This window comes from Bos indicus x Bos taurus, chromosome 5 (genome assembly GCF_003369695.1).
Source record: "Bos indicus x Bos taurus breed Angus x Brahman F1 hybrid chromosome 5, Bos_hybrid_MaternalHap_v2.0, whole genome shotgun sequence".
Taxonomy (NCBI): Eukaryota; Metazoa; Chordata; class Mammalia; order Artiodactyla; family Bovidae; genus Bos; species Bos indicus x Bos taurus.
In genome coordinates this window covers 39,707,562-39,957,304 of record NC_040080.1, presented here as the reverse complement: position 1 = coordinate 39,957,304, position 249,743 = coordinate 39,707,562, and the positions used below count along the sequence as shown (strand labels likewise).

The 249,743-nt window shown below is 38.3% G+C and overlaps 2 protein-coding genes and 1 pseudogene across 4 annotated transcripts; 2 read left to right on the top strand and 1 right to left on the bottom strand.

Moving 5' to 3' along the window:
• Nucleotides 1-6,598: 6,598 nt before the first annotated feature.
• ERGIC2 (ERGIC and golgi 2) lies at nucleotides 6,599-52,180 on the top strand. The gene is made up of 14 exons (XM_027541627.1): nucleotides 6,599-6,706; nucleotides 16,619-16,761; nucleotides 18,411-18,519; nucleotides 20,386-20,432; nucleotides 21,969-22,039; nucleotides 27,468-27,508; nucleotides 34,041-34,142; nucleotides 35,223-35,318; nucleotides 37,430-37,485; nucleotides 38,317-38,415; nucleotides 43,059-43,156; nucleotides 46,367-46,529; nucleotides 49,218-49,300; nucleotides 49,462-52,180. Exons 2-14 carry the CDS (start codon nucleotides 16,656-16,658, stop codon nucleotides 49,522-49,524), a joined length of 1,134 nt encoding a protein of 377 aa, XP_027397428.1. The 5' UTR covers nucleotides 6,599-6,706; nucleotides 16,619-16,655; the 3' UTR covers nucleotides 49,525-52,180.
• A 2,650-nt stretch (nucleotides 52,181-54,830) lies between these two features.
• FAR2 (fatty acyl-CoA reductase 2) lies at nucleotides 54,831-230,888 on the bottom strand. Of its 3 annotated transcripts, none has more exons than XM_027541626.1 (12): nucleotides 230,623-230,888; nucleotides 111,779-112,007; nucleotides 92,728-92,903; nucleotides 89,682-89,861; nucleotides 79,859-80,036; nucleotides 78,267-78,311; nucleotides 76,196-76,314; nucleotides 75,033-75,100; nucleotides 72,188-72,359; nucleotides 66,925-67,054; nucleotides 58,765-58,892; nucleotides 54,831-57,872 (listed from the first exon to the last, which is right to left on the bottom strand). In XM_027541626.1, exons 2-12 carry the CDS (start codon nucleotides 111,965-111,967, stop codon nucleotides 57,710-57,712), a joined length of 1,548 nt encoding a protein of 515 aa, XP_027397427.1. In that variant the 5' UTR covers nucleotides 111,968-112,007; nucleotides 230,623-230,888; the 3' UTR covers nucleotides 54,831-57,709. The 3 variants fall into 3 exon arrangements, with proteins under 3 accessions (XP_027397427.1, XP_027397425.1, XP_027397426.1); XM_027541624.1 differs by lacking the exon at nucleotides 230,623-230,888 and adding an exon at nucleotides 229,993-230,591; XM_027541625.1 differs by lacking the exon at nucleotides 230,623-230,888 and adding an exon at nucleotides 229,369-229,949.
• On the top strand, nucleotides 177,377-179,660 carry LOC113892599 (annotated as a pseudogene).
• Nucleotides 230,889-249,743: the final 18,855 nt, after the last annotated feature.

The following is a 249,743-nucleotide window of genomic DNA, read 5'->3' as shown; positions in this document are numbered from 1 at the left end:
ATTCATAATTTTTTGTCAAAGCATCTGAACTCTGACCATATATTTTTTTATATATTTGGCTGCTTCTGTTTACATGATATGAAAATCACCTCTAGGGACATATCTTGTGTATGGGATGGAAATTATTTGACCATTTTAGATCAACATCAATATTATATAATATCATAAAATGGAAAAATATCTTCTGCTGTGCTGTTGAAAGTTGATTTTCTGTCATGTTATCCTGTTTTATCCTCTGTAATTATGATAGTTTGACACATCCATAAAATCACAGTCTGCTGTGTAGCATGAAACTGGAAGTAGCTTTAATGAAAGAAACTGATCATTGGGATTGGTAGCTAGTGACTAAATCTGAGGTTAGTGGTGTCATTGACTTTCCTAGGTACAGTGGAGAAGAATAGATTTGGGGGTAATTTATAAAATCTACTTAGGATATATTGAATTTGAGGTGTTTCTAGGACACTCATATAGCAAAAAGTATTAAATTACCTTAATTTTGTTACTCACTTGCTAAAACTTTTATGCAAATTATAGAGAACTAAAACAAACAAACAACAACAACAAAAACTCCAGCATGAAAACACCTTTAGATCATTTGTACAAAATACAGATTGGTTAGCACTGACTGTTAATTCCCAATCTAACACCTATCTCCTGGTTCTCTTCTGCAGGCAACACTACCAAACCAGGTTCCTTTAACCTAACATACAGCAAGCCCAAACGCTGAGATGCTGAGGTTTGCTGCAACGGCAGGGTTTTTTTTTTTTCCACAAGATAGCCAAGCAAGGGGACTAGAAGACAAATCTCAAATCTGGCTTCCTGAAGGCAAGGGGCTTTGAGTATTTATGGAATAAAAAAGCAGGGATATATCTTGTATATGGGATGGAAATTATTTGGCCATTTTATCTCACCACCAATATTATATAATGATATCAGAAAATGGAAAAATATCTGAGTGGCAGAGGCTGGATAAAGGTGAGGTCATTCTGTGAAGGCATTACTAAGCTATAGGCCACTGTGCCTTTAAAAGGTCACCAAACAGACACTCTCACATGCTCAGTTGGTGGTCCCGTCCAGCCTTAACAACTGGGCTTGAATGAGACACAGATGACCTCAAGTTCCTTAAAAATAATGGGTAGACAATGTGTAGGCTATGTACTGCTTGCAGGACAAGTCTAAAAATGACCTCAATTAGTGAAAGCAGGTGAAATGGATTTGACTAATCATTACTGAATGGACATTTTTATTTTTGGAAGCAAATTTTTTCCAGATATAACACCACCATAGCATTAAGTACTTGCCCCTTCCAAGTTAAGTAAGGTTTCAATCTTCAGGAGGAAATTTAGTCTTCACTGAGTAGCTTGGAAGATCATGAGCTGTTTTTTAAATAAGTAAGATCAAATTAGTCAGTTCTGTTTTATTGGGACATCTGATTCTTATGGGGTAGTTGTTACCTTGAAAGTAGACTATTTTAGAGACCAGGGATCAGGTGTAACTAAACAGCAATCAGTTTCCAGCCACACACGAGCTCAATCACACCCACAAAGAAGGAAGGGCTGATGGTATCTTTGCAGCTAAGATAAAGAAACACTTTAAGCAAGGTGAAAAGACAGCCTTCAGAATGGGAGAAAATAATAGCAAATGAAGAAACTGACCAAGAATTAATCTCAAAAATATACAAGCAGCTCATGCAGCTCAATACCAGAAAAATAAACAACCCAATCAAAAAATGGGCCAAAGAACTAAACAGACATTTCTCAAAAAAAAAAAAAAAAAAACATACAGATGGCTAACAAACACATGAAAAGCTGCTCAACATCACTCATTATCAGTAAAATGCAAATCAAACCAAGCTGAGGTACCATCTCATGCTGGTCAGGATGGCTGCTATCAAAAAATCTACAAACAATATATGCTGGAGAGGGTGTGGAGAAAAGGGAACTTTCTTACACTGTTGCTGGGAATTCAACTAGTATAGCCACTATGGAGAACAGTATGGAGATTTCTTTAAAACCTGGAAATAGAACTGCCATATGACTAAGCAATCCCACTGCTGGGCATACACAGGAAACCAAGGAAACCAGAATTGAAAGAGACCCATGTACCCCAATGTTCACTGCAGCACTGTGTACAATAGCTGGGACATGGAAACAACCAAGATGTCCATTGGCAGACGAATGGATAAGAAAGTTGTGGTACAAATACACAATGGAAGTATTCAGTTCAGTACAGTTGCTCAGTCATGTCCGACTTTAGCAACCCCGTGGACTGCAGCACACCGGGCTTACCTGTCCATCACCAACTCCCAGAGCTTACTCAAACTCATGTCCTTTGAGTCAGTGATGCCATTCAACCATCTCATTCTCTGTCGTCCCCTTCTCCTCCTGCCGTCAATCTTTCCCAGCATCAGGGTCTTTTCAAATGAGTCAGTTCTTCGCATCAGGTGGCCAAAGTATTGGAGTTTCAGCTTCAGTATCAGTCCTTCCAATGAATATTCAGGGATGATGTCCTTTAGGATTGACTCGTTCGATCTCCTTGCAGTCTAAGGGACTCTCAAGAGTCTTCTCTAAAGCCACAGTTTAAAAGCATCAATTCTTCAGCACTCAGCTTTCTTTATAGTCCAACTCTCACATCCATACATGACTACTGGAAAAGCCATAGCCTTGACTAGACAGACCTTTGTTAACAAAGTAATGTCTCTGCTTTTTAACATGCTGTCTAGGGTGGTCATAGCTTTTCTTACAAGGAGCAAGCATCTTTTAATTTCATGGTGGCAGTCACCATTTGGAGTGCTTTTGGAGCCCACAAAAATAAAGTCTGTCACTGTTTCCATTGTTTCCCCATCTATTTGCCATTAAGTGATGGGACCAGATGCCATGATCTTAGTTTTCTGAATGTTGAGTTTGAAGCCAATTTTTTCCACTCTCCTCTTTCACTTTCATCAAGAGGCTCTTTAGTCCTTCTTTACTTTCTGCCATAAGGGTGGTTTCATCTGCGTATCTGAGGTTATTGGTATTTCTCCCGGCAATCTTGATTCCAGCTTGTGCTTCTTCCAGCCTACATTTCGCGTGATGTACTCTGCATATAAGTTAAATAAGCAAGATGACAATATACAGCCTTGACATACTCCTTTTCCTATTTGGAACCAGTCTGTTGTTCCATGTCCAGTTCTAAATGTTGCTTCTTGACCTGCATACCGATTTCTCAGGAGGCAGGTCAGGTGGTCTGGTATTCCCATCTCTTTCAGAATTTTCCACAGTTTGCTGTGATCCACAGAGTCAAAGGCTTTGGTGTAGTCAATAAAGAAAAAGTAGATGTTTTTCTGGAACTCTCTTGCTTTTTCTATGGTCCAGTGCATGTTGGCAATTTGATCTCTGGTTCCTCTGCCTTTTCTAAATCCAGCTTGAACATGTGGAAGTTCATGGTTCATGTACTGTTGAAGCCTGGCTTGGAGAATTTTGAGCATTACTTTGCTAGACTGTGAGATGAGTGCAATTGTGCAGTAGGTTGAACATTCTTTGGCATTGCCTTTCTTTGGGATTGGAATGAAAACTGACCTTTTCTAGTCCTGTGACCACTGCTGAATTTTCCAAATTTGTGGGCATATTGAGTGCAGCACTTTCACAGCATCATCTTTAAGGATTTGAAATAGCTTAGCTGGAATTCCATTACCTCCACTGGCTTTGTTCAGAGTGATGCTTCCTAAGGCCCACTTGACTTTGGATTCCAGGATGTCTGGCTCTAGGTGAGTGATCACACCATCGTGGTTATCTGGGTCATGAGGATCTTTTTTGTATAGTTATTCTGTGTATTCTTGCTGCCTCTTCTTAATATCTTCTCCTTCTGTTAGGTTTCTATCCTTTATTGTGGTCATCTTTGCGTGAAATGTTCCCTTGGTATCTCTAATTTTCTTGATGAGATCTCTAGTCTTTCTCATTCTCTTTCTAATTGTTTTCCTCTATTTCTTTGCATTGATTGCTGAGGAAGGCTTTCTTATCTCTCCTTGCTGTTCTTTGAACTCTGCATTCAAATGGGTATATCTTTCTTTTTCTCCTTTGCCTTTAGCTTCTCTTCTCACAGCTTTTTGTAAGGCTTCGTCAGTCAACCATTTTGCCTTTTTACATTTCTTTTTCTTGGGGATGGTCTTGATCACTATCTCCTGTAAAATGTCGCAAACTACTCAGCTATTGAAAAGAACACATTTAAATCAGTTCTAATGAGGTTGATGAAACTGGAACCTATTATACAGAGTGAAGTAAGTCAGAAAGAAAAACACCAATACGGTATATTAACACATATATATGGCATTTTGAAAGATGGTAACGATGACCCTCTACACGAGACAGCAACAGAGACACAGATGTAAAGAACAGACTTTTGGACTCTGTAGGAGAAAGAGAGGGTGGGATGATTTGAGAGAATAGCACTGAATCAGGTATATTACCATATGTGAAATAGATGACCAGTCCAAGTTCAATGCATGAAACAGGGCATTTGAAGCCAGTGCATAGGGACAACCCTGCATATGGGAGGGGGATAGAGGTGGGAGGGGGGTTTGGGATGGGGACACAAGTACACCCATGGCTGACTTATGTCAGTGTATGGCAAAAACCACCACAATATTGTAAAGTAATTAGCCTCCAATTAAAATAAATAAATTAAAAAAAGAAACACTTTAGATATATATTAACTCAGTTAGTCCTTACAACAATCTTTGAGACATTATTGTGCATTTTATAGATAAACAAAAGAGGACAAAAGAGATAAAATAATATGCCTAAGGTCACAGGCTAGTAAGTGATTGAACTGGAATTTTAGCCCAAGAAATCCTGGCTGCAGTGTCTGTGATCCTAACCACCCTACTATGTTTCTTCTTAAATATCAATTTAAGCTTTAAATCAATTTAGAGGTGGTTTAAAGTTTTGGGGCTAATCTTGAGATGAAAGTCTGGAAGTGAAATTCCATCTGTGCAAATTATTTGCCCTTATTTTCTAGGATGTTTTAAATTTAGTAAAATTTTATATTTCAGTAAATGTTAATTCATTAAATAAAATGATTTTTCCTTTGAAAGGCAGTTTGGTTCTATGGTCAAGATTTTTCTGCATCTCCTAGTTTTTTGACTTTGGGTAAATTACTTAACTGCCACTTATCTCTATTTCCATATCTAGTAAGTGAATAGTATTGTGAGGGTTAAATGAGAAACACACAGTAAAGCATATAAATATTGCTTACAGGGGGGAAAAAAGTGCTGTTTACCCTTTAAGAATTAGTCATTATTATCTTTTTGTGAGAATTTTTGGTCAATTAATCTTAAAATTGAAATCTCAATGTCTGCAAAATCTGGTAACACGTGGGCTTGCTCTTGAACCCTTTCTTTTCAAAGTCCCCTCTGTTGCTTCTTATGATAGCAAGTGTTAGAAAAAGCTGAATGAAGCATTAATTTTCTTTCTCAATAAATAGTTGAGTGCTTAGAAATGTACTGGTGATATAAGATTGACGGAGACAGATGTGCTTTTTTAAATTTAATTTTTAATTGGAGGATAATTACAATATTGTGATGGCTTCTGTCACACATCAACATGAATCAGCCATGGGTATACATATATCCCCTGCCTCTTAAATCTCCCTCTCCCTTCCTCCCCGTCCCACGCCCTAGGATGTCACAGAGCACCAGCTTTGTGTTCCCTGTGTCATACAGTATATTCCCATTTTACATGTGGTAATACACCTGTTTCAATGCCACTCTCTCAAATCATCCAACCCTCTTTCTCCCCTACTGTGTACCAAAAGTCTGTTCTCTATGTCTGCATCTCCATTGCTGCCCTATAGATAGGTACATCAGAATCTTTGTAGATCAGATGTACTTTCTTATGGAGCCTACTAATTGTTGGCCAAAAAGTTCGTTTGCATTTACCCATAAGATATTACGGAAAGATCCGAACGAACTTTTTGGCCAACCCATAGACAAGAAAAACATTTAATAAATGTTACCTGGTCTTAAAAGCAAAGTTTAAACGTTCTTGACGGAAGAAAATAAAGAGGTAAAGAGAGACTGCACAAAACGTCATGAGAGTTTTGGAGGAGTGATACATATAGGGCTGTAAATGTTAATCCCTGCGTGAGATTCGTTCTGTGGTCTCTAACTTTTTGTATGCGTGCCTATGCGGGTGTGTATTCCCTTTTCCCTCGCTCAGTGGAGTCCTACTCTTTGCGACCCTATGGACTACATAGCCTGCCAGGCTAGTCTATCCGTGGAATTTTCCAGCCAAGAATTCTGGAGTGGGTTGCCACTTTCTACTCCCGGAGATCTTCACTACTTAGGGATTAAACCCATGTCTCTTGTGTCTTCTGCATTGGCAGGCAGATTCTTTACTAGTCGCGCTAGTTGGGAAGCCCCAGGTTTCCAAATTGGTAGATTACAAATCCCTCCCTGGAGAAGTTACTTCCGTATCAGCCAAATGGGTATAACTGAAATAAATTTAAATCTCTTCTATTTAGCCACACCCTTTTAATTTGAACCACGCCTCTTGATTCACAGAGCACGGCGTCAGCAAAGGGAATATCGCGAGAGCTCTTTCACCAACTCCGTGTTGACGTTTTCAACGGTGGTAGTGGCTTCTGTTCTCGCGATATTTCCGGGTAAATGGGAGCCCGGGCGACCCGGGCTTCTGTGAAACATGGCGGTCGGCTGGCACCGTAACACAAGGTAAGATACTGAAACCCCGCCGGGTGCTGTTCCCTCGCTTGCTCCAGGGCTGTTCAGGGCATGAATGTGGTTAAAGTAGTGAGAGCCAGTTGTAGGACTGGCTCCCGGTCTTAATTCCTCTCTTCTGGAGAACGGGCCGGACCTGGGAGCCACTCTACCTATCTTCCCGGGGGCGTTACTGGCAGGACCCTGGGCAGCGCTGCGCCGGGAATCTCCTCGTTCTCCGGTCCAGTGTTTCTGCGCTGTCTTACAACTTGAAGGAGTTTAGGTACTTCCCCGTAGCTTCTGACCCTGGCCCATTGCTGCTTATAGCGCCCCGTGCCCCGGTGGCTCCTCCCGTCCGCAGGCGAGGAGGGTCCCACGTTGTAAAGACCTGCCTGATGGTGTCCGGATTTCCCGGGTGTCTGGCTTCCATCTCCGTTCAGACAAATACCAAATTCTTCGCAGCAAGTTGCTCCCTGTCTGAGAAAGACCTAGATCTTCTTAGCCTCTCCTCAGGAGGTTCGCGCACCGCTTAGGAAAATGAGAAAGGGGTTAGGATAGGACGAGATGCTATAGGAGAGAGAGGTTCGAGTGTCAATACTTTTCAGAAATCCTCGAGAGTTAAGAAACCATCGTTAGGTAACAGTCGACTCGTGGTAGAGAATACCCTTGGGTATTGGTAATATATAGAATTAGTAGGTAATTGTTTGAGAAAAGGCGTTCTTGTAACTTTTATATTTAGGATTTAATGCCCTCAGGACAACGCAAAGTTACATAATATCTGTTAAAATGTTGCAAGACGGGCCTTCAGAAGCAGTCAAAGATACAGTTAAAAATGGGATTTACTTGTTCGCAATTGTATTTAAATATTTCACTGTACTCTAGTATACAGCCATTATAAAGAAATGAATCAGGTTTGTTCACGAAAGAGTCTAGTAGGTATGTTTGTTTACTTAATTTGTTTATTCGTATCTCCACATTGTTGCAATTATTCCAGGTCTCTTAGAGGAAAAACATGAAAAAAAGAAATTTCAGGTTTTCTTTAGGGGGAGAAGAGGGAGTGAATTTCTTTCTTTGTGATGGTAGAATTCAGTCACAGCTGATTGTTATAATTCAGGGTACAAATCATAAAAACATTCCAAGCTTTAAAGTCTCAGAGGAAATTAGTACTGACTTGGAATAATAACAGCAAAAAAAAAAAAAAAATAGAAAATGATAAATTTCCTAAAGGGTTAGTGATTTAATTGGAAGAAATGGTGAAACTTATTTTTAATAGAAGTTACTTTTTAGGCTGCAACAAAGTAGCAGCCTGGTACAAATCCTTTTCAACAGTTTTTCAATATTTATTATGATTCTGCCTCTTAATGTCCTGATGGATAAATTAACCTCTTTTTGCTTTAGTTTCCTTATTTGCAAAATGGAGGTAATAATACCAGACTCAGAAGGTGGGTGGTGATGCTCAAAGTGTTAGCTCTTGTTAATTTTTAATTTTTGTTTTCTATTTTCTATAACTACTCACAAAATGTTGCTTTTGTACTTAGCCAAAATATAGAATGAAGAAGATGCTTTTTAAAGTAATTTATTTGATTCCAAAGTTGATTATACTTTTCAGTCTATATGGTTAATTTGTGCTTAAGCTCCATCTTCCAACTGCTTGCTTTCTTAAGCTGTTATCCTCTCTTTAATTACTAAGTTACAGATTTCTTCTTTCTACTACTTCATGCAGTCTTAATACAGTCTAGGTCAATGACCTAGTGCCTTGGTAACCCATTCTCCTTGCTTTTGGGGAGCTTCATTCTATTGTCAATATATTTCATGTGTCACTGACCTCTTCTTCACACTTTCCTTACTTTCTTAATTCAATTTTGTGTGCTTTTATTGAGTAGTTACTAGAGTCAAACCTTGCTTCATCTTGTTATTAGGTGCATCCAACTTGTGTTGCCAGCACTCTATGTCTCTCAACTTTTATTCTATTAATTTACATAATCCTCAGTCTATTCATGGTATTATCAACTAATTCAGATACTCTTTCCACCTTCCTAAAGACTTTAACAAATCTCAGCTATCTTATAAGTCTTTGCATTTCTTTTGAAAATTAGACACAGACATTTGTCAAATGACTCATTTTTATCTTGATTAAAAACTGTGAGGTAAACCATTATGTCTCCATCCCTCCTTTTAAAATAAAATTATAATAGAGAATTGTGAGAACTTGAGGATCTTTTCAAATTTGTCATATAGCTAGTAAGTGCCTAGAAGAACCCCAAGTATTTCCAATCATAGAACTCACATTTATGCCATCTTATTTGCTTCCAAGTAAACATTTTTTAAAAATGTCACTTGGAAGGTTGTTAGATTTGCTTGAATTATGTTAGTGTAAATAATTGTAATTATTTAACATTTTACTCTATTGTAAAAAGTTTTAAAGTAAAAAGAATGAGTCCTTTTTTGATATCTAGTGCTGTAAAGTGAAACTAAGTTATCTTTCATAAATTTTTTCTTTTGTATTCTAATGCAGTATTATTAAGTGGCTTAAATTTACAGATAAGTCATAGTTTTGTTTTTCATTTTTGAAGTTCAGTGGCAGCCTGAATAGTATTTATTCCACCTCTTTTCTCATTCATATTAATGACGTGTTAATTTCACAGGGCTGACTTAGCAAATTACCATCTGCCTGGTTTTAAAAAATAGAAATTTGTTTTCTTTCAATTCTGGAGGCCACCAAACTGAAGTAAAGGTGTCAGCAGGGCCATACTGCCTCTGACAGCTCTAGGAAAGAAACCTTCCTTGCCTGTTCTAACATTTGGGCAATCCTTGGCTCCTTGGCTTGTAGATTCATCACTCTAATCTCTACCTGTCTTCACATGGCATAGTCCCCAGTGTGTCTGTGTATCCTCACATGGCTTGTCATAAAGGCACTGGTCATGGATGTCCGACTCTTTGCTACCCCATATACTATATACAGTCCATGGAATTCTCCAGGTCAGAATACTGGAGTGGGTAGTCTTTCCCTTCTCCAAGGGATCTTCCCAACCCAGGGATTGAACCCAGGTCTCCCATATTGCTGGTGGATTCTTTACCAGCTGAGCCACAAGGGAAACCCTCATTGGATTTGGGGCCACCTTAATATGGTATGATCTCATCTTAATTAGTTGTATTTTTGAAAACCCAGCTATTTTCAAATAAGACCCATTCACAGATACCAGGGATTAGGACTTGGATGTATCCTTTTGGGAGGCATAGTTCACCTCACAACAATGCATATGTATTAACCAATTAAATATTTTTCATATTGTCAAATATATGTTAAAAATAGAAGTTAGCTCATAAAGTGTGAGTAGCAGGAGTAAATTGTGTCTCCACAATTCCCACTTTTCTTCTTTTCTTCCTTTTTGTTTATAGAAATAATTAAATGTAATGGAGCCATAGAAGTGTCATGAATTCTGTATTTTAATTTTGGCAAAGCATCTGATAGTCTCATTGTATTCACATGGACGCAGATGATGAAATACTGGCTGTGTGGTATTACTTAGATTGAGTGTTGATAATATGTGCCTGTGTTCCAGCATGAAAGTTGGTTTCATATTTCTTATCCAGTTTTTCAAAGCATTGTTTGAGTCTCAGTTGTTATCAATGACTTAGTAGAGCCTACGTGTTTTATTTTTTAGTATACACAGCAGTATAGGAGAGAAATTGAAGATATGGTACTGGAGATTGTCAAATTATGAAAACCACTGGGCAAAGGAATCTAGCATAATGGCTCCTAAATTTTGTTAACCAGTACACAAAGTATGTAGAAATCAGGGAAAGGGGCTGGGCTTAAGGGCTAATGTAGAATTGAAGTTTTTAATTTTATTAAAGAAAGACATCCAAAAACAAAACAAAAAACTTTCTGTCTGCTTTACCCTTTCACCAAAGAAAGGATATTTGGCACATTAAAAAAAAAAAAAAAAAAGGAAAGGAAATAATTTCAGAATAAAACACAGATTTTTTTTAATAGAATAAATTTAACTTTAAAAATTCTTATATTATTATTGTTTTTTTCATTTAGTAGGTACTGATTAGAAACTTTTGTGACAAAATGGCAGTCCTGTGGCTCTGGAAATCACCGATCTAGGGTCTTTCTAAATGTGTTTTTGAAAATGGCTAACTGAGCTGGATGGAGAAGCAAATTCAATGGGAATGGGAGCAGTGGAACTGCATGACGGGGGGGAATCCAAGGGATTGAGAACACAGGGAAAGTGAAGAGTAGGTTTTTCCCTAGTCAAGAAATTAAAGAACTGCAAGGATAATTGTTTCTGCTCAGAGAAGAAAAGTAGTGTTTTGGGTATTAGCAGCAGAGCAATTTTAAATTTGAGCTTCCCAGGTAGCTCAAATGGTAAAGAATCTGCCTGCAATGTGGGAGACCTGGGTTTGATCCCTGGGTTGGGAAGATCCCCTACAGAAGGGCATGACAACTCCTCCAGTAGTCTTGCCTGGAGAATCCCATGGACAGAGGAGTCTGGTGGGCTACATACAGTCCATGAGTTTGCAAAGAGTTGGAGAAGACTCTTGAGAGTCCCTTGGACTGCAAGGAGATCAGCCCTGGGATTTCTTTGGAAGGAATGATGCTAAAGCTGAAACTCCAGTACTTTGGCCACCTCATGCGAAGAGTTGACTCATTGGAAAAGACTCTGATGCTGGGAGGGATTGGGGGCAGGAGGAGAAGGGGACAACAGAGGATGAGATGGCTGGATGGCATCATTGACTCGATGGATGTGAGTCTGAGTGAACTCCGGGAGTTGGTGATGGACAGGGAGGCCTGGCGTGCTGCGATTCATGGGGTTGCAAAGAGTCGGACACGACTGAGCGATTGATCTGATCTGATCTGATCTGGACACGACTGAGCAGCTAACACACACACAATTTTAAAAGTTCAGAGGAGCCAAATGTGACCTTGTTCGTGTGTGGCTTTGTATAGAATTAAGATGGAAGTGACTGGAGAATAAATGTTATGCTTACATGATAAAAGAGTTATCACTGTGAGTGAGTGCCTGAGTGTCATAAGATGGCAATGGGATGGGGAAGGAGAGAAGTATAGACCTGGGTTCGATCCCGGGGTTGGGAAGATCCTTTGGAGGAGGGCATGGCAACCCACTCCAGTATTCTTACTTGGAGAATCCCATGGACAGAGGAGCCTGGCGGGCTACAGTCCATGGGGTCTCAAAGAGTTGGATACATAATATGAAAGTTAGGTATAATTCTGTATAGTATGTGTGTTTATTATTATTAGAAGATAGACTTAAAAAGGGAAGAGATGGTCAAGAAATCATGTTGAAACCTGCTCTTTCTTTACCTGAGAGTCTCATAAAAGAAGTAGGATTCAAAGAGAAATGCCACTAGGAGAATGTCAAGTTTCATAAATAGCAGGTAGAAGGCTTGCTTTTAGAAAAACTAGAAGTTTTCAGATGACTTGTTCATATCAAAATAGTGGCTCTATAGAGCAGACTGGCAATTTTTGAGGTGGAACGAATTTCTCGGGTGTAGATTAGTGCTGAGGTAATAAGAATGAAATAAGAGCAGCAGAGTGGCGGGTGCTCAAGTGTAGAATAGAGCTGTCTTGAGGGGAAGGTGAGACCCTCGCCAGTTCACCAGGGACATGGCCTGTTGTTGTCAGCTTTTCTGTCCTAGGTTTGGGGAGAGCCAATGAGAGTGCCCTCTATGCGTTCTCTGGGTCAGGCTGTGGAATTGTAGAAACTAAAAATGGGAGAGGGAGATAGCCAGTGAGTACACTAGTTAAATGATTAAGGGAGGAGTACTGGATAGGCTGTATGAATTATTAGAGTGTTGGGAAAACCAACTACTTGCTTGCCATATCTTTATACTTAGATTCAATTTATAAGAAAGCATTTGTAAGGCTTATTAAAATACATAGAATGTTTAGAAAAGAAAATTCACAGTTTTATTCTTTTGCTCAACAATGCTGTAGCTACTAGGAGCCAACCACTGTTAAAGGTGCTGGGGATATACTATAGTGAATGAAATAAGAAAAATTTCTACTTGTAGATCTTATGTTTTTACATATTTATCTAAGTATGGATGTTTTGATTGGAAAGCTGTGGTGTCATGAATGTTAATGGGGAATTTCCCACCTTTCTTCTTTTCTTCCTTCCATAAATATTTACCAAGTAACCTCATGTGCATTGGAGATACGAAGGCTAAGTTACCCATGGTCCCTGCCTTAAAATTACTATGGAGCAATCAAGCAGGTAGAAATAGTGTGATAAAACTACAGTGTTCTAGGAGCAAATGCTGTAACTCATGTTCGAGGTCATTGAAGGTTTTTCCTCCTTGAGAGAGATGTTTAGACTGAGACATGAAGAAAGTTAGCCAAATGTAGAGGTGGGGTAGGAGGGGGAGGATATTTCTAGTAGACAGAATAGTGTGTTTAAGGAATAGAAAGTGATTTTGTAAGTTGGGTCTGTGTTTTCAGTGCTTTGTAAAACATGTTGGGATAGATAGATTTCAAACTCCTTAAATGTAATGAGAACCTATATAAATGTTTTAAAATGAAACTTATATGATAAGTTTTATGTATTATATTAAAAATATTATTGACTATCATATAGAGAGTGAATCGAAGGTTTGAAGATCGTTTGAAGCAATGAAGAAATAGATTATGGCAGCTGAGACTAAGATCCTAGTAAGGAATTTCTCTGGGCCTGGAAAAGTTAGAATTGCGAGAAATTTAAGAAGAGTTTAAGGATGAAATCCATGTTTCTAGCTTGTGCATTTGGATGCATGTGTCATCATTAATTTAGGGACACAGAAGGAGAAACAGGTTTGGTAGGGTGAAGTGTTTATTTTTAGGCATGTTTACTCTAAGTTGTCTTTCCAATGCGCCAATGAAAATATAATAGAAGGCAGAAAGATATTCATGTCTGCAGAAAGATTTGGATTGGTAGTAAAGTTTTGAGAGAAATCAACGTGTTGATGAAAATGGAAGGGATGGGAGACCACTTGGGGAAAGTGTGGAGGTTGAGAGAAGGGCCTAGTGCAGAATCTGAGAGGAAGAAGAATCTGCAAAATAAGCCAAATCAGGAATGTAGTATTACCTCAGCCAAGGTATGAGACTGTTTCAAGAGGAAAAGAAGTGATGAACAAGTGAGAAAATGTATTCTCTCAGAAGCAAAACTGAATTAAGGCCAAAATTGTCCTTTGGATTTGGTACTAAGGAAATTGTTGATGACCTTGTTGAGAGCAAATTTAGTTGAGAACTGAGGAATTAGTCTCAGGATATGAATGGAGACAACTCATTCCTTTAAGTGTCATATCTTTTTGCCTTTTCATACTGTTCATGGGGTTTTCAAGGCAAGAACACTGAAGTGGTAGCCAGAGATCTGTACAGTAGTTGAGTTGGATTTGAGCTTGCCTTGAGAGTTTTGTTTTAAAGTTAAGTGGCTTGAACCTATTTATTATTTAACTCCTGTAGGAGAGAATGAGTAGAAATTTGAAAGATGGAAGAAGGATCAGTCTTGGTGCTATTACTGCTAAGTGGATGTAGAAAATAAATTTGATTACTGAGTTGAACAAACATGAGGAGCCATGGCTTATGCTTAATAAACACTCAGAAGCTTAATTTACATCTATCGTGGGAATCAAACTCTGCCTTCTCTTTTGTCTACATGTTATTTTTTTCCTTAGGAAAACCATCTATATGAAAACCAAATTATAATCTGAAGGCCACTTTTAAACATGGAATCAGTAGGGGGAGTTAGTTGGATGTTTATAATAGCAAATGAAATCAGCCCTGTAATGCATTCAGCTTCCCTTTAGGGCCGTGGTTCTGCATGGGCTGATTACGTAGTGCCCCTGGTTAGGGCCTGCTCTCTTTTGGGCAGTGTTTGTGATTCCTGTCAGTGTTTACCTCTCTGGTCTCCTTTTTCTCCATGAATACTCTTTCTATGGTCTGTTCTTTCTGTATTAATACTATTTAGATTTTAGATAAATCTTTCTGCTTTCTTCTAGACACTGCTTTTCTTTTAGTGACTTCTACAACCAATAGAATTTGACTTATTCTGTTAGGTGTTAATTTTTTCAATACAGCTTTGATTTTGGTAATGCTTGTAGTATCACCTATCATGTTAATATAAATCAGCCATATAAAATTATATAAATATTTGTGATTTCAGTTATGGCTAGCATATTTTAGATATAGTTGGCATACTGATCAAAAGGAGAATAGCAAGCAGTCAATTTTTAAATAATATTTTTACTATCAGAGCAGATCACATCAGTCGCTCAGTCGTGTCCGACTCTTTGCAACCCCATGAATCGCAGCACGCCAGGCCTCCCTGTCCATCACCACCTCCCGGAGTTCACTCAGACTCACGTCCATCGAATCAGTGATGCCATCCAGCCATCTCATCCTCTGTCGTCCCCTTCTCCTCCTGCCCCCAATCCCTCCCAGCATCAGAGTCTTTTCCAATGAGTCAACTCTTCGCATGAGGTGGCCAAAGTACTGAAGTTTCAGCTTTAGCATCAGTCCTTCCAAAGAAATCTCAGGGCTGATCTCCTTCAGAATGGACTGGTTGGATCTCCTTGCAGTCCAAGGGACTCGCAAGAGTCTTCTCCAACACCACAGTTCAAAAGCATCAATTCTTTGGCGCTCAGCCTTCTTCACAGTCCAACTCCCACATCCATACATGACCACAGGAAAAACCATAGCCTTGACTAGACAAACCTTTGTTGGCAAAGTAATGTCTCTGCTTTTGAATATGCTATCTAGGTTGGTCATAACCTTCCTTCCAAGGAGTAAGCGTCTTTTTAATTTCATGGCTGCAGTCACCATCTGTAGTGATTTTGGAGCCCAGAAAAATAAAGTCTGACACTGTTTACACTGTTTCCCCATCTATTTCCCATGAAGTGATGGGACCAGATGCCATGATCTTCGTTTTCTGAATGTTGAGCTTTAAGCCAACTTTTTCACTCTCCACTTTCACTTTCATCAAGAGGCTTTTGAGTTCCTCTTCACTTTCTGCCATAAGGGTGGTGTCATCTGCATATCTGAGGTGATTGATATTTCTCCCGGCAATCTTGATTCCAGCTTGTGTTTCTTCCAGTCCAGCGTTTCTCATGATGTACTCTGCATATAAGTTGAATAAACAGGGTGATAATATACAGGCTTGACGTACTCCTTTTCCTAGATAATTTGTAAAGTTCAAAATTTTGTAAAGAGAACAAAATTCTCCCATGATCTACTTAAAACATTTTGTGTATAGGCTTTCAGTTTTTTTCCCAAATATCTTTTTCCCTGCCTCTAATAAAACTGGAATATGGCCTTCTAGTCTTTTCTTAACATGTTACGAGTATTTTTGTACATTATTGTATTTTCTTTTATAAGATTTTCAGTGCTTACCTAGATTCAGAACTTTTAATTCACTGAATTTGTATATTGGATATGAGAATTTTGTGAAATACTCTCATAATGAAATTTTTGTGCACAACACATATATTTTCCTTAGGATACATTCCTAAAAGAGGAATTTACTTGGTGAAAAGAGGAGTGGTGAATATTTGTTTTGTTGTTAGCAATATATGAGCATGTCTGTTTTACTTCATTGTCATCCTTTAATGGAAATGTGTTATTTTTGTATGTTTTGTTAATTTAAAATAACCATTTTAATTTGTATATTCCAATATTACAAATATGATTGAGTAACTTTTCACATTATTTGGCTGTTACATGTGTTAGTGTGTGTAAATTGCCTTTCATTAGTACTTTTTTCAGGGTGGGAGTGGAGAAAGAATAGTGTTAAGCATTTTTTTTTTTTCCCTTGAGGAGGAATTAGACTGTTAAGTTGTTCCAAGGACATTTGTGAGTTATCTAAAAATAAAATCAGCCGTTTAATCTTTCTGAAGGATGCATTTATTCATTTTTTTATTTCTTAGCATGACTATATGAAAGAAGAAGAAGGTTTTCCTGAAGATGAGGCGACTGAATCGGAGGAAAACCTTAAGTTTGGTGAAGGAGTTGGATGCCTTTCCAAAGGTTCCTGAGAGCTATGTGGAGACTTCAGCCAGTGGGGGTACAGGTGAGTATCAGTTCAAATCAGAACTCCTTCAGGAAGTTCATCTTCTGAGTTAGCATGCTAGTGAGGGTTGGGGGTGAAGGCATGTCCACTAGAGGGGAGTGTATGCGTACATATGGCTGATTCACGTCATTGTACAGCAGACTCTAACACATTGGAAAACAGTTATACACCAATGAAAAAAAGAAGAAAAAAGGTTAAAAAAAAACTTTCTTTTCAAAAAAAAGAACTTACAGAAATGTCGCTATGAGGAAGAACTCATCAGTGAATTTTAAAGTAACTTTAAACTCATCAAAGTAAATTTATAGCTGGTCTGTCCTCATGTCACAGTATTTGCCTTAAATTTATTTATCTATGCTTTTTGTCATCCAACCCATCCAACCCAGCCTATGCATTTAGCACTGTTTATTAAAGCATAACTGAAGAAATTAATTCAGTTATACTGCTTTGGTGCTCTTGAATTATTATTAAGATTTTTATATGTAGATAGACTTGAAGTTATTTAATGATGTTGAAACTGCCTTAGTCTGTTTTGGTTAAGAGTAAGTCACTTTAGATATCATAATAAAAGTCTTAAATTTCACATTACTGAAGAAAGGTATCATAGGATAGTAAGTTAAGAGCTTTTGGAATCAGACTGTCTGGATTTAAATGCCACCTCTGCCCCTTCCTAACTACTTGATCTTCAGGAAGTTCCTCAACCTGTCTATGCTTTAGTTTCTTCTTACACAAAATGGGGATGTTATCAGTGTTTACCTGGTAGAGTTGCAGTAGCAATTAAATAAGTTAATATTCATAAAATACTCATAGCAGTGCCTGGTACAGAGAGAATTTGTTAAATAAATTAATAATGAAATATATCAGAAAAATATGCCACTATAACGGTATTTACTATAACTTTTTTCTATGTGAAGAACTGATAAAACAATATTTCTCATAAGATTCACATTTCATTTGGTAAAATCTATAGTACACCGGTTGCTATTTCTAATCTCCTGTGATTAACTTTTGTTAATGAATATAGTACAACTGTTCATTTTAAGTGTTTTTTGTCAAAGTAGATGATAGTTCTTTTTCTTTTAATTAGATCTTTTAAAATGAAGTGAAATATTTGTGATATTTCCAAGTAGATAGAGTTTTATCTATCTACTTTGGTGAGTACAGAGGGAGATTTTATTTGACTTTCTGGCACAGATTGTGAACTCTCAAGATCTAAGAAATTAGGCTGTTTTTTTGTTATTTTAATTGGACTACAGAATGGATACCGTTTTTAATTATGAGGGGACTACTTTCAAATTTGTGTTGTGAAACTTGTGCTTACTTTCATCATTTATCATGTCTGTGACACTGCTATTTGTAACAAGGTAAAAGTTTTGTGTCTTTGTGTAATTTTGACAGATACATTTAGTGAGAAATGTCTTTAATACTGAAGAAATAACATGCTTTCTCAATAATGCAAATGTTTGTGTTCATTAAATCTTCATTTTTAAGTTGTTTTAGAAAAAAATTTATAATATTTTAAGAAAAATGGTTTACAGTATTCATTCATATGGCAATCACATTAGGGTATTCTTTGCTAATTTTAATCCCAGTGTCCTGCTGTTTACCTTTTAAAAATTATTTTAATTCTTTCTTTTTTGTTGGTTTCTCAGTTTCTCTAATAGCATTTACCACTATGGCTTTATTAACTATAATGGAATTTTCAGTATATCAAGATACATGGATGAAGTATGAATATGAAGTAGACAAGGATTTTTCTAGGTAAGTGTTTTTAGTTTTTGAAATGCCTTTAGATTTAAATTGTTCTGAAAATAACATGTTTTAATTTTTATACATAGTTTATTTTAATTCTGAAGAAATAGTCCTGAAAAATTCTCATTATGCATTAGGTAAAATATTTTAGAATCATTTGAATACTGGTTAAATTTTAAAAGAGAGGTTCTCTGATTGTTTATACATTTGTTTAAAAAGGTTAGGAGAACAGAATGTATTTTTCCTTAGAAGTTGAAAAGATGGAAATTGTTTGATGTTTTGAGACTGTTTACTCTTTAGATTGTGAAATATCTTACTGATCTGTGTGAGCTGGAAAACAAATTATGGTAACATTGTTTATACTTAAAGCTTGATTGTTGTAAATTATGTATAAACTATATTTTAAGGTAAACATCAGTTTTAAACCTTTGAAAATAATAGTATCTTAATTAGGAAATAAAACATGCTTTATTCATATCATTTGGATTTTTTAATTGATTGAAGATAACAGGTTTATAACATATAGGTTGCATTAGATAGCAGGAAACATTTACTTATTAATTTCAGTCCCAGATCTGCCAGTTACTTTGTGTGTGACTTTCGAGAACTGACTAAATCTATATCTGCATGTGCTCCAGTTTTCTTTTCTGTAAAATGGGGATAATATTTATACTACTTTGCTCTTCAGATCAATGAGAATTCAATCAGCCAACATTTGTAATAGGTCCTGTGCAACCCTGGGCAAGTCATATAGCTGGCTTCTTTTGGGCCTTAGTTTCGTGATCTGTAATGTCAATATTATTCTTAATGCCATTAGTTTTTAAGGAGTTTGTTGCTTTTCTTATTTATTTATTAATTTTTTTAGCCCCAATGAAACACTTTTTATTCTTTACAAATGAAGTCATGTAGTTCACCTCAAGTGTAGTGGGGATGTCCAGAAGCCTGTCCACTTGGCTTCATTTTCCGGTTCCTATAAAATCTCGTGAGCCTAAACTCCGTGGTTATTTGAGTACAGTTTGAACTTTAGACAACTTTAAGACTACATGAAATTCTAAAAATCCATACTCTATGTTGAAACCAGATGAAAATTATTAGGGTGAAAAAAAGTTTTGATAGAAAGCACAGGACAGACAGGACTGATACTGATTGTACTCATTCTGTTATTCTTGGTGCTGAAGTCTTTTTGAAAATTTGATTTGAACTGATCATTTGAAAATAAGGCATTGATTTTTAAAAGGCCATGCAAAACTTTTTAAGAATCAGATTTCTTTTTTTCTAGTAATTTCGGTACATTTATTTTGAGTCACACAGACCTAATTTCCAGTATGCTACATCAGTGGTTATCTGGTCTTAAGCTAGGCATTTATTTATACTTCTGTAAACACCATTGCTTATCTGTAGAACTGAAGCTGTCCATTTTATAGGTCCATGATAAAGAATAAAGATTGTGGTATTTGTAGCATATCAGGCATAATGCTGTATGTATGGTATTTATTTGATAAGGGAAGAAAGACTTTCAATTCCTACCTTTTGATTTTGAAAGTTTTGCATTCTTTAGTCACATAGTCTATAAAAGATTTATGTAGACAGAGGTTAATACTTTTTTCTGAGTTGCTTAGAGTTCTTAGTTGTAAACTTGTCATTAAATTAAAGGATACTGTGCTAAAAACTTGTAAGTCAGAATGGCTTTTGGAATAATTACAAAATAGAATTTTTACTTTTGAAGAGCCTTTGTTTTGGCCATATGAAATGCTGTACAAGTTGTAATTGACATATTCTGTATGAAGTCCAAGTTTTTCATAGATCAGTTGATTTTTATTGCTCATGTTTTGCTGATCAATTATTAGATTATAATGTTTCCTTTTCATTTTTTAGCAAATTGAGGATCAATATAGATATTACTGTTGCCATGAAGTGTCAGTGTAAGTACATCTTTAACTTGATGAATGCATATATAAATTATGGTTAAATAATTGCTGCTGTTGCTAAGTTGCTTCAGTCATGTCCGACTCTGTGCAACCCCATAGATGGCAGCCCACCAGGCTCCCCCATCCCTGGGATTCTCCAGCCAAGAATACTGGAGTGGGTTGCCGTTTCCTTCTCCAATGCATGAAAGTGAAAAGTGAAAGTGAAGTCGCTCAGTCGTGTCTGACTCTTAGTGACCCCATGGACTGCAGCCTACCAGGCTCCTCCATCCATGGGATTTTCCAGGCAAGAGTCCTGGAGTGGGTTGCCATTGCCTCCTCTAAATAATTGCTAATAAAAAGTAAAAAATACTGGCTGTTTTAACTTTATTTTCCCTTTATGATATTGTAAAATACTGTTGTAGTGTTATTTAAGAATGCAAATAAGAATGTTTTTCTCCACAGCTTGTATTTTTTAAATTTCTTCTCCATGAAGGGATTTAACTTTTACATTAGTATGATTAAACTGAAAGAAAATTGAAGGTAATTTTGATAAATCAAAGTTCTAGTTTAGGTGTGTCCTGTTTGGAGGTATTTCTTATTTGGTGTACCAGTTTTTACACCCACCTTCTGCAAACATTGTCTATCACTGTTTCAATTTACAACCCTTTACTTTTGCACACAGATTCAAATCTTTTAAGTTAATGGTGGTACCGTTTTCTGTTTTCTTCACTGGCTTCACTTAATTATACTGGTAGAAGTGAAAAAATGTTTTTATTCCAGATAGATACTGTTTGAATCAGTATTGCTCTCAGAAATGAGGATGCTTTTTCATCTTAAATTGTATGGTAAAATACTGCTTGAAAAGTAGAGACCAAGAATTCAGTAATTCAGACAGAACTTTTTAAAGTTGTGAACTCATTATATCCAATGTGAATCTCATTATATCCAAATTAATTTCTAAAAGATTTCATCTAAATCTGTTTCCCTTTTCCATTTATATTTTTTTATGTTAGTGGTTTTAAGATAAATATTTTGTATCTAAACTATTGAGTTAGTGTTAATACTGAATTATCATATTTTGCTTTATTATAGATGTTTGAATACCATTAAAATTTTACCCTTTTCAAAATAAATTTTCCCTATTTGTTGACTATTTAAATGTCATCAGTAGCTTTGCCTTAAGATTTTTTTAATCTCTAAAAATAATTCTTGTCATTAATATTTTGTCAGGCAGCCATTTAATACTGTGATTAGTTTATTGCCAGTTTTTGCAAAGCTCTTCAGTTCAGTTAAGTTTATACTATTTTTACTGTGAGATTCCAAGTCATCTTTCTTACTGAGTAAAAAGTAGAAAAAGCATTATTAATTTTTGGAGTTATTTCCACCAAAACTATATAATACTACTGTTTTAACTTGAATAAATAAGCAGTATAGGAAAGTGATCCCACATACTTGTGAGTTTTCTATTATTCATCTTAATTTGTTAGTGTACATCACATAAAGTTTGGTTCTGAGCATAAAATATAAAACTTCTAATTTTTTTTTATGCAGATGTTGGAGCAGATGTATTGGATTTAGCAGAAACAATGGTTGCATCTGCAGATGGTCTAGTTTATGAACCAGTAAGTTTGATTCACATATCGTTTTCAGTTGTATGCTTTGAGGAATTTTCCCCTTGAAAACAGTTTTGATATTTGCTTTTAGTTTTGTCTGAGCTAGTTTTTAAAATATACATTTTCTTAATACAGAAGTCACGTATGACAATGTAAATCAGCTATACTTCAATAAAAAATAAAACAAGGAAATAAAAGTGATACATATCATTTGTAAACATTTAGGGGAAGAAAAAAGTTATATTTGATACTAAAGCCTTGAGATAACTATTGTTAGCATTCTGGATATGCCTCTATAACAATAACCTTGTACTTGTTTTATATTTTTTGTTAATTCTTCCTAACAGTTTGCTTATCTCTCTTATACAGTTGCTAGAGTGATGACATTCCTTTTTTTCCGATGATTTAGAAATTCTGTGTTCTATTTGTATTCTTCTTTTACCAAATTTAAGCCCTTAAAAATGTCTGAGCTATATGTCTCGTGTAATGAAGAATGAAGCAGTACCTAGGAGGAGAATTTTATATGCAACACCGCCATTTCCCAGACGCAGTGAAATACTGACATTGTCTTATCGTTTTCATCGCACAAGTTGTGTGTAATAAAATTAATTTATCAGAAGACACCAGCACATTACAGGGGCAGGTAATAAACAGGTCCTGATCAGAACTAGGCCTAAAGAAGCTTTAGAGAAGGACGTACAGAACTCCCAGCTAGTTTGCCTGCGGGCTGCTCTGTTGGCTTTGTGGTACTTACGTTTACTTATGCATTCTTGAGTTGTTTGTTTACCATTGACAGTTGTGAACTCTCTAGAAACAAAATCGGAAAGTGAAGACTAAAGGTGATGGAGGATTAGAAGTAACTGAATGTGTGGAGGAGAAAAAGGAAGCCCTTAGGTTAGTTTTGATTACCAAGTTATTTTTAGTTTATAACAATAAAATGTATTTATGTCTTTTCATACACACTTTTTAAATAAAATTTTGTAAAGAAAAAGTAACTTTTGTTAGTGCCACTCTGAATCTCTCTACTTCCTAACTCCTCTACTCCACTCAAAAAATTGGTATCACAGTAATTTTTAATGAGGTTAGTTACCTTACAAAGTCAGGTACTGTGTTACTGCATACTGTTATCTGGAAGTTTAGATGGTGATTATTGTCAGGCACGTTCACATTTGCATTACATTTCATACTATTTTAGGAATAGTTCTTCAACTTTCACTGAGTTTTACTGCTTTTATTTTTAGTCTTCTTTGTTTCTTTATTTTTATCATTTTTTAAGGGACTTTTTGTGACTTATTTATCACAGAAAGAATATTGGGATGGACATGTACACTCTGCTATATTTAAAATAGATAAACAACAAGATCCTACCCTATAATACAGGGAGCTCTACTCAACATTATGTGGCAGCCTGGTTGGGAGGGAGTTTGGGGGAGAATGGATACATGTATATGTATGGCTGAGTCAGTTTGCTGTCCACCTGAAACTGTCAGAACATTGTTAATCGGCTATAGTCCAGTATAAAATAATTTTCTTAAAAAGAATATGTGGATTATGTTTTGTGACAGACTGCCATTCTGTCATTCCGTTCTTCATACATGTTGGCTTAGGATAGAATTCTTGTTTTATGATACTTTGCACTCAAAACTTTGTAGACATTCCTTTATTGCCTTCTGGCACAATATTTTTTTCCTTGTAGGGAGTGTATTTATCTACTTACATGCTTTCTTTCCTTTGCTTTTAAAATTCAAATATTTATCCTATATATATATCCAAATGTAGATCGCCTTTAGTTGTTTTTGGCTTCTGGTGGTATTAGTGATCTGGATTTTTAAGTGTTTTTTGGTTGTTGGTTTGCTTTAAAGATGTTCAGAATAATACTTTTGTTTCTGCTTTTAAAGATTCTTATCAAATGATGTTGACTTTCCTGGAGTGGTTCTCAATATTTTATCAACTCCTGCATAAGATGTATATTTGGAACTCTACCTCTGACTTCTGGATCAGTCTTTTTTTTCAATGCCTTCATTATGTTTTAAAATTCAGTGATTATACTTCCCACCTCTAATATATTGCAGATCACTCTATTTTTTTCTATCTTCATGATGTTAAATCTCATTGAGAGATAATTAGAAAAACTTTTCTTCTTATTTTTAGAAATGGTATCATAGAGGAAAGTTAGGCCTTGGGCCTCAGATTGACCACATCCTTCAAATTAATGAATCTTTTTTGTCTGTTTTCTTGTTCTTCTTTTGGATGGGAAAATACATGGCCAAATAACTGACTGAGAGTTGAAGTAGACTGTTACGTCAGTTCCCATTTCCTCCTCACCTCCACTTTTTTTTCCCCAGACCTAAATGAAACAAGAAGGATATATAGTTTAGGTATGCTATGTTTCTTCTAAGTAAAATTAAAGCTTCAGATGTTTTTGAAAAGAAACGAAGAAGTCACACTGGATTCAGGATGGCAGAGTGCTTCACTGCTGCTGCTGCTAAGTCGCTTCAGTCGTGTCTGACTCTGTGTGACCCCATAGACGGCAGCCACCAGTCTCCCCCGTCCCTGGGATTCTCCAGGCAAGAACACTGGAGTGGGTGAGGGCGCTAGTATTTCTTTTCCATGTTTATTTTTTGATAGGTTCAATTTAGCTAAGGTAATTCCTGTTTTGTTTAACTGGTGTGACTGTCCTCATTAGCAGGCAGCTGTGGCAGTAATTTTGCTTAATTTATATTACTGTCCAGGTCACATATAAGCTGGGACTAATACTGCTGTGGAATGCAGTCTGTGGCATTGATCAAATTATTAAAAGTGTTCTTAGGATGGACGCTGTCTCTTCCTCAAGTGTGTTATTGTCTTTTATCACCTGTTTTCCTTGTTACTGTGAATTGGCAGTTTAATTGCTGCTTACATGAACTTTTCTTGTCTCATGAAATTAATTATGTGTTGGGCTGTTTTCTCAATTTAGTCTCCCTTGTATGCTGGCTTGCATAAGTTTTTAAAAATTTCCAGCAGGTGGATGCTGATTTAAAATAATTCAAAACAATGATATAGTTTGTGTCCTCATTTTTCTGTTTCTTTGAACATTGTGAGGATTTGAGGAAATATCATCTTGAGTTTATCCTCTGAAATTTATTTATGCTATTTTCTAGCAGTCTCTCCATATTCTGAGTGTCTGGCATTCTTCACGTTTATTAAGTCTCTGATTTTTTTTTTTTAATGTATATTTTTTCTGGATAGCTTGTCTCTCTAGCTAGATGCTAAACTCCTGAGAAGAAATTGCTTGACTTTTTCTTTTTTTCTAGCTCACAAAATGTAAAGCATAACGCATTACAGAACTGGGGCAAGATCATTGATTATTCCATTGTAACAATTTATTCCATTTCTTTCAATCATTTGTAAATAGGAAAGTTTTATTTTAACTGTCATATAATAAAAGTCATGTCTTAGTCATAAAGCTGCTGCTGCTGCTGCTGCTAAGTCACTTCAATCGTGTCTGACTCTGACACCGTAGACAGCAGCCCACCAGGCTCCCCTGTCCCTGGGATTCTCCAGGCAAGAGCACTGGAGTGGGTTGCCATTTCCTTCTCCAATGCATGAAAGTGAAAAGTGAAAGGGAAGACGCTCAGTCATATCCGACTTTTAGTGACCCCATGGACTGCAGCCTACCAGGCTCCTCCGTCCATGGGATTGTCCAGGAGAGAGTACTGGAGTGGGGTGCCATTGCCTTCTCCAAGTCATAAAGCTAGAAACTTTAAAATATGTATACTTCTTATATGTATACTTAAAAATTGTATACTTTTTATCAGTAATTTTTAAAATGTTTAACAATGTTTTTGATAAGTATTCACTCCCTTGTCCTAATTTATATTAAAGTATTTGAGGATTATTATTAATGTAAAATTATTTGAGATAACTTTTACTTGTTTTTAAATTTTCACTCATTCTTTTAATATGCAGTCTGAATATAAAAATTCTAATAATTTTATAAATTTCTAAACCATGATCACATTATGCTATGTGATAGCTATTATTTATTTAAAGAAAAGAACCATTTTTAGGGATGTGAGAAAGTGAGAAATCTGAGAATTGGGCTTATACACTGACCCTTACTACCTGTGATTTTGAAAAAAAGTTTTTAACCTTTTGAGTTCTTTTTTATATATAAAAGAATAATAACAAACTCACAAGATTGTTATGAAGATTGAGATGTTAATTTAAGTAGCATGTGGCCTAGCCCAAAGCCACTCTGTGGTTCCTTACCTGCTGTGTTAATCTGTTTTGTGTTACCTGCTGTGTTAATATGTTGAGCAGTTTGGGGATACCAAAGGAAAAATGGCATAGTCCCTGCTATCAACAGTTTTATTCACAGAGTAACTGGGGAGCAGGTGTATGTAGCCTTGTGTGTTGGCCTTGGTGTGTTTTTTAGATGTGAGCATTTTCTCTGTGTGCCATGGTATGAAAAGGTTGCAGGAGGAGTAACCAAAGTAATTTCATTGTAATCAGAAAGAGGGGGGCAATTTAACCTGGAACAAATGGTGTATAGAATTTAGACCGACTTTAGGGTCACAATTACAGGAGAGGAAGTCTCCAGGTTAACACAGTTAAATAACCAAAGGCACAGAATTAGAGCTGTTTGATGGAATGAGTGGTTAAGACCAAGAATTTGTAGAGAGTAGTATATTTAGGGCATGTTATGGGCGGCATCATTAATAATAATCATGAGTTAGAATGTAGAATTAATATGCCTAGTTATGAATTGTCTTTATAAATATCAAAGGTGGACTTGCTGTTTGAAAATTAAATTATGAGTATTGCCACAAATTATGGGTATTGCCACAAACCATGAGAAGCTTGCCTTTTTCCTTCTGAGTCTACAAAATAACAAAATTTGTCTTTGAATTGATGAATATAGTGCCTAGATAACATTTCTTGAATTATTCTTTTTTGGTTAATACATTTGGGAATTACAGTATTACAGACATTGTTTAGCTTGTTTCAAAACTTGTTGATTTTATCTTGGTAAAATACCATGACAGAAACATAGGCTTTGGATGCTTGAATACTATACTTAAGCTGTATGAGTTTTTCATTTCTTCTTCTTTTTTAAATGCTTAAGTTTCTTGCTGGCATCATTTAAATGATTTTAAGCCGTAAATTATCATTTTGTATATGTGATAGATTGCATTGTATCCATTCCTATAAATGTAGGTTTCTATAACAGGAAAATATTTGCAGTTAGTAAAATTTCTGTGTACTACTTTTGAGTATAAGTATCATATATTTAAATTTATTAGTTTGACTTATGGAAGATTAAATGTAAATTATGAATACTTGTTTTTAACGGCACTATAAATTTGTTCCTTGCTCAAAGAAAATTGTTTTAAATTATAATATTAAAGCTGGGAGAAATTGACAGTTCTAGTGATTATGTTTTGTTTTATTTCAGGCAATATTTGATCTTTCACCACAGCAAAGAGAGTGGCAGAGGTAATAAGTAAACAAAGTATTGTGGTTCATAGAAATCTAGATCTTGCTTTGCTTATTTTGTCTACTGTGAATTATGTATAGATTCCTCTAGGCATTTGTTTGAATGAAATATTAACAGAATACAGTATATAATACAGTCTTTTCAATTTCAAGTTTTATCAAATCTTTGGAATGTCATATCTTTTCTCTAATCCACTTTGAACCATAAATACATTTTATTTTACATTTAAAATTGTATTATCTATTTAAATATTTTTAAAAGCATATGTGATCAAATTTGAATACAAAGGATATTAAGTGAAAATAGAAGCCTCCTTATCATTCTCTAAACCTAGTACCACTGACGAGTGCTAATAACCAGTTTTCTGTATGTGGCTGTATTTGCTTATGTTACTTTTTTCCTAATACAAATGGGGTCATTCTATACATCTATTTTATAACTTGCTTTTTCCAACCTAACCTTATATTTTGGACATCTTCCCACTTAAGTATATACAGTGGTATATTTTATTGACAAACTATAATAGTTTTTGGATACTTATTGATGGGTATTTAGATTGCTTACAGGTTGCTAATATCAATGCTCAGTGAAAAGTCTTGAATCTAATTTCTCATGTGAATATATGTATATATTCCTTATGTACTTGTGTGAATATATGTATATAAAATTTCTAGAAATGAAATTTCTCTTTTAGATAATATTTAATGTTTTGATAAGTTGTCACACAAGGAAAAAACATTTGTAATGATGAGGCAGTTGTTAATTAAACTTATTGTGGTAATCATTTCACATTATGTATGTTTATACCTTAATCTTATACAATGTTATATGCCAGTTATATCTCAGTAAGATTGGTAAAAGATTTTGATAGATAATGCCAAATAGTTTGATTTATACTCCACAACTATGTGAGGGTACTTGTTTCTTTTAACCTCACCAACAGTGGGTATAATCAGACGTTTTTAAAAAAATGTTTGCCATTTTGATGGGTGAAAACTGATAATGCACTTTTAAATTAGCATTTCTTTATAAATAAGCTGAATATCTTTGAATTTTTTTTTCCCATTTGTATCTTTGTATGTAACTCCTTGTTCATGCCATATGCCAATTTTGCTTGGTCATTGGGTTTCTTCTTACTACTGTTAAAAGAGTTCTTTGTATATTAAAGAAATTACTTTTTTATGGTAAATGGTTGCTGCATCCCATCTCTGTCCTTTCTTTTTGGTTTCTAGGCTGTGTCTTGTGTTTAAAAAGGCATTAACTAATTTAAGATTATTAAAAAATAAATTTTTTTACTCATCCTTTTCTGTCTTTCTAGTCCCTAAGTATTGGTTCATTTCAAATGCCTTTTTCTTTTAAAAACACTTTCATTGTTTGGAGAGATTAAAAAAAATTTTTTTTTTTACGTATAACTAAATCACTTTACAGTACACCTGGAACTAACATAACATTGTAAATCAACTTCTGATATAAAGTAAAAAAGAATTAAATTATAATACCATTATTGCACCTTAACAAACTAACAATAAATGTTTTATATCATCATATTATGATTTAGTATCCAAACTTCCCCCAATTGTCCTTTAAATTTTACATCATTTGTTTGACTCAGGATCCAAACTGCATCATTGAATTGGTTAATGATGCTTCCATTTTTTTTAATGGACAGATTCTCCCACCATATCTTCTTCCCTTTTGCAGTTTTTTTGTTTAGGAAATTGAATCATTTGTCCTGTAGAAGTTACACAGTTTGGGTTTTGCTGATTGTATTCCTAGGTTATTACTATACAAGCTCCTCAGGACTGTGTGTTTCTTGTAAATTAGTAGTTCTAGAGGTTTGGTCAGATTCACGTTTGATTTTGTGCCAAGAATACATTATGGGTGATGCAGTGGCCTTCCATCAAAAAACACGTAATGTCTCTTGATCTGTCCCTTTGAGAAGTGAGCAGCCTGTAATAATCATAGTCCAGATCCACACATTTTGTTAGAGGTTACAAAATGGTAATATTCTAAACCTACCAGTAGTTTTCATTTTTTAACTGAAAATGTTTCTATAAAGAGAAACCTTCATCATGATGTACACTCTACATAGGAAAAGAAAGATAACAGATTCTTCCCCTTTTACAGCCAACTTTCGAAATACTCTAATCACCAAAGGTGACAAGTGGGTTTTGTTGTTCTTGTTACTATCTTTGGCATATAGTTGAAACAAATTAGTTGAACAAAATAACTTAATGTTTTGGTGTCTCTGGGCTTCTAGACCTTTTAGTAGAGAGCTGTCCAGGAATGAAATGTATTACTTTATTCTAGAAATGTTAAAAGTTATAAGTCTGCTTTCATGTGGAATTTTATTCAGTGTTCAAAACTAGTAATAAGTGAGAGACAACACTGTGTTTTTACTGTTAAAATTATAAATATGTTCCAGCGTGCAGTTTTCTATTTTCCGTCATAGTGCACTTTTTCATATCCCTTCATCTATGGAATATTAGCTCGGGTTTTTACTGGCCTATTTGAGGCTCACAACACACACACACACACACACACACACACACACACACACACACATGGTTTGTTGTCATCAAGCTCTTTTCCCACTGCCCAAGCACTAAAATTTGAACTCTGGAAATATATGACATACAAAAATATGAAGGTTTCAATTTCTGCTAGCATTAGATATAAAGTTTTTGAGTCTCTGTACATACATATATCTAAAGATGAAATCTGACCTCTTGAAGCTTCCTAAATTATTTGTGTTCTGCTTCCAAACAAGTATTTGTGAATGGACTACAGATGCCTAAGGCCTAACAACCTTAATAATGTGCATACCAAAATGTTCTTTTCCTACAGAATTTGCTAAAAGATATTTAAGTTTTCTTTGATTTGTTCTGCTTTCTTAAATATTCAGGATCCCAACTAATCTTTTTCATCTCTCACTTGCCCTTCTAGAAAATGTTTATTATTATATCATGATAGTATGTAAAATATATTCTGATTTATATTTGCTTCTTCAGGTGTTTGTTTATAATTTTTCAAAATTATTTATGTATGTTTATATATGTTTAAAAACTTTTTATGAGTATTTTTAGTTTCACACCAAATTTGAGTGAAAACTATAGAGTTCCCAAATATCCCCTGTCCCTTCATATGCATGGCCTCCACCATTATCAGTATCCTGCACCAGAGTGGTACATTTCTTCCAGTTTATGCACCAATATGAATATATCCTTATTGCCCAGAGTCTGAAGTTTACATTAGAGTTCTTAGAGTCTTAGAGATGTACATTCTGAGTTTTAACAGATACCTAATGACATATACCCACCATTATAGTATATGTATTTTTGCTGCCCTGAAAATCCTGTTTTGTCTGTTCATCCTTCCTTCCCCTCTGGGTTATAAATTTTGTACTAGCTGAGTTTGAGTTCTAATATAGATGACTTTGGATGTTAGTTATATAAAGGTATAGAGTTAAAGTAGGTGAAATAGGATTATATCTAAAGATACAAAGTTATTGTTAAAAATGGTAGAAATAGAAGTAATACTTTTATTCTTGGTCTTGTTGTTCAGAATAAGTAGTTTCATGAATTTAGTTTAAAAAAATGTCTTCAAGCAACTCTGTTTTATTTTGGCTAAGTATATTTAAAAAGAAAATCTAAGCATGAGTTCTCAAATGTATACTAAGCTCTCTATAATCCTATATCTTATATGCTGATACTTTTTTTAAAAATTATAGGTAGAATGTAATATTTTGTTTAGAATGGTCATGTCATAGAATAAAGTTCAGGTTACTTCGGGAAAGGCAGATACTAGGTGATGTTAAATTTCACTGTGGCCTAATTTGTACTGAGAATTGGAAGCTCATGTTGTAGATTTATACCCCAGTCATCTCCACTTTTTAGTTCAGTTGCTCACTTGCGTCTGACTCTTTGCGGCCCACAACTGAAGCATGCCAGGCTGCTTCCCTGTCTATCACCAACTCCTGGAGCTTGCTCAGATTCATGTCCTTTGAGTCAGTGATGCCATCCAAACTTGTCCCCTTCTCCTGCCTTCAGTCTTTCCCACAATCATGGTCTTTCCAGTCAGTCAGTTCTTCGCAACAGGTGGCCAAAGTATTGGAGCTTCAGCTTCAGCATCAGTCCTTCCAATGAATATTAGGACTGATTTCCTTTAGGATTGACTAGTGCGATCTCCTGGCAGTCCAAGGGACTCTCAAGAGTCTTCTCCAATGCCACAGTTCAAAAGCATCAATTCTTTGATGCTCAGCTTTCTTTATACTCCAACTTTCACATCCATACATGACTGCTGGAAAAACCATAGCTTGGAATAAACAGATGTTTGTCAGTAAAGTAATGTCTCTCTTTTTCAATATGCTGTCTAGGTAGGTCACAGCTTTTCTTCCAAGGAGCAAGCGTCTTCTAATTTCATGGTTGGAGTCATCATCTGCAGTGATTTTGGAGCCCAAGGAAAGAAAGTCTGTCACTGTTTCCATTGTTTCCTCATCTATTTGCCATGAAGTGATGGGACTGGATGCCATGATCTTAGTTTTCTGAATGTTGAATTTTAAGCCAACTTTTTCACTCTCCTCTTTCACTTTCATCAAGAGGCTCTTCAGTTCCTCTGCTTTCTGCCACAAGCATGGTTTCATCTGCATATCTGAGGCTATTGATATTTCTCCCAGGAATCTTGATTCTAGCTTGTGCTTCATCCAGCCCAGAATTTTGCATGATATGCTCTGCATGTAAGTTAAATAAGCAAGGTAACAGTATACAGCCATGACGTATTCCTTCCCCAAATTTGAACCGGTGCGTTGTTCCATGTCCAGTTCTAACTATTGTATTGCTTCTTGACCTGCATACAGATCTCTCAGGTGGCAGGTCAGGTGGTCTGTTATTCCCATCTCTTGAAGAATTTTCCACAGTTTGTTGTGATCCGCATAGTCAAAGGCTTTAGCATAGTCAATAAAGCAGAAGCAGATGTTCTTCTGAAATTCTCTTGCTTTTTCTATGGTCCAGTGCATGTTGGCAATTTGATCTCTGGTTCCTCTGCCTTTTCTAAACTTGAACATCTGAAAGTTCTCGGTACATGTACTATTGAGACTGAACTTGGAGAAATTTGAGCATTACTTTACTAGCATGTGACATGAGTGCAATTGTGCGGTAGTTTGAACATTCTTTTGCATTACCTTTCTTTGGATTGGAATGAAAACTGACCTTTTCAGTCCTGTGGCCATTTCTGAGTTTTCCAAATTTGTTTGCATATTGAGTGAAACATTTTCACAGCATCATCTTTTAGGATTTGAAATAGCTCAACTGGAATTCCATCACCTCCACTAGCTTTGTAGTGATGCTTTCTAAGGCCCACTTGCCTTCGCACTCCAGGATGTCTGGCTCTAGGTGAATGATCACACCATCATGGTTTTCTGGGTCATGAAGATCTTTTTTGTATAGTTCTTTGTGTTCTTGCCACCTCTTCTTAATATCTTCTGCCTCTGTTAGATTTCTGCCCTTTATTGTGCTCATCTTTGCATGAAATGTTCCCTTGGTATCTCTAATTATCTTGAAGAGATCTCCTGTCTTTCCCGTTCTATTGTTTTCCTCTATTTCTTTGCATTGATCACTTAGGAAAGCATTCCTCTCTCTCCTTGCTGTTCTTTGGAACTCTGCATTCAGATGGATATATGTTTTCTTTTCTCTTTTTGCCTTTCGCTTCTCTTCTTTGCTCAGCTATTTGTAAGGCCTCATCAGACAACCATTTTGCCCTTTTGCATTTCTTTTTCTTGGGGATGGTTTTGATCACCATCTCCTGTACAACGTTCTCTATCCAGAGTTCTTCAGGCACTCTGCCTATCAGATCTAATCTCTTGAATCTATTTGTCACTTCCACTGTTCGTTGCTCATTCATGTCCGACTCTTTGTGACCCCACGGGCTGTAGCCCACCAGGCTCCTCAGTCCATGGGATTCTCCAGGCAAGAATACTGGAGTGGGTTGCCATGCCCTTCTCCAGGGAATATTCCCGACCCAGGTATCGAACCTTTGTCTCCTGCATTGCTGGCAGATTCTTTACCATCTGAGCCACAAATGAAGCCCCCAAGTCTGTTATTTGACCCTGTATTTGTCCTGTTCTTTTTATCTATAACACTTGATTCAGTATCTGACAAAAGCTAATAATTTTGTGATTGCTGCATATGTGCATGAAGAATGAATTTAGATATTCAGATGAACAGAAAGTCTTTCTCGGTGGCCCTCATTCCACCTGTGATGGACATATAAACAGGATCCACACGCTCATTATTTGTAGAAATAGACAGGATTAGGGACCCCAGCTTTTAGACCTCTAGCCACACTATCTCTCTTTTCTTACTTTCCAGGAAATGACCAAAGAATACTTGGAATTTTATTTTAGAATAAGTTTCTGTAATAATAAATATATGACTTAGCTAAGTCAACTAGCCATTGTTATTTTTCAAATACTGTTGACTTTCTCTTTGTGTCTTATTGTATTTTTAAACTGTTGCTTGTTTGTTTTGTATTTAGGATGCTACAGCTATTTCAGAGTAGACTGCAAGAAGAACATTCACTTCAAGATGTGGTATTTAAAAGTGTTTTTAAAAGTGCATCAACAGCACTTCCACCAAGGTGAGATGTGTATTTTAACTGTGAGACTATTTACTAAGGATTTACTGTGACATGATTTAGTAATGGTTTAGTTCTCTGAATCTCCTAGTTCCTAGAGAAAATATAATCATTCTGTATGATGAAGATGCTTTTTTAATTCTTGAATTTATGGCCAGTGATATTGATCAGGATTATCATAAATAGTAATATTTTTATTTAATTTTTCTCTTTTATGTGTGTATGGTATACCTTCATATAAAATTGTACTAAGTTTTAAGAACAAATTAATTGCATTTACCATTATGGTGATGTATAAACTTTGGTTAGGAATTTCATGTTTTTATGTTACTTTTGTCTCTTTTATAGATTAGAAGAGCTGATATTTGGAAATGCTATTGTCATAAAAATGATTATTTAAATTTAAAACTATATAGAGGTTTTACATTTGTTGAGGAAGAAAATGTTCTTATGTATATGAAGTTAAGTGTCATGCCCTTCCCTTACCTCATTCTTTTTCCCATCCCTTCCTATCTCCGAAAGTACCAGAAACAAATGATGAAAGAGTCTTTGTTGGACTAATAATTCTTTACTTTTCATTTTTCTTCTCTCATTAGATTTAGTGTTCTGATTAAATTTGAATAACTATGAAATTTTAGGTTTGTGTAAATATATATTCAATAGTTGGGCTTTCCTGGTGGCTAAGATAGTAATATCTACTTGCAGTGTAAGAGACCTGGGTTCAATCCCTGGGTTGGGAAGATCCCCTGGAGAATGAAATGGCAACCCACTCCAGTATTCTTTCTCGGCGAATCCCATGGACAGAGGAGCCTGAGGGCTACAGTCCGTGGGGTTGCAAAGAGCCAGACACAATTGAGCAACTAACACTTTGATTTACTTTTCACTTTTATATATAATTTTTTTCATTTTTGTAGTTTTTAAAAATAAATGTTTAGATTTCAAAAAACTGCTATTCTGCTTTTGACATTTAGAACATTACGTAAAAATTGATCTTTAGGAGTTTTTTTCTTCTATAAAATTTCCTCACCAGTAAATGATAACTACTGACTATGCTGTAAGTAATTGTAATGTATCTTGTAACAGGGAAGATGATTCATCACAGCCTCCAGATGCTTGCAGAATTCGTGGTCATCTGTATGTCAATAAAGTAGCAGGGAATTTTCACATAACTGTGGGCAAGTATGTTCTTTTCACTTGCTGAAAATACTTTAGACAAGTTGGCAGTTTGGTTAAAAGTCAGATCTTTGCTAATTGAATAATATCTAACTAACAACTAAAGGACTCTTCAAATTTGTATTTTTGATGTCTTCAGATTGTTTTGGCCTTCAGCCTCAGGATAGAGAAGACTACTGACTTTAAAAACTTCTACTTTAAAACAAAAGGATACCAGTCATGTTATCTTTCATATATTAAAGTATAGAAAATATAGGTAAATGTGAATTAAAACCTTCAGCTTGCCAAGTGTTGGTAACAAACCTCTTACTTAGACATTTCGTTAATTTGTTCGTTTTGTTGGATGATATCAGGTTTTTTGTTTTTCCTTTCAGTGATTCTCATCAAAATGGAATCCCTAATTCAAGACAATATTTTGATGTAGGTAGAAATGTGTCTGGGATAAGGTTAAATTAGGTGAATGTTAAAGAAAAATCTCAGACCACCTGCCTTTATGAACAGAACCCAGCACAGAAACTGTCATATGGTAAACACCTGGTAAATTTCTGAATAAATAGATTCTCTGATTATCTCTTCCCTCTTTCTTTGCTTCTTTCCCTCCCTTCTCTCCTCCTAGCTAGTTTCAGAGCTGAACAGTTGTTCATTGTGAAAAACATTTCTTGAGTATTTGCTACATGGCAAAGTACCATGCTACATACTATAGATTAAACAGTGAAAACCAGAGAAAGGGTTTGCCCTTATGATGCTGACATTCTATGAGAGAATCTGAACTTTAAACAGTGAATTACACTAATAATTACTTAATTATAGTTGTAGCTATAAAGGAAAACTGTGGCTGATAAAAAACTGTATAACAAGGTTGCTGGTCTACTCTCCAAATCAGTGGAGGCTTTATTGAAGAAAACCTTTGAACACTAATGGATGATTCAACATTTTATATGTAAAGGAGAGAATAGCATCTAGGCTGAAGGAAAGGTCATAAAACAGGAAAGAGCATGGCTGGATGGATATTTTTTTTAATGTACAGAGAAAACATTAGACTTTGTTTCCATGTTTACAGTGATCAGGTTGAGCATTGCTTTGTTTTTGTTATCCCACTCCTCTTAACATTCATGTTTTGTTACTGTCGCCAGGAGCTATTCTCCCCATTCCCAACCTGTAGATGGAAAACTTAGAACTTCTTCGTATCATGTAGTCCAACAGATAATTGTTGGCTCAAAGAAATTTAGAAGAGTTTATTGCATCTCTGGATACAAACAAAATATCCTATTCCAAAATTAACTGAAAGAGGGAAACTGACAAATACATTTGGAACCTCTATATTTTGCCCTTTTTTCTTAATTTCATTAAGAACATTCTTAATTTCATCACACATCTTTCTGTGTGATAATTACACGTTCAGTAAGAGAGGTAAAATGGAAAATCATTTGATTTGTATCCTATCCATATCATATCTGGGATTTTGAAAATAAGGAATGCCAACTCTAAAGCCCAATTAAGCAAATTGTTCTCTCCCAGAAAAAATACCTGGATTCAAAAAAAAAAAAAAAACACAACAACCTAGATTCCATAAAAGTACTCAGTTACTACTATTATAATTTGAAGTTTATTAGTACGTTTGTGAAAATTTGTTTTCTCTCTTGTTATGTAACTACATGATATTTTCAGTTTTGCATCTTGACCCACAGACCTAAAATATTTACTGTATAGGTCTTTTCAGGTGGCTCAGTGGTGATGAATCCACCTGCCAGTGCAAGAGACATGGGTTCAGTCTCTGGGTCAGGAAGATCCCCTGGAGAAGGAAATAGCAACCCACTCCAATATTTCTGCCTGGAAAATCCCATGGGCAGAGAAATCTGGCAGGCTGCAGTCCATGGGGTCACAGAAGAGTTGGATATGACTTAGCAACTAAAACAATAACAACTTTACAGAAAATGTTTGCTAACCCCCAGTTTATGGCATCGAGATAAATAGATTGAACTACTTAAATCATAGGTCAAGTATGTTATATTATTTAATTCTAAGAAAATCATATAGTTTAGGAAGGACCTGCTTTCTGATTTTAATTCATTATGTATTTAAATGTTATTACTTTAATCTTTTTTCCCTCCTTTCAGGGCAATTCCACATCCCCGAGGTCATGCACACTTGGCAGCACTTGTCAACCATGACTGTAAGCAGTTTCTGAAATTTCTTTCTGGGACGATATCCTTGGGAAAAGTTTGTTTTTAAATTTTTAGTGCAGGTACAAGGTGGGGCTTTGATAGTGGGCTGCTCTGAAAGAAGATATCTACAGGAGAAAATAAATGATCGAACTTAATGACTAATCCATTTTCTCTTGTCTTTAAGTTACCTATAATTCTATTTAGTCATAGCTCAGAAGTTGCCGAGGTTAGGGGAAGAGCCTTAGTGTCCATTTTATCACTTGGTACACATTTCTGTTAATTTTTACAATAATGAAGAGAATATATTTGAAGTTTCCATATGTAAATTTAAATAGGGATATTTACACATGGATATAAAGTATTCAAGTTAGTGTCATGTAATAGTTATCATAAAATTTAGTTTTTAAAGTCTCTGCTGGAGAATAAAAACAAGTAATAAATTCCATAAAAAACAAATTGGGTCACATTTAGCAGTGATGTGTATTAAAAATATATCTGATCAGTTTCATGGACATCACCCCAGTTCTTCTAACAACACAGTTCTGTTTCTATATGATGATTTGGACTAGAAAAGAATTATTTTTTTGGTTATCAGAATTAGATGTTGTATTATTTCTTAGATGTTAATTTGTATATAAGTATGAAATTTGTGATATAGCATTCCTATGTATTCATATACATTTTTCTCAAAATAATGTGGTTTTAAATACAGTATTATCATACTACCAGATTTTAGATACTTTCATTTGAGAATAGATAAGAATGTGAACTAGTCTGTAACATGTAGTTTTAAATAATTTAATGTCTCTACTTAATAGTTTTATTTTTTTGCTTCTTAGCTTACAACTTTTCTCACAGAATAGATCATTTGTCTTTTGGAGAACTTGTTCCTGGAATTATTAATCCTTTAGATGGAACTGAAAAAATTGCATTAGATCGTAAGTATTTAAAAATTACTGTTGGAATTTGCATGTAGGCAAATTGTTCTTGTAACTTTGATAAAACATTTTAATTAATTCTTTTCCTAACCCCCTTGTAACAGATAAACAAATCTTTTAAGTGGTTTAAATGGTTGATAATCATTAAGTGACAATGTTTTGTGGAGAGAATGTCCTAGTAGTGGATGAATTTGAATGTTAAAAATGTACCATGAAACAGAATAAGGAATTAGTCAAAAGTAAGCAGAACAAGGAGTAGAATTTAAAAGCTCTCCAAATGTATGAAAGGTTAGTGTAAGAGGGTATAACTGCTTTTCCATATTCAACAAAGAAAGAATAAAAGAAAATTTGAACATTATAAGAAGAATTTCTTTGTTTTTATAGATTCAGAGTTCTAAAATGCATGCTATGCTTACCATATCAGAAACCTCTCTGGAGAAGTTTACAAACATCAGAAACCTAGAGTTTTTCTAGAATGGTTTGTTGTTAATACAGAAGTAGTACAGATATCTTTTATAACTGTTTGTTTTAACCATCTGTTCAAACCAAATATAAATAGATTATTTTCTTAAGTTTTGTAGCAAGTTATCAGTTCTCATATTTCCTGAAGATTTTTGGTTGCTTTTCTTCTTAAATACTCATATTGTGTGACTTACCTTGAGGACTTCTAAAGCTTCCTATGCTTTCATTTTGCAAAAGAAGTCTAGCCTCTGCAAAATTAATTAAGGATTTTGTTTTTTTAAATTCAAATAGATTTATTAATGTACAGTATTTTACTCTGTTAGCACAGTGTTGTAATCAGATACATTAAAGATGTTTTATTTAGAATATTCACATTCATGAGTATTTTATGTTTCTGTTTGGGAATGTTTCACTTAAGGAAACTTGAAACATGTGAGTAGAAACATTCTGAGAGTTATAAGCTTTGTTCTCTGTAACCTCATGTTAAGTATATGTTCATTCCACACCGAAATACATTAATTATTACCTGAGGTGCTCATTTGAAACATGTTGGTTAATACTTTGTTTCAGGATCCTAAAATGAACTATAAATTTTTATAAGGAAGCAGATTTAAATATGAACAGGTTAATTTTCAAAAGACTCTTGAAGTTTACTTGTTCCTAAATTCAGGGAGACTAAGGTGTTTAGAGTTATTTCGTAAAATGCCATGAGATGAATGTTAGCAGGTTTTCAAATCTTTAAAGCAAGTATGCTCTTCTCCTGCCTAATATATATTCTATTGGGCCTCTCTTTCAAAAAAGAAAAAAAAAAATTCAGCATCACAGATCCGGTGGGTTCAGGTAACTGCCCCCTCTGATGTAGGAGTTTGCAAGGGATTACTTAGCAGTGACATCTTTAATGCTGTGCCGATTTGGACAGCAAATCTTGCAACAAAATGTAATGCAACAGCATTGTCTGCCTTGCCTGGTCATTAAGTTATCTAGCAGTCTTATATATTAGACAGTCTGTAGCTTAAAAAACTCTGGTGTTTCTTTGACCCTCATGGGTTATTATTCATTGCACTGGTACTTCACTCCTCATGGTAGGGGATTTCGTTTGTCTCTCCTTTTTTCCTACAAGTCTTAATTTTCCCACACATGTGTACAGCATTGGTTGTAACCTTACCACTCTCAATTTCATCTTTTTTCATAAATACTTAACACTTAAACACCTATCATTTTCATGTTGCTATTTTTGTTTATCATAAATAGAGTTATGAAACATCTAAAAAAATAAGCACAGATTGAGCAGTTCACTTCATATCAAAGAACGACTCAAAGGATGAAAGCTCAGCTGACAAGCCAGTTATTGGTGGTAGACAAAGTTGACACCCTCTTGCTCTAATATTATCTGTGTTAATATTTAGGATTTAAATTGAAATGTATAATAGAAGAACTGGTCAAAAACTGTTGGTGTTTTTGAAGGTGATAGTGGTACAAGCATTAGGTGAAATAAATGGTGAGGCTGAAACAGTCTTTGGTTTATTTTGTCAGAAACTTATCTAATGTTAGTGTCAAACAGACCATTACTCTTACTTTTCCCTTCTATCTATAGTTTTACCTTTCCCTCTTCTACTCTGAATTATGCTGAGATAAGAGACTAAAAAATTGAATTGATGGAAATAAAAATTTATTCATGCTGAGCAAAAGAAGCAAGACACGCCAAAGTACATACATATACTTCCATTCATATGAAATTCTGGAATAGGCAAAACTAGTGTGTAACAATAGAAGGTAGGTTAGTGGTTGGCCTAGGCCAGATATGGAGGGAATGGACTGAAAGGGATTCAAAGGAACTTTGGCGGGTGATTTTCATAGACAATTATTACCATATGATGTGAAATATGTCACAAACATAATGAGGCCCTATCACTTACCTAGCTGAAATTATAGATAGGTATATCTAGTTATGGAGAAGGCAGTGGCAACCCTCTCCAGTACTCTTGCCTGGAAAATCCCAGGGACGGAGGAGCCTGGTAGGCTGCAGTCCATGGGGTCACGAAGAGTCGGACATGACTGAACGACTTCACTTTCACTTTTCACTTTCATGCATTGGAGAAGGAAATGGCAGTCCACTCCCGTGCTCTTGCCTGGAGAATCCCAGGGACGGTGGAGCGTGGTGGGCTGCTGTCTATGGGGTCGCACAGAGTCAGACACAACTGAAGCGACTTAGCAGCAGGAGCATATCTAGTTCTAAATTTTCTAGAGTGTAAGACCTAGAGAATTAACATTGCTTTTTATTATGTGAATTGTTTAAAATCAATAGTTAGTAATATATGCTTTTTCTGACATATTAAACCTAGAAAAGCTTAATGACTATATAATCCCTTTAATTACATAGTGACCCCAGGCCATCATTGAGTAGCTTCTTTTTTTACCTGCTATCGTATTGATTCTTTGTATTTATCCAAAGACTACATTTTGATTCATTTGCCTGAGTGGTACATGCTTACTCACTCAGTCATGTTGGACTCTGTGACCCCATGGACTAGCCCACTAGGCTCCTCGGTCCATGAAACTTTCCAGGCAAGAATACTGAAGTGGGTTGCCATTTTCTACTCCAGTTCGGCTTATTTATCCAATGGCTAATTCAATTTTGGTTTATTTTTTTATCTTAAGATATTAGTAGAAACCGAAAATGTATCTCCTGGTGGTTATATACTATTATAACTTTATTTTTATTAGTTTCTGTACTATAAAGAACTTTTTTATTTTCCATATTTTATAAAAGGATGCTAATGACTATAAAGGCTATCTAACGAGGTCACTAGCTCATCTATTTTTTTTTGACATCTTCTAATAGATATGTGTTACATCTATTTCTGCTTTATTGACTATGCCAAAGCCTTTGACTGTGTGGATCACAATAAACTGTGGAAAATTCTGAAAGACATGGGAATACCAGACCACCTGACCTGCCTCTTGAGAAACCTATATGCAGGTCAGGAAGCAACAGTTAGAACTGGACATGGAACAACAGACTGGTTCCAAATAGGAAAAGGAGTACGTCAAGGCTGTATATTATCATCCTGCTTATTTAACTTCTATGCAGAGTACTTCATAAGAAATGCTGGGCTAGAAAGAAGCACAAGCTGGAATCAAGATTACCGGGAGAAATATCAATAACCTCAGATATGCAGATGACACCACCCTTATGGCAGAAAGTGAAGAGGAACTCAAAAGCCTCTTGATGAAAGTGAAAGTGGAGAGTGAAAAAGTTGGCTTAAAGCTCAACATTCAGAAAACGAAGATCATGGCATCTGGTCCCATCACTTCATGGGAAATAGATGGGGAAACAGTGGAAACAGTGTCAGACTTTATTTTTGGGGGCTCCAAAATCACTGCAGATGGTGACTGCAGCCATGAAATTAAAAGATGCTTATTTCTTGGAAGAAAAGTTATGATCAACTTAGATAGCATATTGAAAAGCAGAGATGTTACTTTGCCAGCAAAGGTCTGTCTAGTCAAGGCTATGGTTTTTCCAGTTGTCATGTATGGATGTGAGAGTTGGACTGTGAAGAAAGCTGAGTGCCGAAGAATTGATGTTTTTGAACTGTAGTGTTGGAGAAGACTGTTGAGAGTCCCTCGGACTGCAAGGAGATCCAACCAGTCCATTCTGAAGGAGATTAGCCCTGGGATTTCTTTGGAAGGAATGGTGCTAAAGCTGAAACTCCAGTACTTTGGCCACCTCATGAGAAGAGTTGACTCATTGGAAAAGACTCTGATGCTGGGAGGGATTGGGGGCAGGAGGAGAAGGGGACGACAGAGGATGAGATGGCTGGATGGCATCACTGACTCGATGGACGTGAGTCTGAGTGAACTCTGGGAGTTGGTGATGGACAGGGAGGCCTGGCATGCTGCGATTCATAGGGTTGCAAAGAGTTGGAGACGACAGCGACTGAACTGAACTGAACTGAATAGATATGTGTGTGTGACTTTTATGCTTACTGAGAACTTACTTGTTTTATCAAGCATGAATTATTGCTTTCATTGATTCTTTTATAATACTTTTTTTTGTTAGACATTGTTATAAATAGCATTAAATCTCAGATTAAATGTATTTAATAGAAGAATGGTATATTTGGAAGCAGTTTCATTGCTACTGGATTGATGGAAAAAACTACATTTTGTTTTTATTCTAGACAACCAGATGTTTCAATATTTTATTACAATTGTGCCAACAAAATTACAGACATATAAAATTTCAGCAGACACCCATCAGTTTGCCGTTACAGAAAGGGTAAGTTGAATCCAACTGGTAAAATGATCTTTTGAATCTTGTATCCTCCACAAATATTTTTAAAAGTTTGTATCATGTACATTGTTATTAGATGTTCATAGGACATTTAGAAAAACTGACAAAAAGATGAACATTAAATTTCAAATTTAAAAAAATTTAAATTTCAAAAAACATTAAATTTCAATAAAGGTCAAAAGCATTAAATTTCAAAAAGTAGAGTTCTTTTTTTTTAACACATATTATTTTTGAAATTATTTTCCGTTATAGGTTTAAAATGAATTTTTTAAAGCATTTATATTTCTGCTACAAAATTAGGTTGAAGTATTAGGTAATGCCCTCCCTCATTTAAAATTTGGAATGCATTGATTGACCTTTTAAGCAAATAAAATATCAGAAATGGGTACTAAATATATGTTTTAGAAGAAGAAAAGAAGTAGATTTTAAAAATCTAGAATGTTTTCTGTCAATAAACTGTTAAACTATGATGATATTAATTATTTTTCTCTTAATATCTTAATTTTTGATGTTTTCCTATGTATTGGTATAAGCAGGTTTTTATCTGCCAACAGATTTTCTAATTTCACCATTATTTTTTAATTAATGCACCTACCCTGGGGCATGCATGGTTATTGTGACTCACACGGCAGGTTTAGAGGGTTTTCCTTCTTAAGTTAGGGCTTTGTATTCATCTATTAATAATTGAGAGGAAAAAGGTTCTGTAACCTTAGGGTAGAGTAGCTCTATAAATAAATATTGACAGTGAGGAGCAGAGTTTTAGAATTGGACAGTTTAACAGATTGCTCATCTACTCTGGGACCATATTTTCTTTCTTTTCTTCTTTTTTCTTCTTTTGTTTATTTTTATAAGTTATATTTACTTATTGTGTTCAAATATGGTGAATATTCAAATACTAGTGTCCAGAAAAATTCCAAAATTTAAGTGCTTTTAAAAATTTGCTTTCCTCCATATGAGATTTTCCTTTGATAATCTTATGACTTACGTTGATTATGAGCTCAATAACTATAGAATTTTCTTTATTCTTAGGAATCTAAGTACTAAAGTTTTTATGGATGTAGTATCATGTGTTTATAACTTTTCAAATGGTTCAGAAGGGAAAAACCAAGTATACATATATAACTGTGTGTGTGTGTACACAGAGAGAGAGAGAAACTAGCTAAAGTGTCTATAAGTATATATTGTGTTTGCTTTTCTGTATGGCTGGGGAGATACCATTTCTTGCTAAGGTTGGCAACACTGGAAAGTCAGGCAGTCTACACAGTGACAAGGCTTTGGGGAAAATGAGTGATATACATTGCTAAGAAAGTGTAAAGTGGCATAATAGCTTGGAAGGGAGTTAAGCAATATCTGAAAAATGATGTATGCATTTATCCTTTGACATAGCAATCCTACTTCTATAAATTGAATCCAAAGATTAAGAGAACAGAAGTGATGTGTGTATGAGGCTGTTAGTTGTGTTATTTGTAATTGCAGAGACTGGAAACAACCCACATGATACATCCATACATGGGGGAACATGCAACTTTAAAAAGAGAGAGAGAAAAAGATACCTATTTACTGATATGAAATTATCTCCAGGATATAAGTAAATCAAAAAGAAAAACAGAATCCCAGAGCATTTGGCCTTTGTGGGGTGTGTTTGTACTGATAGGGTAACTACAATAGTTGTGTTTCACTGTCAGAAAAAGTAACTGAAGTTGGCAGAATGGATGGATGATAAGGTCAGCACTGACCTTCATTGGTCCTGGACCAAAAGTGAACCGTTACGAGTCTTTTGTTATGTAGACACCATGATCCCTGAAACGACATCATCTCATATAGATGGCGACAGTATATTTATTATTTTGGCATTATATTTAACTTATCAGAACTCTTAAGATGAAGTCATTTTATATTGGAAACTTGATCAATGGCTTATAAGGAAGCTTGTAAGGAATAAGCTTATAACAATAGTTCTGTTGTGCTAACAGGCAAAGAGATTTTGTAGTACCCACATGAGTTGCTATAATTTTCCTTCTTATTTGTCTTCTTGAAGCTTGTAGTTTAGTTACAACGTAGTAGAAACAGGTAAGGCTTGACACAAAAGTCGTAACAAAGCACTGGGTATCATAGTTGTTTCATGCTATGATGCTGTTGTTCAGTTACTCAGTCGTGTCTGACTCTCTGCCACCCCATGGTCTGCAGCATGCCAGGCCTCCCTGTCCTTCACTGTCTCCTGGAGCCTGTTCAAACTCATGTCCATTGATATGGTCCTCTGTCGTCCCATTCTGCGTTCAATCTTTCACAGCATTAGGGTCTTTTTTGATGAGTCAGCTCTTTGCATCAGGTGGCCAAAGTATTGGAGCTTCAGCTTCAGCATCAGTCCTTCCAATGAATATTCAGTATTGACTTCCTTTAGGATTGACTGCTTTTGAACTGTGGTGGTGGAGAAGACTCTTGAGAGTCCCTTGGAATGCTATGATAGAGATGTATTAGAAGTTTGCAAGCTTGATTTTTGAAGTATAAACAGCATGAAACAAAACATTATTTTCTCACTTAGTGTGCACACTATGGTAGGTTTGTAAATTTAGTTACACTCCTTTCAAGAAAAAAATTTCATATAAAAACTGAACCAGTAGTCAGTCTTTCAAATTAATGCATTCTTTCTTCCTGTGCTATATCTCATATAGTTTAAAATGAACAACAGAAAGTGAAATTGTTTTTAAATTTTTTCAAATGACAAGGAAGTATAATTATTTTGTAAAATCTTAGCAAAGAAATATTACAAAAAAGTATGTTAAAATAGGAATGTATTGGGTTGGCTAAAAAGTTCATTTGGGTTTTTCCTTATGATGCTACAGAAAAACCCAAATGAACTTCTTGGGCAGTGTGCTGATTTTCAATGATTTGGCCAGTGAAGAATGTGCCATATAGTTGTAAAGTCTTGGGTTAATAGAAACCTTGTACGTAAAGTGATTTTTTTGAGAAAATGGGAAAGAATGATTCAGTTCTTTTGATTGCTTCAAAAGCCAGTCATACAAAGAATACATAATAGAGAACTTGATCTAGCAGGAAAATTCATGAAGAGATTTGGATGTCGTTCTTGTTCAGGAGGGCTGGAGGGCTTCTTGTTGACTGTATGCAAGTAGCCTAATGACGTGAATCCTGTTGTGTCTTCCTTCTCTCTTTCCCCTTCCTTTTGCCTTCCTTTAGGAACGTGTTATTAACCATGCTGCAGGCAGCCATGGAGTCTCTGGGATTTTTATGAAATATGATCTCAGCTCTCTTATGGTGACAGTTACCGAAGAGCATATGCCTTTCTGGCAGTTTTTTGTAAGACTTTGTGGTATTGTTGGAGGAATCTTTTCAACAACAGGTTAAGATTCATTCCTGTTTTGTTTTTTTTTTTTTTTTGTCTAATTTCTAAAAGTATAGCTCACACTCAGTCAAGATACTTTTACTCAAAAGGGGCAAGAAATATATTTTGTATATATTGTATATATATACATTTTCATGTTTCGATATTTAAAGAACTTTTTCTTTAAGATTTAATTTCAGATGTCACAGATTGTATTGATTAAGTGTTACACTTAAGTTCACTGTATTCAGTGACTTAAGGGAGATTATTTAGTGTGGTTGGGCTTCCCAGGTGGCACTAGAGGTGAAGAACCTGCCTGCCAAGGCAGGAGATGAGAGAGATGTGGGTACGTTCCCTGGGTCAGGAAGATCACCTCAAGGAGGAAATGGAAACTTATTCTATTACTCTTGCCTGGAGACTCCCATGAAGAGAGGAGCATGGTGGGCTATAGCCCATAGGGTTGCAAAGAGTCAGACACAACTGAAGGGACTACACACACAGTGTGCTAGAGAGAGCCTAGAATTGAACCCAGGTTGTGTCGTTTACATGGTGATAGCCCTGTGTCAGTCACCTACATTTTCTAAAATTTTCTCTCTATAAAAAATGGGAATAATAATATCTAACTTGCAAGTGTGTTGTAGGATTAGATGAGAAAATGCCTGGAAGCAGTAGATAGTTTGAACATAAATTTTCTTTTTCAATTAAGGTATTTTTAACAGTATAGAATACAAAATTATATTTTATGATACATTGTACTATGAAATATGTGCAGCCAGCTTTTTAGTTAATAATATTTTATGAGTTCTGATCATTTTGCTTTAAGGTTATGGGATTTTCTTAAAGGTAATCTGAAAGAAAAAAGAAGTGCTATATTGTGAAAGTTAAAGTGTTAGTCATTTAGTCATGTCTGACTCTTTGAGACCCCATGGACTGTAGCCTGTCAGGCTCCTCTGTCCATGGAATTCTCCAGGCAGAAATACTGGAGTGGGTAGCCATTTCCTTTTGCAGAATTGTAATTGTGAAAATTTGAGTGTTAAATATAGAAAGAAAAATAAAATAGAAAGGATAAAGGAAATATTAGGTTGGTGCAAAAGTAGCTGTGGTTTTTACATTGTTGAAATTTACCATTTGATATTAGAATAAATGTGCTTATGTATACATCATTTTAATGTTCATTTCTCACTTTATGTTTTTGGCTAATGACTTATTACTTACTGTTTATTTTATATTTATTTTAGACCATGGAAATGATGTTAGACAAAAAGCAAATTTAAGTGATTTTCTTATTTGAGTTCAAAATGGGTTGTAAAGCAGCCAGTCTGACAACTTGCAACAGTGCACTTGGCCCAGAAACTACTAATGAATATACAGTGCAGTGATGCTTCAGTAAGTTTTGCAAAGGAGACGAGAGCCTTGAAGATGAGGAGTGTAGTGGCAGGCCATTGGAAATTGACAGCTTCAATTGAAAGCCATCATTGAAGCTGATCCTCTTAGAACTACAGAAGTTGTAGTGGAACTCAATGTCAACCATTCTATGGTCATTTGGCATTTGAAGCAATTTGGAAAGGTGAAAAAGCTTGATTTAAGTGGCTGCCTATGAGCTGACTGAAAATAAAAAAATTCATTTTGAAGTGTCTTCTCTTTGTCTGTGCAACAAGCCATTTCTCAATCGGATTGTGATGTGCAACAAAAAGTGGGCTGTATATGACATCCAGAGATGACCAACTCAGAAGCTCCAGAGCACTTCCCAAAGCTGAATTTGCACCAGAAAAGGGGTCATGGTCACTGTTTGGTGGTCTGCCACCCATCTAATCCTCTGTAGGCGAAATCATTACATCTGAGGGGTATGCTCAGGAAATCAGTGAGAAGCACTGAAAGCTGCAGCACCTCCAGCTGACACTGGTCAACAAAAAGGGCCCAGTTCTTCTCTACAACAGTGCCCAGCTGCAGGTTGCACAACCAACGTTTCAAAAGTTGAACGAATCAGGCTATGAAGTTTTGCTCATTTGCTGTATTCACCTGACTTTTCACCAACTGACTACCACTTCTTCAAGCATCTTGACCACTTCTTGCAGGGAAAATGCTTCCAAAACCAGCAGGAGGCAGAAGATACTTTCCAAGACTTCATTGAATCCCAAAACATGGATTTTTATGCTATAGGAATAAGCAAACTTATTTCTCATTGGCAACAATGTGTTGATTGTAATAGTTCCTATTTTAATTAAAAAAAGATGTGTTTGAGCCTGGTTCTAATGATTTAAAATTCAGTCTGAAACTGCAGTTACTTTTGTACCAACCTAAATAGTTCCTTTTTTATGCTAACTTCTGTTTAATATTACATGGAGTTTATAGTTTGAAGTATATTTTTTAAATGAATAAATAGCTTTTGTGGTTACTGCTTTATTTACAACAGAGTCATTTAAATTTGTGGTGGTATAAGATACATTAAGCACCTTTGAAAAGATTGCTTTGTCAAGGTCATGAATTATGTGGCCTTCTGATTTTGAAAAGAAGTTCATTTATTTTAAAATCCAATTGTCTTGATATTTTTAACTGTGGATGTCAATAAAGCAAACTGTTAACCTTCCTTAACCTAGTCCATTGTAATTAGTTGAGTTTTATATTCTTACAAATTTAGGAAATAAATAATATAGGAAGAAATTTCATTAAAAGCATAATTTAATTAAAAACATTTTGTTGTTACAGGCATGCTACATGGAATTGGCAAATTTATAGTTGAAATAATTTACTGTCGTTTCAGACTTGGAGCCTACAAACCTGTCAATTCTGTAAGTGATACAGTGATTTCCATCCCAGGTCATAGTATCATTGTTAAATATAAATATTAGTTCTTGGTGCCTGAAAGAAATTGCCCAAAATGAAGCATTATGTTTAGAGGAAATAGTGTAAGAAATAAAACTCATACTTTGGTCTTTTTGTTCCTCTCTAGGTTCCCTTTGAAGATGGCCACACGGACAACCATGTACCTCTTTTAGAAAATAATACACAATAACACCTCCCAAGTAAAGGAGAAGAACTTTTTGCCTGAGACATAAAACCTTTTTTAATAATAAAATATTGTGCAATATATTCAAAGAAAAGAAAATATGAATGAGAAGCAGAAATCACACCTAGGGAGAAAAAAAAAGAAACCCAAACTGAAATCCTATATGTTTCGTGTCTGTTACAAATGTTCTAGAAGAAATTATGCAGCTAATCTAATCAGTGAATACGCCCAGCTGAGTATTGCTTTGAACATGACCCCTTCTGATATTTTCAGAGCAGATGGGCAGTACTGAAATCAGACCTTGCTTCTTGATGACAAAGAGCCTGAAGGAAGAAGTCAAATCACATCTAAAGAAAATGGCATTGATAAGTGCAAATATTTTCATCTCTTTGTTTTTTTAAAGATATGATGTCAGAATAAAATATGTAAAACATATGGAAGACTAGTCTAGACTTTAAAAAGTGTGGTCAGGTCACATTGTTAATAAAGGAAAAGGCGGGGTCCCTATGTTATAGCCATATTACTGTTAAGCCATAATGACAAGACCATTTATCCAATTTTGGGTCTTAGGGTGGTAACTGCTTTTCTTTAAACTCTGGCTATTGACATTTCTGATTGTTCAAGGCAAAGTCATGAAAGACTAAGGTAAATACTTAGAAGGGCAGATGCTGTAATATGTAACAGAGGTAGATGCTGTAATATGTAACAGAGGTATCATTCACAAATTGTATAGTGGGCACGTATGCAGGGATAAGAAAGCACATTGTTAAAAAAAGATGCTAAGTTTCCTAATATGATCCTTATTCTTGTTATAGTTTGGGAACAGGGGATGAGTAATAAAAAGATCCACTGCTAATGATGGAAATTATCAGTTTGTAAAATATTAAGAGGAAAAGTAGCATTTTTTATGTGTTGTGGTAGTGGGCAACAGGGTAACTTAAAAATAGAAGTATGAGGCAAATATTTAAGTAAGACAATGTCAGATCTGAGAGATTATCATATTAAACTGTCATATTAAACATTAATATGATTAAATGTTGATCATATTAAACATTTAAACTGTAAAACTGTATTATGAAAGAACTATCTGCATTCAGTGTCCTGAATGTGATTGATTCTGTATTAGATTGTGTTGGTCTAGATTTCTTAACTATTTTAGGATTAATTTTAAATTTCTAGGTGATATAAAAGATTTAAAAAAGAGGGGTATATCACTCAGGTGCTGTTAAAACCTAAATTTGGAATATATGTGCCAACATCATTTATCCTTTTGTAATGCTTTATAATGACAGTAGAAGAATCATCAACTAGTTCCTCATGGTTTAAGTCTTTTAGGGAAATGGGGAAACAAAAATTCCAGGTAAGTAACAAGACCAAGACTAAAAGACAAGATTTTAAATGGTTTTTAGAGAATAGGACACCACAAGTGAGAGTTTTTCAAATTCCTTTCTGTTAAAAGGTAAAAGAGAAAAATGTCCTGTTGAAAGCAGTTGGGGCAGATAATGTAAAGAAGAAGAAATACTGATAAAACTACTTTATAGTAAAGCTTATATAAGAATGCTATTTTGAAAATAATAAGCATCATTGTTTAAAATACACAGTTAATATGATTAAGAGCCATTAAGTTAACTAATATGTGACAAGTTTATGCTTTGAAAGATTTTCAAATTCAGAAAATTCCAAATAATGAATGGCCTTCTCATTATTTAGAAACTTCTGATTTCTTCAGATGTTATTTCCAGTGAAGGTAGACTGGGAAAAGGAATTTTTAATTAGAATTTTAGCTATTTTAGACTGAATGTTGGTTCTGTGAATCTGCTTGTCAGAAAATTCAGTTAAGTTTCAGGGTTATTTTAATAGGAAGAACTATTGATTTAGAATTATTTTCTTTCAATTAGGATTATAAAAGTTGAGTATCTTTAAGAAGGATTTTAAAAATTATTTTGGTACTTATATATGATTTTTAATTGTTACCGTTTTGTTTTCCAAATACCATATTAAAATTGTAATGGTATTAATCTGTCCCATTAAAACTGAGTATAAAAGGAATTTCATTGAAGCAAAATACTACTTTGCCATTGATTTCCATTTTAAAAGTTATGAAAGGTTTTCACCTGAAATCCCTCGAATAGTCAGGGTCAGATTTTGGGCGATCAAAGTATTAAGATTCTGACCAGCCCTTTGTATGATGGGTGATGCTGTACACTTGTGTATTAGGATTTAGTAGCAGTTTTTGACCTCACCAAGTGTTTCTTTTCCGTGGCAGAGAACACTGTACTGGCCTATCTATCTATGCCTCTAGTAGGGGATACCTGAGTTTATTACTCAATTTTTTATTTTATTAGGGCATTCATAGTATCTATGTGTATATATTCCATCCTAAATATTTTAATATTGAGATCTGGAATTATGTGAAATGAGTTTTCTTTTTCATCTGTGTTTGCATACATACAGCCTATAAAAAGAGATGAAATGTTTAAATGAAAAAGATGAATAATTCTCTGCTGCAGTATTTGTACACTTCAGACTACCTCTTGGGAAAAGCTTAACTCAGAATTACACATTTCTAATTCTTGACTTAGATGATTAATATTATGCTTTTCTCATATACATTTTATGATATAAAGCACTGAATTTTTGTAATAAAACTTTACTAACGACAGAGTTTATAATCTTTAATACAAGCTTTGGAATTCATAAAGGAATGACTAAGATCTAATTTTTTTAATGGTATAAAGACACATGTTGTACATTGTCTTTTGATGTCTTAGGTTAGTAATTCAGGTACCAAAAATTAAATGTACATGCAGCTCCTTTGTTTCACAATTTAAAACCTTTAAACTTAAGTTTGAGATGTGTGTATTTTTTAAATTACTTAACCTGAGCCTTAGGATCTTTAAAATCTCATCAGGCTTTAAATTAGTACTTAAGCTCTTCCCTGTCTGTTTGGAGGTCTAGCAAACCTTTAAGCCAAAATGAGTCACCCTTTGTCAGCACTATCCAAATAGATCACTACTTGTTCACTACCTTATGGTATGAAGCCTGGAGTAATATCCAAGTACTATTTATTTATTGTAATTCCTCCCACCCCTTTTGGAATATTTTAGTGATTAAATCAGCATTATTTTAAGAGTAGGAAACAAAATGCCTTGGATTTTTTTTTTCTTGTAGTTTTTAAAATTGTTTTAACAGAAAGAAAGACAAAAGACTCATTCAGTGTCTCAATTCTAAAGATGGGACTCAATAAAATAAATTGTACAATAATTTTTTGTCCTTTTACGATCATGTACCCCCAAATAAGCCTTAGTTCCTCATATTTAAGCTTCTTTTTCCTCCTAGAAAAACTACAGCAATCTTTATCATTCAGTATCTTTCCTTTTGCTTCAGATGGAGCTAAATTATTGTATCATATGCCATTTATTCTATATTTTTCGTGTTACGAGTGAGTGAGGAAAAGATTTGACTCCAATGTGTCTGACTCTTTGCGACCCCATGGACTGTAGCCTATCAGGGTCCTCTGTCCATGGGATTCTCCAGGCAAGAATACTGGAGTGGGTTGCCATTTCCTTCTCTAGAGGATCTTCACAACCCAGGGATCGAAACTGGGTTTCCCTCATTGCGGGTGGACGCTTTACCATCTGAGCCACCAGGGAGGCCCCAAACAGATTATAATCAGCAAACCATTTAATGGTTTTGTTTCAGCGACTGCAAGTTGTATTTATCAAAAGACATTAACAATTCTTCCAAATTCATTTATGCTATTTGTGTAATAATTTTAATGTAAAGCCCAGAATGAGGAGGTGTGGCAAAAGGTATACATTGATGTAAGATACATACTACATACTAAAGCAGACCTTCAACAACACAGCATATAATTATGTAGTAAATATTTTGTAAATTCTCTTCTGCTTTCAAGCAACTATACAAATTAATTGGGTGATTTCTTGTATTATACTTACCTTTGATTTCTTTAAGATATTTTTCTAGAATTGGTGAAATTGACCCAACTCCACATCTTTCCAACCCATTTACGATTCTGGCTTGGAACTGATATTTCAAATAAAGTAGGGATACACCTAAAATATTAATCTATTTTATATCAGAGAGCTCTTCTAGCTGTTAACACTCAATTTCAGTTAAGTATCTGTTGTCATATTTGTATCTGCACCTCACAGGGCATTCCTATCTCTCAAGTCAGTTATATCTTAAAATCAGCAATTCTGGCAATTTGTTATATTTTTAAAAGGTAATCTAGGTAGTGAGCATTTTTTCATATATGTATATGGTTCCCAAAACATAATTTTTTAGATTTGCATAGAAAATGTACAGGGGAAAAGTTACACGGAAATTTGCATGTGATTCTTGGAACTTTGAAACATTGATATTTTTAGAAATGTTCAGTTTATTCACTCAGTTGTGTCCCACTCTTTGCAACCCCATGACTGCAGCACACCAGGCTTCCCTGTCCATCACCAACTCCCTGAACTTGCTCAGACTGGTATCCATCGAGTCAGTGATGTCATCCAACCATCTCATCCTCTGTCGTCCTCTTCTGTTTTCAGTCTTCCCCAGCATCAGTCTTTTCTAAGGAGTCAGTTCTTCGCATCAGGTAGCCAAAGTATTGGAACTTCAGCTTTAGTATCAGTCCTTCCAGTGAACATTCAGGACTGTTTTCCCTTAGGATTGACTAGTTTGATCTCTTTACAAGAAACTTTAGGCTGACCTAATTGTTAATGTTCACTATGAGATACACTACTTACTATTAGTCCCTTCTCAAGTCAATTTTACCTTGAGATTCTAAGTCAGTTATTTAAATGAGCTAAAAATTTAAATGAGTTAAATTTTATACTAGCTGGAGATGTTAGGTTAGTATAAATTTGTGAGAAATGTTTTTCTGATTTGTGTGCCCTTCTGCCTCAACTTTTTCTAGAATTAACTGCCTCATGTGTTGACTTTTCAGTTCTGTAATGTTTGTTACTGTAATATCTTGTGGGTGCAGAATATAGGGATTACCAAAGCTTTTAAAAAGTAACCTTTTCTTTGTACTTACTGTCCCCTTCTCCATCAAAAGTAGAAAGTTCTTATTGGATTGTATATATTAGGCACTCAAATAATTGTTACTGGTCTTGATATAAAGTAGCTAGGGGTTTTCTTTCATGCAGATACCTACTTTTACAGCTTAATCATCACAAGAGAAGTTTGTGTCATTTCTCTAATACCACAGGTAGAACATTCTTCAGCATGTGTTACAAATTGCAAGTCCATGTGCCTGATGCACAGGTGAGGTCTGTCAATACTAAAACATCATAGAGTTTGGAACAGAGAAAGGTTTATTACAGATTCATACAAGGAAATGGGTGGCTGATGCCTTAAGAAACCCAGTTAGTGAAAGCTTTCAACAAGCCCCTTTAAAAGCAAAAGGTGAGGGAAGGGCGTGGTTAGTTGTTGCAAACTTCTTGGCATCAGATCCTTTGTTCCTGAGGTCAGGTCGTGATCAGGGAACAATGTTCCTGTAAATCTCTACCAAACCAATGTTATTCTCTGTCCTGTTAAGAAAGGGCAAGGTCCCAAGGCACAACTTGCATCCTCCAAGGTCCTGGTCCTGGCTAAGAGGAGGCAGATCTCAGTTGGCAGCTCCCTTAGGTCCAGGTCCCCAAACCCTGCCAAGCTGTCATCTCTGCCATGCACCCAACCCACTTTGCCCTCAGTCTCCTCAGGTTGCCCAAAAAGAGGGGAGATCAGGTCTCACAGACTGCAACCAAGGCAGATGGCTGTGCTATTTGGTAGCAGAGACAGGGATGGGGGGGAGGTTCACTGCTCCTCAAGGTCTGGGCCAAGACTAGTGGAGGGCCTTAGTGAGCGCTCTGGAGCCCTGCAGGACATAGTTCCGTCTGTTCCCTGGGTCCTTCAGTTCACTTGCTGGCCCAAGGCTGGATGAGCTGGAGGGCCTCCAGGAGAAGGCCTGAATCTGCCTTTCCACCTGATGACCACCACACCACTGACCCTTGGCTGAATCACTTCCCCAGTTGTCCCTCATTGACAGTTACTTGTGGGGCGTGCCCACTGTGGCACTGACCAATAACTGAGCAGGACAACTAACGGTTGTTCATTGACAGATTGCTGCTTGTGGGTGGGGCCCACTGAGGCACTGACAATGACTGAGCAAGACCTGTTGCCTAGTAACGGTGCAGCGTAATGAGGCACAGCAATGGCTACCTGTAAAGGCTGTGCTCATCCTGCTCTGTACGCTATTAATGGTGTCTGAAAAAGCATTATGGGAATGTGTTAATTCATATTCATCTGGTAGTTTCTTTTTATTTTCCTAAGGATGAGGGAGAAGATCTACTGCAGTAGTCAGCAGTTAAAGATACAATACTAGAAGAGGAAATCAGTCTTTAATTCAAATTTTCATTTAATCAAGTCAAAACTGAATGATCAGTGGAATTTATTGAGTTGGTGAAACATAAAATAACCAAAAGATAGTAAATTCTTAGAACTATTATGTGTTGTCCAATTTCATTGAATTATATCTTAATTTCCTTTTTATCATCTATAGTTTTTATCTTAAACATAATCACAGAAATCTCAAATTGAAGATAACCAGCTGCTTTCTTTCAGAGCTGGGTTTTCTGCCCTGGAAAGTAGTTCACATAACTTAGATGAGATTGAGAAAGACATTGCCCAGAAGAGTCTCCCTGCCCCGACCCCAAATGTGCTTTATGGGGTTCAGAAAAATTTCAAATAATACTGGGCTAGAAGTTGCCCTCACAGCTCTAGTACACTTCTACCACATGAATGTGCCTTTCTGAGTATTAACCAATTATCCCAGGAAGTGAGCCATATGTATAACTAACATTGAATGTTTTATGCTCATATAATTTTCTAGTAGTTATGATTATTTTTAGTTACTTAGGCCCCAGGTACTGTTATTTGAATCATATCCCACGTTTTTAACATGAAGTGCTGCAATCTAAAATGCACTCGTCTCTCAAATATGAGGAAAGTTGGGATAACAGTTATATTATTAATATGGGAATCTGAGAACAGATTTTTACTAATTCATTTGCATTATACATAAAATATGTTTAAAACAACACCTGTTCTCTGAACTTCCAGTCACTAATGAAGTCTGTCCTTTTCGGCTGCACATTGTACAGGTAACATTCTGCAACTGGAGTGATCAAGATACTAAAGTCCTGGTGAAAGAGTGAACTTCCCCACAGAAAATATGACTAGCATTTACATTTTTATTTGCAATTTTGCTTTTCTCAGTGGCAAATATCAGGAAAATGGGTTTTTACGTGATTTTAGCCTAGGGCCTTCCTCTAACATTAGTCACTCTAATCGAAGGCCTGGGCAATATAAGCTTAAATATAAGGGATTTGGCCAGTTTAATGAACAAGAGGAAAACTCCTAAGAGGAGGTAATCAGGAAAATTTATGATTCAAAAGATTTAGAATAATAGTTGTCAAATTCAAATTACAAGAACCAATTTTTACTTAAAAGCATAATAATCACCCATAATGAAAATATGCTTGAGCCCTCACTCTATATACATTATTTACACCTCTTGGTTCTCTTCAGGTTTCAGATGTGGGTATAGTGAAGGAAAATGTTAGATGTGAACCCACTTTTCTAATTTCCCAGCCCTTGACCAGGACTCCATAGTATAGCACAAAAAGAAAGCAGAAACCTCCATGGAGAACTGTTTCTCTTACAGCATTTATGATGATGTTGAGACCTTTGTCTGCTTATCTTGATTTTCAGCCTTTATACTAAGTACACTATACTAAATGGTTCCAGTGACAACTGCCTTTCTTGAGCGTGTCTCAACTTCTGTCATGTGTCCTTCCATGTTTATTGAGCACATTAGTCCTCTCAAGGAGAACAAAGCTAAATAAGGGAAGATGGGTGTCCTTTGGTGTTTTATATTCAAGAGCACAGAATAGTGTTAAAGAAACAATCTGGAAACAATTTTTTTCCTAAAATTTGTATGATAATTCGTTAGGATATGACTTCTGTTCTCTCACTGAAATGAAATGAAAATTTATAGTTTAGAAATAAGGATGAATACATGACAGCACATTTGACAGGTAATGATGGGCATATTTGTTACCTAATCTTGAGAACCACAGTTGCTGTTTTAGAGGTATCTGAGAGGTTCCAGACAAAGGGAGATTGCCAAATGTTCTTAGACATTAAGTGTGCTAGATGCCCTAAAGTAGGAGAGGAATTTGTAACAGAAGCTCACGATGAAGAACCACACATTCCGAGCCACCTGAGATCTTGCAATGAGAAGACGCCAGGCGATGAGGAAGAGAGCAGTATTAAAGAGGTAGTGAATATTTCGGAGCCTGGAAACAGACATATATAACCAACGTCAACACAGTATCAAATACCCAACTATGTTACCTAAAGCATAAATGTATCTTTTCCTGGCTATGACCAGCAAATAATTAAGTGTCCTCAGGTATATGGCAGTATCTGATAGCCTTTTGATTTTGATAGCTTTCATTTCCACCACGTTCATTCTGAGTAATCATATTTCTACAATATTCCCCTGACTAGTTTCCCTTTCTCATACCTCTCTGCTTTAACCTGTCTTATAAACACGGCTAATATAAGCTTTCTTAAATACACTTTGATCATGTTACTGTATATCACAAATCACTGATTCTCGTTTACTAGAGGGTAAATTCTAAAGTCTCACCTTGCTTTTCAATTCAAGGTTCCTGTCTGTTTGCAATCAACTTTTCCCATCCATATCATCTCTTCATTAAAAACCCTTTGCTTCTACCAGAATTATGCAAGACTGCTATAATTCTGTGTTCCTTAGGGAACATAGAATTTTTTATTGAAAAAAAATTTCAGGCAGTCAAAGCTATTGAACAGTTAATTGATTTGACCATGTTAAATAGCATCATCAGGTTTCCTGCCTGTTGGGTATTCTTTATAGCACATTATGACAGGATATGGTAGAAAAAGCAAACTTAGATACAAATCTGGCTCCTCTGCTTACCACGTACAGCTTGCCCACTTCCCTCCTTTGAACCTAAATAGTTCTTTGATGGAAATGGGATAACAAAAATACTACCTGCCTCATAGAAGTATGGTGAAGTCTAAATAGTGTATACTAGGATATATAGTATAAAGGCTAGAAAAATATTAGCTGCTCTCCTGCTCAAATTTCATGCCTGGTATAAAATGAGCTACACATGCTAAGTACTTAATAAATGTTATACTTACCTTTTTAAGTGTTGCTTTGCTTCTGGGATCCCAGCCATATCCTCTTTCAATAAGTACTTCTTAACTCCTAAAACATAATTTTCAATGTATTCTAACCAGTTCAGCTGACGTACATCAAAGTTGAATACCTGAAAGGCAAGAAGAGATTATGGATTGTCAGAACTGCTGGGTGATCACTTTGCACATTTGATGAAGTTTCTTTTATATAAATAAGTGGCATTTGGTTTGGAAGATTTAGGTGCTGCTGCTGCTAAGTCGCTTCAGTCGTGTCTGACTCTGTGCGACCCCAGAGACGGCAGCCCACCCGTCCCTGTGGTTCTCCAGGCAAGAACACTGGAGTGGGTTGCCATTTCCTTCTCCAATGCATGAAAGTGAAAAGTGAAAGTGAAGTCGCTCAGTCGTGTCCGACTCTTAGCGACCCTATGGACTGCAGCCTACCAGGCTCCTCCGTCCATGGAATTTTCCAGGCAGGAGTACTAGAGTGGGGTGCCATTGTCTTGATACCCCTCCAAATGAGATTATTTGAGCTGTTATTTTAAAGGCAGTGATAATATGGATTGCCATGTATATAGAAATATTTAAACATTCAGTTCAGTTCAATCACTCAGTCATGTCTGACTCTTTGTGATCCCATGAACTGCAGCATGCCAGGCTTCCCTGAACATCACCAACTCCCAGAGTTTACCCCAACTCATGTCCATTGAGTCAGTGATGCCAACTAACCATCTCATCCTTTGTCTTCCCCTTCTCCTCCTGCCTTCAATCTTTCCCAACATCAGGGTCTTTCCAAAAGAGTCAGCTCTTTGAATCAGGTGGCCAAAATATTGGAGTTTCAGCTTTAACATCAGTCCTTCCAATGAAAACCCAGGACTGATTTCCTTTAGGATGGACTGGTTGGATCTCCTTGCAGTCCAAGGGACTCTCAAGAGTCTTCTCCAACACCACAGTTCAAGAGCATCAATTCTTCAGCACTCTGCTTTCTTTATAGTCCAGCTCTTACAACCAAAATGACTACTGGAAAAACCATAGCCTTGACTAGACAGACCTTTGTTGGCAAAGTAATTTCTCTGCTTTTTAATGTGCTGTCTAGGTTGGTCATAACTTTCCTTCCAAGGAGTAAGCATCTTTTAATTTCATGGCTGCAATCACCATCTGCAGTGATTTTGCAGCCCAAAAAAATAAAGTCTGACACTGTTTCCACATCTATTTGCCATGAAGTGATGGGACTGGATGCCATGATCTTAGCTTTCTGAATGTTGAGCTTTAAGCCAAGTTTTTCACTCTCATCTTTCACTTTCATCAAGAGGCTCTTAGTTCTTCTTCACTTTCTGCCTTAAGGGTGGTGTCATTTGCATATCTGAGGTTATTGATATTTCTCCCGGTAATCTTGATTCCAGCTTGTGCTTCATCCAGCCCAGTGTTTCTCATGATGTACTCTGCATCTAAGTTAAATAAGGAGGGTGACAATATACAGCCTTGACATACTCCTTTTCCTATTTGGAACCAGTCTGTTGTTCCATGTCCAGTTCTAACTGTTGCTTCCTGACCTGCATACAGGTTTCTCAAGAGGCAGATCAGGCGGTCTGGTATTCCCTTCTCTTTCAGAATTTTCCACAGTTTATTGTGATCCACAAAGTCAAAGGCTTTGGCATAGTCAATAAAGCAGAAATAGATGTTTTTCTGGAACTCTCTTGCTTTTTCGATGATCCAGCGAATGTTGGCAGGTTGATCTCTGGTTCCTCTTCCTTTTCTAAAACCAGCTTGAACATCTGGAAGTTCACAGTTCACGTATTGTTGAAGCCTGGCTTGGAGAATTTTGAGCATTACTTTACTAGCGTGTGAGATGAGTGCAATTGTGCGGTAGTTTGAGCATTCTTTGGCATTGCCTTTCTTTGGGATTGGAATGAAAACTGACCTTTTCCAGTCCTGTGGCCACTGCTGAGTTTTCCAAATTTGCTGACATATTGAGTGCAGCACTTTCACAGCATCATCTTTCAGGATTTGAAATAGCTCCACTGGAATCCATCACCTCCACTAGCTTTGTTCGTAGTGATGCTTCCTAAGGCCCACTTGACTTCACATTCCAGGATGTTTGGCTCTAGGTGAGTGATCACACCATCGTGATTATCTGAGTCGTGAAGATCTTTTTAGTATAGTTCTTCTGTGTATTCCTGCCACCTCTTTTTAATATCTTCTGCTTCTGTCAGGTCCATACCATTTCTGTCCTTTATTGAGCCTACCTTTGCATGAAATGTTCCCTTGGTATCTCTAATTCTCTTGAACAGATCTCTAGTCTTTCCCATTCTATTGTTTTCCTCTATTTCTTTCCATTGATTGCCGAGGAAGGCTTTCTTATCTCTCCTTGCTGTTCTTTGAAACTCTGCATTCAAATGGGTATATCTTTCCTTTTCTCCTTTGCTTTTTGCTTCTCTTCTTTCCACAGCTATTTGTAAGCCCTCCTCAGACAGCCATTTTGCTTTTCTTTTTCTTGGGGATGGTCTTGATCCTTGTCTCCTGTACAATGTCACGAACCTCTATCCATAGTTCATCAGGCACTCTGTCTATCAGATCTAGATTTAAACATTGATCAAGCACACATATTTGGCTTTTAGGAAGTCTTAGCAATTTTAAGGAACTGATATTAGTCTGGTGAAACCTAATTTAATTTCAAGTAAAGGAGAATTATTTCTTAAGAGAGAATAATACATTAGGCACCAAGACAAATTACATATGTTTTTCTTTCCATTAGTAAATTTTGCTGTTTTCCCCTTGGGCTAGCACCCTTTCCTGAAATATCACTACTTCATTTTGCTGATTAAGGTAAACTTTGAGAAGCAATGTCTAAGGACTAACTAAGCAGAATTTATATTCTTATTTACTTTAGAGATGTTTATCCACTCTGTCTCTTGGTATGCCACTAGATGGAGCCCTTCAGAACCATTTAGAGTGGAACACGCAGAACACTAGTGTATTTCCTCCTCTTAAAGAATGCCTTTTCATGTTGCCACCAAAAATCTTAAGAACAAATTTCCTTCTCAAATGTAGTGACTTACAGCATCTTTTAGCGCTTTCCAGGTGGTGCTAGGGGATGACAGAGGATGAGATGGCTGGATGGCATCACCAACTCGATGGACCTGAGTCTGAGTGAACTCCAGGAGTTGGTGATGGACAGGGAGGCCTGGCGTGCTGCGATTCATGGGGTTGCAAAGAGTCGGACATGACTGAGCGACTGAACTGAACTGAACTGAGGTGGTGCTAGTGGTAAAAAACCCACCTGCCCATGCAGGAGACAGAAGAGACACAGGTTCAATCCTTGGGTTGGGAATATCCCCTGGAGGAGGACACAGCAACCCACTCCAGTATTCTTGCCTGGAGAATCTCATGGACAGAGGAGCCTGGCGGGCTATGATCCATAGGGTCGCAAAGAGCTGGACACAAGTGAAGCAACAGCACACACGGTAGGATCTTAAAGACTAGACACGAATGTCAGTTTTTTTTCATTCTTGCTCTTAAGTTCCTATTTTAGTACATATTTTCCCTGGCTTATATTTTATTTCTGCTTTGGTCTTTTACTACATGTATTTACTGCAAGTTACCTCAAATCTTTGTCAAGTAAATTGGAGTATTAACAAGGAAAGCAGATAAGACTAACGAGTTCCAGAGAGGTTCACAGACTTAACCAAAAACTGCTTTCTAAAAGTAATTCTGTATCACTTTGTTTGGATATTTTTATTTTCCACAGTACCACCAAATGCTGCGTATTCATCTATATATGCAGAGACTTTTATTTTTATGTTATTTCTAAATTAGATTTCAATGAAGCCCTAGTTTGGAATCCTCATTCTATATGGCAAATGAAACTGAATTCTGAGCCACACCAGAGCTTGGCAACTATGCAAGTATTCAGGACTATTATCTTTGCTAAAATATTTTGCAAGCATATATATATATATATACACATATATGAAATACACTGCAGCTTTGATTCTTTTTTTCCACAAAATTTTTATTTTATGTTAAAATATTTTGAAAGTGTCAAAACTGAAACTATAAGCTTATTATCTTTTGCATTATTTAGATGGGTAAATTCCATGAAGAAAATGCAATACAGATAAGTCATATGTAATTTATAATAGCATGATGGGTTTTTAAAAATAATCTGGTTTGATCCATTTATTTTAAACATAGGTACTTTGAAGAATTTTGTCTATACAAGATATGTAGACATTTCTGGGGAAAAGGTTCTATTTCATGTCCATTTTAGAATTACTTGAGCTTCTCCTATAGCTCAGTTGGTAAAGAATCTGCCTACAATGTAGGAGACCCCGGTTTGATTCCTGGGTCAGGAAGATCCACTGGAGAAGGGATAGGCTATTCACTCCAGCATTTCGGGGCTTCCCTTGTGGTTCAGCTGGTAAAATATCTGCCTGCAATGCGGGAGACGTGGGTTCGAACCCTGGGTTGGGAAGATCCCCTGGAGAAGGGAAAGGCTACCCACACCAATATTCTGGGCTGGAGAATTCCATGGACTATATAGTCCATGGAGACGCAAGGAGTTGGACATAACTGAGCGTCTTTCACTTTTAAACTCAGAGGTAGGCTCCAAAATCACTGCAGATGGTGATTGCAGCCATGAAATTAAAAGACGCTTCCTCCTTGGAAGGAAAGTTATAACCAACCTAGACAGCATATTAGAAAGCAGAAACATTACTTTGCCAGCAGAGGTCTGTTTAGTCAAGGCTATGGTTTTTCCAGTGGTCATGTATGGATGTGAGAATTGGACTGTGAAGAAAGCTGAGCGCCCAAGAATTGATGCTTTTGAACTGTGGTGTTGGAGAAGACTCTTGAGAGTCCCTTGGACTACAAGGAGATCCAACCAGGCCATCCTAAAGGAGATCAGTCCTGAGTGTTCATTGGAGGGACTGATGTTGAAGCTGAAACTCCAATACTTTGGCCACCTGATGCGAAGAGCTGACTCATTTGAAAAGGCCCTGATGCTGGGAACAATTGAGGGCAGGAGGAGAAGGGGATGACAGAGGATGAGATGGTTGGATAGCATCACTGACTCGATGGACATGGGTTTGGGTGGACTCTGGGAGTTGGTGATGTTCAGGGAGGCCTGGCATGCTGCGGTTCATGGGGTCACAAAGAGTTGGACACGACTGAGCGACTGAACTGAACGGAGTGATGATTTCAGTTAAAATATTCATCTAAATCTCAACTGTGCTTTCCTAGTGGCTCAGTGGTAATGAATCCACCTGCCAATGCAGAAGACATGGATTCAATCCCTGGGTTGCAAAGATCCTCTAGAGAAGGAAATGGCAAGCCACTCCAGTATTCTTGCCTGGAGAATCCCATGGACAGAGGAGCCTGGCATGCTACAGTCCATGGGGGCGCAAGCGGTCAGACATGACTTAGCAACCAAACAACAACAAAATCTCAACTAGTACATTTAATATAACAATTATTGTGTCTGACTGCAAATCCAAGCCAGGCTTCAGCAATACATGAACCGTGAACTTCCTGATGTTCAAGCTGGTTTTAGAAAAGGCAGAGGAACCAGAGATCAAATTGTGAACATCTGCTGGATCATGGAAAAAGCAAGAGAGTTCCAGAAAAACATCTATTTCTGCTTTATTGACTATGCCAAAGCCTTTGACTGTGTGGATCACAATAAACTGTGGGAAATTCTGAAAGAGATGGGAATACCAGACCACCTGACCTGCCTCTTGAGAAACCTGCATGCAGGTCAGGAAGCAACAGTTAGAACTGGACATGGAACAACAGACTGGTTCCAAATAGGACAAGGCGTATGTCAAGGCTGTATATTATCACCCTGCTTATTTAACTTCTATGCAGAGTACATCATGAGAAATGCTGGACTGGAAGAAACACAAACTGGAATCAAGATTGCTGGGAGAAATATCAATTACCTCAGATATGCAGATGACACCACCCTTATGGCAGAAAGTGAAGAGGAACTCAAAAGTCTCTTGATGAAAGTGAAAGTGGAGAGTGAAAAAGTTGGCTTAAAGCTCAACATTCAGATCATGGCATCTGGTCCCATCACTTCATGGGAAATAGATGGGGAAACAATGGAAACAGTGTCAGACTTTATTTTTGGGGACTCCAAAATCACTGCAGATGGTGACTGAAGCCACAAAATTAAAAGACGCTTACTCCTTGGAAGAAAAGTTATGACCAACCTAGATAGCATAATTCAAAAGCAGAGACATTACTTTGCCAACAAGGTCTGTCTAGTCAAGGCTATGGTTTTTCCTGTGGTCATGTATGGATGTGAGAGTTGGACTGTGAAGAAGGCTAAGGGCCGAAGAATTGATGCTTTTGAACTGTGGTGTTGTAGAAGACTCTTTTTTTTTTAATTTATTATTTATTTTTTTAATATAAATTTATTTTAATTGGAGGCTTATTACTTTACAATATTGTAATGGTTTTGCCATACATCAACATGAATCTTGAGAGTCCCTTGGACTGCAAGGAGATCCAACCAGTCGATTCTGAAGGAGATCAGCCCTGGGATTTCTTTGGAGGGAATGATCCTGAAGCTGAAACTCCAGTACTTTGGACACCTCATGCAAAGAGTTGACTCATCGGAAAAGACTGATGCTGGGAGGGATTGGGGGCAGGAGGAGAAGGGAACGACAGAGGATGAGATGGCTGGATGGCATCACTGACTCGATGGACGTGAGTCAGAGTGAACTCCGGGAGTTGGTGATGGACAGGGAGGCCTGGCGTGCTGCAATTCATGGGGTCGCAAAGAATTGGACACAACTGAGCGACCGAACTGAACTGACTGCAAATAATCCTTAGGTTTCCTGGTGGGAAGTAATTTTAGGACTTGCATTTGAATCATGCACTATGAGGCTGGTAGATAGGAGCTGACAGGTGAGGGTATTTATCTAACATTTACTTCTCAACATGACTTGGTTTCTTCTGCATGCTGTCAAGTACAAGATAAATGAAGAAATTTATCTTTTTTTTTTTAAGAAAATTTAGTGGAAAATGTCAGTCAAGAGATTGAAAACTTTAAAGCTTAATTGAAACCAAGAATGTGCTCAAGGAACAAATGGAGGAAAATCAAAGCTAGGAACATGTACAAAATACAGTTTTCTATATTCGTGAATTTCAGGACAACCATTTGTGACTGGTTAGAAGCTAATACAGAGAAATAAATAGTACTTATAGTAAAAAGTAAAGTGAAGTTGCTCAGTCATGTCTGACTCTTTGCAACCCCATGGACTGTAGCCTACCAGGCTCCTCCATCCATAGGATTTTCCAGGCAAGAGTACTGGAGTGGGGTGCCATTTCCTTCTCCAGGAGATGTTCCTGACCCAGGGATTGAACCCGGGGCTTCCGAGTTGCAGGCAGATGCTTTACCATCTGAGCCACCAGGAAGCCCAAATAGTACTTACACTAAAAAATTAAAGTATAGGCCTGTCTTGAGAAATAAATGTCTGAATGGTCAAAGAGACATCATTATAGGGAGGAAGAATGACAATCCTACAGAGAGGGAAATGCTGATGGTAGGAGATCTGAGATGGGCTAGAACGCAGAGGTGGAAAGTTAGCTTTAAAAAGGTAGGAAGAAAGGAACTGTAGCTTTGGTGATGCAGAATGATTTTGATTTGACAAGAACAGTGGATGAGAGAGTTGCTGAGCCATAAAATTATTATTTTTCATTGAAGGCATATGTTTGGGAGGGAAAGACAGAGGTATTGAGGATTTGTTGAAGAGAAGGAAATGGCAACCCCCTCCAGTACTCTTGCCTAGAAAATCCCATGGATGGAGGAGCCTGGTGCAGGCTACTGTCCATGGGGTTGCAAAGAGTCGGGCACAACTGAGCGACTTCACTTCACTTTCACTCACCAAAGGTGAACAAAGGAGTGAAACAAAGTTTATGAGACCTGACTGCAGAATAGCAGGGAGAAGCTGACCAAAGGCTAAGAAACTAGATCTCTTACCTATGTTACACTTGTGTCCTGCCATTGTGTTGATAGCATTCACTGATTTTCTTAGCCCAAAAAGAAAAAAAAAAAATCTGTGTATATAAAACTGCCTTTATTCATCAACTCTCCAAGTCAAATAGTTCTAACTTCCGAGTGGGGAAGGTTTGCCTGCCGGTTGTCGGGACTGTACTCACTCTCTGGTCTTCGGGACTCAGCTCGGACATCAGCATTTCAGTGTTGTAGGTGCTCCATTCCCAGCTCCGGTTGACGAAATACTCCAGCATGGAAAGGGTTCTTAAAAGCCGATTCATGAGCTTTGTCATCCTGAGGTAAAGATCACATAGGAGCCAATATCAGTGCACCACAGGTGGTGGCTTTCCTGCTACTACATAGGGGTATATGAAAAATTAGGTCTGAAAAATATAAAAGTTATTCCTTCCCACGTTTCCCTCAGTTCCTCATTAAAATTCTTATTCTTTTTTCTCTTCCACATTAACCCTCTGTTGAAAGAAGGGATGCAGCTGAACCTAAAGGAGCTTGTTCTAGCAGGCATTTTAATACCACTAAAGCTACTTCTCTGTCTCTTTCCTACCATCTCTTTTTCAAGAGTTGCAAGTATTTTAAAAGCCGAGCAAGATATTTACCCCCAATGACATACTCTTCGTTCTTGAATTCTGAGGTAGACAAGAAGAAAACCTATTTCTCTTCTTTAATGTACGTTCTTGGATTTTTTTTTTTTTTTAATTTATTGATTTGAGGTTTCAAATCAATGAGAGTTGTATATAACTCTGGGCAGAAGTGGTGACTATATTAGCATCTGGTGAACCAAAAACAGCTCTTAATGCAGATTTAAAGGGGAAAATATTTTATTTGTTAATAATCTACTCAGGCACAGTGCTGATAACGTTTAAAAAAATATTGTCTCCACTAATACCGGTAACATCCCTGTTAGGTAGGTTTGTGTTTTTATGAACAGATAAAGTTAGCTTAGAAAAGATTGAGTAGCCATGATAATATCATGTGTCAATGCCAAAATTACAACCCAGTTTTGATGGACTTCAAAAAGTCTCTGCTTTTGCAAATGGGACCCCCTGGATCTCATTACTTTAAATGGATCAAATCTTTTAACCCCGTGGTGAGGACCTGTTGTTTGAACTTCCCAATTTTGTAAGAATTTATATTTTTAAAAAACATGCTTTCTTAATTTATACAGTATGATTCCATGAGGTAGTCAGGGTCTATATTGTTTATCTTCATTTTGCAGAAGGATTAATAGGTTCAGGGTCACATAGTTAATGCTCAAAACTAGATTTTCTAGCTACAAATCATATCTGGCCTAAAGATCATTTGATTTTTATCTTCCACCAGTTAGGCTAATCTTGGTAACAGTGACTACTATAGTTGACCCCATAATGACTTATGATGCTATTTTGGGAATTTGGTCTTATTTCTGGTCAAATCCTCATGTCCATATCTCTAATGACTCATGAGGTACTTCTCTCATTGTATTATGGGAAATTCTTAAGCAAGGCTGTAGAATCATTATTCCCTAATTCAAGCATCATAATAGGTTTCCATTTGCTATTGTTATCTAACATCTTGGCTATAGAATGAATATTTATATCCCCCCACAATTCACATGTTGAAACCTATTCCTCCTAATGTGGTAGTATTGGAGAAGGAGACTTTGGCAGATGTGGAAAGCCCTTATAAAAGGGACCCCAGAAAGCTCCCTTGGCCCTGCCAGCCTGTGAGGACACAGAGAACATGGCTGTCAGAAACCAGGAAGTGGGCCCTCAGCAGATGCTGGATCCACCAGCACCTTGATTTTAGGCTTCCTAGTCTCCAGTTCTATGAGAAATAAATTTCTATTGTTTATAAGCCACATAGTTGATGATATTCTGTTACAGCAATCCAAACAAATTTACAATCTTTATTCATTTTACAACTCTGAAGTAATTGATATGATTTCAATAGACTTACTTGTAAAAAATAATCATTGTACAAGTGATTATACAATGTGTACAATGGTTTTGAACTGTGGTGTTGGAGAAGACTCTTGAGAGTTCCTTGGACTGCAAGGAGATCCAACCAGTCCATTCTAAAGGAGATCAGCCCTGGGATTTCTTTGGAAGGAATGATGCTAAAGCTGAAACTCCAGTACTTTGGCCACTTCATGTGAAGAGTTGATCCATTGGAAAAGACTCTGATGCTGGGAGGGATTGGGGGCAGGAGGAGAAGGGGACGACAGAGGATGAGATGGCTGGATGGCATCACCGACTCAATGGACGTGAGTCTGAGTGAACTCCGGGAGTTGGTGATGGACAGGGAGGCCTGGCGTGCTGTGATTCATGGGGTCGCAAAAAGTCGGACACGACTGAGCAACTGATCTGATCTGATCATTGTATGTACAGGACTGTATCAGCAAAATAGTATTTTTTTAGAAAGAAAGAGTACACTTATTATTCTCATGTGGTGAAGATCTTATTAATACATACAATGCAAAAGCTATAAAGGAAAAATGACTCATTTTATCATATAAAATTTTTCTTTGGTAATAATAGTGATTACTATATTTTATGCACCCTAATGTAAAATCCTGTAAAATAGGTATGATTACAATCTCTTTTTAACAAGTTAGTATTTAGAAAGGTTAAGTAATTTAGGGCTCATATGGATAAATTAGTGAAGGCCAGGATTTAGGTCTGTAAGTCTGACCAAACTCCATGCTCTTAAGACTTGCATAATATGTAGTTTCCCTTGTATTAAAAATGCTTCATAATCAGAGCTACAGGATAAGAAACTGACTTCAAGAAACCACATTAATTATATATTTACACATATATACATACCCACACCACTTTCATAATAAGTACAACCCAACAGAAAAATAGAATATTGTTGTTGATTAATTGCTACATCGTGTCTGATTCTTATGACCCGGTGGACTGTAGCCTGCTAGGCTTCTCTGTCCATGGGATTTCCCAGGCAAGAATACTGGAGTGGGTTGCCATTCCCTTCCCCAGAAGACATTCCTGTCTCAGGGACTGAACCCGCATCTCCTGCACTGGCAGGCGGATTCTTTACCACGGAGCCATGAGAGAAGCCCCTAAATAAACACACTGAGAGAGAATTCCTCCTTTGAAAACTATATATTTATACATATATACATATACACACAGCTTCCATAAATTAATAAGTAAAGTCCAATAGAAAAATAGAAATATTAGCCATAAAGAAGAATGAAATAATGCTGTTGTAGCAACATGAATGGACATAGAGATTATCATACTAAGCGAAGTAATTAAGACAGAGAAAGACAAATATAATATGATATAACTTATATGTAGAATCTAAAAAGAATGATATGAATGAATCTACTGTGAAACAGAAACAGGATCACATGGAAAACAAACTTACGGTTCCCAAAGGGGAAAGCGGGGGAGGGATAAACTTAGAATTTGATATTAACAGATACATATTACTATATATAAAATAAGCAATAAGAGCCTGAATATACATATATGCATATATATATATATGAATCACTGCTGTACATCTGAACATTGTAAATAAATTATATTTCAATAAGAAACAAAATTAAAAAATAGGTGAGAAATAGAAGCAAGCAACTCATAACAGAGAAAACATGAATGTCTAATAAACAAATGAAAACCCAGCCCCTCCGTCAATCAAGGAAAATGCAAATCAAAGTGACAGAGATGTTAGTTCTTGTCATTAGCTTAACAATTCAAAATATTGATTTCTGCGAAGTATTAATGAGCTGTTGTGATAGTGTATAAATTGACAGAGGCTTCCTTTAAGGCAACCTGGTAGTAGTCATAATATCCATGTTGAATGTACCCTCCAATCTAGCACGCCTACCCCTCAGCATCCTCCACAGACTAAAGGCACATTCTATCAAGATGCGTGTGCACTGACACTTGTCCCATTGTTTGTAATGGGGGTGAAAAAGACAGCGCTAGCAGAATGACTTGGATTTTCACGGAATACAAGTGAAAAAGAAAGTATGTAGGATTGATTTAAACATACATAGAGACACGCCTTACCTCTAAGCAAAACCATACATATGGTTGTAAATGCATAAGTGATTACACACAAACACACTTGGGGAAGGAAAGGGTCCAGAAGGATTCTAGCACTTTCTGCCTTAAAGATTATTCTTAAGATTCCTATCACCAAATGAATCATCGTTTCCCATGAATATTACAATTTAATTTCTTACAAACAAAATACATAAAGATTTTTACTGGGCCTGTTCCTCCTGTGTTTTTCTTTTCTTCTTACTGAACTTTGCTCTTCATCCAGGTCTCCTTCCAACTCTGATATATTTTAAAGGCTTGTGTTTCTGCCAGCAGTGTTTGGTTTTCCTTCTTTTCCCATCTTTATTTAATAAGCCCGTTATACAAATATTTCCCCACAAACATAGTGTCCCCCTTTTCACCTTACTCAAGAAGAAACTGACAATGAGTTATGAACTCTAAGTAAGATCTCTGAAAATGTGGATAAACTCTACATTGCCTAAGCATTACTCATTTGCTCTACTAATAAGAATGGAAATAAACACACTGAGAGAGAATTTCTCCTTTAAAAGAGGCTAACATCAGGCTTCTGATGGCAGGAATTGCCTTTGGTAATTATGATAATGATGATGACTCAGAAACACAAAGTGTTATTCAAGTGAGACCAGAGTAGAAAGGGACATGCCCTAAGTCACCCAGCGTCAACACCCTGACACTCTGCTCCCTCTACTCTCTTCACTCATCTCCACGTGGCAGTAAGTTCAGTTCAGGTTTCTCCAGATCTTTCCTCTGTCTCTGCCTCTGAGACTACTTAAAATTCTTTCTCTAACTTCCATTTCCTCACCTGTAAAACTGGGACGAGAATACCCTCCTTGGGTTGTTGTGAGAATTAAAATGAGGTCATCATGCATCACCCCTTGTGTGTATGTGAGGCTGTTAACATTGTAGCACATTGTAAGATTAACTGTCCTGCTAAATCACTGAGTCACATCCAACTCTTTGTGATCCTATGGATTGTAGCCCGTCAAGCTCTCTTGTCCACAGGATTGTCCAGGCCAGAATACTGGAGTGGGTTGCCATACCCTCCTCCAAGGGAAATTCCCAACCCAGGGATTGAATCTAACAGTTTACAAACTCCCAGATACAGACTCTCAGTTGCTTTTCTTTTTAGGTGAATTCATCACGCAAGTTCCTTAACATTAAGGTAGGGTTCCCTTGGGGTTCCCACTACTACTGCTTTGATTGTCCCTCTGTAGAGATAAAATCATAACTAGAGATATAGTTAACTCCCTTAGAGATATAATCATAACTATGATTCAACTGTCACTTTGACCCGTAGGTGATGGGAAGGCAAAGGACTGGAGTCCTTAACTTTCATGCAGACACTCCTAAAGCTATTGTCTCCGTTTCTCACCTGGGCTTCCTTCCTGTGAGACGAAGATAGAAGTCATAGATGATGGCAGGGGCCCGGTGACTGACAGCATTCCAGTAATGGGTTGTGATGTTGTTGGTTGTGAAGTCAGCGTTCGGCCTCCTGAAAGCTCTCTCAAATGGGATTTTTTCAAAGGTTGCCAAGACTTGGAGTCCTGGAGAGGGGGTGGGGATGGGGGAGATTAAGTGCTAAATCCAGGAGCATTGCAAATGCCACCCATTATGGTGGATGGCGTTTGCAATGGGTCAAGTCAAGAATAATACTAAGATTTTTACACCAGGCAAGTGGTCATCTGCAAATTTAAACAATGTAAATTGGTTAAGAATTGAATCCTTCACTTGAAACCTTTACCCTAAAACAACTTCTTGGGAAAATAGTTTTAGTCAATACTAAAATTTCAATTCAATTTCAAGGTTATTTAGTCTATTCAGAAAGCCCAAGACAGAGCCTGGGGGTGTTATTTCTTTGGTTGGATCATCACTTGCAGAACAATCAGGAAAGTTTCTTAACACTTTACTTAAACTTTTATAAAGATTTATGTAAACTTTTATAAAGATTTATGTAAAAGAGAGACTCTAAAATTAGGATTCCTTCATGTTGGTTCATTTTAAATACCAGTCTTTTACTTCTTTGGTATTTCTACTACTCTGGCAATATGTCAGACTCAATTGTTTTACTCTTGTCTCCAGAGTTTTCTTAAATAATAATCTTAAAAAGTATATCATTACTTATATAAAACCTGGTTTAAAGCTTTTAATGTACATCTGTAAATCAAATACTTATTTTCAAAAGGTACTCATTCTTTTGAACTCAGTTTTGATTTTATTTTTGTAGAATTTTCAAAGTTGCCTAAGTTCATTGCTCAGTTATGATGAAGTTATCAATTATTATGATAATATGGTTACTGTCCTCTGTAAAAGATACTACCTGGAAGTCTGTATGAAAAATATATACCCCATACAGAAAAGATTATCCAGAAACATCTGATCCTGGGTCTTTTCCTCCCAGAGGGATTCATGTTGACTTTACAAATCCCTAGTGGGGTGATCATTAGACATTCATACCCGTCATCTACTTCTATGTCCGGCTCCTGCTACCCATGTGCAATGAATGAATCATTTACTCTCTCTGGGCTTTGTGTGTAAAATAAAGTGAGAACACTAGACTATTTTTTAAAGAATTTAATTTTTATTGTACCATACTTTCATTTCGAAAATACAAAGTTTGTAATGGTTTTGTGAATGAAAGGCTTTCCTCTAAATTTTATCCTTCTTGTTGAGTGTTAAAGTTAGTACGTGGCAAATAGAAAGCTAGATTTCTAATTTTAAGAAATTAGATATGCAACAAAGGTTTACAGTATAGCACAGGGAACTATAGTTAATATCTTGTAATAACTATAATGGAAAGTAATTTAAAAAATAATATCTCTGTTTGTGTATAACTGAGTCATCTTGCTGTGCACCTGAAACACTGTCAGTCAGCTATAGTTGAATAATATATACATATATAAAGAAAAAGGTTAATAAGTGGCTGTGTAACATGGAACAAGCTGCAGTGATTTGACTGTCTGACTTTCACTGATTCAGCAATTTCTGTCAAAGCAAAGTTTATTTTAAGAGCAGAATGATATCTATCTATTTACATATCTATATCAGATATCTATCTGAATCACTTTGCTATATACACGAAATTAACACAACATTGTAAATAAGTATACTTCAATTTAAAAACAAGGAAAAGAGAAAAAAGCAGAATGAGAGTTTTATATGTACTATAATCAAAAGAAGTAAGCACATTAGATTATTTTTAAGATCACTTTTAACTATTACACTGTGTATGTTCATAAAATAGACAGTAAGAATTTTCAGCAAGAAGAAGACTATTTTGAATCCCATGTATGGAATTTACATGTAGCATCTTTTGATTTAAGAACTTAAGTATTTTGGTTACTTCTACTAATGCCTCTTTTTATGAGTGATACCTTAATTCTGTTACTGAGATAGAGAAGATTTATTTTTATTTCCAAATATTTCCAGAATTATTTCATTATATGATCTAAATAACTGGATATGATGGTAATAGATAATTTCATTTTACTTTTACTGAAATAATAACTTTGCAAATAGAATAGTGCAGTGGAATGCTCTGAATTGGAAATAAGATTCTAACAAATTAAGCACATTTAATTTTTTTCAACATCTAGTAGCTAAACAGCAATTAGATGATCTAAAAGTTTTAGATATTCATAAGAAAATCAGAAGCAGAGTACAAGATTGGTTAGCTAATTTTCTGGCATATGCAGGATTAATTCTAATTCAATTCAACAGGCTACTTTCAAGGTTACACTATGGCTGACTGCCTAAATTAATAAAGAGTATCACTGACTCAATGATACCAGTTAGTATCATTGGATTTTTCTAAATCTACTTGGCCATTAATCATGGCACATTCTCAGTGATATGTCCGGGGGGGCGAGGGCTGTGTGCATGAGCACAGTGGCCAGGAGAAGTATTTTATCACTGATATTGCTTATAAATACTGACTTTGGCTTGACTTTATTTGTTTTTTAAATCCCTACAGCCAATGGACCCCTTATTGCTCACACTCACGCCGCTGTTTCGCTGGTCCCTTTCTTTGAGATACCACAGTGCATTCTAATTAACTCTACACATTCACAATTTGCAGTTATTTTTCTGGCTTTACCTATGTTTTATCTTTTCCCGCATTAGACTCAAAGCTCCACGACACGTTGTTTTCCCTGCGGCAGATGCTAATTGTGGACGCGCGTTCTCTAATGGCTCCTTAGGTACTTGCTACAGGCACTTACCCATTTTGCCCCAGTTACAGGGATTGAGGTTGCCAGATGTACAGTGGTAGACCAATGTCGACTTAGGTCTGAAAAATGAAAGTTAAGTGAATACAAGAAAATGGAGAACTAATGAAAGAAAGATAAGGGAAAATAACACTTAAACAAATTTTTTTTTTCTCAATAATTCCCATGACTAAGGCACTCTTAGGTGGCTCAGGCGGTAAAGAATCCTCCTAAAATGTGGTAGACCGGGGTTCAATCCCTGGGTTGGGAAGATCCCCTGGAGAAGGGCATGGCAGTCCACTCTAGTATTCCTGCCTGGAGAATCCCGTGGACAGAGAAGCCTGGCAGGCGACAGTCCATGGTGTCACAAAGAATTGCGCAGGACTGAGCGACTAAGCACAGCCTGACACACAGGCGCTCCACGCAACACTTGCATCTTTTGTTCCTTCTTTGGGTTAAAAACAAAACGGAAAACTAGGAAAAGTGCAAGTGTGTGTGTGTACATGTGTAGGAGGAACAAAATCCCAGTAGGCTGACATATTTATGGAGCAAATGGAGGCACCATGAGGATGACAGAGCAAACTGTATTTCTAACTCCTTGACATCTTTACTTTGCAAAAATATGGGTTTGTTTTTTCCTAAATCCAATGAAGCACTGTTGGATTGGACAACATCTAAATATCTAACTTCAGATAATTAATAAAAATTTTGTTTACTAACAAAGTTAAATATACAAACAACCTATTATTTTTCTTTGTACTAGAAAATACCTCTCTCACACACACATGGTGATCTGAACTTTTGACTTTTATTAGGAACTGAGAAGTGAAGAAAAATATGCTCTCATTTCATCTACTTTTATCTTCTTTGCCTTAAAAAAGGAAGCTGTGTTTTAGGTTGCTGAATAGAAAGAAAAGCTTTTCAATTATTGAGAATTTCATGGTTAAGTGATTTGAAGAATTTATTATTTTATGATCAACCAAGTACTAACTGGTATTTATAAAAAACTCAATGCCTATATTATGACATAACTGGAACTCTGTGAAATATCCAAACAGATAACCTCTCACATTTGGGGTCTTCTTCAGTAAAATTCATATATTTTGAATAGGTGCCCAACATAATTACCCTCCTCCTCATCAAATCTTTGAAAGCCAGTTTAAGGATCCACTCCACACCTGTGAACTGCCGTGTACCATCCTACAGCCAAAGTGAGATTGACCACTGTGTCTGCTGGAATCAAATCTGCCACAGCCATCGGAGTAGCTCTTATGGACCGAAGAAACCCTTTCCCAGCCTGCACAGACAAAAGGACATAAATTATTGAGCCAGGCGTTAAGTAACAGTTGGGGCTAAAGTATATATCAGACAGATAGTACCAATGCTGGTAGTAATAATAACTAACGCTGATCACTGCTTGCTAGGTTAATGTGCCAAGACTGACTGCTCTCAGGCCATCCAACCTCCCCAGCCAAGTTCAAGTGCCATCTCCAAGAACCACCAGTGATCCTCAGGTTCCTCTTCAGAGTGAAATTCCTCAAACTTGTGAGGAGTTTAATGTATTTAGCTAATTAATAAACACCAAGAATAAAATAAAAAAAACAAGAATAAGATTTAATATCTTAAAAATTAATTCATAAGATATTCTAAGAATTAAGTTTTCCCAAATTTCCCATTAATTTAACTTACCATTTCTTAAATGATGTCATTTTTAGCTAGAGTCTACTAGTTTATAAGAAGTAATAGGCACTAGAAATTATAGAAATGCCTTTTTAAACTGATAAAATTCCACTGCTTAACAACAACTTTTTATTACTTGTGGAAAAGGCCACCGTTATTTATTTTTTGTTCAGTATCTTTGTTTACTTCACAGATCACTGATGCTATATAGATGCAAGAATTGGGAATTGTTCATGTTAATAAATGCCATGTCAATAAATAAAGGAGCCAGTTTATTGACTTTTTGAAGTAATTGATTATTTACACCCTGCATGTTTCCAACATCAATTTGCAGTGGTCAGCACTTATATTCCTAATTTCTGTCTTCTTGTAACTGATTAACCTTCCTTTGGACAAGCATGCCTGCTAAGTTGTTTCAGTCGAGTCTGACTCGTTGCAACCCTATGGACTATAGCCCACCAGGCTCCTCCGTCCATGGGATTCCTCCAGGCAAAAATACTGGAGTGGGTTGACATGCCCTCCTCCTGTCCTTTGGAATATGGGAAATCAATTTGGAAATTTTTAGAAAATCTGAATGCATGTGTAGCTTTGCTAACAGTGTAATAAAACTCACTCTGGGATCATGTTAAAATAGCTATGTTCTGAGTTACTGAACACTCACTTCCAACTAAGCCTCAAGAGTTGAAGGCAGGTAGGGAACAGAAATCGAAAGAAATTAAAAAGAAGTTCATTGTTACTGTCTTTGACAAGTAGTCATAATTCACTGTCTTTTATTTGTATTGTAGTTCATGTTGGATCTAGTTCTGTGAAGAACAGAGGCACAGTCTGAAACATGAGATCCCTCACAAAATTTAAACTCATTTAAAGAGGTGAAGTCCATTTCAATGTCCGAAAGAGAAGAGTTGTAGTTCTGAGCCTAAAATGCTTCAGTGTGAGCCGTAAAGCGCCGCAGCTCACAGGACCAGTCTCCCCTGCAGGGAGACACACGCAAAGGTCTGCTGACCCAGAGGAGCGGTTGGTGTTTTCCTTGTCTGTGAGAGGATTAGTGTTCAAAAGTGTGTCCTATAGTCATCAATTTTTATATTTGAAAAACTTGCTTTAATTGGTAGTCCTTTTTCTTAGATATATTGAGAAATCAATGTTGATGTATTTATGCATTTATATATTTCTATCCAAATGCACATAAATTTAATAATCTTTGGGAATATGAGTTTTATCACATCCCTAATTCTAGCTATGGTTAAAGAGCAAAAAGAAGGAAATACCCCCATCCTGTGTTAACTAAGCATGGTACTAGAGGCTCAAAATTCTATCCAAAAATAAAACTCCTAAGTGGCAATTGATGATATCACAGTACTTCTATTTTCCTGATAATGATATTGACAGATAATTAAAGTAATTTCATTCTGCCTCTATTTTTCAATCAGCAAAACTGAAATAATTTGCATCAATTGTAGTGAGTAAAGGAACGCTTATGGTTTTGCATCAGTAAAGCTAAGCCAATATTAGAATTTTGTTACTGTCCCTCCACTACATTTGAAGTAATTATTTCCACACTGTTATACATACCGCAATAATGAGCCCACTAGGTCCATTTAAGTTATCAACCCAACCCTAAAAAGAGAAAAGGGAAAAGATCTCTAGTTGGTTCCACATGTCAGAAAATCACAGTACCTTTGGAATATCTGCAGTCTAATCTTAAACTTCAAACAACAACACTGAGACTCCAGCCAATAAACTGTCTAGTCCACTATTTCCAAAATTACAAACAGAGATCAGTGAGAAAGCACTGGATATTTTCTGCACTTGGTTTGTGGAAGAATTAAAATTCTGCCGGCATTTATTTCATAGCAGGAATCAAGAATAGTTGCAAGCTGTCTATGACATCTTAGGAGCTAAACTGGATCTCATCTTAATATCATAATCTGCTAATCAATTCATTTTCCTCACCTGGGCCTGATTTTAACTTCTCAGGGGAACATTTCAAGCATAGTTTGCGGAAAATTGACTCTTACTTGACAATTGTAAGAGTCATAGCATCTTTCATTCATTCTATCTCAAGATCAACTTGTATTAGCTTGCTATAGATGGTAGAGAAAATATTATCTTCAGGAGCAGTTAGAGAAAAATGTCTTTATGAGTTTGTCTCCTAAGCCCAAAGCAAGCCAGTTGACCTCATTATGTCTGTTTATCTTTGAAAGTCAAAATGTATAAGACGGGGAAGGAGAGAGAACTTGAAGGTATTAATATTAGTTGAGCCTTTTACTAGGGACCAGGCACTGCAGTAGACATACCACTGCTGCTGCTAAGTCACTTCAGTCGTGTCCGACTCGGTGTGACCCCATAGATGGCAGCTCATCAGGCTCCTCGGTCCCTGGGATTCTCCAGGCAAGAACACTGGAGTGGGTTGCCATTTCCTTCTCCAGAGCATGAAAGTGGAAAGTGAAAGTGAAGTCGCTCAGTCATGTCCGACTCTTAGCGACCCCACGGACTGCAGCCTACCAGGCTCCTCCGTCCATGGGATTTTCCAGGCAAGAGTACTGGAGTGAGGTGCCAGTGCCTTCTACACTGTCTCATTTCATCAACCCTCCATAATGGGTGTGGTTAGCCCAGTTTTACATATGAGACAACTCATATGTAAAAGGTTGCATGTCAATAAGTAATGGAGCTTGGATTTATCTGGTACAAAAGCTTTACAGAATTGCTTCAAAAAAGATGGTATAATGCAAAGTACTTTCAAAAAGATACAGAAGTATATGCAGATAAAAATCATTATTCCTAAACTGAGGACTTTCTCTGAGCTTTGCTGTTCCTATTTACCCTGGCAATTTGTTAACATTATCAATTTGGCCAGCAGGAACATTCTTGTATATTTAAACTATTGTGGAGAAGCCAAGAAATAAAGTTATTTCCCATGGGAATTTTGAGACTAGAGTTATTGAGAAACTAACTGAAGACTCCACCCAGCTCTAGGACAGTCAGTGTAACATCAGAGGAGCCCGGTGGTGAATAAATCCCGAACCAAACGTGCATTTTGGTCCTCACATTTGCTGTACTCAGCTATATATACCGGAAAACAAAAAAAAAGACATCAGAGAGTAATTGGACAGGAGGGATGCTGGTTCAGAAGCAAAGCGCAGAATCCAGGCGAGTGGGCTTACTGGGAAGGGCTCCTGCCACGTTGCTCCCATGATGGAGGGCCGTATGATGGCAATGTTGAGGTTGCCACCTTCCTGCTGCACCACCACCTCTCCCAAGGCCTTGGTATAGGTGTATGTGTTAGGCCAATCTCCGATCAGTTTTGGTGTGATCTCGTCAATAATAGCGTCGTCTAACCACCTAAAGGTAGTCAGAGTGAAAAAGAACGTTGTCAGCATGTATTAGACAACATACCAAAAAGAAATTGTGAGACACTGACAAACAGAACTTCCCCATTCCAGCTTGAGTTCTGAAATTCGGAACTGTCAAAGGACACCAAGGCTTGAGTGTGAACCTATCCAGATGATGCAAGATGGATGAGATCTTTGCTCCCCACTGCTTAGCCCAACATTACTAGTTGAATCCTATGGCCTTCTGTCTCAATAGATTTATCCAATTGTTATGCAGTCTGCTGCTTGAGTGTGTGTGTGCGTGCATGCGTGATGTCACTTCAGTCATGTCCAACTCTTTGTGACCCCATGGACTGCAGCACACTAGGCTCCTCTGTCCATGGGATTCTCCAGACAAGAATACTGGAGTGGGTTGCCATGCCCTCCTCCAGGGGATCTTCCCGACCCAGGGATGGAATCTGTGTCTCATGTCTCCTGCATTTGACAGGTGGGTTCTTTACCCCTAGCGCCACCTGGGAAGCTCCCTGCTACTTGATTACATACAGCTAATTTCTATCTTCAATTATAGCCTCTCAGAGCGAATGTACCTATCAAGGTACATTCAATGAATGTATTGTGAGTGCCAGTTGGGTGTCCAACAGTGGGCTGGCTGCCCTGGTCATGGACTTGAGAGGCTGTCATCAGAGGTGTCAGTGGCAGCCCCTCTCATTCACTATTGTCCAATTAGAACCTTGGCACTAATCTTGAAATCTTCAGCTTTGATTTTTGTTTTAAATTCTACTTAATGTCTTAACAAAGAAAGGCAACTACATTTATCAGAACTTACAATCTGTTTTAGAATCCATGTGCTGTATTTTGAAGATCTGTTTAGAGTCTATGCTAATAACTTGGTAATCATTTCCAGAGATTTCCAATGAGTTTTAAAGTGCTCTAATAACTATTAATAGTCTGTCAAGTGGGGTGAGAACAGCACAATGAAGCAACTTTAATACAGTGACTATTGAATACCTCTACCTTCAAGAAGATCTGTATCATGAATAACTGAGTTACCATGGCACCAACCTAATTTTTTATTTTTAAAGATGGTAAAACCATTTTAATAATCCCAGAGTCTACCTGCTTTTCTCTAAGAGAGCAATGAAATTATTGTTGATTAAATATTGAATGTTTCTCTTAGCTGGTAGATCTATTTGGTGAAACTTTGCATATAATACAGTTTTTAAAAATTAGGTGACATGTCAGTGTGATTTTATAATTAATGTGTTTGGTACATTTATTCCCATTTTATTGGACCCAACGCAATCATATTATTTTGATTGCAGAAAAATCTTATTAGAGGTTATCGTTTTCCTCTCACGATAAATTATTGAGTATTTAAGAAGTGCTTAATGCCAAGACATTCAGAAACACAACTCTCAATTTCAATATCGGAGAGGAATGTCAATACTGTCTGTTATGGTCTAGTTTTCCTTGCTTTGCAGTTCTAGTGCTATCTTCTAGCTATCAAATGCCTTCTGGTTTACACTGAAAAGAGAAAGGCTGAGAAGGTCTGAGAATTAAAAACAACTCCAAATACTTAGAAGAACAGAAGTTATTTCAATCACGTGGTCACTGAGTGTTGGAAGAGAGTGAGGGACAATCTAGGCGCCTCTCTATCTTTCTAATAATGTTACCTTTACCTCATCTTATTTGTGGGTCAGCAGTGGATTAACTGACCTAAGACCATTTTTATTTTCACCTACAAAAACATACAGGTTACAAAAAACTAGGTCTGAAGAAATACAGCCCAGTTTTAACAAAGCTGTAGAGAAAACAGGTTTAAGAAAGCATCAGGTTTAAGGAAACAGGTTTAAGGAAAGCCAGCAATACCCTCGGATTGTATGTCCCATGGCTGGTACCATATGCTGTCACTGCTGTTGGTGTGCATGAAAAAGGTAACACTTGGAGGCTTCTCCAAGTTTGGTGAGTTAGCTCATCTTAGAAAACACTGGTTTCTAGGTTTTTAAGAACACACAGCAAAAGAAGTTGCAGTGCTCTGTAGATGATCTGTCTTTACTATTTGTAGCTCCGCCATATTCTACTGTATCATTTTCTCATGTTCTCCACTGGCACTTGTGAAAAGTAGCAATAATTGCATGTGTTCTAAAGTTTCAGGTGATGAGGACAAACAGGAACATTCACAACCACACTTAAAACTATTTGATTAAACAAAATGAGCTAACACATCTAACACATATTTAGTAAAACCGCCAAGAAGCATGTATCTAGAAAGGTCACAGTTGGTTTTAAAATATCTTTTCTAATATAGCCAAACAGATCATATCTCACCTTTCCATTTCTTGGGTTCAAAGAGATTAATGTAACATTCATTGGTTAAGTGATGCCCTTTTCAGGACCTAAAATTGGTCCATGTTCTTTATCAAAATTTGATTTGGAGCTGTTGCTTGTCTTTAAACTAGTAAATAAATTAGCATGAAAAAAGGACACCATATAAACTAAAGCACATTTCTGAAACTAAGTCAAAGCACTTCGGGATACTCAAGGAGATGTCTGAACTCATGGGCTCCAAAGTCTAAACTTCTACTTAAATAGCTTTAAAAGAAGCAAAAAGTCACACACACATATACATACACAATACAGACAATTTCCTCTAAATATTATTATCTTTTTTGGTTTGAAACTTATTTATTCAACTTTTTATATCCTTATTTTCATAATTTTTGTATTTACTGAATGAAATAGCAAGAGGAATATATATTTTTCCTCAGTTTTCCTGTGCAGCAAACAGGGCCAACCTAGTAGTGAATCAGGAAAAGCTTTCTGGAGAGTAAGTACTGGACATCCCCCAAGGTAACCTTTGCTGTCTTTTCTCTGACCTGGAGTATGTTTGTCCCTTGATTACTGCAATTATCATGCTATATGTTCTTGCTCGGGCTTCACAGGGTAAAGAGTCTACCTCCAAAGCAAGAAACGAGGATTCAGTTCCTGGGTGGGGAAGATTCCCTGGAGAAGGAAATGGCAACCCACTCCAGTATTCTTGCCTGGAAAATTCCATGGACAGAGGAACCTGTACATTCCATGGGGTCACAAAGAGTTGGACATGACTGAGCAACTGAACACAAAAGTTCTTGCTCATGTCTGTTTCCCGACTTTACAATGAGTCCAGGAGTGCAAGGATTATATTTTTTTAATCTCTGTGTCCAATCACCTTACTCTCCCCAGGAACCAGCTAAATGTGTGCTCTTTCACAAAACAGTCATGATTGGCCAGTGCTGTCCAAAGTTTGGGAAGCTGAGATAGACAATGGTAGGAGAGAATGGGTGAACTCAGAAGGAGGTGAGGTTGTGGGGAGACTGTGGAAAAGTTAGAGAGGGGATGTCTTTGAGGAAATGAAGAAAAATTGGAATTTAAGGTATCCGGTGGCAGTGGTGAAAAGTTCTGGGACGCTGAAAGGCTAAAGGTTGGCCAACTTCAATTGGGTGGTGACTTCAGAGTAAATTTAACTGGCTCCAAAGTAAATTTGAACCACTTCTTGGGGAGAAGGGTATATCTGAGCCTAATGCTTGTGGTGACTTGGCCTCTGTATTACCCTTTAGACTTTATTGAGCACATATTGTGGTTCCAGTGACCTTACACCATGGAAATTATTCAGCTTATTTAAGAACAATTTAATTCTGCTCTGATTCATGTTGAAGTCTGGCGCTATTAAAAGTACACAGAATTTCCAGTTTTTTGTTTTTTTTTGTCAGCTGCTTAGATGCCATCTTAATGCTATACAATCCTGACAATAAAAGCACAAATGCTAAAATTAGCTTTTTCTGTTCCCCTAGAATAGATAAACAGGGGTTTCCACGTGGCTCAGTGGTAAAGAATATGGCTGCAAATGCAGGAGATGTGGGTTTGATCCCTGGGTTGGGAAGATATCCTACAGGAGGTAATAGCAACCCACACCAGTATTCCTGCCTGGGAAATCCCATGGACAGAGGAGCCTGGTGGGCTACAGTCCATGGGGTCACAAAGAGTTAGACAGGGCTTAGCAGCTGAATGAAAACAAAAAAAAGGTGTACGCAAGCCAATAGGCAAAGCAGTAGCCATGCCCTATTGGTTTTTCTTTCCACAAACACATACAGGTTTTCTACATGTATTGCCATTCAGAAAGGCTCTAGTCCCCTTCCCCATTCCATCTCAGGTGATGGGTCTCCATGCCTCTGGAGACTTCCCATGCTAACCTATCCCCTTTTGCTCCATAACCATCATGTTCCTAAAGCTCACTTTCATCAAAGTCTTTCCTTGATTAAAACAAAATGAAACAAATGGCCCAAGTCACACACACACACACACACACACACGAGTCCTCCCTCAACAGATCTGTCTGTAGAATTAAACATAACCCTCTGCAGGGTACTCAAAATGTCCATAGTGTGGCTCCATTCTATTTTTCCAGCTTGACCTCTAACAGCTTGCCTACATATAACCTATGTGATGCCAAAATGGGCTTACAGCTCTGTCCCAGGCAAGCCCTAGGTTTTTTTCCTTCGCTAGCTCTGCCCAGTGTGTGCCCCATCTGACTGTCCCCCACTGTACACATTCTTCCAGTTCTAGCTCCCACATCTGTCTTTAGAGTCCTTCAGCACCAGCAAACCCACTACATCCCATTTCCTCCACCACACCTCTGAGGTAATTCTGCTCTGTTCTATTTGCCTTTGACTGTGAGCTCCTTGAAAGTACAGTCCCTATCTTAAGAAAGCACCATTTAATCACACGGGAAAGTATGTGCATATACTAGAAAGACCATAATCATGTGGCCATGGAAAACCTTTGTGTCTCTGCACTTACTAGTTGAGAGATTTGTGAAGAGTTACTTAACCTTTCTGAGGCTGTGTTCCTTTGTTAGTACATTAGCCATAATAGTATCAGCCCTACGATGTTATGTTAAGGAATTAAATGTCTGTGAAAGTACCTTTGTTCCAAGTAATTGCTCAGTGATGATTCATAGAATCCTTCCCTTATTGCATATTTACTAGATTGGTTTAAGCATGCTAAATAAAGCACTAAGTAATTATGGATCCATTTTTCTGGTTCCTAACTCTAGTTATTTCAGGTTTTATACAGATATAAAAGCTTTTTTCTTCTACACAGCCCCTCTAAGAGGATTTACCTTGGCCTAAAAAGTATGGGAAGCATAAGCCCCAAACTTCTGTCCTTGTTGGTCAGCTATGAGCATCTTTAAAAATAAACATTCCACTTAAGCTGTTATTGTGGAAAACTGGAGTTTGTTGGTCATCCCTGATCCATTTACACACATGAGTTTCTAAAGGTAAATATTACCAACTATGTAGAAGCTGGAAATATACAGGCAGAAATTATAAGAATGGTGACATCATTACATCATAAAACGTCTGTGTTGGGATGAGGGGCAGAAGACAAGTGCACAGATAATCAGTTGCTGAACACGAAAGGCCAATTAAAAACATCAAGTCCTAATTTATTATGAAAATGTGTGTATACTAAAGTTTCCATAATAAGATAATCAAAATGTATCTTTTGGGAATGGTTAGGGACAAAGGAAATTCTGGATTTTCAGAGATGGGCTGAAGGAAGGGAGGGGCTGGGCTGTGAGATGGACAGAACATGGGGTGGGCTGAGAAGGACAGAAGTACCGGGCAGGAATGAGAGGTGTCGAGTTTGGTTCACAGTTCCATTCCCTTTATTAACAATGCCAAGCAGGATCTCCTCAGCCTGCACAATCGGGAAAGTTCCTGGCAAAAAAGTGCACACCCTCTTTTATTTCCCAGAACTGTAATTCCCATTAAATTGCTTCTCTGGAAAAACAAAGGTTCATTTTACTGTTTTATGGGTGATTTTCTTTTCTTTTTTTTCAGCTTTACTAAGGTATACCTGATGAACAAAATTTTAAGACAGTGCATATCGTGATGATTTGGTACACATATACATTGTGAAGGGGCTTCCCCGGTGGCTCAGTGGTATAGAATCCACCTGCAGTACAGGAGCTGCAGGAGATGAGGGTTCAATCCCTGGGTGTCAAGGATCCCCTGGTGTAGGAAATGGCAACCCACTCCAGTATTGCTGCTGCTGCTGCTGCTGCTGCTAAGTCGCTTTAGTCGTGTCCGACTCTGGGCCACCCCATAGATGGCAGCCCACCAGGCTCCGCCGTCCCTGGGATTCTCCAGGCAAGAACACTGGAGTAGGTTGCCATTTCCTTCCCCAACACATGAAAGTGAAAAGTGACAGTGAAGTCGCTCAGTTGTGTCCGACTCTTCACGACCCCATGGACTTTAACCTACCAGGCTCCTCTGTCCATGGGATTTTCCAGGCAAGAGTACTGGAGTGGCTTGCCATTGCCTTCTCCGACCGTTCTTGCCTGGAAAATTCCATGGACAGAGGAGCCTGTACAGTCCATGGGGTCACAAAGAATTGAACACGACTGAAGCAACTTAGCATGTATACATACATTGTGAAATAATTTCCTCTCCCTCCATCTAAAATTAATGTATTCATTACTCTTTTATGAGAGATTTTATTTGATCACAGCGCTTCAAGATTTTCTTGCTGTCTAACTCTTGGTTCCTTTTTTGTAAAAAATGAGGACCACTGCAGTACTCAGAACAATAACAGTGGCTAGACCCCATAGGGTTACTGTTAAAAATCTCCAAGGGCAATTTTATTTTAACCAGAGGCCAATTACAAAATAGAGAAGAAATCAGAGAAAAATATTTTCTTAAAACAGAGCAACTAAACCTGGATTTAGGTGCAGTAGTATTTATTCAGAATAACTTTAATGCTGTCATTTTAAAACTTCAGAAAATTCTATCTGATACAGGAATTGTTGAAACAGTCATGAACAATGGTCTAGTTGGTGAGGGGCTGCTGGGATTTATTCAAAGCATTATTCCAAACTTAACACATAGGTTTTATTCCAAGTTTAAGAAGAAAAAAAGAGCAATCCAAAACACAGATAAGATGAGGGCATATATGTATTTTATATGTAAGACTTCACACTCTCAAATACCAGCTTGCTATGGAATTCTATTCCTGCTTTGTCTAAACAAACAAGCAAGAACACATCTTAGCCAGAGTGGTATGAACAAAGATCATCCAGTTCCATCAAAAACTTTTCATTCATTCAGCAATATTTGAGTTCCTACTTTGTGCTGGCATTGAAGAACAAGAAGGAACAAGAGACAGTCTTCTCCTTTGAGAATCTCATTGGCCACTGGAGATATAGACAAATAATCAGACATTTGGAATGACCTGTGCTAAATGTCATGATGAGGATGAGCACAGGGTGCTCTGGGAGCACGGGAATGGCCACCTGAATCCATGTGCTCCCAGAGGAAAGCTTTGATGTCTGGATAAGAACTTACCAGAGGAAGCAGAGGTAGATGTAGCTTCTAGAGACAGAACAACCTAAGCCAAGGCAGAGACGTATGAGAGAGAGTACTTTGTGTGACTGCGGCACACATGTAAGACTGAGAGGGATGGTGCTGGACAGGTGGTTCTGAAGATAAAAATTTAAATTAATAAACTGTGGTAATGATGTTCTCTTTGTTTAAAAAAAGACAGCGTTAGCTCCTTAACTGCATTGAAATGCATTTTGTTGAGACAAAATATAATTGTTCTCCTAGTTCTGTTTGGCCACATATGTGTATGTTTTAAAATAATTGTTCTCCTTGGAGAGCAGTACATGACAGACAGACATAAATTTTGTATTAAATGTCCATTACAGTTTGATCATCAATCATATAGCCGATACCTGCCTTTACCAGTTGACATATGCTGGGGAGTGGAGAATGCCTGTTAATAAATCAACTCTTCCTCTGGGAGGAGAGCTTATTCTTTGAAATGGGGTGTGGGAGGGTTTGAGCATCTGGACACAGTGTGGGAGGGAGAAAGTGGTATGGAATCTCTGGGTGAACTGAATCTCCATTTCCTACCTTTTTCTCTGGTGACCTCTCAGAAAAATCAAAGGACAGGGAGAAGTCTGCTCCTTTCCTGGGCTTCTGTGTGCTCATTTTCTCAGTTGGGTCTGACTCTTTTGCAATCTTATGGACAGTAAGTAGCCTGCCAGGCTCCTCTGTTCATGGAATTTTCCAGGCAGGAATACTGGAGTGGGTTGCCATTTCCTATTTCCTGGGCTTATCACATCCATAAACACCACATTTACCAAAAGACAAAGCTGTAAGAGGATGGCTAAACAGCATACAAATCATTTCCATCCTGAAAACATGTCAAGGCTTTAGACCTCGACTTTCCTGCACTGACTTTGGCATCACAGTGTCTTTTCTCCAACTATCCTGAGAAATTCTGGACTCTGAAAGGTTCCTTTGCACCAGTTAAGCAAATCATGATTTATTAGCAACTTTAAGCAACCTCTGTCTCCTTTAAGTGACTTTCATTTTTCTTTCGTCCTGGTTATTTTAAAATGACAGGTAAAAATATCTGTTCTCAGAGCTGTATGAGATAAAAATGTTTGCCCTGAAGGGAATAAACTCTTGATTTAGCTAAAGCTAAAGTGTATATCTAAAATAGAAATACAGTATTATAAAAAATTAAAATCTGACAGATCCACTGTGAGAGTATATTTTCTCTGCTATAATATGTTTTATGCAGAGTCTTTTAAAAAGCAAACAAAATAAGGCAAATTTGGTAAATAGAACACAAGAATGAAGAGGCAGAACAGAAAAACATACTTATTTTGAGATCAGGGTGATGTCCTAAAAAGAAAATAGTTCCTGTTAGTTGGCCAAAGAGAAAAATGCTAGACTTCTGTCTCTCCTGCATAATAGGATCATAAGGGAAGTGTCTCTCAGCTGAACAGATCAAGAAACTGACACTTTCTGCCAGATTTGGAAGAAATTTCTCTTCCCTATTAGTTCTTCTTTATCAATTTTTTGATTAACTGCTATTAAGCACTGTAGTAACTGCTTTGTATAACTCACATTATCATCACAGCTATAAAGACAGGCACTATTATTAGCCTCATTTCACACATGAAAGAATTAAGGCTCAGAGAGGCCAAAGATTTGCTCAAGGTCACAGAGCTAGTAAGTTGCAGAACCTTTGCAGTCTAATGATAAAGCCTTTCTTCTGGACGTTTACATGCTATGTATGCAAACCTCCCTTGGGTGCATGCTAAGTCGCTTTAGTTGTGTCTGACTCTTTTGCAATCCTATGCACTGTAGCCCACCAGGTTCCTATGTCCATGAGATTCTCCAAGCAAGAATACTGGAGTGGATTGTCATGCCCTCCTCCAGGTGATCTTCCTGACCCAGGGATCAAATCCACACCTCTTGTGTCTCCTGTACTAGTGACACCTGGGAAGCCCTGATACTTCCCTTGAAAAAAATCTAGTAGCAAAACTTAGTTCACTAAGAAGTGAGAAACCACCTCCATAAAGTATTCTCAAGTACCTCATGGAATTCTAAGCAACCTAATACAGCTTTTCTATCCCAATTCTCCTCCATCAAGAAGCACTCTACTCCCCACTGGGGACAGAGAATAGCAAGGACAGGGAGCTGAAGCTGGCACCTTTTCAAAGCATTCTGCTCCCAGGGTATCTCACTGTCTTACTTTGTAAATGAACGAAAGTCCATCTCCCTTCACCCCCACCCACCGTGTAACCCATGTTACTTACTCCATGGAGTCAATGATTTTTTTTGGCTCCACAGGACATGGATAGACGACTTCGTCAATGTGCTTCAGGTTACAATTTGAAAAGGCAGTAGAAATGTGTATGAAGGCTTCCAGCTTCGGCATCTGACTGGCCATGAGCAAAAGCTGCTGGGTGGCAGTGACATTAAGCTGCACAGCATGTCTGGAGAAGGTTAGGCAAAAGGAAATACAGTGAGGCAAGTCACATCCCATTTTGCTGGAGCTGCACCTACTTCAGTAACTGGCATATCCATCCGATTTTTGTGGCTGCATCGAAGGACCAGGAGGAAAAGTGTGGGTCATGGCCACACAGTTATATGATACTTGGAATATGTTATATGTTGATGATGTCTTTTGTGCATATAAATTCTGTGATACATGTTGAGAAGTCATCTGATTCTAAATCAACTGGAAGGAAAGAAAATCACAATCCTCTGAATTTATAAAGGGACTTCTTAAGCAGCCATTAAAAGAATAAAAAACATAAATTAGGCATCTACCTTAAGTTAGAAAATTCAAATAAACTAGAGGAGAGCAACAGTGAATATAGAGTGATAAATATGTTTCTATTGCAAAGGTATAGGTCAGATATAAAAATTGATGTCAATAGAGAACAGATGAAGTTGCCAAGGGGGAGAGAGGTGGGGAAGGGATGAATTGGGAGTTTGGGATTAGCAGATGCTGACTATTATTTATAGGATGGATAAATTACAAGTTTCTAAAGTAAAGCACAGGGAACTATATTCAGTATCTTATGATAAACCATAATGGAAAAGCATATAAAAAAGAATGTATACATGTATATATGTGTGTATATATACAACTGAATCATTTTGCTCTACAGCAGAAATTAAAACAACATTGTAAATCAACTATACTTCAGTTAAAAAAATGATGTTAAAACTCTAAATTTTACCTAATAGAACACAAAGCTGCATAAACATATGGATATGATGACATTGAAGTAATTCTTTTTCTAGAAATATATGTTTAATACAAAATTAGGAAACCTATTACTCTAACTCAAAAAAAGAAAAAAAATATGTGATCATGTATAAATATATATATATAGAAAAATTTTTAAATGACATTCAATACCCATTTCCAGTTCAATTTTTATAATTTCACTAAAATAAGAAGAAAATTATTTAAAAATACATATACTTCAATTTGATAGCCTGTGTATACTTAATGGTGAAAAGTAAGGAGTACTGGTTTTACAGTCAGAGTTAAGAAAAATGCTCACAATCACTACTGCTTAACACTGCTCTGAAGTTCCAGCCTTATAATTAGAGAGGAAAATAATAAATACCATCACTGCAAAGCCAACCACAAAATCACTATCAGATTATATAACTGTATATCTGAGAAAAAACAGAAGCAGCTGGAAAAAACTGGGGTGAACTGGTGTTCACTTCTAAAAGTTACATGAAAAAATCGCTAGCTTTCCTGTATAGAAACAAAAATTAGAATCTACAATGGAAGAACAGCACATATTCAAAAAAGAACATTTAAAAGATATCAAATTAATAAGTAGGCTCTATATAAGAAAATTATGAAACTTCATTAAGGATCATAAGAGAAAAATTGAATGAAGATATACATTGTTCTTAGGTAGGAAAAGTCAATGTCTAAATCATGCTATTTTTCTAAATCAATCTACATGGTCAAGGTAATCTCAATCAAACTCACAACCCTTAAACAAACTTGGCAGATTTATTCTAAGTTTAATCAAGAGGTGAGAAAAGTCAGGAAAATTCTTTAAGAAGAGAAAAATGTGTGTATACTTGCTTAATAAAATAAGAATAGTAGTCATTAAAATATTGTGGTACTGGAAAAGAAAGTCTAATTAATGGGATTTTTAAAAAAAGGATTCAGAAATAGGCATTTAATATACTATTTTATTTTAAACAAAAAATGAAAATAAATCATTTAATATATGTTGTTTAAAAAATAACCATCTGTTAATATTAAAAAAATATACTGTACAACACATACACATCACTCTTATTTTTATAGAATTTTCCTATTATTCTTTAGAGGTAAGTAAATTTTAAATGAGTCAGATTTAAATGTAAACATAAAACAATTAAAATACTAGAAGAAATAATGAAAAACTGTAAATAATAAAAACAGAGCTGAGGACAAACGATAAACTGTTAAAATATTTTGAGCCTTATAAAAGATGAAGAGTTAATATGCTAAATCTTCCAAGAAGTCTTAAAATAGACCAAAAAAAAATTGTTTCAGGAGAAAAATAGGTGAAGAACACAAACAAGCATTTCACAAAAGAATAAACTGTCAATCAGCATTTAAACATTCTCAACCTTTCTGATTATCAAAGAAATAAAAACCAAAATTTGCAATACTATTTCCATTTTCATATTGACAATGATAAAAAGAATTAAAGAATTGTAATATGGTACTGAAATGAGCACTCATATGTCCAAGAACAGTGTAAATTCATACCACCTTTTTGAAAAGCAACTTAGCATTATATGTCAAAATATAAACTGTTCATAACCTGGACATATCTGGCATGTGTCTAATAATTCTACTTTTGGGAATTTACCTGAAGGGAAAAAATGTATATACACAGATGTTCATTGCAGAGCTGTTTATAACAGTGAAACATCTAAGCAATGTCCCTCAGTACAGAACTGCTTGAGTGTATTATATACATGTACAATGGGATGCCATGTAGTCACTACAAATTATAATAAATTATCAGTTGACAATGAAAGATATCTAAAAATAAAACTGAACAGGTTGCAAAAAAAACATCATTCCATTTTTTGGAGAAATTGAACATAAGGCTATTTTATTACAGATGCATAAAGAAAAGTTGAAATGGATGGTCTTCACAATATTAAATGGTTATCTGTGGATGGTAAGATTCTGGAAAAGATTTACTCCTTTGTTTTCATTGAGAATATCTCTTTTTTCAAAATAGAAATAATGAAGAAACATACACATATGTGTGCACACACACGTGTAATACAAGTCATGAAAGGGGCCTGGGACTGTACCTGAGGTGGTCATCAAAGCGCACGGTAGCGGCACAGTGGAAGATGATGTTTGTGTGGGAAAGAAGCTCCTTCATGTCCTCCTTGCTGATGGCAAAGTCATTCTGATTGAGGTCTGCAGAAATAGCTCGGATCTTCTCATGCACATTTGGACAAACTTCTTTGACTTTTTCAAACAGCTAAAACATATAAATCATCAAAGATCATCATCACCAGTAATGTTCTTATTTTCACTGATTTATTTCATTTTAATTCACAAAAACTGGTTATTAGTTGTAATAATATGACAGCCATCTGCTATATTTCAAGGTCATCTGCAATTCAAGGTCAACTTAGAATAATTCTTGCTCCTCTTATTTTGATAAACATTCGGAAAAAGTTCCAGTGACCAGTAAGGAGTGTATTTTGAACTTTTCCTGGGTGAAGCAGTGGTAATAAGTCATCCATATCTTGCACCATCCTCTCTTCCCTTCCAAGACAGCTTTGTGTTTAAACATGGTGATTATTTCCATTTCTGCCTGGGAGATACTGTTTTCAGGGCAAACTCACCAGCCTTTATATACCTTGACAAATTACCAGCAAAATCACCAGCCTTTAAGAAGGTCTCATAAGTGCAGGTTCAAAACAACTTGGTTAATTGCATCAGATTAACAAGAGGACTTAGAAGCACAAAGATAATTAGGAAAAAAACAAATTAAGCAAATTTGTAATGGGTAAAACAAATAAATTTTTTATATAATCTCATTTTAATATATAAATGGCAGTTATTGTCTAGTAAGAGGATTACATGAGCTCGTGTACTTTTTATCAGATTTTAATTGATTTTTTAATATTCTAATTTATTTATAAAGGGAAAAGGAAAGAGTACTGGCAGATATAGCTTTTATTACAATTATTCAGGTAAAACACAGCCTCTATTTTCCCTTCCACATAGAAGTTCTCAGGTTGAATTGGTATTTTCCATTTTCTTGGAAAATAACAATTTTAATGAAACCATCTTGGTTCCAATCTACTTTGATAAAATAAAACTTTATTGTAGTAATAGTTTGGTTTGTGAAAAGTAAGGGCAAGAAAAGTAAGGTTAAACGTTTAGAAAGGTTAAGAGCAGAGAAAATTAGGATGTGGTTTAATACTAATATAGTAGAGACAAACAATCCTCCTTTCCCTTTTAACTCCAAAAGAATGTTTTCATCTGTTCCTTGATCCTTAGCAGAAGGCTTCTCCTTCCTGCTAGAGATTTACCCCAGGCTTCTCTGCTGGGTAATAAGAAGCTGATTTCAGGTATTTACAGAAATCGTGTCTCGTTTGTATCAGGTAAGACCATGTTCAGAGGACATCCTGGAAATTTAATGAAGCCAACTAGGGAAGGGAATTAAATCCACATACTGACCTGGCAGGATAATATACATCTGTCCCCAAGCTACTATTTTCCTGCACTGTAGGACCAGCCTTTTTAATATTGTGTTACTATAATCCTGAAAATAATTCAAAAGTTAGGCCACTCTTCAATGCTTTTTTGACATCTAAGATTGATAAAGCATCTCAGGGACATTCTCAACAAAGGTCATTTAAATTCTTTTGAAAGACATTTAACAGCTCTCCAGTCATAAAAGTGAAGTCGCTCAGTTGTGTCCGACTCTTTGCGACCACATGGACTGTAGCCTACCAGGCTCATCCATCCATGAGATTTTCCAGGCAAGGATACTGGAGTGGATTGCCATTTCCTTCTCCAGGGGATCTTTCCAACCCAGGGATCGAACTTGGGTCTCCCGCGTTGCAGGCAGACGCTTTACCATCTGAGCCACCAGGGAAGCCATAATGGATCATAAGGATGTTAATATTTGCTTTCACAGTCGAACATTTTCCTTTGTGTTGTTGTTGTTGTTGAGTCATTAAGTCATGTCTGACTCTTTGCAACCCCATGGACCACAGCATGCCAGCCTCCTCTCTCTTCCACTATCACCTGGAGTTTGCTTAAATTCATGTCCAATGAGTCCGTGATGCTATCTAACCATCTCATCCTCTGCTGTCCCCGTCTCCTCCTGTTCTCAATCTTTCCCAGCATCAGGGTCTTTTCTGATGAGTTGGCTCTTTGCATCAGGTGGTCAAAGTATTGGACCTTCAGTTTTAGCAACAGTCCTTTCAGTGGATAATCAAGGTTGATTTCCTTTAGGATTGACTAATTTGATCTCCTTCCTGTCCAAGGGACTCTCAAGAGTCCTCTCCAGTATCACAATTTTCTTTTGTAGTTCATGTTAATTATACAACAGACACAGGTTGGATTTTTTTGGATAAGTTTATGCCACATTTATACAGTTATCCTCCTTTTTAAACAACTGAATTTATAGGAGGCTCTTTCTGAGTCACGATAGATTTCATTCATAAGAAATTTATTTGAGGTTCTGTTGAGTCTGACTTTGTCCTGTGAAGACTTTTGGCTGCTTGAGAGCAAGACATGGAAGATGACCTCAGTGTCTACTTTTTTAGCAATGGGGCTGGTCACAGATGATGCAAGCTGCCATGCAAACATTTTCTGTTGCCTTTGGCTTTTATGATTATATTTTTTAAATTTTCTTTGGCTGTGCTGGGTCTTTGTTAGGGTATGCAGGCTTTCTCTGGTTGTGGAATGGAGGGGCTTCCCTAGGTGTTGCACTTGGGCTCTCATTGCCCCACAGTTGTGGGATCTTAATCCCCAACCAGGGATATAACCCAATCCCCTGCATTGGAAGGCAGATTCTTAACCACTGGACCACCAGGAAAGTCCCAGGTTTTTGAGACTTTAAAAGTCAGAGGATATTATTAAATTTTACTATACTTTCAGACCACCTGTACAATGTTGAACAGCACAAAGATACATTTACAGCATTACTGTTTTAGGAGATAATTACTATTTCTCCCAAATAAAGTCCTTTTGAAATAAAGGACTTTTGAAATAAAGTCCCAATCAACATCCTATTTATGGATTTATATTTTCAAATAAGAGGGGATATCTGAATGAACATAATGTAATTTAAAAAGAAATTTAAGTATTCTGATTGAGGTGGTATTGATTACAATCCATTGATATAAATCACAAATTGGCTGCATCAACTGAAGCCACAGTAATAATTAGGGTCCTATTTTACTATATTAGCCAGGCCTGATAATATAACCTTTACTAGATGGTCAATACTGAAATCAGATTGATTATTTTCTTTGAAGTCAAAGATGGAAAAGCTCTGTACAGTCAGCAAAACCAAGACCGGGAACTGACTATGGCTCAGATCATGAACTCCTTATTGCCAAATGCAAACTTAAATTGAAGAAATTAGGGAAGACCACTAGAAAACGCTGGTAGGACCTAAATCAAATCCCTTATGATTATACAGTGAAAGCGACAAAGAGATTCAAGGGATTAGATCTGATAGAGTGCCTGAAGAACTACGGATAGAGGTTCGTTACATTCTACAGGAGGCAGTGAGCAAGACCATTCCCAAGGAAAAGAAAGGCAAAATGGTTGTCTGAGGAGGCTTTACAAACAGCTATGAAAAGAAGTGAAAGGCAAAGGAAAAAAGTAAAGATATACCCATTTGAATGCAGAGTTCCAAAGAATAACAAAGAGAGATAAGAAAGCCTTCCTCAGTGATCAATGCAAAGAAATAGAGGAAAACAATAGAATGGGGAAGACTAGAGATCTCTTCAAGAAAGTCAGAGATACCAAGGGAACTTTTCATGCAAAGATGAGCACAATAAAGGACAGAAATGGTATGGACCTAACAGAAGCAGAAGATATTAAAAAGAGGTGGAAAGAATACACAGAAGAACTGTACAAAAAAAGATCTTCATGACCCAGATAATCATGATGATGTGATCACTCACCTAGAGCCAGATATCCTGGAATGTGAAGTCAAGTGGGCCTTAGGAAGCATCACTATGAACAAAATTAGTGGAGGTGATGGAATTCCAGTTGAGCTATTTCAAATCCTGAAAGATGATGCTGTGAAAGTGCTGCACTCAATATGCTATCAAATTTGGAAAACTCAGCAGTGGCCACAGGACTGGAAAAGGTCAGTTTTCATTCCGATCCCAAAGAAAGACAATGCCAAAGAATGCTCAAACCACCGCACAATTGCACTCATCTCACATGCTAGCAAAGTAATGTTCAAAATTCTCCAAGCCAGGCTTCAGCAGTATGTGAACTGTGAACTTCCAGATGTACAAGCTGGATTTAGAAAAGGCAGAGGAACCAGATATCAAATTGCCAACATCCACTGGACCATCAAAAAAGTGAGAGAGTTCCAGAAAAATATCTACTGCTTTACTGACTATGCCAAAGCCTTTGACTGTGTGGATCTCAGCAAACTGTGGAAAATTCTTCAAGAGATGGGAATACCATCCACCTTACCTGCCTCCTGAGAAACATGAATGTAGGTCAAGAAGCAACAGTTAGAACTGGACATGGAACAACAACTGGTTCCAAATCAGGGAAGGAGTACATCAAAGCTGTATATTGTCACCCTGCTTATTTAACTTATATGCAGAGTACATCATGAGAAACGCTGGGCTGGATGAAGCACAAACTGGAATCAAGATTGCTGGGAAAAATATCAAAAACCTCAGATATGCAGAAAGTGAAGAAGAACTAAATAGCCTCTTAATGAAACTGAAAGAAGAGAATGAAAATGTTATCTTAAAGCTCAACATTCAGAAAACGAAGATCATGGCATCCAGTCCCATCACTTCATGGCAGATAGATAGGGAAACAGTGGAAACAGTGACAGACTTTATTTTTGTGGGCTCCAAAATCACTGCAAATGGTGACTGCAGCCATGAAATTAAAAGACACTTGCTTCTTGGAAGAAAAGCTATGACCAACCTAGACAGCATATTCAAAATCAGAGACTCGACTTTGCCAACAAAGGTTCTTCTACTGAAAGCTACGGTTTTTCCAGTAGTCACGTATGGATGTGAGAGTTGGACTATAAGGAAAGTTGAGCGCTAAATAACTGATGCCCTGGAACTGTGGTGCTAGAGAATACTCTTGAGAGTCCTTTGGACAGCAAGGAGATCCAACCAGTCCATCTTAAAAGAAATCAGTCCTGAATGTTCTTTGGAAGTACTAATGCTGAAGCTGAAACTCCAAAACTTTGGCCACCTGATGCAAAGAGTTGACTCACTGGAAAAGCCTTGATGCTGGGCAAGATTGAAGGCAGGTGGAGAAGGGCTCGACATAGGATGAGATGGTTGGATGGCATCACCGACTCTATCCAGGAGTTGCTGATGGACAGGAAGCCTGCCATGCTGCAGTCCATGGGGCTGGTTGGACCCGACTTAGCTACTGAACTGAACTGATAATATGACTTGCCATAGTCAGGAATGGGCTTCCCTGGTGGCTCAGATGGTAAAAGAACTTTTAATCTGAAATCTCAGCATATGGCTATAGCTTCTAACAAAATAATACTCATTAAATGTTTGCAAAGCCTAGAGTGCTAGAGACTGCAGCCAACTGCCATGCAACAGGTCAGTGCTTTTCAGAATGTTATCCCCAAGTGAACTGCACTGAAATCAGTAGATATGCATCTTAAAAAATTCCTGGACCCCATACCATGCTCACAAAGTAAGAAATTACTGGGCCCTGCCCAGGAGTTTGCATTTCACATCAGGTTTCAAAGTTGATTTTAACTGATCCCAAGCTGAGAACTTCCTTAGTTGCATTGTTAACACAAATAACTGATGAACAACTGTGTATGACTCATTTCCCTCTCAACAGCCCAGGGCAGTTACAAGAGATCAGTGGTTTTCAAACTGTATAGGCAAAAGAAAATTCTAGGGGCCAATTAAAAATGATGCCTCTGTTTCTGATCCTGCCCACAGCACCAACTGTCTCACTGTTTAAACTGTTCACTGAACCCAGGATAGGCAAGGTGCAAGTTAAGAGGCTGGAAGAAGACTCGAGGAGCCAGAGAAACTGCAGACACATTTATTCTCTCCTGGCGGATGCTGCAGCCGTAGCAGTAGACATACTACATTCTCTCCTCCCGTGGCTGACCCAACACAACAGACACAGCAGTGATGCAGCAGTAACACCACCGTGTTCTAGTGAAATGAAGTGAAGTGTTAGTCGCTCAGTCATCTCCAACTCTTTGGGACCCTGTAGACCGTGGCCCACAAGGCTCCTCTGTCCATGGAATTCTCCAAGCAAGAACATTGAAGTGGATTGTCATTTCCTTCTCCAGGGATCTTCCCGATCCAGGAACCAAACCTGGGTCTCCCACATTGCAGGCAGATTCTTTACTGTCTGAGCCACCAGGGAAGCTGCCACATTCGAGGTGGAGCTCATAAATGCCTAGAGCACAAAGTACCTCATGACCAAGCGAGTGCCTTGTGTGGCACATGTACAGTGTTATAAATGATCTCAGCTGTTACATAGTCATTATAAAATGTGGGGTGAGAGGGCCTGAACATGTCATCTTGGCTAATTTGTTCTCTCCCCACAATGCCCTTACTCCACCCCCAGAGATCTTGACTCAGTAAGTTTGGTATGTAACCAAGAGTTGTATTTCTTAACCATCTCCATAGATAGGTCTGATGGTCCAATACCTTACTTAGAGAAACACCGACTCCAAAAATTCATGTCTGTTTTAAAATTCTGCACTTAAATTCTACCCTCTGGTTTGTAAACTCCTTGATTCTTCTTTTATCACTTTATGCTTGACAGCACCCAGTTCATTGAAACAACTCAAATTTTCCTTGTTAAATTGAAAGTAATTACTCTAAGAATGGGCTTTCCTGATGGCTCGGATGGCAAAGTATCTGCCTGCAATGCCAGAGACCTGGGTTCAGTCCCTGGGTCAGGAAGATCCCCTGGAGAAGGAAATGGCAACCCACTCTAGTATTCTTGCCTAGAGAATTCCATGGACAGAGAAGCCTGGCAGGCCTCAGTCCATGGGGTTGCAAAGAGTTGGACATGACTGAGCGACTAACACTTTCACTCTTCACTGTAAGAACAGTAATAGAACCATAAATGAGAGTTTGATTCCTGAAATTGGTTACCAGCTCTTTTGTGTTGGTGGGATAAAAGACAGCAGGTAACTACTGCTAAAAGAAGACTCAAAGTGATCTATGGGTCCTCTGTATTAACTGCCAAGGGTAGGGGATATGGAAAGGCTCAGAGCAGACCCTTTTCTTTTGTAATGATGACAAGATTAAAAGACAGACAAAATGATGCAAATGGATCATCAATAGATATTAGCTCTTCTGAAAGTTGTTTTTTTTTGGAGGGGTAAAGTCGGGGACAAAACATCAATTAAAGGCAAAAAATAGGTGGAATAAAAATGAGCTAAAAAATATAATTTCAAAAATTTCATTGAAGGCCCACTAATAAAGAACTTATTCATTGAAGGCCCACTAATAAAGAACTTAATATAATTATTTTAGATTCTAAGAGTTCATCATCTTCCTTCTCATATATTCTTCAATGGCACAGGACTAAGAAGGTAAAGAGTTGAATAACTACTTGCTATGTTTGAACACTCAAGAATGCTGCTTTTTCATTTTAGTAAACCATGCTCTTGATAGATGGAAGATACATTTATGTGGTCACTGAAAGATAATAGCTGAGAGATGATCTAAACATTTTGAACTGATAATAAAGCAACACATTTTTCTTTTTTTCATTTCACATATGATATTTTACATGTTTCAGTGCCATTCTCCCAAATCATCCCACCCTCTCCCTCTCCCACAAAGTCCAAAAGACTGTTCTATACATCTGAGTCTCTTCTGCTGTCTCACATACAGGGTTATCGTTACCATCTTTCTAAATTCCATATATATGCATTAGTATACTGTATTGGTGTTTTTCTTTCTGGCTTATTCACTCTGGTTCTTAGAAAGTTTAGGAGTGTTTCATTGATTTGACATTACACAGACAAGTATTTCTCTTTGAATTTGTTTTTTAAACATGAGAGACTATTTTGGCAATAGTTACTTATAGCCCAGATGCAAGAGACAAACTTGAAAATCCTAAGAAAAAAATTCACAGAAAGAGAAATCTGGGGGTTCAATAAACTGAGGTATGACTTATATGGCCAAATACTAAGACTGCATTTTTATTAAAAACAGGACTTGGGCAAAAATTGAGGGGCATGACATTTATATAATGCTTCTGAAACAAAGTAGAAGCCCTGAACTTGGACTTCTACAGTCAATTTCTTATCCACATGATCTCACTTGGGAGGCATCTAGGAGGTTACTACCTTCTAAAGGCTACTTTAGGTTATCATTCTTTTCTAATCTTGAGAGGTTTTGATCTTTATTTAGTTTACTGATTCCTCTCTTCAAATACAACTACTATTTAATCACAATAACCCACCAAAATTTGCTTAACATTTTTATTGTGTAAAAAAAAAGGGGGTGAGTCTCTTAAAATAAAGGGCAATCTCTATGGAATATCTGGTATCCCAATGAAAAGGAGAGCCTGGAACATTTATCATTGAAATTTTAGAGTGTTGAGTTAAAACAAGTCAATGAATTTTATAAGTCAGCTCTTGAGCAAGAAAGACTTATTTTAAAAGGATATATATATAATCTAAGTTGAGTACAATTAAATACAAATAAGTACATGTAAATTAAGACAAAAAACCATCATACCTAATGTAAAGATTCACAAAATGTTAGAATTTTGCTAGTTCACTGCTAACTTCGTAAGATATAAAGGATTAACCTATAAGTTTTTACTGCTTTCATGAGAACTACTCTCTAGGACCACAAAGCAGTCTTAAGCATAGTACTATGGTTATCAAATTTTAGCATACAGTAGGGTTGCTTGAGAAGTTGTTTAAAAAGACAAAAACCCAGATGTACCACTCTTAGATATTCCGACTTAGATATTCTGAGTTGAAGCTTGGGCAACTGTACTTTGTACAGGCTTACTAGGAACACTGATACACACTGAAGATGAGAACCATTGCTGTATTAGAAAGATCCTAATTTGGATTTGGCTCTTTGGATTCAGGAAGGCCAGAGTTTGAAGCCTAGTTCTGCCATTTATTAACTGTGTGACTGGGCTAAGTTACTCATTTCTTGGGGCCTCGGTGTCTTAGTGTACATGTTTATCTAAAATGTCAATCAAAGGACTGTAACACTCTATGATCTCAGAGAACTAATAATTTGAATATATGCTGCTATTCTTTCTTTTCTACTATTTTTTTTCCAGTTTTATTGAGAAATAATTGGAATATATCACTATATAAGCTTAAGAGGTATAGCATGATGGTTTGATTTACATATATTATGAAATGATTACAATAGGTTCAATTACTATCCATCTTCTCATAGAGATAACAATAAAAAGAAAGAAAAAAGGAACAAAAATATTCTCCTTGTGGTGAGAACCCTTAGAATTTACTGTTAACAACTTCTATATCATACATATTCTGCTATCATTGAAAACAATTTTGCATTTTGCAAAATTATAATTCACTTAAGAATCTGTAATAAATGCTAGAGGTGACTCAGTTGATCATCCTGTTCCCACATCAAAAGCCACTTTCACAGAGTTCTTTCAGAATAAGTACCTGGTTAGAGGAATTAATTTCCTAGGGGTGGTAAAGCAATGCAGTGGAGAAAAAAATAGGCTTTAGAGATAAGAGAACTGCATTTAAAATATGCTTTACCACTTCCTTGGTACTTCCTTGGATAGGTGACAACTTTCTTGGATTAATTTCTTATCTGTGTTGCAGCAATAAGGCATACCATGAAGTTTTGTGAAGATTAAATAGGGTAATAAAAGTCAGATACCTAGCATAGTGGCTACGACTTAGTAGGTTTCTAATAATAGGAAAACTTCTCTTCTGTTTCCATCAGAAATACTCCACTTCCAAAATGTGCTAATCAGACAGTATGCATGTGTATTTGTGTGTGTTGGGTCACCCAAGGTTTCTGATTATGCCATGTGATCCATATATCTCTAAAAACTGAATATATTTCAGAGTCATGCTGAATCCTGTGGCTTGGTGACTTGTGGAGTGAAGTCAGTATAGGCAATATGAAGCTTTTAAGAAAAAGACAATATGACTGGAAGAAATTTTAAAAGAAGGAAAGAAGTTGGACATGTGAAATCATGCTAGTGATTGAATAAACTAGTGAATGGTATTGTAAAAGAAAACAAGAGATTGAGAAATAAATTACTTCTGTTTCTGGGACCTTAAAGAAGACAAAATCGATTTTAAAAGGCTTTTTGGGTTTTTTTTTCTTAAAAGGAAAGAAATCACCCATAGAAGGGAGGTTTAACATGCTTCAACTAATTTGAGTTGAGTAACTATCAAACTGAGAACCAGTTATACCCTTTCAAAAGTATGTGTCTGTTAATCATGGGGAAATTTTAATTCCTGGAAAGGTTATATTCCCTCTGCTGCTAAGTCGCTTCAGTCGTGTCCGACTCTGTGTGACCCCATAGATGGCAGCCAACCAGGCTTCCCCGTCCCTGGGATTCTCCAGGGAAGAACACTGGAGTGGGTTGCCATTGCCTTCTCCAATGCATGAAAGTGAAAAGTGAAAGTGAAGTCGCTCAGTTGTGTCCAACTCCTAGTGACCCCATGGACTGCAGCCCACCAGGTTCCTCTGTCCATGGGATTTTCCAGACAAGAGTACTGGAGTGGGGTGCCATTGCCTTCTCCAATATTCCCTCTAGTTGTCCCAAATTTATAAAAGCCTCTTGCTTTTTGCAGGATCATTAGTTTCTTAGGAAAAATAAAACATAGTAATGGAACAAAACTGACTTTGGGAATTTTAAATACAAACTTTTTTTTAAAATTGTCTTTGCTTTAAATAGAGATCTAACAGAATCATTAATATCATCAGAAATTCATGTTCTGAAAGTTGTGAACAAGCAACTTTTACACAGGGTAGCCTGAACTGAACATGAAAATGCTATTCTTCCTTATGAAATTCTATGCAAACTAACAAGGAACTTTTATATTAGATGAAATTAACTTTTCTGTTGTAGGAAGGAAGGGTGGAGCCACAGTATGTGTGCTGTGCCGTGCAAGTTGCTTCAGTTGTGTCCGACTCTGCGACCCTATGGACTATAGACCGCCAGACTTCTCTGTCCATGGAATTCCCCAGGCAAGAATACTGGAGTGGGTTGCCATGCCCTCCTCCAGGGGATCTTCCTGACCCAGGGATCAAACTTGCATCTCTTCTATCTCCTGTATTGGCAGGTAGGTTCTTTACCACCAGTGCCACCTGGGAAGCCCACTTTTCTGTTGGGTGCTTCTTAATAGTAGTGATGTCAGAGTGCTGGTCTTTTCTTTGCAGATGTTATTTGGTAGAAGTTATTTCTTTAAATGCATTATTTTTCACCTGAGGGATCTAATGTCTTCTAAAAACTACCAGTGATAGTTTTGCAAAAGGATCCAATAAACTATTTCATGGAATGTTGCTATCTTCTATTGTCTTAAATCTAATCAGTTCTATGAACCAAGGGCCCCATGTGTGTCCCAGAATAATTCACTATCCAAAGCTCTCCAGGGTATTTCAAAGTAGGTTTATCTTAAAGGCGCTGAAAGCTTATTGAGTAATCACATTTTTCCAGAGAAGTTGACTTGAAATATCCAGTGCAACCTGCCAAGCTCTGCTTTTGTTTATAAATCCACTTCCCAGTGACATAATACAGGATAGCCTTTCCCTGTAAAACCCTGAATTTTGCCTGATCTTCTCACATGCTGTATTCTAAACCTGGCAGCATCTCATCGTAACCCTTGCCTTACCTGATTACTATAGCTTAAGAGGAAAAGCCCAACCATTTCTGATATTCTCTCAAACATCTTTTTTTTTTAGATTCCGACCTCACTCTTAATTAACTACCTCACTCAATATAAATTCATCTACTTGTGGTTTTATTTTTCAGATATGGATATTGTCTTCTTGATGTTTTTTTAAAGTTATTCAGAGTAGGTTATGACCAACTTAAGATCCTAAATGGATATAAATGGGATATCATTGTTATACAAAGGAACACATCTTTAGGGCACTAAGAAACCTCAAAATGCTCTCAACATTCACAACTGAATGATTTATTTGCAATCAATTATCTGTTGTAGTGGGAAAGAATCATGTCTTGTTAAACAAAGCCATATTCTAGATAGCAACATAAAATAAATTTCACCACTGAAAATTGTTTTTCCTAGCTGGAAAGCTGGTTGGTTCAGCTAAGTGGGCACATTTTTCATAATAAGAGACTAAGCAGGCAGCTTGGGATTCCTGGCAACCCATAAGTGGGCCTGTAGTAAGCATGTCCACATGTCAACACTGGAAATTTGGCTTATTTCCTCTAGAAACTCCACAGATTTTGTAAAAGAAATTAGGAGATCTTTCTTAAAAACAATGTTACAGACTTAGAATCATATTTTTAATCAAAAGTAAATCAAACTAGTTTATTCTGATAAAGTCTCAAAACTAAACATCAACTGAACTTATAGCTGATGCCATAATTTTAGAAATTTGTGATTTCTTTGCTGCCTTATTTATTTACCATCTTAAAAAGTGGGCTTTTTCTCCCACCATAAAAATACAACATTTTCATTGTGATTGTATTTAGAGAGTTCTTTTGGAAAATGATTATTGTTCTGATTTTCCATTACAAAAGACAGTACTTTTTTCCCTCACCATGAAAATAAACATACTCATTATAATCTGAAACTAAAATTAATCCAAGATCCCATCAGCATTTATTTAGGGTCATTACTTGAGATTATACTGGATGTTATTTTGCATATTTTTTGGTTCTGAATGTATTATAAGCACTCTCTCATATTATTTAATATTTTATAAAATATAAACTTTAGTGCCTGAGTAACAGTCCAACACATCTGTGCACCTTTCCTCTACCGTGGGACATTCAGACTGGTTCCACGTTTGCTATTCTAAGTAATACTACAATAAATATATATTTTACAGTACTTATATATATATGTCTGGTTGTTTTTTTAGAGTGCCACCTTATCTTTGTGAGAAAGTCCTCAAGAATCTGTCATTAATTCAGATAGATTTACCTCAATTGATGTGCTCCTTTAAATGCTCTGAAAACACTCAAGGAACTTAGTCACATGTGAAGAAACTGATCCTCTCTTTTGATTCTCAAGTCCCAGTCCTATATGACCAAATAGTTAAAAATAACCTTCTTTCCAAAGCATTCCCACTTAATTGTCTCCCTGTGAAGGCATGGAAACAGGAAGTGAGAGGTGGTTGCTATCCATACCATGAAAGAAAAGGAATGAAACTGATGAACGAATTTTAATAGATAGAGGGACAGGCTTTTAATAGATAGGCTGGATCATATTTCCTCTGAATACAATGGGAATCAAAGGCAAACTGGTAATGTTTTTATTTATTATGTTTTAAAGAAAAGTTTCCAAGCCTCACACACTCGATACCATTAATCTACTTTTAAGCACACTGTATTACTATTAATATAGCTCAGTAAGAATTCATGCATCACATGTGACAGGAGACAAGTACTACTTAAAAGTGATACCAGGTCTTTCTTGAGAATAAGGCATGGGTACATTTAAATCACTCTATCTATGTCCAAATGAAGTTCAATGGTAGACTCTAGACTGGGTCTTGATTCATAGAAGATATTTAATAAAAATTTGTAAAATCAGAGGCCTTCCAGAAGAAATTCTAACCCATACAGGAAAACTTTTCTGAATAAAAACCTAGGGTAAGAGTAGTCTCACAATAGAAGTAACAGACTGGTCTGAAGAACTGGAATACTTTAAACTCATTCATTGAACAAATTTGGTTGATTACCTGCAGAGTGTCAAGTGAAAGTGAAAGTGTTAGTTGCTTAGTTACATCAACTCTTTGCTACCCCATTGACTGTAGCCTACCAGGCTCCTCTGTTTATGGAATTCTCCAGGCAAGAATACTGGAGTGAGTTGTTTTCTCCTTGGGGCTCTTCCTGACCCAAAGATCAAATCCAGGTCTCCTGCACCAAAGTTGTCTGTGTATATTTCTTTAAATATAACCCTATATTGGAAAGTTGGTTGTGGGGTCTCAAATGTTTGGAATAACCAATTTGCACTGTTTCCCTCCAAAGTCTAACCAAATAGAGGAAGATTAGACTTCATATGGAATATTTTCACTTTTTAGTGAAATGCTGCAAAAATATTAAACTACATCAGTCTCTTTTTATGAAGCCCAGGCCCTGTCCTTCTATCTGACCATATAAGTCAAAATTTGTGGAAGTACAAGTAATGCTTTTGCTACAAAACCAGAAATAGAGATGTAAGAAGAAATGTCCATATTTCAATATTTCAATTTCTTGAGCATTTTGGTGCTATAGTAATTGTTCACTTTATACTCATTTATACATATCTTCAGTAGTGTTACTATAACAGCAAAGTCTCTTCAAGACAAAGGAAAGATTTTTTAGTGACAAGGGAAAAATACCTTTTATTCTGGGGTTGAATTTAGGAGCCTGTGTGAAGGAAGGCTTAGCAAGGTGGTGAGACTGACTGCTTACAAGAAACTAAGTTTCTATGCTGGATTTGATTCTATTAGGGCTATCTTGAAAGATTTGGAGAAAATGTTTTAAAATTGCAACTAGAAGACAACTGCTGGACTAGAAATGGAAAGTCCTGAGCATTGAGGAATTTAGCAGATGACTGCTGAATGTAGTTTTTTCTTGGTTTTAAGATATCACCAAGTTCTCTCTTCCCTGTAGCTCAAATGGTAAAGAATCTGCCTGCAATGCAGGAGACACGGGTTCGATCCCTGGGTCAAGAAGATCCTCTGGAGAAGGGAATGGCAATCCACTCCAGTATTCTTCCCTAGAGAATCCCATGGATGGAGGAGCCTGGCGGGCTACAGCCCATGGGATCACAAAGAGTCAGACACAACTAATCGACTAACACTACACTACGTTCTCTCTGCATTGGAGATGACAAATGTATGGGTATGCTTTGGATCAGTTAAAATCCAAAGCTGAGGGGCTTCCCTGGTGGTACAGCGGTAAAGAATCAGCCTGCCAGTGCAGGAGATAACAGGTTGGATCCCTGATCCAGAAAGATCGTGCATGCAGTGGAGCAACTAAGCCCATGAGCCACAACTATTGAGACTTTGCTCTAGAGCCTGGGAGCCACAACTACTGAGCCCACATGCTGCAACTACTGAAGCCTGAATGCCCCAGAGACGTGCTCCACAAGGACAAGCCACCGCAGTGAGAAGCCCATGCACTGCAACTAGAGAGTAACCCCTGCTTGCTGCAACTAGAGAAAAGCCCATGCAGCAATGAAGACCCAGCACAGCCAATAAATAAATAAATCTTTAAAAATTAAAAAATACCACAAAGTATTATTTTATATTTTACATTAACAAAACACAGAGAAATTTATTTTTCCTTGTCAACCCATATGTCAGCTTGGATCTCCATATCCCTAATTTAAGATTCTCTGTGAGATTATTGAGAATTTCCATGTGGCCAGTGACAGGCTAAGATCTGGAGTTTCTGAACAAATTAGTATATGGCATACCTCAGGCCACACAGGTTGGTTCAGAAATTGATACATAACCTAACCCTGACTGATGAGATGTAAGGCAAATTTTGCTGAGGGTTTCCAGAAAAGAAGTTCCATCAATCTCGAAAGACAGCTTTAGGGAGAGCCAGCTCTCTTCATTCAAAGATTGTCATATATGTACGTGAGTAAAGTATTATCATCCCATTTTACAGATAAGGAAACTAAGGCTCAGTAAAGTGTATATCTTGCACATTGTCCCAAGGTTTATAATCAGTAGTGTGGAGATTCAAACCCAGATCAATCTGCTTCTGAAGCCCATGCTCTTAAGCACCATCAGAGAGCAACAGATAGCTCCCAGGTGATACTGATGCTGCTGGTTGGGAGACCACAGTCTGAGAGCCACTCTTTATAAAAATTAACAGCTGACAGTTATAAATAGCCCAATAGTGAGAACAGGGCTAAAGGTTTGCAAGCCAGTTTCACAAATGTTATTAATAGTATAATCAAGGGTTCCATAACAAAAGTAATGTTTCAGAGATATCAAACACAGCACATTGAATGTAACAGGTGTGGAGACTGGGCTGACCACAAGATTCTCTGCCACAATATTTATCTAGAAATTCATAAGCTGACTACAAAGCTAAATGTGTGATGAAAACAAAGTCCATCAGGGATGTATAGCTGAGCAAAGCTGTATAAGAAGAGAGATCTGTGAGTTTCTTCTAGATTTTGGTTTAATGACACATCAGCCTTTTATTATTATTATTATTAAGGACCATTAGTTACAACACAGTCGTACTTGCCCTGGAGCCAGACGGGGGTAGGGTCTCTAAAGTCTAACTCTCTTATTTACTAACTGGGTGACCTTTGGTGAGCTTATTTATTAACTGTGTGACTTTTGGTGGGCTTCTCTGATGCCACAGATGGTAAAGAATCTGCCTGCAATGCAGGGAACTGGGTTCAATCCCTGGGTTGGAAGTCGCAAAGAATTGGACACAAGTGAGTGACTAAGCACAGATCTTTGGTAATTTAATACTTCTGGTCTCACTTGTCTCATCTATTAAATTTGGATATTAATAATTCTAACTTCACAGCATTGTTGAAAAATCAATGAGATAAGACATGAAAGGGGCTTCCCAAGAGGTGCTAGTGGTAAAGAATCTGCCAGCCAATGAAGGAAACAAGAGACATGGGTTGGATCTCTGGGTGGGGAAGATCTCGTGGAGGAGGCTATGGCCACCCACTCCAGCATTCTTGCCTGGAGACTCCTATGGACTGAGGAGCATGGCGGGCTATAGTCCATGGGGTGGCAAGACATTTAGTTAAACACGACTAAAGTGACTGAGCACGCAAGTCATGAAAAAGCCATTGAGTAATGTCTGCCATTTACTAAGTATTCAGTAAGTATCAGCTATTATTACTTGTCCCAAAGCCGAGTTAGGCCATGAGATACAGGAGACACTTTTGTGCTTCTCTTGATGATGGTTTATACAAAATATCATGCTGGTAACAGCAGATAAAATATAGTCATCAAGCTTACTGGGTGTCTATAATGTGCTGTGCTATCAGATAGACATCTCTGTTAGATGTCAGCAGGCCTAAACACTGGAAAGGAGATTTTGTAAAAAATTCTTATTTAAATCTTCCTTTTGCTAATCTTATACATTCCAGACACATATATTTAACTTCTATGGCAACCCTACGAGGTCAATGTTTCTAAACATTGCAAGCTGAAGGGTAAGAGGTATAAACTGACAACAAATTGATAAAGTGTTTCATACCAAAACTTTCAAATATATAAATTAAGACATGAGGTGATATATTCATAATTTTGGAAGGGAGTGAGAAAGTTTGGGACAAGGCAGTGGCACCCCACTCCAGTACTCTTGCCTGGAAAATCCCATGGACGGAGGAGCCTGGTAGGCTGCAGTCCATGGGGTCACTAAGAGTTGGATATGACTGAGTGACTTCACTGTCACTTTTCACTTTCATGCATTGGAGAAGGAAATGGCAACCCACTCCAGTGTTCTTGCCTGGAGAATCCCAGGGACAGGGGAGCCTGGTGGGCTGCCGTCTATGGGGTCGCACAGAATTGGACACGACTGAAGCGACTTAGCAGCAGCAGCAGCAGAGAGAGTTTGAGACGCAAATGCTCATTCACACATGTATTTCATTTGCATGTTTTTCCCTTAAAGGAATTTACAGGATAACAGAAGTGGGGTAAGAGAAATGTCAAGTTATCATAGATAAAGTATACAACTTGCAGCATTTAGACAACTGAAGGTATTACTGTATGGCTACCTAGTAATCATATGTTTATATTAATAATATGATATGATATAATATGTAAATAACTCTTCAAAAATTTCGAGGAAAGCTACCCTCAATTTAGAAGAAAATCAAGGAAGAGTTTGGATGAACTTGTGATAGATTTGAAGCCTGGCGAGTCCACTCACTTATTCCTTGGAAGAAAAGTTATGACCAAAAAAAAAAAAGTTATGACCAACCTAGACAGCATATTGAAGAGCAGAGACATTACTTTGCCAACAAAGGTCAATCTAGTCAAAGCTATGGTTTTTCCAGTGGTCATGTATGGATGTAAGAGTTGGACTATAAAGAAAGCTGAGTGCCAAAGAATTGATGCTTTGAACTGTGCTGTTGGAGAAGACTCTTAAGAGTCCCTTGGGCTGCAAGGAGATCAAACCAGTCCATCCTAAAGGAAATCAGTCCTGAATATTCATTGGAAGTACTGATACTGAAGCTGAAACTCTAATACTTTGGCCACCTGATGCAAAGAACTGACTCACTGGAAAATACCCTGATGTTGAGAAAGATTGAAGGCGGGAGGAGAAGGGGATGACAGAGGATGAAATGGTTGGATGGCATCACCGACTCAATGGACATGAATTTGAGTAAACTCCGGGAGTTGGTGATGGACAGGGAGGCCTGTCATGCTGCAGTCCATGGGGTCGTAAAGAGTCAGACATGACTGAGCAACTGAACTGAACTTAGTCCACTTGGAGAGTTTTATCATTTTGATTCTTACTTGGTAATTTGCAGAATATATTTAGATTATCTGCTCATTTGCCCTGGACAGGGTCTAAGCATTCTTTCCCCTTTTAAGGGAAAACACCACAGATTTCTTTTTTTTTTCCTTCAGGAAGTTTATTCAGTTACAGTATATTTTCCATCAAAGCCCCCTTCCCATGAGGAATCTCAAATTTGACCTCATTTTCTCCTTTATCCCACCAGCATATTCTAATCCAATCAAGAGCTGGTTTCAACACACAGCAAATTAGGGAAAGGGCACAATGGCTCTTTCAAAGTGAAGTGAAAAAGCTTTTCAAGGTTCTTTTTCCAGTTAAACACCTTCCAGAAATGAAAGATGTTTCTTGCATTCTACCATAGATTTCCATGACCTGTTGGTTGCTCTCTTGTTTTGTCTCCTCTCCTCTATCCACCCAGATATTCTGGGTCCCATCTGCAGCTGGGGCTATAAGGGAACACTGTAGTGAGTCACCACCCCCCAAGACTCTTCCCATAAGGCATACCTTACTGTCTAGGATCTGGAAAACCCTCTGCTGCAGGGTCTGGCCCTGCTTGGGCCTCACCAGGATGTAAACGACTTTCAGGTCTGGGCTGGTGCGAAATAGCTTCTCCATCAACACTTTGCCCATGAAGCCCGTGGCCCCAGTAATGAGAATGGACTTGCCACCATAGAAAGCTGCAATCATGGACATGATTCTTCCCTTTGTCTTCTATAGCTTCAGAAAGAGGTTCCTGAAAAGAAAGAGAAATAACAAAAGATTACATTCTCAGAAGTGCTAAAATGCAGTCATTAAAATGTTGCTGGCATTTCCAGGAGTTTTGAAGACAGGAAAGGGTCAGATGGAGTGATAGCATTATGGTTTATTGGCAACACAATTCATTTCAATCAATATTTATTGAGATTAATCTCTGCCTGACATCATGCCAGCAACTGTGGGCAAGAAATGAGTAAGATGTGGTTTCTGCTCTCAAGGAATTGCTTGTAGCCTAATGGAGGAAACAGATTCCTAGAAATTATTAAATATTATATGGTAACTCTAAAACCAAAGAAAGCACAAAGAAAGGGTACATAGCAGGATCTGGAAATTTCAGGAAGGCCCCTATAGAGGGTGAAACCAGTGGTCAAACTTGAAAAGAGATAAGGACTGGGGTAAGGGCATTCCAGACCAAGGAAGGATCAAAAGCAAAGGTCCAAGGTGTGGTGTAGGATGCTGTATGGAGGAATAAAACAAGGAATTCAGTGTAGGAGAATATAATTCATAAGGTTAGGAGTAGCCCCAAACCTGCAACACCAAAGATGAGAACAGTTATCAAATTTTAAAACTTATGATGTAATTTTTAAATTCGGTTGCAGTTTTATTTTATTTAAACAAAAAATTTTTTTATGTGGACCATTTTAAAAGACTTTATTGAATTTATTACAGTATCAATTCTATTTTACATTTTGGTTTTTGGCTGTGAAGCATGTGGGATCCTATCTCTGGGACTAGGGATTAAACTCACACTCCCTGCATTGGAAGGTGAAGTCTTAACCACTGGACGCCAAGGAAGTCCCTCAGTTGTAGTTGTATTTCAGTTCAGTTCAGTCACTCAGTCATGTCCGACTCTTTGCGACCCCATGAATTGCAGGACACCAGGCATCCCTGTCCACCACCAACTCCCGGAGTTCACTCAAACTCATGTCCATCGAGTCGGTGATGCCATCTCATCCTCTGTCATCCCCTTCTCCTCCTGCCCCCGATCCCTCCCAGCATCACAGTCTTTTCCAACGAGTCAACTATTCGCACGAGGTGGCCAAAGTATTTGAGTTTCAGCTTTAGCATCAGTCTTTCCAAAGAACACCCAGGACTGATCTCCTTTAGAATGTACCGGTTGGATCTCCTTGCAGTCAAGGGACTCTCAAGAGTATTCTCCAACACCACACTTCAGAAGCATCAATCCTTTGGCACTCAGCTTTCTTCACAGTCCAACTCTCATATCCATACATGACTACTGAAAAAACCACAGCCTTGACTAGACAGACCTTGTTGGCAAAGTAATGTCTCTGCTTTTGAATATGCTATCTAGATTGGTCATAACTTTCCTTCCAAGGAGTAAGTGTCTGTTAATTTCATGGCTGCAGTCACCATCTGCAGTGACTTTGAAGCCCCCCAAAATGAAGTCTGACACTCTTTCCACTGTCTTCTTTCACTTTCATCAACGGGCTTTTTAGTTCTTCTTCACTTTCTGCCATAAGGGTGGTGTCATCTGCATATCTGAGGTTATTGATATTTTTCCCAGCAATCTTGATTCCAGCTTGTGCTTCTTCCAGCCCAGCATTTCTCATGATGTACTCTGCATATAAGTTAAATAAGCAAGGTGACAATATACAGCCTTGACGTACTCCTTTTCCTATTTGGAACCAGTCTGTTGTTCATTTATTTAGAGAAAATCATTTCCAGGAGCAAATCTGGTGGTGGGATGCCAGATGCAGCACTTGGATGCTGGGACTTCTGAGAAAAAGCACTCCACATTATAGAAGTGCAACCAGAAATGTTTGATCTTTAAGCCTGGCCTCAAGATTGTTGATTGGAAGCAGTGGAGCTTTGAAGGAAGCAAGGCCATAGTGTGGGAGCAGACCTTCCTTTCTGTCCTTGACTGTGCTGCCTGCAGCCAATTCTTGGCCATTTGTGTGTATCTGATAGAACACAACTCCAGGGACTGGCCTGGATATCAGAGCTAGTAAAGAAGAACAAAAAACAAGTGAAAAAGTCAACACCTTGCCTCTTTAGCTCCAGCCAAGTTAACTCCAGTGACTTCTTAACAAATAATGACTTGTCATGCTGTTGTTCAGTCACTAAGTCATGTCTGACTTTGCAATTCCATGAACTGCAGTATGCTAGGATTCCCTGTTCTTTCCCCTAGGAGTTTGCTTAAACTCAGGTCATTGAGTTGGTGATAACATCCAACCATCTCATCCTCTGTCACTCCCTTCTCCTCATGCTTTCAATTTTTCCCAGCATCAAGGTCTTTTCCAATGAATTGGCTCTTCACATCAGGTGGCCAAAGTATTGGAGCTTCAGCTTCAGCATTAGTCCTTTCAGTGAATATTCAGGGTTGATTTCCTTTAGGATTGACTGGTTTGATCTTGCTGTTCACAGGATTCTCAAGAGTCTTCTCAAGCACACAATTTGAAAACATCAAATCTTTGGTGCTCAGCCTTCTTTATGGTCCAAATTGGTATAAATTATGGTCCAATATGGTATAAAAGCAAAAACAATACCCAGCTGTGGATGTGACTGGTGATAGAAGCAAGGTCCAATGCTGTAAAGAGCAATATTGCATAGGAACCTGGAATGTCAGGTCCAGGAATCAAAGCAAATTGGAAGTGGTGAAATGAGATGGCAAGAGTGAATGTCAACATTCTAGGAATCAGCGAACTCAAATGGACTGGAATGGGTGAATTTAACTCAGATGACTATTATATCTACTACTGCGGGCAGGAATCCCTCAGAAGAAATGGAGTGGCCATCATGGTCAACAAAAGAGTCTGAAATGCAGTACTTGGATGCAATCTCAAAAATGACAGAATGATCTCTGTTCGTTTCCAAGTCAAACCATTCAATATCACAGTAATCCAAGTCTATGCCCCAACCAGTAATGCTGAAGAAGCTGAACGGTTCTGTGAAGACTTACAAGACCTCTTAGAACTAACACCCAAAAAAGATGTCCTTTTCATTATAGGGGACTGGAATGCAAAAGTAGGAAGTCAAGAAACACCTGGAGTAACGGGCAAATTTGGCCTTGGAATACGGAATGAAGCAGGGCAAAGACTCATAGAGTTTTGCCAAGAAAATGCACTGGCCATAGCACACATCCTCTTCCAACAACACAAGAGAATACTCAACACATGGACATCACCAGATGGTCAACACCGAAATCAGATTGATTATATTCTTTGCAGCCAAAGATGGCGAAGCTCTATACAGTCAACAAAAACAAGACCAGGAGCTGACTGTGGCTCAGATCATTAACTCCTTATTACCAAATTCAGACTTAAATTGAAGAAAGTAGGGAAACCACTAGACCATTCAGGTGTGACCTAAATCAAATCCCTTATGATTATACAGTGGAAGTGAGAAATAGATTTAAGGGCCTAGATCTGATAGACAGAGTGCCTGATGAACTATGGACTGAGGTTCATGACATTGTACAGGAGACAGGGATCAAGACCATCCCCATAGAAAAGAAATGCAAAAAAGCAAAATGGCTGTCTGGGGAGGCCTTACAAATAGCTGTGAAAAGAAGAGAAGTGAAAAGCAAAGGAGAAAAGGAAAGATATAAGCATCTGAATACAGAGTTCTGAAGAACAGCAAGAAGAGATAAAAAAGCCTTCCTCAGTGATCAATGCAAAGAAACAGAGGAAAACAACAGAATGGGAAAGACTAGAGATCTCTTCAAGAAAATTAGAGATACCAAGGGAACATTTCATGCAAAGATGGGCTCGATAAAGGACAGAAATGGTATGGACCTAACAGAAGCAGAAGATATCAAGAAGAGGTGGCAAGAATACACAGAAGAACTGAACAAAAAAGATCTTCACATCCCAGAAAATCAAGATGGTGTGATCACTCACCTAGAGCCAGACATCCTGGAATGTGAAGTCAAGTGGGCCTTAGGAAGCATCACTATGAACAAAGTTAGTGGAGGTGATGGAATTCCCGTTGAGCTATTTCAAATCCTGAAAGATGATGCTGTGAAAGTGCTGCACTCAATATGTCAGCAAATTTGGAAAACTCAGCAGTGGCCACAGGACTGGAAAAGGTCAGTTTTCATTCCAATCCCAAAGAAAGGCAATGCCAAAGAGTGCTCAAACTACCACACAATTGCACTCATCTCACATGCTAGTAAAGTAATGCTCAAAATTCTCCAAGCCAGGCTTCAGCAATATGTGAACCGTGAACTTCCTGATGTTCAAGCTGGTTTTAGAAAAGGCAGAGAAACCAGAGATCAAATGGCCAACATCCGCTGGATCATGGAAAAAGCAAGAGAGTTCCAGAAAAACATCTATTTCTGCTTTATTGACTATGCCAAAGCCTTTGACTGTGTGTATCACAATAAACTGTGGGAAATTCTGAAAGAGATGGGAATACCAGACCACCTGATCTGCCTCTTGAGAAATCTGTATGCAGGTCAGGAAGCAACAGTTAGAACTGGACATAGAACAACAGACTGGTTCCAAATAGGAAAAGGAGTACATCAAGGCTGTATATTATCACCCTGCTTATTTAACTTATATGCAGAGTACATCATGAGAAACGCTGGACTAGAAGAAACACAAGCTGGAATCAAGATTGCTGGGAGAAATATCAATAACCTCAGATATGCAGATGACACCACCCTTATGGCAGAAAATGAAGAGGAACTCAAAAGCCTCTTGATGAAAGTGAAAGTGGAGAGTCAAAAAGTTGGCTTAAAGCTCAACATTCAGAAAACGAAGATCATGGCATCAGGTCCCATGACTTGATGGGAAATAGATGGGGAAACAGGGGAAACAGTGGAAACATTGTCAGACTTTATTTTTCTGGGCTCCAAAATCACTGCAGATGGTGACTGCAGCCATGAAGTTAAAACACGCATACTCCTTGGAAGGAAAGTTACGATCAACCTAGATAGCATATTCAAAAGCAGAGACATTACTTTGCCAACAAAGGTCCGTCTAGTCAAGGCTATGGTTTTTCCTGTGGTCATGTATGGATGTGAGAGTTGGACTAAGAAGAAGGCAGAGCGCCAAAGAATTGCTGCTTTTGAAGTGTGGTGTTGGAGAAGACTCTTGAGAGTCCCTTGGACTGCAAGGAGATCCAACCAGTCCATTCTGAAGGAGATGGGTCCTGGGTGTTCTTTGGAAGCAATGATGCTAAAGCTGAAACTCCAGTACTTTGGGCACCTCATGGGGAGAGTTGACTCATTGGAAAAGACTGTGATGCTGGGAGGGATTGGGGGCAGGAGGAGAAGGGGACGACAGAGGATGAGATGGCTGGATGGTGTCACTGACTCGATGGACGAGTCTGAGTGAACTCTGGGAGTTGGTGATGGACAGGGAGGCCTGGCGTGCTGTGATTCATGGGGTCGCATAGAGTCGGACACGACTGAGCGACTGAACTAAACTGATGATATAAATTATAGTTGTAATTTATACTTTTGAGCATCTTGAGTCTATGCTCCTGGGCAGAACTCTTGCCTTTGGAGGATTCATTCATTGATGGATTTACTCAACAAATAATTCTGTGCACCTGCTATGCCAGACTCTAAGTTCTTAAGATAAACAGTTGGATAAAGCAAATAAATCCTTGCTGTCACTCAAGCAGAGGAGGCCAGTGATATACTGATCGATAAATACACTGACAAGTTAATTACAGACTGTTACAAACATAAATATAATAAGAATCAATGACAAAAATCACAATCATTGAAGTCATTCACTTAGGGACCATTGCGGATTTCAAATATTAGCTTTATTCACTGAGTTATTTAAATTCTGTTTATTAAAGGTTTGTATGAGAATAATATTTTGAAGAACACATTTGGACCTTGTGCAAAAGAGCAATGAAAGATACTTTTTGTCATGTTACATCAGGTTACTCATATTACAGTCTATCCAATTATTTTCTCAAGAATGTAGCATGTGGGTAAAGTATTGAATATTCTTGCCTTGCCTGCCTTGAAGCTCAGAACAGTGATGTCATCAAGTTTGGAAGGCAGTACATATTCTAGTTTAGCATTCAGATTCTAAGCAAGGCTGTCTAAAATCAAATCCCAGATCTACCACTTACGAGGTGTGTCATCTCGTCATCTCAGGCAAATTATTAATCTCTCAGTGCTGCAGTCTGTTCATCAGTAAAGTGGGGATAAAGTATCCAGCTACTAGTGCTGTGGTAAGAATTATGTGAATGAATACATGTAAAACACTTAAAAAGTACAACTTACCTCTAGTACTGTCTATTCGTATTGTCACTGCTTCCACATTTTTCATCTTAATGGTTCCTGGCTTTTCCTTTTGACATGTATTTTATATGCCTTCTTTTGGAAATATGAGGAGATGATTTATACTCAATCATCAAGCCAAATAAAGTGCTTTCCCCAAATGAAACTCTACTTAATGATAAATCTTTACAACTCCTTTACATATAAAAATGTTTACGTTATTAGGCATGAGTATGGTTGGCAGGAAAATATAGATGGGAAACTGAATTTAGTTCTGAAGATGTTATGTGTTGTTTTGTAATAATGTGTGCTTTAGTGGAGTCATATTTTCTAGAAATGCAAAGATACTGTTAAGATTTTTGGTCCCAGACAAGTTTGCAATGTGTGAGGAAACACTTTAGAGAGCAGGTTGCATATCTCTAATGAACCTATTTCTTGTGTGACAAAGGAAAACTTGACGTGTCCCCAAAGAATGGAATGTGCCTGCTCTGCCCACAGTCCAAGTATTTCTCAAACACAACAAAAACCATAGCACAGTATAATGAGTGCTCCGAGAGGGAAACAAAACATAAGCCAGTATCTCCTGGCACTCAGTACCCAGTTGGCAAAAGCAGGTGGCAGGGGAGTTGTGGTCAAGACTCTAATTAAAGCAAGTGATTCTGAAAAACGTCAAATCAAAGCTGCATCAGAGTTGTTTCTTTAAACTTTTGCTTCTGCTCTCAAGCTATTAGCTTGGTTATTGAACCCAGAAACTACCATATAAAATCTGGCCCTGGAAGCCCCATTTTACATGTCATAGATCTGCAAGGTCCAGGAATTGCTAATTCTTGATATAATTCATTTGGACTTCCCTGGTGGCTCATACAGTAAAGATCCCCCTGCAATTCGGGGGACCTGGGTTCGATCACTGGGTTGGGACGATTCCCTGGAGGAGGGCATGGCAATCCACTGTAGTATTCTTGCCTGGAGAATCCTCATGGACAGAGGAGCCTGGTGGGCTACAGTCCAGGGGGTCGCAAAGAGTTGGACATGACTGAACGACTAGGTGCAATATAATTTATTAAAATAATTAAATTGTTTCAGAACTTCCCTGGTGGCTCAGGGGCTAAGACTCATGCTCTCAATCAGGTGCCCCCAGGCTCAATCCCTGGTTAGGGAACTAGATCCCATACACTGCAAGAAAGAGTTCACATGACACAACGAAAGATCCCACGTGCTGCAACTAAGACCCAGCACAGCCAAGTAAATAAGTAAATACTTAAAAAAATACATATTTTAAAAAATAGAGTGCAGAGAGGTCTGCGTACCCTTCTTTCAGCTTCCTCCAATAACATCTTATATCCCCATACATATAATTTAAAAAATAATTAAATTGTTTCAAAAATTAAAATAATTTTACACTCAGAAATGGAGGATATATAACTCTAGAAGGAAGAACATGTTTAGAACATGGCTTACCTTTCCTACAGTCTCAGATTACTAATGCAGAGAACAAAGGCCACTTTCCTATTCCTCATGCTTATAACATAGTTTGTGAGAAGCATAAACTACTTTGACAATATCTGAACCAGCCTGTATAATGCAAGGCTGAATGACAAATAGGCTGACAAGGCTGACGTGAGAGTCGGCCAATGCATTTTTAGTGATTGTCTGCATGTGCCAGGCACTGTCCAGGCACTGGGACTAACAGTGAACAGGCCTTATGCAGCTTAGGTTCTTCCTATATTCTGGAGCATTTTTCTCCTTAAGATCACCAGCTCTCCATGGTAATGAGCGAAATTCCATAGTTGTCACTCTCCTTTTGTTTTCTAGAAGTGAGGCTGTTCTCATTTCTAGAGATTGGGTGTTAAAATATTGAATCACAAACAGTTGTGCCAAGTTAAACATTTTTTGCAGGTTTAAGCATATGGGAACTTTAATTATTCTTTGGGTGGTTCCTCTGGAAAATAAAAAACTTAAGATTCAAAAAAGCATTTAAGGTAGACAATCCATATTTCTTGGTAGCCCTTGAAAGGAAAAATTTTTTTAAAAGAAACAGGAGTTTTGCCTCTCAGGAATCATACTTTGTCAAGGTTTTTTGTTTTTTTGCAGTATTAACATTTTGGGAGGGATAAATATTTGTTGTGCGGGCTCTCCAGGACAATATGGAGTGTTTACCAGCACCCTGGCCTCTCCTCACTAGAGGGTCATAACTTCCTTCTGTCCCCAGCCAGATGTGATAGTGACATGTCTCTGCATGCGTGCTCAGTCACTTCAGTTATAGCCAACTGTTTGCGACCCTATGGTCTGTAGCCCATCAGATTCCTCTGTCCATGTGATTTTTCTGGCAAGAATACTGGAGTGGACTGCCATGCCCTTCTCCAGGGGATTTTCCCGACTCAGGGATTAAACCAGAGTCTCCTGCATTGCAGGCAGATTCTTCACTGACTGAGCCACCAGGGAACCCCAAAATGTCTCTGCTGCTACTGCTAAGTCACTTCAGTTGTGTCCGACTCTGGGCAACCCCATAGATGGCAGCCCACCAGGATGCCTCGTCCCTGGGATTCTCCTGGCAAGAACACTGGAGTGGGTTGCCATTTCCTTCTCCAACGCATGAAAGTGAAAAGTGAAAGTGAAGTCACTCAGTCGTGCCCGACCCTCAGCGACCCCATGGACTGCAGCCTTCCAGGCTCCTCTGTCCATGGGGTTTTCCAGGCAAGAGTACTGGAGTGGGGTGCCATTGCCTTCTCCAAAATGTCTCTAAACTTTGCTAACTGTGCTCATGGGGGAAAACCTGCCTCCTCTTTCAGAGAGCCACTGCTTAGTAGTACTTTTAAAATTTCTCAGTTTATAATATTCTGTCCATCCTATTAAAGAGTCAAAATTCAAAGTTTAAATTTCTATTTGTGAAAAAAAAATTTCTATTTGTGAAGCTAAGTATAAATATAATCCACTTTTACATTCTATTTTATCTATATTGAATCATTCGCAATTAATTACATTTACCCAAGCAAATTACACATGTGGTTAATCTTGACTGAATTCAAAATGAAGATAAAGGAAGGTTACTCCAGATAAAGATCCTCTACTTTTTATTTAACCAAATTCCTTTCCATCTCTGTGCTATGTGGGCATGTGCACTAAGTCGCCTCAGTCATGTCCCGCTCTTTGTGACCTTATGGACGGTAGCCTGCTAGGCTCCTCTGTCCATGCAATTTCCCAGGCAAGAATACTGGAGTGGGTTTCTGTGCCCTCCTTTAGGGGATCTTCTCCACCTAGCAGTCGAACCTGCATCTCTTACCCCTACCTTGCACTGGCAAGTGTGTTCTTTACCACCAGCACTGCCTGGGCAGCCTCTCTGTGCTATAAATTAGACTATTAATCCCACCTTTCACACAGATTGAGCCTCTCAACTTCATTCATCTAGACCTATCTGGGAACATTTAAGAAAGAATGACAATCAGACCAGCCTGAGATTGACTGAGAAACATAAAGCTATTTAGTATTGGTTGCTGAATAGTAGTAATTCTATGAACAATCAAATTGGTCTCATCTACTGGTAGTTCTGTTGCCTTTTTTTGAAGATTCAAAGTATGTTGTTTAATAGGAGAGATCTCATGTAGGCAAGTGGGGTTTTAGTTGGCAATCTGCACAGTAATATGGACTAGTCCATTGAAAAAAAATCTTGTAAAACTCAGTAAATGAAAGTTGGTCTGCTTCATCAAAATTAAACACTGAAATTCTTTCAATAACTATGCTGAATTAAGGAAATTCACTTGTAAAATAATATTCAATGAAAACAAAGGAGACAAGAACTTGAAAAGACATCATGTTTATCACAAATCCCCGTTGAAAGATTGAAGGAAATAAATGACAGTGATTGTATAACAGTGTGATGGGATTAATGCTAAAGACTTCTGTTTCATGTCTGTAATTTTCCCCATGATTTAAAAGGCATTTAATGATAAATATTAAATAATAAATACTTTCAAAAAGTGCTTAGGAAGCAATAGCAGCTGGCATTTTTATAGTCTCTTTTTTTGTGGGCACTAGAAACACAAAGAAACTTGCAAAACAAACTTCCTTAGTTTAAGATGTATTTAAAGTGTTTTTAAAGTGTGGCTCAACTGACATTACACTGTGTTATGGACTGAACTGTGTCCCCTCCAAATTCCTATGTTGAAGTCCCTGTCTTTAATGTCATGGTATTTGGAGACCAGGCCTTTGAGACGTATTTCAAGTTAAATGAGATCACAAGAATGAGGCGCAAATTGGATAGGACTAGTGTCCCAATGGGAGAAGGCAATGGCACCCCACTCCAGTACTCTTGCCTGGAAATTCCCATGGACGGAGGAGCCTAGTAGGCTCCAGTCTATGGGGTCACTAAGAGTCAGGCACGACTGAGCGACTTCACTTTCACTTTTCACTTTCATGCATTGGAGAAGGAAATGGCAACCCACTCCAGTGTTCTTGCCTGGAGAATCCCAGGGAGGGGGGAGCCTAGTGGGCTGCCGTCTATGGGGTCGCACAGAGTTGGACACGACTGAAGCGACTTAGCAGCAGCAGCAGCAGTGTCCCAATAAGCAGAGGAGGGGGCACCAGAGAACAGTTTCTTCTGTAACGGCCACAAGGAAAGACCACATAAGGACACAGTGAGATGGCAGTTGTCTACAAGCTAAGAAGAGAGCTCCACCAGAAGCTGAATTTACTGGCACCTTAATCATGGACTTCTAGTCTTCAGAACCGTGAGAAATTAGCATCTGTGGCTTAAGACATCCAGTTTGTGGTCTTTTCTTACAGCAACTTGAGCAGACCAACACACACAAACACGCATGGACAGTGACATGAACATTTTTGGGTAAGTGTGTAAAGTCACACAACTATAATCTATATCTACCTTTTCCATCCTGGAGTTAAACTCTATAATGGAACAAATATATCTGTCACAATGTTCCATCTTTGCGGCACAGAGGTAGGATACTCGTTCTTGATTTTTATACATTTGTGAAAATATGGACAGATCTTTTATGATAGCCAACAGAGGTCTCAATAATTCAAGCCTTAAAAATCCATATATAAGTCACTCAACCTACAAGTCTCATAGCCTATTTCAACCTCTTCCATCCATGGGCTTCTGCAGTCCATCCTGCTGGTCTCTTAATTGATTCTGTATTTATTTGGATCTTAAGTAAATGTATATTCTACCTTATCAGGATTCATAAAATTCTAATCTCAGGAATATATAATTCTTCCCCTACCTCCTCTCAGCTTTACTGAGATACAGTTGAAATATAATACTGTGTAAAGTTAAGGCATACAAATGTTCTGATTTGATACACTTACAAGTGTATCAAATAATTAACCTCATTGTGTTAGCTAACACCATCCTTAGCCTCACATAATTACCTTTTTTGTGGTGAGAACATTTCCAAATCTGTTCTCTTAGCAACTTTTGAATATATAATACCGTACTGTTAACCATAATCACTATCTGCACATTAAATCCCCCCAAAATATTCATCTTATAAGTGAGAGGACAACATAGTGTTAAAAGGGCTCTAATTAGATTCTGGTCAGAGCTCATGGGGGCTTCCCTGTAGTTCAGCTGGTAAAGAATCTGCCTGAAATGGGGGAGACCTGGGCTGGGAAGATCTGGAGGAGGGCATGGCAACCCACCCCAGTATTCATACCTTGAAAATCCTCATGAACAGAGGTGCCTGGCAGGCTACACTCAGTCCAGGGGATGACAAAGAATAGATACGACTGAGTGACTAAGCACAGCACAGCACAGAGCCCATGGCTTTACATGAGTTACACTGCCCAAGTCCATTCTATTCACATACACACGCAGAGGCACAAAAGCCAGGGCAAAAAGAAATAGCTATGAAAGGCAAGGATTTTCAATTTCTGAGTCAAGGAATATCTTTTACATGAGAAGAGGAAATATACAAATTGCTAATGCTTTCTCAACAGCTTAGAAACAATTTTAAAGAAATCAGTAAATTTCTAAACACTATATATAACAATATATTTTAAAATAATATAAAGAGAAAAGTGACATCTGGAAGGACTAGGAATGTTTTACCTAATCAAATAGTTTTTTACTTGGGTAAGATCTCCTAAGTAAAACAGGGAAGTCATCTATTCTTAGTTCCTTGGATATCCATCTATGTAAACTGCTACTGCTAAGTCACTTCAGTCATGTCCAACTCTGTGCGACCCCATAGACGGCAGCCCACCAGGCTCTCCCGTCCCTGGGATTCTCTAGGCAAGAACACTGGAGTGGGTTGCCATTTCCTTCTCCACTGCATGAAGGTGAAAAGTGAAAGTGAAGTCGCTCAGTTGTGTCTGACCCTCAGCGACCCCATGGACTGCAGCCTTCCAGGCTCCTCCGTCCATGGGATTTTCTAGGCAAGAGTACTGGAGTGGGTTGCCATTGCCTTGTCGATCTATGTAAAAGAGGAAGAGAAAAAAGCCCCCTTCCCCCCAGAAAAAAGTATAATTTTATTTTAGTACAAATCAGGAAAATTAAATATGCTGTCTCTATGAAAAATATCCATATATAAGTCACATATCTGTTTGTCAAGGACTTAGTGAAAGAAAAGTTTTCATCAGAGAGCTCTTTTTTTATAACTTTGGTTTCCTGAGTATATCCCATTATGTAATTCAGCAATGAACTTAGATACTTTTCACTGTGTGCTTGTTATGTAAAGTTTTTCTGGGAGAACTTTTAAGATCTTGATGGAGGAATTAATAACTTCCAGGGGTGTTGGGGCACAGGCCTCACTAATTCAATTAGCAATGCTCCATCATCAAGAGAAACCAATTTGGAAGCCATCCCAGCTGGGGAAGGATGGTCCAGGCTGGCTTAAAAAAACAAAACTTAGCAATCACCTCAACACATTCTTCCTAGTTTGTTTCTTCTTAACTCCTTAGGAAGTCTTCAAAGAAAAAAAAAAAAAAAAACCCTGCAATTTTAACAGAAATAAAAAAGGAGAAAGATATAATTTTAAAACATCGCTTCATCATAATTGATTCAATAGATGTATTTTGTACCTACTGTGGTGCTATACCCTGTTAAGTGTGGATAATTAATATGCAAACATTCTTGCTAAATGGTAAAGTATTATAAAATTACATGATATTGTCACTATTTTTTATAGGTAAATAAACATCAGTCAGCATGTGATGATTCCAAAATCATACCAAGAGAATCACAATCAAATGTAAATCTTGATGCTTCCTATTTCCTCTTGGTGAAGTAAAAATTGAGTTGGGTTATGAATAAAAGAATAGTTGATCTATTAACCCAGTGGAAAAAGGAGCCTAACCAAATGAGTAGTAAACCAACACACTTTTTCATGCTTTGCTTAGAATTAAAGACTATTTCTTTTAGGGGATGACATGACATAGATTTTCTATATTTTCTTGGGCTCCAAAATCACTGCAGAAGGTGACTGTAACCATGAAATTAAAAGACGCTTGCTCCTTGGAAGAAAAGCTATGACCAATCTAGATAGCATATTAAAAAGCAGACATTACTTTGCAGACAAAAAAGTCTGTCTAGTCAAAGCTATGGTTTTTCCAGTAGTCAGGTATGGATGTGAGAGTTGGACTATAAAGAAAGCTGGGAGCTGAAGAATTGATGCTTTTGAACTGTGGTGTTGGAGAAGACTCTTGAGAGTCCCTTGGACTGCAAGGAGATCAAACCAGTCAATTTTAAAGGAAATCAGTCCTGAGTGTTCATTGGAAGGACTGATGCTGAAGCTGAAACTCCAAAGCTTTGGCCACCTGATGCAAAGAACTGACTCACTGGAAAAGACCCTGATGCTGGGAAAAATTCAAGGCAGGAGAAGGGGATGACAGAGGATGAGATGGTTGGATGACATCACTGACTCAATTGACATGAGTTTGAGTAAGCTCCGGGAGTTGGTGATGAACAGGGACGCCTGGCGTGCTGCAGTCTGTGGTGTTGCAAAGAGTCAGACATGACTGAGAGACTGAAGTGAACTGAACTGAAGGTTATAGCTGCCATAGACAGTGATTACACTGATGGATCTGGGCAACATAAGTTGAAAACCCTCTGGAAAGAATTCATCATTCTAGATGCCATCAAAAACATTTGTGATTCATGGGAGGAGGTAAAAGTCTCAACACTAAAAATAGTTTGGAAGAATTTGATTCCAACCCTAAAGGATAATTGGGAGTTTGAAGCTTCAGTGGAGGAAGGAGCTGCAGATGTGGTAGAAATAGCAAGAGATCTACAGTTAAGAGTGGACCCTAAAGATGTGACTGAATTCAGCTACTCTTGAACCTTGTGGTAAATTATCTTTCTTAAAGGTTAATATAAAGGTTAGTTGATTATACATACATTGATATGATACACTAAATCGGAAACCCTTATTTCTTCATTGAAGCTCCTGATCATAACCTGTGCCAATAAATTGACAGGAAGCATCTGAATAAAGGTAATTATCCTATGCATTTGGAAATACACAGCTAGGGCTTCATGAAGGACTAAGTTCTGAAGTAAAGCTAACACTTTCTCTTTGACAATTCTCTCCATAGGAATTTATCCCATGTCAGAAGAACAATAAGTCACAAACAGCACTCCTAGTTTTCTCTGACAATGTGCAATGAATTTTATCACAAAGATTTTAGGTACTTGCCTTTAATAGAATGTACTTAGAGATGTGAAAAAATCATATACTTCATATTTGTACTAAGCCATGGGTAGTAGCTATAAAACATGAGAAGAAAAATACAGGTTTTATACAACAAAGTACAAGCTATCAGATAGACACCATCCATAAAAGCTGCATTTGGGGCAAATTCTTATGCTGACTGTTTGATGGTAACTTGAACAAAGAAATAAAAGCCAGTACCATACTGTCTTTATGACTGTAGCTTTGTAGTCAGGCAGATTGATTCCTCCAGTTCCATTCTTCTTTCTCAAGATTGCCATACAACCCAGCAATCCCACTGCTGGGCATACACACCAGGGAAACCAGAATTGAAAGAGACCTGTGTATCCCAATGTTCATCACAGCACTGTTTACAAGAGCTGGGACATGGAAGCAACCTAATGTCCATTGGCAGATGAATGGATAAGAAAGCTGTGGTACATATACACAATGGAATATTACTCAGCTATTAAAAAGAAGCATTTGAATCAGTTCTAATGAGGTGGATGAAACTGGAGCCTATTATACAGAGTGAAGTAAGTCAGAAAGAAAACACCAATACAATATATTAACACATATATATGGAATTTAGAAAGATGGTAACGATAACCCTGTATGTGAGACAGCAAAAGAGACACAGATGTAAAGAACAGACTTTTGGACTCTGTGGGAGAAGGCAAGGGTAGGATGATTTGAGAGAATAGCATTGAAACATGTATATTATCATATGTGAAATAGATCACCAGTCCAGGTTTGATGCATGAGACAGGGTGCTCAGGGCTGGTGCACTGGGATGACCCTTAGGGATGGGATGGGGAGGGAGGTAGGAAGGGGGTTGAGGATGGGGAACACATGTACACCCAGGGCTGATTCATGTGGATGTATGGCAAAAACCACCACGATACTGTAAAATAATTAACCTCCAATTAAAATAAATAAATAAACAAAAGAAATAAAGGCACTCTGTTTCCTTCTCCAATTTCTATGTTATTTAAATCACTGTGGCTCAGATGGTAAAGAATCTGCCTACAATGCAGGAGACCTGGGTTCAGTTCTTGGTCAGGAAGATCCCCTAGAGAAAGGAATGGCAACCCACTCCAGTATTCTTGCCTGGAGAATCCCGTGGACAGAGGAGCCTGGCAGCTATAGCCCATGGGGTTGCAAAGAGCTGGACATCATTGATTGAATAACACTGAATTCCTTTATCATGCTGATTAACATATACTATCCAATCAAATAACCTATGTTTCATATGCTTTTCATAGTATATACAGGATTTGTAAAATCCACTCTGTTCATTTTACTGTGGACAGGGATAGAATATTTTTCATATCTTTTAAGCTGCTGTTTCACAGACTAACCTCTGCCATCTAGTTCTAAATTAGAACCATTATTTCAGCATTTATAGGCCAATGCAATTTATTATTAACCATTTTGTATCTAGTACACATTGATGTGTACTTATCAATCAAAAATGGATTTTTATTTCCTTTTGAATTTTGTGTACCCCACCTTAAGTTACGATAATGATGTGGGGCAAAGGGGAAGATACAAGAATTTCTGAGGACTTCCCTGATAGTCTAGTGGTTAAGAATCTTGGCTTCCACTGCAGGAGGCACAGGTCTGATCCCTGGTCAAGGAACTAAGATCCCACATACCTGCCATGAGGCATGACCGAAAAACCCAAACAAAAGAAGAATTCCGGAGTCTGGACTCTGGCCTATCTTCTAAGGGCCTGAATTCAATCAGGAAATGAATTCATATACCATGATGGTAAAAGGCAAAGTCTGGCATAGATATAATACTATATAAAGTATAAGATACTATATGTTATTCATATACAACAATATAAAATATTAAGATGACTTTAGGAAGGAGTTTTTACTTCTTTTGAGGGTGAACAGTAAATCATTTATGTACTGTCAAATTGGTTTTTGAATAAGGTATATGATGGGAGATGCAGAAATTCAGAAGGTATTTAAGGTAGTGATGATAATACAGCAAAGGGATATGAGAAAGTCTGGTATGTACATTAAGAGCACACTAGCATGGCTGTAGGAGATAATACCTAAAAAGAATTCAAGGAATCCTTGGCCAAAAGAGTAGCTGACAACAGACTGTGGGAAAATCAGTACCCAGATAAAGAGGTAGGTCTCTACAAGGGCAGAAGACTTTAAACAAGGGACTGATAATGCACAAGAGGGTCTGAGAATGGAGTCTGTTTCAATGGTCCAATCTATTTCAATGGCTGAAGGTAAGGAAGAGTTCAATGAGGGGCAAGACAGTACGGTTCTCACATGGTATTCTTTATTCAAATTGCAGATCCACAGTCTTCTCTCCACTCCCCCATCCCATTTTTTTTTTAATCTCATTTTATTTTTAAACTTTACATAATTGTATTAGTTTTGCCAAATATCAAAATGAATCCATCACAGGTATACATGTGCTCCCCATCCTGAACCCTCCTCCCTCCTCCCTCCCCATACCATCCCTCTGGGTCGTCCCAGTGCACTAGCCCCAAGCATCCAGTATCATGCATTGAACCTGGACCCCCATCCCATTTTGACTCAGTAGATCTGGGTGGGAATCTTCCACTGGTTATATATGGAAAACGTTAATATAATTAGAGGAGTAATAACATCTAAATAGGTGAGATGTGAGTTTCAATTTCCACTATTTACTAGCCATGACTTTAAGTGATTTAGACATCACTAGATGCTATTTTTTCATTTATAAAATTGGAACATTTTTTTGGGGGGGGGGATTTAATTTAAAGAAAGGTTGGACAAAACCTGACACATTTTACTATTGGGTCAATGAGGCTGGAAGGGAAGGGATAAATGGTAGAAACACTGCAAGGATATTTTGTTTTTTATCTTACTAAGTAACCAAGTTCTCACTCTCATATTTGTGTACATGAATTTTCTGCTGTACAGGAACTAGAGTTCTTCAAGGGCAGAAATCTTAGTCATCATTGTGTGCTCTAGATACTATAATTGAATGAATAAATTCGGTCCGCTCTTGATTCTAGCTGCATTTATGTTCATCATTGATTTTATATCATACCCTTGAACTCTTTAAGGACAGTGGCTTCACTGTTTATCTCTAGTGCCTAGTAAACTCAAGGTGCTCAATCAATGTTATTTAAGTGATGAATCAATGAACAAATTGATGTGCAGAGGATGAAGTGCACACTAATAATGGCTGGATGGTAATTCAGGTTCTTATGTCTGAAATCCTGGTCTCTGGGGACTCTGCCACACAAAATGCAAGTTGTTCTGCCTGTCACTTTGAGATGAACAGTTCCCAAGAGGCTGTGTGAACCAACTGGCTTGGAATATATTTTTGTGAAATCATTTGAATAAGTTTAACATTTAAAGTTCAAATTAGACACCATTTCACATGGACACTAATAAGCTACTTTAAGTCATCTTTTCTTCCAGTTCACTGAACAGGGATTTAAAATTCCATTTAGTGTGTTCATTGGCACATTCTTTCCAGAATTCAGCATTTGTGGGAAGAAAGTGACCAAAAAGTGACCAAAATGATTTTTTTCTACCATTATAAACTGTGTGATCAATCATTTGATTATTTTTAGTTCAGAGTTTAAGTGTTCTAGTGAAGAATATCTAAATTATATAGGAATATCTACATTACATAGGAAATAACAGGCAAGGTGACCCCCTACTATCTTTGCAATAGCTACTTGATCTAAGTTGAGAAATTCATCCATTCATTCAGCTGCTGAATAAGTATGTACGGTGTTCCGGGTATTGTGCCAGATGTTGGGGATACAAGGACGGACATGATACCCACCTGTTCAGGATAAGTCTCTTCAAATGAGAGTTTTTATTATTGAACTATTAATAGTCACAAGTGTCTTTAAGCTCATTGGCTTCCCCAGAACACATCTTAAACTCAGGATGAATTTAGAGACCTGTTAGGATCCTGGAGTTCCTTTTGGGCTTAGACAGTTCCTAGAAATGAAATTGATGGAATGTACAGCTTTTAGGTCTTCCTAAGGTATTCACAGATGTTTTGCCCACAAGTGATAAAGTACCTACCAACTCTGACATAACTCTCCAGAGAAGGACCTTCTTATGCCAGCATCATCTGACTTCTCCCACATCTACCTAACACTGACATCAAGGAAAATGCACCAGACAACACTGGTTTCAAACACTTGCAGAGACTGAATTTCTATTTATTGAGCATCTGCTATGTGGTCCCCTTGTGACGAATGCGATTCACAGGTATAACTGAGAAACTGAATATACCAATGGACCATGGCCAGAGTATATAAAAAAAGAGAACTTTGACTCATAACCTGCAGCAACCTGCCCAGGAGCCCCACCCGTTATCTATAACAAACAACCTGGAAAGCCAGCCAGCTAGAAGTCAGATTTTCAGAAGGTCAAATTGCTATCTCTAGGGATCATCCAGGAAGCTGAACAATAACTTCTGTAACTGTTGGCCCCAAAGAGTCAGAGCTTGATTCATAATCAACAGTTCCCCTAATTTTTTGTCCCTCCTTCCACTTAGCACCAACCAGAGAGAGCCAAATACATAGCATTAATCAATCATGCAGAATGCCCCACTCCTAGCGAGCCGGCCTACAGACACCCCAGTATCCCCAAGTCAGGGCACAACTGCAGCTTCCCTTTTTCTACTATAATGCCTTCCTGGCTCTTGCACCTGCTTCTGAGTCTGTGCCAAAATGCAGGTGACAGTTGTTGACTTTCTAGCTATTGCCAGCTCAGAATAAACAGATTTTGCTTATTCTCATTTGGTAGGCCTTCATTTATTTCCACAAAACTATTCTACTCCCTTTACAGGTAAGGGATCTTTACAGAGATTAACTTCTGAATGGGGGCACATGAGTGGCAAAGCTAGGTTTTGAATCTGATTTCATTAATTCCATAGTTACTCCATTAACCATTACCCAAATGTAAAAAGAAGTTTTTCTTCTATTGTCCTCTGATAAACCTAATTTGTATTTTGGGATGACTTTTATCTTTCCTTATCCTTTTAAGTCACTTCCTTTAGTGACTCCAAGTAGTATGACAGTCATCTATGGGTCTGCTGGTTTAGCCAAAAATTTCAATTTAGATGCCCTGTTAAGAGTTTAAGGAGCTACCTCGGATTATAATGGTAATCTTAATTCCATATTTATTTATCATGAATTGAAAGTATGAACAGGTCTAGAGTCTAGCAGGTGAAGAGAGTTGAGCTGTTCATAGGGAAATAATCCTCTGTGTTGTCTCTGACTCATGGGACCACAGTGCTGCCCATGTCTGCTGCATGCCAATGACTGAATTAGGACATTTCATTTACAGTAAGTCCCCTACATGCAAACCTTCAAGTTGCAAACTTTCAAAGGTGCAAATCTGCATTCACATGTCTAAACATGTAGGTTAGTCCATGTGTCTGGTGTCCATTGTAATGTGCTTATATCCTCTACAAGTGATTATGCTATGTGTACTTAAGTGCTGTAAAGAGTACAGTAATACAATATCTTTATTTCAAGCCCAGAATGTCATCTATGACAAGAAAAAAAAAAGAGCTACTACCCAGACATCACTGGATCATTTTTATAAGAGGATAGACAGAATTGAATCAGCAAGGAAACAGAACTTTTGCCATCAACGTCAGGTGTGAATGAAATTGCAGCTTGACGTCCATCTCCTATTGCTGATGATCCTTCAGCTCCACCATCTCCCACCACCTCTCCTTCCTCTAGTTAGTAACTCTTCTTGCCTGTTCACTCAATGCCAGCTCCTGTGTGCCAGCTGTTGTACTGTACTACTATACTTTTCAAGGTACTATACTGTAAGATTAAATATGTTTTATTTTGTGTGTTTGTTTTTTTATGTGTTATTTGTGTGAAAAGAATTATAAACCTATTACAATACAATATGTTATAGCCATTGTGTTAGTTGGGTACCTTGGCTAACCTTGTTGGATTTACAAACACACTGGACTTATGAATGTGCTTTCTGAACAGAACTCATTCCTAGGGGACTTACTGTACTGAGTGTGGGCCTCTATGTAACTTAAAAATAACTTGCTACCTCCATGATGCAGATTTTTAGCATCTGTATATTCACTAATTTAGAGTGCAGGGTAAACTTACTTGTATTATAATGCTCAGAGGTCAAGAAAGGGAGTTGATTAAGGACAATAAAATTTTAAAGAAAATAAGTTTTTTGTTTTAGTGCTACCTTTTGTCATTTGGATTATTTTTTATTTAGTCATGTCCGACTCTTTTGTGGCCCCATGGACTGTAGCCCACCAGGCTCATCTGTCCATGGCATTTCCCAGGAAAGAATACTGGAACAGGTTGCCATTTCCTTCTCCAGGGGATCTCCCCGACTCAGTTCTAAACGAAATAAAGGTGTCAAGGGTAAGGCTTCAAAACCCACATAAACTTTGCTCTCCAGTTCCACAGAAATCCTGAAGTTTTGTGTCAAAGCCTGTGTGAATCCTTTTGTGTAATGTGAAATACTGTGCATTGAAATGGATGTGCAAAAAGTATATGGAGAGGCAAAGCTCATGCTGAGTGTTCAGACTCAGCATGCTAAGAAGCCAGGTGGCCTCCATGCCTGCCATCCTTCACCTTTGTGGAGTGAACAAATGCAAGTGATTTCTCTGGAGGGACCAAAGCGGGGCTCCTCACCTCTAGGGAACACTGCCCACCATCAGCAACTCTCTCAGGATAACCACTCCCTGGAGCAGCTGAGGTACCTCCTGGGGCATGAAAGGTGAGATAGGCAGTGAGCAATACAGGTCCCACTGCTGGGATGTGAGGCAGCAGAAAGCAGACTGTTTGGTTTTTATGTCAAATGTTCACACAGGAAGGAAAGGAGGGATTTTATATGTCATAGTTTTTTTTGAAAAAGCAGCTCAGAATACATCAAAGGACACACTGTCAGATTGCAGGGCAGTCTGCAAAAAATACCTCAGTATGTGAAAGTAAAAATAAATAAATACATAGATCTGGAGAGACAAGAGGAAGGGGAGAACAGGCTGAAGAAAAGAAAAGGAAATGGAGTAAAGACACATAAAAATAGAAACCACAATTTGCAGGCTATGTAGGTAAAATTAATCAAAAATTTCAGAAATTCCTCCTTCCTTTTCTTGAGAAAGTATTTTTAGATTTCTATCAAATTTAAAGAGAAAAGTCATAGCACTACTAAAGGACAAAAATGACAGAGAAGTGGAGGAGCATCTTAATATATGTTTACACACATATATAAATAGCTATATATTATACATGTACACACACAGATACACACATCATACATGTAGCATATACTGACCTTAACCTTTCTTTAGTACAAGTTCAGAATGACATTTTCAAAACTGTCCTTTAAAAATTCAATAAAATTTCTAGCACTTTAAGAAAATGTATGACTTTTCTCAGTGAATAATTCCACAGTTTAATTACCCTTTTTAATTATATCATCTCCCCCACTCCTCTCACCAAAAAAATTTGTATCTGGAATTGGTGTTGGCTCAGATATGCCTGGAAACATTTTTAACAGATATAGTCTCTTCTCAGGAAAAGCTTACAAAGGAAAAAAAAAAGATAATACTAATAAAATGTAAAGTGATGATATTATACATAGAGATTTACAATTCAAAGTTAGGAGGAGGGGAGAAATTCTGTTATACAGATCATTTCTTTTACAACTACAGGCATGTTTAGTCATGATAACCATCACATCTCACCCCTTCCACATGACAGGAAGTATACACATTATATAAAGAGAGAGAGAAAAAAAATATATTCTAGAGAGAAGAGAGAGGGCCTGACTGCAATGGTGGGAGCTCTCTGGGGAAAAGGAATGTGAATAAAAATCTGTGCTGTGGATAATGAAGCAGTGAGATAAGTACAGTGAAGTAAAAAAAAAAATTTTTTTTAGATTTTGTGCTATAATCTCTCTGTGCTAGCTCATGCCTTGAGGAAGTCCCTGCTATATATTTATGTTAGTGGTACTCTTCGTAAAGGCAGCCTTTGTCTGCCATCAGAAGTGGTATGGAAAGAGTAGCCACAACAGGTGATGAGCAAACAAGAAGAGGAATGAAGAATTCAGTGGGAGCAGTAATTCAGAATGAGAGGTAATCGGGAGAATATAAGCCTACCAACCATTCTTGGAAATTTCCCAAAATGCCTGGGATGAGAGGCTAATGTTATTTGTATATTAAGGAAAGGTTGATTCCAACCAGACAGTGGGATAAAAATACCAGAAATTTTACTTTGTATCAGTTCAGTTCAGTTCAGTCGCTCAGTAGTGTCCAACTCTGCAACTCCATGAATCGCAGCACGCCAGGCCTCCCTGTCTATCACCAACTCCCGGAATTCACTCAAACTCACGTCCATCAAGTCAGTGATGCCATTCAACCATCTCATCCTCTGTCATCCCCTTCTCCTCCTGCCCTCTTTCCCAGGATCAGGGTCTTTTCAAATGAGTCAACTCTTCACATGAGGTGGCCAAAGTACTGGAGTTTAAGCTTTAGCATCATTCCTTCCAAAGAACACCCAGGGCTGATCTCCTTTAGAATGGACTGGTTGGATCTCCTTGCAGACCAAGGGACTCTCAAGAGTCTTCTCCAACACCACAGTTCAAAAGCATCAATTCTTCAATGCTCAGCCTTCTTCACAGTCCAACTCTCACATCCATACATGACCACTGGAAAACCATAGCCTTGACTAGACGGACCTTTGTTGGCAAAGTAATGTCTCTGTTTTTGAATATGCTATCTAGGTTGGTCATAACTTTCTTTCCAAGGAGTAAGCGTCTTTTAATTTCATGGCTGCAGTCACCATCTGCAGTGATTTTGGAGCCCCCCAAAATAGTCTGATACTGTTTCCACTGTTTCCCAATCTATTTCCCATAAAGTGATGATACACAGTGTTAAAGTGATTTTTAGGAGGTACCCTGGTGAAGCTGGAATCAGAGCAATATAAACTCTGTCTTCTTGATAGAGGAAGAGCAATTTTGGACGTTATTGGAATGATTGATGATGGCTAGAGAATTAGGGCAAGAGAGAACATGTCGGGTATAGGATAAAAGAAATATTGGAAGTAAGATCAAGACAACTGGATAGTCATTGGGAAGAACTAATATAGTGAGGAAAAAATTTCTAAATATTTTTTTGCTTAAAACCCCCAAAAGCTGTCTGTCCCTCTTTCATAGCAACAATAAATGAAGTAAACAAAATATAATGTGAAACTACTCCATGTCATTAAAAAGCAAGATAATGGGAATATATAATAATTGATGTATTCAGAAGTTTTTTTTTTTTTTTTCCAAAACTTAAGCTTAGAAGTATAAAAGATCTGTTAGATTTTACATCATAAGTACATACTGTTGAAGGATAATATTTCTCTGCCTTTGATCTTTGAAAAGTTATGCTACCTTTGGTTCTGATGGCTTTTGTGGACACCTGTGTTTTGACCATCCAGTATCTTTCACTTTCTACTGTCCCAAAACCTCATTTTTGAGGCAGCACCTCTTTCTCCATTGTGGATAGCCTTCAAGGGGCTGTCATTAAAGACCCTCCGCCCCACTAAGCCAAGGAGGAGGATCTTTAATTTTGAGTAAAGGGACACAACATTAAAAAAAATATGGAGTTGATTCACCTAGTGCTGGCATGTTGACTAGATAATTTAGGCAATTAATACTTGTTGTATTGATACAAAAAGCAAAAGCAAGCAAGTCTTTGATAGCTTTCAGGATAATGGCAAAGGGCTTCTTGCCTTTTCCAAGACTGACTTTTAGCCATTCCTTTGATTGTGTGGTTACCTCGTTTTCTTTCAATAAATTCTCTATTTGTTTACATTACTATGGTAGGCAGATCCTAAAATGATCCCCAATGACCCACTTCGTAATCTGCTTCCCTTGGAAATGGGAAGGCCTAGTAATTTGCTTCTAACCAGCAGAATGATGATGGCTTACACTCCCATGTTTATGTTACCTTATTGTAATTAATATCCTCAGTTAAGTGAAAAGGGAGATTATCTTTGGTGGGCCTAATCTAATCACTGATTCCTTTATAAGAATTACTGTCTTCCTAAAGAAAGAGATTCTTCTACTGATTTTGAAAAACAAGTTCCATGAGTTCTAAAACTGCATGGAAACTATGAGATGACACTTACTTGTTGTTTTAGACTGTTTTATTTTGAGGAATTTGTTACACAAAAATAGAAAACTAACCCAGTTGTCTTAGTTGGTTTCTGTTGCTTTCAACCAAAGGACTCTGACTGATAAAACTTGCTAGATCTCCTTAAAACTTCCTTGGCTGCAATCTGTGAAGCATATTTTAATCAATAAGCAACAAAACCAATTACTTTCCTCTTAGGATTAAATATCACAAAATATGCTGTTTCTATGTACCTTTAGTTTAGCATAAGTAAAATAGTCTCTCTCTTGCTAGGATCAGCTAAACCACCTGTTCTCTAACTTTTTTGTCTCAGAACCTTTTATACCCAAAATTATTGAATATCCTAAGTAGGCTTTATGTCATTATGCCTATCAATACTTCACATATGTGAAAATAAAACTGAGATTTTAAAATACTTACTTATCATTTAAAACTATAAGCTCATTAAATGTTAACAGAAATAACATGTTTTTTGAAAAGTCACTGTTTTGAATAGTGACTAATATTTTCCAAAATTAAAAAAAAAATCTATATTGAAGTTGGCACCATTTTACATTTTTACAAACTTCTTAATATATGCCTTAGTAGAAGCAACTAGACTTCCATATCTGTTTCTGTATTCAATCTGCTATATTATTTTTGTCAAACATATGGAGAAAATCTGGCCTTCCAGCGATATGTATTTGGAAAGGGAGGGATATTTTATAAGTCTTTCTAGATAATTATGGATATACTTTTTTATATTATGCCAAAAACTTGGCAAATTACAGTTTCTTAAAGTTTAGTACAAAATGGACCATATCAATGAACTTTTCATATTCTGTTGACTAAGATCATTGGCCTATCTCACTATATATATGGCTCTTTTACTCATGCATAATTTTATAATATAATGATTGGTCATTTGGAAAATAACAATTCACTGAATTATGCAGATCTTCCAAATATTAACACATTTCATTATATCATTTTAGAAATAATATTTTTTAATATCATAGCCAGTCTTATCAGGGAAGTCAGTATTTGTCTCTTCTCGGGGATAAACTACAAAATCTGAATTCTTGGATTTGGATTCTAAACCACCTTGAAACATGCTCTTTTATAGCATCAAAGGCCATAATAACATACCCGTCTCTTCTCTGACTTGTGAAAATCTAGGTTCCCAAAGTGCCAGGGTGTACATCTAGCCATGGCTGTACTCCCATGGCTCTCAGAAACTCTGTTCTGTTGCTACACATGTATTATCTCTCTTGTTTGACTGAGAAATCCTTGATAGGGAAGGCTGTTTCCTTTTTATTTTTGTATCCCCAGCAATTTGAGCTGTGATAGGTGATAGGTGTACAATGTGTGTTTGTTGAATGAACAAAGCATACAAATAAATCTTCTTGTATCTGCACCCCTTTGGGATTAGCATATACATACCACTCTACATAAAATAGCCAATAAGGACATACTATATAGCACAGGGAAATTCATTCAATGTTTTGTAATAAGCTACAAAAGGTAAAGAATCTGAAAATATATATATATATACTTTTTCAGATTCTTTACCCTATATATACATATATATTTTCAGATTCTTTACTATATATATATATATATATATATATATATATATATATATATGACTCAATCACTGTGCTTACACCTAAAACTAACACAACATTGTAAATCAACTATACTCCAATTAAAAAATAAACAAAATAAAAGCCTCAAAGTTTACATTATAAACTTTCGACGCCTTTACTTCATCCACCAATTTCTTTTGTCTTCTCAGGCCTATTTTATTTTTCATGTAAGTGTTTTCTTTAATTTGAGAGATGAAGTTGTCAGCAGGTATATCATGAATTTAAAGTAGAATTGCTAGAATAGTGATGCCCATATGGACCACTTGTAGAACTCGTTTAAAAATCAGATTCCCAAGCCTCACACCTGAGTTTGGAACAACAGACTGGTTTCAAATCGGGTAAGGAGTACATCAAGGCTGTATGTTGTCACTCTGCTTATTTAACTTATATGCGGAATACATCATGCAAAATGACGAGCTGGATGAAACACAAGCTGGAATCAAGATTGCCGGGAGAAATATCAATAACCTCAGACATTCAGATAACACCACCCTTATGGCAGCAAGAGAAGAACTAAAAGGCTCTTTATGAAAGTGAAAGAGGAGAGTGAAAAAGTTGGCTTAAAACTCAACATTCAGAAAACTAAGATCATGGCATCTTGTCCCATCATTTCATGGGAAACAATGGAAACAGTGACAGACTTTATTTTCTTGGGCTCCAAAATCACTGCAGATGGTGACTGCATCATGAAATTACAAGACTCTTGCTCCTTGGAAGAAAAGCTATGACCAACCTAGACAGAACACTGAAAAGCAGAGACATAAAAGCAGATGAAAAGGTCCATCTAGTCAAAGCTATGGTTTTTCCATTAGTCGTGTATGGATGTGAGAGTTGGACTATAAATAAAGCTGAGTGCCAAAGAATTGATGCTTTTGAACTGTGGTGTTGGAGAAGACCCTTGAGAGTCCCTTGGACTGTAAGCAGATCCAACCAGTCCATCCTAAAGGAGATCAGTTCTGAATATCCATTGGAAGGACTGATGTTGAAGCTGAAACTCCAATACTTTGACCACCTGATGTGAAGACTGACTCATTGGAAAAGACCCTGATGCTGGGAAAGATTGAAGGTGGGAGGAGAAGGGGATAACAGAGGATGAGATGGTTGGATGGCATCACCAACTCGATGGACATGAATTTGTTCAACTTCTGGGGGTTGGTGATGGACAGGGAAGCCTGGCGTGCTGTAGACCATGGAGTTGCAGAGTCAGACATGACTGAGTGACTGAACTGAACTGAACACCTGAGTTTTTCATTTGAGTCTGTTAATATGCCAGATACCTCTTAGGAACCTCACACCTTATTTTGTTTCTCATCCTTAGAAGAATTAAAAACAGACTACAATTCCAAAATACATCAGTTATCATACTCAGGTAAACTATAAAGGAAAACTCAGCATACCATACTCAGTGGGGAAGATGGGCTTTAGAATATATTCCATCATGGGTAGAAATGTTTCTAAAAACAATATTGTTGACCTAACTGCAAAGAATGTCAAAACTAAAGTAGCTACAGAAAGAACATTGCCGAGTTTCCGCAAATGAAGAAACAAAACCTTAATAGTCTCTGTGTTTATCTTCTGCTCAAGATAAAGACATTCTTTTATGAGTTCAACTCTCAAATACTTCCTATGCCAACCAGAGATATTCACTCTTCAGGGAAAATGAAGATTTTCTGCCAGAATGTGATGTAAAACTAAAAATTCTATTTTTTAAAAATCTGGAAACAAAATAACCAATATCAAAGTCTGAAAAGTAGAACCTTGACAATATTTTCTGAGAAGAATGTAAATTAGGTTGGTGAAGGTAATAAGACTTGACAAATCCACTCTAAAAAAACCAAAAAACAAAATGGAAACCAATTTTATTGATCTTAGCAAAATATACCAGTGAAAAAGTTATCCAATTTGTGGCTATTATTCTGTCCTAGTTTTATGTCTTAAATAGAGTAGATGTTAATTGCCCTTGGAAACTAAATGCAACATAAAAATTCTTAGGAAAAGACCTTTTTTTCTGTAGTCCAGAAAATGCTGCTCTTTTAGATGTTTCCTTGGCCGACACTAGAAGTTCTTATTTCATAGTGTTTTTGAAAAATTGATTGTTTAATAAAGCAATCTGTGCAGATAAAACTGCCTGGAGACAACCAGTCATAATATCCCTGTATAAAAGACAAAAATCAAAAAGGATGATGCAGAATGTCTTGGAGCAAATGTTATAAATACAAAGAGTATCTATTCAACAGAGAATCAATTGTGAAATAATTTCTACTACTTTTTACTCATAATTTAAAATTATACATTCATTGTTCATTAGCCCTGAAAAGATGAAAGGGAGAATGCATGTTAATTATCAGGATTTAAATAGATATTAAGAAACTACCATAGCTGAGATAATAGATAGACCATTATCCATTTATATTGACAATGTTTTGTTTCAGAGATCCTCATTATAACATTTCTATTTCTTCTTTAAATTATCTTCTTAAACTTTTCTATTAGCTTTTTTTTAATACTGCCAATCAAAATGTCTTCAACTCTTAGCAAACAAGAGGACAAGTCTGTTGACAAATACCAGATGATCAGAATTTATAACAATTACAGCACAGAAGGTGCTCTGAAGAAACCTGGCTACCTTCACACTCTAAGAGATCTTGCAGTCCTCTCCAAGATAGAAAAAATAATTTTCTTATAAAGTAGGAAGTGGTATTTGCTTTAAATTTTGTTTTCGAACCTTATTTTGTAAAGATCTAAGAAAAATAAGTTTTCAAAAATATGTCAGCATCTTATGTTCATTCAAATAAACCACTTCATCATGGTTTTGTATGGAGCTCTGCAAAGTTACCTCTCCCATCTTCCCAAATTTTGCCATTTTTCCTCTAAAATAATTTAGTAGTTCTCTGTATCATTATTCAAAATATCTCTTTAGAAGAATTTAGAGGGTCCACACACTGGCTCCAAACCAGAATGCAACTAAGACTAAAATGATTTCAAAGTGAAATGAAAAAAATGTGAAAATTAGACATATATCCAAACTCTCTGACAAGATAGGCAGAAAATAAATGTTTATTCCACAATTTGGTGTTGTTTAGTTGGTGAGTCATGTCTGACTTTTTTGTGACTCCATGAACTGTAGCCCACCAGGTTCCTCTGTCTGTGGGATTTCCCAGGGAAGAATACTGGAGTAGGTTGCCATTTCCTTCTCCAGGGGATCTTCCCGACCCAGGGATAGAACATGCGTATCCTGCACTGGCAGGCGGATTCTTTACCACTTAGCCACCAGGGAAGCCCAACAAAATCTAAATGATTTTGAATGTATTAGAATTTCATTTTGGAAAAAACTCACCACTTGTGTTCCCAAAATAATTTGGAAAAGTTTAAATCTTTTTCTGGAGCAATATTTGCATATGAACTTTTGCTAATAAACACCTTAACAGCTATTTTAGTAAAAAAAGATCTTGTTTTGGTACTTTCTAAACCTTCACTACTAAAAGTGAAAAGAGCCACCATTTAAATCCTGAAGACAGTTACTGAATGTCTTCATAAATACTAAATAAAGCAAGTACAGAGTTGTCTATGGGTTTGAGAACAGGACTTCTAATTCCTCTTTCTCCAAATTCCTTTACTTTTGAGTCAAAACTCATAGAGGAAACCATACAATAAAATCAGAAGTATCTCTAATAGCTGTTAAATTTACTAAACAAGGAGGCCATTAGACTGAGGTGGCTTTAATGGTTTAGTAACCTGCATAAGCAAATCAAAACTTTAGCTTGTAATTTTAGCCTGTGTCTTTAGCCTCCAAGTTAAAACAAAACAAAACTGGGACTTCCCTGGTGGTCCAGTGGCTAAGACTGTGCTCCCAATACAGGGGACCAGGGTCGATCCTTGGTTAAGGAACTAGGTCTCTCATGCTGCAGTTATGATCCACTGTAGCCTAATTAATTAATTTTTTAAAAAGCAAAACCTAAGGACAATCATGGGCTTCCCAAATGGCGCTAGTGGTAAAGAACCCACCTGCCAGTGCAGGAAACATAAGAGATGCGGGTTCGATCCCAGGGTAGGGAAGTTCCCCTGAAGAAGGGAATGGCAACCCATTCCAGTATTCTTGCCTGGAGGACTCCATGGACAGAGGAGCCTGGCGGGCTACAGTCCATGGGGTTGCACAGAGTCCAACAGGACTGACACAACTTAGCACGCACACACAAGGACAACCAATCACAGTCAACTAGACTTTCTCCAATAATGCAACTGCATAAGCTACAGCCAATCAAATAATATTCTTGCTTTGCTTCCACCTTTTCTCTATCAGACTTTCCTCTAACCTCTGTTAACAGAAGGTTTCTAATCTTTTATGCTTTGGTGCTGCCTCATTCTAATTGACTTTCACTCACATAAACTCTTGAAAGTCTTAATATGCCTGTTTCTCTTTTAACACTTCTCAGTGAAAATATCGTCGAACCAAAGGAATAAATGCGTCACTAACATTTACTGAGACTAGTATTCCAGTCGGAGAAGGCAATGGCACCCTACTCCAGTACTCTTGCCTGGAAAATCCCATGGACGGAGGAGCCTGGTAGGCTGCAGTCCATGGGGTCGCTAAGAATCAGACACGACTGAGCGACTTCACTTTCACTTTTCACTTTCCTGCATTGGAGAAGGAAATGGCAACCCACTCCAGTGTTCTTGCCTGGAGAATCCCAGGGATGGGGGAACCTGGTGGGCTGCCGTCTATGGGGTCGCACAGAGTCAGACACGACTGAAGTGACTTAGCAGCAGCAGCAGCAGTACTCCAGTATACTAGACAAGAGAATCCCATGGACAGAGGAACTCAGAAGGCTGCAGTCCGTAAGGCTGCAAACAGTAGAACATGACTGAAATGACATAGTATGCACAACAGTTGCAGAAAATGTCCCACATGGCATACAATTATTTTATTTAATCCTTACAATAACTATATGAGGTGACTAATGAAGCCTCTCCTCTCAGGGAGCTTAAGTAACCTATGCCAGTCTGATGGCAAGACAAGAACAGGAATTTGAACCCAGGAATTCTGTCTCTAGAGTTTGTTTCCTTCTGCACAAAACTAGTGAGAGGCCCTTAAATATATATGCTCAGGGTAAAGAGTGTGCATCTTCACCCCTATAAGTTGTTCAGTTTGAAAATAAGGGAAACTGGAATTATTTTTGGAGTTCACTCAAGCTGAGGCCTTGAGTGCTGAGCACTCAACTGCTGAGCAAAGCTGTGGTGGCCCCACTCCAGGGAGAGCATAATGGCTTCCTTAACTCTTGCTGCTTATCTTAAAATTTCCACGTCAGCCTTTGTTCTACATTCCTATTCAGTTCAGTTCAGTTCAGTCGCTCAGTTGTGCCCGACTCTTTGCAACCCCATGAATCGCAGCACTCCAGGCCTCCCTGTCCATCACCAACTCCCGGAGTTAGCCAGAAAGGCCAGAGTCCTATATAAGTTCTCACTGACACTGTTATTATAGAGCAGTCCAGAGTCCCTCCATCCAATTCTCCCACTGGGAAAAATTTATGCTGTTTAGAGTAAAACATAACTGGAGCTGTCCTACAGCCCTGAACTTTGACTAACAACAGCAATAACAATAATAGCCAGGACCTTCTGTGCTAAGCCTTCTGGTAAGGGTTCCATGTGTATTATCCTGCTTATTCCTACAACAACCGTTTGAGGCAGGCATGATTATTACAAATGAGACAACTGAGGCTCAGAGAGGATAAGCAACCAGTCTGAAAGTGTTTTTTATTTACAAAGTTAACTGACTACAAGTTAATTAGCATTACTTTTGTATCCATTTACTTTAAAAAAGAACATGAGTCAATTAAGCACAGAGTAGTGACCTTTTAGTTAGTCTATATAATCCTAGGTCTTTCATACTATTGTACTAATTTCACTTTGCAATTTAAATGTGCTTTTAATATCTTCTTAAAACACTGCCTAAGTCTAACAAATCATTTCTTTGGTATTTATACACTTAGAACATGTGCCATGGAGAAGCCAGGTGAAGCAAAAATGTTGGCAAAATATAGAATGAATGTCCCAGTCCAATTCCCCCATGTCCAAGGAAATACAACAAGCTGCCTTTTGCACACTTTGAAGTTGCTTATTTAATGAAAACACACACACATACACACAAATGCACACAAATCTATTGTCAGGCATGAGATGGAATGATTAACCTCTGCTCTGAGTATGCAAATTAAAGTGTTAAATGGATTTTTCCAGGCAAATTCAATAAAATAACCAAATGCACCTGAAATATCATATTCCTCCCTGGAGCTCTCAAGTTCCTTGCTACTGTAGTCTATGTTTGAACCCCATATAAAAACTCTTAGACTGTCAACTTCCGCCAGACATGCTGAAGTGACACTTGGTACTGTGCACACTCAGGGCAGAATTGAATTTCAGAGATCACCAACAACCACCTCCACCCAACCCCACTGGTCCCTGGCTTCCACAAAATTCAGCATTTCATGTCATGCAGTCATAGCAAAAAGCAATTTTTCTTCATTCAAACATTTAAATAACTCAAAACCATTATTTGGTTTATACTTCACAGCCCCAGGTGAACCAAGTACTCATTTTTAAGCAATTTAGAACATTGCAGATTTATTGATTCTACTTCACAGGAAGTAATTGATTTCTTACGATAAATGAGTTCTGATGAGCTATAGTGGAGACCATGGAAAAGTGAAAACGAAATAAAAGAACCAGTCTGTCACCCCAAGGCTCATTTAGCTTGTCACTCCTACTAATAACTTTAGAAATGTCTAGGACTCTGTTCATTTCTTGTTTTCTTCTTACCTTTTGTCTTTTTTTTTTTTTTTCCCAGGCTTCAGGTTTCTCTTGGACAAAAAGGGAAGGTAAGAGTTGAGCAGGAAATGTAGCAGAAGAATTTAAATCAGGTCTAAGAAGCAATGATAGGAGCGTCCCCAGTATCCCATGACCCAACAGCCTCTCATCACTGGAGATCTAAAAGCTCAGGAGAGGAAGGTTCATTGCACTGTTATATACATGTGACGGAGGTCCAGCTCAGCCCAAGCTGACAGGAGGGTTCTGTGGGTGGAGCTCCCGGGAACTGCTGCAATCACCTGTGTATTGTGAAATGCAGAGAATGCTTTCCTGTCCTAAAATATTGCCATTGCAGTCCTCCTTGGTGTGCCAGAGTTTGAGAAACTTTAATTTGGTTATTTCACTGGTTATCAGGAACTGAATATCATGTAGCAGTTTATTCACTCATCATTCATTCAACAAAACAAAATTACTGGTGACCTGCTATCTAAAGTACTGCACTGGGTAGTGGAAAGAAAGAGCTCTAAATGTGAAGAATGTGCCAAATACATGGACTTCCACAAACATATTAATATATCCTGCCACTGCTCCTTCACTCAACTCCCAGTTGTCTGTGTTTGGGAAAAAGGAGGGCTAGAGATTTCACAGAAGCAGGAATGTACAATGGTTAGGAACACTATTCCAAAAGTTATATCACTTAGGTACTCTGACATATTTTAATTAAGTAACTTTGGACATGTTTTGTAACTACTACGAGCTTTAGCTTCTCTGCCTGTAATCCTGGGATGAGGGTGATATTGTAATAGTACTTACATCAGAAGATTGCAGTAAGGATTTGCATGATTAATTTACATAAATTATCCAGGGTAGTGCCTGGCAAATAGTTCAATACAAATACTACAAATATGCTCATCATTCTCTGAGTTTGATTGGATTTCCTGGATTTCACTTGGAACAAATCATTAGTGTGGGTACAGTTGTGCTAAAAGACTTCATGCTGATAAAGACCTTGATTCCACTCACCTATCATTATGAATTATAACAGAGCTTATCTTCCACAGATATAAAACTAGGACAATATTTCTAGCATTCTAAATTGAGCCAAGTGAGTATGTGTGCTAAGTCGCTTTAGTCATGTCCAACTCTTTATGACCCCATGGATTGTAGCCCAGTAGGGTCCTCTGTCTATGGGATTCTCCAGCAAGAATACTGGAGTGGGTTGCCATGCCCTGCTCCAGGGGATCTTCTCGACTCAGAGATTGAACTATCTCTATGTCTTCTGCATTGACAGGTAGGTTCTTTACCACTAGTGCCACCTGGGAAGCTCAAATTGGGCCATTGTTGTTTTGAAGACAGTTGCTAAGTCAAGTCCGACACTTTGTGACCCATGAACTGTAGCATATCAGCCTTCCCTGTCCTTCACTATCTCCCTGAATTTGCTAAAATTCACATCCACTGAGTCAGTGATACCATCCAAACATCTCATTCTCTGTCACCCCCTTCTCCTCTTGCCCTCAGTTTTCCCCAGCATCAGGGCCTTTTCCAATGAGTCGGCTCTTCACATCAGGTAACCAAAGTATTGGAGCTTCAGCTTCAGCATCAGTCCCTCCAATGAATATTCAGGGTTGATTTCCTTCAGGATGGACTGGTTTGATCTTGCTGTCCAAAGGACTCTCGAGTCTTCTCCGATGACACAGTTTGAAAGCATCAATTTTTCAGTGCTCAGCCTCTGTTATGGTCCAACTCTTACATCCATACCTGACTCCTGGAAAAACCATAGCTTGGACTATAAGGACTTCTGTTGGCAAAGTGATATCTCTGCTTTTTAATACTCTGTCTAGGTTTGTCATAGCTATTCTTCCAAGGAGCAACTGTATTTTAATTTTGTGGCTGCAGTGGCCATCCACATTGACTTTGGAGCCCAAGAAAATAAAATTTGCCACTGTTTCCAAATTTTCCCCATCTATTTGTCATGAAGTGATGGGACCGAATACCACGATCTTTGTTTTTTGAATGCTAAGTTTTAAGCCAGATTTCTCATACTCTCCTTTTTCACCTTCATCAAGAGGCTCTTTCAGTTCAGTTCAGTTCAGTTGCTCAGTTGTGTCCAACTCTGTGACCCCATGAATTGCAGCACGCCAGGCCTCCCTGTCCATCACCAACTCCCGGAATTCACTCAAACGCATGTCCATCGAGTCAGTGATGCCATCCAGCCATCTCATCCTCTGTTGTCCCCTTTTCCTCCTGCCCCCAATCCCTCCCAGCATCAGAGTCTTTTCCAATGAGTCAACTCTTCACTGAGGTGGCCAAAGTACTGGAGTTTCAGCTTTAGCATCATTCCTTCCAAAGAACACCCAGGGCTGATCTCCTTTAGAACAGACTGGTTGGATTTCCTTCCAGTCCAAGGGATTCTCAAGAGTCTTCTCCAACACCACACTTCAGAAGCATCAATTCTTCGGCACTCAGCTTTCTTCACAGTCCAACTCTCACATCCATACATGACTACTGGAAAAACCACAGGCTTGACTAGATGGACCTTTGTTGACAAAGTAATGTCTCTGCTTTTGAATATGCCATCTAGGTTGATCATAACTTTCCTTCCAAGGAGTAAGCGTCTTTTAATTTCATGGTTGCAATCACCATCTACAGTGATTTTGGAGCCCCCCAAAATAAAGTCTGACACTGTTTCCACTGTTTCCCCATCTATTTCCCATGAAGTGATGGGACCTGATGCCATGATCTTTGTTTTCTGGACGTTGAGTTTTAAGCCAACTTTTTCACTCTCCTCTTTCACCTTCATCAAGAGGCTTTTCAGTTCCTCTTCACTTTCTGCCATAAAGGTGGTGTCATCTGCATACCTGAGGTTACTCATATTTCTCCTGGCAATCTTGATTCCAGCTTGTGCTTCTTCCTGTCCAGCGTTTCTCATGATGTACTCTGCATATAAGTTAAATAAACAGGGTGACAATATACAGCCTTGACGTACTCCTTTTCCTATTTAGAACCAGTCTGTTGTTCCATGTCCAGTTCTAACTACTGCTTCCTGACCTGCATATAGGTTTCTCAAGAGGCAGGTCAGGTGGTCTGGTATTCCCATCTCCTTCAGAATTTTCCACACTTTATTGTGATCCACACAGTCAAAGGCTTTGGCATAGTCAATAAAGCAGGAATAGAGGTTTTTCTGGAACTCTCTTGCTTTTTCCATGATCCAGTGTATGTTAGCAATTTGATCTCTGGTTCCTCCGCCTTTTCTAAAACCAGCTTGTACATCTGGAAGTTCACAGTTCACATACTGCTGAAACCTGGCTTGGAGAATTTTGAGCATTACTTTACTAGCATGTGAGATGAGTGCAATTGTGCTGTAGTTTGAGCATTCTTGGGCATTGCCTTTCTTTGGGATTGGAATGAAAACTGACTTTTTCCAATCCTGTGGCCACTGCTGAGGTTTCCAAATTTGCTGGCATATTGAGTGCAGAACTTTCACAGCATCATCTTTCAGGATTTGGAATAGCTCAACTGGAATTCCATCACCTCCACTAGCTTTGTTCGTAGTGATGCTTTCTAAGGCCCACTTGACTTCACATTCCAGGATGTCTGGCTCTAGGTGAGTGATCACACCATCGTGATTATTTTGGTCATGAAGATCTTTTTTGTATAGTTCTTCTGTGTATTCTTGCCACCTCTTCTTAATATCTTCTGCTTCTGTTAGGTCCATACCATTTCTGTCCTTTATTGAGCCCATCTTTGCATGAAATGTTCCCTAGGTATCTCCAATTTTCTTGAAGAGATCTCTAGTCTCTCCCATTCTGTTGTTTTCCTCTATTTCTTTGCTTTGATTGCTGAGGAAGGCTTTCTTATCTCTTCTTGCTATTCTTCAGAACTCTGCATTCAGATGCTTATATCTTTCCTTTTCTCCTTTGCTTTTCACTTCTCTTCTTTTCACAACTATTTGTAAGGCCTCCTCAGACAGCCATTTTGCTTTTTTGCATTTCTTTTCCATGGGGATGGTCTTGATCCCTGTCTCCTGTACAATGTCATGAACCTCCATCCATAGTTCATCAGGCACTCTATTAGATCTGGTCCCTTAAATCTATTTCTCACTTCCACTGTATAATCATAAGGGATTTGATTTAGCTTATCTTCATTTTTTTGTTGTAGGGGTGATATCATCTGGATGTCTGAGATTGTTGATATTTCTCCCTGCAATCTTTATTCCAGCTTGTGATTCAGGCAGCCTGGCATTTTGCATGATGTACTCAGCATATAAGTTAAATAAGCAGGGTGAAAATATACAGCCTTGATGTACTCCTTCCTGGATTAGGAACCAGATTGTTGTTCTATGTCTAGTTCTAACTGTTGCTTTTCATCCTGCATACAGGTTTCTCAGGAGGCAGACAATGTGATCTGGTATTTCCATGTTATTAAGAATATTCCACAGTTTGTTGTGATCCACACAGTCAAAGGTTTTAGCACAGTCAATGAAGTAGAAGTAGATGGCTTTTTTAAATTCCATTGCTTTTTCTATGATCCAGTGTATTGTGGCAATTTATTTCTGGTTCCTCTGCCTTTTCTCAATCCAGCTTGTACATCTGGAAGTTCTTGGTTCATGCAGTGTTAAAGCCTGTCTTCAAGGATTTTGAGCATAATCCTGCTAGCATGTGAAATGAGTGCAATCTGAACATTCTTCGGCATTGCCTTTCTTTGGGATCGGAATGAAAACTGACCTTTTCCTGTCCTGTGGCCACTCCTGAATTTTTCCAAATTTTCTGGCATAATGAGTGAAGCACTTTCAAAGCATCATCTTTTAGGATTTGAAATAGCTCAGTTGGGATTCCATCATATCCACTAGCTTCATTAGTAATGATACTTCCTAAGGTCCACTTGACTTAACACTCCAGGTTGTTTGGCTCTAGGTGAGTGATCACACCATTGGTTATCTGAGTCATTAAGACTTTTTTGTACAGTTCTTCTGTGTATTCTTGCCACCTTTTCTTAATCTCTTCTGCTTCTGTTAGGTACTTGCCATTTTTGTCCTTTATTGTGCCTATCTTTGCATTAAATGTTCCCTTGGTATCTCTAATTTTCTTAAAGAAATCTCTACTCTTTCCCATTCTGTTTTCCTTCATTTCTTTGCATTGTTCACTTAAGGCTTTCTTATCTCTCCTTGCTATTCTCTCGAACTCTACATTCAGCTGGGTATATCTTTCCCTTTCTCCTTTGCCTTATGCTTCTCTCCTTTTCACAGCTACTTGTAAGGCCTCCTCAAACAACCCCTTTGCCTTCTTGCATTTATTTTTCTTGAGAACAGTTTGGGTCACCACCTCCTGTACAATGTTATGACCCTCCATCCAGAGTTCTTCAGGCACGCTCTCTATCAGATATAATCCCTTGAATCTATTTGTCAGCTCTACTGTATAATCATAAGAGATTTGATTTAGGTCATACCTGAATGGCCTAGTGGGCTTCCCTACTTTCTTTCATTTGAGCCTTAATTTTGCAATAAGGAGCTGATAATCTGAGTGACAGTCAGATCATCATCCATATTAGTGAGTAAATCCAAATGTAGAAAGGTTATGGTCACAAAGACTCCCTTCTTGACCAAACTTTAATCAGGTTCCTTTGAGCCCTCTTCTTGATAATGTCTTAACCTTGACCTGCTGAATCCATTTTTAGAAAAGAACTCTCCTTAGTCAGTTTATTAAGAATCTTTCCCACTCTAAAAATCCAATAAAGGTCCTCTTCCTCCACCTTGGTATCTAACCGAGTTCCTTTCCTCATCCCCACCTTAATATCATAAATATCTTAAGGAGCTCCTCTTAGTAATCTGCCATGCTCTCCCTCATCCTGTCACCAGCTATAAAATCCTACTCATCCCTGTTTGTACTTGGAGTTGAGTTTAACCTCTTCTGCTATCACAATAGTCTGGAATAAAGTCTTCCTGCCATTTTTAACAAGTATCAGAATAACTTCTGCTTAACAATCATTCTAAAGGAGATCAGTCCTGGGTGTTCATTGGTAGGACTGGTGTTGAAGCTGAAACTCCAATACTTTGGCCACCTGATGCGAAGAGCTGAGTCATTTGAAAAGACCCTGATGCTGGGAAAGATTGAGGGTAGGAGGAGAAGGGGACGACAGAGGATGAGGTAGTTGGATGGCATCACCAACTCAATGGACATGGGTTTAGGTGGACTCCGGGAGTTGGTGATGAACAAGGAGGCCTGGCGTGCTGCCATTCATGGGGTCACAAAGAGTCAACACAACTGAGCAACTGAACTGAACTGAACAATAGAATGAAATATTACTATGGTTGACTTCTCTATTTTACTGAGCCCATCTTTGCATGAAATGTTCCCTTGGTATCTCTGTTTTCTTGAAGAGATCTCTAGTCTCTCAATAAAGGACAGAAATGGTATGCACCTAACAAAAGCAAAGATATTGAGAAGAGGTGGCAAGAATACACAGAAGAACTATACAAAAAAGATCTTCATGACCCAGATAATCACAATGGTGTGATCACACACCTAGAGCCAGACATCCTGGAATGTGAAGTCAAGTGGGCCTTAGAAAGCATCACTACGAACAAAGCTAGTGGAGGTGATGGAATTCCAGTTGAGCTATTTCAAATCCTGAAACGTGATGCTATGAAAGTGCTACACTCAATATGCCAGCAAATTTGGAAAACTCAGCAGTGGCCACAGGACTGGAAAAGGTAAGTTTTCATTTCAATCCTAAAGAAAGGCAATGCCAAAGAATGCTCAAATTACCACACAACTGCACTCATCTCACACACTAGTAAAGTAATGCTCAAATTTTCCCAAGCCAGGCTTCAGCAATACATGAACCATGAACTTCCAGATGTTCAAACTGGATTTAGAAGAGGAATCAGAGATCAAATTGCCAATATCCGATGGATCATCGAAAAACTGACAGAGCTCCAAAAAAACCTCTATTTCTGCTTTATTGACTATGCCAAAGCCTTTGACTGTGTGGATCACAATAAAGTGTGGAAAATTCTGAAAGAGATGGGAATACCAGACCACCTGACCTGCCTCTTAGGAAATCTGTATGCAGGTCAGGAAGCAATAGTTAGAACTGAACATGGAACAACAGACTGGTTCCAAATCGGGAAAGGAGTACATGAAGGCTGTATATTGTCACCCTGCTTATTTAACTTATATGCAGAATATACCATGAGAAACGCTGTGCTGGAAGAAGCACAAGCTGAAATCAAGATTGCTGGGAGAAATACCAATAACCTCAGATATGCAGATGACACCACCCTTATGGCAGAAAGTGAAGAAGAACTAAAGAGCCTCTTGATGAAAATGAAAGAGGAGAATGAATAAGTTGGCTTAAAACTCAACATTCAGAAAACTAAGATCATGGCATCCAGTCCCATTACTTCATGGCAAATACATGGGGAAACAGTGGAATGAGTGACAAACTTTATTTTTGGGGGCTCCCAAATCACTGCAGATTGTGACTGCAGACATGAAATTAAAAGAGGCTTACTCCTTGGAAGAAAGAAAAGTTATGACCAACCTAGATAGCATATTGAAAAGCAGAGACATTACTTTGCCAACAAAGGTCCATCTAGTCAAGACTATGGTTTTTCTAGTAGTCATATATGGATGTGAGAGTTGGACTATAAAGAAAGCAGAGTGCTGAAGAATTGATGCTTTTGAACTGTGGTGTTGGAGAAGACTCTTGAGAGTTCCTTGGACTGCAAGGAGATCCAACCAGTCAATCCTAAAGGAAATCAGTCCTGAATATTCATTGAAAGGACTGATATTGAAGCTGAAACTCCAGTACTTTGGCCACCTGATGAGAAGAACTGACTCATTGGAAAAGACCCTGATTTTGAGAAAGATTGAAGGCTGGAGGAGAAGGGGACGACAGAGGATGAGATTGTTGGATGGCATCACCGACTCAATGGACATGAGTTTGAGCAAACTCTGGGAGTTGGTGATGGATAGGGAGGCCTGGCGTGCTGCAGTCCATGGGAGCACAAAGAGTCAGACACAACTGAGCCACTGAACTGAACTGAACTGATGGTTAACTTATGACTCAGTCTCTACACAAGGCATTTGTGAAAAAATTCTCAAAGATTAAAAGAGCTTGTAATGATCAGAGACACGTTTTCTTATGACAGTTGGTTAATAAAGGTGAAGAGGAGCTGGTCATAAAAGCAAACATAGAAAACTTAAAATACTTCCCAAAGTATCATCTCTAGGCTTTTTTTTTCCCCTGTTTAAAATAAAAGTTACTATTCACATTGATCCTTAAACAAACTCATTTTCTAACATTAGTGGTAATAATAATGACATAACATTGTTAGGCATACAGCACAATAGTAGGGCTAGAAAGGGGAGAAAACTGGAAGTAGATCATGCAGTAGAAACAAAATATTTAAAATAACTTGATAAATTGGAAACCCCCCAAAATAAATTAAATAGAAGGGGTATTTATAGCAGTTAAATTTCAGCTCAGCTTGAATATATTTTAAAGAGAAGGAACCAATAATAATTAGGATGTTTGCATTTTTCTAATTGAAAACAGTCACTTGCTTTCAAAATATATCAGTCTCCAAAAATCCTAATTAGGAGATAGGACAGAGGATAAAGAGAGGAAATATTGGTGCATGGAGAAAAAAAGTGTGCACTTACACTAGTCATAAATATTTTTGTACTTTTTAAAATGGTAAATCACCATTTTCCTACAGGAAGTACTAATAAATAGTACAAAGTCCTTGACTTTAAGGTTAAGTTGTAGATTTTTCCGTATTAATGTCAAAGTCATCCATTAGATGAATAGAGAAATATAGCAACTCATTTAAGAGAACAAACTCTACCTCTCTTTAGGATTCCAATTCCAATATTTGCTCAGTCATGTCCGACTCTTTGCGACCCCATGGACTATAGCCTACAAGGCTCCTCTGTCCATGGAATTTTCCAGGCAAGAGTTCTGGAGTGGGTTGCTATTTCCTTCTCCAGGGGATTTTCTTTAGGATTACTGTAAATTAAAAATCTTTCCTATATACTCAAAATTATTTACCCATAGGATTCCTATTGCTTTCAATTTATGGTAAGAAACTAGTCTAAGCTTTCCACTGTATTCCCCAAAAGAATACTGCTCTTGATCTAACTCTATAACTGACATCCATTAGCAAGGAAAATCTAACAGCAAATGTGAAAAAGTGAAGGAAATCTTTAAATAAGATCTGCCAAGGCCAGAGTCCATTAAAAACTAACCTTGAATGTCAAAGAGGAGCCCTGGGTTCTGGCCCCAGCTCTGTGACTGATTAGCCCTGTAACCTCAGTGAGCTCAGTTTGCTCATTTGTAATACGCATGGATATCTCTAAGTCCCCTTCAAGCGCTAAAATTGTCTTGATGCATAATCAGTACCATGGGCTCCCCCGGTGGCTCAGCAGTAAAGAATCTGCCTGCAATGCAGGAGCTGCAGGAGATTGCTGGGTTGAGAATCGATCACTGAGTTGAGCAGATCCACTGGAGGAGGTCATGGCAACCCACTCCAGTATACTTGCCTCCAGAATCCCATGGGCAAAGGAGACCCGTGGGCTACAGTCTATAGGGTGGCAAAGAGTCAGATACAACTGAAGCGGCGTAGCATGCAAGCACACAGTAAGGTACCATAATAATAAATGATTTGATCCTAAACACAATCCTCCAAAAGGAAAAAAAAAAAAAAGTTTTCTATATCTGAATAAGAAACACTAAAGCTTTTAGAAAAATCTAAATGATGCTATCATATTCCTCCTTGGGGTCTTTTGAAAATGAAAGGGCTGATTATCTGCACTACAGATATAAGCAATTGCAAAATTATTTATCTCTTTCTAAATAACCAATTTCAATTTTTAAGAACTTAAATGGGTCTAAACTCTATTTACCTGTCCTCTTTTCTTTCTTGTGTACATAGTTGCAACATATAAGGAACTATTTTCAAAAAGCATTTTCTCAGCTTCATGGTATAAGCTAATTTATAGAGAAGTAGGTACTGTTCTAGGTGCTGAGGTACACAGTGAACTATACAAAGTCTCTGTTTCCATGGATCATACCTTGTATCAAAATTGTCTTGTTGTAATAATACTAGTCGGAGAAGGCAATGGCAACCCACCCAGTACTCTTGCCTGGAAAATCCCATGGACGGAGGAGCCTGGTAGGCTGCAGTCCATGGGGTTTCTAGGAGTTGGACAAGACTGAGCGACTTCACTTTCAGTTTTCACTTTCATGCATTGGAGAAGGAAATGGCAACCCACTCCAGTGTTCTTGCCTGGAGAATCCCAGGGACGGGGGAAGCCTGGTGGGCTGCTGTCAATGGGATCACACAGAGTTGATGGACATGACTGAAGTGACTTAGCAGCAGTAGCAATAATACTAATAGTACATGATTATAGAAAGTATGAAGGAAAAAGTAAATGCCACATAAGTTAGTGTTTGGCATTGTCTCATTTGTTTCAGGAAAATTTTTCCGAAGAGATATTTTAAAAATTTACAATACCAACTACCATGTAGCTTTTATTTTACATAACAAACATTTATTTAGAATTTACTTTGTGCCAGATACTGTTCAGTATTATTAAGTGATTAATAATATTAACCCATTTAATTTCTCATATAAGCCCTGTGCCTGCTAAATTGCTTCAGTCGTGTCTGACTCTCTGCAACCCTATGATCTGTAGCATACAAGTGTCCTCTGTCCATGGGATTCTCCTAGTAAGAATACTGGAGTGTGTTGTCATTTCTTCCTCCAGGGGACCTTCCCGACCCAAAGATCAAACCCAAGTCTCCTGCGGCAAATGCAATGGCAGGCAGACTCTTTCCTGCTAGTTCCACCTGAGAAGCATTTGGTAGGTAATAGTGGTAACTATCTTGGATATAAATTCATTATTTCTGAGGAGGCATCAGTTGTTTTTCTTACTGTGGTTTTCCTGAATATAACTTTTCTCCCTTACAAGTGCTTTTTAACATTTTTCTCTTTAACCTTGTTTTCCAGCAATTTTCTAGATGTCATTTTTTTTTAATTCATCCTTTTTGAGGATATGAAAATAGATACAGACTGGACACAAATTTGAGGGTCAAATGCATGTGGATAACTTTGCAAGTGATAGTAAAGAATACAGAAGGGAAGAGAGCACCTGAGTAACTCTATGTGTAAAACATAAAAACTGAGTCAGAGAAAAATCAGCTAGAGAAGTAAAAATAGAAATGAAGAGTAGAGGTCACAATCATGAAGAGGAACCATTAAAGACAGTGGTGATCAGTGGTAAACAGAATAGGCAGGTCAGCAAGAATGAGGACTGGAAAGTGGTTACTTGAATTAGCAATGACTCCTTTTTCTTCAGGAGAATGCATTTGTTTTATTTTTAGGGCAGAGGAAGTAGAAGTCAGATTTTAAAGTATTTGCCTTATAACAGATTCAGGTTCAGATTCATATTTTTTATTGTATGGTATCTTGATGAGTATGTATTTATTTCCAATAAACAGATTTCTAAACATACTTTGGGAATTTCTAACTATTATATTCTTTAAGTGGTTAACCAAATACCACTAATACAGAGGGTATGTTAACCACAGATTTGTAGTTAAAACACATTTTCTACTTAGATCAAGTGAAGTCTTGATAAGTACTCGAGGTTTCTGTTAGAGCCAGGCTCCTTCAAACAAGTAGAAAGATGGCTCTGGGATCACAGTGGCAAGTAAACTGTATCTTGGACCTTCTCACACCCTTTCTGGTGCCCACTTTCTTTCTTTCTTTCTTTTTTTTTGTAGTGCATAATTTAGTTTATTTTTTTAAATTTTATTCTATTTTTAAACTTTACAATGTTGTATTAGTTTTGCCAAATATCGAAATGAATCCGCCACAGGTATACCTGTGTTCCCCATCCTGAACCCTCCTCCCTCCTCCCTCCCCATACCCTCCCTCTGGGTCGTCCCAGTGCACCAGCCCCAAACATCCAGCATCGTGCATCGAACCTGGACTGGCGACTCGTTTCATACATGATATTATACGTGTTTCAATGCCATTCTCCCAAATCTCCCCACCCTCTCCCTCTCCCACAGAGTCCATAAGACTGATCTATACATCAGTGTCTCTTTTGCTGTCTCGTACACCGGGTTATCGTTACCCTCTTTCTAAATTCCATATATATGCATTAGTATACTGTATTGGTGTTTTTCTTTCTGGCTTACTTCACTCTGTATAATAGGCTCCAGTTTCATCCACCTCATTAGAACTGATTCAAATGTATTCTTTTTAATGGCTGAGTAATACTCCATTGTGTATATGTACCACTGCTTTCTCATCCATTCATCTGCTGATGGGCATCTAGGTTGCTTCCATGTCCTGGCTATTATAAACAGTGCTGCGATGAACATTGGGGTACACGTGTCTCTTTCCCTTCTGGTTTCCTCAGTGTGTATGCCCAGCAGTGGGATTGCTGGATCATAAGGCAGTTCTATTTCCAGTTTTTTAAGGAATCTCCACACTGTTCTCCATAGTGGCTGTACTAGTTTGCATTCCCACCAACAGTGTAAGAGGGTTCCCTTTTCTCCACACCCTCTCCAGCATTTATTGCTTGTAGACTTTTGGATCGCAGCCATTCTGACTGGCGTGAAATGGTGCCTCATAGTGGTTTTGATTTGCATTTCTCTGATAATGAGTGATGTTGAGCATCTTCACTTTCTTTCATTTTTATACCTCTAAGTCTTCCCCCATTATCACTCAGATTTTTTTATTCTTTATTTCCCAAGACATGTGAAGGCTGATTTCCATGCTCTATAATTTTCTACTTTTCCTAATAAAATATTGTCCCTATTCATCACTGTATTGCTTATAATAAGGGAAAAAAACTGTAAAAAAAAATCAGACAATAGAATAAAGAATAAAGCACAGAAGAATAAAGAAATTAATTTAGCCATGCAATAAAGTATTATGAGGTTATTTAAGAAATGTCTGGACTACAGAAAACAGTATGGAAGATCCTCAAAGATTAAAAACAGAACTACCATATGATCCAACAATTCCAGTTCTAGGAATGTATCCAATGACAACACTACCCCCAAAAGACACCTGCACTCTATCTTCATAGTAGTGTTATTTACAATAGCCGGGTCATGGAAACAACCTTTGTCTATTGATAGATGAATGATAAATAAAAACATTATGGCATGTGTATATAAAATGGAATGTTATTCCATTATTTATTTAATTCCATAAAAATAATGAAATCTTACCATCTGCAAGAACACGGATGGATCCTGAAGGCATTATGCTAAAGTGAAATCAGATAGAGAAAAACCAAAAAATGTATGATCTCACTTATGTATAGAAAAAAAGTTAAAAACTCATGGAAAAAGAGATCAGACTTGTGGTTATTAATGGTGAGGATTGGGGATAGGGGCATTGAAGGAAGGTATAAATAATGCAAACTTCCAGTTATAAGATAATTAAGTTTTAGGGATATAATGTACAATGTGATGACTAGAGCTAACATTGGTGTACAATATATAGGAAAGTTCTTAAGAGAGTAAGGAGAAGGCAATGGCACCCCCACTCCAGTACTCTTGCCTGGAAAATCCCATGGATGGAGGAGCCTTGTAGGCTGCAGTCCATGGGGTCGCTAGGAGTCGGACACAACTGAGCGACTTCACTTTCACTTTTCACTTTCATGCATTGGAGAAGGAAATGGCAACCCACTCCAATGTTCTTGCCTGGAGAATCCCAGGGACAGGGGAGCCTGGTGGGCTGCCCTCTATGGGGTCGCACTGAGTCGGACATGACTGAAGCGACTCAGCAGCAGCAGCAGTAAGAGAGTAAATCTTGAGCTCTTGTCACAAGGTTTTCCCTTCATTCTCTTCTTTCTTTTCTTTATATACGTATCTATATTTTATCTTTATCTACATATCTATATTAGAAGATGGATGTTAGTGGGACCTATTTTAATAATCATTTCACAATATATGTAAATCAAACCATCATGTTGTACACCTTAAACTCACACAGCCAATTGTGTCAATTACTTCTTAATACAACTGGAAAAATGGCTGGATGTAATTAACACAAAAAAGTCAATGTATTAAGCGAAAAACACATCTGACCTGCATTCTGGTTCATAAAATAAAAACAATCTTATAGCAACAGTAGAATAGGATATTTAAGATTGGGTTTACCTGAAACTAACATATGGTCACAAGTACCATGTAAAACAGTCTGAGACAGGGAGTTCCATATTATTCCAAAATATACAACCATTTAAGCAATATGCTGTAGTAATTGGCTACCAAATGGCTATGTATGAATCACTTTTCATTTCTCTGTCCTTTGAGTGATTTATAGGGAATGTCATATCCCGAAACAAAGTTTGGATTTTCCATTAGGAAATTTAAAAACAGAATCACACTGGTATTTTTCTTTCACTAGCAAAGTTTAGTAGCTCTTCTAACAAAGGCATAATGTGAAACCCTTGATCAGTGTTCATTATCATTATATGGGCTATACTCTTGGTTGATTACTGTGATTTCATTATATGTCATTAAAATAAAAACCTTCTGAATTGTTTTATAATTTTTGATTGAAATTTAAACAGAAAACTGAAGATTTAGTTATGCTTCATTTAAAAGAAAAACTAACATGAAACTGTTCCTCATGAAAATGACTATAGTTAAATTTATGTGACAATAAGGTAACTAAGAAAGCCAAAGTATATCAAATAGAGAGTTCAAGCTATTCAAAATATTTCTTTTGAAACACAACTTTTTGAAATATTGATTTTTCTTGATATACATAGCACTCATGTCTCCATCAAGATGCTGTCAAAGTTAGTTTTCCTCTAACTTGTGTAGCACTTTGTAAATATATCTCATCAGTCTTTAACATCCCTGCAAGTAGAGGAAAAAATGTTTCTTCATTCAATATACAGAAGATCTAGCACAAGAAATAGAGTCAATTATTTTATAAGATTGAATTATTCATTTGGAAAATGGAAATAGAATGGAGTTCACACTCTTTCCTCCTTGACATAGAGTTATAGTTTGGGATTGTTATATAAACACAGAAGGAAAAGTGATCCCATAAGTCACTGTTATAACTAAAACTATTAACAAAGGATTAAATACAGGGTTTATTTTATAATTTTGTTTATTTATTTATTTTTTTTTTTGTGGCTGGTCTGGATCTTCGTTGCTGCACAGGCTTTTCTCTGGTTGCAGCAAATGGGGGCTACTCTGTAGTTGTGGTGCAAGGCTTCTCATTGTGATGGCTTCTCTTGTTGCAGAGCATGGACTCTGGGGCACAAAGCTTCTGTAGTTTTGGCTCCTGGGCTCTAGAGCACAGGTTCAATAGTTGTGGCACACAGGCTTAGTTGCCCTGTGGCATGTGAGATCTTCCTAGATCAGAGATTGAACCCATGTCTCCTACACTAGCAGGCTGATTCTTTAACACTGAGACACCAGGGAAGCCCCAGGATTTTTGTTAGCATAAAAATCCTGGTGATGCAGTCATCTATAAATATGCATACACACATGCACACACAATCAACTAAATTTACACACATAATATCTTATGTTAGTACCATTTTACTGCTGGAGAAAACAGAAGGATTAAATACTTGTCTGGAATACACAGCATGTCTAAGTTGAAGTATAGATATAGACCAAGTCTTAAAATGCCTGTTTTCCTCAATGCTATCAAAGTGTGCAGAAGAAACAACTTGTGAACACATGGAAGGTGCTTGCTATCTGGAAGAAATGTGACAAATGGTAGGATTCTTTACTGGTTAGAAGGTATTTATTTTCTGGTGGAGCTTAACAAAATAAAGTACAAACCCCCTCCTCCCAAATGGTGTAAGTTCAGGAGGGAATGCATTGTTTAGCATTTGTGTGTATTATATGCACACACACACACATATATATGTGTGTGTGTGTGTGTGTGTGTGTGTGTGTGTGTGTATATACATATATATTCATTCATTTATTTGATGACTTATCTAAGTGCCAGACCACATACGGTTCTTGATGATCAAGCCAAAGCCTATCACCATGCAGCTTATTTGGTGGAAAAAATGACTCAGGAACTTTAGTTAATTTTATGCAATATTACTGAACATAAAGAGCCTCCTGATGAAGGTGAAAGAGGAGAGTGAACAAGTTGGCTTATAACTCAACATTCAAAAAATGAAGATCAAGGCATCTGGTCCCATCACTTCATGGCAAATAGATGGGGAAAAAATAGAAACAGTGACAAATTTTATTTTCCTGGACTCCACAATCACTGTGGGTGGTGACTGCAGCCACCTGATGCAAAGAGCTGACTCACTGGAAAAGACCCTGATGATGGAAAAGATTAAGGACAGGAGGAGAAGGGAACAATAGAGGATGAGATGGTAGTATGGCATCATTAACTCAATGATATTAAAAGACACTTGCTCCTTAGAAGAAAAGCAATGACAAACTTGGACAGCATGTTCAAAAGCAGAGACATTACTTTGCCTACAAAGGTCCATATAGTCAAAGCTATGGTTTTTCCATTAGACATGTAGGATGTGAGATCTGGACAATAAAAAAGGTGGAGTGCTGGGAAGAATTGGTGCTTTTGAACTGTGATGCTGGAGAAGACTCTTGAGAGTCCCTTGGACAGCAAGGAGATCCAACCAGTCAATCCTAAAGAAAATCAACTCTGAATATTCACTGGAAGGACTGACGCTGAAGATCAAATACTTTTCCACCTGATGCAAAGAGCTGACTCACTGAAAAAGACCCTGATGATGGAAAAGATTAAGGATAGGAGGAGAAGGGGACAGTAGAGGATGAGATGGTAGTATGGCATCATTGACTCAATCAATGGACATGAGTTTGAGCAAACTCTGGAAGATGGTGAAGGACGAAGCTTGGTGTGCTGCAGTCCATGGGGTCACAAAGAGTAGGACAGGACTGAGCCACTGAACAACAACAGCAACAACAACTGAATATGGTGATGCTCCCCAAAGTTAATATAATCTTGCTAGCTGTTACTTCAGTCACGTCTGACTCTTTGGGACCTTATCGATTATAGCCCGCCAGGCTCCTTTGTCCATGGGATTCTCCAAGTGTGAATACTGGAGTGGGTCGCCATTTATTCCTCCAGGTGATCTTCCCGACCCAGGGATTGAACCCATGTCTCCTGCAGATCCTGCACTGCAGGCAGATTCTTTATCACTGAGTCACCATTAATTGAAGGATATTATCTAGAATAATAGTATATTTAATTCAATTCTAATCTCCACTATTGTGACCATTATCAAGATCTAGATGTTCCACTCTAAAAGAGATGAGGTAAACTAGACCACTCTATGGAGCTGATCAGACTGTGTCATGTGAGTAATAGTAAAAAGAACTCAAGAGCTATTTCAGGGAGCAAATGACTTAGGAGTGACACGATTGATGTGAAACACTGAAAGGACCCGACCTGTGAAAGGAAATTAAATGCATTCTTTCTTGCTTTAAAAAATTAAACTATAACAAATGGGTGAAAGCTATAGATAGATACAGTCCAGTTTAACCTAAAAAATTCTATTTTAATCAAATCTTCTAAAGATAGAGTGGGTTGTCCTAGGAGTTTGGAGAAGGCAATGGCACCCCACTCCAGTACTCTTGCCTGGAAAATCCCATGGATGGAGGAGCCTGGTGGGCTGCAGTCCATGGTGTCGCAAAGAGTCGGACACAACTGAGCGACTTCACTTTCATTTTTCGCTTTCATGCATTGGAGAAGGAAATGGCAACCCACTCCAGTGTTCTTGCCTGGAGAATCCCAGGGACGGGGGAGCCTGGTGGGCTGCCGTCTATGGGGTTGCACAGAGTCGGACACGACTGAAGCTACTTAGCAGCAGCAGCCCTAGGAGTTAGAAGATGTATCCAAGCAGAGGCTGGAAAAACCAGTTAGCTAGTACATTGTCAAAGACACTCAATTATCCAATGAAAGGCTGAGCATGGTGACCTTATTATTTCTTCCAGACATGAAAGTGTATTAATCTATGATGCAAGTTAGAGCAATGCTGGGACAACACTGAATTTCTTTATCTTTTCAAGATGTCTGATTCTATCAATTAACTTTCTGGACAATCTTAATCAGCATTAATGTTCAGTGAAATATCTTAAGTGTACTTGTTAAAATATATACTTTCTTCATGTTGTAGTGTAGTTTGTGTTTTCTTATTGCTCACTCATTGCTCTATTAGATTTGTTTCCTTGGGCTGCTGCAACAAAGTACTACAAGCTGGGTGGCTTGGAACAAGAGAAGTTGTCTCATAGTTCTGGAGGCCAGAAGTTCAAAATCAAGGTGTTGATAAGGCCACACTCCCCCTGAGATGACAGAGAATGAATTGTTCCAGGCCTCTCTCTTAGCTTCTGGTGGTTTCTTGGATTGTGACTATATAGCTCCACTCTTCATATGCTGTTATCCCTGTGGGTCTCAGTGTCCAAAGTTTCCTCTTTTTATAAGGACTCTGGTCACCCTGGATGATGGGCCTGCCTTTCTTCAGTATGATTTCATATTAACTAACTACATCTGCAGTAACCCTATTTCCCAACGTGGTCACATTCTGAGGCTCTGGGGTTAGGACGTCAACCTATGAATTTGCAGGGAAGAAGAAGGGACACAGTTCAACTCAGAACACTCACACAACTCCATCTTTTCTGATTTAATTTTCTAGCATTATGATTGGAAAGTTATACAGGACTTATTAATAGTTCTCTAGGGATTCACGTGAAAGCTGGATTTATTATTATTATAGGTTTCCTTGTTCATGATGGTATGACTACTGCAAAAGGAGAGGAAAAACTGGATTCTCTTTCTTGGTCAGCCACTCGCTAGAAATGTCACAGTTTCTCTGAATATAGTTTTCTCAATGTGTAATATACTAACCTTGCCATAAAATACATGACACAGTTGTTATCAGTCAAATACAGTGATGTGCATGCATTTGGTAAATGTGAAGCACTTGGGAAAAGTCTTAGAAAGAGGATGGAAGGGGCTTATCTAATTCTTTGCCAGGATTATTTAAGAGTATCTGTAGGAAGAATGTGACTCTACAGAGCTAAAGATTAGCCCCATCAACACCAGTCTGCTTCATATATGGATAAAAATGTATGTATAACCAATATAGACATGAAAGTAGTGACTGACTTTCCATACTTATATGAATGCTACATTTTTACTTTATTTTTCAATTTATATAAATTAAAAAATAATCTATGGTGTCAACAATAGAACAGTGGTTTCCTGGTGTCAGGGTTAGAGGAAGAGATGGACATTTGAAAAGGAATGAAGAATCATTCTAGGTTTGTGGAATTGTTCTAGGTATTGACTGGTTATTTTATCAGTGTATATGATGGCTGGAACTCATTCATTTTAGACGTATCTTATCATGTATAAGTCATTCCTCAATAAAGTTGATAAAGAAAAAAATACCAGGACATTTGAAGTTGACTTTCCACCTCTGCTGACCTGTGGTTGGTGGGCTGGTGTCTTTGTCATTATTCTTTGTGTTTAAAAGGATTTGCAAACTTTTACAGTGGTGTCCATAAAGGGTTACCGGTACTGTGTCTTGGGAGGTTGGTGAGCTTTTTTTTTTTCTAATTTGAATACGCATCTTTATAAGAGTAAATCAAAGTTGGGCTGGCTAGCATAATACTCTGCTAACTGGTATCAAATCTGAATATTTAATGAAAAGCCTAGATAGCCACAGAAAAGTCAGCCATTCTTGTCATGGCTGCTGCACCCAGGCTCTACCATTTTTTACTTATATACCTACAAGGACAAACAACCACCAGAGGTAGAAATGACCGCACACAGCATAAGCTCTACTTGACCACATGCACCACTGGGGTGAGGTGGCATAAAGAGCTTGGGCTTTCAAATCAGTCCTGGAACAGAAACTAACAAGTGCCTTCTGTGGACAGCTCTTTGTATTTCTTCTTCCTTGATTACAAGGAAATGTAATGTTTCTCTGATTATCTGTCTCACAGAAATATTTCAAAACTGCCTACCATACATTAGTAATAGTTTTGATGCTGATGAGATGAAGCAAGGGAAGTTTAGGAAACAAGAAGAAATTAAATGACTTGCCAATGTCACAAAATTAGTATATGTGAATGAGGAGGTAGGGGACAGGGTTGAGTTTGACATTAGTTTGTCTGATTGAATTCATCATTTTTTCTTTTACACCTTACTGTATGTATGTGTGTTCCTTGTTGCAGAAAAGTCCTGATATGGGTTTTTTGTTTTTTGTTTTTTTAAACTAGTGAAAAGGAGGCAGTCTTATACTATTCATTTCTACCCAGCCTGCCTAGCAACACTAACTTCTATATTTTCCACCAGCAGGATTAAAAGTTCATTGGCAGTGATGACTTCTTCCCAGTCTGAGGTGGTGACATCACTGCTCCCACCACTGGACCAATTTAGCCTTTGTAAACTACTGAAAAACCTATTCATCCTAAAGGAAGGCATCACTTGATGAAATGTACAAGTTCAGTTTCAGATGAACTAGAACACAGGCTAGTCCAAATCTCAAAATAAATACAGTGATGACTGATATACTCTACTCCATCTTGATGCCTCTACTCCATCCCTGAAGGCTCAGACAGTAAAGAGTCAGCCTGCAATTCAGAAGACCTGGGTTCAATCCTTGGGTTGGGAAGATGCCCCGGGAAGGGAATGGCTACCCACTCTAGTATTCTTGCCTAGAAAATGCCAAGGACGGAGGAGCCTGGCAAGCTATAGACCATGAGGTCCCACAGAGTCAGACACAACTGAGTGACTAACAGTTTCACTTTTCACTTTAACCTCATCTATGGGGAAAAAGAAGAAAGGCAGTGAGAGAAGGCTTTTTAGGAACATACTTGTAACATCAAAAGCATTTCTAAAGACAAAAATCTTTGCTGAACACACTGACACCAGAGAAAAACATTTTGTTATTCATTAAACTATATGTTCCTTAAGGTTTCTTTTAAATTAGAAAGTTTATACGATCTTATACCCTTTCAGAAAATGAGATTCTTCTTGGATCTTCTTTTTCTTTTGCAGATCTTTGATTTTAGTTCAGGTCCAAATTACCCCCTGTCTGAATTTTTGCAACAGCCTTCTAGCTTGTCTTCTAGCCAGATTTGTTCTCCTTTAGAGAGTCCTGTGTGTATCCTCTCCAGACTAAACTACCTAAAGCAGAGTGTTGTTCCCACATTCATTTCTATTTTGTCACACCAAAGTTATATTTTGTTATTGGAACATTCTCCCATGATGTTGCTTATTTTTCTCCCATGACTTGGAAATTAAATCCCACTCATAAGTAAGTCCCATGTTTCAGATAAGCACTCCAAAGCACACAATCATTTCCTTTTCAGAACAGGTAGTGCAGCTGTTTTAAGCATTTCTCACTTTAGCATTCATTTATTCTCTAATTGGCTCATAGTTTAGAAGTCTGTCTTTCAAGCCACAATCACCAAAAAGTTTCTGTTTCTTCTCTCCAGCATTTTGCTCAAGACCACAGTTCTTCATAAATTCTTACTGCATGTGTGTGTGCTCAGTCACATCCAACTCTGTTCGACTCCATGCATGGTAGTGTACCAAGCTCCTCTGTCCATGAAATTCTCCAGGCAAGAATGATGCAGTTGGTTGTCATGCCCTCCTCCAGGGGATCTTCCTGACCCAGGGATCAAACCTGTATCTCTTACATCTCCTGCATTGGCAGGCAAGTTCTTTACCACTAGTGTCACCTGAGAGGTGCTACCTAAAAAACAGACAACTGCATCTCTTCTTAACAAAACTGGCCATAGTAAACCTATTAGTAAAATTGGATAGCAGGAGTATAATTGAAGAGTAAAAAAGGTAAATACTGTGATATTTGCATGGGAACACACCCTGTCCTATCAGTCAGTTCAGTTCAGTTGTTCAGTAGTGTCCAACTCTTTGCAATGTCATGGACTGCAGCACACCAGGCTTCCCTGTCCATCATCAACTCTCGAAATTTACTCAAACTCATGTCCATTGAGTCGGTGATGCCACCCAACCATCTCATCCTCTGCCGTCCCCTTCTCCTGGCGCCTTCAATCTTTCCCAGCATCAGGGTCTTTCCAATGAGTCAGTTTTTCTCATCAGGTGGCCAAAGTATTAAGAGTTTCAGCTTCAGTATCTCCTTCCAATGAATATTTAGGACTGATTTCCTTTAGGATTCCTTTAGGATCTCCTTGCTGTCCAGGGGACTCTCAAGAGTCTTCTCCAACACCACAGTTCAAAAGCATCAATTCTTCAGCACTCTGCTTTCTTTATAGTCCAAATCTCACATCCATACATGACTACAGGAAAAACCATGGCTTTGACTAGATGGACATTTGTTGGCAAAGTAATGTCACTGCCTTTGAATATGCTGTCTAGGTTGGTCATAACTTTTCTTCCAAGGAGTAAGAGTGTTTAAGTTTCATGGCTGCAATCACCATCTGCAGCGATTTTGGAGCCCCCCAAAATAAAGTCTCTCACTGTTTCCATTGTTTCCCCACTTATTTACCATGAAGTGATGGGACCCGATGCTGTGATCTTAGTTTTCTGAACGTTGAGTTTTAAGCCAGCTTTTTCACTCTCCACTTTCACCAAGAGGCTCTTTAGTTTTTCTTCACTTTCTGCCATAAGGGTGGTGTCATCTGAATATCTGAGGTTATTGATATTTCTCCCAGCAATCTTGATTCCAGCTTGGGCTTCCTCCAGCCCAGCACTTCTCATGATGTACTCTGCATATAAGTTAAATAAGCAGGGCGACAACATACAGCTTTGGCATACTCCTTTCCCAATATGCAGTCTATTGTGCAATGTCCAATTTTAACTTCTGCTTCTTGACCTGCATACAGATTTCTCAAGAGGCAGGTCAGGTGGTCTGGTATCCCCATCTCTTGAAGAATTTTCCACACATTGTTGTGATCCAAACAGTAAAAGTCTTTGGCATAGTCAATAAAGAAGAAATAGATGTTTTTCTGGAACTTTCTTAGTTTTTTTGATGATCCAATGGATGTTGGCAATTTGATCTCTGGTTCCTCTGCCTTTTCTAAATCCAGCGTGAACATCTAGAAGTTCATGGTTCACGTACTGTTGAAGCCTGGCTTAAAGAATTTTGAGCATTTCTTTGCTAGTGTGTGTGATGAGTGCAATTGTGCAGTAATTTGAACATTCTTTGGCATTGCCTTTCTTTGGGATTGGAATTAAAACTTACCTTTTCCAGTCCTGTGGCCACTGCTGAGTTTTCCAAATTTGCTGGCAAATTGAGTGCAGCACTTTCATAGCATCATCTTTTAGGATTTGAAATACCTCAACTGGAATTCATGACCTCCACTAGCTTTGTTTGTAGTGATGCTTCTTCCTAAGGCCCATTTGACTTCACATTCCAGGATGTCTGGCTCTAGGTGAATGATCACACCATCTTGATTATCCAGGTCATGAAGATCTTTTTTTGTATACTTCTTCTTTGTACTCTTGCCACCTCTTCTCAAAATCTTCTGCTTCTGTTAGGTTCATACCATTTCCGTCCTTTATTGTGCCCATTTTTGCATGAAATATTCTTTTAGTATCTCTAGTTTTCTTGAAGAGATCTCTAGTCTTTCCCATTCTATTGTTTTCCTCTATTTCTGTGCATTGACCACTGAGGTCAGCTTTCTTATCTCTCCTTGCTATTCTTTGAAACTCTGCATTCAGATGGGTATACTTTTCCTTTTATCCTTTGCCTTTAGCTTCTCTCTTTTCACAGCTATTTGTAAGGCCTCCTCAGACAACCATTTGCCTTTTTGCATTTATTTTTCTTGGGGATGGTCTTGATCACGGCCCCCTGTAGAATGTCATGAACCTCCATCCATAGTTCTTCAGGCACTCTGTCTATTAGATCTAATCCCTTGAATCTACTTGTCACTTCTACTGTATAACTGTATGGTATTTTAAGTCATACCTGAATTTTCTAGTGGTTTTCCCTAATTTCTTCAATTTAAGCCTGAATTTGGCAATAAGGAGTTTATGATCTGAGCCACAGTCAGCTCCTGGTCTTGTTTTTGCTGACTGTATAGAGCTTCTCCATCTTTGGCTGCAAAGAATATAATCAATTGCAGCAGCGGCTACATGGTGCAGGAGCGACTTTGAGGAGATACCCCATATCCAAGGGCAAAGGAGAAGCCCCAGAAAGACAGTATGAGGGGAAAAACTGCATTTATAATCAAGTCCCATATCCACTAGAGAAGCTCAGAGGGCTCAAACAAACCTTGTTGTGCACCAAGACTCAGAGATCCCACAGAGACTGAGACAGAACTGTTTCTGAGTATCTCCTGTGGAAGTACAACTCAGCAGCGGACAGCTGCAGGGGCAGGGGCTCTGGGTGCAGTAGACCTGGGAAAGGCATAAGTCCTCTTGGAGGAGGTCGCCATTAACCCCACCATTGAGCTGCCAGAACTTACACAGGACTGGGGAAACAGACTCTTGGAGGGCACAAACAAAACCTTGTGCACACCAGGACCCAGGAGAAAGGAGCAGTAACCCCACAAGAGACTGACGCAGACTTGCCCAGGAGTGTCCAGGAGTCTCTGGCAGAGGCACGGGTCGGCGGTGGCCTGCTTGCAGGGTTGGTGGCACTGAGTGCAGCAGTGTGTGCATGGGACCTTTTGAAGGAGGTTGCCATTACCTTCATTAGCTCCACCATGCTGCTGCTGCTGCTGCTGCTGCTGCTGCTAAGTCACTTTAGTCGTGTCCGACTCTGTGAGACCCCAGAGACAGCAGCCCACCAGGCTCCCCTGTCCCTGGGATTCTCTAGGCAAGAACACTGGAATGGGTTGCCATTTCCTTTTCCAATGCATGAAAGTGAAAAGTGAAAGTGAAGTTGCTCAGTCGTGTCCGACTCTTAGCGGCCCCATGGACTGCAGTCTACCAGGCTCCTCCTTCCATGGGATTTTCCAGGCAAGAATACTGGAGTGGGGTGCCATTGCCTTCTAGCATCAAGTCAAATAACAGGGAGGGAACACAGCCCTGGCCATCAGCAGAAAATTGGATTACAGATTTACTGAGCATGGCCCCACCCATCAGAACAAGACCCAGTTTTCCCCTCAGTCAATCTCTCCCATAAGGAAGCTTCCATAAGCCTCTTATCCTTCTCCACTAAAGGGCAGACAGAATGAAAACCACAATCACAGAAAACTAACCAATCTGATCACATGGACCACAGTCTTGTTTAACTTAATGAAACTATGAGCCATGCCATGTAGGACCATGCAGGACAGACAGGACATAGTGGAGAGTTCTGACAAAACATGGTGCACTGTTGAAGGGAATGGTAAACCATCCTATCAAGGATGACACAAAAAGTTAGAGGAAATGTTTTTTGACTCCTGGTTTCTAATAAATCCTAGATTCCCTATTTCAATGGACAAAGTAGCAGCATTCAAGCCCCCACATCACTGAGGTTTGGGCAAAAGACTGCCCTGTCTAATTTGTGGCTATTCAGTGCTAAAAAGCTGAGTGAGACTAGATCGCAGGATCCCTGGTCAGGAAGATTCCCTGGAGAAGGGAATGGCAACCCACTCCAGTATTCTTGCTTGGAGAACCCCATGGACAGAGGAGGCTGGTGGGCTACAGTCCATAGGGTCACAAAGAAACAATCACAACTGAAGCGATTTAACATACATGCACAGTGTAAGAGTTATCTCAAGATCTAATAGAATTTTATTTGCAAAGAATATTATGAAATGCCAGGTGGAAACAGAATCATTTCCTTCTCATTAGATGGGCTTCTTAAAAAAAAAAAAAAAAAAATCTCTAGCTAGCTAGCTATCATCCATCCATTCATCCATCAAAATGGCCTCAGCCCACTAAGCTATGATACAATTGAAACATTACCTGTGCACATCTTCCAAACAAGGAGAAAGAAAAAGAAGCAGAGAGACACTAGAACAAATCAAAGTGACAAGTGAATCCAAGCCATAGTGAAAATATCTGTGTGATTCAGGACGGACCAGTACAAGAGTCCCCTCATCCTAGGTAAACAGGATGAGAATACCCTGCGAGGGAGTGCTAGCTTTGCTGCCTCAAGGGTGCCCCCTGATGGCTGTTACTCAGGGGATTCCCACACAGCACTACTTTTGTATGAATCACCACATCCCCGCAGTAACAGCCAGAATCCTGTATCTGAGAGAATGAGAAAGTGGTGAAGTATTAGCACATGCATGTGTGCGTGCTGAGTCGCTTCAGTCATGTCTGACTCTTTGTGACCTGAAGGACTGTAGCCCACCAGGCTCCTCTGTCCACAGATTCTCCAGGCAAGAATACTGGAGTGGGTTGTCATGCCCTTCTCCAGGGGATCTTCCTGACCCAGGGATTGAACCCATTTCTCATGTTTCCTGCATTGCCAGGAGGATTCTTTACCTCTAGTGCCACCTGGGAAGCCCATATTAGCACGTGCTACTGCTAAGTCACTTCAGTCGTGTCCGACTCTGTGCGACCCCATAGACGGCAGCTTACCAGGCTCCCCCGTCCCTGGGATTCTCCAGGCAAGAACACTGGAGTAGGTTGCCATTTCCTTCTCCAATGCAGGAAAGTGAAAAGTGAAAGTCAAGTCACTCAGTCGTGTTCGACTCTTCGCGACCCCATGAACTGCAGCCCACCAGGCTCCTCCATCCATGGGATTTTCCAGGCAAGAGTACTGGAGTGGGGTGCCATCACCTTCTCCAATATTAGCACATATCTACACCTAATTTCTGTTAAGCTTCCAAGCAGGGAGTGGAAGTGGAAGTGAGGAGCTATGTGATACAGAGGAATTCTAATATCCTTGTCCAGTTGTGAGAGTCAGGTGCTATGGCTGAAAATACCCTACTATTCTGAGTCAAATATATTTCCATAATTCCTTAGCCTGGCACACGAGGTTATTTAAAAATCAGATGAAACCTGACTTTTCTGCCTTCTCTCTTTTTTCTCCTCCTACATTAACTTTTTACAGCAACCAAACAAGCTTTGATTCTTTAAACTTTCTTTCCTTCTCAGAGTTACCCTCTCTTCTCTTTTATGCCTATCTACTTGGCCTTTTTAAGAACCTTCCCAGATGGCCCTGATGAGCAGGAAAGTTTGCAAACTACTGGCCTACTCAAGGCGCAAATCAAGTTTGACTTCATCCATGACACCTGCCTGGGCTACTCTGGGATCCTGGCACATCTCCTCCCTCTACCCGTCCCCTCAGCTACAGTTTATGTCAGTCCTTGGCACATAATCATTGATTGCTTCATGTCATTTCATCTTATGATCTCCTTTTATTCTTACTTAGCACCTTCACTGTTCTTTCCCTTCCTTAAATGCCTGTGTGTCTTAATTCCACAATTAGAGGTGAAAACAATGAGAGTTGAATCCCACTGTGTTTTCCTTTTAGTTAGGGATCAAGAAATATGTTAACTGCCTGAGAGAGGTCAGAGACACCGAAACAAAGCCAAACCATTATTTAATCCACACAGCCAAAGACAAGCTTTGCAGGAGAGCTGCATGCCCCACAGTGCCCTGTGGTTCAGCTCTCAGAGTCCGAGCCCTCCTGCCAAGTTGCATACAAACCAGAGTTTAGGAAATTCAGCACAGTTTTTCAATCAGTCATAGTTCTGATGAAGCAAGAATCTGCATTAGGTAAATTTAGGTGTCACTTTTTGAATATTGTGTCTTAATGTTCTGAGTATCAAACCTTATAGAAACATTGCAACAACCTGAAAGAGTTCAAGTAATCTATAAAAGCCGCTAAGATCCAAGACTCAAACTGTGTTGAAAGAAAGACACCTTGGTCCAATTTTGCACAAGTGTGAGGACCACTGGATCCTCTAGTGATCCACTCCCAGGTTTTGGGAAACAAGTCAGATAAACAGGTAGTGTGGGACTGTTCTCACTGGGTAAGAATGTCCTTTCATGGAACATGCTTCCCAGTGATGCCTCCCAGTATAAACTTAAAGGAAGCACTATCATTTTTAAAACTGCATCTTTATCAGGCTTCTACTTTCAGGATGTGTTATCATTAAGACACCACCCTTGGCTCTAATCAAAGCAAAGGGAATTTTTTTTTTTTTTTAAGTAAGCTTTTTATAATGGACATTTGGTAACCACAAGTCAGTAAAACAGAATACAGGTTTCTTTTTAAGACAAATCAAAATAAGAATCAGGAAGAAGTTCTGGACCTCTAAGTCTCTGTTTGCAACCTCTGTTAGTTTCAGCTATGGTATAGCTGATATTTCCTAGAGACTAAGACTTATGAGAATACCATGGGTCTCTGAGGCCCTTTAAGACCTAAGGATGCTTTGTGTTCTGCCTTCTATATGAGATCCTTTGTGTTTGGCCAGTATCATTATTTCATTCAGATTTAAAGAATCATATGGGGCTTCTTCATTTCATTGATCCCCCTTTTTTCAGAGCCTTCCTTGTACCTTTTGGTATCACTTGGCTATTTTTTCTCTATGTACTTACCAAAATAGTGAGAGTTTAAAATATGGCATAGATTTTGGTATCTACATTTCATTCATCTTTTTTCCCCTCATCTAGTCATTCAATAAACACTGAGTATCAAACCTTGTAGAAACATTTCAACAACCTGAAAGAGTTCAAGTAAGCCATAAAAGCTGCTCAGATCCAAGACTCAAAATGCGTTGAAAGAAAAACACCTTGGTCCAATTCTGCATAAGGGTGAGGACTACTACAAAATGAAAATTTATTCCTTTCAGATCAGCAGAATAACTAAGGTAAAAAAGGCAAAAATCAGAGCAGAAATATATGAAAAAGAAACAAAGGAGACTATAACAAAAATCAACAAAACTAAAAGCTGGTTCTTTGAGAAGATAAAATAGACAAGATATTAGCCAGACTCATCAAGAAAAAAAGGGAGAAGAATCAAATAAATAAAAGTATAAATAAAAATGGAGAAATCACAACAGACAACACAGAAATACAAAAGATCACAAGAGATTGCTATGAGCAATAAAATGCCAATAAAATGGGCAACCTGGAAGAAATAGACAAATCCTTAGAACTACAACCTTCCAAACTGAACCAGGAAGAAATAGAAAATCTTAACAGTGCTTAATATCACAAGCATGGAAATCAAAATTGTAATTAAAAAATCTCCCAACAAACAAAAGCCTAGGACCAGATGGCTTCACAGGTGAATTCTATCAAAAAATTTAGAGAAGAGCTAACACCTATCCTATTCAAACTCTTTCAGAAAATTTCAGAGGAAGGTAAACTCCCAAACTCATTCTGTGAGGCCACCAGCACCCTAATACCAAAACAGAAAAAGATGCCACAAAAAAAGAAAACTACAGGCCAATATCACTGACTAACATAAATGCAAAAATACTCAACAAAATTCTAGCAAACAGAATCCAACAACATATTAAAAAGATCATACATCATGTCTGAGCGGGTTTTATCCCAGAGATGCAAGCATTCTTCAATATTTGCAAATCAATCAATGTGATGCACCATATTAACAAACTGAAAGATAAAAACCACAAGATTATCTCAATAGATGCAGAGAAAGCCTTTGAGAAAATTCAACACCCAGTTATGATCAAAACTGTCCAGAAAGCAGGCACAGAAGGAACATACCCCAATGTAATAAAAACCATATAGGACAAACCCACATCAAACATTATTCTCAATGGCAAAAAACTAAAAGCATTTCCTCTAAAATTAGGAACAAGACAAGGGTGCCCACTCTCACCACTATTAGTCAACATAGTTTTGGAAGTCTTAGCCACAGAAATCAGAGAAGAAAAAGAAATAAAAGGAATCCAGACTGGAAAAGAAGAAGTAAAACTCTCATGGTTTGCAGATGAGATGATCCTCTATATAGAAAACCCTAAAGATGTCACCAGAAAAATCACTAGAGCTAATCAACAAATATAGTACAGTTGCAGGATATGAAATTGATACACAGAAATCCCTTGAATTCCTATATACTAACAATGAAAAAAAGAAAGAGAAATTAAGGAAACAATCCCATTCACCATTGAAATGAAAAGAATAAAATCCTTAGAAATAAATTTACCTAAAAAAAAAAAAAAGACCTATATATAGAAAACTATAAAACACTGATGAATGAAATCAAAGATGATACAAATAGATGGAGAAATATACCATGTTCATGGATTGGAAGAATCAATATAGTGAAAATGAGTATATTACCCAAAGCAATCTATAGATTCAATGCAATCCCTATCAAGCTACCAATGCTATTTTTCACAGAACTAGAATAATTACACAATGTGTATGGGAAGAAAAAAAAAAAAAACTTGAATAGGCAAAGCAATCTTGAGAAAGAAGAATGGAACTGGAGGAATCAACCTTCCTGACTTCAAACTATACTGCAAAGCTACAGTCATGAAGACAGTATGGTACTGGCACAAAACCAGAAATATAGATCAATGGAACAAAACAGAAAGCCCAGAGATAAATCCACACACCTATGGACACCTTAGACAAAGGAGGCAAAAATATACCATGGAGAAAAGACAATCTCTTTAACAAGTGGTGCTAGGAAAACTGGTCAGCACCTGTAAAAGAATGAAACTAGAACCTTTTCTAACACCATACACAAAAATAAACTCAAAATGGATTAAAGATCTAAGTATAAGACCAGAAACTACAAAACTCTTAGAGGAAAATGTAGGCATAACACTCTCTGACATAAATCACAGCAAGATCCTCTATGACCCACCTCAGAGAGTAATGGAAATAAAAACAGAAATAAATAAATAGGACCTAATTAAAAGCATTTGCACAATGAAGGAAACTATAAGCAAGGTAAAAAGGCAGCCTTTAGAATGGGAGAAAATAATAGCAAATGAAACAACTGACAAAGAATTAATCTCCAAAATACACAAGCATCTCATGCAGCTCAATACCAGGAAAACAAACAACCCAATCAAAAAGTGGGCCAAAGAACTAAACAGACATTTCTCCAAAAAAGGACATACAGATGGCTAATAAACACATGAAAAGATGCTCAACATCACTCCTAATTAGAGAAATCCAAATCAAAACCACAATGAAGTATCATCTCACATCTGTCAGAATGGCTGCCATCAGAAAGGTCTACAAACAATAAATGCCGGAGAGGGTGTAGAGAAAAGGGAACCCTCTTACACCATTGGTGGAAATGCAAACTGGTATAGCCACTTTGGAGAACACTGTGGAGATGCCTTAAAAAACCTGAAATAGAAGTCCCATATGACCCAGCAATCCCACTACTGGGCATACACACCAAAGAAACCAGAACTGAAAGAGACACATGTACCCCAATGTTCACTGCAGCACTGTTTACACTAGCTAGGACATGGAATCAACCTAGATGTCCATTGGCAGACAAGTGTATAAGGAAGTTGTGGCACATATACACAATGGAATGTTACACAACTATAAAAAATAACGCATTTGAGTCAGTTCTAATGAGGTGGATGAAACTGGAGCCTATTATACAGAGTGAAGTAAGTCAGAAAGAGAAACACCAATATAGTATATTAAGGCATATATATGGAATTTAGAAAGATGATCCTATATGCAAGACAGCAAAAGAGACAGAGATGTAAAGAAGACTTTTGGACTAAGTGGGAAAAGGCAAGGGTGGGATGATATGAGAGAATAGCACTGAAACATGTATATTACCATATATAAAATAGATGATGAGTCCAAGTTCAATGCATGAAACAGATTATTCAAAACCAGTGCTCTGGGACAACTGAGAGGGATGGGGTGGGGAGGGAGGTAGGAGGGGGATTCAGGATTGGGGGGACATATGTGCACCTGTGGCTGATTCATGTCAATGTATGACAAAAACAACCACAGTATTATAAAGTAATTATCTGCCAATTAAAATATATAGATTAATTAACATCCCCCCCCCCAAAAAAAGGGCAAAGATTTGCATAGCACATCACTGCACTGAACATTACCAGGTCTGTTCTGTGCTGAGAACAGAGAAAATAAAATTTCATTTCAATTTTACAGATCTCTCTCCATTACCCCTGAAATCTGTGTAATGATATAATGATTCAGGTCTAGGAGAGGACATAGGAGCAACATTTCCTGAAGGTAGTAAAATGCATAAACTTTTACTACCCAATCCCAGGTACCCATATTTATAATTAATATATTATAATAAAGGAGTCATTGGTATGATTCTGTCAAGAAAAAAAAAAAAAGAGAGAGAGAGAGAGACTTTGTAAAAGCCCACAGCAGCTATGTAGCTACACAAGCTCACCCCAGGACCATTGCACAGACTGTTCCTTCCATGGAGCACACAGTTCACAAAGCTGGTTCCTGTCTTACCCTTCAGGTGTCAGATTAAATGCCACATGCCCAGAGAAGCCCTCCTGAACACCCCAGGTAACAGTAATGTATGTTTCCTTCTCTCCGATTCATGTAAATTTCCTTCACAAAACTTATGATAATTTTCAGCTGTTTCAGTTTGTATATATTTTGTCAGATATTCCATTAGAATATCAGGTCTTCAGTGTCTCTCCAGTGCCAATCTAGTCCTAGCTTAGAGGAGACACTTAGGGAAAAAATGAGGGAGAAAAGCAAAGGATCTAATTTTTATATGAAGAACAAATTCATTTCTTTTTTTATATACAGATGTTTCCCATTTGCTTCTATGGCCAAGAAACAAGTTGCTGTGAGGTGACTGCACTGTTTGTCAAGTCACTGATTACAAAATTAAGCTGGGCCTTACCACTCTAGATCCTATTAAAAGATTATATTTTACCTCTGATATATTTTCTAACGCAAAGTCTTCTGAAATGTGTAAGGTGCTGATGGTGATCAAGACCCCAGCCAGTTATAACCTTTATTCCTGCATTGACACAGTTTTAATGAAGGTTAAATATATATATATTGTGGGAACTGCAATGACTTCAGTAATCTCAGAGGTAGATGGTCATATAAACCTAATGCAATTGCCATAACTTAGAGACTGTCATGGGGCCCAAGGGTTAAGTCTGCAGACACTTCCCACAAAATAAGATTCACACTAGGAGCTTCACTCTTGGGCGATATCCTCATGGCAACCCAAAAACCAAGGAAACTTCCTGCCTACGTAATAATTCTTTGCAAAAGAGGATAGATGTACAGCATAAATTACTTTCCTGAAAAAATGATAAAGGTAAAACAATTGTAAAAGAGTAAATATACTTCCATTTATTTTTCTGTGGTTCAAAGAGATTTCTCCTCTCTTTCTCGGAGATGCCTAGGAAGTGGCAGCCATCTCCTATTGGCGTCATGGCCGCTCTCAGACCCCTCCTGAAGCCCAAAATCAGCGTCAAAAAGAGGACCAAGGAGTTCATCCAGCACCAGTCAGACCGATATGTCAAAATTAAACAGAACCAGCAGAAACCCAGAGGCACTGACAACAGGGTGAGCAGGAGATTCAAGGGCCAAAGATCTCGATGTCCAACATGGTTAGGGGAGCAACAAGAAAACAAAGTGCTTGTGGGCCAGTGGCTTCTAGAAATTCCTGGTCCACAACCTCAAGGAGCTTGAAGTACTGCTGATGTGTAACATCTTCCAGTGCCGGGACTGCTCACAACATCTCCAAGAACTCCAAAGCAGCCCTACTGGCCATCAGAGTCAGCAATCTCAATGCCAGGCTGCGTGGCAAAGAAAATGAAGAGAGGGCTACTGTGCAATTTTGTGTAAGTTAATAACACCATAAAACTCGGGGCAGGAGGGTGAAAGGTGATTCCTGGCTTGTCAGAATAGAATGTCATACAAACCAAAGGCCACAGCTTTAGACTGAAACTTCAGCAACATTAAATTGTGTTAAGTATTTCTCTTCTCTGTAGAGTACTGAATATCACATATCAATTCTTTCTTCAAAAGTCATCTTTGAACAGAGTCATTCATACTATCTGTCCCTACGAATTCTTAGGGTCTAATGTATAATTTAACCAAAAGAGCATCCACTTTCTGGAAAAATATTACTGAGATTTCTTTCTTTTATGCTTTTCAGATTTTCCATGAAGATTTATCTAGAATGGATTTGGGATCATTGTTTCACTGAAGGTTATGGATAGCTCATGTCAGAACTTGGTTTTTGATTGTAAGAAAATAAATGAGGGCTTTCCTCATAGTTCAGTTCCTAAAGAATCTGCCTGCAATGCAGGAGACCGTAGTTCGATTCCTGGGTCAGGAAGATCCGCTGGAGAAGGGATAGGCTACCCACTCCAGTATTCTTGGGCTTCCCTTGTGGCTCTGCTGGTGAAGAAGCTGCCTGCAATGCAGGAGACCTGGGTTCAATCCCCGGGTTGGGAAGATCCCCTGGAGAAGGGAAAGGCTACCCACTCTAGTATTCTAGCCTGGAGAATTCCATGGACAGTCCATGTGGTCGCAGAGTCAGACACAACTGAACAACTTTCACTTTCACTTTCAAAATAAATGAAGTTCTCAAGAGTACTGACCACCAAAATATTTATCAGCTAAACAAATAAATGTTCATTTGAGAATACAAATAGCTCCCTAAATGGTCTCAAATATTCTGTCTTTATCATCTGTGTGCACCAAAATGCCCACCCATGTTTTACTTGGAGAAAATAAACTGTAACCATTAGATGATTTCCAGAAGGCATCAAATATAGACTTTGGACCAGATAAATCTGAGTTTGCATTTTGATTCTGAGTTTGTAGTACTTCCTTGGGGGAGACCCTAGGGCCTTTGCAGTTTTCATTTTTCATATAGAAACTGATGACCTCATTCATACACACAGCTTCAACCACCACCTACATGGTCTTAAATCATTATATTCTCTACAACCAGACTTCTCTGCCGAGCACTAGACTCATCTCTAATTGGGTTTTACACAGTTCACCTCCAATGGTTCAATGGCACCAAAAACACAACAGATTAAAGAGATGAATTGATTCTCAATCCTGATTAACAGCACCACCACCACTTCATAACTCAAGCCAGAATGTGAGAATTATCTCTATGTCACTTACTCCCCACAAAACATCAATCTATGAATCCTGGAGATTTTGCCTCAATTAACCTCTTTCATGTATGTCCCTGCTACATTCTCAGTGCAGCTGTTTGGGACCTTAGTGTGTGCTGTGCTCAGTTACTCAGTCATGTCTGACTCTTTTTGTGACCCCATGGACTGCTAGCTCACCAGGATCCTCTGTCCATGGGATTTCCCAGGCAAGAATACTGAAGTGGGATGCCATTTCCTTCTCTAGGGTATTCTCCTGACCCAGGGATCGAACCTGCATCTCCTGCATTGACAGGTGGATTCTTTAATACTGAGCCACCAGGGAAGCCCAATTTGAATTTAACTAACAACTAAAGATGTTGAGAATTATTCATGTGCTAACAGTGGAAACAGTGTCAGACTTTATTTTTCTGGGCTCCAAAATCACTACAGATGGTGACTGCAGCCATGAAATTAAAAGATGCTTACTCCTTGGAAGGAAAGTTATGACCAACCTGGATAGCATATTCAAAAGCAGAGACATTACTTTGCCAACAAAGGTTCGTCTAGTCAAGGCTATGGTTTTTCCTGTGGTCATGTATGGATGTGAGAGTTGGACTGTGAAGAAGGCTGAGCGCCGAAGAATTGATGCTTTTGAAGTGTGGTGTTGGAGAAGACTCTTGAGAGTCCCTTGGACTGCAAGGAGATCCAACCAGTCCATTCTGAAGGAGATCAGCCCTGGGATTTCTTTGGAAGGAATGACACTAAAGCTGAAACTCTAGTACTTTGGCCACCTCATGCGAAGAGTTGACTCATTGGAAAAGACTCTGATGCTGGGAGGGATTGGGGGCAGGAGGAGAAGGGGACGACAGAGGATGAGATGGCTGGATGGCATCACTGACTCAATGGACGTGAGTCTCAGTGAACTCCGGGAGTTGGTGATGGACAGGGAGGCCTGGTGTGCTGCGATTCATGGGGTCGCAAAGAGTCGGACACGACTGAGCAACTGATCTGATCTGATTGGCTATTAACATCAAGCTTTCATATTAGATGTGTGTGTGTATGTTCAGTTGTGTCTGACTCTTTGTGGTTCTATGGACTGTACACTGCCAGGCTCCTCTTTCTATGGGATTCTCCAGGCAAGAATACTGGAGTGGTTTGCCCTCCTCCAGCAGATCTTCTAGACCCAGGGATTGAACCCATGTCTCCTGCAGGTGGATTCTTTATCACTGAGCCATCTGTAAAGCCCCTTGGGACCTCAATGGTCCCCTCCAATTCCCTGTCACCTTTTCTGTTAATCTGGTACATTATGTCTCTACCTAGCTTCCAGTGGGATCTTTGCATATATTACCAGGTCACTCTCATTGAAGCTTCTTCAGTTTTTATATCCTGTTAATCTGACCCACAATTAAATTTGAATTCTCAATTGTGGTATATAACAAGGCACTATAAGTGAGCTGATCCTGGCATGCTATTCTATTTTCAACTTCTACCATTTGTCCTAACATATCAGACACTTCAGTCATACACATTATTTTTGGCTTCCTTAACAGGCCCAGCTCAACCCCTCAGATTGGGTCAATGGTGTTTCCTGGAACTTCAGTGTATTTACCAGGGGACTTTTCAATAGTTTCCAAATCTGTCTTTCCCTTAGAATTTAATTTAAGTACCTTGAGAAAGGGGATATGATTTTATCTTTGTATCTCTAGTATTTGCTACTCAGAATAATTGTTTGACAAGTAGATGGGTGAATACATAGGTCAAAGAGAAAGGAAAGGGAGGATGTTATGAACTTCAAATTATTCTGAAAGATCAGGAAAGGTGAGGAGCATAAGGAGGTAGGAAAGAAAATAGTGGCTGTAATACAGTCCATATCTTTAGATTTCAAAATCACTCAGCTTTTATAACCAAGTAGGTGGAAGTGTAGCATTGATTGCATCTTTATTTCACAAAGACACTTAACATTTTTATGCTTCAGTTTTTTTTTTTTTAATCTTCAAAAGAGGACAAATTACTACAAAGCACTAATACTCTAAAACCTGTATCAAAGCTATGGATAGATATTGATGATAATACTTAAAGGAAAGGTGCTATGATATTCAAATGTAAAAGAATAATGGGAGAGAATTCAAATTGTCTTTACACAATGCTATTTCAAAACAGTAAGCATAAATCACTGCAGATGGTGACTGCAGCCATGAAATTAAAAGACACTTGCTCCTTGGAAGAAAAGCTATGACCAACCTGCTGCTGCTAAGTCACTTCAGTCGTGTCCGACTGTGTGTGACCCCATAGACCACAGCCCATCAGGCTCCCCCGTCCCTGGGATTCTCCAGGCAAGAACACTAGAGTAGGTTGCCATTTTCTTCTCCAATGAATGAAAGTGAAAAGTGAAAGTGAAGTTGCTCAGTCATGTCTGACTCTTTGTGACCCCATGGACTGCAGCTCACCAGGCTCCTCCGTCCATGGGATTTTCCAGGCAAGAGTACTGGAGTGGGATGCCATCGCCTTCTCCATGACCAACCTAGACAGCATATTAAAAAGCAGAGATATTACTTTGCCAACAAAAGTTCGTCTAGTCAAAGCTATGGTTTTTCCAGTAGTTATGTATGGATGTAAGGGTTGGACTATAAAGAAAGCTGAGCACCAAAGAATTGATGCTTTTGAACTGTGGTGTTGGAGAAGACTCTTGAGAGTCCTTTGGATTGCAAAGAGATCCAACCAGTCAATCCTAAAGGAAATCAGTCCTGAATATTCATTGGAAGGACTGATGCTGAAGCTGAAGCACCTGATGTGAACAACTGACTCATTGGAAAAGACCCTGATGCTGGGAAAGATTGAAGGCAGGAGGAGAAAGGGATGACAGAGGATAAGATGGTTGGATGGCATCACTAACTCGATGGACATGAGTTTGAGCAAGCTCCAGGAGTTGGTGATGGACAGAGAAGCCTGGTGTACTGCAGTCCATGGGGTTGCAAAGAGTTGAACATGATTGAGTGACTGAACTGAACTGAACTGAAACATAAATAGCAAACTCTCTAAACATTATTTTTTCTTATATTTCTTTTAAAGTTTGTTATTTTGAAAGTACACACATGTTCACAGCTATAAAGAGGCAGCAATGAAACATCTATTTGAAGTACATTTAATGTCACCATTGTGGTTGTTGTTCAGTCGCCCAGTCGTGTCTGACTGTTTGCAACCCCCTGGACTGCAGCACACCAGGCCTCCCTGTCCCTCACCATCTAAGTTCATACCCACTGCATTGGTGACATCATCCAGCCATCTCATCCTCTGACACCTTCTTCTCCTTCTGCCCTCAATCTTTCCCAGCATCAGGGACTTTTCTAATGAGTCGGCTGTTTGCATCAGGTGACCAAAATACTGGAGCTTCAGCTTCAGCATCAGTCCTCCCAATGAGTAGTCAGGATTGATTTCTGACTTAAGATTGACTGGTTTGAACTCCCTGCTGTCCAACGGACTCTTGGGAGTCTCCTCCAGCACCACAGTTCAAAGGCATCAATTCTTTGGTGCTCTGCCTTCTTTACCGTTCAGCTCTCACAACCACGTGACCACTGGGAAGACCATAGCCTTGACTATAGGGATTGGCAGGGTAATGTTGGCTGAGTAATGTCTCTGTTTTTCAACACAATTATGCTGTATCAATTACTTCATATATGTATAAACAAGGGAGATGAATTTGGGGCTTGTAAAAATTAGCTTGCATTAAGTCTGAGATTTTATTTTGTTTCAAATTCAACAACTCCGTTTGCCATCATCAACAGAGCCTTATGATGGAATATATCATTGTTTAAATGAATACCCATAGACTTTTAGAAGAAGTTGACTGTCCACACCATTAGTTTGAGTTATAATTATATAACTCAAATAATTATAGAAACCATAAGGCTAGGAACTACATGTCATAATTTCAAACACAGATATTTTAAAATGCACTTAGGGGAGGGGAGAGGAGAGGGTGGGATGTATGGCAAGAGTAACATGGAAACTTATATTACCATATGTAAAATAGATAGCCAATGGGAATTTGCTGTGTGGCTCAGGAAACTCAAACAGGGGCTCTATATCAATCTAGAGGGGTGGGATGGGGCAGGAGATGGGAGGGAGGTTAAAAAGGGAGGGGATATATGTATACCTATGGCAGATTCATGTTGAGGGTTGACAGAAAACAACAAAATTCTGTAAAGCAATTATCTTTCAATAAAAAAATTAAAAGAAAAAATGAATAAAATGCAGTTAATTAAAAGAAAACTTTTAGTTTTAGAAGTTTACTGAGTCTATGTTTTGTTTAATTTGTATATTCCTCTACATCAGACATTCAAGGGAAGCTCAATAAATGCTTAGGCAAATTATTAAACCTTCTAAGTCTCAGTTTTACTCTTTTTTTACTCATTACTTACTCTTTTATCAAAGAGATGGGATTAATACTCACATCAAAAGTTGTTGGAGGATTACATGAGATTATGCTTTGTACTGTGTCCGGTACATAGTAACCATTCAATCAAAGGTTGCTATTATTATGTGTGTATCTGATCCTAGTTAAAGGGCTATTTTATCTTCAACACAGTCATAAAAATCTAAGACTGTGCATCTCATATTTCAGTTCCATAAATGGGCTAATAGTTGAGTAACAAAACACAAAGCCAGGTTCAGAGACAAACTGGAAACTCTAAACAAACTTAGCCAACCAATAAGGAAACACTGCAGACTAAGTAGCTTATGAAACAAATTCTCGCGCTTTGGAATATTTTTTTATCTACTATGCAGGATAAGGTTAGCATGGAATAGCAGTTTACATTATAGGTCTAAGGCAAATAAATGTTGCTTCACGTGAGTTTTTCTCTCCAAGTATTTTCATCAGCTTTCCCACTTATGACTCCAAGTAGATCAAGAATCACCGATCTAAGCTATTGCAAGCATAAAAGGTAGTTTATTCTTCTTATAAGCAAATTCAAAAATAAACTTTTAAAAGGTTTTCTCCTCATTTTTTCAGGTGTATTCTGAATATTCTCTCTCTGTATATTCTTTTGATCTCTCCTCAGCAGATACACAGAACTGTTGTCCACAGTCATTCAGAACTGATCTCAACTTTGCTACTGTCCTATCCATCCATTAAACCATCATTTATAGCAATTTCCTCTGCTGTGACCAATATGCCACCTTATTCATATTATGTTCCTTTTAAATGATGATATGGAATAATGAGGTCAGTGTTCTGGATAGAAGATGAGACTTTATAAACAATAGAAGATTCACTATCATCCAGTTTAGAAAAATAATTGAAAGTGATTGTAGATAATGAACAGTAAAATTTTCTTAAAATGCTATGAGTTAAAATAGTTTATCTCCACAAAAGATGAAATTTATTGATCTGAAGAAATCATCAAAAAGGTAAGTTGAATCTCAGGCTAAAGAATCAAGAAGGACTGGGTTTGTCAGAAAGCTTACCAAATTTGCTAATATCAAAGAATGTTTTCAGGGAAAATATCATAAACAGAAGGAAAGAACAAGAATTCGTAGATTTTTTTTCCCTCCCAACAGTGATCAAAAGATAGAGACATAAAACCCTGACATTATGGAAGCCAGAAGGACTTGTGCTGTTGTGGGACAGGATTCTGCTTAGACGTCACTGCCTCATTTTGTATGATCCATTTCACAAGTATTCACTGCATGTTGTACTAATTCCATGTTCACTAAACAATCTTCGTTTGGACCCAACATAACAGTCTGCTTCATGTTTGAATACAGATGTCTTTTATGCCTTACCCCTCCCTCTTCCCCTTCCGTCTCTCAGCTGGGCATGCTGATAAGAAAGCCGAGGTGCTTTGTCACCAACAGTAAGTGTAAATCATGCGCTAAAACCCTCACTCCAGCCTCAGTCCCTAACCACCACAAAAACCTGAAGCTGGGCTCCCTCCTTTCACAGTTCCTTCAAGACATTTCCGATCAGCTTGAGAGACCTGTACTATTCTCTCCAGAAAGCTTCATTATGGGAATAATAAACCTTTCCATACATTGTTGGTGTGTGTGTATGTGTGTGTGATGATCAGTTTGGAAATTCAAATCAAATTTTGAGTGGGGATCCATCTCAACTCTGGACTGGCCATAGCATCCAGTCACCAAGATACTGGAAGGAGGTTTCCTTGCAATGAAGACATAAAAATTTTAGTACCTAGGAAAAAATCTTCATCCAATAGAAACATAATAAACAGGGATTCTAGTTCACAGATCAATTTCTTACAAGTTCATATACTGGAAATTCATTCCATTGAATCTAATCAATGTTAAAATGATATTACAATTCAGTTTTAGAAACTGAGAAGCTGAAAGTTAGTCTTTGGAATCTGGTAAACCCTCCAACAAATTACTATAATATAATTTCTTTTTATTTTATTTATTGTATGGAAACACAATTTTATTCCTCTAAGAAATAAAGCACATTTCATTTGAAGGAACAATTCTATTTTATGGGAGGAAAACTTAAATGCCTGGAGGAGGCAGTAGGTAACTTAAATGGAGCAGGCAAAAGAAAGTGGACCCGCTAAGCTTTGTGTTACAACCCAGAACAATCTGGCTCTATTACATTTCCTATTAAAACACTTTACTATGCTTTAAAAAGGTACTGTAGTCAGATGTTGACCCTGTACTGTAACTGCTCATGTGAAAAGTTGCATAATAGAAATATCAGCATTTTAATCCCTTTGTTGTCAAACAGAAATAAAAACAAAAAGCTTTTGGTATCTGCAATGTAGACACCAACTTACAGGAATGTATATAAATGGGGAAAAAATGCCACTGAAGGAACCAAGGCCTTTATTTCAACTCTCTCTTGCTTTGCATTTCCACTTTCATTTTTACTTTATTCTGACCAGTCCCTTATATTTCATTAATTGCTATAAAATCTGATAAAAATGGACTTCACTCCTGAAATATATCCAGATGGTAATTTCAGTATTTCCAAATGTTTTTGAAAATACCAAAGTCAAAATTTCATGGACTATTTTATGGAAACTTTGAGCGATTTGATAAAAATGTAACAACAATTTGCTGAACTAGAAATCTGCAAAAACAGCTTTTTAAAAAAAAGAATTCTGGGATTCTAGAGTTATCCAGAGCTAGGTTCAAATAATTAGTAACTAACTGTGGGACTGGGGAAAGTTCATCAACCTCATCTGTCCTGTGGAGAATCTTGTGAGGATTACATGAGATTGGATACATAAAGCATCCACCATACAGCCTAGAACAGGAAGTGCTTCATAAATGTCAATTCCTTTCATTTCCAAGTTCATCTATGTGAATCCTTTTGAGTTTAGTACTCTGAAATCTTGTAGGGGCTTCATAAGCCTAACGGTTCATATTTACACAGAATATTCAAATCTGCATAAAGAATAGCTTAATTGATTTAACTTGTAGAAGCACATGATGAAACAGTAGTAGGAATTACAGTAGTGTGTTGATGCACCCATATTTGAATTTGATGTAATGAAGAAGGTGAAAGAATCAATGATGGTTATTTCTCACTTACGGCTACTCACTGAACTACTGCTTTTCTTCTCTTGCTTCTCTTCTCTTCTTCTTTGCTTCTCTTGACAAACCACAGAAAATCTACCTGCTTAGAGGCTGTGAAGACAAAGTTTTAATCAACCAACACAAATAACTAAGCAAGGAGCACTCTCTATAAGGGAATTCATTGCCTATCCTCAAAAAGCATCATTAACACACTGATTCTACAGAAGTAAACTCTGATGCTAGCAGTGAATGAGACTGAAAGCAATCAAGCTTTCTGCTTTCAACATCCTAAAGGATCTTTTCAAGTTAATCTCCTTGAAAGCCTAAAACAAAGCCACTTACAAACACAGGGTAAATTCAAAAGCTTGTTAATACAATGTTAGGGGTAAATATGTAAATATATCAAAGGTCAAGTTTCAGTTCCCATAGCAATTGTAACTTAGCCACTTAACACGTGTAGCAACCCAGAGTATCCACAACCAGAGGAAACATTTCTTCAGTGGCTGTAGGCCTTTCTGTCTTTGAAAACTTTTGGCTATTATGTTGCATTTGTTTTCGAGTGTTTATTCACATTAAGATTTCAGAAGCATCACATTTAAGTTCTACTATTGAAAGCTCTTCAAAAAAGCTTGGCCTCATTTTTCAGTGGTGATGGTTTCAGCCACATTCATCCTAAAATTATTGTCCATTTCAGCCAGGGGTATTATAAATTCATCGCTATATTTTTATGGAGAAATATTTATGATAAACCATCCTTGGAAGGCTGTTTTTATGCTATAGCATAAGTCAGAAAGGCTTCACTGGTGGCTCAGCAGTAAAGAATCCGCCTGCAATGGAGGAGATGTGGGTTCGACTCCAGGGTCAGGAAGCTCCCTGGAGAAGGAAATGGCATCCACTCTAGTATTCTTTCGTGGAAAATCCTATAGACAAAAGAGACTGGTGGGCTACAGTCTACGAGACTGCAAAAGAGTCAGACACGACTTAGTGACTAAGCAAAAACAACAATACATCAGAAAACTTAAGAGTGTTCACCACGCAGCAAGGCGCTTCCTAGGTAGCACAGTGTAAAGAACCCTCTGGCCAATGCAGGACATGCCAGAGACGCAGGTTTGATCCACTGGTCAGCAAGAGCCCCTGGATTAGGAAATGTCAACCCACTCCAGTATTCTTGCCAGGAAAATTTCCATGGACAGATGAACCTGGCTGGCTACAGTCCATGGGGGTCACAAAGATTCGGACATGACTGAGATACTGAGCGAGCGCACAAATGCGCGTGCACGCACGCACGCGCGCGCGCGCGCGCACACACACACACACACACCATATAGTAAGAGAACTCAAAGTGGGAAATAACTAAAACTTAAGGGCTAAAACCAGTAAGCCTCAACCAAAGCTGAGGGATGCATTTTTATGGAAACTAGCAAAATAAAACAACAATGTAAACACCGGATAAATTTTAAAAGCAGGGGTGTATAAATGATTTTTTATTATACACATAGCAGGAAAATAAAGACATCAAATACAGTTTCATAGTCAGATGAGAATTAGTGATGTCTGAAATTGTCTTCATTGTATTCAAAGCTCAGTGTAACAACTCAACATCATGCCAGAATCAGGATGGGAGATTGAATGGCTAGTTTATACAGTCAGAGAAAAGTGAGTGATTCTAGAATATCTAGAACAAGGGCCAACAAGATCCCCTGGAGGAGGACATGGAAACTCACTCCAGTATCCTTGCCTGGAGAATCCCATGGACAGAAGAGCCTGGAGTGCTACAGTCCATAGTGTCACAGAGTCAGCCATGACTGAAGTGACCTGGCATGCATGCAGGCCAAATACACCTTGATGTCTATTTTTGTAAAGTTTTATTGAAGTACAGTCAAGCCTGTACTTTTACATATCATCTATGGCTGACTTCACACTACAGTGACAGGCACATGGAGTGGTTATGACAGATACCATTGAGTTGGCAAGCCTAAAATACTTTGGGCTTCCCTCGTGGCTCAGATGGTTAAGAATCTGCCTGCAATGCAGCAGACCAGGGTTTGATCCCTGAAGAAGGGAATGCATGTGTGCGTGCTAACTGCTTCAGTCCTGTCCATCTCTTTGCAACCCTGTGTACTATAGCTGGCCAGACTCCCCTGTCCATGGGGTTCTATAGGCAAGAATACTGAAGTGGGTTGCCATGCCTTCCTCCAGGGGATCTTCCCAATCCAGGGATCAAACCTGCATCTCTATGTCTCCTGCATTGGCAGCTGAGTTCTGTACCACTAGCATCACCTGGGAAACCAAGAGAAGGGAATACTTATACTTAAAATGCTTATAACACGGACTTCTATAGAAAATTCAGCCAAAAAACTTAAATAAAAGCAGATGTAAAGATCCGTTGTCTGGATAAACAACAAGGTCCTACTGGATAGCACAGGGAACTATATTCAATATCTTCTGATAGACCATAATGGAAAAGAATATGAAAAAGAATGCGTGTATATGTATAACTAAATCATGTTGCTGTACAGCAAAAATTAATATGAAATTGTAAATCAACAATAATTAAATAAAATAATGGAAAAAATTCCATTGCCTGAAATATACAACTCTCTGTATTTTGGCTGAGGAGAAGTTGACACATACACACACACACACACACACACACACACACAAACACAAAATGTATAGACTAGAAATGACCATTTATTTTGTCCACCTTCTGATAATAAAGTTACCAAATTCCAACTAAAATGTGGGTATATCATTCCTTAAGAATTTTGAGAAAAGTTGATAAGAGTGCCTCTTTTTCATAATCTAACCATTGATATAAAATCTATGGCTTGCTGGATTTAAACGTTTAATGTTCAAATGTCTTATACTTGAAATCCAAATAGTAAAAACTATATTTATATTTTTTACTTCAGGGATATCTTTATTGAAAGTCAAGTAGAAATAGAATTTTTATGAAAAATAAGTATATAATATCCCAGGCAAAAATTTTTATCATTTAATAGCTAAGTTTTAGAGAAGTGAGAGGAAGAATGGACAAAATAGTTATATTCAATACAGCATGAAAAAATGCTAGAAGGAACTTCAGTTCAGTTCAGTTCAATTGCTCAGTCTTGTCCAACTCTTTGTGACTCCATGAATCGCAGCACACCAGGCCTCCGTGTCCATCACCAACTCCCGGAGTTCACTCAGACTCACGTCCATCGAGTCAGTGATGCCATCCAGCCATCTCATCCTCTGTTGTTCCCTTCTCCTCCTGCCCCCAATCCCTCCCAGCTTCAGAGTCTTTTCCAATGAGTCAACTCTGCGCATGAGGTGGCCAAAGTACTGTGACATGCAAAACTGATCTTGTAAAAAAAATGGGCAAGAAATAAATAGTTTTATTAGCTGGAGGAAATGTGTGAATATTTGTGGAAGTTTCAGTAAGAGGAATTTAGACAAACTACTATTTAAAAAGAAAAACAGAGCCCTAAGAACAATCAAGCTATAAAACATTCTGGCAGGAAGGCTGGAAATTCATGTTCAGGTAATATTCTGAATAATGGAAGCAATTATGGCAAATGGCAAAATGACTGCATATTTTTCAGAAAAAAAATTAAGCCTGGAATTATAAAACAGTTGATTTACCTTCAAATATTAAGAAAAAAAACTACTCAAGTGACTCATACAGAAATCAATTTCCAACTTCTTAGATGATCAGGAGGTACAAAATAACAACCAACATGGCTTTAGCTTTCTGAAAAACACATTTAGTCAGACAAATCTTATTTCTTTCTATGATACAGTGACAAGAATGGTAGATGGAGTCAATTGAGGTCTTTCACTCGGTTGCTTATGACATGTATATTGTAAGAAAGGCAAAAATGGTTTAGAAAAACACAGACTCTCCAGGAGCTGCAATATGGAAGCCACTAGCTCCTGGTGACTATTATGCATTTGAAATGTGGTTAGTCTGAATTGAGACAAGTTGTTAAGTGTAAATATATAACAGATTTTGAAGATTTAGTATAAAAACCATATCTCATTAATAATTACATTTTAAGTACATATTGAAATGATAATGTCTTATATCTTATATATTCTAGGTTGAATAAAATACATTACAAAATTAATTTCACCAGTTTTAAAATATTTAAATGGACTATTAGCAAAATTAAAAGTACACATAGTTTGCATCTGTGGTTCAAATGTTGTTCTACCATATAGCCCTGTCTGAAATATGAACACTAAACCCAGTATGGAGAATCTTTTGTCCTGTGTGAGCATCAATTTATCCTATGTAACAGAGGGTGAGTAGACTGGGAGAAGGGTGGGTAGGATGGGGTAGAGGAGTTCCTTTTTGGGCTACTGGGCTACCCTCTACTGCAGGGTAGTCTAGCACTTCTAGGCTCCACCCACTCATGCTTCCCCAACTCTAGTCATAACAGCCCAAGGCATCCTTCTCGTGGTTTCAAATGCCCTTAGTTCAGTTCGGTCACTCAGTCATGTCCAACTCTGTGACCCCATGGACTGCAGCACACCAGTCTTCCCTGTCCATCACCAACTCCTGGAGCTTGCGCAAACTCATGTCCATCGAGTCAGTGATGCCATCTAACCATCTCATCCTCTGTCATCCCCTTCTCCTTCTGCCTTCAATCTTTCCCAGAATCAGGGTCTTTACAAATGAGTCAGTTCTTCCCATCAGGTAGCCAGAAAATATTGGACTTTCAGCTTCAACATCAGTCCTTCCAATTAATATTCAGGACTAATTTCCTTTAGGATTGACTGATTAGATCTCCTCCAAGGGACTCAACAGTCTTCTCCAACACCACAGTTCAAAAGCATCAATTCTTCTGTACTCAGCTTTCTTTACGATCCAACTCTCACATCTATACACGACTACTGGAAAAACCATAGCTTTGACTAGATGGACCTTTACATCTGCTTTTATGTCTCTGCTTTTCAATATGCTGTCTAGGTTGGTTATAGATTTTATTCCAAGGAGCAAGCATCTTGTAATTTCATGGCTGCAGTCACCATCTGCAGTGATTTTGGAGCCCAAGAAAATAAAGTCTGTCACTGTTTCCATTGTTTCCCCATCTATTTGCCATGAAGTGATGGAACCAGATGCCATGATCTTAGTTATTTTGAATGTTAAGTTTTAAGCCAGCTTTTTCAGTCTTCTCCTTCACTTTTATCAAGACACTCTAGTTCCTCTTCACCTTCTGCCATAAAGGTGGTGTCATCTGCATAGCTGAGGTTATTGATATTTCTCCTAGCAATCTTGATTCCAACTTGTGCTTCATCCAGCCCTGCATTTCACGTAATATTCTTTGCATACAAGTTAAATAAGCAAGATGACAATGTACAGCCTTGATGTACTCCTTTCCCAATTTGGAATCAGTCCATTGTTCCATGTCCAGTTCTAACTGTTCCTTCTTGACCTGCATACAGATTTCTCAGGTGGCAGGTCAGGTGGTCTGATATTCCTATCTCTTGAAGAATTTTCCACATCTTGTTGTGATCCAAACAGCCAAAGGCTTTGGCATAGTCAATAAAGTAGAAGTAGATGTTTTTTTGGAACTCTTGCTTTTTCAATGATCCAGCGGATTTTGGCAATTTGATCTCTGGTTCCTCTGCCTTTTCTAAATCCAGCTTGAACATCTGGAAGTTGTCAGTTCACATACTGTTGAAGCCTCACTTGGAGAATTTTGAGCATTAACTTTGCTAGCATGTGATTGAATGCAATTATGCAGTAGTTTGAACATTCTTTTGCATTGCCTTTCTTTGGGATTGGAATGAAAACTGACCTTTCCCAGTCCTGTGGCCACTGCTGAGTTTCCAAATTTGCTGGCATAATGAGTGAGGCACTTTCACAGCATCATCTTTTAGGATTTGAAATAGCTCAACTGGAATTCTATCACCTCCACTAGCTTTGTTTGTTGTGATGCTTGCTAAGGCCCATTTGACTTCACATTCCAGGATGTTTGGTTCTAAGTGAGTGATCACACTATCATGTTTATTTGGGTCATGAAGATCTTTTTTTTGTATAGTTTTTCTGTGTATTGTTGCCACCTCTTCTTAATATCTTCTGCTTCGGTTAGGTCCATACCGTTTCTGTCCTTTATTGTGCTCATCTTTGCATGGTGTGTTCCCTTGGTATCTCTAACTTTCTTGACGAGATCTCAAGTCTTTCCCATTCTACTGTTTTCCTCTATTTCTTTGCATTGATCACTGGGAAAGGCTTTCTTTTCTCTCCATGCTATTCTTTGTAACTCTGCATTCAAATGCGTATATCTTTCCTTTTCTCCTTTGCCTTTTGCTTTTCTTCTTTTCTCAGCTATTTGTAAGGCCTCCTCTGACAACCATTTTGCCTTTTTGCATTTCTTTTTCTTTGGGATGGTCTTGCCCTTAGGATGATTAAAAGCCAGTGGGCTAGGAAATTGTTCACAGGGTCTTTTTCAGTACTAAATTTTTATGTCTGCAGTGTGATTTTTATAAAACTCCTTTTTTGTTTGTTTGTTTTAGTTTTATGAAAATTTCTTTTTGTTAACATATGAATGCAGTGTTTAGTGACAGCCCACTTGAGGGATGAACACACAACTATTTTTAGTGTTTACCCTGTATAATTTTCTAAGTTTGTATGAGGTTTATTCATCTAATATTCTAGCACTTAAATCCTGCTATTTTTTATTTCATTTGTATACATGTCTTGTGCTCCAAATAGGACCAGAAGCTGTGATGGCAGGACGTTTCTTATATAACCTTTCTCTCCCATAGCAAATGAATAATAGATATCAGTGAAGCAAATGGATCCAGAGGTCAGGATAAATTTCTGGATTGAGTTTGAATCTGGTGTTACTTAACATTTTCAGCAATGACTATGATGGTCATTCATTTGATCTTAACCATACACTGCCATATGCAGTATAAAAATTCATAGATTTAAATTTGACTGTCCAAATTAAACAAATTCTTTGAGAACAGAAGATATATGCTATTAATACTATGGCAATATTTTAAAATAACTTTATGGTATCATATTCATTTTCTAATTTAGAAATTGAAAGAATCCTTAAAAGTAGACATTATCATCTCCATTTTACTGAAGAGTAAATTGAGGTTTAAGGAGATTGAAAACCTGATGGTGGAATGGCCAGGATTTGAAGACACAACTTGACTTCAGGTAATCTGATTGTGGGCTGATGGTTTTTGTGTCACTCTACAAAACTGTAACATACTTTGCTTTGTATCTGACCTAGTCTGGCTTTCCACAGAAGTTAATCCTCAGAAAAAGATTTGAGTAGAAGTTTGGGCATGTGCAGGGAACACTTGAGGAAAAGGGATGTGAAAAGCACCCAGTAAGGAATGAAATTAAGTCACTATATTCCCAGACAGTTAGGTGGTAAAGAATCCACCTGCCAGTTCAGGAAATTCAGAAATCGTGGGTTCATTCTTTGGGTCAGGAAGATCCCCTGAAGGAGGGTATGGCAACCCACTCCAGTATTCTTGCCTGCAGAATCCCATGGACAGACGAACCTGGAAAGCTACAGTCCATGGAGTCTCATAGCATCAGACATGACTGAGCATGCACACACTTATGAAAAGAGGCCTCCGTTTCTCAGCAAACCCTGGAAGTGGAGATATTTGGAGCATTAGGAGATAGGGCCTTAACAGAGGTGATTAAGCTAAAATAAACACGTTTGAGTGGGCTCTAATTCAATCAGTCATGTCCTTGTGAGAAGAAGGAATCTGGACACACAGAGACATCAGGGACGTGCACACAAAAGAAAGATCATTTGAAGACACAACAAGAATGCAACCAAGCCAAGGAGAGGGGGCCTCAGAAGAAACCAGACCTGCCAACACATTGACCTTGGACTTTTACCCTCCAGACTATGAGAAAATAAAGGTCTATCATTTAAGCCACCCAGTTTGTGATAATTTGTTATTGCAGCAATAGCAAATGAATACATCATGCTTGAGAAGCTTTCTCCTAAGGAGTTAATAAGCTGGAGTACTTGTACTAGAGGTTCACACTCTGTACTCATGGTTCTCATATGGTTTTCTTGTCAACTCAAGATCCCTAGCTAGGGGCTCTGACCTGTGAATCACCTGGACTGTCCTCATCATCTTTCTGTTTTTGCCCCTTATCCACCTGTTATGCTATGTTCCAGTACTGCTCACAGCCACACATAGAAAATACATCCCATTTCCATCTGAATAAGACATTGGAAGATTGGCCTTTCCAGGTTGGACTCAGGTGGATAAATATTTTGGAAATAGCTTTAGAATTCAAAAAGAGTTGGAAGCACTGAAAGGAAGTATACAAAGTGAACTTTAATAGCAAACACTCGTAAAACACATAAAACATTTCAGAGAGACAAGAGCCATCAGTAATAGCTAAAGATTTTGAATTAAGACTGAATTCTAATGCAGAATATAGCATAATGACACATTATCAGTGTCATTGTTTTAAATAAAAAAAATATGGCTGACAGAACAAATGAGATACAGATGTGAACACACATTTTAATTCATTTCACCAGTGGCATTTGATGATATTATTATGTGTCCAGAGAATATGTTAGAAGAAGAAATTAATTTTCCATCATACATCTGGGTAAAAATTTTATCTTGTTTAGAAGCCTATGAAATGATACATGAAATGGAAATATTGAAAAGAGACAAGAGGTGAAAATAGAGATAGTTTAGCATTTGTTTTCAAATCTTTGAGGAAAAGCTTGTGAAACTTGGAAAATGAAGATCAGTAACAATATTGAAGTTTCTGAGGTGGTATCTACTGGACCCAGTTCAGCTATTATCTATTCCTATTGAAAGAGAATAATATTCCTATTAAAAAAGAAGAAATGGGTATTAAAAGCAGAAAGAGAGATTTAACTGAGCCATACAAACTTTGAAAGTCAGAGCAAAATAATAGAAAATGCCACCAAAAGTTAAAAAAAAATTTCCTCTCCAGTGACTTTTAAGAACAAGGATGATAGCTCAACTTTTACAATGGATCTCAGGAACCAGGCTGCACAGTTTGTCATGATGAGAACAAATATTTTGGAAGAAGTACAGTTCTTAGACACTTGAGTGGTATTTAAGAATTCAGTGACAACTTAACTTGCCTACAACTTCTTTATTTAAAGCCTGATCTAATCTTTCTCAGAACTGCAGGTTCAAATTGATTTCTGTGGCCTGGATAGATACTTATCCCAGTGGAGTTATATAAGGTTCTTCTATAAAGGAGAGAGGTGAGCTTCTTGGAGATTTTTATATCTTTGTGTTGATTTTTTTTTTTATTGAGATGAGGTTCACTTAACATAAAATAAACCATTTTTAATGTGAACAGTTCAGTGGCATTTAATACACTCAGAATGGTACACAACCATCACCTTGATAAAGTTCCAAATTTGTGTTGATATTTGCAGTTAACAGTCACTTAATGCATGAATGATACATGTTTGTGCTTGATAAATAAAAAGTTAGATTGCTAGTGGTTAATGAAAAATGCTAATTGAGTGTTCTGCTAATTAGCTTCTGGAGAAATATAAAAATGTACTATACTCCAAAAGGCACATTTCAACTAAATTTTGATTACTGTTAGCTATGGAAAAATCAATCTTTAATGGGTAATTTTGTGAATGAATTTCAGAAAAACTAATAAAAAAGACTCTATATCCCTCTGTATGCATGCTCAGTCACTTCAGTCATGTCTGACTCTTTGCAATTCCCTGGAATGTAGCCCGCCAAGCCCCTCAGGCCATGGGATTCTCCAGGCAAGAATACTGGAGTGGGTTGCCATTTCCTTCTCCAGGGGGTCTTCCCAACTCAGGGATGGAACTTGCATCTTTTACGTCTCCTATATCCCCCTCTAAGTTTGCCAACTCTTACTTGATATAGTTGAAAAATGTTAAGCACTGGCAAGATAAACACTGCTCATTGAGGCAAGTAAAAATATGCAATTACATATTTTATAGATAAGTACATAAGAATTAATAAACATTTAAGGGTAATAAATAGGCTTTGATGATGTAAAAACATATATGCTTAGAAAAGAGCAAAAGGAGCTGTCTTCCCACTCTGACACCAATAAGGCAGAGAGAAGATATATCACAAGTGGATGTTTTACCTGCACACAGAAGGATTAAGATATGAGAGAGCCAAATGCTCTCTCAAGAAATCCAGAGATTTCCAGCCTTTTGTATTTTGTGAGTGGTTTTTACAGATAGATAATGATAGATAGATACACTGAATAGAATATGTAAGCTTAGGAAAAGACATTCAGTTTGAAGAGAGGAAAGATTCTCCAGGCCACGTATCTCTCCTAGAAGTCCTCCACGGAGTCTAAAACACTTAAAAGACAATGAAATTTGGGGTTAAACTGTATATATATGCTCTAGAAGTGGTCACATATCAGTTGGTTATGGCATCTCTCCAATTTAAGAAACTAATTCAGTAGGACCAGGAGTGACTAGACAAAGCAAGATGGAGGAATTTCCTCAAGACCAAGGATGTGACATCGAAGACTTCATTGGAAGAGGGTAGTTTGGCAGACCTGACCCAGAGCAGCATGAGGGCACTGAAACCCATCTTGAAAAACTCAGGAGCACTCTGAATAGGTTTGACTGTCTTTATGAGCTAGTCTATAACTGGTGGTCCTGGGCTCTCACAGAGATGCCTTCTTAATACAATTGTTATTCATTGTATTCAAGTCACTTCAGTCATGTCCAGCTCTTGGCAACCCTATGGACTGTAGCCCGCCAGGCTCCTTTGTTCATAGGATTCTCAAGGCACAGTACTGGAATGAGTTGCCATGCCCTCTACCAGGGGATCTTCCCAATCTAGGGATCAAACCCATGTCTTCTGCAGCTCCTGCATTGCAGGCAGATTCTTTACCATTGAGCCACTGAGGAAGCCCTAATTATTCATTATTACTCTGCAAAACACTTAGGGTTCAATGAATAACATTTCCTGTATTTGGAAGTGACAGCTCTTTTCTTTGATTGAGAAAAGTGATATTTCAGCTTCACATTCACATCCTTTTCACCAGCAGTGCATCTGCCTTTGGGTTAGCTGTACCTATTACATTTTCACCAGTAATGCTGACCTTTTGAAGGCAGTTTTTGTTGTTTGATTCTTCAGAAGCTTTTCTTGACTGATCTTGTAAAGTATTGAATTGTCCCCAAATTCCTCTTAAAGAAAATTTTCCATTGAAATATGAGATAAACAGCAACATCTTTAATATTAACATTCCTTAGCTCACCTACTTTGAAAGGCATGATATTTTTATCACCCACTTTTCTGTTCTTGGCAGTAGCCATAGCAAAGTTTTAAATTTTATGTGGGAAAGAACCCATTTCATTCCCATCAGCAATGCTCCCAGCTGCAAAACTCCATGTCTGACTGAGGCAATTGTAGTTGACAATGGACTACTTGCTTAGGATGACAGATCACCAACACAGAGGAGTCAGAGGGGCCAGGAGAGGTTTGGTTCTCCTTAGCCCTCAGTTTTCCCACTCAAAACAGGAAAATGTTTCTGAAATTGGATCATACAAGTTTGAATGGCCATGGGTTGCCTCTCAGGGATCTAGTGTATACAGGTGTCACTCTGGTGTCATGAAGAGTGAGCAAGGGATTCTTAGTCTGATATGCCTTGGTGTGAATCTCAGCTCAGAAAAGCACCAATCACTTCAGTTCTGTCTTCTGTTAAGTGGAGATCATGTCTGGCTTGAAGCTTCATTGTGAGGGCTGAAAAGAATGAACATAAAGATCCTGGCACAGGGTGAGTATGCAGCAGGTGGCTATAGAGGCATTAGCCTCTGAACTACCTAGCCCAGTGCTCCACACACAAGAGAAATATAAAAAAATCAATGTTGGTTTCCTTCCCATTTCCTTTTCTCATTATATATCTCAGCCACAACCTGAATTTTGGCATCAGGTTTCAGATGCAATACAGTTAAGATATTGTCATGGACTGAATTGTGTCTTCCCCCTTTGCCAAATTCCTATGTTAAAACTCTAACCCCCAGCACCTCAGATGTAACTGTATTTGGAGACATCTTTTACTAGGTGACTAAATTAAAATTGGGTTCTTTAGGGTGTGTCTTAATTTACTCTGATGTCCCTGTAAGAAAAGGAAATTTAAATACTGGGGGTGTTTGTGCACACCTGTGTGTGTGTGTGGGGGGGGGGGGGGGTGTGTGCAAGTGCACACATGCAGAACAAAGACAATGTGAGGACACAGTGAGGAGGCCACCTCTGCAAGCCAAGGAGAGAGGCCTCAGAGGAAACCAAACCTGCCGGCACCCTGATCATGGATTTCTGAACTCCAGAACTATGAGAAATTAAATTTCTGTCATTTAAACCACCTGTTTTATTATGGTATCCCTAGCAAAATAACCAGAGGTGAATATATTTCTGAATATGTGCATTTGGTGATATGTACAGCCCCTACCACTCTAATGACAGAAAGCAAAGAACTAAAGAACTTCTTGATGAGGGTGAAGGAGGAGAGTAAAAAAGTTGGCTTAAAATTCAATATTAAAAACACTAACACCATGGCATCCGGTCCCACCACTTCACGGTAAATAGAAGGGGAAATGTGGAAGCAGTGACAAGACCCTCTTCTTGGGGTCTACAGTCACTGCAGATGATGCCTGTAGCCTTGAAATTAGAAGATGATGCAAGTTATGACAAACCTGAACAGTGTGTTAAAGCAAAGACATTACTTTGCCAACAAAGGTCTGTATAGTCGAAGCTATGGTCTTTCCAGTAGTTATGTACGGGTGTGAGAGCTGGACCATAAAGAAGGCAGAGCACCAAAGAATTGATGCTTTCGAACTGTGGTGCTGGAGAAGAATCTTGAAGGTCCCTTAGACGGCAAGGAGATCAAATGAGTCAATCTCAAAGGAAACCAACACTGAATATTCATTGGAAGCATGAATACTAATGCTGAAGCTGAAGTTCTAATACTTTGGCCACCTGATGCAAATAGCCAACTCATTGGAAAAAACCCTGATGATGAGAAAGATTGACAGCCCGAGGAGAAAAGGGCAACAGAGTGGATGGCATCACCGATGCAATGGACATCAACTTGGGCAAACTCAGGGAGATGATGAGGGAGCAAAGCCTGGCATGTTGCAGTCCCTGGGGTCATGAAGAGTCGGACATGACTGAACAACACAGTCCCTAATTTTTTTTTAAATAGAAAGAAAGAGAAGAGGAAAGGAAGAAAAGGAAGAAGGAAGAGAGGAGAGAAGGGAGAGGAGGAGGAGAATCCTGGTACATTTTAAGAACAAAAAAAAGAGTGACAGAATTGGAAATTAATGTTATTGAGAATTCTTTTTATAGTTATTTTTATTGTTATAATTATTAAGACAGACTTAGACCCTCACTATTTCTGAGGGTCATTAATTTTATACTGATCACCAGATAAAAAACATTACTTTAGCCTCCAAGTTGCAAGCCATGAGCAATGTGTCTCATTGATGTAATGGACAGCACTTAAAATTCTAGAGGCAACATGCAGATTAACCACTGTTCTTGGACTGCCACACAGCCCCTTTGCATCAGCAGTATAGAAAAACTCAATTTTCCTTACTTCTTCTTGCATGGTTCTTATTCATAAAGGCAAATGGTTTCCTGGACAGAAATATGGTTGTTGAATTTTTGTGACTTACATTAAAATTGCTATTTAACAATAAAGTTAATTATTACACATAATCTGGGGGAAATTCTGCAACAGAGCTACAAAGTGAGCATAATTATACCTTCCAAAGTCCAGAGCAAGTGCCCAGTTGAGGTTTTGTCCAGCACTGAGATCTACGAGTCGGACACGACTGAGCAACTGAACTGAACTGAGATTTACAAGTGTGTGAATTTGATGCTATGTCAGCTATTGTGACACAGTAATGCCATTTCAATGCTTTATTCAACCCAATCTCCATTTTTATCATTTTCAAATACTTTGCTATTTATCCAACTGTAGGAGAAAACCCTAGAATGGCCCTTCCTATGTGAGTCACAGAAACAATTGATTCTATCCCAGTTTGTGTCTGAAAAGATGCCACCATGAAGTTAAGAGGATCCCTGGTTTAGGTCTCAGTGGCATCATTTTCCCATCCATGTTTCTCCACAGAAGGCTTTGTACAATAAGACACTCTTGTAAAAGCATAAACAGAAGCAGAAAAGGACCTCCCTTAGGAATGTCTAATCTAGACCACATCCCCAACTAGCTCTGTTATTTGCTCTGCGGATTCCTTGAAATTTATGCAACTCATCTCCACCTGTATTGTTACCGTGAACTCAATGCACCCCCCTCAAAAAAAAGAAGGGCTAAAATAAGACTGATGAAATTTGCCTCAAGTATCTGAAGGTCTGAGTGCCCAATGAAGGCAGTCAAACTTTATATCTAAATGCTCTGACTTCATTCACTGTTACACCAGACATAAACGTCCTCAGGCTTTGAGCTTGGGTTAGTTTCATTGACCGCACATTGGCTCTCAGTAAGGTTCACCATTGCTTCATTTTATGAAGTAAGCCCTGTGTGTAGGTTTGTCTTGCTTAAGTAAGTTGATGAATGATAGGAGTGCAGCATGGTTAAACACAATTCACTAGTCATCGGTTAAAGAATAATTTAACATACAGTTTCTGCCCCTTCCACAACCAAAACTATTACTTTTTCTCTGAAAAAGTATTTGATTGAGTTATGTAAAACTTCCCTTTTGCCATTTTTTGTGCATTGACATAGGTAAAAGCCCAAGTGAACACAGAGTGATTAAGGCAGAATCAAAAGAGCCTAAACGATTACATATGACCATTTATAATTGAGGGCAAGGGCCAAACATCTGTATTTTATATACATAACATCTGTAGCATCATTTCCTCAGTTTTGTGATTATATATTTCAGATTTTCTGTTCAATTATAACAATTGTTAATGTTGTGATAGTTTTAGCTATAGTTCTTATTTCATTTTCCTCTAGATGATCTTTGAATTGCTTTATCTATATTTCATTTTCACTAATTTTTTTTTTCTGAAATTACCTTTTCTTTTCTAGGTAAAAGAAAGTAATGTAAACTAAATAAGAATATTCAAAATGTTGTCTTCACCATTGGCAAATTAAATGTCTGTTTTTGCTGTTCTTACCAAACACAGCTAGAATTCTGATAACTGGTATATCAGAGTGTTTAGCCTCAGGCCAATGGCCCCAATGAGATGATGCACACAAGTTAGCAAACAGGCTTAGGGGGAAAAAAATGCACACCTTGATTTATTAGCAATTGTCATTTACCACTTTTGCAATTATTGAAAAATAAACAGCCCTGGTGGTTCAGTGGTAAAGAATCCACCTGCAGTGCAGAAGGCAACTTGCAATGCAGGAGACGTGGTTTCAATCCCTGAGTGGGAAAGACTCTCTGGAGAAGGAAATGGCAACCCATTCCAGCACTCTTGCCTGGGAAATCCCATGGACAGAGGAGCCTGGTGAGGTATAGTCCATGGGGTCACAAGAGTCAGACACACTTAGAGGCTACACCACCACCACAATCTATTAGGAATTAAATCTTCACTTTAACAAAGTTGGTAAACATTTTCCAACATTTTCCAACATTTCCAAGGAATACTATGTTACTATTTCCCCAAAATTTTCATATGGGGAAAGAACAATCTGGGGAGCTTAAAATTAAATTTGATAATGAAGATCATAAAAATGGCCTATAGTTAGTGCTTTTGAAAACTTAAGCAACATGTACATAATTTTATAAAACTAAAGGAGTATAATATTTAAATTTACTATCCTTTAAATTTCACAAACTGAAGTCATCTAGTTTTTACTCATCATATTAATTTTGGTATTTTGTTTTAGTTTTCAATTTTTTACTCCACCATTTTTATAAGAGGAATTGTGTTGTTCAGTTGCTAAATCATGTCCAATTCTTTGCAATCCAGTGCACTGCAGCACAACACACTTCCCTGTCCTTCACTGTCTCCTGGACTTTGCTTAGATTCATGTCCCTTGAGTCAGTGATAATATCTGACCATCTCATCCTCTGCTGCCCTCTTTTCCTTTTGCCTTCAATCTTTCCCAGCATCAGGGTCCTTTTCAATGAGTCGGCTCTTTGTATCAGGTAGCCAAAGTATTGGAAGAATACTATATATAACATCAGATCAGATCAGATCAGTCGCTCAGTCGTGTCCGACTCTCTGCGACCCCATGAATCACAGCACGCCAGGCCTCCCTGTCCACCACAAACTCCCAGAGTTCACTCACACTCATGTGCATCGAGTTAGTGATGCCATCCAGTCATCTCATCCTCTGTCGTCCCCTTCTCCTCTTACCCCCAATCCCTCCCAGCATCAGAGTCTTTTCCAATGAGTTAACTCTTCGTATGAGGTGGCCAAAGTGCTGGAGTTTAAGCTTTAGCATCATTCCTTCCAAAGAAATCCCAGGGCTGATCTCCTTTAGAATGGACTGGTTGGATCTCCTTGCAGTCCAAGGGACTCTCAAGAGTCTTCTCCAACACCACACTTCAAAAGCATCAATTCTTTGGCCCTTAGCCTTCTTCACAGTCCAACTCTCACATCCATACATGACCACAGGAAAAACCATAGCCTTGACTAGATGAACCTTTGTTGGCAAAGTAATGTCTCTGCTTTTGAATATACTATCTAGGTTGGTTGTAACTTTCCTTCCAAGGAATAAGCATCTTTTAATTTCATGGCTGCAGTCACCATCTGCAGTGATTTTGGAGCCCAGAAAAATAAAGTCTGACACTGTTTCCACTGTTTCCTCATCTATTTCCCATGAAGTGATGGGACCGGATGCCATGATCTTCATTTTCTGAATGTTGAGCTTTAAGCCAACTTTTTCACTCTCCACTTTCACCTTCATCAAGTGGCTTTTGAGTTCCTCTTCACTTTCTGCCATAAGGGTGATGTCATCTGCATATCTGAGGTTATTGATATTTCTCCCGGCAATCTTGATTCCAGCTTGTGCTTCTTCCAGCCCAGCGTTTCTCATGATGTACTCTGCATATAAGTTAAATAAACAGGGTGACAATATATAGCCTTGACGTACTCCTTTTCCTATTTGGAACCAGTCTGTTGTTCCATGTCCAGTTCTAACTCTTGCTTCCTGACCTGCATACAAATTTCTCAAGAGGCAGATCAGGTGGTCTGGTATTCCCATCTCTTTCAGAATTTTCCACCATTTATTGTGATCCACACAGTCAAAGGCTTTGGCATAGTCAATAAAGCAGAAGGCAAGACTACTGGAGTGGGGTGCCATTGCCTTGAATGGCACCCCACTCCAGTACTCTTGCCTGGAAAATCCCATGGATGGAGGAGCCTGGTGGGCAGCAGTCCATGGGGTCGCTCTGAGTCGGACATGACTGAGGGACTTCACTTTCACTTTTCACTTTCATGCATTGGAGAAGGAAATGGCAACCCACTCTAGTGTTCTTGCCTGGAGAATCCCAGGGACGGGGGAGCCTGGTGGGCTGCCGTCTATGGGGTCGCACAGAGTCAGACACGACTGAAGTGACTTAGCATAGCATACTAAGAGGAATACTATGTTATTATTATTGAATTACTTTCTATTCATTTCTTTCTGAGCTTGGTCTTCAGGAATCAGCTTCTGTAGCATCTAGACATGCACTAATTTAGTATCCCTAAAGGTCCTCATCCATCAGCAAACATACCATTCCCTACTCCCAGAGTTGACCAGGAATATCATCGGGGTAACTTGACACCTTCTAACAGTAAAAGGTTCCCTATAGTCCCTCAGAGCATCATAAATCTTAGTAATTTCTGCCAACAGAGGCAGGCTCATCTAATTACACACTCTCTTCTTTTATGGAGAAAGAACCAAAGTTCAACAACTGCCAACTGGTCTCTGGTTTCAAGCCAGGATAAACCATATAGAAGAGACGTCCCCTGACATCTGTGTTTACTTTTAAGTGACACATTAGCACAAACTCACCCTCTGGTATTTTCTGGAACTTTGAGTGCAAAACCTATTTAATTCATTGATGAGGATATGCACATTTATTTTGACTACATTTTTTATTTTTGATGCACCATTTCTCTAAGAATCATATCAGTAACTGATAATGAGGGATCTTTATTTCCCCATAATTCCCATCACTATCTTTAAAGTTCTTATTTCCTACATGAGGTCTTACAAATGGTCCCCAGATACCATTCCCAGTCATTGGTAAAAGAAGCAAGTTACATTCACATACTCATCCAAAGAAGGCATCTTTATTGAGTAAGGTAAAATGTCAACATAGAAGAAAAAAGTGACTAAATAAAGCATCAAATTGTGTCAGAATAATGCATGAACTGACTTTGATCATAGTATTTATATGACAACTCTGGACAGTTCACTTAATCAGAACAGGAAGTGTAAATTACCTCTGGGAGAAAGTGAGTAGGAAAAGAAAGAAAAGTAATGTAAGTGACAAGGTAGCAACAGAAGAATAGAAGAACATACAAATAAGGGAGAGTGGGGAAAGTTCATTTATTGGTGACAGGGGATGTTTGAGCATATGCAGAATCTGAGAAGAATTAGATAGAAAAGAGAGAGAATGAAAATAAATGTAAGTGAGGTTTTAGAGAAGCTGAGAGGACATAAAATTAGTAGAAAAGATAGAGTGATCAACACTGAACATAGCAAGGTCACTTCATCCTCTGAAAAGGAGGGAAAGAGGTATGGGAGAGGGGAGGTAGATAAATGCAGGTCAGAACAGAACCTGAGTGAGATCTTGGGTTACTTATTTTTTCCTCTAAGGAGTATAGGCAAGATCATATTTTGCCAATTAAAGAGCTAAGGGAAAGTGTTCCTGGAAAGGGATAAATATTCATAACCATTGCTCTAGGTGAGAAAGAAAACAGATCAGAAACCAGTGAAGAAGCTGAAGTTGCAGAGTGTCAAGCAGAGGTTAGATTTATACTATCCCACTTCATACAAATACTTACTTGGTTTTCTCCAGCAACACCTGAGTGCCTGCAGTTGGAGCAGGAAAAATAGATTGTTGGCAACATGCAGATTTGGGGGTATAAACAATGGACTTGGGGAAAACAAATGGAAAAGGTCAGCAGCTGGCAGATGGGTAAAGTAGTGGACCTGGTGCTCAGAGAAGGAAGTAAAACCAGGAGGAAGCTCATGATGAGTAGGAGAAAGTGTATGTGTGTGTGCGTGTGCGTGTGCATGGGGCGGGGGGGAGGGGGAGAGAGATGGGCAGAAAGGAGGCAAATGACTGGCAGTCTTGCCAAATTGGAACAGTAGCTCTGGTGGGAGAAAGAAAATGAGAGAGCTGGAATAAAGAATGTCACTGTCCCAGTGTGAATTTTTAGATTTAGAGGTTTCAGATACAGCAGTCTGGAGCAACATGCAAGCCCAAAGGTTAGACTTGGAAGTAGGTTTCTAAAAACAAGGTGCTTTATTTAGTGTTTTATATGAAAGTTGACAGAAGTTTTAAAGGAATGGACATTTGTGAGCTGCGTGTCTGACAGATATTGAAGAATGATCTGGAGGTGAAAAGTAATGGCAACAAGGACTGGCAGAAGTTGCAGAAATTGCACAAGAGGAGATGTTTGCCTTTGGGGAGAAAACAAAGACCTGCATGAGCAACATGGAAAGGTAGGATGACACTTGGCCCAACTCACATGTGAAGGCTGATGTGAAACAGTGGAAAAATCCTTCATGGGGTATAAAATGTCATTTAAATTAAGGGTGTTATTATTACTATTTGTGTACAAAATTATATATAGACATGGATATTGGAATCTATCCACATGCATACAAATTTATGTCTTGTATGCTATCAATACTACTTACTATTAACATTTTAGCAACTCTTGTAGTATCTTGCACTTTATCTTAACAGTTCTTCAAACATTTAATATGCACAGTTCAGTATTTTCTCACCACAACCCTGGGAGGTAAACAGTAGATACAATCATCCCTGGATGTGAAAACTGAAGAGACAGCAAGTGATTTGGCAAAGGCCAAGTTTTTTGTTTTTTTAAATAAAAGAAAGTGAAGTTTTCTAACTCCCAAAGGAAATGAGAAAAGAAAAAATAATTCTTTACCAGGTGTTCATTTGCTTCCTGCTTTCCCTATATAATAACATCTAGGATGCATGCATAGCCGATGCCTCTCTGTTCCCTGTTTTTTCTTAGCCACCACATACAAGTATATTAGAACTTTAAAGGCTCAAATGTATTGAATTTGCAAGGTGATTCTATCTTCAACAGCTAATTTCCTTTCTGAGACTTCGTATATTTACCTGTTGATACAATTATTTTCCAAACTGTCTCTTGGTACTGAATAAAAACCCACAATTCTGTGCCTTAGACACTGTTCATCAAAAATGAATATAGAATAATTTTTCACTGATTTTCAGGAAAGTAGGATGCTACTCTCAACACAAATATCTACTATATCTAAACCCTGAGTGTTTCAATACCAAAGGTTTCTTTTTACTCACTCTCAAAATAGACTTTTGAGTTGGAATTGGCTCTCTTAAATGATTATGCTCCAACAGTAACTGTATTTTTGTGTTAATGCTTGCCTAATGACTATTTTAAACTTTGTAGATATTAGTTTCCTTATCTGCAAAATGTGTAACCTCCATGATTGATTGGATATGGGTTTTATAAAGTGTATTGCATAGTACCTTAACTTGTTAAACACTCAGTAAAATAAGAGTGATTTTAATCAGCCATGATTTACTAGCATGCAATTCACTCTTGGAGTATTCCCTTCCTTTGTGTGAACTGTATCATTGCATTGACACCAATAGGAGGAAACAGACTAATTGTAACCTTGAGTCAGATTTGATAGACAGAGTGCCTGAAGAACTATGGATGGAGATCCATGACATTGTATAGGAGGCAGTGATTAAGAAGATCGCCAAGAAAAAGAAATGCAAAAAGGCAAAATGGTTGTCCGAGGAGGCCTTACAAATAGCTGAAAAAAGAAGAGAAGCAAAAGGCAAAGGAGAAAAGGAAAGATATACCCATCTGAATGCAGAGTTCCAAAGAACAGCAAGGAGAAAAGAAAGCCTTCCTCAGTGATCAATGCAAAGAAATAGAGGAAAAGAATAGAATGGGAAAGACTTGAGATCTCTTCAAGAAAATTATAGATGCCAAGTGAACATTTCATGTAAGATGGGCACAATAATGGACAGAATCAGTGTGGATCTAACAGAAGCAGAAGATATTAAGAAGAGGTGGAAAGAATACACAGAAGAACTATACAAAAAAGATCTTCATGACCCAGATAATCACAATAGTGTGATCACTCACCTAAAACCAGCCATTTTGCAAAGCAAAAGTCAAGTGGGCCTTAGGAAGCATCACTACAAACAAAGCTAGTGGAGGTAATGGAATTCCAGCTGAGCTATTTCAAATCCTAAAAGATGATGCTGCGAAAATGCTACAATGAATATGCTAACAAATTTGGAAAACTCAGCAGTGGCCACAGGACTGGAAAAGGTCAGTTTTCATTCCAATCCCAAAGAAAAGGCAATGCCAAAGAATGCTCAAACTATCACACAACTGCACTCATCTCACACACTAGCAAAGAAATGCTCAAAATTCTCCAAGCAAGGCTTCAACAGTACGTGAACTGAACTTTCAGATGTTCAAGTTGGACTTAGAAAAGGAAAAGGAACCAGAGATCAAATTGCCAACATCTGTTGGATCATCAAAAAGCAAGAGAGTTCCAGAAAAACATCTATTTCTGCTTTATTGACTATGCCAAAGCCTTTGACTATTTGGATCACAACAAAGTGTGGAAAATTCTTCAAGAGATGGGAATATCAGACCACCTTACCTGCCTCCTGAGAAATCTGTCTGCAGGTCAGGAAGCAACAGTTAAAACTGGACATGGAACAACAGACTGGTTCCATACTGGGAAAGGAGTCCGTCAAGGCTGTACATTGTCATATTGCTTAATCAACTTATATGCAGAGTACATCATGTGAAATGCCAGGTTGGATGAAGTACAAGCTGGAACCAGGAGAAATATCAATAACCTCAGATATGCAGATAACACCACACTATGGAAGAAAGTGAAGAGGAACTAAAGAGCCTTTTGATGAAAATAAAAGAGGAGAGTGAAAAAGTTATCTTAAAACTCAGCATTCAAAAAACAAGGATCATGGCATCCAGTCCCATCACTTCATGGCAAATAGAAGGGGAAACAGTGGAAACAGTGGCAGACTTTATTTTTGGGGCTCCAAAATCACTGCAGATGGTGACTGCAGCCGTGAACTTAAAAAATGCTTGCTCCTTGGAAGGAAAGTTATAACCAACCTAGACAGCATATTAAAAAGCAGAGACATTACTTTGCCAACAAAGGTCCATCTAGTCAAAGCTATGGTTTTTCCAATACTCATGTATGGATGTGAGGGTTGGACTGTGAAGAAAGCTGAGCCCCTAAGAATTGTTGGACATGACTGAGCAACTGAACTGAACTGACTAAACCTTGAGTCTGAAATCACAGTCTCACTGAGGAAGAAGTTTACAAACTGATTACTTAAAAAGCAAAACAGACAGGGAAGGATGTCTTTAAACAAGACATAAAAGTCTAGGACAAAGAGAAAATGCTTGGTAAATTTACCGACATGAAGAGTTCTTCAAAACACACCAGAAAGAAAGAAGACAAATCACACAGCAGGACTTACTTCAATCCAACCCCATGAATCATAGTTAATATACAAATGATGCCAGGCAATGATCAGTAAACAGTTTTGTAAGGAACTGTAACTGGTATACTGCTTTTACTCAGGACATATTTTCTTCTTGCTTTTCAAATAGAAAATGTTCTGTTTTTGTTAAGTCTCTAGTATTCCTCAGTTAGCTCCTCCTTTGGGCTTCCAGCACTCTTAGAAACCCCTGCTCCTTTCACCTCCCTGAGGACCAGTCTGGTGACTGTAATGTTGAGGGTCCTCAGATGATGTGTGGAATTACACTCTGAGGGAGGTAGAAACTATGCCTGAGGATGCCAACGGCGGGGATGGGGAGGGAGTGGGTGGTTTGAGGAAAAGAGGTAGACAAAGTTACAAAGTTTCAACCCAGGAACTCTGATGTTAAAATTCCCTTTGGAGTAGTTACATGCCTGTCTAGATGAAAGCACTAGAAACAAGCAAGCTGGTAGTGGTAGCCATCCTGAAAGTGAATACAGTGGTACTTTGACAGACTAATTGCTTAACCAAGGCCTATATCTAAGGAAGGGAAAGAGGCTTAAATAGAGGCATTATGCAATGCCTATTGTTCTTACCAAATAAAACCTGGTGCAATAAATGCCAAACAAGTAAATAATGAGGTTTAATTTAATTAAATGAGGTTTAATAATGAGGAAACTATTTCTATGGCAACTTATCATGCATTAACTGCTGCCTTTAGATTGTTAGATTTTTATTTCTCAGTGTGTATGAGTGCTCAGTCACTCAGTCATGTCTGACTCTTGGTGGCTCGATGGATTGTGGCCTGCCAGGCTCCTCTGTCCATGGGATTTCCCAGGCAAGAATACTGGAGTGGGTTGCCATTTCCTACTCCAGGGGATCTTCCTGATCCAGGAGTTAAAACTGAACCTCATACGTCTCCTTCATTGGCAGGCGGATTCTTTACTAGTGTCTATTACTAGGTTGAAGCATGTGAAATTGCCAACAGTCAACCATCGTGACCTACAAATGGCCATTGTGCCCAGTTCAGCCTGCATTTTATTTGCATTTTACAGATGAAGAAACAGAGCACGTAAGTAACCTTCCAGAAAGAGTCAAGCCTGGGCCCTGATCACTGAGCCTCTGTTTCTATAATCATTGTGAGCCACTGAAACGCACTGCCTCTCCACCACCCTGAATTAAAATGATAGAAATAGTTTCTTTCAACCTAAAAATTCTATCCATGAATCTGTGCTACATCATCCCCAGTCTCCATATACCAGTCTCTTCATGCCTTGCAATTTCTTTTGAAATGAATCAGTGCTCACCTAGTCACTCAACTGGAAATCTCATAATAGAATTTTCTTTCTTTTTTAAATTTCTTTACTACTGGTGACTGCAGCCATGAAGTGAAAAGACACTGGCTCCTTGGACGAAAAGCTATGACAAACCTAGACAGTATAAAAAAAGAAGAGATCACGTTGTCAACAAAGGCCCATATAGTCAACGTTATGGTTTTCCAGTGGTCATGTACAGATATAAGAGCTGGACCATAAAGAAGGCAGAGTGCCAAAGAATTGATGCTTTTGAACTGTGGTGCTGGAAAAGACTCTTGCGAGTCGCTTGAACATCAAGGAGATCAAACCAGTCAATCCTAAAGGAAATCAACCCTGAATATTCATTGGAAGCACTGGTGCTTAAGCTAAAGCTCTAATACTTTGCCCACCTGATGTGTAGAGTTGACTCATTGGAAAAGACCCCGATGCTGGGCAAAACTGAGGGCAGGTGGAGAAGGGGGTGACAGAGGATGAGATGGTTGGATGGCATCACTGACTCAAGGGATGTGAGTTTGAGCAGACTCTGGAAGGTAGTGGAGGACAGGGAAGCCTGGCATTCTGTAGTCCATGGGGTCGCAAAGAGTCAGACATGACTGAACAACTGAATGACAACAACAAACCAGAACCCAAATGATATTTATTAAGCCTACCTCAGCAGGAGCCACAGAACCCTAGGGCTTGAGAGCTGGGAGGAACTTTGGAGATAATCCAGTCATTTTCTAACTGAGTGAGCAGTGGGTAGAATCAGGACAATAGTTTAGACTCCTGAGCCCTGGTCTGCTCTTCTCTCCCCTCTCTTCTCACATTGGACTCATATGTTATAAATCAGGGGTCCCCCAGTCATGGACTGGTAACCGTCCATGGTCTGTTAGGAACTGGGCTGCACAGCAGAGGTGAAGGGAAGGCAAGCAAGAAGAGCTCCATCTGTACTTACAACTTCTGCCCATCACACACATTACTGCCTGAGGTCTACCTCCTGTCAGAACATTCTGATAGGAGCACAAACCCTACTGTGAACTACACATGTAAGGAGTCTAGGTTGCATGCTTCTTATGAAAATTGAGTGCCTGATGATCTGCTTTTGCATTATGGTGAGTTGTATAATTATTTCGTTATATATCACAATGTAATAATACAATTAAAGCCACAAGAAATGAGTTGGCTTCCCTGATGGCTCAGTGGTAAAGAATCTGCCTGCGATACAGGAGGTGCAAGAGATGCACGTTCAATCCCTTGGTCAGGAAGATCCCCTGGAGAAGGAAATGGCAACTCACTCCAATATTATTGCCTGCAAAATCCCATGGAGAGAGGAGCCTAGAAGGCTACAGTCCAAGGTGTTGCAAAGAGTTGGAAATGACTGAGTGGCTGAGCACACCTCAATAATAATAGAGTTAAAGGGCACAATGAATGTAATGTGCATAAATCATCCTGAAGCCATCCCATATCCCCAGTCTGTGGAAAAATTGTCTTCCACAAAACTGGTCCCTCATGCCAGAAAAGTTAGGGTCCTCTTTGTCTCTCTGCAGGACCCATGTAACTCTCTAACTCTCCCACATGACAATAGCTCAACTCATTGGGCCAATCACTCTTCTAAATGGTTTACCTGTATTAACTCATGAGTCAGCACAACAATTTAACAATACTTATTATTATAAACCTCATTTTACAAGTAGGAAACCAAGGCACAGAAAAATTAAAGCGATTTACCCTAGTTCACATAATTTGTAGACTAGTGGCAGAGGCCATTCCCCCTTCACCCAACCATATGCCCTTTGTCCTGTCCAAAGCACAGACTGACTTCTTTTGGGAAACAGTTCCCAACTGTTGCCTCACTCTGTTGAAAGTCCTTTATCTGCCAAACTCTCTGAGCCTCCAGGAAACATCAGCTTATGTGGAATTGGCTATTTATTTGTCTGTTTTGTCTACTGTTTGCAAACAACTTTAAAATGTTGATTGAATTCATGAAAGAATGACAGGCCAACTAAATCTCTCTATCTTTGAATTCTCCTTACTTCATCTATCTTCCATATAGAAGCGAACCGGGGAAACTAGTGAGACATTAGTGTATAGGTTCCATGGAGGCTCGTAAACCCTTTGTTTATCTTCCTTAAAAACCAAAGATAAGCCTTTTGATTGTTGTTCCACATGTTTGGTAATGAACTCATGAGGCTATTAAGACAGCAATTTTCTTCATCCATAGTCACTATATCTAGGGCCCAAATTTGTTTTAAATTTTATACTTTGACTTGTTTTTTCTTAATGTATACATTTTATTGAAGTATAGTCGACTTACAATATTTCAGGTGCACAGCAAGGTGATTCAGTTATACATACACACATATACTATTTTTCAGATTATTTTGCATTATTGATTATTGCAAGATATGGACTATAGTTCCTGGTGCTATACAGTAAATTTTTGCTACTTGTTGAATATCTATTTTTAAAAAAATAAGAAATCTAGCATTCTATCCATACTAAGTCAAATAAGTAGAATCAAAATGTCATAAATTTCTCAGGCAAAAATTCATAAGATTTCTAAAATATATATATTATACATACTATATGTATACATACACACACGCACACACACACAAAAGCTTTTCTACTATGCTTGATAAAGGCTTGAGAAAGGACATAAAAAAAACAGAGATGATTAAATTGGAAAACATACACCAAATGAAATGAGGGCACTGAATATAAAATAGAAAAAGTGAAACAAACTACACAAAAGTGAAAGATCATCATATAGTCCAGTTGTTTTTAAACATGGCTGCTCATTAGAAACATATCTGGAGCTCTGGAGAAAAAAATAGCAATACCTAGGCATTTGTATTTTTCAAAAATTTTCAAGATAATTCTGATATGCATCTGGATTTTAAAAAGTGATTGCAAGTTTTCTATTAAATTGTAATTTTGGAGATATAGAATTCTATTATTTTTCCATTGACCATTCATGATACAATAGTATTAAGAGAATAATAGTTACATGATCACAATAGTAAAAGATGTTTATCAGTTTTCACAATCAGTAGCCAGACAAAAAATAAAGCCATAATGGGAACATTATTAACCTAGCAATATGAAACACTTACATACAATTTGGGGGGTTAAGCTGAGTGATGCAATAAGTGGAAATGCATACATATACATGTTTTCCCTGCCCAGCCAGTTGGTGCATTGAATCCATTTACATTTAATGTAATTATCAATATGTATGATTCTATTACCACTTTAATTCTTTTGGGCTTATTTTGTATGGATCTTTTCCTTCTCTTGTGTTTCCTGCCTAGAGAAGTTCCTTTAGCATTTGCTGTAAAGCTGGTTTGGTGGCACTGAATTCTCTTTAACGTTTGCTTGTCTGGAAAGCTTTTGATATCTCTATCAAATCTGGATGAGAGTGTTGCTGGTAGAGTATTCTTGGTTGTAGGTTCTTTCCTCTCCTCACTTTAAATATATCATGCCATTCCCTTCTGGCTTGTAGAGTTTCTGTTGAGAAATCAGCTGATAACCTCATGGGAGTTCCCTTATATATTATCTGTCATTTTTCTCTTGTTGCTTTTAATATTAATCTTTGTCTTTAATTATTGTCAGTTTGATTACTATGTGTCTTAGTGTGTTCCTCCTTGGGTTTATCCTCCCTGGGACTCTCTGAACTTCCTAGACTTGGTTGACAACAATTTCCTTTCCATGTTAGGGAAGTTTTCAGCTATTATGCTTTCAAATATTTTCTCAGGTTCTCTCTTCTCCTTCTGGGAACCCTATTATATGAATGTTGGTGCATTTAATGTTGTCCCAGAGGTCTCTTAGGCTGTCTTTTATTATTATTTTTTCCTATATTCTGTTCTGTGGCAGTGATTTCCACCATTCTGTCCTCCAGGTCACTTATCCATTCTTCTGCCTCAGTTATTCTGCTATTGATTCCTTCTAGTATATTGTTCATCTCTGTTTGTTTGTTCTTTATTTCTTCTAGGTCTTTGGTAAACATTTCTTGCATCTTCCCCATTCTGTTTCTGACATCCTGGATCATCTTCACTATCATTATTCTGAGTTCTTTTTTCTGAAAGGTGCCTATCACCACTCCATTTCATTGTTTTTCTGGGGTTTTATATTGTCCCTTCATCTGGGACATAACTCTCTGCTTTTTCATTCTGATTAACTTTCTCTAATGTGGTTTTTGTTCTAGCTGTGGGATTGTGGTTCTTCTTGCTTCTTCAATCTGCTCTCTAGTGGATGAGGCTAAGAAGCTTCTGTAAGCTTCCTGATGGGAGGGACTGGGTGGTGAAAACTGGGTTTTGCTCCAGTGGGCAAAGCCTTGCTCAGTAAAGCTTTAATGAGAGTATAAAAAGGCAAGTGACAGATTGGAAGAAGTTATTCAAATTACATACATCTAATAAAGGAATTGCACCCAAGATAGATAAAGTATATGCACAAATCATGAAAAAATTACCCAATAAATAATAAACCTGGTAAACAAATGAACAAAAACTTGGGCATATCTCAAGAAAAGATATCCAAATGGCCAATATACAAAATGGTGCTCCACCGTCAGTCACCAGAAAAATATAAGTAAAAGTACTATGTCATACAACTACTCTCGCACTGAAATGGATAAAATGAAAAAAACAGGCAAAGGACACACGAAGAAATGTCAATTTGTATTGACAAATGGAACAAGTAGAACCTCTTGACTACTGCTTCTGGGAGTATACACTGTAAAACCACTTTGGTAAACCCTTTGGCAGTTTTTATTAAAGCTCTCTACATAAATCAATTCCATATGGAGGTATTCCCATCTGCAACTTGTACATGTATTCAGCAAAAGACATTCATAATAAAGTTCCTAGTAGCACTATTCCCAAGAACTGTATAGTGGAAACTACCCAACTTTTCATCAACAGAAGATAAATTAAATGTGGTATATTCGCATTCGGAATAATAGATAGCAATGTGAATGAATACACAAAGCCCTGAAAGAATCTTAAAAACATAACACTGAGTGAATAAGCGGGACATAAAATAATGCACACTGTATTTTACTTATATATAAAATTCCAAAACCTAGCAAAACTAATCTATCTTTGAACCTTGCTAATCAATGACTTGGGCTTCCCTGGTTGACCCAGTTGGTAAAGAATCCACCTGCAAAGCAGGAGAGGTGGATTCGGTCCCTGGATCAGGAAGATCCCCTGGGAAGGAAATGGCAACCACTTCAGTATTCTGTGGATATGGACAGAGGAGCCTGGCAGGCCACAGTCCATGGAGTCACAAGAATTGGACACAACTTAGTGCCTAAACCACCATCACCCACCAATCAATGACTTAGAGGTCAGTATAATGGATACTTTGGGGGGCAATAGGTGATGACAGGATGGCAGTGTGTGGAAAGCTGGTAGTGTTTTTCTTTATAATCTGGAACCTGAAATCTGAGAGCTACTTGCTATATTTATGACACATGCACTCTTTCACATGTAAGTTGTACCTCATAAAAAAATTAAAAACACATGAGAAGAAAGAAGAAAATAGTTATTACCTATGTTCATTATTCAGAGAAGGCGATGGCACCCCACTCCAGTACTCTTGTCTGGAAAATCCCATGGACAGAGGAGCCTGGTAGGCTGCAGTCCAGGGGGTCATGAAGAGTCGGACACGACTGAGCGACTTCACTTTCACTTTTCACTTAATGCATTGGAGAAGGAAATGGCAACCCACTCCAGTGTTCTTGCCTGGAGAATCCCAGGGACGGGGGAGCCTGGTGGGCTGCCATCTATAGGGTCGCACAGAGTCAGACACGACTGGAAGTGACTTAACAGCAGCAGCAGCAGCATGTTCATTATTAATCCGTATCTAAAATGTACAGTTTGGGAGTGTTCTTCTTTTTCTGTTTTTGGTTTTGGTTTCGGTTTCATGTTGTTTGCTCTTCTTTGCTTTTTGTGGAGTTTTTGTTTTGTTTGAGTAACACTGAAGTGCCTTGTAGATAGTTTCATCACCACATTCCACTGTGGTAAAGAAGAATCAAGTACTAGTTTCCTGGGTGTTATGGGTTGAATTGTGTCCTCTAAAACTCAAACATTAAAATCCTCAACTGTAGTATCTCAGAATGTGACATAATTTAGAAATAGGATTATCATAGAGGTAACTTATTAGGATGAAACCGTACTGAAGTAGAATGGGTTCCTAATCCAATATGACTGGTATCCTAATAAAAAAAGGAAGTTTGGACACACAGACATACCTGAGAGAAGGGGATATGAAGATACAGAGAGAAGATGGCATCTACAAACTGAGAAGAGGCTTAAAATAATTGCTTCTCTCATAGTCTTGGGAAGGAACCAACCTTTCAACACCTCGCTTTTTCGAGTCTCCAGATATCTGAGATGCAGGAAGGATGGGTGATGCTCAAAGTGCTTCTGCATTAGGGAGGCCTACCACCCACACCTACTTCAACTAGCATCTCAGGTTGAGAAGCAGAGGCTTTAGGCAAGGGGTGACATGATCCCTTTTTCTGTTTTGGAACAATGGAACATTCTGGATTATGTGACACATTGAAAATGGATCTACAAAACCTAACCATCCAGAACAGCTCTAAGGTCCTTGTGAGAAATCCTCAGAAGGGATCTTTCCTGAGTCTGGAGGTCTTCAAGGAGGTAAAATGGTCATTTGATTGTTCCTAAGGCAGTGGTTCCTCATCTTGCTTTGATTATGACCCCTGTGAAAATCTGTTGAAAATTATAAATGTCCCATCAGACAAATACCTTCATCTAGATTTAAGAGTATGGTGATGATGGTTTAGTTGCTAAGTTGTGTCCAAATCTTGTGACCCCCATGGTCTGTAGCCTGCCAGCTCCTCTGTCCATGGGATTCTCCAGGCAAGAATACTGGAGTGGGTTGCCATTTCCTTCTCCAGGGGATCTTCCTGACCCAGGAATAGAACTCAGGTCTCCTGCACCACAGGCAGATTCTTTACCAACTGAACTATGAGGGAAGTACTTAAGAGTATAGGTGAGGATTTTTTCAAACAGAGGATTGGTTTTTGATCTCACTTATAGAAATAAAGTTGGATGGCTGAAGATACTGGGGTGTCCACGTGTCATCACACAGGAAGTCAGTGCCTAACTACTGGCCCTACACCAAGACTCAAAGGTATCATCCTGAAACTATAACTTGCTCACATTGGTTGTTTCTGCTCTTCCATTTCTTTTTCCCACTATGATTAGCAGTTAACTACTTAAAACACAAAGAGATTGTGTTATCTATCTTAAAAGGCAGAAAGGAAAGGAGGAAGCATGAAGACTGATCTCCATCCATGGCAGTTTGGGGAAAGAGTGAGTGACTAAGAGGAAAGTGACACAGGCTAGTCAATCCTCAGGACTTATAGTGGATACAGGAGAACACTATTCCTTAGGGAGAATTTTCATTATCTTCCCTGTGGACTTTAATTCATTTTAATTCCATTTCCCATCACTTTCTTCTTGGTGTTAACTGCTCAGGGTCATGGGAAGCTAAATCATTTGCTGAAGCTTGTTAGGAGGGGAAAGAACAGGAAATAAAAATATATGAGTATCTTATATTTTTACACTGAGGGTCTGCTGAAAGATTTCACAAACTCCAAAGTTTTAACTGGCTAAAAAATGTTCAATGAATAGAGGGCACTAAAACTTAATGGCAGGTACTATAACTTGTTTACCACTATATTTGCAGAGCCTAATACCCAATCTGACACATGGTAGATGCTCAGTAAACTGAATGAATGAATAAATAGAATTATCATGGAATTTGCAGTCATAAGATCTGGATAATATTCTACACTTATTCATTAAATAGATATGTGACAAGTCACTTCAGGTCTTTGGGACTGGCTTGTTCCTTATTATAAAATGACAAATTTAGATCAAATATTGATACAGTACTTGAACATTCTACAACTTAGAATATGAATAGAGTTAAGGCAAAGCTGTTTGCTCACCATTATGTATGGTAGATTAGATGGCACATGTGCTAGCATATAGAATGTCTAAGAGTTCAGGGGAAGGCTAATTTGAGAAAGTTTCACTGTCCTAAAAGAAACTGAGACCTAAATTTATCTAAAGTGCAATCCTGTGATCAGCAGTGCACTCAGTGTACTTGCATAACCACTGCTTCAGGTGGGACTGGACCAAAATAGTAAGAAGAAAAGAAAGAAGTAATGTCAAAATTCTAGTAAGGAAAGAGGTTTGACAAGTCCAGGTTACTGAGAAAGAAGGAAACTGCTCAGTTCAAGAACAAATAACTCTTTCAGACTCTCCTGCAGCTTGGAGAAGTTTTATAAGTAGATCTAATGTTCTCAAAGCATTTTGGTGAAAGAGTAAGAGTCCATCCTTCAGAAGACACAGTTATCTTCAGAACAGATATGTCCTGAAGGTCTTGTGTAAGTAAAACACAATGGAAGCTAGTCAATTCAGAAAGAGACAACAGTTATAGCATAATAGAACTAAAAATACACAGACTGACATAAAGTTGATTTCATTAATATTTATCAGGGTATCTTATTTACATTTATGTTTCACGTGGAATTAACTGGACAATTTCTCTTAATTTTTAGACAAATAGTTCCATTTTTATTAAATGAGTATTATCTATCTCTAAAATGATTTTATTATTGGATAAAATTATGCTATTACCAACACATTATTTAGTATTAAATGTTCTTTCTTGAAAACAAAACTTTAATACATGCACACATAGTGAATTGTTATACAGAGCTTCTTTTATTCAGGTTATCAAATTCTTCTGGGCAGATTATTCCAGTTTCTTAACAATATTAGAGAATCTAATTCTATTTGAAATGCTTTAGTGGTTTTAAATATATTGGGACCAGACACATAGTTTAATGGCCTTCCTAATTTCCAACTATCTTGCCTTCAAAAATACTGGGAACTTGCACTGACTTTTGTGGAATGTGTCCTCTCACTGACCTGTGATAAATAAAGCACCATTTTTCTGAAATGATCTAAAATGTGGAGCATTTTCACAATGACTTTTTTTCTCATTTCTTGGCTCAGAAAATATTATTCTTGCCTCCTGTGGTCATCCTGTTATTCACCAGTGAATGTTATTGACCCAGCATCTCCCCTGAGGTGGATGGGTGGGTAAGCGGAAGGAGAGGTCAGAGTTTGGCCTTTTCTACACAGATTCACAAGGCAGAGCTTCTCGTCCTTCCCTCAAGTGTGTGCTTCAACAAATGGGGGCCATCTCTGGAGGAGCTTTGGAAGCTAAAATGCATTAGAAAGCATGTCCAAAAGCCAGAGGAGATGCATTGCCAGCTGCTGCTAGAAAGGGCTTTTGCTGGACTTCAGGGGTAAAGGATACAGAATTATCTAGGAGTTTTAAAATAAACCATGACTAAGACAATAGATATATGCTATTCCTAGTGTCTGTTGATTAAAGTAAGATGATTTTTTTCACTGTCTACTTAATCACATTGTTGGTTCCACAAAGAAATATGTATTATAATATATATTAAAATATATATTATTTTTGCTTTGATACAGTGTTAAGTGGAAAAATTGGCTGTTGAATGAAGATCTCACCTGAAAGCATCCTTTTTTTAAAGCCAGGTCTCTGAATTAGTCATGCAAAGTGCCCTGATGAATGTGGCTGGCAAGAAGCCCTGTATTTCATCCTATTTGATTGATTCCCCCAGAATACTGACCTCTGGATAGACTCTGTGACCACAGTGACAGACCTAAGTACAAGCCTCCATCTCCATCTTCTAAGTCCCACAGAAGCAACTGGACCAGCTGTTCTCACATTTGTACCTGTGCTGTGCTGGTTATGTACGAAGGTACCTGGGGAGTCTTGTACCAAAAATCCTTACTCAATAAGTGCGGGGTAGGGATAATGAATGGAGAAGGCAATGGCAACCCACTCCAGTACTCTTGCCTGGCAAATCCCATGGACGGAGGAGCCTGGTGGGCTGCAGTCCATGGGGTCACTAAGAGTTGGACACGACTGAGCGACTTCACTTTTACTTTTCACTTTCATGCATTGGAGAAGGCAATGGCAACCCACTCCAGTGTTTTTGCCTGGAGAATCCCAGGGACAGGGGAGCCTGGTGGGCTGCTGTCTCTGGGGTTGCACAGAGTCGGACACAACTGAAGCGACTTAGCAGCAGCAGGGATAATGAAAGGTATAGTTGTCATCCCAAACTTAAGACTGTCACCCTTAAACCATCACTCTTCACAAAAAGGATGCATTAATAAAATACAAATTTGCTTAACTGAAATAAAAATCAAAGGTGACTACTCACCGGAAACCCATGCTCAGCAGCAGCAGACTTCAACAACTAAGTAATATCAGGGTTAATTACCCCCTAAACTTCTTGGACCCTGGGTATGTTTATCTGACAGCCCATCCTTTACATGAGTTTAAATGTCTGAGTAACTTTCAAAAGCTATCACCTCAAAACTATCTTCTGCTCTTTCCATTGGCAGGTAACACTAACTATACTGTTGTTGTTCAGTCATTAAGGTGTCTGACTCTTTGTGACCCCATGAACTGCAGCACGCCAGGCTTCCCTGTCCTTCACATGTCCAGGAGTTTGCTCAAATTCATGTCCACTGAGTTAGTAATGCTATCTAACCATCTCCACCTCTGCTGCCCTCTTCTTTTGCCTCAATCTTTCCCAGAATCAGGGCCATTTCCAATGACTAGCTATACTAGTCATCCACAATAAATGACATTGTTATAACTCCAATGACAATGTTTGAGGAGCTTCTAGTCTATCAATTTACCTATCTGTATTTCCAGCTTTGACATAGACTGAAATGTTTGAATCCTCGAAAATGTATATGTTGAAATCTACTCTCTAACCTTATGGTATTTGAAGGTGGGTCTCTGGGAAGTCATTAGGTCATGAAATGAGAACTCTGGAGAATGAGACTGCTGCTGCTGCTAAGTCGCTTCAGTCATGTCCAACTCTGTGGGATCCCATAGACAGCAGCCCACCAGGCTCCCCTGTCCCTGGGATTCTCCAGGCAAGAGTACTGGAGTGGGGTGCCATTGCCTTCTCCGGGTGAATGAGACTAGTGCCCTTATAAAAGAGACTCCTAAGAACTCCCTTGTGAAGTTCCACAATGTGAAGTTCCAATGGAAAGAAGGACATTTGTGAACCAGGAAGTGGTCCTCACCAGACATCACATCTGCTGGTGCCTTCATGTTGGACCACTGGCCTCCGTAACTGTAAGAAACACAGGTTTTTGTTGTTATTTATAAGCAACCCATTCTACGGTGTTTTATTATAGCAGCCTGAACTGACTACCCCCTAATATATAAAAGAAGTCTATTAAAATTTTTACAGCCAATGAGTTAATAGCCTAGAGTAGGGGCTGACAAATATTTTATGTAAGGGTCGGATGGTAAATATATTAGGCTTTGCAGATCACAACTACTTATTATGTGGAGCACCAAAGCATCTGCAATAGGATAATAGGATGAATTAGTGCATGGCACTGGCTGATTTCCAATAAAACTTTATTTATGACTACTAACATGTGAACTTATGAAATCTTTCATGTGCCATGGAACATTATTCTTGCTTTTCTAAAAACCATTTTAAAATACAAACACAATTCTTAGTTCAATAGATAGAGTAAAATAGGCAGGAGCCGAAATTGGCCCTCGAGTCACTGTTTGTAGACCCCTTGGCTAGAGCACTGAGTGGATGAAGCCCTGGCCAGAGTCCATAGCTGTGTGAACTTGTTTCTTCTGTTCTGCTCTGTTGGTTGTTCTTGGGTCATAAATTGCACTTCTGCCTTCAGCCCACCACCATGCAAATACACTGGGAAGCAGGAACAAAGATGAACGAGATTCACTGCAAAATCAGTTCCCGCAGACATCCTATGTGTTCACACTGTACCCTGTTGGGGATATACTACAAACATCAACTAAGGCTCAGAACTACCATGGGACACGAGAGGCCCTTCCCCACTGTTTATGCATCAGCTTCCTCATGGGTACATCTAAACTTGACAGAATGTACCCTCAAGAGGTCCTGCATAGCCTTGCCAGGAAAGTAGAAGTTAATTTTTTTTAATTGTTTTTAGTCACACTGCAGATCTTGCTTGTGAATATCATTTTATAACTGATTCATACAGTGGAATTGTTTTCATCATCAATTTTGAGCTTATTAACAGAGTCAATTCAATTCTGGTCTTCTGCTTTCTTCCAACTAAGTTGCATGAAAGAGATAAGAGAAGTTGATGGTTAATAGAAAGCTGTGGATGTTAAGAGCTTTAATCTATTAATATAGGGCAGCATTTCCCAAAGCGTGTTAGGCTAATGCTGACTCTGTCAGATGTTCTGCCAAAAAAAGCATTTCAAGGTCAAATAAGTTTAGGAAATGTGGCATAAAATACCTCTTCTTTCTTGATGATTCTTAAAGTGCATTATTAGTGTATTAAAGGCTCCAAGGACTCCTGCAATAAAACTGCTTAATTGGGTTAAATTGTTGCGTACACTTACATGATCAGGAAGCTTTTCTTTTTCTTTACTTGACTATTATTAACATCCCAAGAAACTAATGATCCATAGAATACATTTCTGGGAAACACTGATACAGAAAAGGTGGAAGAATGGAAAGCTTCTAAGCAAGGGAGTACGCTATGCTATAGAGCAATCACTTTCACAAGGATCAGGCCTTTCTATCCGGGTTTTTGTCATTTTAGACTATCCCATATGCTATACATGTGTTCAAGTCAGAAAAGCAAGAGTCATATTTGTTGTGGTGGTAACCTCTTACAAAATTATAAAGTGTGTGCACATTTTATAAATAATCTCAATATTACAAAGGATAATATGAAAAGCATATTATTTTCTTCTCTCTCACCCCATTTCCAACATCCTGGCATATTTTTCAGAGGTACCAGGCAGTGTTATCAGTTTCCACGTCACTTTTCAGTTCTTCTGTGAAAACTCTAAATTCTATGCATCAAGGACAATAGTTTTGAGTTATAAAAACTCAGCAGTATCTACTGAAGGAATTTCTTCTCACACTTCTTTCCTCTGCCACCTCTCATCGTCAGTCTTTCACCAAGGTCTATCAATTCGACTTGTGAAATGCACTTCAAGTGTGCACACTTTTCTCCATTTCCCCTATCAGCACAGTCGCTGGCTGTGTCCTAACTGTATTCTACTTTTCATTCTTGATCCTGCTAGTCCATTCTCCTTATTTCAGCTACAAAGATATCCTTAAAATGTAAATTACCCTATGGCTTCAAAGTCTTCAAAGGCTTCTCATTAAAATAAAATTCACAATCTTTATCAAGATCTGTGACGATCTGCATGACCAGGCTCCTGCCTACCCACCCTCCACAACACACACACATACACACACACACACTCATGTCCAGCCTCTCAGAAACTCCCTTTTCCAACACACGTGCCTTCTTTTTATCCCTTGAACACTTCCAAGCTTTTCTTCTCTTTACAGATTACCTACTTGCTATTTCCTCTACCTAAATGGCTTTTCCCTCCTTTTTTCTTTTTCTTTTTTTTGCCAAGTGAATCCCTGTGCCTCCTTCAAATATCAATTTAAATCTTTCCTTTTCAGAGACCTTCACAGAGCACCAAATCTGAATCAGCCCATTTTTTTCACAGCCCCTTGTTCTTCTCCATACTACTTCTAACAATGTGTTATTATGTATTTATTTTTTAATGTCTGTAAGATCCAAAAGATCTTACAAATCTGTTTTATTCCATACTAAATGCAAGAAAATTGTCTTTCGTGTCTGGTCACAGAATGGGCTTAATAATTACATATTACATGATTAAAATTATCCAGTGGAAAGTTCTTTTTATCTCCTGCCTTTTTCTTATGTGAAACTTTACACCCTTTCAGATTTCCATTTTTTGCACACTTATCAGCCAAAAGCCTCATTCATTTATCTCTATTAGAAGGGGAACTTTAAGGACCAACTCATGTAACTCAAGCTTCACCAACCATTTGGTTTACTTTACTCTCTTCTTAGGAACTTACTGTATTTATTTTCTGTACCGTTCATTTGGTGCCTAATCTCATACTGACTTGTAACAACTTATCAGGTGTGTTAATTAACAACTTATATTTACATATGCGGTCTTGCCAATGATGTCATAAATCTATGGAAGCCAGGACTTGTTACTTAACACTCTAAAGTTCACAGCATGCCTCTGCACAGAGTAGCTGAATGAAAGAGTCCCCATCCACCTTCTTTTAACGCCTCAACTTTAAGACTTTAATATGGAAGTCTGACCCATTTCCTTTCAGTTTATTTTCTTTCTCAACCCTGTGTGTTGCCATTTCCTTTCTTTCAGAAAGGACCCATTTCCTTTCAGTCTATTTCTTCCTCAACCAGTGTGTTGCCACCATGCTGGGAATGAAAGCTGTGGTAAGGATAAGTTCTGAGGTCAGAGGGAAGTGACTAAGAGAGGAATGCGAGGACAAAGGACTTGTCCAAGGGTTCTCAGTTCCTCCCGCAGTGGAACAGGAAGTGAAGATAACCTGTCAAGTGACTAGGTGTACTTTACATTGCCAGGTATCTCCCTGAACATTTAAAAAGAGTGCTTTGCTCAAGGTTTTGAAAATACGAGTATCTAAGGCAATGGCACCCCACTCCAGTACTTTGCCTGGAAAATCCCATGGATGGAGGAGCTTGGTAGGCTGCGTGCGGTCCATGGGGTCGCTAAGAGTCGGACACGACTGAGCGACTTCCCTTTCACTTTCCACTTTCATGCATTGGAGAAGGAAATGGCAACCCACTCCAGTGTTCTTGCCTGGAGAATCCCAGGGACGGGGGAGCCTGGTGGCTGCCGTCTGTGGGATCACACAGAGTCTGACACGACTGAAGTGACTTAGCAGCAGCAGCAAACATTAAATGAGGCAGAAAGGATTACCTTCTCAAATAATTTCAATCAATGACTCAGTTGTTCATTGTTCAATTTTGGATGAACTTCCCCCAAATATCAATTTAATTCTATAAGTATCTTTGGGATCCAGAAAGGTATTCTGTACTTTTAGTTGCCAATTCCAATCTTGCTCAAATAATGATTTTTAAGGAATACTTAAAATACTAAAAACCATAGCTACTTTTTATTTTCTTCTTCCACCAAAATATAATGGTTATAAAAGTTCTGCAACCCTTTTGATATACTTAACCAGATTTCCTCAAACTACTTCTGAAACATGGAGTAGAAAAGTAAATGTGTAATAATACCATCTTTATTAGTATACAACTGTTCAAGGTAAGCAGACAGTTTAACAATTATTAGCTCTTTTTACCTGTATGTTTTTACAACAACCTGTTAAGATGAATACAGTAGTAGATGTTGTCTGTTATGTTTAGTTTATCAATGAGAAAACTGGGTGTAGAAGGACTTAGTGGCAGAAGCATTCGGCAGCTAACTTTCAGATTGTATCAGAGAATTTACCGGCCACGTAGGACTGCTGAGACAGTGCTGTTATTCAGGAAGTAACCGAATAGGCTTATGAACCTGGGCTCAGCACTGGCTACAGAATTTGCAGGGTCTAGTATAAGATGGGAGAAGGCAATGACACCCCACTCCAGTACTTGCCTGGAAAATCCCATGGACAGAGGAGCCTGGAAGGCTGCAGTCCACGGGGTCGCTGAGGATCGGACACGACTGACTTCACTTTCACTTTCAATCATTGGAGAAGGAAATGGCAACCCACTCCAGTGTTCTTGCCTGGAGAATCCCAGGGACGGGGGAGCCTGGTGGGCTGCCGTCTATGGGGTCCCACAGAGTCGGACACAACTGAAGTGACTTAGCAGCAGCAGCAGCAGTATAAGATGAAAATTTGAAGCTCCTCTTTAAAAATTACTAAGACAGCTGACAGTGACAGCAGAACATTAAACCAAGTATGGGGCCCTTCTGGGTACTGGACCTTGTGAGCTGGCCTAGCCTGAGGTCTCTGGACCTCTATCATCTGGGTGACTGGGTATCCAAGAGGCTGTGAGCTCCTGAAATTATAGACAAAATTCTATGCTAATACGCATAAGTTTATTTTTCATATTTTGTAGCTTTTATCAGATCCTTAAGTGCTCTGTTAAGAAAATAAAATAAAGCATTAAGAATTCCTCTTCAAGAGTAATGAATGTTCTCAAAGAGACCAAACACAATGTCACAAGAGACTGGCAGAGGCGGCATGCTGGTGTCAGTGTACACCAATGTTCCTTCAGAGGTTGTGTTTGTTCATGCGTACGTTTTCATAGGCACACAAGTATTAACACAAAGACAAAGAGTTCTTAGGGCTGCCCAGATGTTGCCAGAAAGAAGTAACATCTGATTGCATTTTCAGATGATAGTAAAGCAAATGATGAGACATTCAAGGTGATGTTGAGACGTTCAAGATGACTTTCTTCACAAACCCCAAGGTGATACCCAAACATGACCCTGATATGAGGTATTTTATTTATTTTCACCACCTTAACAGAAGCTTCTCCCTCTTCTGCAATTAGATGTCACACTCCCTCTTTTAAGGAGAAATGTCTCACTGTAAGATTTACCAGCTCATGCTGATTTACATCAATTTTATAGATAACTATAACTCAGAAATAGGAGTAAGGTAGGAATTTGTTAACAGAACAGGTGTAGAAGATGCTCTCAGAAAAGGGAAAAGAGTACTCTAAAGACCTGTACCCTGAAAATACAACAGAAGAAATGCTGTGAGTCTTGAGTCTGGCTGGTAAAAACCGATCCCATCTCCTAGAAGATTCACATACAAATAGCCCTTAAAATGGATTTTGCTTTAAGACCTGCTCCTTCCGTTTGAGTGGCTGACTTAAAACTGTATTTAGTCTCTTTGTCCTTTTCCATTAAATATGCATCTCAGCCAAATCTCCAACTCATATGAATAGGGATACAGAGAGATGGGTAATTGAAACCTCAGGGTAATTCTCAAATTTTCATTTGCACAGCGTGTCAAACATTTCTTGATGCGGCCTCTAACAAGTAGGAAAACACGATTCACTTGAGATTGTGGTCACTCTGCTGTCCCCACTCTCGTCCCTGTTCATGTCACAATGGGGCAATACATAATTCAACCAACCGCCAAAGCTCTGGCAGGTCCAGAAAGAATCTTTTTTGCTCACACTTAGAAGCCCATCCATGGAAGAATAAGTGTTCATAATTCTACCCATCCCTAGAGGTGAAAGAGTAGGAAGCTGGTAGGTGGGATGTTTTTCTAGGGTTTCTAGGAGGAAGATGGTCATTTAGTCCTTTAATTGCACGGAATTGCCCCGCGGGTTATCGTACACGCCAAGAGTGAGTGAGCAGCTTCCCTCAAGCCCATCCGCACCTGTGGTAATCTTCTGGTACCCGCTTACCTGCTCTCTCCAAGACGCCCAGGCCCAGCAAGAAGAGGTGGAACACACCTGATGGTGTAAGACGCCGCCCAGGCCCATTGCAGTCTAGGGGTCGGTAAGCAGCGAGGCCCGAGTAGGATGATTCATGCGGCCACAGCCCAGGGTAGGGCTCGGAGTCGGGAAGCGCGCCCCGACTTGTCTAGCGCGCAGAGAGGGCAGCCGCCACGCCCCACGTGGCCTGCTCTCTCCAGGAACAGCCCGGAGGGCCGAGGAGGCCTTTGCGAGACCTGGTCGGTGCCTCTTGCCCCATGGGCCCGCGGCCACGGCGGGACTCCAGCGTTAACCCAACCGTGCCCTTCCCGTCGCGCGCCCTTCCCGCCCCCGCGCGCCCCACCTCGGCTAGTGATGCCGGCGCCCAGCGCGCTAACCCGCTGGCGGTTGACTGCGGACTGCGAGGGGAGCTCCAGGGCAGAGCCGCGGAAATCCCACTTCTCCCGCCTGTCCCTGCGCCCACCCTTCCTCGGGGCCTCGAGGCCGCCCCGCCCTCGCTTTCGACCCCGCCGCGCCCTGCCTGCGGGCCACGCCGGCCGGCTCTCGCCGGCAGAGGCGTGGGCGCTCGCGCGGCCGAACTGCGACCCCGAGTACCTGCTCCTCCAGGCGAGGGGCTGCTCAACTAGTGGACCTCGAAATCCCAGTCCTTCCCTGGGGCTCCGGGAAGTGCTCCAGTCTCAACGAAGCTGCTCTCGTCTTTTGGCTCCCAAACGTGACACTCTATATATCCGGCTCGGAGACTGGGTGTGGGGCGGGAGGAAACCACCCTCCCTCCGACCTTCCCCGCGGCCACCGCGGCCACCGCGGCCTGGGCGTCGGGCGCGGAGCCGGCGGCTGCTTCTACCCGGGGCGGGAGGAGGGCGAGGGGCTGGCGAGGGCCCTACAGGCCGCCGGGCGACCTCATGGTGGGCAGAGCGGCAGTGCGCGCAGGCCCGCCCGGCAGCTTCCATTCATTCAGCGCCGAGCAGATCCGCTCGCTATTACTCCCGGGTAGGATTTTTTTCCCTCATTTTTTTTTTTTTAAATCGGTGGGTGAGGGGGGAGAGGGAGCAGGAAAGGCGCCCCTCTCTGGTCTGGAAAAGAAGGGGAGCTCCCACATCTTGAGAGAAAGGGGGTGGGGGGAGTGGGAGAAAGGGGAGGAGGAGAGACAGAGAGCAGGAAGGGAGAGACGGAGACAGGAGACAGAGGGTCAGAGGTTCTATTGTGAACACTTGGAGGACGCACCTTTCCCCCAGCCACCCTAGCGGAAGAGGCAGCCAAAAATCCGATTGTACTCAGCTTGTCCGTACTGCACGCCCAGTGGGAGGGATGCTCTCTTATCGGCTCCAAACTCTGCGGAGGCGCCTGGCAATGACCGACCGGCGCGGTGTCCTTTTAAAAATCCAGGAGGGGCTGGATTCACGGAGCCCCTTGTGCTGGACGGAGGCACGGTTCACTCTTGCTCGGGGTGCGGAGGGCAAAAAGCAGGCTCTATCTTCGTCAGGTGAGAGTAGGTAGGTGGATAGGAGACTAGAGAGGATCAGAGATGGGGCTGCAAAAACGCAGCCGGTCAGCTTTGCTCTGCAGCACTTCTTAAGATTAAGAAAAGAGAATGAGAGAGGTTTTGTTCATAAGCCTAGTAGCTTGGGGGAGAGGGCCGCGGGAGATTTGGTTTGGTCTCTGATACATTTTGAAAGGAAAAACTGGAGCCTTCATCAGGAAAGACTTTTAAGGGGACAGACAGGCACATGAGTGGGCTTGTCACAGTTCTAACCCAGGACGTGCTCAAAAAAAGCAGTCAACGCCCAAGCTCATTTCTTGGACAATTTGGAAGGTAATAAGAAAAGCCAAAAAAGGAATATTGTCCTATAAGTTGTCTGTTGAAGTTAATACGAACCACTTTTTGCATTCTTGGACTCTCTACAATTAAATGTATTAAGCAAAATGTAGTCTAAAGACCCTGGGACTAATTTTCTCTGGTGATTGCCTGAAAGCAAGGAGACAGAAAAAGTTAGGACCACATAAATATACTTTGTTACCCACCCCACTGGAAAAATACCTCTAAATGTGTTGCCAAAACAGCTGGTATGACAGCACTTGAAATGATACTGTCAAATGGTGGTGAGAGGTGTTGAAATCATTCATCACATAGCAGATAAAGGTAAACTGTTACAACTCTGAAAAACAATTTCCAAGAAGTTTCCAAGGCGAGTCCTTCAAACTTTTTTTATTGTTCTGAATCTTTTGAAATAGGATTCTCATTCTTTAGAACATAACCAAAAAAAAAAAAAAAAAATCACAAAAAGGAAAATGACATATGGACAAAGTTACATGTTTATTATAGCATTATTTATAAAGTAGAAGTAAAATAACGTACTTTCAATGGAGTGTTGACAAAACATTAAGTTGTTATTGTTTAGTTACCAAGTCGCGTCCAACTCTTTTTGACCCCATGAACTGCAGCACTCCAGGCGTCCATGTCCCAATCATCATCTCCTGGAGTTTGCCCAGCTTGATGTCCATTGAATCAGTGATGCCATCCAACCATCTTATCCTCTATCTGCCTTCAGTCTTTCCCAGCATCAGGGTCTTTTCTAATAAGTTGGCTTTTCACATCAGGTGGCCAAAGTAGTGGAGCTTCAGCATCAGTTCTTCCAATGAGTATTCAGGGTTGATTTCCTTTAGGATTGACTGGTTTGATCTCCTTGCTGTCCAAGGGACTCTCAAGAGTCTTCTCCAACACCACAGTTCAAAAGCATCAATTCTTTGGTACTTAACCTTCCTTATGGCCCAACTCTCACATCCGTACTTGACATTAGTATAGGTTACTAAATCATAATTTTACTTTCACTATTTAAAATTATTTCTTTATGGATAATGTATTCATTTGCTGAGACTGCCTTAACAAAGTACATGGAGGGGTGAATTAAACAGAAATTATCTCACAGTTCTGGAGTCTGGAAGTTCAAGATCAAAGTGTTGACAGGATTCTTTTTCTGAAAGCTGTGGAGGAGAATCAGTTTCGCGCCATCCACCTAGCTTCCAGTTTTTTGCTGACAATTTTTCTGGCTTTTCTTGACTTCCAGAAGTATAACCCTGATCATTACCTCCATCTTCACACTGTATTCTCTATGTGCATGTATATTTCTGTGTCCAAATTTTCTTTTTCTATAAAGACACCAGTCATACTGGACTAGGGCTCATCCTAATGGCCTCATCTAAATTGATTACATTTGCAACAACACTATTCCCATCAGGCGAAATGCCTGGCTGGATGACGCACAAGCTGGAATCAAGATTACCAGAAGAAATGACAATAACCTCAGCTATGCAGATGACACCACCTTTATGGAAAAAAGCAAAGAGGAACTAAAGAGCCATTTGATGAAGGTGAAACAGGAGAGTGAAAACACTGACTTAAAACTCAGCATTCAAAAAACAAAGATCATGGCTTCCAGTCCCATGACTTCATGGCAAATAGAGGGGGAAATAATGGAAACAGTGACAGACTTTATTTCCTTCGGCTCCAAAATCACTGCAGATGGTGACTGCAGCCATGAAATTAAAAGACACTTGCTCCTTAGAAGAAAAGCTATGACCAACCTAGACAGCATATTAAAAAGAGGAGACATCACTTTGCTGACAAAGGTCCATCTAGTCAAATCTATGGTTTTTCCAGTAGTCATGTATGGATGTGAGAGTTGGAACATAAAGAAGGCTGAATGCAAAGAATTGATTCTTTTCAGCTGTGGTGCTGGAGAAAACTCTTGAGAGTTCCTTGGACTGCAAGGAGATCAAATCAGTCTATCCTAAAGAAAATCAGTCCTGAATATTCATTACAAGGACTGAGGGTGAAGCTTAAGCACCAATACTTTGGCCACCTAATGTGAAGAGCTGACTCATTATAAAAGACCCTGATGCTGGGAAAGATTGAAGGCAGGAGGAGAAGGGGACACCAGAGGACGAGATGGTTGGATGGCATCACTGACTCAATGGACATGAGTTTCAGCAAGCTCTGGGCGATGGTAAAGGAGAGAGAAGCCTGGCATGCTGCAGACCATGGGGTTGCAAAGAGTCTGACATGACTGAACAACAACAAATTTCCAAATAAAGTCACATTCTGAGGTACTGAGGGTTAGGACTCTGAAACATGAATTTGGCAGAAGTGTGGAGAAAGACATAAATCAACCCACAAGCATATAACAGCAAGAAGAGACCATGTAGTCATTATTTCCTCCAAGCACATACTACTTACCCTGCAACAGGCCAATAAATCAAAAAAGTGAATTGGTAGGGAAGGTAATAGCAACTTTATTCAGAAAGCTGGCAGACCAAGAATATGGTGGACTCATGTTCCAAAGAGCCAACTTGTGTGAGTTAGAATTCAGACCTCTTTTATACTAAATGAGGAGAGAGTAAAGTCAAACATTTCCTGGCTCCAGTCAGCCTCAGAAGGGGATGTGTTTTTTCCTTCCCGCAGTAATTCAAAAGTGGGCCTGGTAAGGATGTTTCCTGTGAGCTAAGCAGTTATTTTAGCTTAGTGCTCATTACCTGAGAGTCAGGGTTTCCAGGGAGGAGCTATTATGTATAATTTAAGTTTATAGGCAACATCTTTTTAGTGAATAACTTGTAACAGAATACAAAGATTCTTCCCTATTACATAGTAGGTTAAATTGTGGCTCCTAAAATATATGTCCTGGTGCAGATATCTGAAACCTATGACTGTTACCTGCTTGGACGAAAGAGTCTTTGCATATGCAATGAAATTAAAAGGCTTCAGGAAAGGTCTTACTGGATTGTCCAGATGCGCCCTAAATCCAATGGCAATTGCCTTTATAAGCAAAAGGCAGAGGGACATTTGAAACATATAGAGTGATAGCATGCTTAGTTGCTCAGTCACGTCTGACTTTTTGCGACCCCAATGAGATCCTCCAGGCAAGAATACTGGAGTGGGTAGCCATTCCCTTCTCCAGGGTATCTTCCTGATTCAGGGATTGAACCTGGGTCTCCTGCATTGCTGGCAGATTCTTTACCACATGAGCCACATGTTGGATAAAGTGATTTGAAGATAAGACAGAAACTGGAGCAATGTGGGGGGCAAGGAAAGAAAGCCAAGGAATGCAGACAGCTTCCAGAAGCCAGAAGACAAGGAAGGATTCTCCCCTAGAACCTCCATAAGGAGCAAGGCTCTCACCTTGTAATCAGACTTCCATCCTCCAGAGCTGTGACAGTATAAAACTTTGTTGCTTAAGCTACCCAGTAATTTATTACTACAGCTCTAGAAAATCAATTCAGGCAATTTGGGGTGGAAACCTGCTTATTTACTTTTTTGTTTTTTCTTGAAAGAGATATCTATGATTCAAGGCATTTCAAATGAGTATTTTACTAGAATTCTTAAAATTCTCATCCACTTTTGAAGTCATGGACAGAAGACTTGCTAAATATTTTATCATCTTGCTCTCCAATAGGCACAAGTGCTGATAAAACTGCAAAGGATTTTGATTTTATGAAATGGGTCCTATGGTTCTGCATCCTCACACATGCTATACACACAACTCTTGTCAAGACAATTCGGCTCCATGCTGATTTGGTTAGAGAGTAGTTTCCAGGGTTGTATCTTAAAACCGTGGCTGCTCATGGTCAATGTTGAGAAATAGATTATTAAAATAACTAGCTTCAGTTATTTTAATAACAAGTCCAGTTTTCAGTCTTCTGAAGAAGACTTTCAGTCTTTCAGAAGACTGAAGAAGTTTTCAGCCTTCTCTCCCTAACTACTGCTTAATGACTTACCATTTTATTCAACCCCATAAAATAAATGTTTTTCTGTTAATCTGCCTGGAGGTTTTTAATTTCATATGCAAAATAGTTATAAAACATGACAGATCTAAAATAATATGTCTGATCATTCTAACGACACCTTAAAGTTGGAGACTGTAAATTTACCCAAGTGTTCCCAAAGTGGTGTCATTGCTAAATGCTGCTGAAACAAACAAACCATGGTTCTGTTAATCAAGAGTATCATGGAAACAGAGGTTTGATTTTGATGTACAGTCAAATCATAAAAATATAGTGTTCTACAACTAGAAAGCTCATCCTTTGGGCCCACTTTTTTAGAGTATGGAAGACTCGACTTATGTCTTGAATAAAGTCACTTAATTAGTTTTCTGTTGCTGCATAACCAATTATTGTAACCTTAGTGTTTTAAAACAATACCTATTTATAGGTATCAAAGTCCCATAGGGCACTCATTCTAACATAGATAACAGGTTTTTTGTTCAGGATTAAGAAGGCAGAAATCATAATGTCAATCTGGGCTTTAATCTCATATGGATTTTTACAGATTTTTTTCTTGTCTTCTTTTCCCTTATGGAGATATATACGTCCTTAAAAGTTATGTAACTCCTTTATTGACCATTATGAAAGTGTAACAGGTGGAGACTAAACTCATATATTCTGATTCTAAATATAGGCCTATTCAAGTGCTTTCTCAAACCCTGAGTCATAACATTCAGAGTTTTTTGAGAATGATGCCATTGAGAGTTCTTTGGAGAACTGTTGTAGAGCACAATAGGGTTATAGCTGAATTAACTAAAAGCATATCTTCTCTACTGACTATTATGAAGACATTAAAAAGAATAAATTCAAGCTATGCCAGCTGAATTGCACAAATTTCCAAGAGGTTTAGTGTATGAAGAAAGTAATATGCTGAAAACATGTATAATGTGATTTTATTCATATTAAATCAATGTCAAATAACTGAATATGTATATGTATATATATAGATTTATAGGTCTATGAAAGCTAGGGAAAAGAGGATACATGTATCCTTCAGAGGATACATCAGTTCAGTTCAGTTCAGTTCAGTTGCTCAGTCGTGTCTGACTCTTTGCAACCCCATGAATTGCAGCACGCCAGGCCTCCCTGTCCATCACCAGCTCCCAGAGTTCACTCAAACTTACGTCCATCGAGCCGGTGATGCCATCCAGCCATCTCATCTTAGGTTATTAACATGTTACCTTGGTTGGTGAAGGAGAAGCACTAATGCATGAAGGGGAAATATGAGAGAGGAGTACCAGGCAAAGATGGAAAAAGAAAAAGAAAAATTAAGACATCATATGCTCATATCTATGTATTTATTTAAATTATACTAAAACGTTTAATTTTTAAAATGCTATGAGTAACCACACCATTCCAACAAAGAAAAAACTGAACAAAGTAAAAATTAATTCTTTTTAGATTTGGCAGAGAAATGAAGTCACAGGGCAAACTGCTGCCACCAAAACTGGAGAAACAAATGAGGGGGTACAGAAAATCACAGCTGACAGAAACAGAAACTGACCCAAAGCAGAACCCTTAAAGTTATCAGTGCCAGTAGGAATGCCTGAACTGTAGTAGATGAATTGTTGGAGGCTCAGTGTGGACAACTCTGAGAGTTACAGTCACCAGGGAGACACAGTAATCAGACAGGAGAGGGACATGCTTTTTTGAGTTTTACTTCTAGCCTCTCCCAAGTTTCCAAGTGAAAAATCCCCTGGTATTTCCACAGTGGGAGGGGAAAAAGAACCACTTTTTAAAAGCCAGAATATTCTGCTCTTCTTAACAAGGTTGCCATTAGGAGAAATTATTTTGCTAGAGCCTAAACTGTGGGGATTTTATCAGAACCCAACATAACTGCAGAAAGGGAAATACCTGACTCCAGCCCCCTCCCCTGTCTCATTCCATCTAAGGTGGGAAAAACTGAGAAGAATCTGTAAAGTTCACAGCCCAGGGGCACAGACTTACCAAAAGATTGAGACATAACCATAGGACTGTACAACGCTTCCCTTCTTCACATGTAACCATTACATTACTAAATGCCTATTTATTGTGATTACTTCTACCCAGCACTCAGATCAGCTTTCAACAACCACCACCACAACAAATATTACAAGGTATACTAGAGGTAAAAAACACAGTGTGAAGACACTGAACAAGTATCCAAATCAGTCAGATATGGCAGGAATGTTGGAATTATAAGACCAAGAATTTCTTTAAAACTATCATTAAGATGCTGAAGACTTTAGTGGAAAGACCAGATAATATGCAAGAACAGATGGATAACATAACAGAGAGATGCAAATTCTAAGAAAGAATAAAAAGTAAATGCAAGAGATGGAAAATATTGTAGCAGAAATGAAGAATGCCTTTTGGGCTCATTGATAGACTAGATATCACTGAGGAAAGAATCTCTGAACTTGAGGGTATGACAATAGAAATGTCCAAAGCTGAAAAGTAAAAGAAAAAAGAAGAAAAAAGCAAGAAGAATATCCAAAGACTATGGGACAACTACAAAATATATGTGCATAATGAGAATACCAGAAGGAAAAGAAAGAGAGAAACAGAGCATATTTGAAGCAATAATTATTAAGAATTAACCCAAATCAGTTTTAGATACCACAACACAGATCCAGAAATCTCAGAAAAACTAGGCAGGATAAATGCAAAAACAAATAAAAATAAAAAACAAACCAAATAAAAAACCAAAAAAACCCACCAATCTACAGATGTATACCAATGGTTTTCATATTCAAACGTTAGAAAATCAAAGGTAAAGAAAAAAAAAAAATCTTGAAGAAAGTCAGAGGAAAAAAACACCTTATCTATAGAGAAACAAAAATAAGTTCACCCAACTTCTCGTCAGAAAATACTCAAAGAATAGCATGAAATGAAATGTTTGCTGTTGAGAGAAAAAAAGACCATCAACCTAGAATTCTGTGCCATATAAAATTATATTTCAAAAGTGAAAGAGGAAAACAAGACTTTCTCAGATTAATAAAATTTGAGGAAATTTGTTGCCATTAGAACTACCTAGCAAAAAATATTAAAAGAAGTTCTTCAGAGAGAAAGAAAATGAAACAGGTCAGAAGTTTGGATCTTTGTAGAGAAAAGAAGAGTACCAGTGAATAAAAAATTAGAAGTAAAATATATAGAAGACCCATATAAAATGCTTAATTAAAACCACAAAAAACAGAAAAAGTGCAAAACACGTAAATGAGAACAAAGAATAAGGGCAAAAAAATAAATAAATAAATAAAAACCAATCACAAATATGGGAGATATTTATACAGCCGTATCAGTAGTCCTCTTAAATGTCCATGGTATAAATATGTAATGAAAAGATTGTAAGAATGGATCAAAAATACCCAAGACCGAACTGTGTGTTGTCTACAGGATTTAGATAATTTAAATATAGAGACACATAGAGATGAAATGCAAAAGTAGGAAATCAAGAGATACCTAGAGTAACAGGCAAATTTGGCCTGAGAGTACAAAATGAAGCAAGGCAAAGGCTAACATAGTTTTGCCAAGATTAGAATGCACTGATCATAGCAAACACTTTCTTCCGACAACACAAGAGATGACTCTACACATGGACATCACCAGATGGTCAATACAGAAATCAGATTGATTTTATTCTTTGCAGCCAAAGATGGAGAAGCTGTACACAGTCAACAAAAGTAAGATCGGGAGCTGACTGTGGCTCAGATCATGAACTCCTTATTGCCAAACTCAGACTTAAATTGAAGAAAGTAGGGAAAACCACCAGACCATTCAGGTATGACCTAAATCAAATCTCTTATGCTTATACAGTGGAAGTGACAAATAGATTCAAGGGATTAGATCTGATAGACAGAGTGCCTGAAGAACTATGGAATGAGGTTCGTGACATTGTACAGGAGGCAGTGATCAAGACCATCCCCAAGAAAAAGAGATGGGAAAATGCAAAATAGTTGTCTGAGGAGGCCTTACAAATAGCTGTGAAAAGAAGAGAAGCAAAATGCAAAGGAGAAAAGGAAAGATATATGCATTTGAATGCAGAGCTCTAAAGAATAACAAGGAGAGAGAAGAAAGTCTTCCTCAGTGACCAATGCAAAGAAATAGAGGAAAACAATAGAATGGGAAAGACTAGAAATCTCTTAAAAAAAAATTAGAGATACTAAGGGAATATTTCATACAAAGATGGGCACAATAAAGGACAGAAATGGTATGAACCTAAGAGAAGCAGAAGATATTGAGAAGGGATGGCAAGAATACAAAGAAGAACTATACCAAAAAGATCTTGATGACCCAGATAACCACGATGGTGTGATCACTCACCTAGAGCCAGACATCCTGGAATATGAAGTCAAGTGGGCCTTAGGAAGCATCACTACGAGCAAAGCTAGTGGAGGTGATGGAATTCCAGCTGAGCTATTTCAAATCCTAAAAGATGATCCTGTGAAAGTGCTGCACTGAATATGCTAGCAAATTTGGAAAACTCAACATTGGCCACAGGACTGGAAAAGGTCAGTTTTCATTCCAATCCCAAAGAAAGGCAATGCCAAAGAATGCTCATACTACCACACCATTGCACTCATCTCACATGCTAGCAAAGTAATGCTCAAAATTCTCTAAGCCAGGCTTCAACAGTACATGAATTGTGAGCTTCCAGATGTTCAAGCTGGATGTAGAAAAGGCAAGAGGATCCAGAGATCATCAAAAAAGCAAGGGAGTTCCAGAAAAACATCTAAGTCTGCTTTATTGACTATGCCAAAGCCATTGACTATGTGGATCACAGCAAAGTGTGGAAAATTCTTCAAGAGATAGAAATACCAGACCACCTTACCTGCCTCCTGAGAAATCTGTATGGAAGTCAAGAAGCAACAGTTAGAATTGGACGTGGAACAAAAGACTGGTTTCAAATTGGGAAAGGAGTATGTCAAGGCTGTATATTGTTACTCTGCTTATTTAACTTATATGCAGAGTACATCATGTGAAATGCCGGCTGGATGAAGCGCAAGCTGGAATCAAGATTGCTGGGACATATGTCAATAACCTCAGATACACAGATGACACCACTCTTATGGCAGAAAGTGAAGAAGAACTAAAGAGCCTCTTAATGAAAGTGAAAGAGGAGAGTGAAAAAGTTAGCTTAAAACTCAACATTCATAAAACTAAGATCATGGCATCTGGTCCCATCACTTCATGGCAAATACATGGGAAACAGTGGAAACAGTGTCAGACTTTATTTTCTTGGGCTCCAAAATCACTGCAGATGGTGACTGCAGCCATGAAAATGAAAAGACGCTTGCTCCTTGGAAGGACAGCTATGACCAACCTCGACTGCATGTTAAAAAGCAGAGACGTTACTTTACCAACAAAGGTCCATCCTGTCAAAGCTATGGTTTTCCAGTGGTCATGTATGGATATGAGAGTTAGACTATAAAGAAAGCTGAGCACCAAAGAATTGATGCTTTGAACTGTGGTGTTGGAGAAGACTCTTGAGAATCCCTTGAATGGCAAGGAGATCCAACCAGTCCATCCTAAAGGAAATCAGTCCTGAACATTCGTGGAAGGACTGATGCTGAAGCTGTAACTCCAATAATTCAACATTGGAAAAGACCCTGATGCTGGGAAAGATTGAAGGCAAGAGGAGAAGGGGACGACAGAGGATGAAATGGTTGGATGGTATCACTCACTCAATGGACATGAATTTGAGCAAGCTCCAGGAGTTGGTGATGGAAAGGAAAGCCTGGTGTGCTGTAGTCCATGGGGTCCCAAAGAGTCAGATATGACTGAGCCACTCAACTGAACTGTACTGAGAGATGAAAAGGAAAGGGATGGAGAAAGATATACAATGCTAATACTAAACAAAAGAAAGCAGAATTATCTATGTTAATTGCAGACAGATCAGACTTTAGAACAAAGGAAGTTATTAGGGATAAAGATGGAACATTAATGAAGTTAAAGGTAAAGAGACGAATAACCGAATAAGACATAATAATCTTTAACCCCTAGGGGGGTCACCCCCTAAGAAGACATAGTAACAAGAGGATATCAAAACACATGAGGCAAAACTTGATAGTACTTCAAGGAGAAATAGATCAGTATGTTGTTACAGTTGGAGATTTTAACATCCCTCTATCAGAAATGGATAGATACAGCAGGCAAAAGATCAGTAAGGAAGTAGATGATTCAACAACACAATCAATCAACTGAATGTAATTATCTACATCCAACAATGGTAGAATATATATTCTTCTTAAGTTTACATGTAAAACCAAGAGCGTTTGGGAAGCAAACTTGTCCATAAAGCACATTCTAACAAATTTAAAAGAATAGAAAGCATACAATTTCTGTTCTCATACAGCAGTTGAATCAATTAGAAATCAATAACAGAAATAGCTGAGAAATGACCAAATACTTGGAAGTTAGACAACCCACATCTAAATAACACATAGAGCAGAGAAGATTTTATCTAAATGAAAATACAACTTAAAATTTGTGGGATGCAGCAAAAGTAGAGCTTAGGGAAATTTTTAAAGCATTAAATATATATTTTTAGAATATAAGAAAGCTCTAAAATCAGTTATCTAGGCTTCTACATTAGGAAACTAGAAAAAGAGAGTACATTAAATTTAATTAAGTGGAAGAAAGGGAATGATAGCAATTAAAGCAGAAATCAATGAAATTGCAAACAGGAAATCAGTAGGAAAAATCATAAAAATTGGAAAGATTAATAAAATTGAAAGAATAGCCAGGCTAAGAAAAAAGAGAGACAACACAAATTACTAATATTGGAAATTAAGAAAGGGACATCACAATAGATCTCTTGGATATAAAAACAAAAATAAAGGGATATTATAAACAGCTCTATGCACACAAATTTAATAATATAATTTATTCCTATGGACCAATTCTTTGAAAGCAATATTAGTCAAAACTAGCAAAAGAAGAAATAATCAACCTTAATATACCTGTAACTAGTAAAGATATCAAATCAATAGTTAATGACCTTCCAAAACAGAAATCACCAGTTAGATGTGTTCACTAGTTGGTAGAATTCCAAATATTTAAGGGAGAAAGTGCACCAATTCTTTAGATCTTCCAGAAGATAAAAGTAGAGAAAACACTTCCTTAATCATTCTGAGACCAGCGTTACTCTAATACTCTAATAATAATAAAAAGCAGGCAAACATATTAGAAAAAGAAAACAAACCCACAGACCAATATCTCTCATGAATGTGGATGCAAAAATCCCCAACAAAGTATTAATGAGTTTAATACAACAATTTATAAAAAGAATTATACACCACAGCCAAGTAGGATTTATCCCAGGTATGAAAGTCTGGTTCAACATACAAAAATCAATTATTGTAGTTCATCATGTGCGTGCTTGTGTGCTAAATCACTTCAGTTGTGTTCGATTCTTTGTGACCCCATGGATTGTAGCCCACCAGGCTCCTTTATTCCATGGGATTCTCCAGGGAAGAATACAATAAAAGGAAATAAAATGTAAACAGACTAAAAAGAAATAAAACTGTTTTCACAGAATAAATGATTGTCTAGGTAGAAAATCGAAAAGAATAATCAAAAACCTCCTGGAATTAATAAATAACTATAGCAAAGTTGCAGTATACAAGATTAATATACAAAAGTCAATCCCTTTCCTATATACCAGCAATGAACAAATGGAATTTGAAGCTAAAAAACACTTAACCATTTATATTAGCATCCTCCTCAAATTAAATACATACGTAGGTATAAATTTAATAAAATATGTATAAGATCTATATAAGGAAAACTACAAAACTCTGATGAAAGATATTGAAAAATAACTAACTAGAAAAATATTCTGTATCCATGATTATGATAATTCAATATTGTCAAGATGTCTGTCTTATCCCACTTGATTGTACATTCAATGCAATATCAATCAAAATCTCAACAAGGTATTTATGTGGGTATCAACAAACTGATTCCAAGGAGTATATGAAGAGGCAAAAAACTAAGAATAAGTAACTTAATATTAATAAGAATAAAGTTGGAGGATTGATATTATTCAACTTCAAAATTGACTATGATGCCACAGTCATCAAGACAGTGTGATATTGACCAAATAGATCAATGGAGCAGCATGGAGAGCCCAGAAAGAGACCCACATAAACATAATCAACTGATTTTTGACAAAGGAGCAGAGGAAATACAATGGCACCAAGATAATCTTTTTACCAAATGTTGCTGGAATAACTGGACATTTAAAAAGCAATCCAGACAAAGATACCATTCACTTCACAGAAACTAACTCAAAATGGATTATGGACCTTAATGTAAAACTCAAAACTATGAAACTTCTAGAAGACAAGTAGGAGAAAAACCTAGATGGCCTTAGGTTTGGCAATGACTTTTAGGTATAACACCAAAGGCACAATTCATTAAAGAAATAATTGGTAAGATGGACTTCATTAAACTGGAGCTTCTACCCTGCAGAAGACAAGGTCAAGAAAATGAGAAGGTAATACACAGACTGGGAGAAATATTTATGAAAGACGCATCTGATATAAGACTGTTATCCAAAATGTACAAAGAACTAAACAGTAACAAAATGAACAACCTAATTAAAAAATGAGCAAAAGACCCAAACAGACATCTCACCAAAGCATATATCCAAATATCAATAGTAAGTAAACATATGAAAAGATGTTTAACATCGTATGTCATTAGAGAATTTTGAAGTTAAACAGTGAGATACCATGACATGCCAATTAGAATGGCCAAAATTCAGAATGCTAACTACACCAAATACTGGTAAAATGTGGAGCAACAGAAGCTCTCATTATTGCTGAGGACATGGCACATCCACTTTGGAAGACAGTTTGGCAATTTCTAAGAAAGCTAAATACATGTTTACCATGCAATCCAGGAATCATGTTCCTCAATATTTAACCAGGGAGCTGAAAACTGATATCCACATAAAACCTGAACGTGGGTGTTTATAGCAGCTTTAGTCATAATTGCCAAAACCTGGAGTTAATCAAAATGTTCTTCAATTGGTGAAAAGATAAACTTGCACATCCTACCATACAATGAATATTATTTGCATGCTAAATCGCTTCAGTCATGTCCAACTCTTTGTGATCCCATGGACTGTAGCCTGCTAGGCTTCTCTGTTCATGGGAGTGTCCAGACAAAGATACTGGAGTGGGTTGCCATTTCCTCCTTCAGGGGATCTTCCTGACCCAGGGATCAAACCAGAGTCTCTTATGTCTCCTGCATTGCCAAGCAGGTTCTTTAACACTAACGATACCTGGGTTGCCCTGAATATTAATTAGTGATAAAAATAAATGAGATATTCAGTCAGTTCAGTTCAGTCACTCAGTCGTGTCCTACTCTTTGCGACCCCATGAACTGCAACACGCCAGGCCTCTCTGTCCATCACTAACTCCTGGAGTCCACTGAAACCCATGTCCATCGAGTTGGTGATGCCATTCAACCATCTCATCCTCTGTCATCCCCTTCTCCTCCTGCCCTCTTTCCCAGCATCAGGGTCTTTTCAAATGAGTCAGCTCTTCACATCAGGTGGCCAAAGTATTGGAGTTTCAGCTTCAACATCAGTCCCTCCAATGAAAACCCAGGACTGATCTCCTTTAGGATGGACTGGTTGGATCTCCTTGCAGTCCAAGGGACTCTCAAGAGTCTTTTGCAACACCACAGTTCAAAAGCATCAATTCTTCCATGCTCAGCCTTCTTTATAGTCCAACTCTCACATCCATATATGACCACTGGAAAAACCATAGCCTTGACTAGACAGACCTTTGTTGGCAAAGTAATGTCTCTGTTTTTTAATATGCTGTCTAGGTTGGTCATAACTTTCCTTCCAAGGAATAAGCGTCTTTTAATTTCATGGCTGCAGTCACCATCTGCAGTGATTTTGGAGCCCAGAAAAATAAAGTCAGCCACTGTTTCCACTATTTCCCCATCTATTTGCCATGAAGTGATGGGACCAGATGCCATGATCTTCGTTTTCTGAATGTTGAGCTTTAAGCCAACTTTTTAACTCTCCTCTTTCACTCTCATCAAGAGGCTCTTTAGTTCTTCTTCACTTTCTGCCATAAGGGTGGTGTCATCTGCACATCTGAGGTTATTGATATTTCTCCTAGCAATCTTGATTCCAGCTTGTGCTTCCTCCAGCCCAGCATTTCTCATGATGTACTCTGCATATAAGTTAAATAAACAGGGTGACAATATACAGCCTTGACGTACTTCTTTTCCTATTTGGAACCAGTCTGTTGTTCCATGTCCAGTTCTAACTGTTGCCTCCTGACCTGCATACAGGTTTCTCAAGAGGCAGGTCCGGTGGTCTGGTAATCCCATATCTTTCAGAATTTTCCACAGTTTATTTTGATCCAAACAGTTAAAGGCTTTGGCATTAGGCCAGTAAAAAGAATGCAGATGAATCAAAAATAAATATTACTACCTGAAAAAAAAATCTGAAAAAGCTACATTCTCTACGATTTCAAGTATACAACATTCTGGAAAAGGTAAGCCTGTGAAGAGTAAAAAGTTCAGTGATGAGATGCTTTAAATTCTCAGAGAAGGACCTTGTAATAGTAGCTAGTCAGATGGTTATGGGGCCACTGAAGGAATTTGCCTTACATGTCATGGGACAAAAGAATGTGAGAATGACTACACCCCAAAGAACAAATAATTATGTACATGCTGCTTTGTATCTGTGCATGATGCTTCCATGTGATAACGCTGTACACAAGTATAACTCTTACTAGTAGGACAGATCTCTCCAAATATTGCATCATTGTTCTGTAGGGTTTTATTTTGTTCTCATGGTTTGTCTGGATTTGCTAGCAAAGCTTATGGCCAGTTCTGTAATTAAAGAGTCAGAGAGTAACAGAGGGAAAAAATGAATGAGAAGGGAGAAGTTATAAAGAGAAAATGATACATGTAGCTCTGCTTCTAATATTAAAGAAGGCTGTTGCAAGAGTCAAGTGGAGTTTGACTGAATATTGACTACCTTTCATTGTCTAGACATTTAAATCACAAATCAAGCTAATGCACTGATATATATCTTCTAACCTTCTATCTCGACAAATATACCTTCAAATAACAAAATAATGACAAATCTGTAAATCCAGGACTTTTATATAACTAAAATTTGCCAAAGTAACAGGATGACTCAATATAATTATTACATATACATGAATGCACATTTGATAGACTGACAATGCTAAGGTGAATAAAAAAATAAAGATGCACATAATTCAAAAATTCTTTATCATTTATTCCCAGAAATGATGTTTCTTGCCTGAATTTAAAGAAATCACAAATTATATTAATACCAACTCAGTCAGTCAGTCAGTTCAGTCACTCAGTCATGTCCGACTCTTTGCAACCCCATGAACTGCAGCACGCCAGGCCTCCCTGTCCATCACCAACTCTGGGAGTTCACCTAAACTCATGTACATCGAGTTGGTGATGCCATCCAGCCATCTCATCCTCTGTCGTCCCCTTCTCCTCCTGCCCCCAATCCCTCCCAGCATCAGGGTCTTTCCAATGAGTCAACTCTTCACATGAGGTAGCCGAAGTACTGGAGCTTCAGCCTCAGCATCAGTCCTTCCAATGAACATCCAGGACTGGTCTCCTTTAGGATGGACTGGTTGGATCTCCTTGCAGTCCAAGGGACTCTCAAGAGTCTTCTCCAACACCACAGTTCAAAAGCATTGATTCTTCAGCACTCAGCTTTCTTCACAGTCCAACTCTCACATTCATACATGACCACTGGAAAAACCATAGCCTTGACTAGACAGACCTTTGTTGGCAAAGTAATGTCTCTGCTTTTGAATATGCTATCTAGCTTGGTCATAACTTTCCTTCCAAGGAGTAAGCATCTTTTAATTTCATGACTGTAGTCACCATATGCAGTGATTTTGGAGCCCCCAAAAATAAAGTCTGACACTGTTTCCACTGTTTCTCCATCTATTTCCCATGAAGTGATGGGACCAGATGCCATGATCTTCGTTTTCTGAATGTTGAGCTTTAAGCCAACTTTTTCACTCTCCTCTTTCACTTTCATCAAGAGGCGTTTTAGTTCCTCTTCACTTTCTACCATAAGGGTGGTGTCATCTGCATATCTGAGGTTATTGATATTTCTCCCGGCAATCTTGATTCCAGCTTGTGCTTCTTCCAGCGCAGCATTTCTCATGATGTACTCTCCACATAAATTAAATAAGCCGGGTGAATACCAAGACAATAGTATAAATTGTATTCAATTTTAGATTCAGATCAGATCAGATCAGATCAGTCACTCAGTCATGACTGACTCTTTGCGACCCCATGAATTGCAGCACGCCAGGCCTCCCTGTCCATCACAAACTCCCAGAGTTCACCAAGACTCACGTCCATCGAGTCAGTGATGCCATCCAGCCATCTCATCCTCTGTCGTCCCCTTCTCCTCCTGCCCCCAATCCCTCCCAGCATCAGAGTCTTTTCCAATGAGTCAACTCTTTGCATGAGGTGGCCAAAGTACTGGAGTTTCAGCTTTAGCGTCATTCCTTCCAAAGAAATCCCAGGGCTGATCTCCTTCAGAATGGACTGGTTGGATCTCCTTGCAGTCCAAGGGACTCTCAAGAGTCTTCTCCAACACCACAGTTCAATTAATAAAATGAAATTATATTTAAAAGGGATAAAGTTTGCATTTATTTTTTAATGAGAATTAAATACAAAGTTTGAAAATAAGAAAGTATTTTTAATACTGTTTACTAAAGCATCTAAATTTAACAAAAAGTCAAACTACAAGTTAAATCATTGACTATCAAAGTTTTAAATAAAAATGAAATTGCTTTGAAAAAAATTTAATGCATCATATTAAGAACTTTTATATAAATAAAATTATCAGTATTTTCAATTCTAGTGCTCAAGATTCCTCTAGTTTCCGATTCAAAAATAAATAAAACTGGTAGCGTGTTGCATAGTATCACATTGAGATCTAGGTATATACAAGTTAAAGACTAATATGAATTGTTTACTATGGCAAAATGGTCTTGAGCCATGAAAAGCAACTGTTGCAAATTTGGAATCACTAATCTGGAGTCAGACTGGAACACAAAGAGAAACAAGACACTTGACTTTCAGCACCACTAAGAAAAAGCACTTTATCATGCAGGAATTTATTATATTCACGGTATCTGAGGGGCAGGATTCAATGTTAATTATTTTGCTTCTTTTTTTATTTAGCCTTTTCCTTTGTTGCTTTGTGCCTGTGCCACTCAAACCCTCTCCGTACTCCAAAGTAGCGCCCCTCTCTGACACTAACAATGGCACAACCTCAAACCTTCCTGGCATTCAGATGCAGTTACACTGTGTTTTGAGGATACATGGCAAGAGAGACAGCATTTCCTAGGACATAATTGGTATTAATCATGAAACTGGATGTTCAGGATGGTGTATCACGTTGCCACTGTCTCCCATGACAGAAACATTCTTGCATACGTGTGTGTGTGTGTGTTTATGAGAGAGAGAGAGAGAGATGTGGAAACCTCTGGAGGGCTAATCCAAGGGTGATTACCTGACTGTAGTGAGGTCAATCAGATTTTCCTTTCCAGGAATTTGGAATTATTGACCCAAAAGACACAGACTCTGAAAGTTTCTGGAAGCTCAGTAACTCTAGACAGCATTCTAGAAAACCCATGAATTTCTGCTACTGGGTCCCCAGAACTTCCTAAGATCCTATCCTTTCCAAGCATTTTCACTCTTTCTTGGATTATAATAAATACCCCAGTCTTCCCATAAAGTTATTTATTGTTATTTTGCTCAAGTAGACTTCATGGACTTTTATTTAAAAACAAAACAAATAAACAACAATTAAAAAATCCCTTAACTATAAATGTAATTTATCAGTTGGTAATTTTCAGCAGTGGCTACTTTTGTATTTTGTTAGTGCTTTTTGAAAGCTAAACCAAAGAATAAATATAGAAGGAAGATGAGTTGAGAGGATAATAATTTTGATGATATTTCTGGTTGCCATTTTTGCTTTGTTAAATAAAGTAGATTTGAAGCTCTTCTTTTACTGAGTAAAGGAGAAATTCTTCTCAGCTGATACACTTAGATCCTTAAAAAAAAAACAGGATACCACTCAATTAAATCTGGAAGGAGATTAAAGGAGAAGCTTAAAAATTGGATAACTTTTCCTTTTCCTCTTTTTGTTGCTACAGTGAGATGTCGGGCTAAGACAGAAAGTAGTGTAGTCTGCGTTTTTAAATAAGAAGCTCTGAGTGTTTTCAAACAAGAAGGTACATCTCCCATAAAGACTGTGTGTGTGTGTGCTCGGTTGCTTAGTCATGTCCAGCTCTTTGTGACTCTATAGACTGTAGTCTGCCGGGCTCCTCTGTCCATGGAATTTTCCAGGTAAAGAAAACTGGAGTGGATTGCCATTTCCTCCTCCAGGGGATCTTCCCAACCCAGGAATTGAACCTGAGTCTCCTGTATTGTAGGCAGATTCCTTATCACTAAGCCATTTTGAGAAATCCATTAAACCTTAGGTTCAGATCAGATCA

Coding starts and splice junctions, on each gene's coding strand:
- ERGIC2 (XM_027541627.1), top strand. CDS start 16,656: ATGAGGCGACTGAATCGGAGGAAAACCTTAAGTTTGGTGAAGGAGTTG. Junction 22,040..27,467: donor ATGGTCTAGTTTATGAACCA/GTAAGTTTGATT, acceptor GTTTTATTTCAG/GCAATATTTGATCTTTCACC. Junction 46,530..49,217: donor AGGAATCTTTTCAACAACAG/GTTAAGATTCAT, acceptor TTGTTGTTACAG/GCATGCTACATGGAATTGGC.
- FAR2 (XM_027541626.1), bottom strand. CDS start 111,967: ATGTCCATGATTGCAGCTTTCTATGGTGGCAAGTCCATTCTCATTACT. Junction 72,360..75,032: donor CTGTAACTGGGGCAAAATGG/GTAAGTGCCTGT, acceptor CCCCCTCTCCAG/GACTCCAAGTCTTGGCAACC. Junction 67,055..72,187: donor CTCACAGGAAGGAAGCCCAG/GTGAGAAACGGA, acceptor TCTTTACCTCAG/GATGACAAAGCTCATGAATC.